This window comes from Papio anubis, chromosome 1 (assembly GCF_008728515.1).
Source record: "Papio anubis isolate 15944 chromosome 1, Panubis1.0, whole genome shotgun sequence".
NCBI classification, from domain to species: Eukaryota; Metazoa; Chordata; class Mammalia; order Primates; family Cercopithecidae; genus Papio; species Papio anubis.
This window is the reverse complement of record NC_044976.1, coordinates 199,444,458-199,718,214: the sequence shown is the minus strand read 5'-3', so window position 1 is coordinate 199,718,214 and position 273,757 is coordinate 199,444,458. Positions and strand designations below refer to the sequence as shown.

The following is a 273,757-nucleotide window of genomic DNA, read 5'->3' as shown; positions in this document are numbered from 1 at the left end:
TTTGCAGACTCTTTAGTAAGCACTAAATTTACCTTTACTTTTGTTGTGTTTATCCCTGATGTAATCATTTATTTTATAAAATCAGTGCCTTCCCTTCTCCGCTATCTTTTATATGTCTGCCCCTCATTTTCTTTTCCACATTGCATGGCCTCTGACTCTGTCCTTTGCAAATAACTATTCTTTCTCTTTCTCCCTCCCTCCTCTTCCTCCCTCTCTTCTTCCCTTCTCCTCTTCCCCTCCCCCACATTCCTTTGCTGAGCACAGGATATTCCATGTCCCCCTCTGGATGCCCGTCCCCCAGCCCATCACCTGGCATACAGGTTCTCGAGCCTCAGGGTTCCCACAGTGCACAGGGACCTTCCCCTCTCAACAGTAGTAGGGTGAGGATGTAACCTTTTGTATCCAAGATATTTTGAGGGTAGAGACATCCAGAATGAGGAAAAACTTCAACAAGGAGGATTCAAAAGCCGATTTATAAATGAATGTGATGATGGGATTTAGTTTACTGATCCCAGGGCCCAGGCTGAATGCTGATCACATCTTCCAGTGGTGCTGGGGTGCAGTAGCTCATGCCTGTAATCTCAGCACTTTGGGAAGCCAAGGAAAGAGGATCACTTGGGGCCAGAAGTTCCAGACCAGCCTGGGAAACATAGTGAGACCCTGTCTCTTAAAAAACGAATAAAAAAATTAGCTGGGCTGGGTGCTGTGGCTCACACCTGTAATCCTAGCACTTTGGGAGTCTGAGGTGGGTGGAACGCTTGAGGTCAGGAGTTCAAGACCAGCCTGGAAAACATGACAAAACCCTGTCTCTACTAAAAATACAAAAATTAGCTGAGCATGGTGGCGCACGCCTGTAATCCCAGTAAGAGGCTGAGGCAGGAGAATCACTTGTACCTGGGAGGCAAAGGTTGCAGTGATCCGAGATGGCACATTGCACTCCAGCCTGGGTGGCAGAGCAAAACTTTGTCTAAAAAAAAAAAAAAAAAAAACCTGGGCATGGTGGCATGCACCTGTGGTCCCAGCTACTTGGGAGGCTGAAGCAGAGGATCGCTCAACCCCAGAAATTCAAGTCTGCAGTGAGCGTTGATTGCACCACTGCACTTCAACTTGGGTGACAGAACAAGACCCTGTTTGTTTAAACATGCACACACACACACAAACAAAAAAACAGAACCATCTCCCAGGGGTGTGGGCCTTTGGGGGCATGCACAGGAATAAACAAACACAAAAAAAACAGCTGTTTTCTAGTTTGAACAGAAGAATAGTACAGGGCAAGTGGACTAAGTCACTCATTTAAGAAACTTTCATTGAGCTCTTCTAAATCAGTAAGCACTGTGCTAAACACCAAGGGGATAAGCAAGGACAGTCTTTGCCATCAAGAGCTGTCAAATAGTGGGAGAGACACAAACACATTATCTCATGTGGCCAGAATAATAATAGTATGTAAAAATTAATCAAGGAATGATGCCCATATTTTCTCAACCACAAATGGGGATACATGAATTGTGTTCTGTCTCTGGGGCAGAATATTTTAAAAGTAATTGTTATGGGAGACTGACCTGGCCAGAGAGAGGTCAGGTGTGGATGTTATTCTACAAAATGAGTAGACTCATTTTTTGGAACAAACTCACGTGTCACTAGCTGATTTAGGGCCAAAAAGCTCAAGGATTTGTCACTGGGAAGATCTTGGGCCAATAGATATGAGCCTGAAAATTCTGCCCTAGTTAAACCAACCTGACAGTACAAGGCAAGAGAATGTGAAGTCTATACACATTAAAAATTTCTGGTTCCAGTTACTGGGGAGGCTGGAACAAGAGGATCACTTTAGCCGAGGTAGTTGAGGCTGCAGTGAGCTATGGTCACGACACTGCAGTCCAGCCTAGATAAGGCACAGTGAAACCCTGCCTCTAAAAACTAAAAATTGAAAAAGAAATCTGCCTAAAGGAACAGTAAACAGTCTGGAGGGAGGAGGCTCTGGATCCTGAGGAAGCCAAAGTTAACTGGACATGGGATTTTTCTGTGCCAAGCATTTCCCAGTTAGGCTGTGGCTGATTCACCTCTCTGTCCCCCTAACACTCTCCCCAGTCCCAGGAACTAGAAAAAGATGGAGAGTTGTCCTTCCCCCAGTTGCCCCAGCCCTTAGCAGCAGTCTGGCCTTATGCGGCCTGAGTGAGGCCCAATGCTGGCAGTGGCTCTGTTCACACTCACCCTCCAGCAAAGCAAAATGTCGAGAGACCAGGAGAGGGGAGTCCAACCCCAAAACGGGGAGCCAGTACCTGCGAGAATAAGTGTATTCATGGAGTTAACAGGATGGAATACTTCAAAATCCATGATGCCCCGAAACTATATGTACATCTATTAGGCATCAATTAAAAATTGTCTTAATGAAAAAAACAAAAATAAAAATCCAGGATTGTTGTCCTGGCATGGATGGAATGAAGAAGGGCCCAGGAGAGTGGGAAGGTGTAGGCAGCTTTGTCTGATTTTAACAGTGTTAAAACAAAAAATATGTAATTAACAACCTACTCTTCAGGCTCCCAAACCAAATTTTCACCCTCCCCCTTTTCAGAGTCTGTCCACCTTCTTGGAGATGAAACCTTTCCCCTGGCTTCCCAGCAGAGAGCAGCAGAGGACACCTTATGAACCTCCATCCCCTGCACACCATAGCGCATTCTTTCAACAAATGCCTTTTGAGTTTGGAGTGGACAGTGTTCCAGGCACTGTGGACACTGCCCTAAATAAGACAGATGAGATCTCTGCTGGTCCAGAGCAAGAGATGGAAACAAAAAGCAAAGTCATCAAGACTATAGAACCTAAAGCAATGGGGACAGGAACAGAAAAGGGGCTTGCTGAAACACATTTCGGCTTCCAGCCAGTGTTTACCAGGACTTGTTAGGGACAGGCACTTCTGGGGACAGTCACCAACACAGAGATCCCTGCCTTCATGGAGCTTATGTTCCAGTGGGAGGAGAGAGCACCATAAACACAAAAAGGGTCACAAAATCTTTTTTTTTTTTTTTTTTTTTTTTTTAGATAGTTTCTCTCTTGTCTCCCAGGGTGGAGTGCAATGGAACGATATTGGCTCACTGCAACCTCTACCTCCCAGGTTCAAGTGATTCTCCTGCCTCAGCCTCCCAAGTAGCTGGGATTACAGGCACGCGCCACCACGCCTGGCTGATTTTTGTATTTTTAGTGGAGATGTGGTTTCACCATGTCTGCCAGGCTGGTCTCGAATTCCTGACCTCAGGTGATCCACCCACCTTGGCCTCCCAAAGTGCTAGGATTACAGGTGTGAGCCACCACGCCTGGCCTCAACAGAACCTTTTGAAGGACATCGAGTGTTACGGAAAAGGAAAACACAGAGCAGGATCTGGGGAGTGCCAGGGAGTGGGGACAGCAGGCTGGTGTAGCCAGGCTCCCTGAGAGGCCAGATTGGAGCAAGGTCTAACAAGAGGGACTGCCAAGTGACTCCGAGGACCCACCCCAGTCTAGTCCTTAGCCGTTCTGCGTTGGAATCACTGCAGGTGCCTGGGTTCCCCTGAGGCCTAGGTTGAGGACTGCTGGTCTAGAGCAAGGCTCCTGGACAGCCCTGTCTCTCGTCCCTCATGACTTCCTCTCCATTTTACAAATGAGAATAGCGATGCTCAAACACGCTCTCACCTCCCTAAGTAAAGGATGGTCAGGATTTGAACCCAGAACGATTTGAACCCAAAGCTCCCGCATTTCCTCAACATCACACCCTCTCCCAGACCATGTGACTCATCTCTCTTTTGGAAATTATCTAGGAGCAAGCAGCTCTTCCTGCCACTACTCCCAACAAACATCTGGATTGTTCTGTGTCATTGGTTAACTTGCAGGGACACAGTCAAGGTGGTAAAGAGGTCATGCCTCCTGACCTGGGACAGCTCAGCCTCCCCCTGACCCCGTATGACACTGTGGGCCACCAACAGGCAGCGGGGACACAGTGGGGCCACCCAAGCTTCTGAGGTTTTCCCTTCCTTGGACCTTTATTGCCTTCAATGCACAAGACACCAGGGAGTTAAGGTTGCGCTCTCAGAAGGAGGCATGAGCTCCAAGACAGGACATCCAAGCCCACCTCCAGCCCAGCTGATGTTGGCAAAAAGACTTTAATTAATTTCTTTATTTGGGGGCACCGTTCCAGCAAGCTTAATTGGGGAATTCATGTCTCATTTGCAAGCCTTTCCTTAGCCAATGTGGTGGCATGTGCGGGAGACAGACTGGCAGCACCCACAAACTGCTGCGAGATGGTGAGAAGCGAAGCTGGGCTGGGGGCTGCAGGGCTCTCCCAGGACCCGCACCGCCTCTGGTGACTCTGGCCATGCACAAGAAACTGTGGGGCACAGAGAGCAGGTGGCCTGGGGCCTTGTCAAGCCACAGTGCTTACTCCCAGTGTGCACTGGGATTCTCACTCGGCTGGCTGAGCCCTGAGGTGGCTTCAGTGAGGACTCTAGTACCTGGGAGCTCCAGTTCCTGATGTCTCACAAGGACCCTGGGAAGAAAGCTGGGCAGGTATTCTTATGCCCACTGTGTAGCGGGGAAATGAGGCCCAGAAAGGCTGTTGACTCCTTTAGGGTTCACAGCATGTGCAGTGAGTCTGAACCTGAACTCAGGGCTACAGATGCAGTCTTAAGCACTGCCACCTGCATGCCCAGGTTATCCAGGTATCACAAGTCACATGCAAAACCCTCAGGACACCATGAAACCCAGGAGAGGAAGGGTTCCATTGGCCGAATGGTCTCGCTCCCTCCTGTGTTGAACACACTGTTAGGTGGCACAGCCCCAGGGCTCTCAGAGGCCACAGTGATGTTGGTTCAGACTCAGCTGCAACCACAGTGGGCAGTGCTCAGCCCAGGGGACCCATCCCACTTGAGACCCTTATCCAGGCCCGCAGCCCATGGGGCCAGGTGTGATCTGTCTGGCTGCTGCTCTGGGCCCCGTGCTCTGGCCTCTGCATCTGAAAGGCAGCACCAGAAAGGGCATGGAGGGGAGTGAGGGGCCTGGAGGGGCGTGGAGTGGTATGGAGGGGTGTAAGGGATGTGGAGAGGAATGGAGGGGCATGGAGAGGCGTGGAGGGATATGGAGGGATGTGGAGGGGTGTGGAGGGATGTGGAGGGATGTGGAGGGGCGTGGAGGGGCGTGGAGGGATGTGGAGGGGCGTGGAGGGGCATGGAGGGGCGTGGAGGGGCGTGGAGGGGCGTGGAGGGGTGTGGAGGGGTATGGAGGGGTGTGGAGGGATGTGGAGGGATGTGGAGGGATGTGGAGGGGTGTGGAGGGGCGTGGAGGGATGTGGAGGGGTGTGGAGGGGTGTGGGCCACTTAGGTTAGCTCCAGACAGTCCTGTACTGCCTCCATCCCCAACCGGCCTCCAAGGCGCTGGGAGGCTGGCTTTCCTGGGCTCTGGGCAGGGTTGTCTGCCCTTGCCTGGGGCCAAGTCCCGCCAGGAAGGATCTTCCTAAGATGCCCCAGGATACCTGATGGCTCTTCCTGTGGCCCAACTGCAAGAGAGCCCTGGGTAGCTCTGGAACCCACCCCCTCACCCACTCAGTGGGAGGAGGCCCCCCCCAACCAGTGTCAAGGGGGCAGGAAGCCCACAGCACCCTGACAGCTGGCACAAAGAGGTCGCCTATCCCCCAACTCTATCCCCAGTGTTCCAAGGGGGTGCTGAGCCCTGTGCTGGGGCTGGGACCGACCTACTTTGCAGGGTTGGGGGCTCAGCTTGTTCTGCTTGGTCTTTAGAGACACAACTGAAATGGAAGCAGAGCCCATTTTCACATGGTGCCGGTGCCGTTGGCCTCCAAAGTCCAGTGGAAGTCAAGGACTGACTGGTGTGGTGGCTCACACCTGTAATCCCAGCGCTTTGGGAGACTGAGGTGGGAGGATCACCTGAGACCAGGAGTTCGAGACTGCAGTGAGCTATGATGGCGCCACGGCACTCCAGCCTGGACAACAATGCCAGACTCTGTCTCTTAAAAACAGAAAGAAAAAAAAATTCAAGGCCTGCTGGAGCCAGGCAGCACTGGGGAGGGCTCGGGACAGGAGGGCACGGTTCTGGAAGCTTAGCACCTCCAGAGCCTGGCCGGGCAAGACCATGGAGGCTGTCTGGAGTGGCCCCACACTCCTGCCTCCCTTTCCCTCTTTCTTCCACCTTCCTTGTACCTATCTGAAGAGTCGTTGGTGTGGGAAGACAAGCCCTGCACCGTGTCCCCTTTCCCAGGGCCCGATAATGCAAGGTAAAGTAGAAGAAACATACCTTTAGCCTAACATGGATCATACAGGACATATTCTAGGACTTTCTAAAAGATTCAACTCCAAGGAGGCTGTCTTCCGTGGTCTCTTTTTCTTCCAAGCCACCCTCCCCAGCCACAAGCAGCAGCAGAACCCAGTGGAGCTGAATGACAGGCGGTCCAGCCCAAAGTGCAGTGGGGACGGGGACAGCAAAGGTCTAAGGGATGTGGGGAGGGGACATGAGAGCCATATCTAGGGCCTGGGAGAGCTGAGAGGTGCAGAATAGATTTTGGGAGCCAGTCCTGGATCCCTCCTTCCTCCCGCCTCCCCACCCCTAGCCCTGCAGGGTTCAAGATCACTTGAACCCTAGGAAATCCCTCTGCTCTGAAATCTGTGTGTGCCACCAGCTGCCCCTCTTTGTGGAGGGTCCATCCTTCCTTTTGGTAATAAGGGACACTTGCTACTTAATGATTGACTAATGCCTGCAAATCTCCTGGTTCAAGAGTAGGGGCTGAGAACTCGGTGGATATTCCAGAGAGGGATATAGCACACCCGGTGGGCCCAAAGCTGACTGTCCACATCCAAGTGATTATCCAGGAGGCACTGCCTCCAAGTCAGACCAGAAGGCTTTGACTAGGTGTGATGACTAAGACTGTACCACAATAGGGGAGTGGACATCAGGAAACAGGACCTGGCCGCCAGCCACCTGGCAGCCGGACACTAAGCAGGATATTAGACTCCTGCTTGGCTCTCACAACTAAATCACAAGGTGCTTCCGCCTTTGCACAGGTCTAAGTGCCAGGGAGACAGAGCCAGCAACAGGCACAAGCGTGGTTAGCCCAATAGGACTTTGCAGGGAGGATGATGCATCTTTCTTTCCGAATGTCTTCTTGGTACAAGGATAAACAGCATTCTTTCCAGAATGGTCCAGGTTAATCTTGCCGAGAAATAGCAGCCCAGATAGAGGGACCTCCTCAGGGATTCTCCATTATCTGAGGATTGGCTCCCACAGGAGGAGTGAGTTACAAATAACAGATTCTTCCTTTGCTCCTGCAGATAGTAGACTTGATTGACATCGTGAGCTGCGTGCTGGAAGGAACCCCAGGCAGCAGGCACTGCTTCCCCTGATGGGATCTGAAGGACCCTGAGCATCCTCTCTACTGAAAAGAAACACCACCACTGCTCCCACCTTAGATCCTCTCTGCTTTCACTCTCTAAGTGTCTCTTATTTAAAACTATCCCCAAAGGTAACATAGAAGAACTTTCTTCCATTAACTATTTAATGATAATTAGTTGCTTGCTGTCATTCATTTTCATTCACCTGGTTAGTTATTCAAGGAAGAAGCAGCTTTAACGATTTCCTGAATGCCCAGCATGCCGTGACCAGTAAGACCCAGGCAGAGGCAGAATTGATTGGCTACAGTGTATTGCGGTGAGTTCCAGGGGAGTGACCAGGAGAAAACTAGGATCTGAGGGAAGCTGAGCCAGCCAGGAAAGTGGAGGGAGGGAAGGCCTTGGACATAGACAGGGAGTGAGCGAAGGTGTCGGGTAGGGAGCCAATGAGTGAATGGGGTTGGGTGGGAGAGGGAGTAGTTGGGAGTCAAAAAAGTGGATTAAGCCCCAGTGCTGAAGGGCCTCACGGGCAGGAAAATCATTATTTCTTCTGTAGGGCAGGAATTCAGGGCTCCAACTGCAAGGAAAATATTGTTTTATGTATGTATATGTGACCTTCTTTTTCTTTCTGGGAAGAAGTCCATAGATTTCATCAGATTTACAAAGGTTCCATCAACCTGCAACTGTTTAAGCTTAAGTGCCCTTGCCTCAGACTTTGATTTTTTTTTTCTCAGTAAACTAAAAGCATTGACTTGTTTGTGACGCTTGCTGTTGGGCTCCAGGTGAGGTTCGGGGATACACTCTTGGAAGGCTACATCAACTCTACTTAGAGATGCTTTTAATGTCTCCATGAGACCAATGAGTTAAACTCCTGTCATTGTAGATGACTGTCAATAAACATCCTTCCTTCCCCGTTTTGCTGTTGGCACAACCTTTTTTTTTTTAAATTACCAAAAGATAATTGGACATGTCATCATAAGAAATTCTCATTAGTATTCATGCATTTCATAAAATGATGAAATTGACCTTCACACATCTTCCTTCCTTCCTCCACTCCCACCATGACAGGGCATTGACTGCTGCCCTCTGAGTCTGGGAGAGGTGACCACTGTGCACCAATTGAGTTTTACTTTCAGAGCTTGATATAGTTTGGATATTTGTCACCTCCAAATCTCATGTTGAAATGTGATCCCCCTTGTTGGAGGTGGGGTCTAATGAGAGGTGCTTGGATCATGGGGTGGATCCCTTAGGAATGGCTTGGTGCCATCCCCATGGCAATAAATGAACTCTTGTTCTATTACTTACCTTGAGATTTGGTTGTTTAAAAAGAGCCTGGGGCCAGGTGCGGTGGCTCACGCCTATAATCCCAGCACTTTGGGAGACCGAGGCAGGCAGATCACTTGAGGTCAGGAGTTCAAGACCAGCCTGGCCAACATGGTGACACCCCATCTCAACTAAAAATAGAAAAATTAGCTGGGCATGGTGGCAGGTGCCCATGATCCCAACTACTCAAGAGGCTGAGGCACAAGAATCACTTGAACCCAGGAGGCAGAGGTTGCAGTGAGCCAAGATTGCACTACTGCACTCCAGCCTGGGTGATTGAATGAGACTCAGTCTCAAAAAAAAAAAAAAAAAAAAAAGCCTGGGACCAGAATTGGTGGCTCATGCCTGTAATCTCAGCACTTTGGGAGACCTAGCTGGATGGATCACTTGAGGTCAGGAGTTCACGACCAGCCTGGCCAACATTGGTGAAACCCCATCTCTACTAAAAATACAAAAATTAGCTGGACTTGGTGGCGGGCGCCTGTGATCCCAGCTACTCAGGAGGCCAAGGCCTGAGAATCTCTTGAACCTGGGAGGCAGAGGTCGCCCTGAGCCGAGATCACACCACTGCACCCCAACCTGGGTGACAGAGTGAGACTCCACCTCAAAAAAATAAGTAAATAAAATAAAGAGAGCCTGGCATGTCCTCCCCTCTCTCTCTCGCTCCCTTTCTCTTGCCATGTGACATGACAGCTTCCCTTCCCCTCCCACAAAGATTGGAAGCTCCCTGAGGCCCTCAGCAGAAGCAGATGCTGGTGCCATGCTTCTCTGCAGCCTGCAGAACTGTGAGCCAAATAAACCTCTTTTATTGATAAATTACCCAGTGTCTGATATTCCTTTATAGCAGTGCAAAATAGATTTATACAGAGCTCTTTCTAGGCCTTTCTACATACACGCAGCCTTCTTTTTCTTTTTTTAAAACACTAATTTGATCAGATTATACATATTTGTCACTTTTTGTGTTATCATTGATCTTTCTTTATTTGTATGTGTCTACACTATTTTTAAATGATGTAATACATGCCACAGTATATATGTACAAAGATATCAAAATGATTCCCCCATTGATAAGCTTTTAGGATACCTGGCTTTTACAAAACTTGCTGCGTGATCCCTGGCCGTATGTATTTTTGTATCCATTTTTTAGTATTTTTGTATGATAGAGTCCTCAGGGTGCAACTGGGTCTTGAATTTTCTTGTATTCTTCCGTGTTTTTTCTAAAGGCTATGCCAGTCTATAGTTATATTTTCACCGATGAGAGTACCCATTTCCACTTAGCCAAAGCAACACTGAATACCATCAGTCTTTTTAGGTTGTGCCAAGATAAAGGATGTCAAGTTTAGCCCAGAGTGGTGGTGCGCACCTGTGGTCCCAGCTACTTGGGATGCTGAGGCAGGAGGATTGCTCGAGCCCAGGAGTTCAAGGCTGCAGTGAGTTATGACTGCACCACTGCACCTGCACTCCAGCCTGGGTGACAGAGCGAGACCCCTTTATAAAAAAAAAGAGGATAAAGGGTGTCGAGTGTACTCTCATTCTTATGATGAATGTATTGCTGCCTCCTTGTAAGTCACGCATCTTTTTCTATGTCCATTGGTCAGTTTTATTAGTGGGAGATCAGATGTTCGGCATAGATATTTCCTTTCAGTATGGAGTGCAGACCCTGTCTGTGGATGTCAGCTGGTTCAAGTGACCACAGGGAGTGTGGCACGGGGCAGGCTGGTGTAGCAACTCCCACCCCAGGAGGACCCTGGGCGGGAGGCAGAGTCACACACTAACTGCGCTGCAAAGCCACTTGAGTTTTTAAGTGTGGAAGCAGCCTCTTGTTTTTTTAAATATGGAAGCAAGCTCATCTCTTTTCTTTTCTTTTTTTTCCTTTTTTTTTTTTTTTTTTCTTTTTTTTTTTTTTTTCACTCTGTCTCCAGGCTGGAGTGCAGTGGCACGATCTCAGCTCACTGCAACTTCTACCTCTCAGGTTCAAGGGATTCTCCTGCCTTGGCCTCCCAAGTAGCTGGGACTACAGGTGTGCACCAGCTAATTTTTGTATTTTTCGTGGAGACAGGGTTTCATCGTGTTGGCCAGGACGGTCTCGATCTCTCAACCTTATGATTCCCCCGCCTCAGCCTCCCACAGTGCTGGGATTACAGGCATGAGCCACTGCACCTGGCCCTCTTGTCTTTTTTAAAATAATTTTTTATTTTGAAATAGTTCAAGACTCACAAAAAAATGTAAAAATAGTACAGAGAGTTCCCTTGTACCTTCATCCAGTGTCCCCCGACGATGATATCCTACACAACCATAGCACATTTTCTAAACCAGGAAACTTGTTCATATACTCTGTATCATTAACTCAGGCACACGCCATCTTAGGGTTTCACTCCTTTTTTTTTTTTTTTTTTTTTGAGACAGAGTCTCACTCTGTTGCCCAGGCTGGAGTGCAATGGCACGATCTTGGCTCACTGAAACCTCTGCCTCCCGGATTCAAGCGATTTTCCTGCCCCAGCCTCCTAAGAAGCTGGGATTACAGGTGCCCGCCACCACTCTCGGCTAATTTTTGTATTTTTAGTAAAGATGGGGTTTCACCATGTTGGCCAGGCTGGTCTTGAACTCCTGACCTCAAGTAATCCAAACACCTAGGCCTCCCAAAGTGCTGGGATTACAGGTGTGAGCCACTGCACCCGGCCCCACCCATTTTTAAACTTTCTCTCTCTTCCCTCCGTCCCTTCCTCTTGGTGTACAGATCTATGACATTTAATCACACATGTTGACTCCAGTAATCACCACCTCAGTCAGGACGCGAAACTGTCCTATCTCCCCAAAGAAACTCCCTATGCTACTCTTTAATAGCCTGGACCGATATGTTCTTCTTTCTTCTTTTTATTAAGATGTAAACATGTATGATAAATTGTGCAAATTGTACTATCAAACATATAAACTGTAAAATAAAAAATAGTTTAAAAATTCACTTTTACATAATGGTTTTATTGAGCTATGATTTAGAAGCCAAAAAGCCTACCCATTTGAAGTGTAAGGTTCAGTGGTTTTTTGTATATTTACGAGGTTGTGCAATCATCACCATAATCTAATCTTAGAACATACTTTTTTATTCCCCAAATAATCCCCGTCAGCAGCCACTCCTCACCCCTCATTCCCTCACCCTCTAACCCTCGGGAACCGCTCGTCCACTTTCTGCCCCTGCAGATTTGCTTATCCTGGACATTTCATGTACGTGATATCGTATAACGTGTGGCCTTTCGTGGCTGGCTACTTTCGCTTAGATTCTTCCACGCTGTGGCGTGCATCAGTACTTCAATCTTGTGGCTGAATAATATTCCCATGTAGGCCTACACCACATTTTATTTATCCACCCATCATCAGTTGATAAACATTTGGTTGATTTTCACTTTTTGGCTATCATGAATAGTGCTGCTATGGGATTTGTGTACAAGTTTTTGTGTGGATTTAATATATTTTCATTTCTTTTGGTAGACGGCCAGGAGTGGAATCTCTGGGTCATATGGTGACTCCACAGCTAATCTTTTGAGGAACTGCCAGACTGTTTTCCAAAGTGGCTGCAACGTTTCACGATCTCACCAGCAATGAATGAGAGTTCCCATTGCTCCTCATCTTCCCCAACCATTGTTATTGTCCCTTGGATTCTGAGTGAGTATGAAGTGGTGTCTCACTGTGGTTTCAATTTGTGCTTCTCTGATGACTAATGATGTCGAGCATCTTTTCATATGAGATCTCTTTTTAGAAATTCACTTTAAGCCGGGTGCAGGATGCATCCCTGTAGTCTGAGCTACTCGGGAAGACCACTTGAGCCCAGGAGTTCAAGGCCAGCCTGGGCTTCATAGCGAGACCCCACCTGAAACAAACAAACCTTACTTTAACTCTTAGGTGGAGAAAGTATGGAACAGAGGCAAGTGTGGCTGCAGAAAAGCCAACCTGCTTCCACCAGGCATGAGAATGCCAGTGCTGGGCCTGGACTCACTGAGGAAGAGAGAGGGAAACTCATAAACTAGGATCTATTTTGGAGGAAAGAGTAAGAAAGGGCGATTCCCAGGCCTTGGGGAGTCTGTGCAGACTGGAATCAGAAGCTGAGTCCCTCACTTCCAGAGTAGCACAATGTCCTTTACTCTTATTTAAGTCACTTAATCTTGCCTTGTCACTTAGAGCATCACCGAGAGCTTTTGGAAGAGTTCCTCAGTGTCAAAGATTTGAACCTGCCGTGAGGAGAGGACTTGGAGTAATTCAATGTACAGTTTACAATGGTCAGAATTAGAGGCAGATTTGGGCTCCATACAAGAAAATTTTGTCTAATGGTCTGAACAATCTGCAATGAGTTTTACCACTCCAGCTGCTGTGAATCTGTTCGCCAGATGGTGAGCTGTCAGTGTGTTTTAGAGGGGCTGCCCTCAAAGGAAGTGATGGCCAACTTGGTGGATGGTGAGGTCTGCTATGACCCCAGACTCACCATCCTTAGGATGAAAGTTGAGACTACATACTGTATTAAGACAACCGGGTGCTTTCACATGGTGCTATGGTATCTGGACCCGTAAATGATTACTGACTGGGAGACAGTGGGTCCTCAGCACAGTTCTGGGGACTCTGGGGTTGCAGAGAAGCTTAAAGATAAAAACAGCTAACACCGTTTTAATGCCACTTATTAAGAACCACACATTCTACTAAAGGCTTTAACACACATTAGCTCTTTTTAATCCTAACAACAACACTTTGAGGTAGGCACTCTTATGATCGCTAATCGGCAGATGGACAACTGAAGCACAGAGAGGTTAAGCAACTTGCTCGAAACCACACAGCTCGTAAGTGATCAAGCCAGGATGTGAATTCAAGCAGCCTGATTCCATGGCCCATACTTTTAATTATTACACCACATGGCTAAGATGTGGTTGCAGGTAGATTTCAGCCAGCCTGTAAAAACCTGCTTTCAGTCTGTGGAACCACTTAGAAAATACACAAGGCAACATGAAATTCAGAGGTCGTTATTGTGGCTTCTTAAAAGTGCAATTTGAATGGAGAGAGCGCAGAGCTCAAAGTATGGCCCCCCGAGTTGATCTGCAGGAGGAGTGAGTAAAGAGGCCGGATCTAGAGGAGGGGCTGTCTCGGGTGCATCCCATCTGGGAGGAAGCTTCCGTAAAGAAGTGGGAACACTGGAAGGGCCTTGCTGAGGCTTCCAATCAGCTTTAAAGATGTGAACCTGCCATGAGAAGAAGACTGGACTAATTCAATATAGTTCAGGGGTCAGAATTAGAGGCAAATTTGGGCTCCATACAAGAGAATTTTGTCTAATAGTCTGAACAATCTGCAACAGGTTTTACCACTCTAGCAGCTGTGAATCCATTCTGTGAATAGCAGAGCTCTAGAGAAGGTTCTAGAAGGAAACCCAAGAGACGGCCAGCAATTCCAGCATGCTGCGGTGCTGGAGGTGGACACCCCAGGCACTCTTTACCCAGAGATCTTGTGGAGAGAGAGGGCTCTGTGACCTTCCCGCCACTCTACTGCACAGAGACCCTGTCCAACAAGGAGCCAGAGATCCACGTGCCGACATCGTGGACAGGCTGCCCTGACCATTGGAGCCCAGCTCTCAGTGCCCTCAAAAACACGGGACACTTAGCTCATTTAGAGGCTTTGAGCCTGGGTGTGGTGACTCACACCTGTAATCCCAGCACTTTGGGAGGCTGAGGCAGGCGGATCACTTGAGGTTAGGAGTTCAAGACCAACCTGGCCACCATGACGAAACCGCGCCTCTACCAAAAATACAAAAGGATGTGGTGGTGGGTGCCTGTAATCTCAGCTACTCAGGAGACAGAGGCAGGAAAATCGCTTGAACCCAGGAGGCAGAGGTTGCATTCAGCAGAGATCGCACCATTGTACTCCAGCCTAGGTGACAGAGCGAAACTCTATCTCAAAAAAGAAAAAAGAAAAAAGAGAAAGAAAAAGAAAAAAAAAATGCTTTGAGTTAGATTCCAGAGGTAAAGCAGCCCCAAAGCCCACAGGGTGGCCTGCCTGACTGGGGACCAACCAACCTGTGGAGACGCCAAGGTCAGCCTTGCCAACCCTGTCTCACCTTGCTTGAACTGTGGCTCTCAGGCCCTGTAGGTGGTCAGGCCCTTGGAGGCCACAGCACTTGTTAGAGAACACCAGGCACTGTTGACAGGCCACTGGAAATACCATAAATGTCTATGCACCGCAGACACAGAGCCACACCGACTCTGGCATGGCCAGGTGGCTGCCGATGCTGAACACAGGACACGCTCGTGGGAGCGGAAACTCCATGCAGAGGAAGGCCCAGTTGGTCTTTCTCCTTTATTATTTTTTCAGACTGGGAAAATAAAGCCATTATTCTGTCACCCCCGTGGAAGTTCAGAGTTCAAGGGAGGGGACTGGAGAGCAAAGGCCTCCAGAGAGCAGGTGAGGGGCTGCCAGAGCCACTGAGCCTCAGCAGGGTGCTCGGCCACCATGTCTGGTCTGGACAGAGCTTGGCCCCCCTCCTCGGGCTTCCTGGGTGTGCCTCCTTGATTCCTCCCTGCCCTGTCCCACTCGCTCCTGTCAGCGGCCTGGTGGTGAAGGGGAAGCTCTCTCTGCTCAGCGGGCCGGGCTGTCTTTATGCCCAGCCGGGTGCATCGTTGCTAGGCACTGAGTTGACAGTGTGACCACCCCGGCAAAGCTAGCGTCTCACGTACTGCAGAACAAGCATCTTCCAGCAAGAAGAGTAAGGAGGTCCCCAGGGTCTTTCCAGCACCCCTGGGAGAGGCGGGAGTCTATGAATAAAGCCTTGGGCACAGCTGGGACAAAAAAACTTTTTCTTTCAGCACAACTAATGTGAGAACACCATCACCTGCTTCCATCTCTGGGGAATGCATTTTCTGAACTGGTGCTGGCCCCGGCCCTCCCCTTGCACACCACCTCTGCTTCAAATGGGAAATCCAAACCTCTCAAGGCCCAGAGGCTGTTTGTTTCTCTTTTATTTCTAAGGCATCCACCCAGGAGCGCTAGAGAAACCTACCTTTCCTGCTGTTGGAGTCTTCTAGGACCTCCCTCTCTCAGCAAACTATGACCAGCACTGTGCTCGTGGTCAGCGGGCTGGTGCGCAGCGGTGGGGATGGCATCAAACCCCCACGGCCCAGGTAACACCCTCATTTCAGTAATGGCCCATCATGATGGCAGGCCTTAATGGGAGGTGTGGTGGGCAGAACGAGGAGCCCCCCACCCCCAAAGAGGCCCACCTCCTAGTCCCCGGGACCTAAGCCTATGTTACTTTTCACAGCAAACAGGAATTCAGATAGCAGAGGAGTTCAGGTAGCAATCAGCTACCCTGAAATATCCTGTGGGTGCAATGTCATCACTAGGGTCCTTGTGAGTAAGAACCCTTCCCAGCCATGTTCACAGGGGAGACGCAGCTGTGAAGAAGGCAGGAGGTGCAACGTCGCTGGCTTTGATGATGCACGGAGGATGTAAGCCAAGGGGCATGGACAGTCTCCAAAGGTTGGGAACGGTGTGAAGTGGAATCCTCCCTCAGAGCCTCCAGAAAGGACTGCAGCCCTACAGATGCCTTTACTTTTGCCCAGGCAGGCTATGTCAGACGTCTGACCTCCAGAACTATAAGGTACTACATTTGTGTTGTTGAAGCCACCAAGTTTGAGGTCATTTGTTACAGCAGCAACAAGTAATCAATATGGAGGTGATTTCAGGCCCTGGAGGGATTCTGAGGGCAGTGGTCACATTCAGGAGTTTCGAGTCAGCACAGTGGTGACAGGCGCCCAGCACCTTACTCCCTCGGGTGAATTTGCAGAACAGCGGAGAAAGCAGGTTTCCATGCAAAGAGGAAGAACCAGGGAACAGTCACATCAGAGCATCTGCTTTTGTCCTTTCCGAATGCACAGGCACAGATCAGCTTGGAGAACTCGCTTTTGTGTTTCTGGTTCAAGGAACGAAGCCCTCATTTCTCCCTGTGCTCGTGAGGAACAGGAGTCAAATGAAAGTTTAAGAAGATGATGCGGCTAGAAAAATCTTTGTAATCATGAGTACGGTCTCAGGGGCAGACTTTAGACTTTGCCCAGTTTATCTGTCATCAAACAAAGGATCATAACAGGGACAGGTCCACTGTGATCTGTCTGCTGGGAAGAGCCTCACAACCAGTGTGGAGACACAGGAAGGACAGTTGGGAAGCACGTGGTTCACCTCCCTCCAGGTGAACCGCTTGGCACGGGGCCACTGTAGGAAGATCTGGCACCCCCGGGCCCTTTTTCTGCCTCTTCCCTCCCTCAGGCTGACCCTGCATTTAAAGCAGTGGAGGCAGGGCCTGGTTGTCAAAGTGACAGCACACATACCCAGAGACAGGAAATCGCTCTCCAATGGAGAGAGGATCTCTGGCCGTGGAGTCAGTACTTGGGAATTTCCACCAAGCTCTGTTATTGATGATGATCTCATGCAATCATGGGTTCCCCTTAAGCCCCGGGTTCTTTATCTTTTATGGAAAGAAATGACTGACTGCCAGGAGTGGCTGGAAGGGCCTGGGTGATTGCTGGGTGCCCAGCATCGCATTATCAAATGAGATAAAAGTGTGTGCAAATGCTTTGTGTAAAGTACAGTCTTCATTTCCTAGGGCTGCTGTTAGAAATGACCAAAACCTTGATAACTTAGAACAACACAGAAATGTTCACAATTTTGGAGGCCAGGCTTCTGAGGCTGCACTCCCTACAGAGGCTCAGGGAGAATCTGTTCTTCACATTTTCTCACTCCCCGGGGCCGCCGGCGTAGCCCGGTGTTCCTTAGCTTGTGGATGCATCTCTCCAATCTGTGCCGCCATCTTTACATTCCCTTCTCTGTGTGTGAAATCTCCCTCTGTCTTTCTTTTTGAGGCAGGATCTTGCTCTGTCACCCAGGCTGGAGGGCAATTGTTCAAACAGGGCTCACTGCAGCCTCAACCTCCTGATCTCAAGTGATCCTCCTGCCTCAGCCTCCTGAGTAGTAGGTACTACAGGAATATGCCACCATACCTGGCTAATTTTTTAATTTTTAATTTTTTTGTAGAGAAGGGATCTCACTGTGTTGGATAAGCTGGTCTTGAACTCCTGGGCTCAAGTAATCTTCCTCCCTCAGCCTTCCAGAGTGCTGGAAGTGACAGATGTAAGCCACAGTGCCCAGCCTGTCTCTCTTTTATAAGGAAACTTATGGTTGGTTTGAAAGCCCATTTGAATAATCCAGGATCATTTCTCCATGTCAAGATACTTAATCATAATTGCAAAGAATCTTTTTCCTTATAAGATAACATTTAAGGCTCTAAAAATTAGGACCTGTGATCTGAGAAACCAAAATAGACACCCCTTTATCAACTAAGACAGACCCTAATGTTAAAGAAACAAAAGGTACCTAGGAGTCGAGGATTCGGGGCCCAAGTGGCATGGCAAATTTCTAAATTCTTACAGCCGTAAGGAAAACCACTGTCTTGCAAAACTCCCTAACAGTAAGAGCTATCAAGCAAATAATCAGATCCTGCCTAACTCGGCTTTACACCCCAGACCACTACAACTCTGTTGGACAGAGGACCAGCCTTACAAATGTCCTTTTCTGATAAACACCTGCGGACTTGAAGCCAGTTTCAGCAGCTTATAGAGGCTGCACACAAACTTTGTGTCCTATAGTTCACCTTCTGACTTGAGCCAAATGCCACCTCATTTTAATGCTAAAACCTTGCCCCAAAAAGAACATGGGATGTATGTTATATACATGGTTACCCATTGCACATGTGCTCAACTCCCCTCATAAACATGCATAGCTTTTCCCTCAAACCTGCTGAATATGTATAATTTTTTGGTGTCATGCGGACCTTGTTAGGCATAAAACCCAGCCTTTCCCTTCCCCTCTGAAGAGAGCACCTTCAATCCACACTGGAGATGATCTCTTCCCGGTTTGCAAGCTGATGCTAGCAGTACAGCTCTCCTTCCTACTAGTTAGCCATTCCGATGGTCTTTTGGATAACAGACCTAATATCTTTGGGCAGGCCATTATTCAGCCTACCAGAGTCCTCCCTTGGGTCTCCAAAGATTTATGTCTGTTCCACATGCAAAATATATTTACCCCATTTCAACGTTCCCAAAAGTCTCAATCCACTACAATCCACTCACGTCCAAAATCTCATCTAAATCTCATTAACTCAGAAATTCCAAATCACAGCCTCTAATTAAGATATGGGTTAGACTCTAGATCTGATTCATCCTGGAAAAAAATTCCTTTCTATCTCTGGACCTGTGAAACTAGAAAATTACTTATTTATTCCAAAAGCAATGTTGGGACAGGTGTGGTGTAACAGTAAAACAATGATAGACATTCCCATTCCAAAAGGGAAGAGTGAAAGGAAGAAAGGAGTCACGAGTTTCACGCAATGAGGGACTCCAGCAGGCGTTCCAGCAGGTTCCATTAGGGCTCCGGGCTGGCGATAACCCTCTGTGGCTTGGGCCTGCACCCTATGGGCTCATGGCTCCTATATGAGATCTAATATCTTTGTGTGGCAATTATTCAGTCTACTATAAATATAGGTTGGTGCAAAAGTTACTAAACGTAATGGCAAAAACCCCAATAACTTTTGCACCAACCTAATACTATCCAAGTGTTAGCTGATATGATTGCATCAACTGTATCAAAGTGTATCTATTTATTTGTTTATTCTTGTAGAGACGAGGTCTTGCTGTGTTGCCCAAGCTGGTCTTGAACTCCTGGCCTCAAGGGATCCTCTTGCCTCAGCCTCCCAAGTCTCTGGGACGACAGGCATGAGCCACCCTGCCCAGCCTCAGAGTATTTTTTTTACTAACAGTAAAACACTTTCAGCACAGTTGTATCTTAGTGATCACCAAGACAAGTCTGACTGAAGGGCATTGCTCAGGCCATCTGGCCCTCATGGAACTAAACTTTCTGGCCCCTTCTTTCTTTCTGGCCTGCAGGTCAGCTCTGGCTGATGCCTGATGTGGGTGGGATTATGAACAGAGGCAAAGCTGACTTGAACTGGACACACCATCTCTGCACAGCCCTCCACAAGCCGTTTCATTCCTTGAGCATGTTGTACCATTCCAGTCTCTCTCCAGGCCCCTCTCCCCGAATGCTTGGGAGCAGGATAAGGGATTGAAGGCTGCTGTCCTGAAGCTGTTTACCTATTTGCTCACAGCACCTGCCGGGTCACCGAGTCTAAGCAATTCTATGGTCATTCTGCCCTCTCCACAGAGCAGGCTTTCCCATGGGGAGACACTACAGATTCTCTCATGAATGACATCCCAGTCTGCTGCCTCTTGCAAGGTCCTTGCCAGAAAGTCTTTCCACAAACGATGGTTGGAAAGACCCAGACTTTGAAGAGGCCAGCATAGTCCCTGCAGAAGGAGGACAGAGGCAGGTTGACACGGGCCTCCTGGTGTGAAAGTTCCTGGGATCTGTCTCCCTCCACAATGACAGCACCACAGCAAATCCAGCATCCTCAGGCCGAGAGGGTGACGGGGCTGGCGTCCATTCTCAGGCTTAGCTTCTCGTTTCTCTCCAACTGCATTCAGCTGCTTACTGACGCCCGCCTGCTCATTCCCCCTGTTCACTGACTTCTCTGCCTCAAATCCCACCTGTCCTGGGTCCTCAGAGCCTCCCAGCCTGGATGCCAGCGTGTCCCAGCCTGGATGCCAGCATGCACGTGGTTTAATCCTGAAGACAGTGAATATCTGTGTGTTTTCCTAACAGAAAGATGCCTTCATACAAGGTTCTCAGGGAAAAGCATTGACAAGCTTATTGGAGGGGGCTCTTCATCTCCAGGATGGCAGCACCAACCGCCTGAAAAGTCCGGCCAGGCATCGGGAGCACAGGTGCCTTCCACTAGAGCATGCTGCCTGGTCCACACATGGACACGGGTGCATCTGGCTCTCTGGGTCTCTGCCTTCTCTTGCTGCCTGTGAGGCCATCTTCTGATTCTCGGGGCAGTGCAGGGTTAGTTAGTAGCGGATGAGTCAAGTTAATGAAGCTTAATAATCAGGTTAATGAACTGTGGCTCTCCCCTCTGGGAGACACATTTTAGCAGGAGCCACCACAGGACAAGCAATTTTAATAACATCACAGGTGTCGTGCCAGCAGGACAGGTGTAGACACGCTGAGAGGGGCTTTTTAAAATCTCTCCATTTCATTGCCCAGGCAACGGCTCTTAGAAAGACCTGGCTTTGGACCCAGGCCACTTACATGCAGGCTGTGTCCGTGAGATTTCCCATCTGCTCCTGGCTCTGAGAGTCTCCCCCACGGACACCTCAGAGAGGCCCTCCCTGGAATAATGCACCCCTGAGGTGGCCTCACGATTTGGATTTGCTGCCTCTGGAGTTAACTTGGCTAAAATTAAAACAAAAACAAAAACAAACAAAAAAACATGTTTGGGGAGAAAACATCTGAGTTTTTAGAGCAAGAGAAGGAGAGAGAGGAAGGGAGGGAGAGAGGCAGGTTGAGAGACAGAGGGAGACAGAGAGAAAAAGAGAGAGAGGGAGAAGGAAAGAGAGAGGGAGTGGGAAAGAGAGGTCAGGAGAGAGACAGGTAGAGAGAGAGAGAAAGAGAGAGAGACAGAGACAGAGGAGGGAAAGAGAGAGGCAGGTTGAGAGAGAGGGAGGGAGAGGGAAAGAGAGAGAGGTGGAGAGGGCAAGAGCCCGTGAGAGGCAATTAATGACAGTCAGGTATATGAGACCCAAGCTGCCAGCCTGAGCTTCTCTTCTCCCAAAATGGCCATTATGAAAAGGGACTTTTGACAGCATCACTCTGGCAGTTGTGCCCCGGCCCCTCTCCGACCTTGCCTCGCTGGGATGCGGCGTCCGTCTCAGGAGCCCTGCTGTCCCTGGCAGCAGGACGAGGACGTGGTGGACATTTCCTGATTCTACTCACCCGACGTGGCTAGAGTCCCAGGAACCTGTTTCCTCCCCTTCCTCGCCTGCTCGGAGTGTCCAAGGGCACAGGAATAGAGGACCTGAGGTCATGCTGCCATTCGAATCCAAGGGAGAGTGTGAGAAACTGGGCGGCAGAGCAGCCCCCCAGGATGAGGGGCACAGAACAGCCATCCTAGAAGAGGATCTGCCCCTCCCCACCTCACCGCTACCTCCCTCACCGCTTCCCCCTTCACCACTCCCCGCTTTGCCTCTCCCCCCCAACCCTTCCCTCCCTCACGGCTCCTTCCCTTACTGCTCCCACCTGTCACCACTTCCCCCCTTCACCGCTCCCCCCTACCCCTCCCTCTCTCACGGCTTTCCCACCTCACCGCTCCCTCCCTCACCGCTTCTCCCCCACCACTTCCCTCCCTCGCCACTTCCCCCGCTCAGCTCACCGCTCCCCGCCTCACTGCTCCCCAGGCTCCCCACTTCACCGCTCTCCCCAGGGAGCTGGCCCTGTACCCAGCCGCTTCCTTAAAGAGTGAACACAAACAAAGTCATTAAGCGTTTGAAATTTTTCTAAAGGAAGAAGTTGTACTAAGATGATTTCTTCCTTGTTTTACACACAGGGTCCCGCTCTTTCCCATAGGCTGGAGGGCCGTGGCACAGTCACAGCTCACTGCAGCCTCCAACTCCTAGGTTCAAGCGATCCTCCCACCTCAGACACCCAAGTAGCTGGGACCACAGGCACACAACACCACACCCGGCTAATTTTGTTATGTATTAGGATCTCACTATGTTGCCAAGGCTGGTCTCGAACTCCTGGGCTCAAGTGATCTTCCTGCCTCAGCCTCCCAAAGTGCTGGGGTTATAGACGTGAGCTCCTGCCCCAGGCCTAAAATGATTCCTTAAACACACTTCTTAGTTCTATTTCCTGGCCCTTCGGTGAGGTGGAAAAGGGTGGCCCAGCTTATCATTTTATTCATCACCCAAATCTTTCATCCAGGAGAAGAAGAACAGAGAGGTTAGAGGGCTGTGTTTAGGTGGGTTACATGCAGCCCTTTTTCTAAAGTGCAGAGAGGGAGCCAGCGGCCTCAGCCCCAGCTCGGTGTCCCTGAGGGATTCTACTTTCTGGGGAACTGCGCAGATCAAGGCCTGATTCTTCACCTCCATGAGCTCTCACTGTCCGCATTTGAATACTCTCTGCAACCCTTATTCATTTTGTTACCTACTTTGATTTTTAAAATGTCTGTCACTCAAAGTCCTCTGAACTAAAAAATTCCAAATTGAAACTACGAGGTGCAGATCCATGATATTAAAGCCCTTCAAGCAGCAGAAGGGGGAATGGTTTTCTGAGGAAGCAGGTCATGGTAGAGGGGGAGTGAGAGAATCTCACCACCCCACCGCTCTAACTTTGTGAATTTCCTTTTTTTCTTTCTTTCTTTTTCTTTTTTTTTTTTTTGAGACGGAGTCTCACTCTGTTGCCCAGGCTGGAGTGCAGTGGTGCGGTCTTGGCTCACTGCAAGCTCCGCCTCCCGGGTTCACGCCATTCCCCTGCCTCAGCCTCTCAAGTAGCTGGGACAACAGGTGTGTGCTACCACGTCCGGCTAATTTTTGTATTTTTAGTAGAGACGGGGTTTCACCATGTTAGCCGGGATGGTCTCCATTTCCTGACCTCATGATCCACCTGCCTTGGCCTCCCAAAGTGCTGGGATGAGAGACATGAGCCACTGCGCCCGGCCAACTTTGTGAATTTCGTTTCCCTATTTAACTGAGGAAGAAACTTGAACACAGAGAGCAGAGATGGCAAGACTGAGGTCATGTAACAGGGTCCACATCAGAGCCATGAAGTATCCAAGGGCGCAGGAATAGAGGACCCGAGACCATGAACCAAGCAGTCTGGCCCCAGAACCACAACCTGAGCCCTACCCACTACCGCTTCTCCCGGCCGCCATGCGACTCAGTAATAACCCTTTAGTGTGAAGTGTGGGCAATCCCTATTGTCTAACGGGGGCTGTCAAACTAGCCACGGCCTGAACTAAGTGCCCTGTGCCTCCTCAAAGTGTGATTCCCAGGCCAGCAGCATCAGCATCACCTGGGAGTCATTAGAACTGTAAATTTCCACCAGGCAGTGTGACTCATGCCTGTGATCCCAACACTTTGGGAGGCCCAAGTGGGTGATTGCTTGAGGCTAGGAGTTTGAGACCACCCTGGGTAACATAGTGAAACCCAGTGTCTCCAAGAAATACAAAATTTAGCCAGGCATGGTGTTGTGCACCTGTAGTCCCAAGCTACCCAGGAGGCTGAGGTGGGTAGATTGCTTAAGCCTGGGAGTTCAAGGCTGGAGTGAACTATGATCGACACCACTGCACTCCAGTGTGGGTGACTCTGTCTCTAAAAAAATGAAGACGAGGATGGGCATGGTGGCTTATGCCTGTAATCCCAGCCCTTTGGGAGGCTGAGGCGGACTGATCACCTTACGTCAGGAGTTCGAGACCAGCGTGGCTAAAACATGGTGAAACCCCATCTCTACTAAACTACAAAAATTAGCCGGGCGTGGTGGCAGGTGCCTGTAATCTGCTCAGGAGGCTGAGGCAGGAGAATCACTTGAACCCAGGAGGCAGAGGTTGCAGTGAGCTGAGATTGTACCACTGCACTGCACTCCAGCCTGGACAACAAGAGGGAAACTCCATCTTAAAAAAAAGAAGAGGAAGAGGAAGAGGAAGAGGAAGGAGAAGGAGAAGGAGAAGGAGGAGGAGGAGGAGAAGAAGAAGAAGGAGAAGAAGAAGAAGAAGAAGGAGGAGGAGGAGGAGGAGAAGGAGGAGGAGGAGGCAGCGGAGGAGGCAGGAGAAGAAGAATAAGAAAGAAGAAAGAAGGAAAAAAAGAAAAGAAAAGAAACATGAATTCTCAAATCCCACCCCAGTCCTGCCGAATCAGAAACTTGGGGACTGGGCCCTTGGATTCTGTTTTAACAAGCCCTCCTGGAGACTCTTCTGTGCACTGAGGTTGGGGAAGCACTGGTTTGGTTTCCAACCTAGCTGTACTTTCTGAGCCTCTGGGGAGCTTTGCAAACATAGCAGGGCTTAGCTCCAGGGATTGCAGGTGGGCATCTGTTGTTATTGTTGTTAACTCCCAAGGTAATTGGAATATGCAGCAAGGTTTGAGAAGCACAAGTGTCATACAAAGAACAGGGCTTTGAAGTTCGAGAGCTGGGTTCAAATTCCTGTTTGGATGTGACTCACATATGCCTTAAGCTTTCTAAGTCCTACTTGGTCCATCTGCTGAAAGCTGGAAGTGAGCCCTGAATGAGAAGCTGGCATCGTTTCTGGAGCATGGCAGGTGCCCAGTGAACATTCTCTCTCATCTTCTAAGCTCCCAGCACAAGCACGGCCCCCAGCTGATGCCGGAATGCACGCTGGGAGTGTCGGAAGGAGGACTTAGATGCTGGGGAGCGTGTCTTCGGATGGGACCTTAGAAGTCCTGTCCGGTGCTGAAAGCTGACCATACGGACATACAAGTGTGCACCCTGTGCCATGGGGTTTGGAGCTGGCAGGAGGTGCAGCTGAGCCGTACATGTGGCATGTGGGAATTACGAGGGCTCTGGCCTTGTGTGTGTCAGCTTGGGGCTGCCAGAACAAAACAGTGCAGGCTGGGGGGCTTGCACAACGCACAGCCCCAGATGCCAGAAGTCCCGGATCAAGGTGTCTGCAGGGTTGGTTGCTCCTGAAGCCTCTCCATGGTGTGGGATGGCTGTCTTCTCCCTGTGTCTGCACGTGGTCGCCCCTTTGTGTGTCTGTGTCTGCATCATCTCTTAGAAGCATAGGAGTCAGACTGGATCAGGGCCATCCTCATGACCTGCCTACCTCCCTAAGACCCCACCTCCTAATACCATCGCGCTGGGGGTTAGGATTGCAACCTGTGAATTTTGGGGTGGAGGCACACAGACATTGACTCTACTGAATTGGCCTCTGGTTGGCCCCTTGTGTGACGAAATGAGTGCTGCAGTGAAGCTCATGAGCAGGGTGGTCCTGGTAGGTGTGCAGTTAGCTGCGGGCCAAATTCCACATCTTCAGCTCTACAATCGTGGGTTTCTCTCAAACACGTGAAGTACAGACAGCCTCAAAATCCCCGGTGCAGAGGGCTGCGAGAGTGGGAGGGAAACTGGCTACCCACGCCGCCCCTCAGCTCGGCTCTCTGCCCCAGAGCCAGAAGCTTCCGGAGAGTTCTCTGGCCCCTCGCTGTCCCATCAGCCCCAGCTTCTCAGGTCCTTCCCAGACGTCCCCACCTGAACCAGCGGCCACATCCTCGTCCTCCCCTCCTCCAGCCCCGTGTTCCTCACGTGAGGAGGGTGTTCCTCACCTGCCAGCATCAGACCAACTTCCCTGTTGCCAAAAATCCAGGTACCTCTTCCCAGAGCTCACCACGCTCTGGCTTGGGCCACGGGGCAGCCTCATTTGTCCCGCACCTTCCTTCCCTTCCTTCCAGCTGCCTCTTCCCAGCCAGCAGCATCTTGCTGGTTCTTTCCAGCCTGTGTGTGGATCTGTATTTCCAGGCCCCCGTCCTCCCTCTCTCTGCCGTCCCCCTCTCTGGTGGTCTCTGACATCACTTCTAGGCTGTAAAAATGTAGGACTAACACCTCCACCCTTATTTCCCGGGTCCCCGCACCATCCCGCATTCCCTGAAGACTTGGCAGATGTGGAAATCCCATTGGCTCCCCTGCTCCAGTCCTTTTCCTTCTGGACGGCCCCACAGACCTGCAGGGAAAGCTGGGGAGGTTCATGGGAGCCGGGCTGCGGCTCTGCTGGCCTGGATCAGGAGGCGAATCAAAAAAAAATTTTTTTGAGACAGGGTCTTGCTCCAGGCTGCAGTGCAGTGGTGCAATTACGGCTCACTGGAGCCTCAAACTCCTGGGCTCAGGCAGTCCCGAGTAGCCCAACCACAGGGGTGCACCACCATGCCCAGCTTATTATTATTATTATTTTTGTAGAGATGGGGGTCTCACGATGTTGCCCAGGCTGGTCTCAGACTCCTGGACTCAAGCAATCCTCCTGCCTTGGCCTTCTCAAGTACTGGGATTGCAGGCAGAGCCACTGCGTGGCCAGGAGGCACTTTTCATGCTTCCCCTCTGATCCTGACAATGATCTTCCAGGGTGAACAGAAGGATCCCCATTTCACAGAGCAGGCTCAGTGACATCTCATGGTGACACAGGTGGTGGGTAGCAGGATGCAGCGGTGGAGCCCATCTCTCCCACCCCGAGCCTCCTGACTCCTCCCCTCCAGCCCTCAGGAGCCGGCGGCGGTGACTCCAGCTTTCCCTGTTAGCAACAAGAGTCACTGCCCCTCCCCTGGCCACGACTAAAGGCCCATTTCACTTCCCATCACCTCCTGTCCCCGTGTCCCCACTGGACCAGGAAGAGGACAGTCACAGCTGGGTGCTTAACTTGGCACTGTGTGGGTAAATTAGGCAAATGACTTAGCTGATCAGAGCCTCAGTTTCCCCAGGGGTAAAATAGGGGTAACAACGTCTTTGTGTAGAGATGAGAGGTTATCTGGATTGTGGGACACCCATTCCAGGGCCTGAGAGGTCACATCCAGTGTCACCTCTTCTGTTTGCCCCTTTTCCTTTCCCTCAAGCCTTTCTTTTCACTCCTGGACTTCACTCCTGTGTGGCACTCGACAGTGGTAGCCACGCATTTATGTGCTCTGTCCCAAGACGGGCTCCTTCCCATCCTGCCCGCCCTCCTGCTGCAGACCTGGCAGGCCCAGATGAGGAGCTCAGAGGGGTATCAGGCAGCACCCGCCCTGCACGTCCTGAGCTGGAGCCCAGGCCAAGCAGTCTCCGAGTGACAGTTTCACGGTCGAGGCCACGCCCGCAGCAGCGCAGAAACGCCTCCGTCTCTCCACCTCAAGTGGGACTTTGTGGAGGTCCTCTCGCTCTGTCTTCCGGCTCCTTGCTTGCCAAGCAGTCTTCTGCCCACTTCCTTCCCACATGGCTTCAATAGGGAGAGAAGCTGACCAGCAAAATCCCACTCCCCTTGGCCCACGTGTCACAATGGGTGGGCGTTGTGAGGATGGCGTGGCTTCCGTACAGCCTCTGAGTGGCTCAGCCTCACCCATCTGCTAGGGCACCCGCCAGCTGTGATTTCTCAATATAAATGCAAATCAGGTGACCGACTGTGAGTCTCATGGCTCAAGCAGCGCCTGTTCCCATTTTTGCTCTCAGAATCAGGATCAGAGCTCTGGACAGCTGCCTGGGTCCTGGAGAACACCCCTTTGACCCTGCAGCAGGGAGATGACAAAGTCACGGAGGCTCCAGGACAGTGGGGACCACACATCTCACTGACATGGAGATGCTCAGAATTTAGGGGCTCCAGCAACTTAGATGGGAAAAATGACGTTATTTTCACAGCCTCCAACTGAAATGGAATATTTCCTTCTACTACGAATGCCGACAACAAAATAGGAACTTTGTCACTAATTAAAAAATCACAGATATTTTCATCACATTAATTATTGCAGCTTTTCGAAAACATTGTTTATGCTCATCACTACTTTAAATTATGGCAGCAATTAGACAGGAAGACTTGTTATTTAATGCATTAAGAAGCACATATTAGGAAAATATTTTGATAACTGTGTCTCGGTATAATTAGTCTTCTTTGTAATCCCATATAATCAATGTGTTTTATTCATTTGAATAAATTGAGAGGAGGCCCTGAGTTGATGGCTCACGCCGAAGGAGTCCGTGGCATCAACAGGGTGAAGGGGCTCAGCAGGGTCTGCGACTGCCTCTCTTAGGACGAAGGAATCCTGAGACCACGCTGCCACCCCTCCATCTGCTGCTGCCAGAATTCTTCCAGTGATGGCGAGTGCAGTGGGCACGAGGCTGTTCAATGAGTAGCCATCCTTTCCCTGTCCTCCTTGCCAGCAGAACCCACTTCCATGACATGGGAGGAGGCGGGAGGTGGCTGCTTCCTGGCTTCCCGAGGACCTGGGTCTCGGCAGTGGAACCTGGGAAGACTAAAGGGCGGGGAGCCTAAGGGGCGGGGAGTCTAAGGGGCGGGGAGTCAAAGGGGCAGGGAGTCTAAGGGGTGGGATGGTCATTGGCAAAGGTGCATCTTCCCTAAGTCAAAAAGCAAAGATGCACAGGAGGAAGCATGCTCCAGGTCTGTTGAGTGATAAATGTTGGACGTTTGTCCACTCCAAGTCTCATGTTGAACTTTGACCCTCAATGTTGGAGGTGAGGCGTGGCGGAAGTGTTTGGATTTTCGGGGTGGGTCCCTCCTGAACGGCTTGGTGCCATTATCACAGGAGTGAGTGAGAACTGATTGTTGAAAAGAGCCTGGCTCCTCCTGCCCCTCTCGCCATGTGATGCCTGCTCCCCTCTGCCTTCCACCACCAGTGGAAGCTTACTGAGGCCTCCCGAGAAGCAGAAGCTGGAGTCATGCTCCTTGTACAATCTGCAGAACCATGAGCCAAATAACCTACCGTTTCCAGTATCCTTTACAGCAACGTGAACAGACTGAGTCCTGAGTATCCACTGTACTGAAATGAACCAGTGGGAGGGGATCGAGGGGAGGGGCGGTCGGACAGGGAGCAGTTTGTCCACAGCAATGTCAAGCCCCAGGATCAACGTGGAATTCCATTACCTTTGGGTTTACTGTTATACAAGACAACATCTCTTTTAATTTAACCTCCATTTAGGTGGGCTTTTTATGAAAGCTCTCCAATTGAGAATTCTCCCAACTTGAGAGCAGAGGACAGTCTCGGGGAAACTCCGCAGTGGCTTAGGTGCCCCCCAAGGATTCTTTCCACGCCCTTCAGGAGGCTGGCGCCTTGTTGAGACTGGGTCTTTATTCCTGAAGAGGAAATCATGGCTACTGCTCTATGATGCTCCTTATAACTGCATCCAGAGTCTGGTTCAAATCTGACTCACCCGTGGGTGTCACCTGGGCTGTGGCCCCTGCCCAGACCACTCCAGCCTGGGGCCCCAGGAGCTCAGGCAGAAACTGCTGAGCGAACACTCCTATTTACCTCCTTGGAACCCTAGGGGAGACGGTAGCTTTTGGAAACAGGATGTATGTTACTTGCAGGCACACACAATGCATAAAATCAAATACATATACATTGTATTAGGAGATTGCTGAGAAATAGGCAAGAACTGCTGAGAAGAGAGTTTTCTCGTCCTTCTGTAGGTTAAGTCCACGAACAGAAGAGTGTGTCAGAGGCGTTTTATTTTTCTGGCTGAACATTCTTGACAATGTGAAGTTATACTGCAGAATCCAATCGCTGAGTTGGGTTGGGTATTTCATCCTGAAAAGCGTTGCAAGCCTGACCCTTTCTGCTCCAGTCAGGATCTCCTGTCATTTCCCGCCCCCAGAGCCTTCCCCAGCATTCACAATGCTCACGCACGGGCCTGCCTGCCAGTCTGTCTTCTTCCTCCTGTGCTGTGCCCATCAGGGGGTCTTGCTGCTGTGTCCCGGGGCTGGGACCTCTCAGACGCTGCGCCCCTGCCGGCAACGCTCTCCCTCGCCAAGTCCCAATTCCACAGAACCTTCGAGACATGGCTCCAACAAGGGTGGACCACCCCCCACCTTCACCGCCCCGAGAGCCTGCATTTGGCATGTCCTATTTGTCAACATTTAACATGTTTCCTCCTCACCCTAGGTCTTCTTTGGGACTAACAGCACAACAGTTTTTCAACAAATAGTTACCGAATAAATAAACCTCTCCCTGTTATCAGAGCAGGAACCACGCACGGGATCCCTAGGGGGGCTCCAGTGGGTGCTACAAAACGATGCTGAGAGTTCCTTTAGTTTTCTCAAATGGCAGCAAATTTTTAGTGTCCCAAATAATAGGGAAAGAAAATGGATTACATGTGGTCTCTAGAAGGTTTCAGACATTCATTTGGGCCAGTCCTGCCAGTGGCCAACCTCCTACCTCACCCCAATCTCAATCAAAATTGCTAAATAATTGGGCCGGGCACAGTGGCTCATGCCTGTAATCCCAGTACTTTAGGAGGCCGAGGTGGGCGGATCACTTCAGGTCAGGAGTTTGAGTCCAGCCTGGGCAACATGGTGAAACCCCGTCTCTACTAAAAACACAAAAAAGTTGCCAGGTGTGGTGGTGGGGGCCTGTAATCCCAGCTACTCAGGAGGCTGAGGTAGGAGAATCACTTGAACCCGGGAGGCAGAGGTTGCAGTGAGCCAAGATCGCACCACTGCACTCCAGCCTGGGTGACAAAGTGAGACTCTGTCGTGAAAAAAAAAAAAATTGCTAAATAATTGGTCAAGGTTATGCTTCCTTGAACCCTTGTGGGGCTGTTCAAATGTAGGTATTTTTGTTTCTATTGTTGAGATGGGAATCTTGCTTCGTTGCCCAGGCTGGTCTTGAACTCCTGGGCTCAAATGATCCTCCTGCCTCAGCCTCCTGAATAGCTGGGATTACAGGCACACACTACTGTGGCCTGGCTCAGATGTAGGAATTTAAAAGATAACAAAAGGCTGGGTGCAGTGGCTCACGCCTGTAATCCCAGCATTTTGGGAGGCTGAAGCTGGCAGATCACTTGAGGTCAGGAGTTCAGGACCAGCCTGGCCAACATGGTGAAACCTCATCTCTACTAAAACTTCAAAACATTAGCCAGGCATGGTGGTGAGTGCCTGTAATTCCAGCTACTTGGGAGGCTGAGGCAGGAGAATCACTGGAGTCACTGAGGTGGAGGTTGCAGTGAGCCGAGATTGCAACACCACACTCCAGCCTAGGCGACAGAGCAAGACTCCATCTCAAAAAAATAAATAAAATAAAAATAAATAAATAAATAGTATCTGAAGAACCTCAGAGAGGCTTGGATGGAACTGGTGAGCCCCAGGTAACGGGTAAACAAGTCTATAAATCTTAACTACTTGAAAAACTGTAAAAATATTTGCCTCCCTGGTATGAAGCACAGGGTCTGGGTTCGAGTGCTAAGGGGCAGGTTCCAGGCAGGTACACAGGAAGGACCTGACCTTGAGCAGGCTAGCAACTTCCGTCACCAGCTTCCCCTGTGGCTGTAAAATGCAAATGTATTTAAGGGCTTGGCTGGGTGCCTGGCACATCATAAACACTCCACAAATGATAATGATTACTATTACAAATAAGAATAACCAACCAAAGGGCACAGCAATTAAAGCACATCTGCAAAGGGTGATAAGAAACGGCCACTGAGCAGGAGCTGCAGAAGGCTGACCCCAATCCCAGTCCCCACACCCACCCCACCCAGCCCTCACACACTAGGACAGACTCCGGCCAGCAAAGCGCAGTATCTAGAAAGTATCTTCTCTTTATTTAAGTTAAACAATTTTCAAGGATGGTTTCCATCTATAAAATGGACAAAGTACAAGCTCTGTACAGCAGTTCTTTTTAAAAATCAACTGGAAAAAAAATTACCAAACTATATTTTGAATTTGCAAAACATACTCACAGATACCATCATCTGAGCTTTTATGAAGACATAAGAAAGGACCACCACAGAGAAGACAACTAACTTCGGCACGCTTTGCTCGAAGGGCCCTTAGGAAAGAATTCTGAGTTTTAAAAACAGGAGTGGGAGGGTGGGATAGTCCCGATGACTAAAAAATAACGCAACCACAGTAAGTCACTTTGGCACACTGTGTCATGTAAACATAGCTCACCGCAAAGGACCCCTCCCCAGCCCACCTCTGCTCTTGACACCCGGACCATCCAAAGCCGCCCCCCAGCTCAGGGACAGGACGCTGCCCCCAGGGCATGGCCGCACAAGGGCCTGGGTAGACAAATCCGATGACACGAAGGCTGAAAGGACCTGGGGGTGCGGGCAGGGTGAAGGTGTGGGGGCAAAACTTGATTTTAAAACGAGCCAGATTCATCCATTCTTTTTCCCTCCTAACAGCAGTAGCAGCTCGCAGGTGACAGGGTGTGACAAAAGCGCCTGGGTGCTGGGGGCTAAGCATGCCCTGCTCTGGCCTGCATTCCACAGCCTCGCACAGGTACCTAAGGGGGTTTTCCTCAGGCTCCCCAAAGAGCCCACTGTGAAAGACAGAAGCGTGTGGAGTTACTCCGGTGTCGGGCCACACTGCCCACTCAGGACACATCTGCTTGCATGGCAGGGGAGGTGGGAAGAGAAGACCTATAGGGCAGCCCTCCAGCCAGGCTTCCACCTTGGGGCCGCTGTCCTACAGTGCACACCCATGGGGCTCCTGTCGGGGAGGAAGACACACAGTGGCCTCTTTCATACAAGACACAGGGAGGAGCACGGCACCGGCACAACCTCCCAGGGCGGCTTCTAACTCCAAGGCCGCCGCTGTCCCTCCGAGGGGCCTGCAGGTGTGACTATCGGATGCTTTTCTCAGACTGCCAGGCCGTGCCAGCCTCTCTGAGACTGAGCATCTGTGTGTGCGGTGCTGGAGAAGGTGGCCGGGAGTGGAGGAGGAAGCAGGGCACCAACCACAGAGTGGCGGGGTGACGACGAACATTCCTGAGCACCCAGGCAGACTCCAGGCACCTCTCCCTGTTACGACTTTTGGTTCATAACTGTCTGTGGTTTAACAGGACCCCAAGGCTCTTGTCTCCTGCCCTGAATCCTCAGTGTAAATGAGCAGGTATTGTTTGGTTCTGACCCTTCCTAATTCTTTCCCCAAAGCCCCCTGAAGCAGTCACGTGGGCCAGGTGGGGTGTGGGAGGGGGCTGCGGGCGGGGCAGGACTCGCTGCCTGGCTGGAGCTCCCCAGGCCCGCAGGTGTGCAGGACTGTGAGCCAGGCCTGTGCCCAGGCTGAGAGGCTCATCCCTGACACTGCTGGCCATTAATTCTGAAGGCCCAGCATGCAGGGCTGAGATCACAATGAGGCCAATGCTAGCGTGTGACAGCTGCCTGGCATCATTGGTCTGCCCTGTCGCCAGGGGGCAGCGGTATCACTGGCTCACATTGGGAGCTATGGGGTGTTGTTTATATTCCTTAGAGAAAAGAAATTTAATGTAAAAAGACCCAAAGTGATATCTGTCAAAATAAGTAACCCCTCCAGGTTCACAGATACACACAGCACACAAAGTGGATTCTGACGCACAGTAGTGACTCTCAGGCTGACTGACGCCCAACAGGGATGCCGGGGCCGAGGCCGGTGGTCTGGAGGAAGCCCCGCCAGCTGGCCACAGCAGTAGCACCAACTGGCTGATCGGGCTCCAGGGGACAAAGGCCACTTCCTCCCTCCGTGAGAACCTGGCCCCACCGGGCTCTGGCCCCTTCTCCCGGAAGCTGCGAACGGCTTTGTGGGGAATTTACAAGATGATGATGACCTACAGAAACCATAGGGAACTGACCGTACATTCTTTCTCTATATAGCTTTATATTTAGCGTCCCACCTTAGAAAACTTCATCCTCAGAGATAGCAAGTACATCAGGTGGAGGGGAGTCTGGACCAGGAAGACACTCGGGAACGGAGGAGCAGAGAGAGGGGCTATCGACGTAAACCCGCCACGTGACACGACTCGGCTTTGTGGAAACCATACGTGATTTCGATGGGATCGAAAATGGAGATTTCAAGAGTTCTCCTCGCTCCCCTGGGCGTGTGTGCCCCCTCCTCCCGCCCTGCCCTCAGCTCGCATGCGTCTGTTCAGTTGCTGCTTCTACCACTCCCTGGTCGGCTGTTGCTGGATGTCACTCAGTTGCGGAGCCGGTGGAAGTGAAAGCTGGAAGGAAGAGGGGCTCTCCGGCCTGGGGAAGGGGGCCCAGCTGGGCTGCACCGAGAGGAGGGGGAGGGCAGTTCTCGCTTCTTGCCGCTGTTGTGTCTGCACAGTCGTCCGTGCCTTGCCGAAGTTCGACTTTCAGACCATGATGGAATACTGAGGTATATTAGTTTCGCGGAAAGTTTAAGAAACATAATCAATAATGTGATCACCAGACTCCACCCGATGGTGCAGGAGACAGGACGGCAGGGCCTCCCGGGCCCTCCTACTGCTGCAGGTTGAGCGAGAACTTCCACTGCTGTGAGAGGGCTGGGCCGCACACCTCCACGCTCAGGCCCCCGCTCTTGGCCGTGCGACTGTCCAGGCACAGGTTGCTGCCCACGTGCCTCAGCTTGGAGTTGCCCTCGATCTGTTCCCATTTCTGCAAGACACAGGAGAATGCCTTAGAGTGTGGCCCCAAGCAAAGGAGTACAAACAGATCCGTGTGAATTCAGGGCCTTGTGCTGCTGCTGGGGGCCCAGGAAGGAAACGTATTCTCTGCCTTGGATCAAAACTCAGAACTTCTCTTGCCCCAACCTTTCTGTGGGTGTCCCCTCCTCTGAGCCCCAGCACTCTGGGCACCCACCCCTTCGTCATTAACACAAGGATTTGATGTAGGGGAATTTGCATGCCTTCATAAGAAAGCTTGATCCAGTGATGGTTCACCCCAAGAAGAGATCCACACAAAGCAGAGCCGGCTCCTCCCCTGGCTGCTGGGAAGTAGCCCTACCTGGAGGCCTTAGTCTGGGCACCTCCATGCTCCCACTTAGGGCTTTCTGCTCGGGGCAGCCAGAGGAACCATGTCAGGCCAAATGTCAGGAAGAGAGATGCTTGTGTGAACACATAGGGTTGAGAAGCCTATTTCTATGCGGTCTGTTCTCTACTGGTTTGTATATGTGGTGTGCAAGCTCCTTGGTGGATATGAGAAACTTGTCTCTGCTACCCTTGAGGCCCCTGGTGCTCTGTATGGCGGGGACCAGTGTTTGCTGAGTTCTGAACATGCCGCTTGTAAAGTATAGGGTACGACGCCTCTTTACTAACACTCAAATCAAGCAAACAACCAAACTCAACCCACGCACCCGTTACCCACCAACCAAGCCAGAAATCAAAGCACACAACCCAGCCTGAAGGAAATCTGAGGAGCCCTGTTTATAGCAAGTAACATATATACCCCTTTCAGCCTGAGTGCGGGCAGCTCACACCAGTAATCCCAGCACTTTGGGAGGGAGGCTGAGGCAGGAAGATAGCATGAGGTCAGGAGTTCAAGACCAGCCCGGGCAACATAGCAAGAATTCATCTTTACAAACATTTTTTAAAAAAATTAGCAGGGCATGGTGGTGCCTGCCTGTTGTCCTAGCTCCTTGCAGGCTGAGGTGGGAGGATCACTTGAGCACAGAAGTTTGAGGCTGCAGTGAGCTACGGTCATACCCACCCCTGCACTCCAGTCTCAAGCAACAGAGCGAGATCCTGTCTCTTAAAAAAGAAAAGAAAGCAAAAATCCATCCCCATTTAAAAATCTCTAATGTTTGTTCTTAAAAAACAAAAAGTAACCATTTTTTTCCTCCTCAAAGCTCTTGTTTCAAATAATGAAGTCTGTGGTTCTAATTAATTTTTTATACTGTGTGCACTAAAGCTCCTTCACCTAAGTATTTTTTGCAAATCCTTTTGACATTGCAGAATTAAATTTTCTCACTCTTGCCACCCTTTCCTCTTTGACTCTGCAAATATGCATATAATACGAAAACATGGACGTGCCTGGAAACCAAATATTCCAACTGCAAAGCCAGTTCAGCTCCAAGATAAAATTTGTAAGGAGCTTCCTCTCGAGGGGCCAGTGAGTGAGGCAGGGAAGAGCCGGTGCAAGCAGAGGAGCCCAGTGCTGGGGACCCGACCTGCGTGAAACACCACAAGGATGTTGTCACCTGGACCCTGCCTTCCTTATTTCCATCCACCTGCTCACCTGGAGTTCTTGCCAACAGGGAAAGACAGTGCAATCAGAGGAGCCAGGGGAGGCTTTTGCTAAGTGCCCATCATTTCCTCTTTCATTTCCCGCTCCCTCGTTTCTGTCAATCACCCCTCATGCTGTTTCTCTCCATTATCATGTAAAGTGTGTATTGAGGCTGCCCTGTCACTCTGAGTGGCCAGGAATCTCCTCAACAAAGAATTGGGAATGAACGGAATCTGATTCTGGCCACTGGAGGGACTGCCTGTCATGTGTCAAAGCATCAGCTAAATGAAGAACCGTAGAAAAACAATAACCGAACCCCAGCTCCGTCTCGCACAGGTGGCCTTGTCGGCTCTGATGTCTGTCTGATGGGACTGTGGTGGCGGGGGTGCAGCACAGATTTTCAAGGCAGCCAGACCCTACTGAAATGGCCCCCACATCCTCTATAATAGCCTGAGTCTTGGGGTTGAAAACCTAACAGATCCCCATTTAGACACGCCATACATCCAGAAAAACTTCTTATTGATAGGTCTTCTCATGCTTCACGAAGGTCCTAAGGCATGTCAGTTATGGTTCCCCAAAACTGGGACTGAAGCAGAAACACCTGTCAGTTCTTGAAATTAAGCAATATTGAAGTAACCATTTGTTTTTTAAAAAGGTGTCATAAAGTCATCACTTTATCAATCTGTTACATCCAGACAGCTCTGCTCCGTTACATCCCAGGGGAATGTGTTTGAGACTCACCCAGTACTTGGCTCAGCAGATGCCAGCCTTGCCCTCGAGGAGCTTCCTCTTGAGGGGCCAGTGAGGGAGGCAGTTTCTAGGTGGTTTGGGTCCAAGCAATGGTAGCCTTCTCTTGTTTAACAGGCACTCCCTTACACATTTTGGTATCAAGTCATCAATACAGATGGACATTTAGAGATATGGATTATGACCAGAACCCTACAGAGGGGCTCCCGCTGCCAAGAATCTGGGACTCCACAGAGCAGGGAAGGAGGAGCACCCAGAGCTGGCGCAGGGGTTTGGAGACAGACAGGTGAAAGAGGGCCCTCTGCAAGCATCTCCCTGACAACTGGGGTCTGAACAGGGGACTCGGTCCTGGCCTGGTCTTCCCAGATGACTCTAGGTTGGAGGCAATGACTTTCTGAGCCTCAGCTTTCTGTGCTGTGAAATTAGGGTTGGACTAGGGTTAGCCTGAGTCTTGGGGTTGAAATATATACGTGTATATATACACGTATATATATACACACTTGGCTCCAGTAGGCTCCGAGCCTCAGTTTCCCTACATCCCATCTATCTCTAAGGACCAACTGTAAGAACAGGGGCAGGCATTCCAAGTATGGGCATGCTAGGACGACCTTTTGTGCTTGCATTCCTATTCTTAACACTGTTACCCCATGCCTTGAGAAAGCATGTGCCCACAAGCTGCCACAAGGGAATATGTCAGAGAAAACCAGCTTAGAAGGCAGGTAGAAAGTCTATTCTGAAATGTTTAAAGAAACTGTGTTTATATGTGTGTGTGTATGTGTATATATGTGTATACATGTGGTGTGTATATATGTATATGTGACGTGTATATATACATATATATCGGTGGTGCTATGTATATGTATATATGTGGTATGTATATATGTAAATCTGTGGTGTTATGTACATACATGTGGCATGTATATATGTGGCATGTATGTATATATGGCGTGTATATGTGTATATGTGGTGTGTGTATATATGTATACAGCATGTATGTATATATATGTGGCGTGTATATATGTGGTGTGTGTATATATGTATATGTGGTGTTTGTATATGTATATATATGTGGCATATATATGTATATATGTGGCATGTATATATGCGTAGTTTATATGTGTATGCATGTGGCATGTATATATGTCTATATGTGGCATATATATGTATATATGTGGCATGTATATATGTATATATGCATACATATGTGGCATGTATATGTGGTTTGTACATATGTATATATATGTGGCGTGTATATATATGTGGTGTGTGTATATATGTGTATGTGGTGTTTGTATATATGTATATATGTGGCATGTATATGTATATATGTGGCGTGTATATATGTATACGTGGCATGTATATATGTGTGTGTTTATATGTATATATATGGCATGTATATATGTATGTGGCGTATATATGTATATATGTGGTGTGTATGTGTATATATGTATATATGGTGTGTATATATGCATATATATGTGGCGTGTATATATGTGGTGTGTATATATGTGGTGTGTATATATGTATGTATGTGTATATATGTATATATATGTGGTCTGCATGTATGTGTATATGTGGTATCTATATATGTATATATGTGGCGTGTATATGTGTATCTATATGTGGTATGTGTATATATGTGTGTATATATATGCACACACATATACAGACACACACACACTTGCATTATGTATCAAGTACCATCCATTTGAACATTAATCATTTAGAATTTCTGTAAATTTAAATAGAAAAAAGTATTTGATGATTAAACAAAAATAGACAATTTCTCTTTAAGATTTTCAGTGGCATAGGGAAGAGAATGAGAATATAATCAGAAATAAGCAACAGTAGGCTTGTGGCTTAAGTCCAATAGGGTGGCTAGACATTATTTATAGTGATGCAAAAGAACACCTAAATACACGCAGAGATGGATGCTTCGTGAGGCTGCGCAGAGCAAGAGGGCGCAGGCCGTGGCTGCCCTGGTCTGGGTTAATCATGGGCACCCACGGGTGCCTGCAAGCCGTACCTGTCTGCTGTCATTTTCTCGGCAGCCCTGCAGCTTTATAAGAGAGCCTGGTGCCCGGTCCACCACAGTAAGGCACAAATCCATGTGCTTCACCGACTTCTCCTTCGTCAAGGCCCATTCCTGGAACACAAAACCAGAAGTCAGAGGCGTGCTATGCACAGGGCTGTGAAAGGAAAGAAGGGGCACCAATGAGGGCTCCAAAAGGAAAGGGGTCAGGGTGCGGAGCTTAGATTCAGAACCCCTGAGCCACCTGAGAACGAAAGAATTACTTTTTGCTAACGGCAAATTTATAACACCAGAGGTGTGGGAGAACCTCACAATTGAGCAGTCAGATGGCTAAGTGATGTGCAGAACTGCTTTGAGGATCTCAGTAACTAAAATAAAACTATTAACTATTTTAGCCCCAAATACAAGTTAGACTGCCTTGTTCATTTTTCTATAATTCAGTGCGAATTGTAAAAACTGTGGCACAAGCTTGGTTATACACCAGGTAGACACTCGGCAACTGGTCCACCCATGCTGTTTTGGGATGACTGCCCTCATGCAGGTATGGCCTGCAAACAGCATTGATGAATGTGGACTCTAGTAAATAACACGTTGCATACCGAAGCAAAATATATCATGTATAGCCTCCTAAGTGAATGCTAATTGATCTATGGATACTCATGAAGCCCTCTGAAAACGGGAGGAATAGATCTATGCATTTCTCCGCACACATTACAGCTAAATTTAATCAGGTGCTATGTGCCAGGCATTATTTTAAGCCCTTTATACAACAGCTCCATGAGGGCTACTATTATTCTCATTTTATAGATGAGAAAACTGAGCTAGAGAGTGTTTAAATCACAAGCCCGTGATGTTAACAAACAGAAACACATATATACGTATAAACACACACAAGTTATAGGCTGCGACAGGGTGAGAGGACAACCATTTTGGATACTAAACAAGACATGGTCCCAGGCGGCAGAGGAGGCCAGAACCTGTTCCGGGCAGGGCCACAGCAGGGACTGGGCTTCTGACCATCACTCTCCACTTGTCCCACTCAAAGGGATGAACACCCCTTAATATCCAGAGGCAGCAAGGCCTTTTCCAGCTTAAAACCCCACAGGGACTCACTATCCGCTTCCATCCCCTTCCACTCTAAGCCCTGGCACGCTGCGGTGGCCCTCCCCTCCCTCCGTCTGCCTGTCTTTCCGTCGGTCTGTCCCATGACCACCTGCTGCACACCTGCATGACACAGGTGCTGTCACACAGCCAGGCTCACTTTCTAGTGGGGAAAATGAAAGACACACAAATAAATGTATTCTGTAACTACAGGCTATTATGTGTATTCTGAAAATGAAAGACACACAAATAAATGTATTCTGTAACTATTATGTGCTATGAAGACACTGTTTTTCTTTTTTCTTGGTTCTTGGAAACAGAGTAAGGAAAGGAACAAATAGTGTTTAAAGAAGCCTCACTGCCTAGTACCTACATCATGTTGGAACCAATAGTCCATCATTAGAAAAACATCAAAAGCTGACGATTCAGCCGGGTGTGGTGACTCAGGCCTATAATCCCAGCACTTTGGGAGCCAAGGCGGGAGAACTGCTTGAGGCCAGGAGTTCGAGAGCCTAGGCAACATGGCGAGACCTTGTTTGTACTAAAAATAAAAAATAAGTTGACCGGGTGTGGTAGTGTACATCTGTGGTCCCAGCTACTTGGGAGGCTGAGGTGGAAGGATCGCTTGAACCTGGGAGGCTGAGGCTGCAGTGAACCGTGATTGTGCCACTGCATTCTAGCCTGGATGACAGACCGAGACCCTGTCACAAAACCAAACCAAACCAAACCAAACCAAACCAAACCAAACCAAACCCTAAAGAGTCCAGCATTCAGACCTTACGTAACCAGTGGCGGGGTGCGCCATCTCCAGCCCTCAGCATCAGCAGAGGGGATGCAGAGGCATGGATGCTCATCTAGGAAGCAGTGAAGAGACCTTCACCTGTCTGAAGACTTCCTTCTCCCCTAACAGGGAGGGAGGCTTGGGCAAGCCTGCTCACTTCCCAGGTCTTCCATTTTCTCACCTCTTAATTTTGTTCCTCACATTCTACTCCATGAGGAATTCTAGGAAAAACGGATTCTAGGTCAAATAAATTTGGGAAACAGATGTTGTGCTGCGTTTATCCCTTGGAAATTCAGTCTATTAAAGGCTCTGAAGAGTCCTAGAGTAGAAGCACCTGCTTGGCCTGTGCATTGTGGCATCCCAAACACGGTGTGGAGGGAGCCCTGACCCACCCACTCCTGCCGGCCACATTCTTTGGGGAAGGCCACCCGACTTTGAGTCGAATCCCAACATTCTATGATGTTGTCATTCAACATGGGTGAGTTCCAGCCAGCTCTTCTAAGCACCCACAGGCACTCCACATCACCCATACTCTAGGACAGTATGACATCATAAACATAATTATTTGGTCTCTGCCCCTGGTTTCTGGCACAACCACAAGGTTCCTAAAACGCTTGCCATTTCCTGAGCCACAGGGGTTTTAAGACCGTCTTTCATTCTAGTGTTTGGTCTTTGACTCCGGTTCCTGACAGACAGCTCCTAATCCCTTGGAATTTCTTGGGTGATGGGAGTGTCTTTTGTTCTAATGAAGCAAATGGGCTCCTGGATGGGGCTGGTCACCAGAAAGACCAGGTTATGCTGAGAAGCTTGAAACTGTCAGTCCCCCACCACCCCATCCTCTGGGAAGGGGAGAGGAGCTGGAGATCATGCCCATGTGATGAGGCCTCCATCAAAGTCCCTGCACTCCGGGATGTGGCTGCCGGACACACGGAGGCGCTGGGAGAGCGGCACACCTGGAGAGGGCACACCTGGAGAGGGCACACCTGGAGAGGGCACACCTGGAGAGGGCACACCTGGAGAGGGCACACCTGGAGAGGGCACACCTGGAGAGGGCACACCTGGAGAGGGCATGGAAGCTCCGACACCCCAGCTCCACACCGTGCGTTAAGCATCTCTCCCATCCAGCTGCTCCTGGGTTTCAGTCTTTCCTAATAAACAGGTAAACCAGGAAGTAAACCATTTCCCTGAGTTCTATGAACTGTTCTTGCAAATGAATGAATTCAAGGTGAGGTTGTGGGAGCCCTTGAGTTAGAGTCAGACAGCAGGTGACAACTTGGACTTGTGACTGGCATCTGAAGTAGGAGCATCTTGTGGGAGGAAGCCTTTAACCCATGGGGTCTGTGCTAACTCTGGGTAGGCAGTGTCAGAACTGAATTGACAGGTAGGACACTCAGTGTCTGAAGAGAATTGGAGAATTGCTTGGTGTGGGGGGAAAAGCCCATATGGCTGGTGTCAGAGGTGAGAAGTTTGGTGAGAGTATAAAGGAGGAAAAGCAGCTTGTTTTTTTCCTATTCACTGGGTCACAGAGTATGGAAGGCGTGGAGTGTAGAGAGGAAGCCGTGGGTATTTCTCGTATGCAGATGGCGTTCAGGATGGAGAGGGCCAGAAAGAAGCACATTGTTCTGTCCCTGCACTCACAAGTACCAGGGACACCACCAGGACATGTGAAACTGTGGCACATAGAGACGCCCACTCACGATGAAGAGGAGAGTCCTGAGTAAGGGGGACAACGCTGGTATGGAGAAGGGTTCCAGACTGTCCTTGGCAGCAGGTGTTGGCAGATGCTGGATGGTCTGCTGACACTCAGTTAAAGATCATGTCTGAATGTTTCTCTAACCTCCTTGCTATTGTGTGCTTAATTACTGTAAAGCAGACTTTACATAGGATTCCAGAAAAACTAATTCAGCTGGGCAAACAACAGAGCTAGTTGCCGTTTTGTTCTTCTGTTGCATTTCAATTATCTGAATTTGTAAAATAAAGTTCATAAATATTTAAGAAATGCTTTTTTGAGCTGCCACTCTTAAAAGGCATGGCCATTCATTTTCTCATTTCCTGTGTGTCTGCCAAGGTTCAGCAGGAAACCAGATAACAAACCTCACTCTTCCAAAGCACCAGGCCCTATTTTCAGTTGGGAAATATTACTTACCCTCTCGTTTCTCATCCGTGTCACATGCTATGCAAAAAAGCATCACTTTCTGTCAGTTCAGAGAGGACTCACGCATAGTGGGTTTGTGAGCTGGAACATCTGAGCCACACTGTCTAATGTGCTAGCTACAGGGCACACGGGGCCATTTACATTTAAATTCACCAGAATGAAATGAAATTAAACTTGTAATTCACACTAGTCATATTTCAAGTGCCCAGTTGCCACAATGTGGCTGATATACTGAATGGCAGATCTGGAGCATCCCCCTCATAGCACATGGTTCTATTGGAAAGCACTGATTAGACAGTAGCCCACGGAGTAAGGTGCTCCCAAGCTGAGGCTATAACATGCATCAACATGCATCATGTCATCCTGCTGTCTCACGTCACATTGTACCTGCTGATGTGTTCATCTTTCCACTAGAAAACCCCTGCTCCTCAACTCCCATTTTTAAAAATTTTTATTTATTTATGTTTTTGAGACAGAATCTCACACCGTCACCCAGGCTGGAGTGTAGTGGTGCGATCTCGGCTCACTGCAACCTCCACCTCCCTGGTTCAAGCGATTCTCCTGCCTCAGCTTCCCAAGTAGCTGGGATTACAGGTGCCCACCACCACGCCCAGCCAATCTTTTGTATTTTTAGTACAGAGTTTCACCATGTTGACCAGGCTGGTCTCGAACTCCAGACCTCATGATTTGCCCATCTCGGCCTCCCAAAGTGCTGGGATTACAGGCATGAGCCACTGTGCCTGGCCCTAATTTATATTATTTTAGAAACACGGTCTCACTCTGCCGTTCAGGCTGGAGTGCAGTAGTGCAATCACAGCTCACTACAGCCTCGACCTCCAGGGCTTTAGCAATCCTCCTGTCTCAGCATCCTGAGTAGCTTGGACTACAGGTACAGGCCATCACATCCGGCTAATTTTTTTTTTGGTAAAGACGGAGCTTCCCTATGTTGTCCAGCCTGGTCTTGAACTCCTGGCCTCAAGCAATCCTCCTGCCTTGGCCTCTTAAAGTGCTGAAATTACAGGTGTGTGCCACTGCACCAGGCCAAATCCTCATTTAGAATCACTTGGAAGCTCTTAAAGATCTGGTGGTGCCCTCTGACCCTAGACAAATTAGATCAGGCTCTCTGGGCACAGCAACCAGCATCAGCATTTAGTAAAAGTTCTCTGGGCAGGCTGGGTGTGGTGGCTCATGCCTGTAACCCCAGCACTCTGGGAGGTCGAGGCATGTGGATCACTTGAGGTCAAGAGTTCGAGACCAGCCTGGCCAACATAGTGGAATCCTGTCTCTACTAAACATACAAAAATTAGCCAGGTGCGGTGGCACGTGCCTGTAATCCCCGCTAATTGAGAGGCTGAGGCAGGAGAATGGCTTGAACCTGGGAGGCGGAGGTGGCAGTGAGCTGAGATTGCGCCACTGCACTCCAGCCTGGGCAACACAGCCAAACTCCCCCTCAAAAAAAAAAAAAAAAGTTATCTGAGCAATTCCAGGATGTGGCCATTGGAGGGGGACTGAGAGCGGGCAGGGAGTCACCACTTACTGCTGGAAACGAAGGGAAAGCCCGCGTGTGAGAACAGTAATGGCTGCACCGTTAGCAAAAAGGAAAAGCAAAAGCAGAGCGGGAGAAGCGCCCTGCAGATCCAATCTTGTTGATTCCTTGGCACAGCCGTTCGCTGACCCCTGAAGTTCGTGCAGAGGCGATGAACGGGTGCCCTGTGTCAAAGGTCTGTGCTGTGGCTGCCCTCAGCACTGTGCCCTCTGCTCAGTGCCCCCACCGTGCAGCGAGGAATCCTGGAGACCCTCTACTGGGCAGGACGAGGGGGCGGGGGCGAGGGCCACAGCCCTGAAGGCGGGACACAGGCTGTCCTCCTGAGGGCAGGTGAGGAGGGTCACAGGCAGCAGCTGCACAAGTCTTTGGTTCCCGTAGACCTGCTGCCTCCACAGGGCCCGGACTCTGTCTCGTGTTACCAGCTGTGCAGTAATTAAGGAGCAATGCTGGCGGTGGGGCGAGCCAGTCACAGAGCCTGACCCACAGGGGATGAAGCTGGGGCCAGAGACTCTGATGACCAACTCTCTCGGCTGGGGCCTGGACACACGCTTCTGTTTAATGTGCTGTAGCATAAGGTGTGTCGCTTTCCAGCAGAGGCGCCGACTCAGAGAGGAGTGACCTCTCCAACCTTCCGTGAATCATTAGAACATTGCAGAGTGACAGCGGGAACTCCAGGGATTAAACACGGAAGTGAGTCTGGCTAGAGATCACAAGAGGCCCAACACCCAGACAGTACGGAACCTGGGTGGGCACGTCGTCCGTTTTGTCATCCACAGACCACAGGTAAGCTTCACCCAGCCCCACACGAATTATCCACGTCTGTGTTTGGTGAAACCCGCATTAATGCTGTGTGACCGGCCAAGCCCTGCAGCACCGTCTGTCCGGTTTAGACGAAACCCAGCTTGCTGAGAATGAGAACCAGCACCTCCCCCTTCCTCACGGAGCTCCGCTTTTCTGAGGGCATTTTGGTGGATTTTCACTAAGTTCTAGATGGAAACACACAAAATATCTCTTCCCAAGCTCACTGCTTTCCAGATCTCAAGAATGAAGCCCAAACCGTGGAAAGAAACATGCTGTCATCAGTGTAGAAGGAACACAGCCTGCGAGACGCCTCCTCCAATCACACCTGGACCACAACAGGAGCCACAACAGCACCGCACAGGGCCCTCCATCACCTCTGAGTGAGTCCCTTGGGCCCCCACTTCCCAGCAGTGACTGAGAACACAGTTAACGGCAGGGTCTTGGAAGGAGGGGCTACAAAGACACAGAAGCACGCTCACAGTGGGGACAGCACCTTCCCCTCCGCCTCTGCCCACCCCCCCAATACCAGCTGGCTCCTCCTCCTTTTACCTGCTTCGTCTTCCACTCTCTTTGTCCTTCCCTCCCTCTGTATGGGTTCCTCCCTCCAGGTGACTCCTGACATTGGTGGGGCCTGTGATGAGTACCCAGGAGGGCTCAGCTGCTGCAGTGTGAAATACCTAAAACTGGTCCATCAGGCTACAGCCAAAGGCTGGCTTGTATGTGCACCCACACCTGAAGCCTGCTCCCCCCGGAGTGTCCTCACAGCCCAGAGGCTACACACAGACGCCAGGGCCTGGGAGCCTGGGAATGGCATGCAGTCCTGCCACGCGGCAGAGGGAAACCCATGATTAAACATGGAGGTGAGGGCAACAGGAATAACAGGAGGTGCAGCCACCCGGACAGCACAGAGGTGAGCAGGTGCCTCCTCTGTTTCATAACCCACAGTGGCTCCTCCACTTCAAGAACTCCACTGTGAGGAGGCGAGGGATTGCTTTGTTTACCTCCTAATCCCTTTCTCTAACAAAATAGTACCGCCAAGTAGAAAACCCTCCAACAGTATTTCTCAAAAGGACAGAGATCAATGATATGAAGTCATGTACAGGAAACAGACAGCAAAACAAGCTCTGCATTTGAGTAACAGAGCAAAAGAAGAAAGAAGCAGCACATGAGTCTAGGTGCATGTGCATAAGGAAGAGAGGGGGACTGAGCCCAGGAATCATGAGGAGAGAGCTGTTGTGTGAGAACGTGATAAGCGTATGTGCTATTGTGTGTGTGTGTGTCACACACGTGCACAGGCACTGGAAGCACACTCATACCTGTCAGCAAACCTGACCCACTGGCTCTTTCCCAAACACAGCATCACATTTAGCTATTCCAAACCATCGAGACTGCTGACGCTGATACGGAGAATCCAGGATCAACTCTACCAAACCACACGAGAAAATGAGGCTGTCTCTTATTTTCTGACTCATCAAAGCGAAATATCTTCTATTTAAGGGCTGAGGATTTAGGGAAACATGGGCCAGGCCCTGGCTACCTGCCCCATGCCCATGCTGGATGGGCACTGGCCCAGTCAAGCCCCAGGCAGGCAGGTTCCTCTCTCTCTTCTAATTTAGGATGTCCAGGCCATTGCAAGTAACTGCTAAAACTACATCACCAAGTGAAGAAAGGAGTCAAGGTATTTGTGGATTGTGGTCTGCCTGGACACTCACTTGGGAGGCACACCCAGCTTTACACAAAAGCACATGCCTCCTTTCAAAAATACTTCCAGTTAAAGAGAGTTAAGAAATCAATACATTCAGGATACATACACGGAGTTAACCTGCCTTTTTAAAAACTGCAGGCTCTCCCAGCGCCAGGCAAGTTTTCAGGAAGGTGGTAAGAGGACACAGGATTTTCACCCAATCCCTATTATTATCTCATGGGAAAACTGTTTTTAGAATCCAAAGTCTCAGCTGGACCCATCAAGCCTTCATTTTGCCTCTCCTTTGCGATGACAGGAGAAGAGAAGGTAGTGTTTTTTTTTTTTTTTTTTTTGGAGACAGTTTTGTGTTCTTGTAGCCCAGGCTGGAATGCAATGGTGCGATCTCGGCTCATAGCAACCTCCGCCTCCCGGGTTCAAGCAATTCTCCTGCCTCAGCTTCGCGAGTCGCTGGGATTACAGATGCCCACCACCACGCTTGGCTAATTTTTTGTATTTTTAGTAGAGATGAGTTTCACCATGTTGGCCAGGCTGGTCTTGAACTCCTGACCTCAGGTGATCCAACCACCTCAGCCTCCCAAAGTGTTGGGATTACAGGTGTGAGCCACCGCGCCTGGCAGTTGTGAGATTTTATGCCTCTAGGAAAAGGTGTGTATGTGTGTAACTGAAGCAATTAATACTGAATATCTTCTATCTTAAGCTATTATTATCTAACAGGCAGGGGCTGTAACTAGCAGCTGCCTTAGTGCCCACAGTTAAGAATCTGTTATATAGGGGTACCAGGCAGGTGTAGACATCATATTCTGGGGCCAGACGCAGAGGCAGAATGGGTGCTTTGGGGTTGAGTGCACGTGGCCGAGAGGACAGAGCTGGCGGGAAGAAGACCAAGGCCCTGCAACCAGCAACTGTGACCAGTGCACCCTTGCCACTGCAGCAGAGCCTGGTCTGAAGCTGATGACAGAGCTGATGCACCAAAGTGTATGACATCCTATCTGGCCCTGGGGCTGGCTGCCAAAGAGGCTGTGGCCAGCAGGAGCCAGGCGCTTCCTCAAAGACATCACTCATCCCAGGAGAAAGGTGGTAGCTAGGACTTCTAACCTCAGGACCCCCGACTCTGCTCTCTTTGGGCCTGCAGGTGACCTGGCTTCCCCATGCACATACCTGGTTTCCCCCAGCATTGTGACATTCATAAACTCCAACCACACCATCAGCAAAGTGTCCCAAAGTGTCGAGGCAGTTAGTTCCCTGCTGCAAGGCCCCAAAAGCTATATCCTGATGGTCTGGAACCCTGAAAAACAAGGTGAGAATCACCTGCTTAATTGCACATAACCACCAGCTCCCGTCCACCAGTCCCTTTCTTCGCGGTTTCATGACAGGTAATAGAACGAGAGAAAGACCCAGTGACCAGGCATCGTGCCCCTTCCTACCACAGGTAGTGTGTGTCAGAGACACGGCATTTCTCCCCGGCTCTGGACTTCCAACACTTTAAGACTGTATGTTGGAGAAGTATTCTTTATATTCTATATCAGGTCTTTTTTTTTTTTTTTTTGGAAAGGAAGGAAAAGCTCCTGATACTCTTCAATGTTAGTCTTATTGGAGGTCATTTAGAAAATCAATGTGGCCGGATCCTGTTGCCTTGAACTTTCCAATACACTTAGGATCTGACCTTTATTCAGTCAAGACGGGAAAGGTGAGTAGACTTGTCAGGTGGCCTGATGCGAACAAAGCCACAGCCACGAGGAAGAACAACATGCTTCAGAACCAGATCCGAACCTCAGCCCACCTCTGCCAGGTGCTGGCTTTCAGGCAAGACTCCCTTCCTCTGAAGCTCAATTTGCCCTTTCGTAGGCTACGGGCTGCCCAGATCTGCTGCAAGCGTTACATAAAACATTTTGTGTAAAGCACGTGGCCCGGTGCCTGGCTCGTAGGAAGTACTCAGTAAATGGCAGTGATATTACAGACACAAAACATGAGGCTGGTGTCTCCCTCACCCCCCACAGGTAGGGGAAGCAGATTTGCCAGCTGGGATGGTGCTCAGGTGTGGTCTTCAGTGGGTGCAGGGCCCAGTGTCACTACAAACCATGAGTGACCTCTGTGAGAAACTGCAGTCCACTGTGACTGAAAAAGCAAAGTGAGTAGCATGGTTGGGTTAAAATCCACTGAAGTGAAGCCCCGCTTCGGCTGACGGAGAGTTGATGATCAGCGGTTTCCCACTGGTGACCACTGCTGCTCTTAATCCCCAGCAAAAACTGTCCTGCGCGGCAGGGATCCGAGGGAGAAGGACGCTGTGTTCTCTCCTGTTCTCCTCCTAGGGGGGATGGGCCACCTGGCGCCTGACATGTTACTTGAAAAGCAGAGGAAATGGTTCCAAAGAGCCAAGTGAACCAACAGGAGCAACACAGAGACGCCGCATTACCTAACTGTCCAACAAATCTCCATGACAAGGGCTCTGAAGGAGCCGTTAGCAGAAAGATAATGGTGGCAAGTCTTGCGTTCAGGCACTGTGCTGGAGATATGTGAGCCGCTGTAAAATGCTCTGGGAATATTTAGAATAAGGAATGTGCCGCATTAAGGCACGATCTGCCTGACAGTCCTTTAAGAAGACGAAGTGCAGGTGGCTCCTCCACCCCAGCCGATCCACAGGTCTTCTCACGAGGTTATCAGCGGGTCCCTCCGGATGGGAGCTCGTATTCGCTTAAAACAAGAGGCCGGGTGTGGAAATAATGCTCGGAAAGGTGTTTCTGCCATGAATCCTCCGGAGGGACGCAGGGCAGCGGCATTATTACTCCTGTCTCACACGTGATTAAGCCAGCTCGGAGGAGGGAGGCACGTGGTCAGGTCCCCATGCTCGGAGCCTTGTTGGGGCCATTACCTGCTGGCCCACAGGAGCAGCAAGGGTGAGCGCAGCAGATCAGAGGTGGGCAAAGGCGCCCGGCGGGGGGGACTGAGGGCTGGCCGCAGACAGCGCACACTTGCGGAGCCTGGAGACTGCTCCCAGACACTCAAAAAGCCTGTCAGACACCAGTCCTCCCGGTCACCCAGCCCATCACCTTGCCAATGGAGAACAAGCCAAAACCAAGGGACTGCCTCTGGGACTCTGAAGCATGGGAGGGCAGCTCTGCAGGATGGAGAGCAGCAGGCCAACTTGGGAACAGATTCTCAGGTCCACGCCACGGGGTGAGACCACAGACTCTCACTGGGGCCCAGGTGCCCAGTCTCATGCCTGCAGCAGCACCTCCATTTCCCCTCTGCTGCTTCTCTGGCCTTACTGGCTTCTAAGCCCTTACAAAGTGAAACCCCAGATCCCTGGGGACTTACCTTAACTCTGGATAGACATTTTCAAGGTACCATTTGAAAGGCTTGCAGCTAAGTTTCTTCCTAAGCTCCAATCTGCTCTGAATACTGGAGAAGAAGGAAATAAGATTCCTTTATAAATTTTAAGAATAGATGGGCTTTCTACATCAAACTTGAAAATCTGCTGAGATCGGGGTTGGGGCAGGTGGTGTGGTGTGGATTGCCCACGCTCCTGTGCCCACAACCCCTTCCCGCCTTGGCACCTGGGTAGCTGTCCTCAACCCTGATGGTAGTCCCTTACCTCCCACCCCCGCACCCCAAGAATCCCCAGTAATTGTGAGAACGCAGAACTGCCACTTACTTTCCATAAGGAACGTTCCTAGCGGAAGGCACTGCTGCATAATAGAAATTTTTGTATTCATCCATCCAGACCTCTGCTGCCCGGCGGGTGTTTCTAGAGAGAAAATAAATCTTGAGGTGTGATTTGCTTTCTTTCTGTCTGCATCACTCCATTTGCACCTGTCTGCTGGAGTGTGACTGAGGCGGCTCCCTCTGGATGTGCAGCAGCTCCAGCTGGGATCACGGCACACAGCAGAGGGCGGGCTGTCCCCACCAGCACCTCGAGCTGGATCTGTGGGGAGCCAGCCTCAGCGGGTGCTTACTGAACCATTAGAATGGCTTTCTTGTCACACAGATGGTCAAAGGGCAAAAGGCAGAGTTGAAATTACAGCACAACCTGGTATTTTAAAGGAGGGACTGGGGGCTGTATCATGAAGGACAAAAGAAAGTCACTCTTTAAAAACTCTCGCATCACGTGTCCGCAGAGGACTGGGGCCGCAGAGCACAGCAAGGAGATTCCAGGCCCCACGGCCTTCTCCATCATGGCTACGACACTACCAGACAGCTCTGTGGAAAAGTTCAGACTACATAAGATAAGAGTTCCTGGGAAAATCACTTTCTTTTCTGCAGGGCTGAGCGGCAAGACTGCCATGTTTGCACTAGAAACAGTGATAGGAAGTGGCGGGAGTTCCACGCCCCATGTCTGTGTGCAGTGGGCTTTTTTTTTTTTGAGACGGAGTCTTGCTCTTGCTGCCAGGCTGAAGTGCAATGGCATGATCTCGGCTCACTGAAACCTCTGCCTCCCGGGTTCAAGCGATTCTCCTGCCTCAGCTTCCTGAGTAGCTGCGACTACAGGCATGTGCCATCACACCCAGCTAAATTTTGTATTTTTAGAAGAGACTGGGTTTCACCATGTTGGCCCGGATGGTCTCGATATATTGACCTCGTGATCCACCTGCCTCAGCTTCCCAAAGTCCTGGGATTACAGGTGTGAGCCACCACGCCCAGCCGGCTTTTCTAGAAGGGAAGAAAACCATGTACTTAAATCTCATGGAGAGAACCGTGATTTGCCATAAATAAAGCCCCTGGGACAAGCTACTCTTGAGTGTCTGACAGGCATTAAAGGCTATCATCTGCATAGGTATCAGCAGCGCATCCTGCCAAGAATTGTCTTAAAGCTTCCATGAAGTAGCAAGCACACAGCAAACCTCTTTGCTTCCATATTCTGGTCTCAGCTACAAGGTAGGCTCCCACTTCAGGCTACAGCCAGCCCTCCTTAAGAATCCCATAGAGAAGGCACCGTGTTCTTCCAAAATAAATACAGTAAGGAGGCAATGCTCGCCTTTTAAAATAATTCCTTAAAATGGCAAACCTTTCAACTGATCTGAGATACCATTATTAAAATAATTTCTGTACGGGGCCTATATCTAAGGTGATATATATACTTTCTCATTTTAGGAAGTGGAATATGGACTATTATCTACAATGCCTTTCAACACAGATAAGAAAATATGAATGCACCTATTCTCTGACCCAGCAGCTCTACTTCTAGAAATTTCTCTTAAGGAAACAATCAATTAGGAATGAAATATACATGTGAAAATATGCTCACTTCCGCTTTGTTTATAATAGCAAAAAAAAAAAAAAAAAAGAGAAACTGTATGACTAAATATGAGGAAGGAATCAAATGAAATATTCTGTGACCACTAAAACACAAGTGTGCATCTTACATGTTGACATAAATGATGTCGTGGATTTGTGGGAAAATAAAATAGTTTGCAGAATTGCACATAGTGGATGTGTGTGTAGAGGCAGGAGAGCCAGTGCGCAAACAAGAAAAATAGATACTGACAGACGAATTCATCAAATTATGAGAGCGTTATGGCACAACTGGTTTGGCGATGAGACTGATGAATTTTTACTTTCTCTCTGTTAAAAAATATACAGATACAGCAATGAGCACTTAAAGTGCTGGGGGATGCTGGATCATATATATCATTTCTCAGAAGAGACACTAAATATTGTTAGTGAGGTTTTGGGGTCTTGCTAAGTGACCTCAGCCTTAACCTATGCCTAGTCAGTTTGTAACCAGTTATTAACTTAAATACTTGTAACATCTGGCACCTGGATTTCCCCAACAGGGAAATGAAAGGATTGGATTCCAGAATGTCCTAGGTTCCTTTCAGCCTTAATGGTTTAAAGGTTTTATGAACTCTAGTCACACTGTTTTCAAATCACTCAAATTCTGAAGTGATTAAGTCACTTAAGAATTCCTAAACGCAATTCTTTCCTATCTTCATAACAGAAAAGGATAACCAGGCAGCCTCAAAGAATGACCTCCATGTGCTACTCAGTGCTAGCTCCTTTTATTCATGTATTTATTGGTTCACTCAGGTATTTATTTGGTATCTACACCAAACAGTCTCAGTGCTGCAGATACAGGGACACCTAGGGAGACTCACTTTTATCTAGGCCCTCCTTGTTATTGCAGGTATTTGCAAGTATTTAGGTAGCGAAATATTATACATTAAATGTCATATATTACAAGTTGGGCATCTCTAATCCAAAATGCCCTAACATCCAAAACTTTTTGAGCACCAACATGAGATAGTGATGAAACTGCCTTTGCAAAAAATGTAACAATGACAAAATTGACAGTTTAAGGGATCTGACCTGACTGACTCCATCTAACTTCTAACGTCTAAACTTCCCTTGTTCATTCCTGGACACAGGCAGAACTAACTTTGGGAGAAACTTAGTTTATAGTTTAACTTTAAAACAAAGATGATAACAGTTCTTTCCCCAAACAAACCCTCTTTTTGTCTGGGTACCAGACTGCCTCTGTTGGACTAACGAATCAGCCACAGATTTGCAACTTCTCCAATTACTCCTGCAGATAACATCACCATTGCAGAATCTAAGATTGGCCTTTTGTGATGTCTTTTCAGGCTTCTGCACTTCTGATGACTCCATCCAGATCTCCAGCTGGTCCTGCGGACCCATCCATCCAGAAGCAGACTCCATGAGCACAACGACCATTTTCCACACCCCTATGATTGCACCCCATCCAATCAGCAGCACCCACTCCCTAGTCCCCACCTCCCTCCAGATTATCCTTGAAAAACCCTAGCCTCTGAATTTTGGGGGAGATTGACTTAAGTAATAAAACTCCAGTCTCCCACTTAGCCAGCTCTGTGTGAATTAAACTCTTTCTCTATTGCAATTCCCATCTTGGTAAGTCAGCTCCACCTGGGCAGCGGGCAAGATGAACCCAGGGGGCGGTCACAGTGACACCTTTGCTTTCTGATGGTTTAATGTACACAAGCTTTGTTTCATGCACAACATTACGAAAAGTATTGTATTAAATTAACTTCAGGCTATGTGTATAAGGTCTATATAAAACAAACAAATTTTGTATTTTGACTTAGGTCTCACCCCCAAGATATCTCATTAGGTAGTACATATATATATTCCATATTCTGAAAAAATCGAAAATCCAAAATATTTCTGGTCTCAAGCATTTTGGATAAAAGATACTCAACCTGTATAGGAGATTAAGAGAACCTGCAGCTGGAAAGAGACCTCAGAAATACAGTCATATAATTCCAAGTCTTTATTTTTCAGATGAGTCGACTGAGGTAAAGGGCAGCCTGGCTGAAGGTCAACAGCAGGGCTTTTTAATCAGATCCATGCTGCCCCAAAATAACCAAACCCTGGGTCAGCTTCTTTTCCAAATCTTGAGAATACAGGCTCCTGAGCCGCGAAATACAATTGAAAAAGTTTCTCTTCTAACAAAGAGTGCAATGTCTTGAGTACTTTAACGTACTGTTTTCTGAAATCCCACTGTTTGCTGGGAGGCTTTGGTGTGGGGTGTCTAATATGTTATATAAAGAATCTCATGCTGCCCCAGGAAAAAGCACATATATCCACGTTTTTGTTCGATTTTGTAAAGCTTATTGTGTAAGATCATATTTTTGTTTTTAATAAAGAACAAAAATGAAGCTTCAACATTTGTGAAGAAACACACTTTTTGAGAGAAGATAATTTGGTCAGAAGCATTATTTGTTATTTTGGCTTCTATTAGTTTTCTCAGAAATCAGATTCCCTGTCCTAAAAATCTGACTTCTGTATAATAGGTATATTGTATAATCTGTACTTTTAAGAAGTTTAAAGATGGCCAGGCACGTTGGCTTATGCCTGTAATCCCAGCAATTACAGGCGTGTGGCCGAGATGGGCGGATCACCTGAGGTCAGGAGTTCAAGACCAGTTTGGCCAACATGGAGAAACCTTGTCTCTACTAAAAATACAAAATTTGCTGGGCGTGGTGGCACATGCCTGTAATCCCTGCTACGCAGGAGGCTGAGGCAGAAGAATCACTTGAATCCAGGAGGTGGAGGTTGCAGTGAGCTGAGATCGCACCACTGTACTCCAGTGTGGGCAATGAGATTGAAACTCTGTCTCAAAAAAAAAAAAAAAGTTTAAAAATGGCTGGGCATGGTGGCTCATGTCTCTAATCCCAGCACTTTGGGAGGCCAAGGTGGGCAGAGCACCTGAGGTCAGGAGTCTGAGACCAGCCTGGCCAACATGGTAAAATCCTGTCTCTGTTAAAAATACAAAAATTAGCCGGGCATGGTGGCACATGCCTGTAATCCCAGTTACTTGGGAGGCTGAGACAGGAGAATCTCTTGAACCTGGGAAGTGGAGATTGCAGTGAGTTGAGATCGCACCATTGCACTCCAGCCTGGGCAACAGAGCAAGACTGTCTCAAGAAAAAAACTAGACAAAAGATAAGCTAGCAATTCCCACACCCACACCCACCCCAAGGCTTTCCCTATTTCAGTAGGGGCAGCACGCCAGCACAGTGTGTAACAAAGCTCCTGGGCATCACCCTAAATTAATTCCCTGCTCTACGTCCCTTCTCTCTGCCACCCTATTAGCAAACAACTGCCTGCCTCACCATGGAGCTGGATCTGACCCCATCTCCACTGCTACACACCCGCTCCAGGTACAGCCAGGTGCTGCTTAATGACAGGGACACAATCTGAAAAATGCATTCTTAGGCGATTTCGTCATTGCGCGAACATCATAGAGTGTATTTACACAAACCTAGATGGTGTATTCTTAATGTACACCTAGGCTACATGGTACAGCCTATTGCTTCCAGGCTACAAACGTGTAGAGCAGGTGACTGTCCTGAACACTGGAGGAAACTGTAACACAATGGTAAGTATTTGTGTATCTAAACATAGAAAAGGTAAACACACGGTACTATAATCTTAAGGGGCTGCTGCCACTGACCGAAACGCTGTTACAGGTGCATGACTGCATCACATCTCTGGCCTGGGCTACTCCAACAGTGCTCACAGGACCCTTGCTTCTGGCTCCAAAAGTGGAGGGGACACTCGTACCATAGTTTCACCATAGTGTCACCTCCTGGCCACTCTCTGCCCAGCAACCACACGGACCTTTCCAAAGCATAAAACAGACATCGGGCACTGCTGAAAAGCCCCAATGGTTTCCTCCAGAATCAAGTAACATCCAACGTTTCCCATGACCTGCAAAGGTGCACGGCCTGGGCCCGTCTAGCTCTTCTGCCCCTGTGCACTGTCCCCTCACTCTCTAGGTTCCAGCCACCCTTGGCTTCCATTCTGCCGATATGCCAAATGCACTCTTACCTCAGCAGCCCGGATCTGCTCCTCCTACAGGGAGTCCGATTCCTCGCGGTCCCAGAGTGACCTCCTCCCACCTTTCAAGTCTGAACTCCCATAACACCTCCTCAAGGGTTCTCCTAACCTGAAAACCTCTCCTTCTGCTTGTCCTAATCATGCCTGACCACATGACTGCATTTTATCTTCTTCACAGCATTGATTACTGTTTGAAATTACCTTATTTAGCTGTGTGTTTTACTGTTTACACTCAAGAGAAGGCAAGCTCCCTGAGGTCTGGCTTGTACAATGTTCTATCTTTAGCACGTAAGAGAATTCCCTAGGAGAATACTTGGCTTGACAGAATGGCTACCTGCTATTTTACTTTCAGAAAGCCCTTCTGTTGGCATCTTCATGTTTACTAAACTATATCTACTGGCCATCAAGAATCGTGACTCTGTATCATGATGTCTTGTGGTATACACATTTAGTACAGCTTGACTTTTAATATTTGCTATGGTTTGAATGTCTGTCCCCTCCAAAACTCATGTTAAACTTTAATTGCCATTGTAACAGTATTAAGAGGTGAGGCTGTTCTTTTTTTTTTTTTTTTTTGAGACAGAGTCTTGCTCTGTTGCCCAGGTTGGAGTGCAGTGGCGTGATCTTGGCCCACTGCAAACTCCGCCTCCTGGGTTCAAGCAATTTTCCTGCCTCAGCCTCCCAAGTAGCTGTGATTACAGGCGCCCACCACTACGCCTGGTTAGTTTTTGTATTTTTAGTAGAGATGGGGTTTCCATGTTGGCCAAGGTGGTCTCAAACTCCTGACCGCAGGTGATCTGCCCATCTCGGCCTCCCACAATGCTGGGATTACAGACACGAGCCACCACGCTCAGCCAAGGTGAGGCCTTTAAGAGGTGACCTTTTAGAGGTGACTATGCTATGAGGGCTCCACCCTCATGGGTGGGATTGATGTTATTACAAAAGGGAGAATTTGGCCCCCTCTTGCTCTTTCCTCTCCTGCCATGTGATTACACATTAAGAAGACCCTCGCCAGACACCAGCACCTTGATTTTGGACTTCTCAGCCTCCAGAACTACGAGTCGATAAATTTCTGTTCACTTAAAATTACCCAGTCTGTGGTATTTGGTTAGAGAAGCGTAAAATGGACTAAGACAATGTTGCTTTTAATTGTACCTTGAATGGTTTTATATATATATATATATATATATATTTAAAAAATGAGCTTTCTTCTTTAAAAAATTTCCCCATAACATTTTTGGGGGTGGTGTACAGTTCCAAGAGCCTTCACGCCCATGAAGATTTGTCCAACTACCACCACAACCAGGAGATAGAACAGCTCTGTCTCTCCCCCAAACATCCCTGGTGCTGCCCCTCTGCAGTCACACTCCCTGCTTCCCTGCCATCCCAGCTCCTGGCCACCACTGGTCTGGCCCCCATCACTAGAGCTGCGCTTTTTATGAGGCTATGACATGAGTGGAATCATGCATGTAACTGCTTCTCCTGGAAAGGTGCCCAGGTTGTATCCTGCATCCGTGGACTGTGCCTTTCAGGCGCCCAGGCTGTATCCTGCATCCGTGGACTGCGCCTTTTAATTGCTAAGTGGTATTCCATTGCATAAATGCACCACACCCACCGAAGGACATCTGCCCTCAAACAGCCCAAGGTCAAGTCCTGCCTTCAGGGTGGTCAGCAATGTTTTGGACCCCGCTCAGCCTTTCACTACTTACCGGGCAAAGACAGTGCCGCTGCCACCCGGGAACGTGTAGGGGTGCTGCTTCCGGAACACATGTCCCACACGGCTGCACGGGATGATCTCCAGGCTGCCACCACACTGCCACACGCGGAACGAGATCTCTGAGATGATGAATAAGACATGGGTGACTGGCAGAGCCTGGGACGCTGCTCTGCAACAGCAGACATGCCAGGCAGGTACACGGGTGCCCCCACCATCCCATCATGGGGCTCCCCTGCCCTCCGCTGCTGAAGAAGACCTGATAAGGACCTCCCTCTTTCCAGAACCTGATCCAGAACTCTACAGGAGAGACATCTGACACACTTGGATCTCTGGACCACAACACAATCAAGAAAGAATGTTCACGGGGAAGTATTTTTCAGATGTGGAGTAGAAACCTCGAGACAAGATTGCTTCTTGGCCTATTGTAAATATCAAGGCCTCCTGGCATAAGATCATGTATACCCAGGAGCATCACAACTACTGAGCGATGAAACACTTGTGCTGAATTCCTCACTAGCTGGCTCACGATCATTTGCACTTGCTTAGTATCAACACTGTGGGAAAAGGCAACACTGAAGGTATATAAATATGTACAATTAAGCTTTATTGTTACATATTCTAGACAACCATATATGTCATCTTTCTCTAAAACTTATTTTTAACAGACTGAACCCCAGGATGCATCTTGGCTTTTCCCATCCAGGGAAAAATAATCCCTTCCCTCAAATGGCAAAGCTTATTAAATACAAGTCCCTGTGCATTAGCAGGCTCAAGCCTCCTGGCAGAGTTTGGACTTATGGACCATGGACTTAGGGACTGCCTGAAGGACTATGGTAGTGATCAAAGACAGTCAAGTAACTGACTGATATCTCCACACTGCTCACAGGCTTGGACCCGTCAGTAACCAACTGGCCTAGGTGGAATGCTCCTTGGGGAAGGCTGCTGTTCACCTGCTTCAACACAGAACTGATCTGCAGGAGGAATGAGACGTGCAGGGCTAGGCACTACCCATACCTACTTAAACACACAGACTGCCCTGGCCACTGGAACTTAGTAGAAGCCTAGACTGACTGGTGCTTCTTTCGTGACACACAGGTACCTTCCAACCAGGTACCTGCCCGTATCACCACTGACTAGGTGAGTGACTGGAGTCTGAGTCAGGGGTCTGACTGAATGCAAGAAACAGATTCGACAGAAAAACTAAGATAGGATTTTCTGAAAGGCAAAAACCAGTTTTTCTTCACAAGGTTTGTATAATACAAAAGGGAATTTTCCTCTGTATCATCTAAGACCCCTAAGAACATGTTAGGGAGGCAAGACAAAAATCAACAGTTACTGCGAATGACAGGACTTCATTCTTTTTCTGGCTGGACAGTATTCCCAGGAAATTAAGTGAAATAAGAACAGAAAGTTGAACACCACATTTTCACCCATACGTGGAAGCTAAAAAACATTGATCTCATAGAAGTAAAAAGTATAATGGAGGACAGTAAAGGCTGGGAAGGAAGGAGTAGGGATTTGTTTAAGGATACAAAATTATAGCTAGAGAAGAGGGATCCTGCTTGTGTTCTACAGCCCTGTAGGTTGACTCTAGGGACTGATAATATATTACATAGTTTCAAATAACCAGAAAGAGGATACTGAATGTTCTCAACACAAAGACATGATACATGTTTGAGATGACAGATATGCTAATTTCCTTGATCTGATCACCATACATTATATGTATTAAAATATCACTATGTACCCCATGAATATGCACAATTATTATCTTCAATTAACAAATTAAAAGAAGTACAAATATTCACATATAAAATCTACAGTGTGTGCAGCCACTGTCACCAAATGCAGACAGATCAGAAAAAGGGTGGGTCCATCACAGACCATACAGTGGATTGATGGCAAATCCTGCAGTCAGCCTAGTTACGGCAACAGGTGCCCAGACTGCCAGGAACACGGCAGGAAATACAACACAGGGGTCAGAACACCATGAGTTTCTACTTGGGTCCAGCAAACTAATGCCTCACTCACTAGGAATGGGTGATCCATGCAGCTGTTACGGGGCTTTAATAAGCAGCTCTCTTGTAGTAATAGAAAACGTATGGTTACAATCACACAAGCATAAGCAAAGTTTCTGACTTTACTTTTTACAGTTCCCACACAACCTAAGAAGTTGTCGGCCAGCACGGTGGCTCATGCCTGTAATCCCAGCACTTTGGGAGGCCGAGGCAGGCAGATCACCAGAGGTCAAGAGTTCGAGATCAGCCTGACCAACATGGAGAAACCCTGTCTCTACTAAAAATACAAAAAATTAGCCAGGCGTGGTGGCACACGCCTGCAATCCCAGCTACCTGGGAGGCTGAGGCAGGAGAATCAGTTGAACCCGGGAGGCAAACATTGCGGTGAGCCAAGAATGTGCCACTGTACTCCAGTCTGGCAACAGAGTGAGACTCCACCTCAAAAAAAAAAAAAAAAGTTGTCTCTATTTCAGAAAATAAAATTTAAATATCCATTTGCCTCACCAGAAGATTTAGAATCCGGGACTAGGAAATCCCCTTGGCTTCTCTATGGTGAGTCCGTTAAGCCAACGAGGGATCCTTCCAGGGCTTTTCTGGGATATTTTCAAGGCTAAGTACAACTACAGTTATCTTCTGCGCTGATTTCATTTGAACCCTATAACTTTGAGGATAATTAGTAAAACTCAATGGCTTTTTAATTAGGCAGTTAGTGTTTACATCTTGGCTCTGAGACCCTGGGCAAGGTGCAAGCCCTCTGCAGACCACACTCTGTTAAGAAAGCACAGACAGATGATTCCCTGGAAGTACTTAGCACCATCCTTGCACCGCAGGGATGTAGAGAAGCACAGATGATGCCCCCAAGGAGCCTTACCCCCTGTCATTAGAGCTAAGGGTTAAGTTCTTAGTCCTCCGTTTTAGTTGCTTAAGTGACATAAGGACTTACAGGATTAGGAAAATGGGAAGCTCTGGTCATTCCAGTGGGGCACACATTGAGGGGGTAGTTTTGGATCTTACTTGGGCCTCTCTGAACCACACACCTCTCCCAATGCACACCCACAAAGGCCCCTCAGGCCGGCAATGGCTAGCAGTGTGCACGGCCCCCAGAAGCAGAAGCCAGAGCAGTGCTAAGGAGAAAGGCTCATGGCATGGCCTTCTCATGTGGAAGCCTTTGAGCCCACTGAACCTCACGGGGAGTCCAAGTCCTTGGCATAACCCAGGAGAGCCCGTCACGGAGGGAAAGACAGCCCAGCCTTCCTGGGCAGAGATGTGCTCCTGCTTGCAGAGTTCATCTTCACCCCAACCTGAACCGCTCAGGCCCTAGAACCTCCTAGGCACAGCTACATAATAAATACAAACACCAAACCACAATAAAGCAGCTCCTTACAACAAATCTTCCCCCCAGTCTCTGGGTGAATGCCTCCTTAGATATTTAAATCAACACTCTTCCTACACGATGACACAAAATGCTGGCTGATGTCTCATTTCAGCTAATGGTATGCACACTTCTGAAAACCACACTGCTTTTGAAAAATGGCCACCTACATGACACGCTGCCCTACTGGGTGACCCTGGCCTGCTGGATTTCCACTAAACCAGTAGGAGATACCCATGGAATAGGGTGACAGAACTCTCTTTAGAGGGTTAACAATTCTGAAGCCTTCTGTACTCAAATGACTTCAATTCAAGCTTTCCCTAGAGGTTGACGTATCATTTTAAAACAAAAACCCAAAAGGAATTTGACTCACGGTCCCTCCACCTGCGCAGTAGAGTAATTGAGCCTAAAGAAGCTTTCAACATCAAACCAAGGCAGAGAAATCCTCAAAGATGAGATGGTATCACTGACTTCAACATCATAAAACAATGGAAAAATAATAGGCTAGGCTAGTTTTGTCTTTTAAAGTAACAAAAATTTTCAAAATCTTAAACTATGAAAAATGAGTGGCCTCATTTTTTCCTCTTTCCTTCTCCCTGTCCTCCAGGGTACACTCACCCAAGGACGAATGTAAGTTAACAACACGCAGCAGCCCAGGAGAATTTGCTCAGAAAGCCAAGCATTTGAAACAAAAGGCTTTAACTGAAACAAGCAAAAAACAAGAACTCCCCCACCCCAAACCCTAAACAAACAAAACAAATCTTCTTATCTTTTATGCAGTAAATATAAGGCTACCAATGTAGACCACAATGTATAAAATTTCACTGTGCCTAAACCGGGGTAAAAATGATTTGCACGGGGTATTTAAAAGCAAACAAACAAAAAAACAAATGAGAACCATTCACAAAGGTAGTCGAGAAGGGATTAAGTGCCAAGGCCTCCCTGCCCCATGGGATTTTCATGATTTCAATTCAACCCCACCAGCCTTGCCAGGGTTCATTTTCCACTCTCCACCACTCAGCATGAATCCAAGCTCCTGGACTGTTTCCCTCTGTTTCTGCAAGCCTGCATTACAAACACTTGGGTTCAGATGACTTGAAAGAGTTTGCATTCCCTTCAAAGACTTTATCTGTATTCTGGCATCCTCCACTCTAACTTAGGGAGGCACATTTTAATGCCCAACCCATTAGACTTTCAAGAGCAAAAGGGGTGTTACGTATGTGTTTGCAAGGATCGATTAAGCCCAGTGAATGGTCACTCTGAAGCCTTTTAAATTTTTTTTCCAATTGGCACCCTGCCTTTTGCAGAGCTGAGGCACTTCTCTGTCCTGAGATTCGAGGCTTGTACATACCTAGGTTCTCTCCTCCCCACACATCCATCATCATGTCGTACTTCCCCAATTCTTCAAAATAGAACTTATCCATCACAAACAGCCCACCAGCAATCATGGGGGTTCTAAAGAGGCAGAAAGAAGAGGGGGGAGGGAGGAGAGGGCAAAGTCAAGGTTAGATTGCCAGCACCCTTGCGCCAAGGCCAAGCCTTGATTCTCTAACAATAAGCTGACCTTCGGAACAGCCACACTGCCACTGTTTTCTGCTCAGTGCCCAGGGTGCCGCTCTCTCTGCTTCACCATCGCTGCCTTCAAATGCCTCCCCTACTGTTCCTGCCTGGATGTTCCCACAGTGCCAGGGGCTGGACTGAGCCTCCCCTATGCGGGAGCGATTGCTGGGGCTGGATCACTCCCTGACACGCTGGCAGAGGCAAAGAACTCGGCCTTTCTGTGTGTCAGTTTCCTTATAGGGTAGCTACGAGAACTGCAAAAAATCATGGGCATAAAGCCCTGAGCACACTTGGGAAATGCTCCAGAGTACAAGCTCTCATTATCACTATCATAGATGAGGCTCCACCTTCTACAAGGGAACCCACCATGCTCCTCACTTCATCACCCCAGGAAGCGGCTGACAACAGATGTACGCTGAGCTCCCTACTTTGTTCCCAGAAGAGACGCTGTGAGAATTCAGTGTAAAGTGCTGGGAAGGTCTATAGCACACTGCAGATGTTGGCTAAATGTCAGCAAATATATTTCAGTGCTAAGTACTCTGTGAAGGCTCTCTCACTTAACCGTGTGCCGACTTGGAACAGGTGGCCCCGTTCTCTCCCCAGCTAGAGAAGGCATCCTGACTCTCAACCAGGAAGCCCACTGCCTGGCCTGGGAATCTTAAAGCATGGGCTTCATGAGCATGGGTTCCCTCCTCTGCAGGAGAGCAAAAGCCTGCTGGGCAGTGGCAGCAGTAAGTCTCCTGGGCCTGGGGTCGGCTTGGAGATCCTGCTCGGCTACAGAAATGCTCTACAGTATCAACACACAGGAATGCACAGACCCAGCAGATACGCCTTAGAAACCTATGTGAGACTTTGACTGTGGAAAAGAAATCTCCAAGGACTTTATTCTATGACCTGGTGGAAGGTGCTCATCTTTGAGCTGAGGGGAAACGGGAGGGCAGAAGGTGAACGGCCCCACTGGGTCTCCAGACGGCACAGGCCCAGCAAAGAAGCCAGAACCTGGGGTCTCATCCGGGAGAGGCACCCTGAAGGATGCTGGCACTTACTTTATAGGGGCGACTGGGTTCCCCTGCCGCGACCTTCTCTGCTCAGGCGTCATGTAATCCCACTTGAACACCAAGTTCCAATCGAAACCTGCCAGCCAGGAAAAGAAACAGGGTGTTGACAAGAGACTGGCCACTTCCTCCCGACACCCCCATTCCTCACAGCTTAAAAATATTCGACGTTTGGACAGAACTCAATGAAAACCACAACAAAGCCAAAAAAGAAGGTGTGGAGGAAAGAGAAGGGGACTGGGGGCGTGGGTGTAACTGGAAGAGAGAGACCGGCAGGGAGGGTGAATGTTGAAATCTCCCTGCCCCTCCCTAAAGAAAATGTGAGTCAGGCTTTTCTAATATTGAAATGCATAAGAACAAATGAAATATGGGGAGAGAACTGGGGTCTGTGTGGTGATCACCAGGGCATGTCCAAGGCCCGTAAGGATGTGAGGACAAAGAGCATCCGCTATGAAAATCAAGCCGTGGCACCTCCAACACTGCCCCAGGCGAAGGGAATGCTGGGGAGGGAACGAGGCTTTGTCAGTCCCCTGGGCCAGCAAACTTCAGACTGTATTTGCAGCAAGAATGGAGTGGGAACACGCTGGGAATATGAAAACTTTAAGGGAAAATGAGCCAGTGGAAGTTGCCAAGCTGGGCAAATAAGCTTCAATTTCAGATATATTTGGCACCTGCTGCATTTCATTTTTGGAATCCAGACACCTGAGGATGGAAGAGCCTGAACCCTGTACCTGGACTTGGTTGTGGGCATCTGCAGGGCCTCAGGTCTTGCTCTCGCTTCCAGGGTCACATGCATAGTGCCTCTTGGAGGCCAGCAGGCCCCACCTGCGGAAGCTGTCCTGGTGCATCAGGAGGCCACTTCTTGCCAAACACATGGCTTATGGTGCTGCATTTCCAATTCCAAGGGTCTGATAGCCAAACCTAATGACTCTAGGGCCACGCATCTTTCAATCCTCTTAAGCTCTCTGCCATCAGGCTTTTTGTCAACAGGGCTTTTGCAATGTTCAAGTTTGGATTTGTCTGCATGCTTTGAATTCATAGTCTGTCCATTCTGACAGCCCCAGTGACTGAAGGCTGGTGGGTGGGTGTTTCTGAGTACCCTGGGCTGGCCAAGAATTTATGGCTCTGGACAAAGAGGTCTCCCAGCCCCCTCACTGCAGGATAGAGTGGCCTCAGGCAAAGAGACAGGGAAATGGACAGGGGCCCCAGCAGTGGGGACAGGAATGCATAGAGAGGAGACCCCCACGGGTCCCTGAGCTGGCTCTTATCACGGTGCCTCAAAGGCCATGAAGGCAAACCAGAGAAACAATGTACTGGCTGTTTCACCAACAGAGAAGGTTAAGGATGAGCCGACATAACCTTTCCTTTATTTTTTGAGGTTTACTATTATCTTATTATTTACTTTATTAATTTGGTCCAAAGAGAGAGGCTATAGCAGATTAAAGATCTGCTAAGAATGGCATCCTTTTTAAAAGGAATTTCATAAAAAGCTCTTTGGGTGAATGTGGTCCCATTCCTCTGACCCAGAAGCCCTGCACCCCACACGGAGCACCTGGCTGTTCTTGCCCCTGCTCTGACATACACAGCTGCTTTGGGAGAAATAGAGCCCGGTAGATCTCAGATCTTCCAATACCTGGGGAAATAAAACATTCTGAAAGCCAGGCTTTCTAGCTATCTAAGGATGCCTCCTCTTTAATGTCCCCAAACATTTTACTTCTTACCATTCGCTGGGAATCTTTCCCGAATGCTATGTTTCCCATCATAGGTACAGTCCTCCAAGCATGCCCGCCCTCCCGCTGATGTCTAATTCTATTACGCCCTGTGTGGCCAGCACAATTATCATCCCATTTCCCAGATGGGGAAGCTGAGGAGCAGAGGCAAAACGGCCTGCCCATGATGACGGGGCCTGCAAGAGGCAGGTGGGACCGAGGGAGGTAGCTGGGGAGGGAGTGAGGCTTTGTCAGTGTACAAATAAACAGGGTCTCACTCTGTCTCCCAGGCTTGATCATGGCTCACTGAAGCCTTGACCTCCCAGGCTCAAGTGATCCTCCCACCTTAGCCTCCTGAGTAGCTGGCATGCCATCACACGCAGCTAATTTTTTTTTTTTTTTTTTTTTTAATAGAGACAAGAGTCTTGTTATGTTGCCTAGGCTGGTCTTGAACTCCTAGGCTCAAGCAATCCTCCCACCTTAGCCTCCCCAAAGTGCTGGGATTATAGGCGTGAGCCACTGCACCTGGCCAAGGCCCTATTTTATAGTTTTACTGTCTTCTTTTTTGATGTTAGACCATCAGTTGACCCTCTGCTCAGTGTCTATCTAGAATAGTCCATCTTCACACAGATGAAAGCTCTTTGAGGTCTTTGATAATTTTTAAGAGGGTGAAGAGACAAAGTGCTCTTGGGGCTCCAGGGCAGGTGCCGTGAGGACATACAGGAAACTGGTGTGGTCATTCCAACGAAAGGGGACCGGGGTGAAGCAGGCACAGGTGTTGGGCTGGGAAAGAGGGGTAAAATAAACCATGATATATGCAAGGGGCTGTATCAGCAGAACAGGGTCACACGTGGGCCTGGTGAGGGAGAGGGGACTGAGGATGCCACAGGTGTCCATCTGAGCAACCAGCAAGAGACCAGCCTGTCAGAGAAATAGCCAGGGTGAGCAGAGAAAGCAAAGACAGGCTCCAGCCCCTTGCACCCCACAAAGCCTCAGCTCCGTGAAGTTTCTCACTCCAGACTCCTGCAAGGAGGGCTTCATCATCTCTGATCAAAAAGGATGCCATATCTGTTCATGGAACCACATGGCTCGCAAAAGCGACAGAAGGTCAAGGAAGAGGCGAAAGGGAAACCCAGGAAGCTCTTTAAGGGAGCAAGCCTATTTTTTTCTCTTTATGAAGTCCTACTTGTTAAGCACACAGGGGTTTTTTACTCAGAACACACACTACGGCGTGAACACTGTTGTCACTGTCACTCCTGACAATGAGAGGGAGTGGTGATCAGATGCTGGTGTAGATGGGACGAGCTAGGAGGGGCACCATGACAGACACCTACCGCCCTTCAAGTCAGCAGATGCCCCCACATACTGAAAGTTGTCCATATTAATGACATCGATGATGGGTGACACAACCCGAGTCCTGTCCTAAAATACAAACAAAGAGAGGAGTAGTTATCAAAATCCAGCGAAACAAAAAACCCGCCCAGCCATAGAAGGCATTAGTGTTAGGCAGGCACAGGGCAAACCCGACTGGCCCTTACTACCTATTACCCTAGGCCCGCAAGAACCCAGCCTCCCCACCCAGACCCAGAAGGTCTTGCTCTTGGCCATCCGCAGATGTGCTGTGGCCCGCTGGGAGGCAGGGAGGGAGGTCAGGAGTGGGTGTGTAGCAGGAGTCACTTGAGGAGTGGAGACACCCATGGTTATGGGACAGGTAGCCATCAGTTCACCCAGCTAAAGGTGAAAACGGTGTTGCTGTGTCCCAAGGGTCATTTTCTGTTTGCCCAAATACCATTAGTGATTTGTGAGCTGCAGTAAACCTGAGGAATGGAATCACTGCTAAAATGCTCATACATCAAAATTAGGAATATATTTCTATGTGGGAGTGTGTGTGCGAGAGGTGGTAAGTACCGATATTATCACAGCAGAAAGTTAACCAAATCAACTAGAGATTTCCAGATTCTAAGTTTGCCTTATCTGTAATTCTATCTTTTTTTTTTTTGAGACAGAGTTTCACTCTTGTTGCCCAGGCTGGAGTGCAATGGCGTGATCTTGACTCACTGCAACCTCCACCTCCCGGGTTCAAGTGATTCTCCTGCCTCAGCTTCCCGAGTAGCTGGGATTACAGATATGTGCCACCATGTTCGGTTGATTTTTGTATTTTTAGTAGAGACGGGGTTTCTCCATGTTGGTCAGGCTCTTCTTGAACTCCTGACCTCAGGTGATCCACCCGCCTTGGCCTCCCAAAGTGCTGGGATTACAGGTGTGAGCCACCGCACCCAGCCCCTGTGATTCTATATTAAAAAAAAAAAAAAAATTCCCCTAGACTGAGCCATTTCTTTATGCCACATTGTCATCATTCTGGTAAGAGTTTGTGAACATAAGGCCTTTTAACGTCTCTAATTTCTTTAAGTTCAAATGACAGATGGTGGTGACAGACCCTGGACTGTGCCCCATGCTGACAGTTAACCAAAGAGCAAGTGCTTTCCTTGAGCCACTTAGAGAACCCTTATTGGCCAGAAGAAAGATTTAGAAATACAACTTAGTAACATAACCAGCAGAGCTAAAAACATACATCAGAGGAACAGGTGAAGGATCATGCTAATTAGGAACATGCGAACACTGCAAAGCTCCGTAATGCCCAGGTGCAAATTTACAGGGAAAAGTAACCTGTGTGGTGCATTGAGGGCAGAGAAGAACACAACTTTCCTTGCCCGACTCAGTCTGGTTCTAGGTGTAGGAGTTAAAGAATATAATCTACCTTACATTTTGTTTCATCAGGCTAGATTTAGTGAAAGTTAATAGGTTTGGCACTTTCTCTCCTTCATTTAGGAGCGGGTGTTCAAAGCAGTTCTGACAATCTGACCACAGAGCTGAGTGGCCTTCACAAACCCAAACACTGCCATGGCAGTTTTGGAGTTTTGGTTTTGACTGTGCTTCCCTGAGAGATAGCCTGGCGGAGCATAGCTAGAGAGAGCAAGAAGTTGTGGGGTTGGGGTGGGTGGGGATCTCAGGGCGGGATCTTGTTGGATATAGCTGTGTGCATATGTATTAAGAGAGGGGCGCAGATAGGGATTTAATGGAACTGGCTTTGCAATCCTGGCTCTATCACCTGTATGATCTTGCATATGTTATTAAAGTTCCCCGAACCCCAGCCTGTTTACCTGTCAAATGGAGATAACAAGTGCATCAAAGGTAACATATAAAAAAGGTCCATCATGTAGCCCCAACTTGATAAAGGGTAGTGAATACGATTTTCATAATTCCTAGTAGCTTGTGGTTACTTAGTATTCCATGACTCAAAGCCCATCAGCTACCCTTGCTATGCTTAGGCAGAACTACTTGTTCATTTTCTATTTCCTTTCATTAAGTTTGCTTTATCGCCCCCAAGGAAGTGCTTTCTTGGTAGGAAGGAAAGAAAAGTCAATAAGACAAGCAGAAGACAAGAGAAATGACAAAAGGCCAAATGTAATATTAGCAGTGATGTTTCTAGAAAGCAGAAGGTGCAGAGTAGCCGCGGATCACCCTCTGACAACCCCACTGGTCCCTGTATGCTTCCTAGCCGCCCCACTCTCTCACAGGAGCCTGGAAGCCTGCTGGGCTAATCTGTCCTACTCACTAAGAGCAGAGAGGTGGCCCCAGGAACAGCTTCCCCAGCACCCCCCGCTCTTCGAGCTGCAAGAGACGGCACCTACTAGATGCCGGGCAATGTTCTAAGCACTCTGCGAAGCTGTAGGCGGGGAAGGAAACTGCTCCCGTGAAAAGGGCTGCCTTCAACTAATCAGGCTCTCACCAGCCTCTGCTGATCCTCACCTCCTACCTGTCAACGGATGGTTCCTCCTACTGATGGATTCCTATAGCCAGTAAAACAGTCTTTCTACAATGCCCCAAAGGCATTTTCTTTCTGTCAAGGAAAACTGCAGATGGCGAGCTCAGCCCCTGCCAGCCCTGACGCCCCACTCCCCGCGTTACACCTCCTGTGGGCCATGCTCTCCTCTGTCCCCTCTACCAACCACCCACCACCTGAACCTCCTCCCCGCCCCTGTCATCTCACCTCGGCCACCCTCTCCAGGAGGGGCTCCAGCCAGTGTTCATTACACTCGCAGTGACTGTCTAAGAAGGTCAGGACCTTGGCTTGGGCAGCATCGGCCCCCCGAACCCGTGAGCGCATCAGGCCTGTGGAGGCGAGGTGGAAAGCACGTCAGGAGAGAGAAGCCACGGGGCCAGCACGCTCCCACGCCGACCGGCGACGCCTCCCTGCCCGCAGCTCTGCAGCCTGCTTTCTGGGCACGGAGGTTACTGTAAACTTGCTGGATGAGATCAAAACTGCCCCCTGGTCACCAAGACAGATGACTGTCAGAACTTTTAATTTCAATAGTTATATTGGATGACTGGGAGGACAACGTTCCTAGAATTACTGTCTTCTGAGAAAGGCCTTTACATTACTGAAGTCTCCTTTATCAAGTAACCGAAACGTGGAACTTTTAAAACTACATTCCTCTGACACAGCAACAGTTCTCTAACTAACCAGGCTAAGGAAGGTGTCACCCAGAGACTTCCAGTGCTAATGGTGGTGATTTTAGTGGTGATAATATTTGTAACAGTGTTGTGACTATCTCTGTCTTCTAAGACTTATCAGGAGCCAAATAATGTAAGTTGCAAAGTCCTGCTGTCTGCCTTTTACACAAAATTAGTTATACTATTGGAAAATCTCTAATTTATATACTTGTGATCTGTTAATAATGTGCATGTTCATTATGACACAAAATATAAACAGTGTATTTCAAAAATTAGCTGTGGGTGCTGGCCTGTGCCTGTGGTTCTAGCTACTTGGGAGGCGAGGTGGGAGGATCACTGGAGCCTGGGAAGTGAGCCATGACTGGGCCACCGCACTCCAGCCTGGGTGACAGAGTGAGTCCCTGTCTCAAAATAAATTAAAAAATGCAATTAAATAATAGTTTATTTATCCCTGGATGTTGTGGTCATAAATGACTTTTGCTATATATGCTGGGCTTTCTATGTGAAGATGATGCAACTATTCATAATCTGTGAGGACAAGGCTGCTAAGTACTTTTTTCCACAGTCAAAATGGGTTTTCAGTGATTCCTATGTGGCTGCATGCTAGAATAGGGAAAAACACCAAAGATTTCAAGTTGTGATCATTGCAAAACAACTTCTACTGGGCAAACCTTTGCTCTGAAAACAATTATAAATTCTGAGCAAAATGTAAAAAGCAGCAATTTGAAGGCCAGAAGCAGACAAACTAGACAGGATCCAACCCCTTAAAAAAAGAAAATCACACTGAGCGAGCTCCATGTTTACACGGTGTTTTCCGCGAGGATGCTCTCCAATCCACTGCAATGCAGCCTTTATTGGCTTGAGTTGTCAGAGGATAGAGAGTTCAGAGCTTCTGGTATCTGGAAACTGAAGGAGGAGATCCTGGAAAGGAGGTAGGCCCCAAATCTGGCAATAACCTGTTAAATCTTTGGCTGACTCCTGAACCACGCAGGAACAAGTCAACATGAAAAGCAACAGTTAGAAGGCAGAAAAAACTAAGTTTCAGTTGCTATCCACTGCAGAGAAAACGAAGTTTGGAATTTGAGTCCTGCCAAGTATGACATGCTTGGTAAGGACCTCAGTTCTTCTACAGGAACTTCAGAAAGACCACACATAGAAATATAAACTATGTATCATGAATAAGGGACTCATAAAAACAGACTCATGATTTCACTCCAGGCGGGGCACGGTGGCTCACGTCTGTAATCCCAGCACTTTGAGAGGCTGAGGCGGGTGGATCACCTGAGGTCAGGAGTTCAAGACCGGCCTAGCTAACATGGTGAAACCTGTTTCTATTAAAAATACAAAAAATCAGCCAGGTGTGGTAGTGCACGCCTATAATCCCAGCTACTCGGGAGGCTGAGGCAGGAGAATTGCTTGAACCCAGGAGGCAGACGTTGCAGTGAGCCGAGATCGTGCCACTGCACTCTAGCCTGAGCAACAAGAGAGAAACGTTGTCTCAAACAAACAACAACAACAACAAAAACAAGAAAAAAAAACCATACTCATCCTAGCAAAGTTCGCAAAGTACAAAAAAAGCCTACAGAAGTTCAGCATCATCATCTGGTAATTTAACTGCCCAGTATAACAAAGATGAATACTCTTTAGAGAAAGATAACATAATCCAGTGTGTCTACAACATATCATCCACAACGTCCATTATAAAATTAAAAAATCACTACACATGAGAAGAAATAGGAAAATGGGGACGACACCAAAGAGAAAAAAAGCCATCAGAAGTTCACCCTGAGATGACCCAGGTGTTGGAATTAGCAGGGGAGAATTTAAAAGCAGCTATTATAAATATGTTTAATAACTCAAAGGCAACAATTGTAATGAGTGAATGGGTGGGGAATCTGAGCAAAGAAATAAAAACTATAAAAAAGAACCAAATAGGTATTCCAGAACTTAAAAATGAAATTATCTGAAATGAAAAATCCACTGACTGGTCTTAACATCAAATTGGAGATGGCAGAATGACAAGTGGACTTGAAGATGGAACAACAGAAATAGATCCATCTGGTGGACAGAGAAAAAAATTAAGGGGGAAAAAGTCTAGTGTCCTATGGGACAATTATCAAGTGGTATAACATATGTGCAACTGAAGTTCAAGAATGAGTCAGAAAAAAATACATGAAGAAATAAAACGCCAGCCATTTCCCAAACTTGGTGGAAAACATCACCTTACATATTCAATTTACATCAGCAAACTTGAAGCAGGATAAATATAAAGAAAACTAAATCTAGGCACATCATAATCAAATTGCTTTAAAAAAAACTATAGATATAGAGACAACCCGAAAAGCAGCCAGAGGAAATGACCCACAACATACAAGGGAACAACAGTATGAATTTTTTGAGACGGAGTCTCACCCTGTCACTCAAGCTGGAGTGCAGTGGCACGATCTTGGCTCACTGTAACCTCCACCTCCCAGGTTCAAGCAATTCTTCTGCCTCAGTCTCCCGAGTAGCTGGGACTACAGGCACATGCCACCATGCCTGGCTAATTTTTGTATTTTTAGTAAAGACAGGTTTCACCATGTTGGCCAGGATGGTCTCAAACTCCTGACCTCGTGATCCGCCCGCCTCGGCCTCCCAAAGTGCTGGGATTACAGGCGTGAGCCACCGTGCCCCGCCTGGAGTGAAATCTTTAAAGGGCTGAAAGAAAAATTGTCAACTCAGATTCTACTCTGAGAAAATAGCCTCCAATAACAAAGGAGAAAAGAATTCTTCAGATAAAACCTGAGATTGTGTTGCCTATGAGAAAAAATTCTAAAGAAAATTATTTGGGCTACATAAAAACTCCAATCTATGGAAAGAAACAGATACTACAAATGGAAAATATGAGGATAAGCTTAACATATCCACATATTCTTCTCCTTATTTAATAGATACTGACTATTTGAAGTAAAAATGTAACACTGTATTGTGGGGTTTAAGACCAATGTAGAAGTAAAACGTGATAATGATAGTACATAGTACATAGGAAAGGAAATGGAAATAGTCAAAATGGATATTGACTCTTAAGCAGATTGTCGTAAGTTAAAACTGTATGTTGTAATTCTCAGAGCAACCATGCATACATGAAAAGTATTGCTGAAAAGCTATAAGAATAATTCAAATGGAATACCAAAAAAATCAGTGAATCCAAAAGAAGGCAAGAAAGTAGGAACACAGTTACAAAAAGCAAAATGCACATGATACAAATAGAGAACAAACAGCCAAAGAGCAGACCCAAACCCAATCATAGCAATGATTACACCACATGTAAATGAACTACCCTTAATCTGGGTGGGCGCAATCTAATCAGCGCCAGCACAGCCAGAATGAAAGCAGACAGAGGAACTCAGACAGAGACTGGACTGGCTTGGTCTCCCGGCCCACATCTTTCTTCCATGCTGGATGCTTCCTGCCCTTGAACATTGGACTCCAAGTTCTTTAGCTTTGGGACTACTGGACATTTGACCACAGACTGAAGGCTGCACTGTCAGTTTCCCCACTTTTGAGGTTTCGGACTCGCACTGGCTTCCTTGCTCCTCAGCTGCAGATGGCCTATTGTGGGACTTCACCTCATGACTGTGTCAGTTAATATTCCTAAATAAACTCTCATTTATATATACATCTATCCTATTAGTTCTGTCCTTTTGGGGAATCCTGACTAATACAAAAGCCAAACATTGGTTCTTTTAAAAGATAAACAGTCGATGAACAGCAGACAGATGAAAAAAATAAGAAGATATAAATTGCCAAAATCAATAAAATAGTAATACTACTCCGACAAACAGTAAAAAAAGAGACAATATCATAAGCAACTTTGTGTCAATAAATATAAAAACGCTGGTGAAATACAAAATTTCTTGAAGGACAATCACCAAAACAGACACAAAAAGAAACAGCAGATCTGAATAGGTCTATATCCATTAAAAAGACTGAATTAGTTACTGAAAATCTTTCCATAAAGAAAAGTCCTGGTCCAGATTGGTTAATTTTATTAAACATTTAAAAAAGAAATAATTAAAATATTACACAAACTCTTTTCAAAAATAAAATAGAAGGGCACACTTTCCATCTTGTTTTATAAGGCTAGTAAACTGTAATGCCAAAACTGGAAAAATACATTTTAAGAAAATTACAGACCAATGTTTCCCATGAACACAGGTATAAAAATCCGTAACAAAAATACATTAAAAGGATACTGTATCATGACCAACTGTGGCTTATATTAGGAATGCAAAGCTGGTTTAACATCTGAAAATCAACCAATGTATTTCACCATATTAACAGATTAAAAAAGAAATACCACTTGATTATCTCCACAAATGCAGAGAAAAAGGTTTAACTCATTATTAACATGGTTTTTGTCCTACTATTGTCATTAAATAGCTGCAGGACCTTGAGGAAGCCACCTAACCTCTTTAGGCTTTAGTACTCCCATCTGTAAAATGAAAGTACTAGGCTCTCAACTTCCACTGTACATCGGCATCATTTTAGCAGCTTTTAAAAATGCAGCTGCCCACGTCCCACCCACAGAAATCCAGAAATTTCTATTTAATTGTGAATGAGGGCAAGATACGGTCCTAAATTCCCTAGGTGCTTCTAATAAATTGCTAGGTTAAGAATCAATGCACAATAAAATCCACAGAATATTGATCCGAAGACTGCTCTTTCACTACCGTAATATTTTAGGCAATTAATTTACTTTGTCATCTAGCAGCATCACTACAAGCACTTTGTGTGTATGCTTAAATAGATGGGCTCTTATATACACACACAGGTACATATATACATGAGTGTGTGTGCAAGTGTGCACATATTTTCTCATTCAATTGTTACAGACTTCAGCTGTTTCATATAGGCTTCCCATAATCTGGCTTCTCGCAACCCACCTTTCTCATGCCTTCTCCAACATATCAATATGGGTTCAACCCAAATGAACATTCTAGTGGAAAGTTAATACTGAGAAGCATTGTTCTGATTTCTCAGCAGTTTAAAGACAAAGACACTATTAGACAAGGCTAGTAAGTGATTTACAGTGCCAACATTATCTCTCTTTCCTCCTTCCCCACTTCTCCTCCTCTTTTTTTTTTTTTTTTTTTTTTAAAGCCTGTGCCAGGTGATGGGGTGGGATGGCAGATACTTTGGGTTTAAATTCATAAAGTTATTTTGAAGGTTGTTTAGGGGGCAGTAAATTGTCCCCTTTTTGGTTTATTCCAGGCTTGGTGGACTGATGTGAGTCTGGCAAACAGAGCTTGTTTAGAAGGCAAGGCTGATCCCACTGTTTATGTATCCTGAATGTCTAGGTTGATAACGCTAGTTGGTTAAAATATGATGCTGTTCTAACAGGCTTAATCACCGTGTTGGCCAGTAAGATTCTTGGTAAGAAAAACTTCACTCCTTGACTCCAGCTGGAGTGTATATATAACGAGAAGAAAGAGTTTTGCACTGATCAAGGAATACAATCACCACTCCTGGATCAACAGTCAGACTTAAATAGCAAATGTGGCACGGGCTCCAAAGCTCTGAGATTTTCCTATTCTGAAAGATTTCTCCCGACCATAGAGGAGCCTAACAATTCAGTCATCAGGGTATCTAACAGTACTGACACACTGGAAGTTAATTACATTGTGACTGGAGCTTCCTTTCCAGACACTCCAAAGTACTACTTTCCTCCTTTACAGCCTCTCTTCTAACTGCCAATAAAATAGTCTTCATGAGCTCAGCTCCAGCACAGATAAGACTGACAGAAGGTTTCAAGGCTGGCATTTGCAAAATCGCATAAGCATATAATTGCAGTACTCTCTCCCCATTTTGGATAGTTCACCTTCAGCAGGCTGTCAAACTTGAATCCCGGTTATTTTATCAGATGCCTGGAGCATGGAGTCACTCAACTTCTTATTGCTAAATCTTTGTTTTTCTTCTAAACTTTTGTACTCAAGGGACTGATAAAACCTCCTAGGTTGTGAAAGAAAGAAGCCAATTTTCTGAATACATAAATAAAAATGTAATTTGATCTTACTCTAATATACAAATAATTTCAATTAGTCAAGCTTTTAATGTCCTTCCTGTGTTTGGTGGGAGAAGTCTCCCAAGTGGCTCTGGTAGAGGGAGACAGAAAAAAAAGCTAGACAATTAATTGCTCTTTGAGCTAAAGCACTTCTTTATGTTATTACTGGGCTCAGGAAAAGTCAGAATTCAACTGTCTTGGTACTCAATTAAGAAGAATCTTACCTTCTCGTCGATCATTTCTAAGAACTCGCACTTTCTCAATTTTCCCCAAGAGAGCCCCGTCCTCAGCTAGGAAAAGAAAAGAAGCACAGCATTCTGAATCTGGAGTTCATAAAGGGCTTTGCATTCAACCACAGCATTCTCAATCATCTGAGGGCCGATTATCTCCTTGGGCATCACAGAGGCACCTCTTCTTTCTGTGGATCTGATTTCTGGCTTGTTCACACTTCATCAGCACCCCCGCTACACTACAGGAAGACTGGTGCCCAGAGAAGAGCCAGACACAGGGATGAAATCAGTGTCAGTACTCACGATCATTGCTGTAGTCATCCACCAAGATGATTTCTTTTATGAGATGGGGTGGGCTTTTCTTAAGCACACTAAGAAAAGACAAGAAGATAAAGTTTATAAGGTCTTTTACGGGTATAAACTTTTAGCCTGGGGTAGGAAATTCTCATATCTTGGTCCTAACCCTTGGTTGGAGGAGCTACCCATCGCACCCTATGCGGAGTAGTCAGGAGACCCTGTCTGCAGCCCCCACTGACAGCCCTGGCCTGACTGTGCCTGGGACACAGCTAATGTCTTAACACCCCTGACAGGTGCATCTCCTGGCCTCACCTGACCACAGTTCTCAGCAGGGCCGACCTGGCTTCATTGTGAAACGTGATCACCACGCTGGTGGCCGGCAGATCTACCCGCCACTGCTTCCGCTGACACCTGTAGGAAGAGAAAGATGGCCCCCTGAACTACAACCCCCAGAGCAGCCACAGCTTGTTTAGCCCTTGAGAGAACAAGCAGACCGATCAACTGGGATGGACACGCTATGATTAACTTGTTATCTGCAGAAGTTCCTGGCCTGTTCTGAGATGAACTGCCAATGGGACATAAGGAAACAGAAAAACACAACCGGAGTTACGTTCTGAGAGATGAACGATTCCGGCAAAAAGTAACATATTGAGAACATCTTTCTAACACGTTAAAAAAAAGTGTTTTAAAACAGTGAAATCCCATTTCTACTCTCAAGCAGATACACCTCTAGAGATGCGCTTTTCACAAATTGCAGTCGTAATTTCTGAGGGGCAGAACCAACTGTGTGCCACTGCTCTTTTCTTGTTTTCTATATTGCCTACAACAAGCATGTGGTACTCCGGTGATATGTGGAACTTGACTCTCACCATGAACAGCGGACCCACTGGAGGTTTTCCCTGCCCGGGACAGCAGGGATGCATGTCCCTTGTCCTGGAAGGCCATCCCCAAATACCCCAGAGGGCAGTGGTGAAGTGAAGATGGGGAGATGGAGTGAGGGTACAGTCAGTGGGACCCTGAGCCTGCCTGAGCTCTCCTTTTCCTGTAAATGGTAGGGAGGAACCCTGGGATCACTTCTGCACAGAAGCTGATTCGGAGGCCAGATCTACAAAGCAGGGGCAGATTTCAACATGGCACCTCTCAAATTTGAGCTCTACAGACAGACACAAGACTAGAAGAACAGTAAGTAGCTTTTTTTTTTTTTTGAGGCAGGGTCCAACTCTGTCACCCATCCTAGAGTGCAGTGGCATGTTCATAGCTCCCTGTAGCCTTGAACTCCTGGACTCAAGTGATGCTCCTATGTCAGCCTCCCAAGTAGCTGGGATTACAGGTGTGCCATCACATTCAGCTATTTTTTTGATTTTTTGTAGAGCTGGAGGTCTCACTCTGTTGCCCAGGCTGGTCTCGAACTCCTTGCTTCAAGCAATCCTCCCATCTCAGCTTTCTAAAGTGCTAGGATTACCGGCATGAGCCACGGTGCTCAGCCAGAATAGCTATTTTAAAAAATAGCTGATAGGTGTAGGTGGAAGATGCTAAAGTATCATACACTAGAAATAAGCAGTTGAGGTCTACCAGGCTCAGCAGAACCCATCAGGAGGAACCCTTCAAGGCAGGGTCTACAGACTTGAAGAGCAACCTAGTACAGAGCAATGTTCCCAGAGAATCTTGAGAGAAAAACACACCTGGGCAGGACTGACAGCCCGCGAGGACTTCTGGAAACACTTAATTTCTGGTTTGACTGTATTCAGAGTTACTAAATTGTAATATTACTGATACCAGCTTGGAAAAGAGGCTTTGGCTTCAGAAAACCAGTTCTTAAATGGTGATGTTGATGCCCTGTGGTCATGAGGATGAACAGTCTTGCCTGTGAGGTGGCAAGAGGGGCCTGTTCGTCTGTCCCATGCTGAGGTTCCCTCCCTGCTGGCATTTATTATTTGCACAATGTTCCTGCAACTCTAGCAGTTAAACACACTGCCAATGGAATTGAGGAAGCACAAAATCTTTGTTGAGGCTCAGAAAATGATACCCCAAATTACATTGCTTTGGCATGCTGAGTGCTTTGAATCAAGCAGATTCAGAGACCTCAGAAATGAGCCTCAGAACCAAAGTCTCTCTCTCATCTTCTCCTCCCCACCCCCTCCAACTTCCCTTGTCTCAAGTTCTCTTATCTGCCTGAGGGAAGTTCATCCAGAAGACTTGCATTTGTCTTGGACCCCTCTCTGGAATCTACATTAACCAGAGATTAACTCATATAGCAGAAGAAACTAAAAGCCCACACCAAGATCCCACTCCTGGAGACACTTTTCACTTATTCTTTCAATTATTCTTCTAAAGGCTGTCACCTGATTTACCTGCATGATAAAATAACCTCTGTTCTCAGTGGAGTTCTGCCCCTCACCTTCCCATAACTTGTCGCCACCTCCCCGACACCCTGGAGGAAATTTGTTCCAGGCTATTGTCTGCATTTCCATACTAATCATCTCCCCTAAACATCATTTACTCTTCTAAAATTGCCTACATCCCTCACTTGCCTCTCCCCTATGAAGAGAGTATTTAAGCTTCAACCATCTGGCCCTTCTTTTGGAGTCTCATATTTTGTGTGGCTCCTGTGCACATTTGCACATTAATAACAAATTTATTAATCTATTGTCAGTTTATTTCAGCTGACATAAAGATTCAAACCTTCACAGGGGGAGGGACACAATCCCTTCACTCTTATGCCTTCCATGGGACCAAGACATTTTTTAAAAATTATGTAGGGTTTTTTTTTTTTTTGAAATGGAGTCTTGCTCCTGTCATCCAGGCTGGAATGCAGTGGCATGATCTCGGCTCACTGCAACCTCCACCTACTGGGTTCAACCAATTCTCCTGCCTCAGCCTCCCGAGTAGCTGGGACTATAGGCGCCTGCTACCATGTCTCGCTAATTTTTGTATTTTTAGTAGAGACGGGGTTTCTCCATGTTGATCAGGCTGGTCTTGAACTCCTGACCTCATGATCTGCCCGCCTCGGCTTCCCAAAGGGTTGAGATTACAGGCATGAGCCACCACGCCTGGCCCTAATATAATCCCACTGTAGCTCTTAATATTGTTTACCACAACCATGAATTATCTGCTCCCAAAATTAGAGATAATATGTATCTAAGATGGGAAATCAGTGGACAAAGGAGATAGATTAAAAATATATACATATTTGGAACTCAGCCATCGCTAAAAACATTTAAGGAGTTAAGAACTGAAGTGGATGGTCTAGCAGCTGCCAAACATTGACCAGCAATTCCACAGGAATGGCCGCAGCTTCAGAGAAAGTGTTCAACAGACACTCATTTTCCCTCGTGACTACTTCAGAAAAGCGAATTTTGAAAAGAAACATGAAAAGCAGTGCAATTAAAAAGCAATTAGGTCCGAATCACAAAATGAGCTTCTTTTGTTTATTATAGTTACTATTTTAATTAACCATGAGGAATTGCACAATATACTAGTTGTTTGGGGGGAAACTCTTCACTGTTGTTTGGGGGAAAAATACAGTCAGGAATTAATATCGAACCTCATTAGAGCTCCTGACAGCTAAGTCTTTCCTGACAAGTAGACTGATAGGCTGGTTTTTCTTTTTTCCAATTTTAAGAATTAGCAGATTGTTAGATTAAGGAAGTGACAATCTGCAAGACTTAAACTGTAAACAAATTAAACCAAAGAATGTCATTCCCAAGAACCCAATCTGTAATGCTAATGAAATAAGGACTCCGTGCCGCGCTAGGAGGCAGCTATCCTCTGCAATTAGGTCCCACTTAACACAGCGGGAACTGCTGAGCCGAGCAGACCTAGGTTGAATGACTTACTCAACATGGGCTTATGCAGCCATAGGAGAATTTAAAAAGAGACATAAGGCAGCATTTTTTCATGCTAAATCGTAGTAAACGGAACCGATCCAATCACGTCCTATTCTCTCATTTTCCTTTTCTCTGCAGGAAGCCTCATCTTCCAGGAGGGTTTGGAAGTCTCACGGGGCTCTGGAAACGTTTTTTAGAACACGCATAGCTGCTGCCTTCATATCATTTTATTAAAATTCATCTACATATTCATAAGGCATCCATTTTTGCTAGGAACTGGCATTTGGGAAACTTAAGAGGGATCCGATTTTTAAGGCAAAGAGAGATAAAAAGTAAAAACTAAGAAATATTTTACATCCCAGAGTTAGAGCGAGTGTGTGTATGTATATGAATTTAGATAATAAATCCTCACATTGAGCCAAGAAGGTGGGGTCGGCTTGAAGAATGTCTTTAAAAAGAAAGAGAATAAATTTTGTATTTAAAGAGCCATATCCCTGCCAACCAGTCTTCACTACTCCAGAGCCAGTGAAAGAACACCCAATATAGTAACTCAACAGGGGAGCCGGCTGCCAGGGGCACGTTCATACTTGAGCTTTCTCTGGGAATTGAGTAGAAACGGTAGTTTATTTGAAGTCAGAGGCAGGAAGAGTGTGCAGTAAGGTTTGTTCTACCAGACAACACAGGCTAGAAGCAGTGACTCTGAGAAGAGTGGGCGGGGTTTCAGGCTGACTTTGTGGGCTCAAGTTCACTTGAGTGTCCAAGGCTCTGGTGCTAATGTGATCATTCTGCAAACTTCCTGCTCAGTAAAATGGAGGCTTTAAAAACTGGACATATAGAGATTTAAGAATCCTTTATTTAGCTTTAAATTTCTCTGACATCAGATGGCTTTCAGTACCTGAACTCTTGGTTAGCTGGAAATGGAAAAAACTGGTGAATCTAAACAACCACATTGTTTAGCGAGTCTCTCAGGGTGGAAGAATGAATCTGTCTTTGCGGTAGATGTTATAGCTGGGCTTGATCAAGATATCGATGAAATAACCAAATGCAAGCTCTTTGGACTGGGAAGCTCCAGCTTCTGTCCAGTATCACAGAAGGCTGTTTCACAGTGTGGGGAGGAATAAAGAAACAGGTTTCCTACTCTACCCGGGGAAGGCCATGCCCCACCCTCACCCCAGGTGACCTCGTGTTTTTGCAAAGGACCCTTGGTAACCTTGGTTACTGTGTGATGTGTGACAACTAACATCACTCCTCATCTGTGAAAATGGCCCTTACAATCTTGCCTGATTATTGGGAACACCAAATAAAAACGTGTGAAAAAGGACTCTGAAAACTGTCAAGGTCACTTTAATGAATGGAGGGTTATAATTCACATTTGGCAGCTGTGTGTCAATGGTGACTGGGAGGTCAGAGTGGAGCTTTCTCTAGTAACTTGGAGAGGCAGCCGACGAGACAGGCTCTGAGACACCTTTCAAGTCCACAGGCAGCAGCGGCTCTGAGTAGAGAATACACTGTCAGTTAAAGGGTGAAGGGTTCCTAGGCCTGCAAGAAGGGCTCAGTAGATGGAAAGGTGGGAGAAGATGGAGAAACATATTTAAATAAACTCTCTTTAAGAAAGAGTTCAAGAACCTCTACAAGGTCCAGAGAGGGGATGTGGCCAACAGTAAGACCACACTTCTTATGAGATAGCCACGAAGACCAAACAGAGGGTCACGGGAAAGAAAAATTCCTAGATGAATAGGCACCATCTCCCTGAATTGCCCTTGTAATTCAGATTTTGTAAGGAAAATACTACACAACTTAACTGATTATTAAGTAAGCATTAGTTTATGCCTATACAAAGACAGGATTCTGTCATGGAAGAGATAGGGAATAGATACTTTCAAAAATAAAAAAGGAAAGTTGTAAACAATGCCAAGCCTCCGCAGGCACTTTCTGGGTATCCCGTGCTAAGGGGTGTGCTCAGTCCCTCTCTGAAGCCGGTAGGCACTTCCAGTGAAGTCCCTCTAAGGGAGTTGTGTGTTCTGATTGGGACTGGAGTCCCATGTAGGAGCAAATCTGCTGGCAATGGGACTGTGAAATGCTGGTCTCCACAGCAGCTACATCTAACTGCATGTCTTTGAGCAAGTATTTGTGCTGTGGCTCAGGTTCCTGTGGAGAAACTCCAGGGCAAACAACGCGAGGATCATGCAAGGTCACGGTATTTCCAAGGTCCTGATTGCTGTGATATGTATTTACAAATTATCATATTGGCATTCTAGATACATTCAATTTGTAAACTGAGTTTGAATCTGCCCCTGAGAGACAAATCTAGTTTTGATTTGCTGGCAAAAAACTAAGAAAAAAAAAAGTTTCTGGGTTTGCAAAGCTGAGGGGCAAGTCTTAGACTGCAACAAATTCACCAAGGCAATAAGCCTCTGGTGGCCTCTTGGCAGTAACAGACATCACTGTGTGTTTATGTGTGTAAAATATTTCATGCATGAAATTCAGAGATATTATAGAAGCATCCATGTACCACTCTGCTTGCCAAGTCTTAATATCTTGCAATACTGGCCTTTGATTTTAAAAATTTTAAATAAAATGACACATGACAGGATGACAGGTAATAATTACAGCCCTTACCTCAATCCTCATCTTCCCCAGGGGCAATCACTATCTTGAATTTGGTGCTTCATTGTTACTACGTGTATTTTAAATAAACTACCCATGTACATATTCATAAATTATATCGAGCATTTTTCTGCATCTATTCGAAGTTTGCAGAGATGGCACTGTGCTGTGACTTGCTGTTTTCACCTTTTGGGAGGTGCATTTGTTCTGACATAAACAACTCTACTTCATTCACCCCCACTGCTGTACTGCTTTCCACAGGAGGAAGGAACACACCACACATCATCCCTTTTCTGCTGATTATCTATTCTATCCGTTAGAAACAGCACTGCAGTGGACACCGTCTTTTTAGATAGCAGAGAAACTTTCTCTGCATTATTTACCCACAAGTAGGACTACTTGTCACACATTATGAACCTCTTCAACTTTACTTGACATAGCCAACTTAATCTCAAGGGGCTGGACCTAGTGTCACTCCTGCCCAGACCCGCATGAGATCATACTGCTCTGTATTCTCACCATCCCTAGGTATCACCATGTTTTAAAATTTCGCCAACCAGATTGGTATGAAGTAGGCATCATTCTAACTTTCATGTACTTGATTACTAGAGAGGCCACATATCATCTTATATGCCTAGGAAGCTGACTAGATTGTTTCTGCTGTTAATTGTCTACTCACGTTCTCTGTCCACTTTTTGATTAGGTTTTACCTACTATTTGGCTGTAGGAATTTATGCGCTCTGGACATTATCCTTTGTCAGCCAGATGCATTGCAAAAATCTCTGTGGCAGATGCTTTAATTTTGTTTATAATGCTTTTTGTCAAAATACTTTTTAAGAGTTTTCAAACTGTTGATACTGGGGTAACAATGTTCAGGAAAAGCTTTCTTAACCAAAGGTCATTAATATATTGTAAATTTTCTTTCAAATGTTTAAACTTCTACAAATGCTTTTAACAGTTATAACAGGTTATATATCCTTCATAAACATTGAAGGATTATGTATATCCATGTATATCGTGGAGAAAATTACAAAACATAACTGGAGGACATTTAAAAGTGCCCAGTATTACAGAAATATTAGTTTTCTTCAAATTAATCCATAAATTCAGTGAAGCATCATGCAGGGTTTTTTCATGGAGCTTGAAGAGCTTATTCTTAAATTCATCAGGAAAAGCAAATGGTCACAACTATCCACTGGAGTCTTGAAGAACGACACATAGCAGGGCAACATGCCCGAGGAGCTGTGAAGCATTACTGCAGAGCCACGGTGATTAAGGCAGCGTGGTACAGGTGCAGGGTTACACACACAGATGACCAGAACAGAAACGGATGTAGACAGGTTCTATGCTATCCTTCATATATAGAGGAAGGAGATCTATAATCTCCTTTTTTTTCTGTGTAGATAATCCATTGCCCCAGCGTGATTTACTAGTTCATTATTTCATCACTGATTAGTAATGCCACTGCTGTCACGCCAAATATTTATGTCTACATCCGTTTCTGTTCGGGTCATCTATGTGTGTAACCCTGTACCCGTACCACGCTGCCTTAATGATGTGGCTCAGCAGTAACTCTTCATGGCCCCTACTAGGCAACGTTCTTCAAGACGCCAGTGGATATTTGTGACCATGTGCTTTTCCTGATGAATTTAAGAATCAGCTCTTCAAGTTCCATGAAAAAACCCTGCATGACATTGCACTGAATTTACGGATTAATTTGAATAAATTAGTATTTCTATAATACTGGACATTTTAAAATACCCTTCAGTTATGTTTTATAATTTTCTCCATGAAAGTCTTGCACATCTTTGGTTGCATTTATTCCTCCGTATCTAACAGTTCTGCTTGCTACAGTGAAAGGAGTCTCTTTTCCTATTACATTTTTGAATTGGCCATTACTGATACCTGTTTTTGTATGTGGACTCTGTATTCAACACCTCACTGTGCTCTATTTGTTCTGATAGTCAGTTTGCAGGTTCTCTTAGATTTTCCACAAATCAATACATCTACATTTTGTCCCCGTCTTTCCATTACTCACACATCTTGTGATTCTTAAGATGACAGTGATTATGGCCTGCAACACAATATACAATTTTTAAAAGTGGTAAAAAACAACCTTGCCTTGATCCTATCTTTAAATTGAACACAAGTAGATTTTTATCATTCAGCTTTGTGTCTGCCACAGATGTTTTACAGATGCCTTTCATCAGGTGAAGGAAACTCCCTCACGAGTGCTGAATCTCACTGTTTTCCCTCCCACATCCATTAATGTGACCTACAGCTATTCTCCTTCAATTTACTGAGAAGATAGATTACATTATTTTCTGATATTCAAACATTTTTACATTCCTAAAATAAACTCTTCTTGGATATGGATATATATGTGTGTGTGTGTGTGTATATAAAGCTGTATCAGATTTGCTAGTATTTGGTTTAGGATTTTCTGAGTCTATAACCATAAATTGAACAATTTGCTGTTCTTATACTTTCTCTGTCTGGTTTCATAGCTAGGTACTACTGAAGGAAATAGGGTAGCTTTCCTCCTTTTCTATTCTCTAAAACAGTCTGGGTTTTATGCAAACCCATTTGAGTTGTGAATTTTTGAGAAAGCAAATATTTTTATTGCTGAAAATTTCTTTTGATGGTATGGTTTGCACTTATTCTTATTTTTTATTAAGAGATTTTGGTAACTTAAATTTCCCTAGAAAATTATCAATTTCATGTAAGTTTCCAATTTATTTGCATAAAAGTATACTTCTAATTTTCTTATGATCTTAGTTATATCTGCTTTTTTACACCTAATATTAATGTTTCTTCTCTATTTTTGTTAATCAGCATTTTTAGAGATTTATATTTTTTAAAGATGAAGCTTTATATAGTACTCTCCAATGGATTTTTTAGTTCATTAATTTTTTCTTTTACCTTCCTTATTTCCTTCCTTCTGCTTTCTTTAGGTTTACACCCTGCAGTTTTTCCCACCTTCTTCAGTCACAGAGTGGATCTGAGCTACTCTACATAAGGAAAAATGGTTAAAAATCCAAGCAAATTCTACAGCTGAATAAACACAGGTAGTTTTCTCAACCATTAGATGGGTGAGTGAAATGGGGAGGGGGAGAAATGTCCACGGGTGTGATGACTGGCTCTCCTAACTTACTTTGGGAGGAGAGTGGCGAGGCCCCTGCCTTTGAGCCAGGCCAAGGCACCTGCCTCCACATGTGTTCGGAAAGATGGAGCAGCCCAGGGAGTCCTGCAGCCACTTGGAGCTTTATTTCTCCAGCCAACATAGCACCTGAAAGTCTGAGAGTCTCCATGTGCACCCATCAGCCAGGCGAGATGAGCCAAGAGAGCCTGTGGGGGCATTAAATTAGCCAGCGGGGCCAGAAGTTTTAAAAATCAAAGGAACATATTAAAATAGATTCTGTTGCTTGTCAGCCCATCTCCCCATTCATATACAGATACTCGGTGGGAAGGGGAAGGTGTTAGCACCTCAGGATGCTGGGATGAAGGCTCTGGACACAGCTGGTGATGCAATGGAGGCGGTGAATGCCTTCTGTTTCCTTGCCCTTGTCCATAGAAAATGCTTACGTGATTCCCATGTCAAGGGAAAGAAAAGGGCAGGCAGGTCTGTTGTTTCGGTGACTGTCCTGGCAGCCTGATGCAGCTGCCCATGGACACAGAATGTCCATATATGCCTCTGCTGTGAAGCTGGGGCTCCAGCCAGGCCGGAGGCAACTGCAGGCTGGGCACGTGCTCCTCATTCAAGACGTGATTTGCTTCTGCGGTAAGGGCAGCTGCTTTAAGACCACAGATTTCTGATTATCACAAAGCTCTGACGGTTTAGTGAGCATAACACTCATTCACGGAGATTATGACAACAAACACGCCTAGGCTCTGCCTGCCTCTCCCAGCCCATTCTGAGTAAGTAGGTCTAGGTGAAACCTAGGAATCTGAATTTGAAAAGGCCCCTGAAGACAAGGCTTATACAGGTTGCTCTTAGAACTCATTTTAAGAAACACACGGAAGAGTGAGAGGTATTATTAGTGCAACAGTTCTCTAATATGGAGCCATAATTAGACTCATCTGGAGAGCTTTGGAATTGGACCTGGAACTCTGGTATTTGACCATATAGAACAGAAAAACTCTGCCTCCTCCAGATTTTGGTTTCCCATTCCCCCTCCCTACCACAATCTGACCCCCAGTGGTCATCATGCATGACGTGGCGCAGCCCACGCTGTGTTCCTCAAAGTCTACCAAGACTATGAAGCCTGACACAGACAGAGTCAAGACTAAGCCACTGGGAATAAGGCCTCAACATGACTAGGATGAAAATAAGATCTAGCCCAAGCCAGAGTCTGGATCCATCACAAGGCAGAAGAGGCACTGGAAACAGGCCCTCCTCTGCCCAGCCCCAAACTGGGCTGGGGATGAATCTCTCAACCTCAGGGCACTTCCACTAGGGCCCATCCCAAACAAGATGCTCAGCTTCACACTTTCAAGATGTGTTGCTATGGAGTCTATAGAAAATCTAGGCAGGCTACTGGATAGAATGTAAACTAGAAATGGAAGCCAAAAAAAGGAAAATGGAAAAAAGTTCACTAGCTGTTGTATAATGTTCATTTAATTAAAACATACTCTTAATAATCCTCCGAACAGTGATAATGGCATAATATTCCACCAAATCCACTAATTTCTGATTAGTTCTAATAGCTACTGAGTTTATTCTATACAGATCTTTCAAAACTAAACAGAACCAAATCCTAACACATTTAAAAACCTCTGCAGGACCCCTGTGAAATCAAGCTTCTTAAAAATCTGGTAGGCAGGAGATTTGAATAAGCTCCATTAATCACCTTAGGTTTGTCTCACTTTGAAATTATTAGTCTAAAATAGCTTTCTTGCATACTGCAGGCTATTGCATTCTGCAACACATAGGAGTCGGAAGCATATTCTAAAAGAAAATGTTTATCCTCCCCGTGACACAGGAAACTCAAGCCTATCACATTTACTGTATTCCCTTTGAAGTCCTCTAATCCCATTGAAAAGCCAAGGGGTTCCAGAGGCAAAAAACGTGCACACACACTCGGGCCAAGCGGAGAATCCAAACACACACTTTTCGCTCACCAAACACTCCACGCTTCGGCACCGACCGCAGAAAATGCTGCCCAGAATAGGTGAGTATTCTCCACCAGAAGAGGAAAAACATTAGGTTTCCCCTTGAAGCTTTCAGCAAGCCATCGTTTGATGGAATAAAAATGTTTTTCTTCATTCAAAGAGCACCATTTGTCCTTTATTACCTCCAGTTTTACCGACACGAAATTTTAGCTGAAAACTTTTCAAGAGTCAAGAGCTATTGAAAGATGAGAAAATAACAGCCCTGGATGAAGCCATATGAGCTCTCCCATCACGCCCTCCGATGGCTGCACTTCAGCTGCTCGGTCCCACTCACGATTTAAGGCTGGAGTCATTTCAGAGAGACCAAATTATTATTGTCCTTTAAACTTTCATTCCTCCTGATGCCAGGGGACAAGCTGCCTTCTCTGGATGGAGGCTCATGCCGCTCATCAGACAATGTAAGCACTGTACATTCCATTTCTTCCCTCTTGCTAGTCCCCTGGGACAAGTGGCACCCCCTACTCCTGCTAGAGTAACTGCAGTAACTCCCTCTGCCTCCTGGTGCCCACCATCGTCCTCTTGGATATGTGAGCTCCGATTCCAAGCTGTCTGAGGGTTTAGTTTTTACTTCCATTGCTCCATGAAGAGATGTGCTTTTACTTTTATCTGCTCCTGCCTGTCTCAATGTGGTGAATCCTTTAGAGCACTTTTCTTAGGGGTTATTCAGGCAGTTGCTTTTCTTTACTACCCTACTCTTGCAGTTCTCCCCCACAAAACCTGGGCCAAATAATGGAGTCTGTGTGACCACTGAGCAATTCCGATTGTCCCAAGTGGACAGGAGAAAAGCTTAAGTTCCGTGGAGGGTGATGTTTTAGGGCACCACTCTTTTTCAGATACACTGAATTGCTCTGTTTTGGTCTGTGGTTAAAAAGACCAACTTTTCAGCTGGGCGCGGTGGCTCACGCCTGTAATCCCAGCACTTTGGGAGGCCGAGGCGGATAACCTGAGGTCAGGAGTTCGAGACCAGCCTGACCAACATGGAGAAACCCCGTCTCTACTAAAAACACAAAAAATTGGCCAGGTGTGGTGGTGCATGCCTGTAATCTCAGCTACTCAGGAGGCTGAGGCAGGAGAATTGCTTGAACCAGAGAGGTGGAGGTTGTGGTGAGCCGAGATCGTGCCATTGCACTCCAGCCTGGGCCACAAGAGCGAAACTCCGTCTCAAAAAACCAACTTTTCACTTAACTCTACCATTACCAGTAATCAAAGGCTGCATCGGATTCTATTCTTTCCAAAGATGAAAGGCAAACAGGTCATCTAGTCATGGATAAGAGTAAGCATGTCAGTTTGAAGTAAAAGAGTCACTATTTTAACCCTCCCTTGGCCCTGGCCTATTGGGGGTTCATGTAAAAAACAGGGACACCCAACTTTGTCTTGGCATGACTTGTTCACACCCTCTCCAGGCGAATCCAGCATCTAGTTCTCCTAAACTTTGTTCATGTCAAATACAACAGCATTCTTTTGGAATCTTGGAGGAAAAAAATCAACTTCCCGTTGATGACAGAACGGAATGTTATGGTAAAGAACGAGAAGGTATTTGGTATATGGCTCCTAACACAACAGTTACTGTATTTATGTTTGGTCCTTGTAACTCTATTATAACGTATGCCTGAAGGCGCACGCGCCCTTCTAGGTAATACGAAACAAATACAAGTCTCCCTCTTGCTCCTATCTTAGAGATTTTGTTCTGGGAGAACTGTGAAGCCCCAGGGGCGAGTCTCAATTGGCTTAAGACAAACTCATGTCACCAACCTCTTTCACAGTCACAAATAGCCATGACGTAGTTCTGGCCCCTGAATTATAACAGAAAGTGCTAGAAGGGATTTCTGGGAGACATTTAGGTTGCTGTTAAGAGCAGAGAGACACTCAAGAAAAGCCCATTTCTGGCCCCCGGCTTCCCGCCTTGAAAGCGATCACGTGCATGGAGCTATGGCGGCCTTCCTGCAACCACGTAAGGCAAAAAGGATGCAGCTGAAAAACCCAAATGCTGAAGATGGTGCTGAGGAAGGTCAGAAAGAGCTCCCAGGCAAGGGGAAGCTGACTTAGATGGTCTCTCCAGGCATTTTGTTAAATAATTTAACGTCTGTTTTGCTACAGTATCCTAATTGATACAACATAATAAATGAAAAAAAAATCAGAATGGCTTCCTGCTTCCTGGCAATACTAAACCAGTCACAATGAAACAACACATACAGAGTTTTAAAGAAAAAAAAAAAGACACAACAAGAATTCTATGCATCATGAACTTATGGTTCTTATGAAGGGAATGGGAAGCAATTCTCAGTTAAGCAAAAAAAAAAAGGCTCAAGCAAACAACAGAATACAAGAACGAAGTGAAACAAAATATGTTGTCTGTACAAGAAACATGATGGAAAAAGCAAGAGAAAAATGAAATGACATTAACAATTAGACGACAGACCAAAGATAAAAATGGCTACGAGGCCAGGAGTGGTGGCTCATGCCTGTAATCCCAGCACTGTGGGAAGCCAAGGCAGGTGGATCACCTGAGGTCAGAAGTTCAAGACCAGCCTGGCCAATATGGTGAAACCCTGGTTCTACTAAAAATACAAAAATTTGCCGGGTGTGATGGCATGTGCCTGTAGTCCCAGCTACTCAGGAGGCTGAGGCAGGAGAATCGCTTAAACCTGGGAGGCGGAGGCTGCAGTGAGCCAAGATCACACTACTGTACTCCAGCCTGGGTGACAGAGTAAGGCTCCGTCTCCAAAAAAGTAAATGAATAAAATTTAAAAAAAAAAAAAAAAGGTTAAGAGTCTATTAAACTTTAGACCATCAGGTTGGCTTAAAAATCAAAATATATGCTGCTACAAAAGATAAACGATAAACCTAAGACAAAATGGCATCCAAAAAAGAAAGAAAGAAAGAAAATCAATAAAATACAACAATATATCAAGAATAAATGAAATAAAGTAGGAGATTAACATTTATGCAAAGCAAAATGTATGGCAAAAAAAGACAACTTGTTCAAGGACAGCCTGGGCAACACAGAGAGAGCCCATCTCTATTAAAAAAATAAAAAATAAAAAAAAATAAAATGGGGTAACTTTATGTCAATAAGGGTATAATCCATGAATATACACCTTCTAAGCCCCTCATGCTTAGAAATAAGCAGAAACTCCTAGCACTGTAATGTGAGTTTCAAACGCTTTTGTCAATAATAAAGGTTTTGAATGTAATCAATCAGGTTGGTTGAACATGTACATTTGAACTTTGAAACGAGTATAGATGTTACTAGCCTTTAAAAAAATACCCATCAAATATTGACAGAAATGAGAAGTAAAGATTGTAGCCTCTAGGGGCAGGCTGTTGTTTAGACCTTACCACTGCCTGCTTAATGGGGCAAGTTCTGTTTCTCTAACTATCAAATCTTAGTAACAATAACAACAGTACCTACACCTCATAGGGTTGTTGTGAGAATTAAATGAGTAACGCATGGAAATTGCTTAGTATAGCACCTGGAACAAAAATCTCAATTAAAGGTAGCTACATCTCATGCCCAAAGTAAAACCCTCCATACATGCAAAATAATAACATTACAAAGTTGTAATGTCTGACTCCACAGCAATAAAGTGAGGGGAAAAAAATCCCCAATGACCTAAGTTTAAAAAGATAAAAAGAAAAAAAAAAAAAATCAGTTTCTTACCATTTTGAAACTCTTTCCTAAATAAGTAATGTACCCAAAAAGAAACCAAAAATAGAATTCCAGAGTGGTGAGAAATAGTAATAGTGGTCATTTACAAGTAGGTTTAAAAATAACCAAAATTATCACACTATATTTCGTATGATGTGAGACTCAGCCAAAGAAACCACTCAGAAACCAATTAAGTAGACATAAAGCAAACATTCAACATTCAATTCTCATGTGGCAAGGGGAGTGCAGAGGAAAGCAGAGGGAACAGGCACACATGAATGCATTACAGAGAAAAGCAGTGGAATGTATATAAAGTCCCAGCACTCGGATGTCAAGGATGAAAAGGAGAAAGAAGTAAGGAGGAGAAACCAGAGACACAGACACATCACTGGCATTTTTAAAGAAGAAAAAAGGGAAAAGTTTATAATTAATAAAGATTTAAGTGCACATACATATAACACTATGCCAATAAATCTGAAAATCCAAGGGAAATTTATTCTTTTGGGAAGATATAAATCAAATTAATTCGAGTAAAACATAGAAAAACTTAACGTATGTCAATATTTATGGAAGAATTTTAAAAGGTTATTAAAGGATTACTGTAATTAAAATAAAAATAGCTCTAAGTTTAGATGACACTGAAAGGTGAGCTCCAAGAAACAAATAACTCCTTTGCAAATCAGTTTTTCTGAAGCATCTGAAGAAATTTAGGAATTTGTTCTAAATTCATTTTACAAAGTTAACATAATCTTGAAGCCAAAGCTAGATGAAGGAAGGAAGATGGGAGGGAAGGAGGAAAAGAAGGCAGGCAAGCTGGCCGGCCACAGATACTTTCAGCTATGAACCTTCATTCAAAACCTAAAATAAAGCAGTCGCCAAACTCAGCAATAAATTGAGTAAATCCTGGTACATTTTCAGAACCAAATAACACATTGTCATCTCAAATAGCATTTCCTTTTAAATGAGAGAGCGAAGAGGTTATTCAAAAATATTCATCCCAACACTATTAGCATTAACAAGGAAAAGAATCTAGCAGTCCATTAACAGAGAGCTAGCTAAATAAACATAAAATGGGATATATGGTTTTTTAAAAGGGAAGTTATATATTTAACAGTCCTAGAAAATATTTCCAATGTATTACTGAATGAAAAAAAGCAGGCAGGTAAACAGCAAATACAGTGTCATTTTATTGTCATTGTATTTACATAAAATGACATACATCGAACATCAGAGGGTATGACGCAAATTAGGAAGGACATTCACAAGGGAGGAGACGATGTGACGCTTTCAGATTTTTTTTTCTGTGTGCAACAAACACGTATCTACTTTTAAAAAGATTTTTCTTTAAAGAAAAAACCGGTTTTGAGTAATTCAGTGTATTTAAAGAAAGAAGAACTTGGGGAGTTCGTGATACAAGGTTGCTAACAGCCCACTGCGTAGACCATTGGTATCTAGGTGAAACAGAGACCAATTCAGAGATTTTAGCTAATATTTGGCCAAGATAAGGTTTGCCAACAATAGAAGGCAGATCATTACCATCACCGTCACATCTTACCACTATTTCCTTATGGCGGGTCTGACTAAGCCCAAGAATGGACCAACCCTAACAGAAGTGCCTTCGTTTGATGGCACCACCATGCACTGGCCTCCAGGGGGTGCCTCTTTGCAGATGGGATTCTACAGTCAACTGGGTTAACTGAGTGATTCCATAAAAGCAGCTACCAAGAGAGATCTAGTTCAGCCCAGACAACACGTGGGGACAGTGAGTGAGCGGCAAAGCCTACCAGGAGCTGCGCTGGGTGCTAACCAATCTCAAGGGCAGCCTGTGCACCAGAGGCCCTGCAGGAGATCAAGCTGAAGACCATCCCCGGAGTTTCGACTCCCTTTATGCCTTGTCCCCCTCTCTATAGCATGGGAACCCAAAAGTAGGCTCTGGTCCCTCCAGGACTGGCTGTTTATCATGTGGCAGCAGAATCAATGGTACTCTTCTTTATTTACCTAGTGAGGGTCCATAATTCCTAATCTGTGATTCCAACATTTAAAAAAAAAAAAAAATCCTGGAAAAAAATCTGTATCCTATTTGGTGACAAAGCCTGCCATGATCTGAATTATGTAGCAGTAAAACCTAACCTGGTGTCTGTTCTCCTGATTTATCCCACTTGGTATGCATATTCATGTTTTGCTGCAAAAATATTAGTGTGTTTGTTTACAAGGTACTGTCTGAAGATTTAAAACATTATTTCACAAATTGTGCATATATCATTAATACCCCTCTATATATTTTTTAAAAATCTTAATTCCCTAAGAATTTAAGTGAGGAATTAGAAAACTGTCTAATTACAGATAGTCTCTGTCCCAAAGTAGCTTATGAAATACCTGGAGAAATCATGCACAGCTGTAAAACAAGAAAGCCCAGGCACAGAGACTCTGGTTGGGGGTGGCAAGGTCTCAAGTGAGGGCAGCAATCCCATGGCATGGGGCCAGTCAGAAGCGGTTCTTTGGAAGAATCTAGGTGAATTGTGTTTTAAGGGACACACCCATTTAGAAAAGTTTAGAAGGGCAGTGGAGAATAACACGAACGAACAAATGCTTTGTAAAGAATGCCCCCACATCTGGAATGCATCCACATAAGAAGTCTCAAGAAAGGTAAGTGGGTGGGGAAGGCAGGACTGGCTACTGCAGGCCATCTATGCAGGGCCCAGGAGAGGGATCCAGGTGCCCTCACCATAGCTTAGTTCTTGTGTGGGAGGGGCATACAGAATACAGGCCTGGGGGAGGTAGTGAGAGATCTGAGGTAGTGAGTGACTCAGAAGGGAGGACAAGGGACTGGACCAAGAGTGGCAATGAGAGGAAAGGGTTAATTTGAGAGGGATGCCAGAACAGAAAGCCACCAAGGCCACTTGGGCAGCTCATGGTCCCACGCACCAGTACATGTTGGCCAAGCAGCATTAGGCAACCAGGGCATTGCTTTATTCTAGCCTACAGCAACATACAGGGAATTTTCCAACTTCAACAGGATGCACTTACATGTGAATATCAAGAACAAGTGCCTTGGCCTTTGCACTTAAAGAATTACCAAGAATAAAAAAGACTTGGTTTAAAGGGACACAGCAAAGATGCCAGAGGAAATTCAATCATCATCATAAAGAAGAGGCAACAGATAACGAACTCAGTGTCCCTTAAGCCATCGGTCCCCAACTTTTTTGGCACCAAGGAACAGTTTCATGGAAGATAATTTTTTCTACAGATGGTGGAGGGAGGAGATGGTTTGGGATAAAACTGTTCCGTCTCAGATCATCAGGCATTAGATTCTCATAAGGAGCCCACAACCTAGATCCCTTGCATGTACAGTTCACAATAGGGTTCGTGCTCCTATAAGAATCTAATGCCCATGCTGATCTGACAGGAGGTGGAGCTCAGGCAGTAATGCTCGCTCATCCTCTGCTCACCTCCTGCCGTGTGGCCCAGTTCCTAACAGGCCATGTGTTGCTATTGGTCCACGGCTTAGGGGTTGGGGACCCTTGCTTTAAGCCTATTTTGGTAACCAGAAATACCTCCACATTTAAAAATACACATTCAGGGATAGATAACAAAATGATTTTAAAACCATCCATAAACGTTGACAATCTCAACTGTGTAACTTCTACCCAGGCCTGTCCCCTGAATTCCGGATTTTTGTGTATCTTCATCCACCTACTTGACAGTTCCACTTAGATGAAAACTTCTCTCCTAATCTTTCCAGCAATGCTTCCTGAATAGCAGCTATTCATTTAGTACTGATTATGTGCCAGCCACTGTGCTAAGTCACTTACAGGTGTTAACCCACTTAGTCCTCACAGCAGCCCATGAGATGAGTTTATCATCACCTTAACTTATATCTGAGGAAACTAGGGCACGAAGGAGCTAAGTGACATGCCAAGATCGTGCAGCTGCTGAAGGGATAACTGGGATTCCAACATGGCAGACCTGGTGCCAGCATCCACACCTTAACCAGGAGGTTGTACTGCTCCCTGCTCAGCAAAGGACAAGTCCATTCTTCAAGTTATTTGGTCAAGAAACTCAGAGGCATCCTTCACCCCTCTCTTCTTCACACTCCACATCCGATTTAGCATATCTTGTCATCTCTACCTTCCAAAGGCATCCAGAATCCAACCACCTCTCACCACCTCCATTGCTAGTCCCCTGTTCTTAGCCACTGTCATCTTGGCTGGATGATGGCAATAGGTTTCTCTGCTTCCGGCCTTGTATTTCCCACCCCACCCCCAATAAACCTGGTCTTATCACAGCAACCTTTTAAAAGACTGACCCTTTAGAGGCCTAATTCAGGTCATGCTGTTCCTCTGCTCCCAAACCTACAATGGCTTCCATCTCACTCAATGGCTGCTATGATTTGAATGAGTCTCTTCCAAAATGCAGGTGTTGCAACTTAACAGCCAATGTAGTGGTGATAGAACCTTTAAGAGGTGATTAGATAATGAAGGCTTCTCCCTTTGCGAAAGGAACGAAGGCCCTTTAAAAGGGCTTAATGAAGGGAGTTTGTCCCTTTTTTGCCTTTCTGCCTTCTGCCATGTGAGGACACAGCCTTTGTCCCCTCTGGAAGATCCACTGTTCTTGGTGCCATCTTGAAAGCACAAACCAGATTCTCACCAGACAATGTGAGCCTGCTGGCTTAAAGATCTTGGACTTCCTAGCCTCCACACTGTAATAAGTAAACTTCCGTTCTTTGTCAGTTACCCAGTCTCAGGTATTTTGTTATAGCAGCACAAAACGGACTATGACAAAGACAAAGCCAGTGCCCTTACCATGCGCCTCCAGGCTCCTAGGGCTTGGTGCCTTGACTCCTCTCAGACCTCACCTCCTTCTACTCTTCCTCATAGCCTCCTGCCTAGCGACTCTGGCTTCCTGCTGTCCTTTGGAATAGGCCTGGCACACTACCTCTTTGGGGACTTCGCCCTTGCCACCTCCTCTGATGAGAACTCTCTTCCCAGTTATTCAAATGGACAATCCCTCGTCCCTTCCCTCAGGTCTTTGCCTAAACACCTTTCAGTCAAGGAGACCTTCCCTGATCACCTGCTTAGTACTAAAACCCTTGACTCTTCCACACTCCTAACCTCCACTGCTTATTTTTTTTTCTCTTCTGTATTTAACATGCTTTTTAAAAACCATATAATTAATGATTTATTATATTGTTTTCTCCCCCATCCTCTTAATGTGAGCTCTATGATGGCAGAGTTGTTGGTTTTTTAATGTTTCGTTCACAGCTGTTTGCCCAGTGACCAGAAAAACACCTGTCATGCAGTTAGCACTCAAATCTTTGCTAAATAAATGCACAAATCCAAGAATAAAAGGAAATTTTCAGTGAACATAAAACTTTAAATCCAAGTACAATATTCCTATTGGGATATTTCCTTTTTTAAATAACGTGAATTTCCAAAGAGGTGTGGATTTTCTCACATTATTGTCAGATGAAGAAAATCAAGACTCATTCAATACAGTTAAGACAGTCGTTACTATAAAAGTCTGAACTTTAAATTTTACAGATGGCAGCGGGGATTATGGGCCTCATGGGTTCCACCATTAACATTTAACAACTCCAGAGTGCAGGCCGGGCATGGTGGCTCACGCTTGTAATCCCACCACTTTGGGAGGTAAAGGCAAGAGGATCGCTTGAGGTCAGGGGTTTGAGGCCAGGGCTGGCAACGCAGCAACACCCCGTCTCTACTAAACAATTTTTTAAATTAGCTAGGTACAGTGGCGCATACCTGTAGTCTTAGCTACTCAGGGGGATGGCGTGAGCCCAGGAGTTTGTTACAGTGAGCTATGATCACACCTCTGTACTCCAGCTTGTGCAATGGGGTGAGACCCCATCTACATAAATAAACAACTCCAAAGTATACGTGAATTGTTACACCAGTGAACAGAGAGGTGTTTTGGCTTACTAATGAATGTACCATAAACTGACAATGCTGCTTCTTTTAAGTTCATTAGAAACGTCACAGGTAATCTCTGAAACCATATTCAAGTGAAATATATAGCCTAAATGACAAAAAAAAAGTTAAAATAAATTTTATAGTATTTTGACTGTTTCCCAAAATATACAAAACCCTTCCATTGAAAAAGAAAGTTGTTCTTGCAGTTTCGTGGTTCCACGACGGGGCGCAAAGTGATGAGTTTTAAATGGATAGTTGAAGTAGGACAGTTTGTTAGGACCCAAAGATTGATCTCGTTTATCAAGCAAAACTCTGTTGACTCCATTTTTCCTGGTCTAATTTCTTTCTGAAATAGGCAGGATCACTGCTTCACAGCTATTTCCACAACTGTTTTTGGTTCTATGATAAAACAATACAATACCATCTCAATGTGACAGAGGCATTCATATACTGGAAGGCGAGAGTCTGCCAGGCATGTCACACATTTTGAGAGCAAAGCGTAACAAAGTAACAGTTCATTCTTTACTCAAAGCTGATATATATACAAGCCACTAGTCACTATCCTAATGTCCTGTATTTGTGTGATGTATGTAGTTTATGTGTACATCTGAGTCTAATAAAAGTGCTGTAAGACAGGCCGGGCAGGCATGATCGTTGTTTTACAGATAAGAAACCCAGGGTTTACAGAGAGATTATTTTAACTTCAGTCTGGGAGCTAATAGCTGGTTGAGCTATTACTAAAAGCGACACATCCCAACTTCCAGCCTATATTTCTATTTACTCTCCTTCGAGATAGACATTACTGCTCAGGGCAAAATTTATAAACTGCCAAATTCGGAGTGGATTTGAATTCCAAATACAACACCCAGGTGTTTTTCCTGCTTTTAGTGACAGTAAAGTTCCTTGCTGTAGACCAACCTACTCACTAAAAGCAACCAGAAATTGTGGATGAAATACACTGAAGAATCTATTTGAAGGCACTGGAGAGCTAGCAAAGCAGCCACGTGTTGTGAGGTCAGGTTTCCAGAAAGGAGAAGCACCTAGAGAGGAAGGCCAACATTCTCTGATCCTCTTCCCCTCAAACAGCATGGAGCCAAACGGCCGACAGAGCCTGGCCAAGCACAAGCAATGGTCTTGTAGGTGCAGAGTCAAGTGAAAGCCTCTGGAGGTGCCATGGGGCTGTGGAGGCCAGAAATGGACTTCAGGGCTTGTTGAGGAAACTGGGCTCTGATAAATATCCCAGACTTCCAGGTCGAATCACGTAGGGCTACTTCCTAGTGGCAAAAGAGAACTGGAAACTCACCAGCTCTCTCATAAAAGACCAAAACCCAGCTTTATACCAGCTCAATTCCAGACTTGATTAAGGTGACCTGCCCTATTTTAACTGCTTGCCAGAGAACAAAACTAAATCCTCTTTGGAGGAAAAAGTCAGTGAGAGCCCTGAAATATCTCTGTATTTATTCATATACAACAAAACACAATCACTGAAATGAAGAATTCAGCAGTGGATTTAAAAGCAGACTAGACAGAGCAGAGGAAAGGATCAATGAACAGGAAGCAGGCCAAAAGAAATATATCCAGACTGAGACACAGGGAATCAAAAAGAATAAAAAGTACAGAAAAGAGCTTATGAGGGACAGAAGAAATGTAGAAATATCTAACAAAGATGAAATGAGGGTCTCAGAGGAAGAGGAGACAGAACTGCAACATGGCAAAACTGACAAGGCACGAAGCTCAAGAGTCAGGCAATTCCACGAATCCCAAACAGGTTCAGCACAAGGAAAACAACTTCTAGGCATATTACGGCAAAATTGCTGAAAAAAAGAAATATCTGAAAATGCAGCTGGAAGGAAAAGTCAAAATGTCTTCAAAGAGAACAAGAAGACTAAAAGTACATTTCACCAGAAACAACAAAAAACAGAAGACAACTGAAAGACAACGTAAAGGTGCTGACAGTCACTGTCAACCCAGAATTCTGCAGTCAGTGAAAAGACTTCAAAAACAAAAGTAAGCCGGGGGTGGTGGCTCACGCCTGTAATCCCAGCACTTTGGGAGGCTGGGGCGGGCAGATGGCTTAAGGTCAGGAGTTCAAGACCATCCTGGCCAACATGGTGAAGCCTATCCCTACTAAAAATACAAAATTAGCCAGGCATGGTGGTGGGTGCCTGTAATCCCAGCTACTTGGGAGGCTGAGGCAGGAGAATCACTTGAACTGGGGAGGTGGAGGTTGCAGTGAGTTTAGATTGCACCAATGCACTCCAGCCTGGGTAACATGAATGAGACTCCGTCTCAAAAAAAAAAAAAAAAAAAGTAAAGTGAAGATGTTTTCAGATCAACAAAAGGATAGAATTCATTGCCAGCAAACTGGTACTAAGAGAAATGCTAATGAAATACAGAAGGAAAATGGTCTTAGGTAGAAAAATAGAAATATAAGAAATGAGGAGCAATGGGAATATAAATACGTGAATAAATCAAAAGGATATTTACTGCATAAAACAATAGAAGATATCCTGTAGAGTTTATAAAGAGAGAATTAAGCTGAATGAGATAAGGAGCACAAAGGGCTGAAGGTTAAGTGGGAGGTAAATTATTATAAGGTCTGTGCATTGTCTAAGAAGTAATAAAATTATTCATTTACATTAGGTTCTACATGTGGACTTGCTAGTCAAGAATTTAGCAAACCAATAGAGAAGAAAATACTTAATGTAGAAGGAAGATGAAAGGGAAAAAGAAACACAAAACAGGTGGAACTAATAGAACACAACCAGTGAGATGTTGGTGTTAAACCCCAATAAACTAGTATTTAACATTAAATGTAAAAGAACTAAATACACCAAATAAAAGACAAAGATTGTTAGAGCAGATGAAAGTCCAAAATCCAACTATAGGCTACTTACAGAAGATGCACTTTAAATATAAGGACATAAAAAGTTTGAAAGTGAAAGCATGGGAAAATATATACCATGCAAAACCATGAAACCAAACAAAGACGCAGCTATACTGATATTGTAAGACAAGCAGCATTACCACTGATAAGAAGTGCATTTCATAATGATAAAAGGGCCAGTCTACTAAGAAAATAACAGAAACTCACCAACAGGTCTAAAATAGAAAGAACAGAGCCCTATTGTAAATGGTCTAGAGGTGGTTAGGTTATCTTTACTAGGCTACATAATTGTCTGTTTCCTTGTCTGCCTCTCCTGCTAGACTACAGTTTCTTGACAACAAAAATGATCCTCATGGTCATCACTGCATTCCCAGGATGGTGGCAGAAAGAAAGGACTAAAGAATAAAGAAAGCAAATTACACAACTCATTTAGCATCATTGTGCTTTTGCCCAAACCATAACCCAGAGTTACAGATGGGGAAACTGAGCCACACATGTGAGCAGGCACTCAGGTGTTAAGCTTTGAGAATACATTTGCTAATGATCTTTGAAAAGGAGACTTGAAATGGGCCCTTCAGAGATGCCAACATTGACACAAATGAAATCTCTACAGTCAAATCAATAGTCTACTTATACCAGTCTCAATGCATTCTTTAATTCAGATGGAGATAAGGCCTGAAATAGTCAAAAAAAAAAAAAAAAAAAGGAGGAAACATATAAAGGGAAGAAAAAGAATGATCTGTGGTTGAACCCAGAAGTTGGTTTTATAAAGACACAGAAAATAAAAACAAAACATAAACGAGCCCGCTGATGAATAATGGCATAGCTTTGGTGTGAACTGTGCATATCAGATGCAAGTTAGAACCTGGAATGAGTTGGTGGGGGACCTATTAAGCAAGGAGCCATTATTGCTGGCCACTTTCCACTCCCCACATCTCATATTTCTCGCTGAGCCTGCCAGCACCCTTCCAACAGCAGGCAGAGATGTCACACTGACAGGCAGAGATGTCACACTGACTGAACACACAAGTAGAAGTCTCACTTCCTGAACAGCATCAGCAATGTTCCAAGGGAACAGAAACAGAATGCACTCTTGCAGTACATTTTCTTTGAGAATCTGAAACTGGAAAAGGAAAAACAACCCCGTTTCTTCTTCACTTCTCAGGATCCCATCAACGTGTGGCCAGCTTCCCTTGGGAGGTTGTTTGGCTGCAAGTTACCAACAACCATCTCTTCCTTTTTTTTTTTTTTTTGAGACGGAGTCTCGCTCTGTTGCACAGGCTGGAGTGCAGTGGCGTGATCTCGGCTCACTGCAAGCTCTGCCTCCCGGGTTCGCACCATTCTCCTGCCTCAGCCTCCCGAGTAGCTGGGACTACAGGCGCCCGCCACCACCCCTGGCTAATTTTTTGTATTTTTAGTAGACACGAGGTTTCACCATGTTAGCCAGGATGGTCTCGACCTCCTGATCTCATGATCCACCCGCCTCGGCCTCCCAAAGTGATCGCTTCCATTTTTTAGGTGCATTCAGGCCTCATGCCAAGACTCATGCCTAAAAGCCAGGAGTATAAAAGACCCTGGGAAGAGCCGACAGTAAGGGAGCCACAACTATTAGACAGAACCCTGAGCCAGGGATATAGAGCACTCCAATTCCTCCACCAGGGAGGCCTGTTAGAGCTCAGCCAAGTGGCTCACCTCTCTCATCCGCCTCACAGAGAAGTGAGAAAACTTCATGGCTAAATAACTGTAACATCCCCAGGGGCTAAGGCTCTCTAGATACAAGGTGGTGCCTTATGAGGCCCTGGGATATCCCAGCTGCCTGCCTCTACCTAAATATGTTCCTACTGACAATGTGAAAAACGGGAAAGGTGACCTCTGCTCTGCAAACTGGGCTTACATCCCGCTGAACCTGACTCCTGCGTGCGACTCTTCTACTTTCTGGAAGTGGGGTCTGAGTTCCGAGCCTTCTGGGAATTGGTATATGACATCATCAGAAGCACAGCATCCTTACCCACTTTACAGGAGTGTGATACAGAATAAATAAAAATTTTAAATTTTTATTTTTAGAAATAAGAGTCTCACTCTGTTGCCCAGGCTGGAGTGCAATAACATGATCATAGCTCACTGTAACCACAAACTTCTGGGCTCCAGTGACCCTCCCATCTCAGCCTCCCAAGCAGCTGGGAGTACAGGTGCACACCATCACACTAGAGTAATTTTTTTTTTTTTTAAGATGGGGTCTCACTATATTGCCCAGGTTGGTCTCAAGCTATCCTCCTGCTTCAGCCTCTCAAACACCTGAAATGACAGGTGTGAGCCACTGTGCCCAGTCTTAAATAAAATTAATGCACACAAAAGGCTGAGCACAGGCCTTGATACCAAAAAATGCTCATGAACTGTTTTGTTATTGTGATTATTGAACAGACTTTTAAAGATTCGCTGTTACACCACACCCAAACTCCACCGGCCCCACAGCCACAAATGCCAACAAACCCAGAACAGCTAAGCCTAGAGAAGCGCCTGTCCCCACATGTGACACCCCGCGTGGCCTCCTATCTCCTCCACCAGGACTCTGTGGTGCAGCATACAGAGTTGGAGTTGGGCTGCAAATCGGTGTGGGAGGAGTGGGTGCTCGGGCCAGCTCACCATAGAGCAGTGGCTCCGTCACGAGAATCTCAGGAGGCCAGCGGCGCATGTGTAGGAGACACCGCAAGCTGCCGAGAAGTACAACAAAAGGACAAGGCTCCAGCCCTGCCTGGATCTCCAATGGGGAGCTGTGTGGATTTCCCTAGATCTTCTGCCGCCCCTAAAAAGAAAACTCCGAGTCCCCTAATAGTTGCCTTAGCCAAAGCTTCCCTCCAAGCTGGCTGACTTAATGCCGAAAACCTTTTTCTTGGCTTCAGCAATGTTTGTTCTTCCAGAGTAAGAATGGGAAGTTTGGACTTTATCTTTCCCCACAATCCTTAATCCTGATTAACCACTCTTAAAACAATTGACATCAACGCTGACATTCTAGTGAGAGTAAACAGCACAACCCAGGCCTTCAATGTCTGCCCTCTTAAAATGCCCCTAAAAAACAAATAAAAGAACACACCCTTAAGAGCTCTGACCTATGTTTTGGCTGCGTTAAAGGCAGACATTTCAAAAGTGGTCAAAATACAGTTCTTTAGTGATTCTTCTAAACAAAGGCTGAGACACTATCATCTGTAACTGGAGTAAAAACAACATATTCTTGGCTTAAAGATAAACCGATTAGATACACAACTTGGACATACTTGTCTCAAAGAAGGTTCCTTTGTGGGGATATGGTACGGGCGGTGGTATTTCAGCTTGAGACACAAAAATGTTTCAAAACCCCACGTGTGAAATGTAGTGGGGGCCAGGCAGAGAAAAGCTTTCTAGTAACTAAACGTTTGAAGCCCGGAGGAAACCTGTTTCTTTACCAGGCAGGTCTCATTTTTAAAGAATTTAATGAAATAAGTGAAAAGGAATGGTGTCTAGTAGACAGAGGAAAGAAGAAAACAAAGAAAATGGGTTTCCCCCCTAAAGATTTATTTCATTTTACATATGTAAACAATTTCAAAGTAAACTGTCCCGAGTTTTCCCTAGTAGAGAGAAAGAGATTTCATAAACTTCCTGGGTTCCTCTACTTTATTTTCTTATCAGATGCATTTCCAGGCAAAAAAATCAAAACCCTCCTGGAAAGGAGTTTGGATCCCAGAAACACTCCAGCCTGAGGCCACTCACTTCCTAAGCACAGCATACTCTAAAGAAGGCATCAAGGGTATGTTACCCCAGGAACCTCCAAACCAGATAACACTGGGCGGGGGGTGGGGGGGGGGCGGGCTTCAGAAGAACTTAAGAGAAAATGGAAGCACGTGTTACCCAAGTCATTTCAGGATCTGGCTGGCCGGCCCTCCCACTGGCCTGCTGGTCAAGATGTATCATTTCCACTCTGTATTAGTCAGCTTGGCCTGACAATACCACAGACGGGACCTTAAACAATAGACTTGTTTTCTTTTTTGGAGACAAGGTCTTGCTCTGCCACCCAGGCTGTAGTGCAGTGCAGGCTCAACTTCCTGGGCTCAAGCCATCCCCCCGCTTCAGCATCCCTAGTAGCTGGGAATACAAGCGTCAGCCACTATGCCCAGCTGACTTTCGTATTTTTTTGTAGAGAGGGGTTTCGCCGTGTTGCCCAGGCTGATCTCAAACCCCTGGACTCAAGCAATTCACTGGCCTTGGCCTCCCAAAGTGCTGGGATTATAGGTGTGAGCCTTCTCCAGGCTGGAAGCTCAGATCAAAGTACCGGCAGATCTGGCTCCTGGTGAGGCTTCTTCCTGGCTTGCAGGTGGCCCCGTTCTGCTGTGTGCTCACATGGTAGGGAAAAAGATCGCTCTGCATCTTCCTCTTCCTATAAGGAAACCTGCCCTGTAGCACACGTGGATCAGGATGGGGTGGATAAGGGCGCCACCCTTTAGGACCTCCTGTAACCTTAATCACCTCCACAAAGGACCTGTCTCCAAATACAGTCACTCTGGGGTTTGGGACTTCAACATATGAAACTTGAGGGGGCACAATTCAGTCCACAACTTCTTGCTTGGAAATTTCAAATAAATTATCAAGACTTAAAAGCATGGGGCTGCCAGTCAGAGGGACAGAGACTTCCGACGGGGCCTGTATGGGCTACAAAGCTCAGGAGGTGATGGCTTTCAACTCTGCCTTTGAGGGCTGGCTGATGCAGAAGGCAGGTACGACTCAGAGCAATAACAGAAAAAAACAAAACAAAAAAAACTTCCAACATGCATTTTTTTTTTTTTTTTAACTAATGGGGGGAAATAAGTAAATGAGGGCTTGACAGGAAGCCCTGTGGCCCTTTGGGCAGGACAGTTTCTTCAATGTGCCAGACCAACCTAGGCTATACGAAACATGTGGCTTCACTGGGCCCTGGTGGTAAATGCCAGGAGCACCCCACGGGTATTCTAACAACCCCCGATCCTCCACCCCCACATTTCCATCTTCGCTCTGGGTGGGTGGCACAGCTCGAGGCTGAGAACCACTAAATTAGACACTCCCCTGAGGCTCCTTTTAGCTTCACAGTTGCATCGTTTCATGAAATTATATCTCCTGATCACGGGAACACAGCCTAAAATAGTACGCAATCTACAGTGTTAGACTGTCCTCAAGTGTCAGCCGTTGGCTCCAGATTCACAGCTAAAGATCTCAATGTTGGAATCGTCCAGGGCTCAGGCCTTGGGCCCCTTCTGTCTGCATCCATTCCCTTGGGCTGAACACCCAGCCTCATGGTTTTAAATACCATCCATACGCTGAACATTTCCAAATTTACATTCCCGCGAAGACCTTCCTCCTGAACACCAGACACATATCCCACCACCTACAAAACAGGTCCACCTACACTGAGCAGCATTAACATGTCCAAATTTCCCCACACCTGCTCCACTCACAGCCTCCCCATATCTCAGCTGAGGAGACTGCAAGTCTCCCCTTGTGCCAGCCACAATCCTTGGCACCGTCTTCCAAGCCGTATCCCCGTCCAGTCCATTAGCACATCCTGTTGCCCCACCTTCAGAATACAGCCCACCTGACCACTTCTCACCCCTACCAATGCTACTTTCCATTACCTTCTGCCTGGACAGTAAGAACAGCTTCCCAATGCAGAGAGAGAGAGAAAAAACAAACACTTACTACAAAAAAGAAACTTCAGAATTCCCACTGGGTTAATTTGCTTTTCAGTCTTGATAATTTATTTGAAATTTCCAAGCAAGAAGATTATTTTTTTTAAATTGAGAAACCATGCAGAGATCACCGTTAGACGTGAGGGATATCCCAAATACCCTGGCTGGATCATTACACATCGTAGATAGGTATCAATATCTCACATGTACCCCCAAGATAGATAGTAACTATATCAATTTAAAAATACAAAAAAATAAAAATAAAAGAGATCGTGCTTTCAAAACTAGGATGGGGCTGAATGTGGTGGCTCACACTTACTATCTCAGCACTTCGGGAGGTCAAGGTGGGAGAACTGCTTGAGACCAGGAGTTTGAGACCAGCCTGGGCAACACAGTAAGAGACCCCATCTCTACAAAAACTTAGCCTAGCGTCGTGATGTGCACCCATGGTCCCAGCTACTTGCGGCAGGGGCAGGGGCAGGGGCAGGGGCAGGAGAATCGCTTGAGCCCAAGAGTGAAAGGCTACAGTGAGCCGAAATTGTGCCACTGCAGCCTGCGTTGACAGAAAGAGGCCCTGAAGAAAGAAAAGAAAAAAAAAATAAGATGGGCTATCATCTTTCTAATATCTAAGAGAGCCTAATATATCCTATACATAGTATTTAGTATTTCACTCATAGCTGGCTTTTGTAAGCTTTCTGATTCCATGTAAATATTTCTTCTTGGTACAATATATTTTATACATCTAGAAAGGTAAATAAAGCACAGCCCGGAATTTTTTGTTTGTCTGTCTGGGAGGCTCTGAAGCCTTGATTCCTTGTATCTATTCTTGAGGGTAATAAGGGACAGATTATAATGGCACAAACACAATAAGAACACAAACACAATAAGGTTATTTGTGGCCCATCTTGAGTTCACATGACCTTTATACTTAAATATTCCCCTTTCCTTCTCCTGTATTCTTTTATTATTCTTCATATCTTGCACAATTTATTGGGCACTCAGTATATGCCAAGCACTCTGCTAAACAATTCACTCACTCAGCAAATACTTATTGAATTTACTGAGTGCCTGGAGGTGTCTGAATAACAACCCTGGATATAATAACTCACTATTTGGAGTAAAGACGAATGAAGAAAAAAATAAGTAAAATACACAGTGTGTAGGTGGTGAGAGGAACTGTGGAGAAAAATCAAGCAGGAAAGGGGGATGGGACGTTTTGGAGTGGCAGTCAGGGAGCTGAACTCCTAGGAAAGATGGTCAAGGGATACCTCACTGAGGTGGCTCAGGGGAGGAGCAACCAGCCCATGTAAACGTGTTGCTTAATCTTCATAGGTTACAGACGGAGTAATGTTATGTCATCTTATAGATGATAAAGGTCACAGAATTAAGAACTGGAGGGTCTGAGACTTTCAACCCAGGTCTGTAGGACTCCAAACACCTCATTCTTAATTACCCTCCACCTGTACTGCTTTCAGATTTATCACAACTAAAGACCGAATTCTACTATGCAAGCATTTCTATAGATCAACATGAAGGGAGATACTGCAGAGACAAAAAACATTTTATATAGAAAGGTCAAATTCTGTAACAGCTCTCCATTAGATATATTGGGAGAGAAATTCAAAGAGGTAACCCAATCTTCTTAACCTGACATTCAGCAAGAATGGTAATTCTAGAGCTTACACTTTGAGACACTAAATCGGCTCAGCTCTAGGCATCCAATTGACTATGGATAGACTTTAATTTAGCCCAAATCCAACAAATGTGGAAGGCATCCCAGCTGCCCCTTTAACACATGCAAATGAACATGACACACTGGCTGGAACTAAAATTAAACCCACCTAAAATGTATCCCACACTGTGGGATGAATATTCAAACATCTGTTTGGACAAACTCATATTTCAAAAACTTTGAAAAAAAATATGTACATATAGTTTTGGGGACTCTGTAGGGACTTGCAAGGGAGGTAGATGAGAAAACCAGCCCACAGGCTGATGAGCCAGGAGAAAGAACACCATTCTTCTCTCAGCTCAGGATACGTATGTAAAGATAAAATCTCAGTGGGAAACTAGCTCTTAAACCACATGGTGAAAAGAAATTCAGACCGTCTCATGGAGATGTCATGCCAAGCAGTCGACTGAAGTCATCAGGGAAGATTTTTGCACTAGATTCTGCTAGACTTTATTCCTCTGAGTTTAGGCCAAGCCCTTCTTAAAAGCTATATGGACCCTTTCTGGTCTTAAGTCAGTAGCTCTTAATCACTGGGCAAGTTATTAACATTCTGGGCGCTCTGTTTCCTCTCTGTGTATGAAGATAAGCTTCAAGCCTACCTTTAAGGGTGGTGCGGATCGTGTGGGTGGGGTCTGGAGAAGCACCTGGCACGGGCTGCTTGTCCTGGTTAGCCTGGGGATGGGCTGGCCGTGGAGAAGTACACACCTGGGACCCTCTGAAAAAAGTGAAGGACCCTGTCCCCAGAAATGCACCTACATATGCACCTGCGATCTTGCACACAGCTTCGGCCTCAATGCTTTCACAACATCTCAAAGTCCACGCATGGCTCCCTGGAGGTCCTTGGACCCCAGCTTGTCACCCCTTATTTTACATACAGTATTTAACAGTTAGTCAAGCTGACTTTAACCAGGACAGCATAAGGACTGAGTAGAGCTGGCTTTAGAAAAGAAATTAATGGATGACAGGAAACATTAATCAAAGACAATCTTTTGGAGTAGAGTTAGGAAAATGATGAGATTCTTAACATTATATAAGATATGTATGTTTACATATACTCATATGTATCAGATATTAACAAACACACACACCCACTTTTCCCTGGCCCTAAAAAAACTGTAAAGCTACATATTCTTAAATATGAGCCGGAATAGGTGAACACAGCTGACTAGAACCCAAAGAAAACTGTTAAGAAAGGAAGCTCCGGGAAGTTAACTGGCACCTACACTGTCCATAAAGTTCCTTGAGAGTAGAAGAGAAAAACCCTGTTTCACTGTATGCAGTGTGTGTGAACATAGCTTCACTGGCCGTTTGTCTCTCTCCACCCCTGCCTCCTCATCAGTCTCTGAAACTCCTGCCCATGAAATTAGACCCTTGCTGGCTCTCTGGAAGCCCCATGCTATCCTGGCAGGGCTTCTGCACTTCCTTCTTCCTGGGTGTCACCACCCAATTCACCCCTCCTGGGACCTGTCCTGACCCTCCCACACTCCTGAGTGCCTCAAAAGCATTCATGCAAAGTAGACTGTCCAACCCCCGGAGCTACACGACCTCACTTTCTGGTGCACCTGCCATCCCTAGCAGCTGGAATGGGGCCAGATTTTTCTGGCTGAAATTCTAGGATCCGAGCACAGAGCCTGACATATGGTAGATGTGTAATCCATATTCCATTCGCTGATGAATGAATGACTCTAAAAGTAACTTAGCAGGAAGATATACCAAGCACCCAGGAAAACAGCTGCCTTCAAAATGCAGCTCCTTATTTTTTAATAATCTGAAACAAGACAAATTCACTAAGAATTCCAATGTGAATGGCCTCCCAATCAAGGTTCTTAACAGCAAACCTTACAGGTATGGGATGACAAGGAGGATTACGAATATCACTTTCCTGATAAGTGGTGACAAACACTGTTTTTAAAATGCCTAGCAACCTCCTGAGCCGAGCTTCATAGACCACGAAGTACCCTCCACCCTCAAGATCTCTAAAGAATAAAAAAGGGTGGGAGTGGTGGCTCACGCCTGTAATCCCAGCACTTTGGGAGGCTGCTAGCACTTTGGGAGGCTGAGGTGGGTGGACCACTTGAGGTCAGGAGTTTGAGACCAGCCTGACCAACATGGTGAAACCCCGTCTTTGCTAAAAATACAAAAATTAGCCAGGTGTGGTGGCAGATGCCTGTAATTCCAGATACTTGGGAGGCTGAGCCACAAGAATTGCTTGAACCCGGGAGGCAGAGGCTGCAGTGAGCCAAGATTACACCACTGTATTCCAGCCTAGGCAAAAGAGAAAGACTCTGTCTCAAAAAAAAGTAAGGAAGAGAAGAGAAGAGAAGAGAAGAGAAGAGAAGAGAAGAGAAGAGAAGAGAAGAGAAGAGAAGAGAAGAGAAGAGGAGGAGGAGGTCAGGAGATCAGTGGCTCATGCTTACAATTCCAGCACTTTCAGAGGCTAAGGTGGGAGGATCACTTAACGCTAGGAGTTCAAGACCAGCCTGAGCAACATGGCAAGACCTCACCTCTACCAGAAAATAAAAATAAAAATTTTTAAATAAATAAATATTATCAGGGTGTGGTGGTGAATGCCCATAGTCCTAGCTACCTAGGAGGCTGAGATGGGAGGACTGCTTGAGCCAAGAGTTTGAGGTTACAGTGAGCTATGATTGTGCCATTGCATTCCAGCCTGGGTGACACAGTGAGATCCTATCTCTAAAAATACAAAGAAAGATGTGGACAAGAGCCTTTCCTTCAGTATAGGATGTGGAGAGGTGGCATCTGTCCCTCCTGTGTTTCTGCTCAATTTAACATCTACTGTGCTGGGTAGTTCATTTCTCCTTTCTAATCTCTAGAGCATTTCCCAATAAGCAGGAATTTAAATTTTCTTCCTCCAAGGTTGGGAACAATGACAAATTTTGCATTTTTGTGAATGGATCATAAAAATAACAAGTGATCAGTAAATATAAATAAAGCCAAGTCACGCAACTCTCTTTCTGACTTCCATGCTCTGGCCAGAAACCCACGGCCTCTGCACATTGCCACAGGGCACCTAAAACTAGAACTGAATCTAGAACATCCTTCCACTAACTGGGGGTGACGTTCCATTGCCATATACCTCAGGATTTTTCCTAGTTTTACAACACACATTCAATTTCCCAGAGTAATGGGGAAGTTCTGGCGTCACAGGTGAAAGCGACGTACCGGTTTCTGTGAAAGCAAATGAAGCTGCAGCGGGTGCCTGGTGGGGTACTTACTGGTCATGCCGGGTGTCAGGGATGGCTCTGTCCATTCGCAGTTTATCACTCTCCACTTGGTTGAACTTGTTGCGGGCGTAAGGGTCCTGCCCGGAGCGGACCATTGTCCCTCCAACATAACCTTCCTGGTTAAAGTCTGGCCACCGTACTTTCCCTAAAAAGAGCAGAGCAGAGGGTAGGGATGAGGGAAAATGTGATCAAGTGTTCATCACAGAGACTGCAGTAAGTGTTAAGAAATCACATCTGTGACTTCTTCACATAGTGGCCATTTAAAAAAAACTAGCTGAAAACAGCACAAGCAAGCATCATCCTGTCTACAAGCCAGAGAACAGGAAATTGCAGGTTTGCCGTTTACAGCGTGAAAGTTAAAGGCTTGGCGTACAGGCATCTGTCCAGTGAACAAAGTAAAATCAAAGTACCCATAACTGCGGCATTATTCGTGTTCTCTATAAAAGGAGAGACTCTCAGCTTGTCCCACCTTTCCAGGGATTATAATGTTGACATTATCTCAGGTGGGGTGAAGAAGATCGTGTATAAACTACACATAAGGTATTCCATCATGTAACATCAGGTAACACAAAAATAAATGTTTATACAAAGAATAACCCCTAAGAACAGGATATCAAAACACCCTCTGGTGAGACCTTGTCAAGGAGTCCTTTTTGCAGCTGTTGGTATGCCTGACCCCACGGGAAGAAAGTGAAGGATGTGGCTCCCAGAGGTGTCCCCACATGCACAGCAGGGGCCTGGCCATTCCTAACAGCCACATCATACTTGTTCTCTTCCTGGAAGGAAGGACGCGAAGGCAGCCTGCCTGTCCCCTCGCACTGGCCTGAACCCTGAGGCCCAAGGTTCTCCAAGAACACACCACTGCACTGAGGAGCCCCAGCCTAGGGTAGAGGCAGTGGTGGTGACCAAGGAGTGCTGAGGGGAGAGCACTGCGGGCGAGTGAAGTCGGGATGAACCCAGGTGTAATAAAGGCAGAGCCAGAGAACTGCACGAAGGCAGGACGCTCAAACAGCAGAAGAAACGTGGAAGGAGAGGCAGACTTGAGGCAAGGAGAACATATATGATTCTGGTCAACCTGGGTTTCCATCAAACACCATTCACTTTGCTACCAATATGATCTTGGATATGTTATTCATTGTTTGAAATGAAGTTTCCTACAAAATAAGTAAACAGAATAACAAAAGGATCTTCATGAGGACTTAATGGCCTATGATGTTCCATTTCATAGACACGACAAACTAAAAAATCATAATAAACACCACCAACAACCCTGTTCACATGAAACTCATACATTTTCCAGTGGCTGGAACTGCCATGAAGAAACATAAGGCTGTTATGGGGGCCGGGAGCACAGGGTTCCTGTTCTTTATGGGGTGGTCTGGTAAGGCCTAACAGGATGATTTTGAGCAGATAACTGAACAAAGGCAGGGTGTGGGCATGCAGCTCTCCGGGAGAATAGGGCACTGCAGTGCAAAGGTCCTAGTGTGGGCATGAGCATGCCCATTCAGGAACCAGCCAGGAGGCCAGTGTGACTAAGGAGCATGCAAGAGCCTGGCCGTCAGAGCCAACATTGGAGAGGGGAAGGCAGGGCTGCTGGCAGCTACACAGAACAGGGAAGCAAGGGGGAGACAGCTCTTCTGCAGCATGTCAACCCTTGGGTCGTGCAGTTGACCCTGAAAACACGGTATGATAATAGCATGTGTACCTCCGTATCTACTTTCCCAACAGAAATCCCTCATTACACAATTGAAGGACCACTGTGTTCCTTTCTCTATTTCAGAGATGAGGAAACTGAGAATCAGTTACGTGTAATTTGTTCAAGACAGAAGAGTAAATTTTCTATCTAAAAGCTCATCTGCTTCTTGTTGCAACTGTCCTGCGAGGTCAGAACCCCCATCTCATCACAGCTGGTTGCCGTGGAAATGATGCTCAGGGGGGTCACATAAGCCTGGCCTCTCAAACAGAAAATCAGTTCCAAAACCCACGAGCCTGGCTACAGCAATGATACCATGGCCCCAATAAACAGCTGCCTGTGGAGCCGGCCAAGGTGTCAGCATTTTCTTATGCCTCAAATAAAGTGTTTCCAAAACGTTTTACTGGAAACATGTGTTCCGTGCAAAGCCCATCCTAAAAATACTGCCTTCACCCTCATGTATTTTCAAGGATGAGAAGAAAAATAACACCCACCTGTGCTCAAGAACGAGCAGCCTCGACTCCTCGCCAGTGAGTTTATCCTTTCACGGACTAATACAAAAGACGCTTTGAAGCCTTTGTTAAAATCGAAACCAGCAGCACCTACAGCAGAATTCCAATGAGCTGGTTCTAACAAACGTGTTTAATGTCCTGAATACCCTGCACCACGGAACTTTGAACTATGGAATAAAGAACCATGACGGAGTCCCATGCACAGCCAGAGAAGAGACCGCCACCTGAGAGAGGTTTCAACCTACCATGTAACTCTTACAGCCTACTTGCTTCTCACCGGCGTGCTGGGGACAGCAAGGTCTGAGGACTCTGGTTGGTGTGGACCTGTGTGCAAGGAGAGCAGTGGCCATGGGACAAGGCCTCTGCAGAGCTCCTGAAGCTTCCATCCCATTTCCACCCAAACATCTTTTTGTGCTCTCACATCCCCACCGCCCTTCTGGAATTAGACCATCACAGCAGAGAGTTTGCAAGACATCTAATGCCAATCAGTCACAGCGTGGCTCAGATCCTGGCCTGCGGTGCATGCCAGGTGACTCCACGTGAGGTGTCATGCTAGATCCTGCAGGGAGAATCAGCACACACAGGCCCACGACCCATGCTGTGGACTTCATGTTCTAGGAGATGGAAGGAGACAGACAAGAATCAAATGACTGCACTAGGCTGGGTGTCGTGGCTCATGCCTGTAATCTCAGCACTTTAGGAGGCCAAGGCGGGTAGATCACGAGGTCAGGCATTCGAGACCAGCCTGGCCAACGTGGTGAAACCCTGTCTCTACTAAAAATACAAAAAATTAGCCGGACACAGTGGCGGGCACCTGTAATCCCAGCTACTTGGGAGGCTGAGGCAGGAGAATCGCTTGAATCTGAGAGGCGGAGGTTGCAGTGAGCCCAGATCGTGCCACTGCACTCCAGCCCGGGCAACAGTGCAAGACTCCATTCTCAAAAAAAAAGAATCAAACGACCGTACTAATAAATGTATCAATAAAAACTGAGCTAAGTGCTCTGAGGGTGAGAAATGAAGCATCTAACGGAGGGATCTTATCTAGACTGGGAAACCAGGGATGGTTTCCCTGCAGAAGGAATATTTGTGCTGAGATAGGAATCATGAGTAAAAATGAACTAGGAGAAGCCCTTAAAACCTCAGAAAAATAGTATCTTTCTTCAGTACCCAAAGACTACATGAGCCTACTTAGTGGTACCCTGCCACACCCCCTTCCTTTGACACATGAGCATCTTCAACAAGACCCTGGTGTGGGCCCTGCCTTGCCTTGTGGCAAACTCCCCGAGACACACCGCCGTTTTACTAGAGACAGACTACCAAGAGTATTTCTTTCATAAAAGCTTAGCAGTACTGGAATACTACAGGGGCTTTCAAGTTTGCTTGACAATGACATACATTTAACACTGTGACCCAGGTGTCACAATGCAAACATACACACCCAACTGATACAAAAGTCTCACAATGCCAAACTCGCCCTCACCATATGTGATGAACAGATTTATTTTTGCTTTAGGAATCTCACGAAACTGGCTTCACCACCTAATAATGGGTCACAACCCATAATCTGAAAAACGTTAAGCTAAAGAACCATTACGAAAATTGGTTATTTCTGTACTATATAGAATTGCTAGGTTGAAGCCACCCCTGGAGGCAAAGGCAGGAAAATCCATGGAGAACAAGATTTGCAGAGGGCACATGCGCCCCAGCCCAACCCCAAGCAGACAGGGACATGGCGAGAGGTAGAGAATGGGGTATGAGTCAGAGGTTAGAGAGAAACAGCCACAAAACCACCAACAAAACGTCTGAATATATTGCCTTCCTAAAAATATGACATGACATCCATACATCATCTTGTGCTTTTATCACCTCTTTAAAAATCTTTAAAAATAGTTCTGGAAATTAAAGAGCTTTAGAAAATAAAAATATGTGAGAATCTCGGGAAAATGGACTTGGCTAAGCAGAAGCAGCGGATGGAAAATACTTCAAAGATATAACATTTTACACGAGGAGGCAGAAACTAGCTTCATCACCAAAGATGACAGGAAAATAAAACATACATTTAAATAACATGAGAAAGGTATTTAAATAACATGAGAAAAGAAAGACAGCATTACCCTAAGAAGGGCTGTGAAAACAGTTTGCTTATTAAATAAGGTTCTGAAAATATTTTTGATGAAATTTCTTTCCAGAAGATAGACTTCTCTTAGATACGATCTTTGAAACCAAAGAAGGAATTGTTTGACCTCATCAGCCTTGAAACCCCTGATTTGGTGAAAATGAGAAGCTCACGGCTTATTATTCTGCAGACACAACAAGTCACCTGTCTGCAACCCCACGCCGACCTACCTGGGCTGGAATGAGGACTGTACTAGTCCCAGCCAAACCCTCAGGCGGTCCCACAGACTGCCCCGCTCCCCACATGCATGGCCATGTCCTCTGAGAAGCACTCGGCCCACAAGGGTCTCGCTGTCCTGGGCTGCTGTCCTGCACACACTACTCGTATTCTCCTGGGCTGCTGGTCCTGCCCGCGCCACTCCTCATATTCTCCTGGGCTGCTGGTCCTGCACACACCACTCCATGTATTCTCCTGGGCTGCTGTCCTGCCCGTGCCACTCCTTGTATTCTCCTGGGCTGTTGTCCTGCCCCTGCCACTCCTTGTATTCTCCTGGGCTGCTGTCCTGCACACACCACTCCTCGTATTCTCCTGGGCTGCTATCCTGCCCGCACCACTCTTCGTATTCTCCTGGGCTGCTGGTCCTGCCCCTGCCACTCCTGGTATTCTCCTGGGCTGCTATCCTGCCCGCACCACTCCTCATATTGCTCCAGGCTCCCCTTCCCACCCAGGTGAAGACAGAGCTCCTCACCTCACAGACTCAGCCTCGCCCGCAGTACCCCAGCATTCCGCATGCACAGTCCGCAAGCACCTGTCAACGGCTTTACTACTGAGGGTCGCGTCCTGGGTCGAAGGTACCAGAGGCTGACCGTGAAAAGGAATCCAATCCTGCGTGTGACTGGGAGGAACGCAGCTTCGTGTTAGTTCTTACACATCTCGTAGCTGCGCGCCGATCCAGCCGCATCTGAGACATGCTGTGGTCGTGCGCCGGACGCTTACTCCTACGCCTCTTTTGCTCATTTGCAGGCATTTTTTAAATGTGTTCCACTGCAAAGCCTGTCAGCCCTTCCGAGTCTGCCTACCCTATCAGTCAGATCCCTGGCTGGAGCACGGGGGAACAGCGGGTGCGGAGCTGGCCAACGGGGGTCCAGGCCAATGCTGTGTCACCGATTAGGATTCAAGGACTCGAGCAGAGGAGGAGCCAAACACATGCACACGCGCAAACACACAGCACAAAATCCAAGCATGAGGGAGAGCCTGGCTCACTGACTCCCTCTGACACTCTGGTCTGTATAAAATGGAAATAATATTCCACTTCTGGGGTTGTTATAACAACTAAATGAGATGACCACAGCAAAAGTCCTATACTACTAACTCTGATATAAATTCACTGATATTTACAGGCAGAAAGGACGACAGAATGCCCCGGCCGCTCTGATGTAACCCCCTATGCCCTCACCCAGAAAGCACTGCTGGGAACCACCCAGCCACCAGGCGCTCTGTGACACCCATGAGGGGTGTCCCACTCTGCAACTGACCCCGGGAGGTGAGCAGGAAGCATAGTGGGAATCTCTGCCTTCTTCTTGGGGTTCCTGTGGGCTCTGCCTAGGTGAGCAGGGGTGCGGACCTGCGGATGCACTGAATTCCTGCCCTGCCGTCACCCACGAGTACCTCCCGCCCTCCCCACAGTGCTGTGAGAAGACAGAAGATGGGGCCAGTGGATGATTTCACCTACGTTTACACTTGTATCCTTCCATTTCCATCTGCTGCTCCCAAGAAACACCTGGAAATAATAACTCAATGTCACTCTCTGCTTGTTTCAGGCATGGGGAGATGTGAGACAGGTCCCACGTCAGGTGGAGTGGGGAGGAAGAGAGGCTTGCTCTGAAGCCAGGGGTGTTAGCACTCGAAAGAGGAATAGTCTGGACACAGCCCACTTTACAAAATGGAAATGTCAGGGGCCTACTCTAAGAGAAAATTAGTTTTACTATCAGTCATATCATGATCAGTTAGGTCCTTACGTTTTCCACTTAAGCTGTTTCTAACATTCCTTGGCGGTACTGGGTCTGAGAAACCCCAGGACTGTGCAGAGATGGGAGGCACCAGCCCTCTGCCCCTCACCTGTGCATGTCATGGGCACCTTCTTTTGCCATTTTCTCCTGCTCCCTGCATCACCCAGAGGGCTACTGAGGGCCACAAAGCCTCTGGAGGATCCCACACAGATGCTGAACTTCTGCTCAGCGGGGATGGTGTGAAGAGAAGCGGGACCTGCCTGCTGATGGCAGCTTGTGTGCTGGACGGGGCGAGAACGCAGGAGCCTGTGTACCCGGGTGGAGCTGTATCTTCCCATCTCCTGGCGAGACCCAGACCCACCCTCTCTCAATCCTAGGGTTGGAAGAATACTAAAGGGACGTCTCGCACTTGCTGTCCTGAGGAATGTATGGGTGACCTCATAAGACAGACGTTTTATTTTGGGTCTTAATTTTGGAGAAAAACAATCCACCACCCTCTATTTCCCCAAGTTGAACAGAAGAGCCCAGTATAGTGAAAATGTCAAGCCCGAGTAAATGCACAGAAATTAACAAACGCCTCACTGGAAAGACCCACCATCCAATAGTGCGGAGGAGATGGGATAGCTCCATAACCAAAGTCAAGGTTCCAAGAAAGCCCCGGAGAAGGGGCACTGGGCCTGGGTCTCGAAGCGTGAGCAGGAGCCTGCCAGATGCAGGCGGGATGTAACGGAAGGCACCTGGAGACAGGGAGACCCAGTAGGGAGGGACGGCAGGCGGGAGGTGAGGGGGCCCTGTGCCCAGTGGCTGCAAATCCTCTAGCCCAGGCTGAAGTATTCAAACCTTACTCTTCACATTCTAGAACGCACAGGATATTTGGAGCAAATGAGTGCTGATCCACTTTACACTCTAGGAATGTGCCTCTGGCTATGGAACAAAGGATGCCCAGACGGGAGATGAAAGCGAGGAGGCTGAGTACCCCAGTGCAAGCGTGTACAGCCCAGTGCACATCTGCCCCTGCTCATGAAGGCCCTGCCCCTATCTGAGGATGTGTCCCCAGCCAAATGGCATGTCACCTCCAAGCCAGCCCAGCCCCTGCAAGCCCCAAACCCACGTCCAGGTCTCTGCTCACCTCCGGCCTGCGTGGCCAGCAGTGCCTCCCCAGCATTTCCTCCTTCTCCAGGAGGAGCCACCGTGGAATCTGTGGCGGGGCAGGCACAGCACCTCTCAGGAAGGCTGTCCTGCTTCCACTAACCTGGCTAACACTGCATTACAGTTTTGTCAGTCCCGTCTGCAACCCCAGAAGGTTTACCTGGGAACCCTTATTAAACCTGGTCTTCCCAGCCACGCCCACACCACCAACGATGTGCATACTTACAGAAAAGGTGGGGCCACTGCGATGCTGTGTCTACCCCTCCTGCCGGCTGAGCTGCCTCTCAATGTGGCTACCTCCTCCAGGAGCCCTCCCTGGGGTCCCCAGCTGCTGCCTCTCTGCACCCTCTCTCCTTTCTTTCTCCTCTCTCTGCTAGCCTCTTCCTGCCCCCTCACACAGAGCTCCATCCCAACCACAGCTTTTCTAAAACCCTCTTGCCGGGGGGCCTTGTAAGTGCTTCCACTCTTCTGTCTAGTAACTCAAAATTCCACTGAGGCTAGAGCTCAAGTTTAACCACATCTAATTGCCGCTGAACACAGGAACAAACACAGAGACAATGGTGTTTGTTCCTGCTCTGCCGGCACCTCAATGACTCCCAAGTCACTCCCCAGAAATTTGAGCCACCTCTCGGGTTCTGGCTGTGCCCTCCCTGTCTTGACCTTGGTCTGGACTTGGAGACACATTCACTGAAAGCCATTTAAAATGAGTCCTGTCACTCTCCACCTGACTCAGCTTCAATATCCTTCTAACCTTGTTTGCTGTACCCTTTTCAGTTTGGAGATCAAGTCTGGACAGAGAAGATGGAGGCCCAATGGGAACAGGCAGGCTCCGCTTCCTCTCACTGCATAGCTGGGATGTTCTTCTAGCTCTCTCTCCTCCCCTTGTGTCCACAGGCCTATGCTTGTCATCTCCAACACTGACCCCTCCACATGCACTGGAATCGGCTGCCACAGCTCTCTCTGCTCCCCACGGTGGATGGGGGCCCAGCCCGGAAGCTACTAGACAGTGCATTTCAGTAATAAATGAACATCCTGCTAAGCCCTATAGGTGTTCCTGCAACTTGTTCTGACACTGTTCCCAGAGGCCTGTGGCACTGTGGGGAGAGTGTCCCTCCCCACCTGGCCACCTTGCAGCTGCATCTGATGTCTGATAGCAAATGGAGGCCAGTCCATTTGAAGGGCTGGGCTAACAGCAAGAGGAAGCGAGATTCCTTGCCCACTACCTTTGGAACGACGGCCCTAAGGCCTTCCTTTCTTATCCCCGTAGCCATGAAAAACAATGTACACAATCAGAGAGGGGATGGGCCCAGGTTAATTCTTCTGCCTCTGAGAGAGAAAGGCCAGGACCCGGAGAGACAGAGCAGACCTACGGTGGCCTGACAAGTCCTGGCTCTGGACTCATGCAGGAGAAGGGGGTCCTAAGGCTGGTGTTGGAGGAGCACTTCCTGCCACTTCTGTCTGCCGGTCCATTCTGTAGGACACATCCCTGCCCACTGTCCTGACTCAGCCACTACCTGGCCACTGCTCCCTCGGTTACACAGACTTCAGGCCCAGCAATTTTTTCTTTTTTTCTTCCCCATCTTTGACTTAGTTGACATGCCTCCCCACTGATACTCTTCATCACACCTGCTATCGTTCACGGCACAAGGTTTTGTGCTTTGGTACTTCCTTAGGTACAGAGTTTCTTCTACTTCCCGTAACCCATCCACCAGGCTCTGAGTTACAGCTGCCTTTTCAGAATCTGTTTTTTCCTGGTTTCGTTTTGGGAACTTTTCTCCCTATCTTATCGAGGCTGGAGAGCAGCACGGCATGCCTCGAGCAGAGAGTGGCTGGCGACTATAACTACACGGTCCATGGTGCCTGGGAGTGGAGGCCGACCGAGCACAGGCACTGAGGCCCTGGGAAGGGTGCTCGGGGCCCCGCCAGCATCAGCTCTGTGGCTGACACTCTAGGACCTGGTTGTGGCCAGAGACACACCAGACAGGGGTCCTAAGTGTCACTCAGGACACCATTTCCATGCGACAGTTCATTCTGGGATCCTAATAACCAATCCTCAAGTGAACTTTTTGAAAAAGACACTTTTATCATCAGGGGACTACTTGCATTTGGATGACTTATTCAAATAAACGTTGGTTTAAAACAATGCTGCCATTCCAAACAATGCCACTTCTTTCTTAATATTTTTATTTTTACTAAACCTCATATTTGGAAAAAAAAAAAAAAGAAACCTATTAAACTGACCCTTCAAAGAATTAACATCACAAAGCACATGAAGACCCAAGCACACAGAGGCGCATGCAAACCCCAGCACAGACAGCCATGCGCATACCCCAGCACACAGAGGCTCACGCACAGGCACATGCACAAATGCGTTCTTTAGAGGACTCTCAGTTGCGACTGTCCTTCAGCAGCAGATCGTGACGTTCTGACATATGTTCCTGGGCAAAGAGCTGTCATCTACCACCCGCAGGTGTACAAGAGGAGGGGAGGTATCTTCCTGGGTGCAGGTCCCATTGTGCAGGAAACTGAGAGTCTCAGTGGATTCAGGCTGCAGGAGGCTTCAGGATTCTGTACAGGTATTCAGTGCTGTACTGCAACTCCTCATTCAAATCCTCCCCAGGAAAGACAGCTTAAACAAATGTAAAGCTACCCTACGTAGAACAGAGCAACCGCTGGGAAAGCAGCCAAGGAAGGAAAACAGAATGTATTTAATATCAAAGGACAAGGCTCTCAGATTTATTTTAACCTCTTGGTTGATCTCAAATTGAATGTAATTTTACTGTGCTTAAAAGGAAAAAAAAAATACTAATATTCTTCCTCCAGAAGGTCATAATGCTACACCATCAAAGAAAAGACGAGGGCTACGCTAGGATTACAAACAAATAGATCCATTTCAATTACAAAGGCCCATAAATTATGCTTTAGTATTTGTCACTGGATATCTGGTATCACAGGAAATTTTCTTCACCTGTGAGAAACCATCTCTTGAAATAAGGAATCCCACAGATCCATGATTAAAGATAAAAAACCAGGAAATCCAAAGAAGTGATAAAAAGCTATTTAAAAGAAAACCTAAGAAAATATCAGATGTTATAGAGGAAACAGTTTTCATTTGTTTAAAATTATCTGTGCTATCAAAACAACTAAAACTATACCACAAAACAGTATCAAATTGATGAAGTGCAGTAAATCTTCATGTACGAACCATCATATATCTCTTCTCCAAACCTGAAATGAAAATTCTTCATTTTCCCTTATATGTTGTAGTACCTAACCATAATAAATTTAGCCTATTGTACATCTTCTTCTTTTTTATTTTGAGACGGAGTCTCGCTCGGTCACCCAGGCTGGAGTGCAGTGGCCGGATCTCAGCTCACTGCAAGCTCCGCCTCCTGGGTTTACACCATTCTCCTGCCTCAGCCTCCCGAGTAGCTGGGACTACAGGTGCCCGCCACCTCGCCCGGCTAGTTTTTTTTTTTTGTTTTTTGTTTTTTTTGTATTTTTTAGTAGAGATGGGGTTTCACCATGTTAGCCAGGATGGTCTCGATCTCCTGACCTCGTGATCCGCCCGTCTTGGCCTCCCAAAGGGCTGGGATTACAGGCTTGAGCCACCGCGCCCGGTCCAAACTTCTTTTTCATCTTAAATATCAGAAATAATATCAAAGTGAATCTATTGCCCAGCATCCCAGCCAACAGATGAAAAAGACAGAAGGAGAGAAAGAGAGCATCTGTTAACCAGTGACTACTTGGTCTGCTACTTCATACAGGACCTTGTCCACGCCATACCATAACCATGTCAAATATGATGGCTTCCGCTTTACAAGTTAGGAAACTAAGGCACAGAAGTTAAACTTATCCAACATATCACAGCTGTAAGATGATGGAACCACAACTCAAACTCCTAATTATGCCCAATCTGTGTTCCCTCCACTGCACCCGACAACTCACTTTTAAGTGGGGGAAACTGAAGTGAAACACCAAAAAGCAACCCCGCATGCCTGTGCAGTTCCCAGCTGCCCAACCCCCTTTCAGGTGGCAGTGCCAGTCCTGTCTCCACCCTGGAGCGACTGAGTCTCTGACTTTGAGAGCACGTGTTCCTGTCTCTGAAACCCTGGCACCACCTGTTGTTGGATTCAGAAGGAACTGTGAACATCGTCTCTCCAGGTGTGAAAATTTCTCCATTACAGTCCCCAGTGTCCAGCCACAGCTTAAGAGGTGCTGAGCACGGGGAGCCCCCCGTTTCAAAAGGCAGCTGTTTCACTGCACAGTGAGAACTGTTGGTGGGGGCTTCCTCAGATGAAAACAAACACTGCTTCCTGGACAGGCACAGTGGCTCATGCCTATGACCTCAGCACTCTGGGAGGCTGAGGACGGGGGATCACTTGGGCTCAGCAGTTCGAGATCAGCCTGGAGAACACAGCGAGATGCTGTCTCTGCAGAAAAATTTAAAAATTTGTCTGGCATGGTGGACTACTACCTGTACTCCTAGCTATGTGGGAGGCTGAAGCAGGAGGGCTGCTTAAGCCCAGGAGTTCGAGGCTGCAGTGAGCTATGATTGCAGCACTGCACTCCAGCCTGGGTTGGTGAGACCCTGTCTCAAAACAACAGAAACAAAAAAAAGCTTCCCTCTAACTTCTGCTCAAATACAAAAAACAGAAGTCTCAAATAAAAAGAGAAAAAAAGTCATCGACCTCTTTTATATGGTAGCCTTTCAAATATTCGGGCATCACGCTCCCACTTCCCCTTGGAAGCCCTTCTGGAAAAACATCCACAGTTATTGCACGTGTTCCTCATCGGACACTGCTTCCGCTTCCTCAAAATCAAAGTCACTGCTAGCCGGACTAACCAGTTTATCATCTTCCCTGAACACTCTGTGCTCTGAAGAGAACAAAACACTCCGGCTATGGTGTGGCAGCCCGGAGAACACTGGATGTCATGTGACTGCTTCTGGACATTGTATTTCGACTAATAAAGCTTAAGATAACTATTTTTAAACAGCTCCATTACATTTCTGGTTACTGATCTCAGCCCTTGGTCTCCACTTTCTTGCTTGTTGGAATGGGAGAAAGACAATGGAAGACTTCTTCTTCAATGCTGGCTAGAGTAAGAAAATAGGCCCCCCACGGAAGACAAAATGGCAACCAATATTAAAAAATGCATGCACTGCCATTGACCCTGCAATTTCACTTTTAGGAATTCATTTCAAGAAAATAATCATGGACATACAAAGATTTACCTCTCAGGATACTGGCTGGAACCCCTCCTTATGTCCCACAACAAAAAATAAGTTCAATGAGCCGACGGCCGTGGAGATGTTGCCGCCATTAAAATGCTACAGGAGATGTTTATGGACATGAAAAGGAGTTCCCGATATATAGCCCAAGCGGAGATGGCACACCACGGTGCTGTATTTGTAAAAATGTAGCTGAAAGCAGATGGTAGGGGACTGCCCGTAGGAAAAGGCCCCATTTCAGGAGAGAAGAGAGAGGAGGGTGGCCCCCTGATCAGGGAGCCAAAGCCCATGAGGGGCTCTGAAAGAGAGATGGGCATGTGTGGAGAAGCGTCTCAGCAAATCCCCCAAATCTACTGAAATGTTAGTCACCTTGTGGATGACCTGAATTTTCATAGAAATTCATGGAAAGACTGAACTTTGAATGTGGGATAAAACTCAGGACCTGTTGTCAGAGATGCCAAATGCTTCAGGAGCATTTGGTCCCAGGAGCCAACTCTAAGAAATTGCGTGCAGGGCCTGAGGCTTCAAGTGCCTGGGTCTCGGCACGTCCCATGCAGAGGAGACCCCTTCGTCTCAGCGATGGGGGCAGCACAAGACCTGGGTATGCGTCCAGGGCAAGTATGGAGGCACATGTGGTGGGAGAGGAATGGTGGTTATTTCTGGCTGGTAGAATTATGAATATAATTTTCTTATTTTGGCTTATTTGAATTTCTAAAACCTACAATACACATATTGCTTGCTTTTTAAAAGATGCTTCCCTGAAGACACTGACAGCCACATATTTTCCTTATGACAACACTGTGTAGATCACTGGCCTCAGGCCTGGCTCATGGAGACCTATGTAGATTTCGCTCCCTACAAGTGTCACACGGTTCCACCCCAGACAACATGTATCACAGGGCACATGGTTCACAGAGACTAGGAAGGGAATTCTGACCTACAACATGGGTGCACCTGGAGGAATTACGCTAAGTGAACAAGCCAGAGATAAAGGACAAGTACTGTAAGGCTGCGCTCATATGAGGGACCCAGAGGAACCAAATTCATAGAAACAGGAATACCAGGGCCTGCGGGAGGCAGGAGTGGGACATTGGTATTGCACAGGTACAGTTTCCATTTTGCAAGATGAAGACAGCTCTAAAGATGGATGGTGGTGATGACTGCACAACACTGTGAATGCGCTTAAAGAAAACGGACCTGTATGCTTAAAAACGCTTAAACTGGCAACTTTAGCGTTATGCATCTTTTTACAATTAAAAAAGATAAATGCACAATGCCAGAACCCATTAAGTCACCTAGAAAAACAAAGGGTCGGGGAACATTTCTCTCTGATGCTGCAGCAGTGCTGAACAAATAACACAAGTGGTTCATCTCATCTTTCTTCCGGCAGGTGGGAAGTAGAAAAGCTAAAACATCTCTGTTAGGATCAGTGGCAATTCATACCCTGGATTTAAGTTCTCTTAACACATTTCATCATTCCCGTTTCATTCATCTTTACATGAACATCAGCAATTTCTGTTCTGAGAAATCTACTGTCTGGGATAACTGAACCAGCAACACATCCGGGAGGGGTGGCTGGGATGAAGACACAGCCCAGGACCGGGATGGGGAGGGGCCTCAAGGAGAATCCCGATGGCCTCAGGACTCTCCTTTCTGAACTCTCTCCCTACCCATGTCTCTCCTAAGCCTCAGGCCCTTACACAAGGTTACTAAGGAATACAAGAATGACACTAAGGTCTCATAAAGGCATAGAGAAAATCTGCTCCAAAAGGCCACGTTGACCAGAGGGTGAGAGATGTCCAACAAGAACCTCATCAACAGCAGTCCTCAGAGGCAGACCTTGGCCTTCCAGCCCCTACAGCTGCCCCTGTTCCTTCTAATGGCCCCGCTCCTCTACTGGCCCCTGCTCCTCTACCGGACCCCCTTCGGCCAGCTGGCTGGCTGGTCAGATTCATGGACAATTACAGGGAGAAACTTATTTTTCAATCCAGAGGTTTTTCCACACCAAGGGGAAAAAATGAGATTCTTCTCTATCAGATAGATTTCCAAAATACAAAATATTGACTAATATACATACTCTATTTGACGACAATATTTTAAAAACCAACACTAAAAAAAAAGTTCAGTGGTTCCAAGTAGAAAGCATGACGCTGAAATAGAAGCAACGGTCACAAGAGTTTATGGGCAAAAACTCATCCACAGTAGACCTGAAATGTGGTATGAGGCCGTGGGGGAACTATAGAGATATATTTTTACAGCATCTAAAAGAAAATAAAGTTGTTGATTCTAATCTGAGAATAGAGATGAAAGGGAAATAGGAAGACAGAGTTAACAAAATTGAAGAGTTTTACAGCAAGAACGTATCTAAATTTTACAGATGAGGAAAATAAAACCCAAATACTCCCTAAATATTCTAAGGCCACAGGACTGGTGGCACAGCTGAGCCTAGAGCTCCCGGTCATTATCCTTGTTCTGAACCCTGATCCTGTGCTCCCAGGTTATTGTTCTTGTCCCCATTCCATGACTTCCAGCTGGGACTGCCACTTGGGTGGTATACTTTATCCAAATTCCAGATTCTTCCCCAAAGTATGATGAATGAGACAAGAAATAGAGTGAAAACAATAATCTTGGTTTTTGTGACCATGGCAGCCCCAAGAGTGGTAGTATCCAAAGTGGGGCCACACAAGACAATCTTCTGAGGCAAAGAAAGAAAATGACAGACATTGTCAAGTATTTTCCTCATCCTTTATAATAGCTTATTTTAAATACACTTTATGATACAAACAGGAGGCCGGGAAATACTGGGTAGGAGAGGGCGGTCCCTGGCGAGGGCCACACCCTCAAGCCTGGAATCAGGGGGCCCAAAGTGAGAACATGCATTTCTGTTTTCCTGCCTGAATATTGCCTTTTCCAAAACCACCCTGGCCCGCCCCATCCCCTATCCTGTACCCATAAAAACCCCAGGCCCTACCCGCAGAGCAACAGAGAAGGAGAGAAGAAACAGCCAGATGTTGGAGACAATCAGCTTGATTTCTGACAGACAGCTTGACAGCGGGACTTTGGAGAAGAATTCCCTTTCTAGCTTCCCATCCCACTGAGAGCCACTTCCAGCACTCAATAAAGTCCTCCACATTCACCATCCTTCAATTTGTTTGCACAACCTGATTCTTCCCGGACACCGGGACAAGAATTCGGGTACCAAGAGGGTGGATGCAAAAGGCTGTCACCCTGACCCTGCACTGATCTAACAGTTAAGTCATCTGTGGACAGCAAATCAAAGAGCACACTGTATCATATGTCCTATGGGGCGCCAGGGGTCACAGGCACCCCACCCAGATGCTGCTGGGGGGCTGCACAGGGTTCTACTTCTGCCAATGCCCAAAAGCACTCATCTCAGCCCCTGCACCCACTCACCTGTGTGCTACCCCTCCCATGAGGGGCTGAGGGCTGTGGGCTGAGTCCTGTGAAGGTGTCAAGGGAACCATCCCATTTCATTTAGAATGTATCAATAGATCCGTATGTCAATATGCATGTAATTCCTAAGTGAGCATTTCAATACATATATGTGTCGGGGGTGGTCTAAATATATGTTTGCTCATAGAGCGTGTGGTCAGAAAACTGGAGGCTGTTGGCCTGGAACATCACTGCTCTGCCCTATTAGATCTGGCTCCTTCATCCGTCAGTGGATTCTGTGGCCATAAAAGCGTTCAGCTTGGTGTCATGTCTTCCCGCCCATCTGTCTACAACTGCTACATGCCCAACACACAGAACACAGGAAGCCACTGAGCTTCCTGAACAACCCACTGACACACTGGAAAGTGCCATGGCCAGTGGATTCTTGCAAACCATAAAACTTTAGCTGTGTTCCTCATGCTTAGGGAAAATTATTTTTCCATCACAAAAAAATTTCTAACAAAACAAAATTACGTGCATGCTGGTTTAGTAAGAAAAATGGTTTCAACATAAAAAGGAAAGAAAGCCCTTCGGCAAAATAAAAAGACATTGTGCATTTATCAAAAATTACTACTAATAACTCAAAAGACAGGCAAATCAGTACATTCCGATCTCTTTGAAGATAAGAAAACCAACTGTTTGCAACAGTTAAGGATATGAAAGGCAGAGTCAATGTGAGCACTCAAATGATTTTGAATAAGATGTGACTCTTAATGGTCAAATCCAGCCTATGACCTGAAGATGGCTTTTCCCTCCCTCTCTCTATTTGCCTGAAAACCATCAGAACACCTGTATGTTTTTAATAGAAGATAATTCATGGGAAGTCTCTCATTAATCCACACAACAGATGTGTATATCCTGGCTTCCTATTATTATAATAAAGGAATATTAGTTAACCATTCTATTCAGATACTCCCCATTGTGTGGGCAATGTTTACTTTACATATGAAAGAACTATGGCTCAGGGCTTCATGACTCATCCAGGAGCTGGAAAGATGACAGGGAGGCAGACCGAACACACAAACTGACTGCATGCATGCGCCGAGTCAGAGTTCTTGAAGGAGACACTGACATACCTGCATCTGGTGTAGCTGGGACAATGCAGGGGAGGGCACAGACGAAGGAGGGGCTTGGACTCCCTGGGGTGAGGCTTGTCCCACCACAGTCAAGAACGTGCAATCACTCTCACCACCACTCTCACCACCAAAGCAAACACTTCATAAACGGACCTCCAGTTCCCGATAGGCATGTAAGGAGCTTGAAAGTCGTTACTCTGTCCTAACAGTAAAAAGCTGAATAAAATGAAAAATCAGCACTTCTTAGAGATCTGTCTTGGATCTGTTGCAGAAATGTCACAAGCCACAGCCCCGCAAAATGGGACAGGTGAATACAGGGAATCACAACTCACTGGAGCGGAAGCCTGTACGTAGAAACCCCTGAAGATCCACTACGGGGGTAGGACAACCTAAACTGGAGCGGAAAATTCCTGGAGGCTCACTGTGGACAAGCCTAAGAGACTAAAAACTCCAGGGGGACCCAGTCATGGGGGTGGAGGAGGGGTGGGCGGCTATATTTGTGTGAGTTTTACCTCCTGGAGCTCTACCAGATCCTCACAGTGAACACTGGAGAAATATCCCCTCACGCTTACAACAGGGAGAGGGGAAAATAACCATTTTGAAACGCCAGGGCGCTGTGTTCTTATTAATAAGGCCTGCCCTCGGGAGAAACTATCTACACAGGGACTAAACTGCTGGCATTTATCAGCGCCTGTCCAATCTGAGGGACAGGAAATAATCAGCCCTGCTAGACCTTAGTATCACCTAAGGATGTGGAAGGGGAAGCTGAAAAGCAAATGTGAGGTTCACAGCCCAGGCACAAAGGCTCCCGAAAAGAATGAGACCAAATCATAGGACTATAGTAAGCTTCCCCTCCCACTACAGCTTAACACGGCACAACTAAAGGCCTATTTACCAGGGTTCCGTGCACCCAGTCCATCACATCCAGTTTTCAACATAAAATTACAAGGCACACTAAACACACACACACACACACACACACACACACACAGTTTAAAGAGACAGAGCAAGTATCAGAACCAGACTCAGATACAGAACAATGTTGGAATGATCAGATCAGGAATTTAAAACAACTATGATTAATATGCTAGGGACTCTAATGGAAAAAGGAGATAACACATAAGAACAGACAGATAAGGTAAGCAGAGAAATGGAAATTATGAGAAAGAATCAAAAGGAAATGCTAGAGATAAAAAACAATGTAGAGAAAGGAATGTCTTTAATGGGCTCATTAGCAGATAGGACATGCTGATGAAAAAAATCTCTCAACTTGAAGATATGACATTAGAAACTTCTAAAACTCAAATGCAAAGACAAAAAAGATGAAAAAAAATTGAAATAATATCCAAGAACTGTGGAGCAATTACAGTGGTGTAAAGATGTGTGATGGGAATACCAGAAGGAGAAGACAGACAGAAAGGAATAGGAGAAATACTGGAAGCAATAATGACTGAAAATTTCCCCAGATTAATGTTGAACACCAAAACGCAAATTAAGGAAACTTAGAGAACACAAAGAATGTATAAAGGCTCCAAAAACTACACTGAGGCATATCATACTCAAACTGCAGAAAATCAAAAATAAAGAAAAAAATATTGAAAGAAACACCTTACCTATCAATAGAGGAGCAAAGAGAAGGATTACAGCTAATGTCTTCTCAGAAACCATGCAGGAAAGAAGAGAGGAGAGGGAAATATTTAAAGGGCTCAGAGAAAAAAAAAAAATCACCACCTAGAATTCTGTACCATTTAAGATTGATCTTCAACAATGAAGGCGGGATCGAAACTTCCTCAAACACAAGTTGAGGGAATTTGTTGTCAGTAGACCTGCCTTGCAAAAAATGTTAAAAGCAGCTCTTTAAACATAGGAAAATAACATAGATCAGAAACCTGGATCTACACGAAGAAAGGATGCATCAAAGAAGGAATAAGTGAAGGTAAAATAAAAACTTTTCCTTTTTTTTTTTTTTTTTTTTTGATTTGGAGTCTTGCTCTGTCACCCAGGCTGCAAAGCAGTGGTACAATCTCGGCTCACTGCAGCCTCGGCCTCCCAGGTTCCAGCGATTCTCTTGCCTCAGCCTCCCAGGTAGCTGGAATTACAGGCATGCACCACCACGCTTGGCTAATTTTTGTATTTTTTGTAGAGACAGGGTTTCACCATGTTGGCCAGGCTGGTCTTGAACTCCTGACCTCAGGTGATCCGCCTGCCTCGGCCTCCCAAAGTGCTGGGGTTACAGGCATGAGCCACTGCTCGTCGCCTATTTTTCTTATTCTTAATTGAACATATAATGGGTTGTTTGAGATAATAATAGCAACAATATATTCTATCATGTATTCTTTTATATATTATATACCTAGGCTTATGTGTAAGTAAAATGAATTACAGCAATGATATAAGGGATGGGAGGGAAGAATCAAGAATACTTTGCTATTATAAGATACTTGCACTACCTGTGAAACAGTATAGTGTTATCTGAAAGAAGACAAACTAATTTTTTTTTTAAGACATATAATAGATACGCTGAGAAGGGAGAGAAAATGGGATTATACAGAAAGCTTAATTAAAATGACAAAAGGCAGAAAAAGTGTGAAAGGCAAAAGTACAAACATAGAATAAGGGCAACAAATAAAAAACAATAACAAATATAGTAGATATGAATTTAAATACATCAACAATCACTTTATACATCAATGGTCTAAATACACCAAAGAAAATACCAAGATTGTCAGTGAGAAACAAAAAATAAGTCCCAATTATATGTTGTCTACAACAAATCCACTGCAAATAAAATAATACACATAGATCAAAAGTAAAATGTTAAAGAATGGCCTTTACCAAGAAAGGTTAGATCTATCATGCTAACACTAATCAAAAGAAAGTAAGAATAGCTATATTAATTTCTGACAACGTACACTTTAGATCACGGGCATTTTTAAGGGATCAAGAGAGCATTACACAATTATTTTTTTAAAGTTTATTTTCCAAAAAGATACAACAATCCTTAATGTGTATGTGCCTAAAAAGAGCATAAAAATACATGAGGCAAAAACTGATAGAACTGCAAGGAGAAATAAATGAACTCACTGTTATAGTTTGAGCCCTCAATAGTCCTCTGTCAAAAATGGGCAGATCCTGCAAGAGGAAGCTCAGTAAGGACAGAGTTGAACTCAACAACACCATCAATCAACTAGATATAATTGACATCTATAGACTAATTCAGTCAAAAATAGCAGAACACACATTCTTCTCAAACTCATGTGGAACATTCACCAAAAGAGACCACATTCTGGGCCATAAAGCATACCTTAACAAATTGAAAAGAACAGAAATCAGACTGTGTGCTCTCAGAACACAATACAATTAAACTAGATTCAATAACAGAAAGACAGCTAGCTGGGAAATCCCAGAGTATGTGGAGACTAAACAACGCCCTTCTAAATGACACAGGGGTCAAAGAAGAAATCGCAAGAAATTTTTTTTTTTAATTTCCAAGCTAAAAATGAAAATAGAACTTACCAAAATTTGTGAGATAACAGCAAAAGCAGTGCTTGCAAGGATATTGATAGTATTGAATGCATATATTAGAAAATAAGATCTAAAAGCAATCATCTAAGATTCTACTTTTAAAAACTAGAAAAAGGAGAAAGTTAAATCCAAAGTTAAGTAGAAGACATAATAAAAAAATTATTACAGACACCAATACAATTGAAAACAGAAAATCAATAGGAAAAAAAAAGCAATAAAACCAAAAGCTGGTTCTCTCAAAATATCAATAAAATCAATGAACTTTTAAGCAGGCTAAGTGAAAAAGAAAAAAGGCACGCTTTACCAATATCAGAAGTGAAGGTGGGGATATCACTATAGAACCCATGGATACGAAAAGGACAATAAGGAATAGTATGAACAACTCTATGCCCATAAATTCAATAAGCTGGATGAACTGGACCATTTCCCTCCAAAGACACACTCTGCCAAAATTCACATGAGAATACACAATTTGAATAGGTCATATCTATTAAAGAAATTGAATCAATAATTAATAACCTTCCCAAAGAGAAAGCACCAGGCTCAGGTGTGTTCACTGATGAATTCTGACCAACATTTAAAGAAAGAAATTATACCAATTCTCTACAATCTCTTCTAGAAGAGAGAAGCAGAAGAAATACTTCCTAACTCATTCTATGAGGCCAGCATTACGCTAATACCAAAAACCAGACAAAGACATTTAAGAAAAGAAAGGTATGGCTGGGTGTGGCGGCTCACGCCTGTAATCCCAGCACTTTGGGAGGACCTGAGGCAGGCAGATCACCTGGGGTCAGGAGTTCAAGACCAGCCTGGCCAACATGGTGAAACCCTGTCTCTTAAAAAAAAAAAAAAAAAAAAGAAGAAGAAAGAAATGAAGGGTACTGATTAGTAGCTCTCATACAATCATATGCAGGAATGCTCAACAAAATAAAGCAAATCAAATTCAGCAATGTATAAAAAGAATTACACACCATGATCAAGTAGGATTTATGCCAGTTATGCAAGACTGGCTCAACAAATGAAAACCCATTAACGTAATCCATCATATCCACTGGCTAAGGAAGAAAAGTCACATGATCATATCAATAGATGCAAAAAAAAGCACTTGAAAAAATCCAACACCCATTCATGTTACAAATTCTCAAACTAGGAATATATGAGAACTTCCTCAACTTGATAAAGAATATCTACAAAAATCCTGCAGCGAACATCATACTTAATGGTGAAAAACTGGAAACTTTCCCATTAAAATCAGGAACAAGGCAAAGATGACTCCTCATCACTCTTCTTCAACATTGTACTGGAAGTCCTAGCTAATGAAATAAGACCAAAAAAAAAAAAGTATAAAGATTGGAAGAAAATAAATAAAACTCTCTTTGTTCATAGATCACATGATTGTCTATGCAGAAAACCTGAAACAATGAACAAAATTTTCCTGGGACTAATAAACAATTACAGCAAGGTTATAAGATGTGAGGTCAATATACAAAAGTCAACTGCTTTCCTATATACCAGCAACAAACGAGTGGAATGTGAAGTGAAAATCACAAGACCATTTACATTAGAAACTCCCAAAATGAAAAACTTAGGTACAGATCTGACAATATATGTATAAATTCTATATGAGGAAAACTACAAAACTCAGATAAAAGGTATCAGAAGAATTAAATGAAAAAATATTTGACATTCATGGGGAGTAAGACAATATTGTCAAAATGTCAGTTAATCTCAACTTGATCTATAGATTCAATGCAATTTGTGCCAAAATCCCAGCAAGTTGTTTTGTGGATCTTAACAAACTGATTATAAAATTTATAAATTTATATGGAACAGCAAAAGATCTGGAATAGCCAAAACTACCTTGAAAGAAAACAAAGGTGACTAACACTACTCGGCTTCAAGACTTTACATGGAGTCATGGTAATCAAGACAGTGTGGTAGTGGCAAAATAACAGACAAATAGATCAATGGAAGCAAATAAAGAGCCCTAATATAGAACCATATGAATATTGCCCACTAATCTCTGACAAAGGAGCAAAGGCAATAAAGCGGAGAGAAGAGAGTCTCTTCAGCAAATGTTTCTGGAAGACCTGCACATTCACATGCAAAAAAAAAAAAAAAAAAAAAAAAAAAAAAGAACTTAGACACAGCTCTTACACCTTTCACAAAATTAACTCAAAATGAATCACAGACCTAAATGTAAAACACCAAAGTAGGCCAGGCGTGGTGGCTCACGCCTGTAATTCCAGCACTTTGAGAGGCCGAGGCGGGCAGATCACCTGAGGTCAGGAGTTTGAGACTAGCCTGGACAACATGGCAAAATTTCATCTCTACTAAAAACACAAAAATTAGCTGGGCGTGGTGGTGCATGCCTGTAATCCCAGCTACTGGGAGGCTGAAACAGGAGAATCACTTGAACCTGGGAGGCAGAGGTTGCAATGAGCTGAGATTGCACCACTGCACTCCAGCCTGGGCGACAGAGTGAGATAGTGTCTTGAGACTATGAGAAGATAGGCCACAGACTAGGAGAAACATTGACAAAATCCATATCTGATAAAGGACGATTATCCTAAATATATACTTTTAAAACTCAATAATAAGAAAATGAACCACTGGATTAAAAATGTGCAACAGGCCTGAACACCTCAGAAAAGAAAATATACAGATGGTAAATAAGCATATGAAAAGATGCTCAACATCATATGTCATTAGAGAATTGAAAATAAAAACAAAAGTGAAATACTACTCCACACTTATTAGAGTGGCCTAAGTCCAGAATACTGGCACCACCAAATGCTGGTGAGGATGCAGAGCAACAGGAACCCTCACCCACTGTGGTGGGAATGGAAAATGCAACAGCCATTGTGGAAAACAACTCAGCGGTTTCTTACAAAACTCAGCATACTCTTACCATACGATCCAGCAATCGTACCCTTTGGTATTTACCCAAATGAGCTGAAAACTTATGTCTACTTGAAAACGGGTACATAGATACTTATAGTAGCTTTAATCATAATTGCCAAAACCTGGAAGGAACCAAGATGCCCTTCACTAGGTGAATAAACAAACTAACACACCCAGACAATGGAATATTATTAATTCATTAAGACATGAGCTATCCAGCCATGAAAAGACATGGAGGAACCTTAAATGTATATTAAATATTAATATATTATATTAATATATTAAAATAAATATATATTACTTAAATATATATTACTCAGTGAAAGAAGTCAATTTGAAAAGCTGACATACCCTATGATTCCAACTGCATGACATTCTAGAAAAGCAAAACTTCAGAGGCAACAAAAGGATCGCTGGTTGCCAGGGGCTGGGGCGGGAAGGAAAGGATGAACAGGTAGACCATGGAGGACTCTTAAGGCAGTGAAATGACTCTGTATGATACTACAATGGTGGGTAAATGCCACTGTGCATTTGTCCAAACCCACAGAATGTGTAACACCGAGAGTGAACCCTAATGTCAACCACAGACTTTGGGTGATGATAATGTGTCAGTGCAGGTTCATGGATTGTAACAAACGTACCACTCTGTTGGGTGATACTGACAATGGAGGAGGTGGTATGTGTGTTGGGGGTGGGGGTGCAGGAGGTATACAGGAATTCTCTGTACCTTCCCTTCAGTTTTGTTCTGAAGCTAAAACTGCCCTAAAAAATAAAGTCTATTAAAAATATTTCATGAACTAATACATACTAAAATATACTTTCTACTTCATTCTATTTTTATTTTCTCTTTCAACACATTTTGGTCACCTCCCATTAAAGTTTTAACTTGACCACCCACTAATGGGTCCAATGGAAGTCGGCAAAGCAGTGCTCTAGGGTGGTGCCTCCTGCTGACCTATGGAATCCAGCCTCTCCCCACAGACCATCTGCTCCAAGAGCCACGCTCAGTCCACTCCCAACAACGTGCTCAAAGCCAGATGGCTGCCTGGCCCCTGGCAGTACCTGGAGGGAGGGTCTCCATGCTTTGTGCTTTCTCTTCTCCATTGCTGTGATGAAGGTCTTTCTTTTTAATGGGGTCAATTTCATTCCAGTCCTCCTGGGGGAACAAAGACACTGAATGAGTTGCCTGGTTCTTCAAGCACACCTTCATTCATCAGTTCAATACACACCGAGTCTTTGGAGAGTTACACTTGGCCCTGGGGATGCACTGATGAGTAGGACGGAGGGCCCATCTTAAAGACCCCACACCCCAGAAATCGTTAGGGAGTCAAGATGTAAGGGGAGAAAAGTATGGGCACGACCTTTCCCAAGGGTTTGCATTTCTCTCTCCATTTTATATTTGTATTGCATATCTGTGGGAAGGAAATACTCCACAAACTCCCAGGGCTTTGGGGATTTGTGAGGGTGGAGAAGCGAGATAGGGGAAGTGGATTAAATGAAATAATTCTAGAGTGGTTAAATTAAAACCATTAAAATGAAGGTAGCTCTCCAGACATGTTAGGTGGTTTATAGACATCTTAGGACCAGATTCTCCCTAAGGGCTCCTTTGAGCTCTCCTCAGAGTGTGTGAAATGATTTAATTCCATTGACTAACACAAGAGCAGGCAGTAGGGCCACCAAGCTTTTTCTAGGGCTTACTCTAATAGGACTGCCACTGAAACAGAGATACATATTAAGGACTTAATATGAAACCAGAATAAGGTAAAAGCTCTGGCAGAATTTATTCAACTCATCTGGGCAAACAATTTACTCTAATTTATCAACATTAAATCAGACTAAATAACAACTGCACGACCACAGAGCTAAATATATTTTCTCACCACTTGGAATCTGATTTCTGTGACTAAAATAAGAAAGGTTTCTGTATATAACCCAAATCAGAAATAACCCAAGGCTAGTAATTTTCCCACCAGACTCCTGTGAGCCAAGCATTGTCAATTGGCCATTTTCCTGAGCAGATGCGATTAGGCTGAAGCGCAGCAGTAATCCCTCCCTGCGGGGCGGGGACCAGATCTCCAAGGGTTCATTCCACCAGCACTCCTCCAGACCAGTGTGGACTGCATGCTGCACACAAGTTCACCACTGGAGACGTTTCGGTCCTTTACTTAAAATGTAAAGTGAGATCTGCAGAAGGGTAAACCTCAGGGCCTGGGCCAAATGACACATTTTTTCCAAATGCAACTTGCTCTGCCAATAATCTGCAGTTTTACTCAAGAGGTACGCTAATTAGAGAGAAACTGTGCCTAAGCCTCCCCCATCTCTCGGCCAGCTTTTCCTTCCGCTGCTTCTCTAATGAGGCGATACAGCTGGGTTTATCACATCGGGGCTGCCATGGAAATGGCAGAAGAGGAAGAACTGTAGCCTTGGGGGGCTGGTGAGAGAAACCATTCTGCAGCCGGGGGTCTGAGCCCCACCCACCCAGCAGAACCGCCTTCCTGGCCTTTAAGTGCCCCAAGTACTTCTGCAAGTCTTATCCCACGCTGCAACAAATGTATTAAAATGCAGCTGTATCCCAATTTAAAGAATTTTTACTGCAAAGAAGTTTGGAAAAGATGTATTTATGACTTGGCTTTTGAGATTACTTGGCTATAAAGAAATTTTCAATTTACTACTGGCAGTGATTTTGTGGGAACCCTGGCAGATAGGCAACAGCGAGAGAATTTAACCCACCAACTGGCTTTACAAAGTAAGGAGATACGTGTGAATACTAAATCGGCAAAATGAAGTTACTACAGTCACATTGTGCAGACTTTTAATTAAGCATTAGTTTGTATTTTGAGGCTTGATTGTAGCATTGTGGCTGATAATTCCTACCTCTCAAGCCCCCACCCCACAGGCATCTGGCCTCCTACGTACACCAGCTAATGGATCAAACCATTTAAACTTGTAGCTGAATAAAATCAAAAGTGAACATTGCCAGTGGGGCTGGTGACCCTAGCATATTTTCTACACGTAAAAATAAAGTCATTATCTGTAGTCATTGTCGGACATTTGCAGGTCAACCATCAGTGTTTTCCCAGAAAATAAACTTTTTTGTTTATTTGTGCCCACAAATAAGATTGATTTTCCCATAAGTAATGCTCCTCACCCTCCCTTCTTCCTTCCAATCAGTGACGCCTACTATGAAACTAGTGCAGGGTGAGCATTCCTCAATCTCCCTTCTTCCTTCCAGTCAACGACACCTACTATAAAACTAGTGCAGGGTGAGTTCATGCCCATATAATTAGGCCATGACAAGGTAGCAAGCAGATGGAACAAGCCGTGCCATTTACGAAAACCTACTATGCGCCAAGCATTGCGCATAGACCCTCTCTCATTCCTGCATTTTATAATTCCTGTCTTACAATGAGGACACATAAGATAGGCTAAGCAATTCGTCCAGGTTACACAGCTGGTAAAAAGCTAAATCTGGCCCTTTATGTAAGTTAGAGTGGGAATGACAGGCTAGGGCTCAATTTAAACTAAATTATAAGAACTTGATTCTCAAAATGTCATAAAAACTCAAGAATACATTTCTAGGAGGTCACTCACAGAGGACTGTTTTGTTCTGGACTTCCAGGTCAAAAACTGCAGATTATCATCTTAACTACCTGCTCCTAGAGTAAAAGCAGGGAAGGGGAGGAGGAGCCCCCAAGGAGGAGGAGGGGGAGGGGGAGGGGGAGGAGGGGGAGGGGGAGGAGGGGAGAGGGAGGGGGAAGGGGAGAATGAGGCAAAGAAGGAGGGGAAGGAGGGGAGGGGAAGGAGGGGGAGGGGAGGACAATGAAAAGGAGGAACCACCGTGGTGGCTGCTGCCTAACACAGTATTTATGAGGTGCCAAGCCCCACTCTGGACGCTGCACATACGCTCATCTTCCTGCAATGCTATTACTATTCCAATTTTACAGGTGAGGAAGCCAAGGCACTGAAGTTTAGTGTTCATATGAGGCTGGATCCACACCCTGGGGAACTCAGGGCTGGAGTTCATGGTCTCAGTCATTTAGCTGTACTGCCTCCAGATAAGACAGCTTCCTCTCTCCCCTAACTAAACAGCCAAAGTTCAGTTAAGACATTGTACTAACCATTCATCTTAGAATATGTCTGGTCACTAGTAATAAATTCCTGCAAAGATGGCTGACTAGGTTCACTGGCTGACAGAGCACCCAAGCTCAACCCACCACTGGTCTGTAGATGCTTGTCTGCTTGTCTTGTCCCACTCTCTTCTCCCCACCCCTACCGAGGGCCTTGGCCTGGTATTAAGAAAGTCAGTTCCTAGAGACACAGTGGGGACCAGGCATCTTGGCCTGTGTTGTGCAAAGACACCCACAGACAAGCGCGGGCAATGACGGCCCAGAAACACAGGCCTGCGTAGAGCAGGGCCCCCAGGAAGGCTGTGCGCGGAAGCAGTACTTCGGTGGAGACCAAAGGGAGGCAAGAAGGAACAACGGGGACTAGTGGTGGTGGGTGTACCAGACAGATGGAACAAGGGAAAGATCAAAAACAGGAAGGCACGCAAGTGGCAGGATAGTCTGAGACCTGTATTCTAGCAACATCACTGTGGCTACAAAGTGAGGGCAGACTAGAGGACACGAGAGCGCCCAGGAGGCCACTTCAGTAATGCAGCATGGGAAGATGGCATGCTGGACCCAGTCCCGGTCCCAGAGGGACACAGCGGAGACAGGTGCAGCTAGGAGGGGCTGGCAGTGCAGCAGGAGGAGTGCGAGGGGGAAGAAGAATCAAAGATGGCCCCATGTTTCTGACTGCAGCACTTCCTACGCAGGTGTGATGTCCACCGAGAAGAAATACAAGAAAGTTGCCGGGTAGGGTAAGAAGAAATGCTAGGAAATAAAGAGGAGTTTGGTTTGGAAAGGATGAAGGTACAAAGAGATACCAAGAGGAGGCATCTGCAAACAGATGGAGGCACAAATCTGGGGTTGTGAAAAGGCTCAGGGTAATTAAAGCTACTGGTGAGCAGGAGGGAGACCACCCAGGGAGGGTGGGGTGTCAGTGCAGGGGAGAGGAGAGCCCAACGCTGCAGGGACAAGCGGGAAAGGAGGAGACCCCACATGGCACGTGGGGAGCAGCGCTGGCCTCAGAGCCAGAGCCTTGGGTTCCAGCCATGCCTCTGCCAATGGCAGTGGGCGTCGAAGTCTAACTTCTCTAAGATTAGAAGGCTGGGCTCAATGCCTCCTGCCCGGCGGGTCCCTGCCTGCCCAGCGGGTCCCTGCCTGCCCAGCGTTCTTGTGTAGGCGATACATTCAGTTAGCACTTGAGGTTCTTTTACATTTGCTACCTGCTTCGCCCATGTTTGACATTCAAAAAGATTACAGGTTCTTGGAGGGTAGGAAAGCCGTCATATTCCTTCTGTATCCTTATGGTACCAAGTGCGCTGGTGGCCTTATGGTAGTTGCTCAATAATAAATGCAGCTGAAAAAAAACCACCTCGCCCTACTTACTCAGATTGATTGTCCCGGCTTCGCCTACTCTGCAGTGGAAGCTTTTCGTTACAATCCCCCTCCCATACATTTACATACATTATAAGACTGACTTACACTAGTGTCGGCGCTGCTCAAAAATGGAAATGTACTGAATGCAAATGTATGAAGAAGGCTCTTGCGCCCAGTAGCCACTGGTATCCTGGCTATGCTACCAACAGATATGTGTGTTTTCTCCCTTTTAAGGGGAAAATGGTGCCGTGACAGACAGGTCCCCTTTTTAGTGACAAGTATAAACTGCTGAGATTAGAGAAGTAATGATGTGGTTTATGCTGGGTCAAAAGTTACAGAGAATTCAAAGCCTGTGATCTTGTAAGCCCGCTTTGATTTCCCAGGATGCAGACCCATCTCTGCTTCGTTTCCACCACCCTCAAAGGAGGGATGTTGACAGTGAATGCAGAATGATTACCCCACAGACAGATGGTGCTTCGGGAAAGCGTGGACAAGGGAGGGCTCGGCAGCTCTGACCAAATACTGTACTCCATCAGGGAAGTTTAACCGGGGGTCTAGGATGCCCTGCCAACCAAATGAGAAACGCGGGGCAGGAGAACACTGCTGCCCTGCCTGGCATCACCCCTTGGTCCAGAGTGTTGGATGCATCCACATGCAGCCTCTGGAAAGACCTAGATGCCCTAAAGTATGGCGCTGTGGTCTTCTCTCCCTTTGTAAATGGCATCTGGGCCAGTTAATGAGAACTCTCCTACTTACTAACTTACCCCACTGGTAGTGATTATTGTTATCAGACATTTTAATCTGGTTCAAAATTATGTATCCCAAAACTTCAAAATATGTATCTGGCCATGTTGTTCTTACAAATGCACACAACAGAGGCACAAATGGAATTAAACTAGGCCATGGGTGCAATCAGATGGGAATCCACAGCTGAGCGACGTCTACTTACCTGCCATAATCAGAGAGCACAGCAGCTCAAATTCATCCTATTTCTAAGTAGATAAAACAGCAATGACATCTAAATACTATGACAATATTTTCAGGAGTACTAAACCCAATAGGTGAGTTTATTAAATAGTTATGGAAACAATTAAGTGTAAATATAGGTTTAACTGTTAATAGAATATTCCCAGTATAATCTGTCTCTGATCCAAATAAGAAAAAAATAAGAAGTGTTCTTGCCTTGGTTGCCAAAGGCAAGGTGGTCAGGGAAGTGGAGGAGGAAAGGTGCCATAGGGGTGAGGAGGTACAGTGGCTGGAAGAGGAGCAAGCCCTTAGGCACTATTGATCAAATCTGTGTGTGCAGGGCGCTGTGCAGTCCAACCACTGGTTTCCCAGAGGATTGGAAAAAAAGGATCCAGAAGGGCTACATGACTTATCAGCTGCTGCAAAACACATGACCTCAAAACTCAGTAGCTTAAAACAATAAATGTTTATTACCTCACACAGCATCTGAGGGTCAGGAATCCGAATGGTTCTGGCCCACGATTTCCAATGAGGCTGCAAAGATTTCGGCCAGGGCTGCTGTTGTCTGAAGGTTTGCCTAGGGCTAGGGTCTGCTTCCAAGATGGGTAACTCACACGGCTATTGCCAGGAGGCCCCAGTTCCTCACTGGGGTCCATCCAACAGGGCTGCTTAAGAGTCCTCCCAAGAGGTGGCTGGCTTCCCCAACGAATATGAGGAAGAAGGTACATACAAGAGCAAGGGACACTCCCTGATGCCTTTTATGGCCTAGTCTTAGAAATCACTCACTGTCTCACTGTCTCTCTGTCATAGTCTGTTCATTAGAAATAAGTCACCATGTCCAGCTCACGTGACATCGGGTTTGGTGGAGCTGAGACTAGCCTCCAGTTTAGAGAGGAGGATAATAAAAAGTTGGTTAATATTTAGAATATTCTAAAACCACTACATTTATGAATGCCATAAGGCTTGCTAGTGGCAGAGCCTGCTGTACCTAGCCAGTCATTTCTGTGGGGCAGGGGTGAGGGGCAGGGGCTGTGAGGTGATGGAAGCTCAAGAGTTGAGTCACAAAAGCAAGTCTGTGCAGCAAAAGTGTTGCTTCATCTCACGCTGTCGTCTTACCCGTGTCCAATATAAACACAATTACCACCTTTGGTAACATTTCTGAATTATGAAACACCACTAAAATAAACATGCTTACACACATAAAACTAGATAATAACAAAGAATAAATGTTATGTGTATTGCTAAATCATCCAAAGCTGCTTCCATATAATTTAAATGGCGAACATCATATTTGTTAACAGAGATATAAAAATATTACTGTGGGAGAAAACAGAAAATAAATGGGCTGTTTTTAATCTCTGCTTACTGAAATATATGTTGTCACTGTTAAATTATTTCAGCTGACTAGACCATATGGTCAGAGGCAGATTAAATTACCAAAAATACCATCTGAATGACTACTTGATTCCCTTCTCATCAATTGTCTAGTTTTCATTGTTATTTGATGACTTTTCAGTAATTACCCCTACAGCAAATCCATACAGCAACCCTCAAGTTTTGGGGGAAAAAAAAAACAGGTTGCCGGATATTTTTAAATGAGGTAATACTTTATATTTCACAGTCCATTTCTTAAAAGGGAAGAAAAGCTAAGCTGCCAAGCTAAGACATTACGAACTAACTAAAACACTGTTTACTCGAAAGCAAATTTTTAGAGTAGACTTAAGTTTCCTGCTAAAGATCAAGACCTCCCCTAATCAAGCATTTTCCCTATAAAGTGACCCATGGGAGAAGCAGAAAGACTATTTATTATTTCTAATTCTTCAAGGTTGGTGTTCCACCAGGACCGTGTAGAGGAATAATCTTCAGGTCTTCTCACAAGAAGGCAAAAAAACTTTAACTTTCCATATAGGGTGTGTGACCTATTTATAAACTCACAAAATTAATTTTAGCTCACTGGGAAACGGTCCTGAATAAAACCACCAGTGTTAACTAGGTGATTTCATTTGGATATTTGTCTCCTCCAAATCTCATGTTGAAATGTGATCCCCAGTGTTGGAGGTGAGGTCTGGAGGGGGTGTTTGCGTCCCGGGGGGTGGATCCCTCATGCACAGCTTTGTGCTCTCCCCACGGTAAAGGAAATAGTTCACACAGATTTGATCCTTTAAAAGAACCTGGTACCTCCTCCCCTCTCTCTCTTGCTCCCTCGCTTGCCATGTGACACACCTGCTCCTCTTCACCTTCTAACATGATTAAAAGTTTCCTGAAGTCCTCACCAGAAGCAGATTCTGTTGCCATGTTTCTTGTACAGCCTACAGAACCGTGAGCCAAATAAACCTCTTTTCTTTCTAAATTACCCAGTCTCAGGTATTCCTTTAGAGCAATGCAAAACAAACTAATATACTAGGCTAGAAGATCACTCTGAACCATGGCAAAAGTTCTCTTAAAACCAGAAGCCTGTACTGTGTAAAGCACTGGTATCTATGCATGTATAAAATAGATGAGTTTTTGCTTCTTAATAAAAATTCCCATTGAAAGCAACAACCGTTTGGTTTACAAGAAAGAGTGGTATCTTTCCTCCTACTCATCATTAGAATAGAAAGGGAACATAATATACTTTAGAGACCAGAGACAGGCTTCATTCAGTCTCTCAAATATTTTTGAAGCACATTTTGTGCCACATGTAGCAGAAGTGGCCATGGGCCCTCCTAGTTCTATCACCTAGTAAGAACAGGTAAAATACAGGTAGAGGAGTAAGATCAGCCTACTGGAAGCTTTGAAAGCTCCAGCCCAACAGCTCCCAAAACCTTTACTTGGGCAAGAATCAAAAGACATGAAAGGTTTAAGAATGAAGACCTGGGTAGTGTACAGAGTGAGGAACAAGACAGAAAGGCCAAGTTTTGGATTTCCCAAGGCCTGTTCCTGCCCCGACCAATATAATTACAACTTTAGGGAATGGGACCCAGCCTTGGGGGGTTTTCTAGAAACTTTTTCCAGGCAGTTCTCAGTGTTCAGAACCACTGGGTTCATCCATGCATTTCCAGTTTCACTTTCACTACTCCAGTTTGGTTTATGAAACTCAATGTTGCAAAAAGGAGAGGAGGGCAAATTTCTATGTTGGATTCAAAGTCACAAACTGCTTTATACGTATTCCACTTGCTCACAAAGAAAAAATATGTTACGATAAAGGTCACCACTTCACTTATTTTACTGTGGAACCTCAGAGAAAAATAGGCTGGTGGGGAATAACGTGGGGCTGCTCAACATTTGAGAACTGTTAATGACTTGTGCTGAAGTCATGAACTACAATCGCTAATTATTCATCCTCAACCATTTAACTTCTCTAACAGGCAGAAGGCCTGGTGAATCATCCTGCACATTCATTCCATGTACAGTCAGTCAACTGCCTTCATTTAACAAATATCTTCCTATTTAAATCCCTACAGCTACGCACAGATGAAATGGCCATCAGTGACCCAGCCAGTTGAGTCTAGAACCTCTGGGCATAGAAAATGCAACTAGGAATGGTTTGCAAATGCATCGGCACATCCAGTAAATCCTGGTCTATTTCTATGACCTTAGGCAACTCAGGCTGCATCTCTGAGTCTCAGTTTCCCAAGATATAACATGGAAATGTAAGAACAATTCTATCCCATCCCCTTTGAACTATAAGGCATGACACAAGTTAGACATTAAGTCCCATCATTAAGAACATTAAACTTGCCTTCTTCCAATCTGAGGATCCAGCCTTTACTCCTCTTCCAGTTACTATTTAGTGCTACTAAACTTCCTTTCCTCTCCATAATTAACTCATTCACCAACTTGTTTAAGAATTTATGCATATTTTACTTCTGTGGTCTTCCTCTCCCAAACCCATAACCCTCATCTAATCATGAGAAAAAACATCAAACAAACCCCAGACAAGGAATATTCTAAAAAATCCCTGACCAAGTCTCCTCAAAACTGTCAAGGTCATAAAAAAAAGAGCAAAGTCTAAAAAAGTGTCACAGTAAGAAGACATGATCACTAACTGGAATGTGGTATTCTGAATAACATATTAAAACAGAAAAAGAACACTAGGGATGTTGCAAAAAATCTGAATAAAGTGAGAACTTTAGTTAATAAATATTAATACTGGTTCTTTACAATAAATGAATCATACTAATGTAAGATTTTAGTAACAGGGAAACTGGGTATGGGATATATAGGAACTCTCTGCACAATGTTCCCAATGTTTTTGTAAGTCTAAAACTGTTCTAGAAAAAAATAAAATTGTAAAAAATTACAAAAATGTGTCCATAATCCTATTTACCTAAAGGGAAAGCAATTACACTGAAAACTCCTGGACCAACATCTGTCAACCATGTATTTCTAGGGTGCCTGTTCATTTTTAATGGCAATTTGAAGCCCTCTCCCCTCCCTCTTCATTCAAGAAAACTCAGGTGTAAATCTCTTTATAAATGGTCACTCGAAAGCCAATCTCCCAATGAGAATAATCAGCTCAGTTCCGGGGACATGAGGGGCAAGGCCTCAGACGAATCTATTCCACACCACCATCCTCTCTTCAAGAGCTGCCAGACCATCCTAAATGTTTGTGCTCGGCAGAGAGGACCTAAGCAGAAGGTAGCCCAGAGAAAGTGAGCACAAGGGATGCCATTCACTTGCAGCTTTTCCTCATTCCTAGGTCTAAATAAGAGTTTATGAAGCAGGTCAGCTCTTAGCTCCTGGTGATAACTTCCCATTCCTGAAGGCAAGAACAGCAGGTCCTTTAAGAGATGATATATAATTCTAGCCCTAAGTTAGCTGAGCGCCTGACACTTTAAGGAGTCTTTTATGGCTCCATTCTCTAACACTTGCTCTGAGTCCACCGCCTCCCCAGTCAGGGGGTGGCACACAAAGCCCTCTCTCAGCTGCAGCTCACTTCTTGTTCCGGGCTTCTCAACCACAGCTGAAGCAGGTTCTCTTACTTTAGAAAAATGGTGAATTTCTGCAAACTGGACTAGAAAATATCTCTTTATTAAAAAAAGGGTGGTGGGTATTTTAGAAAATTCTTTCTCTCGTGACTTATATAAAAATCAATTGCATTTTAAAAATTTAAAAATAATAATCATTGCCAATAGGTAAGAAAAAAAGGTGGGAGGAGAGAGGTGAAGCCCTCAGGCAGCACTTGGTGATGAGCAGGTCCCAAGGGCAGCAGCAGAGCAGCCTCGGGAGGCCAGCAGGAGGCAGCTTCATCAGCCAACCAGGCTGCAGCCCTGCACATTTCACATCCCTGCTGCTCCACCTCCCCTTCCTCCTATCACCACCACGCTCCTCCACGCTCGGCAGCTCCCTGACCTCCATGTCAATACACCTGCAAAGCTGCTTTCCTCCCCACTTCACCTCAGCCCATGAGCAGGTCTCACAGAACTAAAGTGCAATGCTCCTTGTCACCAGTAGGTGCCGCCATCTCCCATGACCATCTGGTTAAATCCTTCTGGTGAGGGTCTAACTTCCACACAACTGGTTCCTTCCTAGGCCAGCTCTGTAACCACTGAGTCAGAACTGGCTCCGGGCTGGGAGTGGTGGCTCACGACTGTAATCCTAGAACTTTGGGAGGCCAAGGCGGGAGGAGAGCTTGAGCCCAGGAGCTCAAGACCAGCCTGGGTAACACGGTGAGACCCTGCTTCTACAAAAAAAAAGTTAAAAATTAGCCAGGTGTGGTGATGCACAGCTGTAGTCCCGGCTACTTGGGAGGCTGAGGCAGGAGAATCACCTGAGCCCAGGAGTTTGAGGCTGCAGTTAGCCAGGATCACATCATCGCACTCCAGCCTGGGCAACAGAGTAAGAGACCCTCTGTCACCCCCCACCACCAAAAAAATAAAACACTTGACTCTGTTTTGAAGAGCATCTCCAAGAAAAAAAATGAGTCTCAGAATGATATGCAAAGAGCCCCAAGAGAGCTGAGGGTTACAAACGAAATGGAAAATTTGTAATTAAGCTTCTCCCCTGACTTATCTCCTCACAAATCATTACAGAGTTGGAAATTCCGCAGTACAGCCAACCCAAGTGTGAGTGAGAGGGACTAATGCTTATTCAACACCCACCCCAGGACTAGTACTAGTATGTTCTCTTTTACTCCTCACAACTCCCCCACTACAGCAATTCTCCCCCAGCCTGAGGTTCTCTGTACAGCAATTACCCCTTCTCTTCAAAGGGAGAAACCTCACACTTCAGCTGACTTCTCTCTGGGGACCATTAGAATTAGACCTGGATTTTGGGAAAAGGGAAGAAAGCAGGGAAGTCCGGGGAGAGGAGAGGCTTTCCCAAGCTGCCCTGGGAGACAGCGGAGGGCAGAGACCGGCACATCACACCGCTGGTCACAGCAAGCAGGGAGAGAAGACACGTCTGCGTGCTCACTGAATCCCTGGAGTCCACTGTCCTGCCACCGTCTCTCCACGGCAAGGCCGAGGCTGTGCAGCCTGAGGACTGACACAGCAGACGTTTGAAAAAGGCCTGATAAAGTCTTTCAAAGTTAGTGAAAGGATGTGACCCACATGGGATGTTTAGAAAGATGGTGAAAGTAGCTAGAGACGAGAAACACCATGTGAGGGATACCGTGCAAAATGAGTGCTATCTGCACCCAAGAAAAAGAAACTCACGAGTGACGCTGCGGGGAGGAGTATGTGAAAGTTTCTAACAAACGAGCAATATATAGGGACTGTATGTTTCTTTTTATTCATTTAAAATGTACATTTTCTCATTAACATTTTCTTTGCTCAGTGTTCAGCAGCTATTAGCTGTGTGACTATTACCCCAAAACCCTATAAGGACTGTCCCAATTTATTTTTTCAAAAGGTATTTTTTTTTTATTAATTACAAATTCTTCTTTCACAAAGGATTTGTGCAGAGGATACTGTCATGCCTTATTAGCCCACTTTAAAGACATGTAAACACAGGGGTTAAGGTGGCTCATACAGTCCCATTGAAGCCCAGACTCCATGTCAACCTGATCCAAAACAGTGGTTTTCCACAGTTGCAAGCTCTTTTCTTAGAAGGTTATTTCAGTCAGATCACAGTAGCTGAGCGGAGCATGTTCACATCATGCCTAATATGAGTGACCTACAACAGGACTCCATACAGAAACCTCCAGCCCTGTGAGGCATCTACCAGCCCTTTCCAGGGGCTCTGGCCACCCCGAGGGCCTCCCTCCCTCTTGAGTGCTGCCCTGGGACAGGTTGACCAGTGCCACCCAGGGATAAGCTGTGAGATCCCCTACCTCTGGCGCCACTCATTTGTATGTCCATTCTCCGCCTTCAACAGCTGGGACAGTTTCCATACCATCTCAATATTTGGCATCACAACACAGGCTGCAGATATATCACTATCTTATTTTAAAAGCAAAAGGACACAGTGTAAATTAAACCTTATCGGAAAGCAACTTGGCTTGGCACCCAACATCAAGAACTAGAAAGCGACTGAAAATCTTTAAGCCAATAAATCTCACTTCTGTGAATTTATCCCAGTGAACTAACCTAAAATAAGGAATAAATCTTATGCACAAATACTGCAGCATTATTTATAAGAGAAAAAAACAGAAGAAACTTGGAACATTCACCAATACAAGGTTAATTTCTGTTAACAGCCCCTTCAAAGAATATTATGCACCCATTAAAATTGTAAAGATCACAGAGCCACATGCAAAATGCTTATGTTAAATGAAAAAGCAGGAGACAAAATTTTACGTACACAATGAAACAACTATATAAAAATCTGTATCCATATGGATTAGCCTGGAATGAAATGCACAGGAATAAAAATGATTGTGTTAAGAGCGGAGAATGATGAGTGTTGGCTCTCCTTCTCAAACTTTCATGTTTTTAAATTATCTTCATGAATCATTGAATAGTTTTTAAAATTTAGCACAGACATGTTAAAGTTGCAACTTCGACCTTATGCAGTATTTCACATCATTAAGGGATCTTATTTGGCCAGAGGTTCCAAATGCTGCCCAAAGCCACTACAGGAACCTACGGGGCAGGAGACACAAAAGCTGTTTCTAGAAACAGGTGTGAGCTGGCCTCTGCTTTTAGGTTTGGGGTCCAGGCACTACTGGAGAATCTGAGGTGGCCTCCCTTCTCCCTTGGAATTAGAAAAAGGGCCTAGAGGCCGGGCGTGCTGGCTCACGCCTGTAATCCCAGCACTTTGGCAGGCCAAGGCAGGAGGATCACAAGGTCAGGAGATTAAGACCATCCTGGCTAACACGGTGAAACACTGTCTCTACTAAAAATACAAAAAATTAGCCAGGTGTGGTGGTGGGCACCTGTAGTCCCAGCTACTCAGGAGGCTGAGGAAGGAGAATCGCTTGAACCTGGGAGGCAGAAGTTGCAGTGAGCCGAGATCGCACTACTGCACTCCAGCCTGGGGGACAGAGTGACTCCGTCTAAGAAAAAAAGAAAAGAAAAAAAAGGAAAAAGGTCCCAGAGAGCACTGTGCTGTCCTGGGCAGGAAAGAGATCGCATGATCGGATGCAGTCCACCACGCCCACTGAGAGGCTTGTCTCCTATATGTACATCACTTTCCCTACTGAATCTTTGCTTTCTCCAAGACATGGGTCAATCACCAAAGTGATCTTGTGTGCTTATGACCCCTGTTAGCAGTAAATGTGTACAGGGAACCTGGGTTCTGACAGTGCATTTATGGGCAATCACACACACAAGGAGAAAAAGCAAAGCACCAGCCTCTACTGGGTAATTCCCCACGGGCCCCACAGCCCTTCTGCCCCCAACCCAGAAAATAGGAGTAACAGTGACAGTGATGCCACCTTCACAGAACTGGCATTTACCAGGGATTTTCCACGTGCCAGGCATTGTAGAGTAGCTACACGTGTGCAACTGCAGTTACGTATGTGTTCTTCACAATATCTTTAAGGTACGGTATTAATACCCCTTTTATTAAAAAAAGATGACAAAACTGAGACACCCCCCAAGAAAAAACAGAAAAAACAAAAAACAAGGTCAAGGGCACACAGCTAATCGGCAGTGTATCCAGTGTCACATCAGGGTGTGACTGGTCCAGAGTCCAGGCTCCATCCACCACCCCCGGGCAGTTTTGGGACAGACAGACCCTGTGTCCACATGGTTGGGAAGGCTAAATCCAATAAGCTCATTGACACCAAGTGACTGCACGGGCCTGGCCCGCAGAGGCCCAGTCAGTGGGGAATGTCCCTCTTTCCTCTTAGCTTCCCTGGTCCAACTTTGGAAAACAATAATTTTTTTTTTTTTTTTTTTTTTTTTGAGACGGAGTCTCACTGTGTCTCCCAGGCTGGAGTGCAGTGGCGCGATCTCGGCTCACTGCAAGCTCCGCCCCCCGGGTTCACGCCATTCTCCCGCCTCAGCCTCCCAAGTAGCTGGGACTACAGGCGCCCGCTACCGCGCCCGCCTAGTTTTTTGTATTTTTAGTAGAGACGGGGTTTCACCATGTTAGCCAGGATAGTCTCGATCTCCTGACCTTGTGATCCACCCGCCTCGGCCTCCCAAAGTGCTGGGATTACAGGCTTGAGCCACCGCGCCCGGCCAGAAAACAATAATTTTACCAAGATCTCCTTTTAAAAGTTGCTTCTCCTCTCCACACACTTCATCTCATTTGATCCTGATGGGAATGCTGAAAAGAGAGTGAGCTGCTGTGAGCAGCTCAGGCTTCGAAGGCAAATTCAAATTCCTGCTCTGGAGCTCGTAGCAATAGGAACCATGTTTTCTGTCCAGTCATGTGGAGGAATTAAATAAAAGAACATGTATGATGATGCCAGCAGTGTCTGACACACAGAAGGCTCTCAACAAAAACTGAGCCCAGAGCCACACGACTGCCTGAGAAGTTACACTGCACTCCCTCGTACAGCTGGGAACGCTAAAGCATGAGAGATCGCTGGAGTGACCTCATCCCACGCTCTCTGATGAGCAACAGTGCTGCGAACACTGACGGCTCATCTTTCCACTGCACCTCAGCCCCAGGGAGTCCATGGAATTCAGGAGTGGCCAGTGGCCCATCAGATGTGCCTGCTCCATGGAACTTGTTCCAAGTGGGGCCTGGATCTCACCTCACTGCACATTAAGGTTGGAGAATTTAACAATTCCTTTTCACAAAAGTTTGTTGTTGTTGTTTTAATGCGGAGTTTCAAAGAACACATTTACCTATTCTTATCTTTCTGTAAGCCAAAGATTCACGTGTCCACTGACTTAGAAATGCAGGGGTCAAGGAGAACTTTCCCCATCACCCTCTGAAGGTTCACTGAAAACTCAACTTGAAAAAGTCAGATTAATTAGAGAAAAGGCATATACACTGATTTAATGTGTATACACAGGAGCCATCAGAATGAAGACCCAAAGATACAGGGGAAATTGTCCATTTTTACGCTTAAGTTCAACACAGCATGGATAGCCTTGTGGAAATATGACTGGACAAAAAGGGTAGGTTCCAATGGTAACAGACTGAGTGGGGAAGCCCAGCAAGGCCTGTCCATCTAGATTTTTCTCAGTCTCTCTGAGCAGCATTCCTTCATTCTGGGTGGGGGCGAGACCCTCTCTGGAATGGGGGTCTTATGACCTACAGTCAAACAGGTAAGTCACACACTGTTTTTATAAACAGTATTTATGTAGCAAGGCAGAGGGAAAGTTACCGTCACATTTTCAGGGTTGATGGCTGGCTTTGGGGAAAGTTTTGGGCTGGCAAGTTCTGGTTCCTAGGACCTGTTTTAGGGAAGAGGGGTTCTAGCTTCTATGGGCAGCCTCGGGGAGAAGGAGACTGGCAGCTAGAGGGCAGGAGAAAATGAAACACTTTTGCTTCTGAGGACTTCATTTTGGGATATTGTTTACTGAGCCCCAAGAGAAACTAGAAAGAACTAGATTTAGAATTCTAAAACTTTACAAATTATTCACCCATCTCAGTAGCATCACTCAGAATGCTAAATTCTCAGAGGATGAGAGTGTATGGAAAATGTGTGGAATGTGGTAGGTGATCAGATACAGGAGCTTCACTGTAACACCCTGAAGAACCCGGGATGTGTTGGGCCAGATGAATTAAGTGCTGGGAGACTCACAGGAAGGCTGGTTAGTCTTCAGTGCTTGTGCAAATCTGCAAAGATCACCTGAGTGAAATCTATAGGAATGTGGAAACTCATTCATGTCTACACAAGCTTGTTCAACAGCACTATAATCCTAAATCTCACCAGCAAAACCAATGCACTGGGAGTGCCAAGATTTTTTTTTTTTAATTTTTACAGAATTTTGCTAGTCAGTCTTACTTTAATGATACCCCATATTCTTCCAAAACAACTGGGTGGCTTAAAACAAAAGATGTAAATAGAAATACAAAAGAAATGGAACATGGTGATTGCGGAAATGACCAAGTAAAGATGCTGTGGTCAAGCTGAATTTTTAAACTCTGAACTTCCCAGAGACAGAAGTAAAATAAGTAACAGAAACAAGAATTAAGGTGTAATGAGATCAGTCATAGCCCAGAGACTTCATGTATGGTCTCAATTTAACTTCACAACAATCTCAGGAAGGCAATTATCATCGTATCCATTTCACAGATGAAGAAATGGATGTGAGTCACCCGCCAAAGGCACCATGGTCAGAGAGTAAGTCAGAATCTCAATTCAGGCTGGACTTTGAAGCCTGTGCTCCGACTAAGCATATGCTCACCATCCAAATGAAGTCATGAGTATCTTAAGAGAGACTGAAATTCCGCTGCTAGATTCCAAAATGTGCCATGAAAAGAATGGATTCTGGGCACTGGACTGCAGTGGACTGGAAGTGGCCATATTTCTTTGCTACCCTTGAACAGCCAGCTGGAGTCAGACTCTGGACTAGGCCGTGTGATTTGCTTTGGCCAATTGGATGCCAGCAAACACGAGGCAAGGAGGGGCTTAATATGCACCTTCACATTGGATGTGCCCTCTTAGAATGCTGCCCTGAGACCACTGTGGTGTAAAGAAGCTGGTCTATGCTACTGGGGCATGTGGAGAGTTGAGGAGCCCCAGACAACAGCTAGTAAATACTATATAGGACATGTGAGGCCACCTTGGACCAGCCAGCCAACCCTGCTATCACTTGACCACAGGGCACACGTGAGCCCTGGGGAAGTCAGCAAAAGGACTGCCCAGACAGTCACAGGATTGTAAGAAGTAATAAATCATTCCTGGGTTAGGCCATTCCATTTGGGACACTTTGCTAAGGATCAAAGATAAGCGAGACATGAATGCAGAGTGAAATAATACAGGAAATCCTCAACAACAACTTTACAATAGATAGGAAGTAGACTGTATACGGCTGTTGCCCATAAAAACACTGGAGACACAACATGAAAGGGCAGTTCAGTCAAAAGGACTCTGTATGGAGCAAAATCTAGTGCTATCCACAGTTTGTGCCAAAAAAACTCTATTTGGGGTATTACATCCCCTTCCATAACACAGAAAAAGAGTCTGACAGAGCCTGTGCATCCACAGGGCTAAAACAGTTTTTGAGCTTTAGGAGCCATCTCTGATAGTCCCAATGTATTAATCTGAAAATTCTTTTGAGTCTTTTGCTAGGAAGAAGAGATGCAGAGATCATGGTATACAGGGAGGCCCTGGCCTTCAGAGATCAGAGGTGAGTGCAAGGCATGGTGTGTGATCCTGGCCACGTCCAGCGCCCTTCCTAAGGCTCACTCTCGCCTACAGAATGGGGATAGTGGTCAACAGTCACCGCAAAGGATTTCTGTAGACACCTGGTACAGTGTCTGGCCCATCCTACATGTTTGATAACATCAGGGATTGTTATTGGCACTGATGGAAAATCTCGATACTAACAGTAGAATCATTTCACTATGACAGAGACAATGAGTTGGAGAAGCACTTCGTGGAAGGGAGCGAGGAAGGACTATGAGCAGATGATGGTGGTCATCCTGGAGAAGGGATAATGGTCTGATCAGTGAGCAGAAACTAAGGACACTGGCCTAGGAGCTGGGGAGGAAGGAAGCACCTGGGTGGTGTGGCTGCTGGATTCAGAAGACACCCCACAGAGAGAACTCCCCACTCCCTTCAGCAACTCTCGGCAGTCCCAGAAGGCACAGCAGTTGACTCCTCCAGAGCAGGGAGCAAAGCTCTAGTAAACAGGGATCCAGCCAAAGGCCAGCCAAGCTGGCACTTCCAACAGGTCCACAATGAAACAGCGATTCAAAGAAGAGGAGGGTCACTGCACCCAGAGCCAGTCAGCCTGCAGGTGGGGGGAGGTAGACTCGGTATCTTCTTCCTCAAGCTGACCGACAGGCACTTGGCCTCACATCACATGAGACATGCAGTCCATCACCTTCACCATGTACAGCCTGCCCAGTGGGAACCACAATGGCTCGGGGTGATCTGGCACCCTGAGGTCACTGCACACTTCATGGTTTCTCCCCACCCTATGTAGGCTTGGTGTGGACCTCATGGCCCAAGCTTAGAGCAAAGTGACTGTGCCCTACCCTCTGAGAAAAGTCTGACGCATCTGATCCTCAACTAACCAGACTTTAGTTTTAAGTGTCTCTTTCAGAATAGGTAGAAATGAAAAGCAGGGATCCAGACAAAGAAACAAAATAATTGGGTGAATTTCTCCGGTTGACCTAGCCTCACACTCAGGGTCTCTTTCTTCTGATCCTTCTAATAAACTCAGGGGAGTACTAAACACTTTAAGAGAAAAAGCAGTAGAAGGTTTTGCCTTCATGTGCAAAGATGAGATGTGATGGGGCATTAAATGTGATTGTAGAGAAAGGAGCAACCATTGACCAAAACCCTATCAATTCCCAGGTAAATAAAGCCTCACATCAACAGCAAAGGGCTGCAGCCAATAGGGCAGGGGTAGAGCGTCCTTTCCCAGGGCTGGGTTAAACTCAAAGGAATGTTTGTGGATTACAGGTTAAAGTGTACACTTTTTTGAATACTCTGTTTCAACCACTACTCTCTCATCCAAAAGCAGTGTCAGCAACCTCACCAGACACATGCCACCTGCCCCTTCACCTACTTCAAACATCTGATGTAAGAATAATAAATTGCTGTAGAGGCCATTGAAATCCAAAGCGGCATGGGGGCTGGGGCACTGCTCAGACACACTAGGTCCAAGGCTCAATCCTCTTTGTTGCCAGCTATTCACGAATTCGTGTGCAAATGAACAAAGCCTTTCAGATGGCATTCATCCAACTCACTTGTAGGCTGAGGGCATGAAATCTTTATCTGTGATGGGAGGTGGCAGAGTGGGTAGGGGTTGCAACATATAAGAGCTCCAGAAGGAGAGAAAGGACCTGAAAGGCTCCTGATTTGCAAGCCTGACTTGGTTTACGTGGAGGGAAATGACAGGAACACTTACAGGACACTTTGCTAGAGCCCCAGGCCTTCTGTCCCATGGGGCATCTCCAGCTCCATGGCCCTGACCAGCTGCTTCTACTCCTGTGGATACCCGGTTCCCTGGAAGAGTCTCAGGTCAAGAGAGGGAGCCCAGGCTAAAAAGATTGTGCAGATCACAGTTGCTGTGCATAAAGTTCAGCAAAGTGCCTCAGGAGGCCTAGCTCTTACATCTATGTTTAGCATTTTTCCAAAATAAAACTTAAGCATTTTCATGCCTTAGTTTCCCCATCTCTGAGAAAAGACAGCGCATATATATAATATAATCAGGTCTAAGCTCCAGTCTCTCTGGCATCCTACAACCAACTACTGTGTTCAGGCCTTATCTACAGACTAGAGAACTGCACTAGTTCCTGGCTGGAACCTTTGGCCTCTTATCTCCCCACGCTACCCATCCCTCACACAACACGAAATGCCCCCTTCATCCTGCCCCCTGCGGCCCGGGCCTCCCGAGGGCTCTCTGTGTTCCACCACGCCCCGTGCAAACACTTCCCTTTCAATGCCTCTGGAGTCACAGTTCATCCTACCCATTCAGCCTGATCTGTGCTCAGTTCTGGCCTCTTCCATGATGGTTCTCCACATATAACAAGATCCTTCTCACTTCCCTGACTTGGCTCATGATTTTTTTTCTCTGCTTTTAAATTAAAAGTATAATTTACATACAGTAAAATTCACTCTTCTTAGTATCCAGATCTGGGAGTTCTGACATCTGCATATAGTCATGCAACCACCACCAGAATCGAGATACAGAACAGTGCCACCACCCTCCAGAACTCCCCTGAGTACCTTTGTAGTTAACTCCCTCCTCCAGCCCCTGACAATCCTTGATCTGCTTTTTCTGTAGTTGTGCCTTTTCCAGAATGTCATAAGAATAGAAGTATACAGTATGTGGCCTTTGGACCTGGCTTCTTAAATAAAGCACATGATGTATAGAGATCCATCCACATTGTGTGCACCGTGCTTGTCTCCTTTCCACTGCAGGGGGGTATCCTGCTGCATGCTGCGTTCCCCCGTGTAAGCAAACCACAGCTTGTTTATCCATTCCCCAGTCTTGGGACAGTTACACAGTTTCCAGTTTTCGCAAATATGAATAATGCCATGATGAATCCCATGAGCACATAAATTTCCATTTCCCTTGAATAATATCTAGGGGTGGGATTACTGGGTTGTATGAGAACATGTGTTTAGCTTTATAAGGAACTGCCAAACTATTTTCCAAAGTGGTTATACCATTTTGCATTCTCACCAGCAAGGGATGACAGTTCCAGTTGTTCTATGTCCTTGCCAGTACTTGGTGGTGTTTTTGCTTTTTTTTTTTTTTTCCCCAAAGCCATTCCCTAGGTGTACGGTGACATGATGCAGCTTTCTGTAAGTCTGCTTTAATGGTGCTTACAACACACCAGGTATCATGCTCAATGGTTCACACATATCTCAATTAATGCTCACTCAACACTACACAGTAAGTTCCAATGTTTTCTCTCCTTTTAAATGCATCTAAACTGAAGTGGCATCTGAACCAAGGTCAAATGACCACAATACACATGGCCTTAAATGACAGCCTTCCTGGGATGGTCTTACCGACTCCTGCGGGGATTCTCCACAATTCTCTCAGGCTCTGACTCAATGTTACCTCTTTTGTGACAGTTTCTCCAAATCAAAACATAATACAGCCCAGTCTGACCTTGCGTCTTAATGCACCTGATCAGCTCTCCAATGACAGAACCAAAGTATTTTCAAAATAGCTGATTTTTCTTATCTCCCAAACAAGACGGCTAGCTTCCTGAGGCCAGAGGGTCTGTCTCCCCAACATTTCATCTTCACATTTTAGGGACTGACCGAAATGAATCAATGTGTAGACAGTGTCCTGACATCAAAGGAGAAGGTGTGCTATTAAAAAAACCACCACCAACTTGCTTGCCATGGCCCGAGTTCCACATTGCTTTCTAAAGCCACAACCTGCAGGTTACATTCCGCCCCTGCATTAGAAAGTAAAGCCAATTTAGCTGCAGAAAATGTGATAGGTTAAGGGCCAAAAAAATAAACTGATCCATGACAAACGATAATAAAATATCCAGCATCTAGGAAGCATGTTGAAAATGCTGGCAACTTTATGAAGGAAGAATCAATTTTAGGAAATGAATGTTGAAGGCAAAGAAACACAAAAAGGAGTCTCTTTTGTTAACTCACCAACGAATATATCCTACCAAGGACAAGCTGACTTCCCTAGGATGACACTGCAAACCACTGTGGAAGCCAAAAACAGGCCTAAAATGACACAGTGGACTTTAGCCATGTAACCAGCCCAATCTATACGATGCAAGGACAGTTTTCTCCCCAAGATTCAGGATCCAGGTCTTTGCCATAAAACACACACACACACACACACACACACACACACACACACGCTCTCGCTCGCGCGCGCCCTCTCTCTCTCTCCCCTCCTCCCTCCCTCCTCTGCTCCCCTATCCCAAAACCACACTCTCTCCAGACACCAACCCCAGAAGGTCATCACCACCCAGAGGCCAGGTCTACATGGTGTTCCAGTTGCATCTCAAATCAATGACTCTCTCTTCCCCGCCCTAAAAACACAAAAGCTTTACTCTTCTATCACCCACCTACTGACTGAGTCCCATGACGAGGCCACAGTCTCTCCCACTCAGACAGAGCCCATCACACAGGCCCTTAGCACTGATCCCATGGTTTTTCTGATCTGACACAATAGTTCCCTCCCCTCTCCATGTGGCAAAATCACTACAGAATTAGTCCTTTCAAAGCAAGACTTTTTTCCTCTGCTCAGAACTCCTGGGTGAACTGTCTGGAGGTTGACGCCGAATTTCTCTGTGACCCTCAGAGTGCCCTCACGACCTGGCCCTCAATCTCATCTCTCTCTTCCAGTCAGGATGGGCCATTTGTGATCTTCTGTGGGGTCCTTTGTGCTATGCACTTGGGAGCCCAGTTTTGGGTTTATAAATCACTCTTTCTCTTAGAAATGGTCTTCAAATGACAAAAGCTCCAGTCCTCACAAAACCTAGCTCTGCCCATGGGACTGTTCTGGGACAGTCCTGCCCTGTCCCTCCCAGCCCCAAAGGAGGAGACCCTGTCCTGACTGAATCATTCTTGATCTGTTTTGGAAGATCTTGAAAGAAGCTAAAATTTCGTTATCTTGATGCTTTCTGAATAAGGCAGTTTTAAACAGCTACAGGTTGAATTGTATTCCAATTTTCAGTTCAAGGACAGCCAGCTGAAATGATGACCGGGATTAAGAGATGAGCTATAATTAGGGAGAGGCCATCTCTCCGGGAGGTCAGCGGCAGCAGGCAGGGCCCCACCCCCAAGCGAAAACCTGCACGGAGCCTCAGGCAGCCAGCAAAGAAGAAGGCGGGCAGCAGCCAGCACAAGGGGCTCTCACAACCCCAGGCAGGACCCAGACGGTGACTGCCTTAGGACTTCCGCTCCACAGATGTGAGAGAAAGTGATGCTTTTACACAGAAGGGATCCCGAGGACCTGGGAAATACTTCCGAAGAAAACTGCACGCGGAAACGGGGTGGGGGGTGCACGGGGCGCAGGGCAGCCTCACCTGGGAGGACCCTGATGTTTGGAAACCAAAGCCCCAGACCAAGACCCCATCCAGCAAAGGCCCTGTCATCACAGAAAGTCTTTTTAAGTGCTAGTACATAAATATTAGAACTGCAAGGGACCTTGGACAGTCATGCCAAATGATAAAACCACGTTACCAATGTGATAAGGTTGAGTTATAAATAACCTCGCGGAGACTACCTGAGTAAGTATGCCAGGGCTGCCATAATAAAGTACTACAAACTGGGAGGCTTCAATAACAGAAACTCACTGTCTCACAGTCCCGGAAGTCTGAGCTCAAGGGGCGGCAGAGTTTGTTCCTTCCGAGGGCTGTACGGGGAGGAGCTGTTCCAGGCCTCTCTCCTTGGCTTAGAGATGGTGCCTGCTCTCTATTCTCTTGTCACTGTCTTCCCTCCACATGTGTCCGGCTCTGTCTGAATCCCCCATTTCATAAGGACACCAGTCATACTAGAGCCCATGCTGACGACCACATTTTAATTTGATTATATATGTAAAGATCTTATATCCAAATAAGGTGACATTCTGAGGTCCTGGGGGTTAGAGCCTCATTGTCCCCTTTTATTGGAAGGATACCCATAATAATACCTCCTCTCCCAGAAATGTCTCAGAAGGGGCAGAATAGGCAAATATAAGGGGGGCCAGAGATCTCTCACCTGTGGCAGTTTGGTCACATTCCTTCTGACTCAAGATTATTTCTTAAAAACACTAATGGTGTCGGCTCTGCACCAACTCTGGGAAAGCTGGAGCAGAGGTTGACAAGCTAAAGGGCCCGGGTTTCTTTTCTAGTAAGAACATGGTCCACGTGGAGAAAAACTTATCCACTGTGGATGAAGAGCCTATGTCTCAACTGCAAGCGCAGGGTGGACGACAGCTTGACTTCTGACAAGACTGAACGCGGAAATACTGAAAACGTACAAAATCCACATCCCCATTGCACAATGGGAATATGCTCTTGGCCTCACAGCTCACCAGACACTGATTATGCAAGCTCTTTTCAAAAAGCACTGAGGCCCCAAGAAGCTAATCTGACAGAGACTTATTATTCTCCAAACAATGGGTGAAAAGAGAAACCAATTGTGAGTCTTTATAAGGTAGACACCCACGCAGACAGACCCACACGATAAATCTGCATGAGAGTTCGTAAGAGGCACTGGGCACCAGTAGCTTTTTTGTTGTTGTTTTGTTTTTACCAGTAGCTTTTATGAACGTATCAGTTCCACCAAACCCCTCCACAGAGTGAATGGTGAGCACCACCAACCAGGGGCCCCTGACACCATGCCAGGAGGACGGGGACCAGGAACAAAGGCTGTAATCCATCTCCAAGAGCGAAGTGGCCTGGGCCAGACAGACTGAGCTCACTGTGTCTGACAAAAGAAACTTTTCACAACCGAGACCTCTGGGTTGGAATTGTGAAAAGAACTCAGAGGGCGTGGGGATGGGAGGGTACTTAGGGGCCTGATGATTGGTGAATCTGGAAGGCGTCCTCAGATGTTCTCGATGAATTAATTCCCCAATCCTTTCAAAAACCACCACCAAGGTCACCGTAATGCTCGTTTCTACACAGAAAGCATTATGGGTGTTTTTTCTCTTTTTCTCTAATACATGAAAATGTGCTTGCTGTGATTAAAAATGAAACTAAAAACGCAAAGAGACCCTTTAAATGTTGAAGGCTGATCCCCCCATCAATGGCTGTTGGAGTGTGTAGGTGTCCAGTCTGACCACAGGAACACTCCTGCATGTAAGGAGAAGACAACCGATCATTAGCAGACATGTGAGTTTGTCTCAGGCACGGCAATGGGCCTATTCATGTTCATTCTCTCATTTAATTTCATCTCATTTAAACGTATTCAGGCCAGGAGCAGTGGCTCAGGCCTACAGTCCCAGCTACTCCGCAGACTGAGATGAGAAGATTGCTTGAGCACAAGAGCTCGAGATTACAGTGAGGCATGATCACGCCACTGCACTCCAGCCTGGGCAACACTGTAAGACCTCATCTCTAAAAATAAAAATAATAAATAAGATGTAGATAAGTATTCAGAAGGACTGAACACAGTTTAGCCCAAGTCACCAAGTATTGATTATGCCTCACTCACAGTGGACAAACACACTGAAGGTACAGAAAGATGGAGTGATTCTTCCCAAACCACGGCCATAGATACAGGCAGGAGGGCAAGAAACTGAAGCACGAGGAGGGAAAGGAAGGTCAAGGAAGGTGAGCAAACGAACCTCACGTTAGAGCTGGGGACAGGGCTGGTGCAGATGGTCCCTGCCCCACAACGGCAAGCGGTTCAAAGAGGAAGCTACCTGAAAGTGGACCCAGGCTGAGGAGTGTCCCACTCACACAAAACACGAGTCTGTGTAGGAGCCGGATTATCTAGTTCTCTGATAGCTTCTTTTTATTTCCCTCCTGGCTATGCACTAAACCTAGCAGCTTTCAAACTTTTTCACCAAAACCCATAGTAACAAATAAATGTGATGTAGACATCTAGCCCCCAATGCATGTATTTAAATATACATGTTATATAAATACACGCAAGCCCATCCATCCACATATGGTGTCATAAAAGACTACCTACTCTTACATGTATGATGTGCTTCAGTATTTTCTATTTAATTATTCATCATGAATATTGACACCATTCTCCTCTATTAGTTTCATGATCTACTGAGTCACAATGTACAATTTGAAAAACCTTGTCCTCATCTTTGAAAGAGTCGGGTTCAAGATTCTAGCCAAGTGTCGGATGCGCTTACAGGCCATGGTTCCAAGCCCGATTCAAAGAATTAAAGGGAGCCCATCAGCCTGAGTGCCTGGAGAGCTTTCCCTTTTGTCAGAGGCATGTGAGCCAGAGCAACTCCATCTTGAATAGGAGCTGGGTAAAATGAGGCTAAAATCTACTGGGCTGCATTCCCAGACAGTTAAGGCATTCTAAGTCACAGGATGAGAGAGGAGGTCGGCACAAAACACAGGTCATAAAGACCTTGCTGATAAAACAGGCTGCAGTAAAGGAGCCGGCCCAAACCCACCAAAACCAAGATGGTCACAAGAGTGACCTCTGGTCGTCCTCACTGCTACACTCCCAACAGCACCATGATAATTTACAAATGCCGTGACAACGTCAGGAAGTTACCCTATATGGTCTAAAAAGGAGAGGCATGAATAATCCACCCCTTGTTTAGCATATCATCAAGAAATAGCCATAGAAATGGGCAACCAGCAGCTCTCGAGGGTGCTCTGTCTATGGAACAGCCGTTCTTCTCTACTTTTGTAATAAACTTCTTTTCACTTTGCACTGCGGACTTGCCCTGAATTCTTTCTTGAGCGAGATCCAAGAACCCTCTCTTGAGGTCTGGACTGGGACCCCTTTCCTGTAACATTGGTTCATCTGTAGCTGAAGCCATCAACGAACTGAGGAGCTCTGCTTTCCTTCCTTAGCTTACGTGGTGGGCACAGGGACATGTGGGGGAGATCCTCCAGAAGGCAGCACTGCTTTAGTGAGAATCAGAAATTCTCCTCCCAGGGCTATCTTGGGGAGGCTGGGTAGTCAGAAAATCATTGCTTCTTGAGGAAACAGCATTGTTTACAAAACAACTAGACCATGCATTACCCTGAGGGCATGATCCTGTGCTCCACAGCCACCTTACATTTCTGGCTTGGCCATCATCCTGAGCTTCCTGGAGGCACTACATGGACAATGGGACCCTCATCTTCTACCATCACCCTGTCATGGATGTGCTGCGATGGCAATGGCGGTCAGAGCAAGTGACACAACAGCGGGTTCTACTGGGACACTTCTCCAGGGGACTTTCCTCCAGGAAGACATCCCGGAGGTCCAGAAAGTTGTAGGGGAATGGTGGCCATGGTGATCATCAACTGTAATCATTATGTTGGCAAAGCTATAAAATCCAACCCAGGACACCATACAAGATCCTGAACATATTTCCGCAAGAGGAAGAATATTATCTCCAGAAAGCAACCCAGGTAGTGCACCTTCAATAGAAAAGAGTTCGACAAATCACACAAAGGTACAGACACCTGCATGCGGGGCGCACCAGCCTCATCCTGAAGAGTTGTGAATGGTGGCCCTGGCTGGGAATTCTCTAAGTTGCTCTGGGACTATGAAAATAGATTCCTCAGGGAAGCAAAGAAAAAGATGGATTCCTTTGTGCTCAGAAGACGGCAGGCTTTCATCCAGAAAACTGCACAGTCAGAGCCAAGCAGTCAAAGCCCCCATTCTGAGCGCCAAATCCCTGGGTAGGAAAAGGAGTGCGTGTCTGTGCCTCCCGCCATCCTAGAAGGCCAAAGAGAGGCTGAATGTTGTAGCGCATTCTCCCACGAGGAGCCAGGCGCTCCAACTGCTCCACAAAGGTGTCTCCAACAGAGTTATGAGTAGAGCTTCAGGTCTAAAAACAAACAAACAAAACAAGAACGCTCTACCGAAGAGATGAGACTTTCCTTTCAGAATCAAGTCACACATCCCTCCCCAATTCCCAACTCCAACTCTAACAGAGACATTCACTTCTCTGCAAAGGTTGTGGACGAAAACAAAGCGGGCAGAAAGAGGAAGTGGAAGGAGTTGTGTGTCTTTTTAAAGCAGCTGTTGGAAACCGTTTCAAAGGTTAAAAAAGGATTTTTGTTTTATCCAAATATAAGTTTCTGGGAGGAAATATGACACCTTGGGCAATGTATGAAGTCATGCCTTTGATTCCAAGCCTGTCAAGCCTCTTCTAGGTGTTACATCTCAGGCTTCCTATGGCGAGGGAAAGAGGGAAGCTTCAGTACAGAGAAACGGCAGCACACGGAGGTGGGCAGCTCTGCAGTCACCAAACAGGCGATGGCTCTCCAGGCCCCAGAGTGGGGCCAGTCTTTTAAGCCACTCACGGGCTCCACGTCCAGGAATGGAGAGCACCCTCCTGGGTCTCTGCCTCAGTAGCCCCACAAGCCCATCCAGCCATCCTCACCCTGGGGTCCGTCACACCGTGTGGCTGTCAACCTCTATTACGGTATAATTAAGTAAGACATCAACCGTGTTGAGAAGCGTTTCTGAGAATTAAATCAAGAGTGAGAAGCCCTCAGAGGCACCCCTATGCATCAAGATCAGTTGATCTAATGGCCACCAGAGAAGCCCTGCTGAAACAATTCAGTGAGTCTGCCCAGGGACAGCTCTGCCAGTCACTGGAGACAGAACTCTTACATGGCAGGAAAGACCAGAGGGAGGTTTCACTGTTCTTCACGCCACGCTGTTCCAAAAGTGAAGAGGGCTTGGCGGCAAGTTCCCACTCTGGACATTGAATGATTCAATGTATCTGTCTATATTTACATGGTTGAGGCATAAAACAACAAAACAAAAAGCCCACTCCCACCTCATTAAGCCCATCTAGGCAACACTGTGGCAGGACACACACAAACCAATAAGGCAGTTTTTAAAAACCCTCAAAATCCAAGGTCCCTCAACCGCTTGTTGTAGTCAATACATGCCCCCGTCTATAGTGACTCATCCTAGATTCACTGCTATGGAGAAGGAACATGTTTAGGCAGAAATCTTGCTGCCCTCAACACCAGACCTAAGAATCACTGTAATAATATGATGCTCAAACCACCAAGCTATTGGCAGCCTGTAATAGAAACACCCTACAAAACAGTAAGCAGGCAGCAACCATCATCAACCCTCCAGGGATGCTCCTGAACCCAGTGCTCAACCACACAAGTCCAATCTAGATGGCCTTGCAATGTTCTCCCCGCCCGCTCCAGGAGAGACAAGGTCAAGACCACAAAATGACTTCAGGAGCCATAAAACCAGAAGCAGCACATTCTGAAATCAGGCAATCAAGAATTAGACAAGCAGTGGCTCACGCCTGTAATCTCAGGACTTTGGGAGGCTGAGGCAGGTGGACTGCCTGAGCCCAGGAGTTCGAGACCAGCCTGGGCAACATGGAGAAATCCCATCTCTACAAAAAATGCAACAATTAGCCAGACGTGGTGGCACATGCCTATGGTCCCAGCTACTGAGGTGGCTGAGGCAGGAGAATCACTTGAGCCCAGGAGGTCAAGGCTGCAGTGAGCCATGATCACTCCAGTCTGAGTGACAGAGCGAGGCCCTGTTTAAAAAAAAGGTGGGGAGGAGAAGGGCTGGGTATGGTGGCTCATACCTGTAATTCCAACACTTTGGGAGGCTGAGGTGGGTGGATCTCTTGGGCCCAGGAGTTTGAGACCAGCCTGGGCAATGGGGTGAAACCTTGTCTCTACTAAAAATACAAAAATTAGCTGGGCGTGGTGGCGCACACCTGTAGTCCCAGCTACTCGGAAGGCTGAGGTGGGAGGATCACCTAAGCCCAGGGAGGTCAAGGCTGCAGTGAACTGTGATCACACCACTGCACTCCAGCCTGGGCGACAAACCTTGTCTCAAAAACAAAAAGAAAGAAAGAAATAGAAAACAAACCCCTTGAAAAGGCTGACCCACATCCTGAAGTTAGCTTGGGGAAGGTGAGTGAGGGACCTCTAGAAGCAAGGCGTGGAGCCACCTCTGCAGCAAGGAGAGACAGCACCTGTGTTAAACAAGGGCTTTCCAGGGCTGTGGGACCTGTGGGACCTGTGGGACGCATCCAGGTTACTCATGACTTGCAGATTTAGAAAAGGAGTCCACAGTGAGGAAGGGACTGTGCAGAACTATTCCAGCCCTGAAAATGCTCCCTTTCCCTATGAGGTTTCTGGCTTCAGCTCTGGGAGGAAAATAACGCAGTGCCACAGGGCTCTCCCTCTGAGTGCATTGTGCACACCCCGAGCTAGCTACTGATCTGGTTGTCCTGGTGGGCAGCCTTTCACCCAAAGTCCACCTCGCAGCTCTCAGCTATGCAGTACCACTGTCTTTTCAGATTTGAAGCTAAATTTAAAGGGGGATGGAGAAGAGTGTGGGCAAGTGGGAGGCAGGTGTCCAGTGGCGTTGGACATACTCACACAGGTAAGTAAGAGGGCTGCCCCTGTATGTACTATTAACAGTGACTATCCTAGAGGTTGCTGAGTGATAACAATTTAGGAAACTAAACAGGGACAAAGTCTGGGGACAGAGCATTTGCTCTGAAGGTGTGGACGTGTGCTAGGAGCACCTCCCACTGCCAACCTTCAACAAGCAATCACACATAGAAACAGCAGCTAAAGATGAGCTCTCTTCACCAAGCCTGCAATGCCTTCCAGGCTGGGAGCCAGCGCTGACCCACCGGCAGAGCTGAGGCCCTCACTCAGGAGACGGAAGCTCTCCTTCAACGGGAGGAGGGCAGCAGGGCAGGAAGGAGGGCTTCTTGGAGGAGGAAGGCAGCTTCTCTCCACAGTGACCCTTTAGCCTCAACCACTGCCGGGGAATATGGCCATAAAACTAGCCAGACACTGTTAGCAGAATCGAAGATTAGGCCACGAGTGGCCCTGGCCTGAGACTATTTTAAAACAGAGAAGAAAAGAAAAGCCCCTGCAGGACCAGAAAAGGAGAACCAGTGGCCAAGCCAGGCACATGGCAGAGCAGGCCATGCTCTCAAGGGAGAGGCGACACCAGTCTCAGCCCACAGCAGTGCCGTGGCAGGGGCTCTAGGAATGCCTGCCAAGAGTCAAGGACAGCAAAGTGAATACAGGCAAAGCCACACCTTAACCCCTAAGTAGGCGGCTTTCAGCTAGAAGGTTCGAACACAATGAATGTTGAATAAAATGAAGTCCTTATAATTCACGGTCGATCTTGGAAACTAGAAAATGCCAGAGGAAAGGGTTTCAGTTTCTCAGGCCAGTGACAACATCTTGGAAGGAACACAAAGGTAATTCCTCCAAATTGAGAAGGCTGTCAAATCAGAGAGCATCATTTTGAGAATCGTCATCTGAAATCTCCCCCAGCTTGGCACTGCCCACCCCTCATCCCCAATATCTCACCAGCTGGCCAGATCTGCAGACACTGCCTCCTGTTTCTCTAACTCTGGACCCTCCCTCCCAATTCACCCTGCCACAGCTGAAGGCCCACTTCCCCTCTCACCTGGGCTCTAGCGGCCCACCTGCCTCCTGTCTGTCCCCTTCTCCTCCCCCCGCCAGGACTCCTCCTGCGCAGTGCAGCCAGCGGGACAGACACTGAGATCGGACAGTGCAGAAGGCAGCCAGCTCTGGACTGCAGCATACAGGACCCTGCGTGGCTCTTACCTAACCTCCTCACCGGTCACATTTCCAGCATAAAGCATCCCTGCCAACATGTGGGGCCACTCTGAGCTACGTGCAGCTCCTGGCATGCCATTTCACTTACACGCACAACCCCCACCCCATGCCCTCTCTCCTTCCCACCCCTCCCCCTGCAGCCTGGGCCATCCCTCCAGGTTAGTCCCAATGCCGTTTTATTTTGCACCTTACTGCACTAATTTGTTTCCTTTTCCTAAATGCCTCAGCTCCCTGAGAGCCGAGTTTGCAGTGTGCGGTCGGCAGAAGGTGGCTGAGTTGTAAATGAACACAGGAGTGCTTCCCACGCAGGCTTTTCCGAGCCCATACCTGCTTCACTCCAACCGGGTCAGGAAAGGAGGCAGACAGTGGCCTCCGACCAACACCTCCAGAGAAAATGAAAATACTGTCCATATTAAGGAAATAGCCAGAAATATGATTTAGCTATTAACAACAACAAAAAAAACTGAAAGAGGAAGAGGGGTGACCAGGCACACACAAGACAGGAACAGCCGCGCACAAGTTCTCAGACCTGGAGCGGGAGAGAAGGGTCGGGACTCCTCCCAAAGCTTCCTCCTCCAGGGCTCCCTAACGAGATACATGAAAAGGGAGGGGAAAAATAACTACAGTCTTTTAGCTTATCAATTTCTCACATCCAACTCCAAACAGCAGATAGTACAAAGACTGTCTTTTTCATTCCTAGCCCAAGAGGAAGAAGGAAAAGTGCTTATTTTTAGCCAAGCCAAAAAACATAAGCAGCTACAGATCAATAAGGAGCAGAGGAGAGAAAAAAGAGCCCTCACAAGAAAGTAGAACCTCAAGGAACACCAGAAGCGGGTCCACTAAAGCCTAAAGCAGCCTGGACGAGGAGTGGACCGACGTCCCCTCTCTTAATCACAGGACAATAAAAATGCAAGCGAGGAGCGTCTTTAAAAGGCACACTTCCCAGAGGGGCTGGGCAGGTAGGCAAGAAAGCCGGAAGTGCTCTCATTTCTTCATAATTAAGTAATTACAGGGACCTTGTTTCAAACATGGTATTTCCAAATCCAGATGGAACCACTGCCACCAAGAAGACAGCTGACGTTCTGGGCCTGCCTGACATCTGGGCTTGCCTGACATCCTGCTCTGCTGCATCAAACACCACATGGGGCAGGGCCCCCACAGGTGCTATGCCAAGGTGGGTGGCTTTCAATCAACAACCTAGCTGTGGACAAGAATCTCAAAAGGCAAAAGAAGACCGTATAAACGTCTAAGCCCTGACCTCAGCAGAGGAATCCCTAGAGAACCACTGAGTTCGCTGCATTCTCTAAAAGTCTATGTATTTACTACAACCATCCCTACAGTGTGATAACAAAAACAGAGGGAAATGGGGGACTGGCTTCAAATACCAGATAGATACCTAGGGAACCAAAGGATGTGGAGGAAGACAGGATTTCCAGGACAAACCCCCCCGCCGGAAGGCCCAGGCCTGAATGCCAGGAGCATGAGGCCTGGCCCGGAGACCCCACAAACTTAGAGGTTGGGGGAGCTGACAGTGCACATTTCTGAGACGCTCCCTGAGAAATTCAAATTCGGCCAGTTTGCACTGGAACCTGCCTGCTAACAAGTAACACGGGGCGATTTGGGAATGGGGTTGGGGAGGGGGTGCCAAGGACAATCTTGGTACTGAGGCAGGAGGGGCCCACAGGCACATGGGGCGCTCTAAGTGTAACAGGATGAGTGAGAGCCTGCAGATGCTGCAGCAGAAAACAGAGGACGCAGCTCTGGAGGGGCCGTCGGGAGACCCCTGGGAGGCTCCGCCGGGCCTCTCACCTTGGTTTGTAGGTTACCAAGCAAAAGAGGAGCCTGATGTCACTACACATCTCACCTCAAGGCCTGCGGGGAGATCACTGAAGGCTGCCAAAGATAAGCTCATCCTTCCCACAGAAGCTTAGAAGCCACTGTATCAGCAACACCATAACCTGTGCCCCAAATCAACCACCTACTCCCAGGCTTTTTAATACTTTATAGTTGCTCTTCAAATCCCTTAGTCTCTAATTAATCCTGCCCCACATGAGAACGCTGGCACAAGATTAGTGGTACTTACTTTAAAGCAAGCATCACAAGATGCTTAACAAGAAATAACATCTGAGATTTGCTTTAAAACACACCACTACCACCCCTAACTCCCCATCACACACACACAAGCACATACAGGAAAAGACAAAACAAGCATGGCGAAATCCTGGTGGGTGCTTGGTACCTAAGAGTCCACATCACCTATTTTTGCAGATGTTGGCACAATAAAACTTTCTTAAAGAAAAAAATACTCAAGTCGGCATAATTATTACAACCATAATCCTACTTCCAGTGGCAAGGAACACAAATCGCCCTTCACGTGCTGGCACCTGCTACTCTGAGCTTTTATCATTTGGTACTTTGGGTGACGCTGGCTCTGTGATACTCTGGTTATAGAGAAGCTGAGTGCAGTAGTTCTTGGTTTCAGGCACAAAACAGGACAAATGTTCTGGATATTAACTACTCTCTCCACGTAAGTATTAACATTTCCCCTTTCACTCTCAAACACACTCAGGTCTGGACACTAAAGAGCATGGTCCCTCTAGATATAGGGAGAGGGTTGTGAAATAACAGAGTCAACTCTCTGACACGTGGCCCAGAAGGCAGCACCAAAACATCTCCTACCCCAACCTGCTCTGCCTCCCGATGCAGGTGTGGCCAGGAGGATCTGCATCAAGCCACGTCCTCGAGACACAGCTATCAAGCACCCGCAGGTGCTGCTTTTGTAAGCAGAATATGTTCTGGCAAATATAGGAGGCATCATTCTGAACGTCCTAAGATGTGTCACCTCCATTTAAAATAGCGCTATTTTGAAAGTGATTAGAATTTAAAAGTTAGCAATTAAAGCCATTACAAAGAGAACTCTTGATATCTGACAAACAGCCAAATAACAGGAGGGACCATCATCAGGAAAAGCAAGATGAGCTGTTGACCGCTGAACAGGGCGACAGTTAAATTCTGCCTGTCACAGCTGGGGGTGTCTGGTTGGCTCATCAATGCCACCCACGTGTGTGTGGCAGATAAAGACAAGCACAATACCCTTTCGGTTATCAGAGCAGCAACAGAGGCCTGGGAGAACTCAATGCTTTAATAAGAGTGTGGGGCTGACACTCCCCCATGTGAAAAAGCAATATGCTGCATAAAGCCAAGAAAAAACCCAGGTAGTGTTCAAGCCGACGGATGACCTCTTTCTCCTTGGCCTCTACTGAACCTGCCATGCCTCTTTACAGGGCAAGGGCGGCATCCACAAGAACTTCAGCAGGGCCGCCCTGCAGTTCTGCATGGGACTTCAGGACTCCCCGAAGGATGGGCAGCGGTGCTGCGTGACAGTGTGGAACCTGCACACACTGCGCCCAGTTGCTGCTTCTGCTCTCGAATGGCACCAGTTTTGCATTTCATTCCTAGCAGCTGCTGCAAACAACTCGACGTCTCTTACCAAAAAATAACTATACCTTCCAGAGAAGCTCTCAGGCTATGGATTCCCCTGATTTTTCACACGCAGAAACTGAAAGCCAGAGAGTGAGGACCCTGCCCAAAGCCCAGATGCTCACCAGGGGTGGGGCAGACAGTGCCCAGGACCCCAATTCCGAAGATCCACTGCAAGGGAAGGGCTAGAAGGTTCAGTCTCTGGACTCAGGCTCCAGAAGCCTAGACCAGCCAGCACCATTCTCTCGACCAGCTGCTAAGACACGGATGTGGGCAGCTCTCCAGCCCACTCCCCTAAAAACAGTTTGAACCAGGGGTGGGCCCAGCCTGCAGGCTGCTGCTCTGAAGAGCAGCCACAGGAAGGAAATGGCTCTCCTGGAACTGCTGGCCCCCAGGACCCAGGGGAGCTCAGGGCCCTTCTCCCAGAGTATGGGCCAATTCCCACATAGAGAGCATCTGGCTTTAAATGAACAGAAGGAGGATAATTTATAACCCAGTGTTCAGAAAAACCCAGCCTTCCCCACAGTAAGACAAGAAGTAGCTGACCAGCAAGTACCCAGAGAGCGTTCAGCAAATGAGCACGCGAACTTAGGGAAGTGAACAGAGCAGGCAACCACCTGCTTAGGAAAGCTACACTTTAGACTTCCAGACTCAAGGGCAGGCTATCTTCACCCAGGATGTTCTAGACACTTAAATGGTGCTTACTCTGCACATACTATGTACACCTAATTATATTAACCCAGGTCCCCTCAGAACGGCCCTAGGAGGTAGGTACTACTTTCTTCCCCATTTTACAAAGGACAAAACAGAGGCACAAAGAGGTTGTTACTTGCCCCAGATCAAGAGTGATCAACTGGCAGGGCTGGATATAAGTCTGGGCCCTTAATGATTTCATCACACAGCCTCTGTGCATGGGGGGCACAGCGAGTCCCCCTACACAGACTACTTGGTCACTGCCACTCTAAGACCCAACTGGAGTTCTCGCAGACCCTGTGTGGCCCAAGTGCGGAAGAACGCTGATATGGAAGTAAGTGTCCTGGTGGACGAAGGCCATCCATCAAGCTTCCTGGCTGGGATGCCACCGTTCTCCTTCCCTACCCTCCCCCCACCCACAGGAAGTCCTAATCCCAAAATGCAGCCCAGCTTTTTATTAAGCAGCGTGGTGGCAAGGTCTCGGCCAGAGGTGGTAACAAACCTGTAATCCCAGCACTTTGGGAGGCCAAGGCAGGACGATCACTTGAGGCCAGAAGTTCAAGACCAGCCTGGGCAACACGGTGAGACTCTCACCTCTAACAAAAAAACAAACAAAAAATTTGCCTGGCATGGTGGTGAGCACCTGTCCGTTCTAGCCACGTGGGAGGCAGAAGCGGGAAAATAAGCCCAGGAGTTTGATGCTGCATGAAATAGGATTGTGGCACTGCACTGCAGCCTGGACAATAGAGCGAGACCCTTTCTTAAAAAAACAGAAAAAAAAAAAAAGGAAAAGAAAACAAAAGAAAGTGGGGTCTTGAAGAGATATATGTACACCCATATTTCATAGCAGCACTATTCACAATAGCCGTAAGGACCCACGTGTCCATCAACGGGTGACTAGATCAACAAAATGTGGTCCAACCATAAAACGGAATGTTCAGCCTGAAATAGGGAGACAATTCTGACGCGAATACTGACGCATGCCACAACATGGACGAACCCTGAGGGCATTATGCTAAGTGAAATAAGCCAGTCACAAAAGGATAAATACTGGATGATTCCACTAACATGAGGGACCTAGAGGGGTCAAATTCATGGAGACAGAAAGTAGAAGGATGGTTGCCAGGGGGAGGGGAGGTCAGAAGGGAGTTAGTGTTGAATGAGACAGAGTTTCAGTTTTGCAAGATGAAAGAGTTCTGTGAATGGGTGAGGATACTGAGCTGTAAATTTAAGGATGGTTAAGACAGTAAATTTTAATGGCGTATGTATTTTACCAACTTTTAAAGATTAAAAACAAAGCAAGGAACCCAGCCCGGGTCTGGAGCCAGAGCCTGAACGACTCCGTTCTGCGTAGTGTTAAGATGGACAAGCTCTCTCCTCCCAGCTGTAATATGAAGACTCCGGGACACACTGTCAGCAAATGTTGCCAACAGAATACATCAGTTCCTACCATTCTCCTGTAGGCTGATCTAATTCACGTTCACTCACACCCTCCTTGAAGAAAGAGAATGTCTTTAAGCATGGTTATCTGCAGATCTATGCATTCTTGTTTTGTCTGTGGTTTGTTTCAAAATAGACACACATTTGCAAGGAATGCTGGAATTTTTCAATGATGACACAAAAGCAGAGAAAATAAGAATATAGCTATTTCAGAACTCAAAAGGATACATATCTTCCCTTCCACACTATCACTCGGTAATGGAAAAGAGGTCCTCTGAATACACTGAAATACTGTACAGCTGGGTTGTGTAATGGCATACACTACTGGGAGTCACATTATTTTGTGTTATGCTAAATGATTTAGACAATTCATTTACTACTGAGTCATACACAAGCTTTTCCCTGAGGAAAAGGGGAAGGGAGGGGTGAGAAGAAAGGTTCGAATGATCTTTAAACACTTGACACAGACAGAACTCATTGTGGGAGGGGAGAAGATAAAACCATAATACACGTTTGCAGAGAAGCCTCCAGCTGTGGCAGCGCGTCACTCCAGCAAGTACAGGCTGGAGGAAGGGCGAAGTTTCCCGAGCTCCACCACCAGTACTCCTGCTTCTGAGACTGGATTTCTATAGCAACGGGCAGCAGCTTCGCGGGAAGTCAAGTGCCACTGTGCTCCCATCCCCTCAGCAGGACGGAGACCACTCTCCGTCACCTGGGCACTGCTGTCCAGGGGCTGGGGCACTGGGAAGGGCAGGGAATTGGCCCAGGGCGGTGGAGCCAGGCAGTGGCAGAGGTAGGAATCCAACTCCAGGCCTTGGCCAAACCTACCAGCCACACTACTGTCTGTGTACACACTACCTGGCAGGGACTGTTGTCTGGTTAACCATCACCTGTCTCCAAGCATGAAGCACAGGCTGGCAGAGGTGAGCCATCCCCTAAACCCAAGCCCGGCCCCCTTCACCCTGCCTGCCCTGCCTTGGGATTCATTCCTCCTCTCAGGCAGAGGTGAGCTGGCCATTAAAAAGCTGACCCCCAAGGGGAAGAAAGCGGTGTCCAAGAAGCAGACAGAAGCCCCGTGGGGCAGGGCGCACTCAGCAAACAGTTCCAGTCCAGCTGCTGCAGGGACTCGGCAGCCTGAACCAGGGACAGTCTCTCTGGGCCTGGGGTGGTCGCAGGATGTCTGAGGAAGGCTGGGCTGATTCATCTTTATGGTCCCTTCCTTCCAGGGCTACTCAATTCTGTGAGTCTGTGAATGTACAACCTGAATGACCAGCCCACAGGACAATGAAAGGTTCCCAGGAACTGAAAGAACTTCATTCCAAGTAGATTCTTTCCATAACGGCCCAAAGCAAAAGGACTCTCCATAAACCTGAGTAATCTTCATAGCTGGGAACAAAACTGGACTTCCTTTAATACACCAGTTAATCCTACCTTACCCCTTAGTCCAGCAACAGCAAATTACTAGGCTCGCAGTGCTTTGCTTGTATCTTCCTTGGAAGTTTACCAAAAAACAAAAAATCCCTTACTATTCTACTGCTCTCATTGGTGGCCATTTTCTCACAATTCTAGCTGTTGTCAGTGGAACAGGTGCTGGGTCTGGACTGCGTGATAGGCTTAGAGTTTCCCCCAGCACAAATACGAACAGAAGGCGTTCGACCAGACTCAGCAACTCCCTCCGCTGGCAGACACCTCTACCCCGTCAGGTGCTCTGTACACTCAGGCTGGCAGACACCTCTACCCCGTCAGGTGCTCTGCATACTCAGGCTGGCAGACACCTCTACCCCGTCAGGTGCTCTGCACACTCAGGCTGGCAGACACCTCTACCGCGTCAGGTGCTCTGCACACTCTGGCCAAAGCACCAACAATGACTGGATTCTAAGCAAAGCTGGAAAACAGCCTCACCTCGGCAGATGCACCCAAGAACCAAGGCTTTCACTCTGTTTTTCCTTTAGAGGCTGAAGAGGGTGGGGTAAAAACCACACGATGTTCTCCAATACTGCGACTATTTGCAATTCAGAACTATCAGCAATCAATCACCCATTCTAAACACTCCACGCGAAGTGCCCATAGCCCTTGAAAAGCACACAGCCTTGCAAATCCACTCACTCAGGCCACTAGACCCAATCCACTAGTCCAAATCCACTGAACTCAAAGGGAACCTCAGCATGCACGTGGTTTTTCTGGCTCTGTTTTAATTTCAAGATGTTTGTCCCAGTTTACCTATGTAACAAACTTTCACACGGATCCCCAAACCTAAAAGTAAAGTTGAAAATAAAGGCTGGGCGTGGTGGCTCACACCTGTAATCCCACCACTTTGGGAGGCCAAGGCAGGCAGATCATGAGGTCAGGAGTTCGAGACCAGCCTGACCAACATGGTGAAACCCTCGTCTCTACTAAAAATACAAACATAAGCTGGGCGTGGTGGCGCACTACTCAGGAGGCTGAGGCAGGAGAATCACTTGAACCCAGGAGGCGGAGGCTGCAGTGAGCGGAGATCGCACCACTGCACTCCAGCTTGGGCGACAGAGGGGCACTGTGTCTCAAAAAAAAAAAAAAAAAAAGAATAAAATTAAAAATTAAAAAATAAAACGAACAACAACAAACAAACAAAGATGTGTATGTCCCAGTTTTCCTTGATTCAGATGGCTCTTTCTCACACCTGCTTCCACGCTTCCCATGTGTGGGGTATGAGCGGCTCTCCTCCAGGCCCGGCGCCAGCAGCCTTGCTGCAGAATACCCATCCTCTCCTTCCTGGGGCGGAAGGAGCGAGGCATTGCTGAAGGCAGCGGCTGAGACCCTGAACTCCAGACTGCACTGTGCTGTCTTAGCCTAGAAGAGGGGTCTTGGTGTGTCCCATGCAGCCTGGAAGTTGTGGCAGGGAATGGAGAGGGATCGACTTCTCATCAGAAGGGACACATGTGGCCAGGAAGGAGCACTTGGCTTCAACGATAACATCGGGATTCTTCAGATTTTGCAAGAGGACCCTGATGTTCTCATCTACATGTCTTCATTCAAATGTAAGTCTCTGAAATGGGATTAGATACCGTTCGAACAGTGAGGTGAGGGGACCTTAGCCAGGTGAAGTGACTGTCAATGGTCAACCGGAAGTAGCAGCTAGAGAAAGCCAGAAGCTCTTGTCGGTTTCCTCATACCATAACCTCCGTGAGGGTCGACACTGAGTGCTCTTGTCAGAGGTGTTCCAACCAGAGCGACTCCATCTTGAAAAGGGTAAAATGAGGCTGAGACCTACTGGCTGCATTCCTAGGAGGTTAGGCATTCAGGAGGTCAGCAAGACACACAGGTCACAAAGAACCCGCTGATAAATAAAACACGATGCAGTAAAGAAGCTGCCAAAACCCACCAAAACCAAGATGGCAACGAAAGCCACTTCTGGTCATCCTCACTGCTCATTATATGCTAATGATAACACAATAGCTAAGACACTCCCACCGGTGCCATGGCAGTTTACAAATGCCACGGCAATATCAGGAAGTTTCCCAAGAAGGTCTAAAAGAGGGAGGAACCTTCAGTTCCAGGAAAATCTCTGCCCCTTTCTCAGGGAACTCATAAATTGCCTACCTTTTATTTAGCATATGATCAAGAAATAACCATAAGTATACTCAGTCAAGCTGCCCATGCCACTGCTCTGCCCACGGAGTGGCCATTCTTTTGTGTTTTGTTTTGTTTTGTTTTTTGTGTCTCTGAGACAGAGTCTTGCTGTGTCGCCCAGGCTGGAGTGCAATGGCATGATCTCGGCTCACTGCAACCTCTGCCTCCTGGGTTCAAGCGATTCTCCTGCCTTAGCCTCCCAAGTAGCTGGGATTACAGGCGCACACCACACCACCATGCCCGGCTAATTTTTGTATTTTCAGTAGAGACAGGGTTTCACCATGTTGACCAGGCTGGTCTCGAACTCCTCACCTCAGGTGATCCATCCGCCTTGGCCTCCCAAGGTGCTGGGAATACAGGCGCTCTGAGCCACCGTGCTTGGCCCTGTTTATTTTCTTAATAAACTCGCTTTCACTTTACTCCATGGACTCATCCTGAATTCTTTCTTGCGCAAGATCCAAGAACCCTCCTTTGGGGTCTGGATCAGGACCCCTTTCCAGTAACACTTGGGCAATGGCAGATGAAAGAAGAAGAGGCTACATACAGAGGTCTGGAAAAGACGTACGCAACGACATGCAAGGTGTTTTTTCTATTAAGTCATCACTGAACAAAATCCAAGGAGAAAAAGGTAAAATGGGTGCAGGAGAATTAGAATGAAGCATAACTGCTTGTAAAACAAATCAAAACTAAGAACCTAGGAAACTATAATAATGCTGTTTAAAGACTTGAAGGAAATCTCTATTTCCAATAACGTCAACAGAAATCAAAGGAGAATATGTTTCAATTTTCATGAGTGAAAGATAATAAAAGTCAAACCCTATATAACATCAATCCTGAGCCAAATCCTAGCTTATCTGTACTTTTTTCTTCTCCTTTTCAATGTGTGTAGCTAAACCGGGTTGCAATCTAGAGCTGAACTCATCCAGAAAGCATGGCAAACATCCACAGCTGTGACAAGACGCTGATGAGCCTGTCACAGTGGGGTCTTGCTGTTCCCACTGGGGAGAAACCAGGAGAATGTAAGTAAAAAGCAACGACCCTTCTGCAAATAATTAAGTAATTCACATCCACCCCTTGAAGAGAAAATAATTCCTCCCTTGTCGCTGTGACAGCCTCGGCTGGCTGCCCAGCTGAGAACACCCAGCAAGCACCCACTCAGCAATGCCAGGTGAGGAGGAGAGAGGTCAGCCACTGCAGCCTGCAGGCTCTCTGACCATGGGTACCTCCATGCCAGACCCTCCCAACCACCCAGGACATCTGGCCCAAACACAGCATGAATTAGAAGTGGCTTCGGCCACGTGTGCCACCTCTGTGCAGGCTGCCACACAGAACCAACCCCACCCCAGCCTACATGAAGCTCCACGCTCGAGCTCCAGAGTAGCAGGACATGTCACTGATTCCTCTCCACAAAGCATGTGTGCCTCCTTGCATCCACTCAGGCTCCAATGAGAAGCACTATTTGCCTCCCCCAAAGCTTACTGGGGGGAGGTGGGGGTGGGAACAGTCCACACGCCTGAGCTCCACTCCCCAAGGCAATGACTGTGAAAACAGGAGCTCCAGCAGGAAAGAATCAGACTTTTGGTTCAAGGAAATGGTCTCTTAGCTTCGGAACAGCCCACCGACTACGGAAAAATGCTCTTGCCCCCAACCAGGCAGGGCCTACGTGTCTGGCTTCACTGCGCGTGTGGTGAAAGCATCCGTGAAGCAGAGTCCCGGCTGAACTGTGGGAAAAGCGAAATGCACAGACAGCTGGCTCTTCGGTCTGAGGGTTATTTCAACCTGTTCTTGTTGAATGACCTTGGACCAGATAAATGCCATTGAGCTTTCCGTACAATGGCACTAGCAGCAACCTCTTCCCACTCGCCTCTCTCCAAGTCCCTGTGAAGTTACAAACATGCGGTGTTTGGAAAATTCTAATAATAGCATCAAAGCGGAACACTGCCCCTGTTATTTCTGAAGTCCTCTCTCACACCCAGCGCTTCAGAAGGGGCAGAGCAGAGCCGCCGCGGCGTGGAGTGTGTGATCTGAAGACAACGCCTCCCTCATTAGGGCTGGACGTATTCCGACAGGGCAGTCTGTGGCTCTGGATGGGGGGCAGTGAGGGGGTGCATGCATGTGCTGGAACTCACATCCGGGAGAGAAATCGGGGCAGACAGGCCTCATGGACAAATGTGTGCTTTGAAACACTAGGTTCGATGTCTAAAGAGTACAATTCAACAACTCAGGCAACCAGGCACAGGCCCCACTCTCTACTGGAGATCTATGGCAGGGTTACCGGAGCACAGCTGGTGCCAGACATGTGCTGACAGTGATCTGGGACAGTCAGACCAGAAGCAAATGATCAGGCACGTCCCAATCAATGTGGCACTAAAACGACGTGTGCAGCTTCGATCGTAGTTACCTGACCAACCCCCAGAAGAGTGAAAACCTAAATTTCCTCTGCTGCGCCACCCTCCAGCTCCTGAGAGGGACGGGAAGGAGGTGATGTTGACGGAATGCCTCCTGTAAACCCAGGAAACTCTGCTAGGGCTTCACACATGCAGCTCATTCAATTCTTCTGACAACGCTCCAGAATATATCCTTTTATCCTCACTTTACAGAAGAGAAAACTAAGGCTCAGAAAGAGAGCACTTGGCCAGGTACAGCAGTTCATGCCTGTAATCCTAACACTTTGGGAGGCGGAGGTGGGGGGCTCGCTTGAGACCAGGAGTTCAAGACCAGCCTGGGCAACAGAGTGAGATCCCCATCTATAAAAAAAATGAAAAAATCAGCCAGGCATGGTGGTGCACACCTGTAGTCCCAGCTACTTAGGAGGCTGAGGCAAGAGGACTGCTTGAACCCAGGAGGTCGAGGCTGCCACACCACTGCACTCCAGCCTGGGTGACACAGGGAGACTATGTCTGAAGGAAAGGGAAAGGGGAAGGGGAAGGGGAGAAAGCATTCATCTGAGATCCCCCAAGTGGTAAATGGCAGAGACTGAATTCAAATCCAGAGCCAAGCCTGCCAGACTGCAAAGGGCCCCCACTCTCAGCTCCACAAGGGAGCAGGAAGATGTGTACATCATTAAGATCATTTTGTGCCTCCAACTCCCCGCCGTGTGATTTCCACACAGAAACCTGATTCTGACGGCTTCCGTAGCTCATGCCTGACAATCCACTGAAAGAAAAGTAAAAAGCACCTCAACTGAATGCAGAGTTTCTCTGTTAGCACAATGGAAATGAGATGAAGAAATGGTTTCTCTTCTAAAACCTGCATCACAAAGTGGAATTACAAAGAGAAAATAGAGCAGTAGGAATCAGTCCCAAATGAAGATTCTGTATCATCAGAGAATAAAATATGGGCATCCATGACTATCTTCCTCTACACCCCTTGCAACCCCACCCCTGAGTCTAGGACACTGTCTCTACCATTTCTCACCCCCCATGAGAGTCAGGACCAAACACCAATTCCAGGATGCATGGCCTTTCCTGTTCCGGCATCTCTGAAATGGGGAATGCATCTTAAAATTGATAAAATGATGGTGCATCTTACAATCCTTAGCACCTAAAGGCTCAAATTAATACATTAATATTGCCTTGAAATTATATGAGCGCAATGCTTTAGATGATTTGAGACACTCTCAGATACTTTGTCTCATTTAAGCTTCACAACAGGCAGGCCAAACAGGTTTTTAGTTCACACTGATCATACTCAAATACAGCGGTGAAACTGGCTGACACAGATGACTCAGTGATTTGTCTAAGCAAGTGGTAGCACCAAGACCGGCCTTGGATTTTCTGAGCACCAGGTCCACGGGGAGGAATCCAATACTGAAGTGCAGACGACACGGGAGCGATGCTGGTGGGCTTGCCCTGACACCTCGCCTGCTCACTGCTGTCCCACCCCACGCCCAGCTCCTCTCAGTCACACAGCCAGGCAGGCGAAGAGTACAACTGTGAGATGTCTCGTGAGCTGATACAGAAGGAGTTTATAAATACCGAGCACTACTGGCCTTAAACAAAGCTGCTCCTCTCCACCAGGTCTGGGTTGGATGCCCTCTTCCTGGGCCCAGCCCAGAATGAAGGGAGGATTGAGAGGGACAGACAACAGGTAGATAGATACAGCTTCTCTGAAAACAAAGAAATAACAAATGGCTGTCTCACCTGAACAACTGGTTAGAAACCGGGAGAAGGGGATAAAACCAACTTAGAGCTGCACTTCTCAAAAATACCAAATAGGCCGGGCACACTGGCTCATGCGTGTAATCCCAGCACTTTGGGAGGCCGAGGTGGGTGGATCATGAGGTCAAGAGATTGAGACCATCCTGGCTAACACGGTGAAACCCTGTCTCTACTAAAAATACAAAAATTAGCTGGGCATGGTGGCAGGCACTTGTAATCCCAGCTATTCGGGAGGCTGAGGCAGGAGAACGGAGTGAACTCAGGAGGCGGAGCTTGCAGTGAGCCGAGATGGCACCACTGCATTCCAGCCTGGCAACAGAGCGAGACTCCACCAAAAAAACACAAAACAAACAAACAAAAAAAACAGATTCAGGTAGACAAAGAGTTAAATATCAAATCAAGCAAAACAACCAAGTATCAGAGTAATATGTAATTAAGTATTACTTACCTGATTTCTGGATGAGACAAGCATTTCTAAGCTTAAAAGAAATGGAGGAAACCAGAAAGCAAAAGAATGAGAATTTAACTACATAAAGTTAAGTCTCCTCTCTATTTTAAAAACAAAAGGAAAAGTGTGGGGAAAATATCACCTAAAATTAAAGAAAGGGTTGCAATTTGTAATACTTATTAAATAGTTAATACAAAGTATGCGAAAAGCAGGCTATGGGATCAGATAACATACATGAGACACTTTTCAATTCAGGAGAACTAAAGAAACCAAAATTGAGGCTGGGCATGGTGGCTCATGCCTATAATCCCAGCACTTTGGGAGGCCAAGGCAGGTGGATCACCTGAGGTCAGAAGTTCGAGACCAGCCTGACCAACATGGAGAAACCCTGCCTCTACCAAAAACACAAAAAAATTAGCCGGTCGTAGTGGTGCATGCCTATAATCGCAGCTAATAGGGAGGCTGAGGCAGGAGAATCGCTTGAACCAGGGAGGTGGAGGTTGCAGTGAGCTGAGATCGTGCCACTGCACTCCAGCCTCCAGCCTGGGCGACAGAGTGAGACACTGTCTCAAAAAAAAAAGAAGAAATCAAAATAGAAATGTCAACTACCACCTAGGCAATAAACAAAGATTTTATCTGCAAATGTTAACAATGTGGCAAAGGTACAAAAGAGTCTTCTGGTCTGAGTGTAAACTGGTACAACCTTTCTGGAAAGGAGTTGAGAATGTCTATCAAAAGCCTTAAAAGTGTTCAAACTCTCTGACCCTGTAATTCCGCTTTTAGAAATCTATTCTAAGGAAATAGTGAAGAACGTATTGCAAAGGTTTACACAAAAAGGTTCATCATAAGTTAAAAGACCAAATTAGCTAGGTAGATTGGACATACCCATACAATGTTAATAGAAGATTTTTAGATCATGTAAAAATACAATATAGTGTTAAAATTTTCAAGGCAGAGAAAAAAACCAAACTGCAACATATTGTTACCATGAGTATATTAAACAACCAAACAGAATAAAGCTTAGAAGGCACTGTGGTGGGGATGCTTACGCGGCATGAATTATGTGTTCCTTCTTCCTGCTTCCTTATGTTCGGCTGTATTTTTATAATTAATATGCATCAGTTCTATAACAGGGTAGAGGATGACAGAGGAAGAATCTTACCCTCTCATCCCACGCTCAAGAAACACAATTCCAGGGCAAAAGAAAGACAGCACAATAGACACTTGGATATTCTTAGAGGAATTTAGAAAGAAGAGAAACAACCAATATAGCAGTCCTTTATTTTGCAACAAAATGGTCACATTTTTTTAAATGGCTGGTTTAATTCTTTCAACCACTGGTTTGTACCTGCTTCAAGAAATGCATAGATCGCCTTTTCCGTTTATGTACCACTATCTTCCACTTCCTTCCAAGCAAGCTCCAAGGCAGTCTGCATGTCACCGCTCTAGTACAGTCCCTTCCTCATGGCTCCCAATCTCACACTCTCAGCAAGGCCCAGCCCTGCAGGAAAACCAGAGGAAGAGGCAGAGCCAACTGGAGGGGGTGCAGGACTCAGCCTCTGTGGGCTTTCCCAGGGTTTAAGGAGCTATGATGGAAGGCAGCCTCATCCCACCGTGAGGCTCCCAGTATCAGCTGGAGAGATGGCCACCAAGCCCCTGGACAGGAAACGAGTCTGGTGTGTTCTTCCCCTAAGAAATCCGGGTGATTTAACAGTTCTCAGGCTGCATGTTTTGGTCTCCCCTACCCCTGTCTATTTTGGGGCAGTGAAAACTAGAAGAGAGTTACCCCCCAGGACCCTCTTGCTGACTGCCACAGTTACTACTTAAGACCGTCATTACAGCAGTTACTACTGTTACTGCTACTTGAGACCGTCATTACGAGACTGAATGAAGGGACGAATGCAGAAATAACAAAAAACAAAAGTAACTATTTTAAGGAAAGGCTAGCATGGGGAAGAAGAGAGAAGAAGAGAGGAAAAAGGCTCCCTGCTTCTAGTGAGCAAAGGCAGCCCCCTAAGCTTCTACAGCACTTTGTATTTATTGGGTAACAAGAGCAGGAAGGAGGTAACCATTGGTCAGCTGCTTAATTGACCACAGGTTCATTTTGTTACTAGCAGGCTTCAATTATGCCTAATTATAAGAAACACTTGCGCCTAGGTTGTAACTGCCCTCAGCATCCCTTCTGCGTGGCAGACGCAGTTTGTCAGTTTGCCTACATTCTGCATTTACGAGAAACAGTTTGTTGCTTACTTATATAGCCTCCAGTGGTATACTGAGTTGATCACCACCCTCACTCTTGCGGCCTCCAACAGGACCCCACACCTGGACCAGCCAAGCCCCTGCCTTATCTCTCCAGGGCTTGTTACCAAACCAAACTTCGGTCTACTTGCCTGGTGCAGTGGAGCGAAACGCTGACATCAGGATAGCAGCGAGACAGTGTGAAGTCTTTTTGGGGGTTGTTTTTTGTTTGTTTGTTTGTTTTTTTGTTTTGACGGAGTCTCACTCTGTGGCCCAGGTGAGGTTTTAATTGCAGGGTGCCAAGAAAGGAGAACTGGGTGACTAGTGCTTAAGACCTAACTCCCAGATGGCTTACAGGTAAGGGTTTTTAAAGGCAGAGAGGCAGAGGCTACAGACAAAGTCATAAGTCAATACATGAAAGCTCTGCGTGGGACTGACCTAGAAAGGTGGGATGTCTCAAAGCAGGGCCCACGGGTCAAAGGTGGATTCAAAGGTTTTTTGATTTGGTATTGGTTAAGGAGGCAAAGCTTTGTCTAGAAATTTGGGATCAGCAGAAATGAATGTTAGCATCTGGCCTGTGGAAGTGTCTTCCTCCAGGCTTCTCAAAGAAATTTTAAAAAAAACAAAAACTGGCGGTCAAAGTTTTGTCCTCAGTTTTACGTTACCTGAGGTCTATGTGCCACAGACAGCATTTATTATTTGGTGGGAGTCCAGGTTTCTAAAAAACGACTCAGGGACATATGTTAAGGTATTTAATTTTTATAAAAAACAAAACATTCTGTGACTAGCTTTTTAGATACCATTTTAAACTATCTTGTTTATTAGGTTGTTGATTTCTTTTTCAAGCCTAGCTAAATGCCTAGAATTTTTTTAATACCTAAAATTTTTAAATTTTTATATTGGAGGGTGCCTGGCAGGCTCCTAAGAAGGGTTCCTACCCCGTCTCAGGCTCAGCCTCCACCTTTCTGCTCCCATGAGACGCAGGGCAGTCGCGGGTGTGGGCCAGCCCTCCCACTGCTTTCCCATTTGAGACCCTGCCTACCCCACTCAGCTTCCATCCTGACCCAGTTTGCAGCTTCGCTGGTGTCCCACAAACTCATTAAAGTGGTTTAACCACGGTCAGCCAAGCTTGACTGAACACACAGGAGCTGTCGCTGAGACTTCCAAACCTGCTGGAGTGTAAATTCCAGACTCTTGATCGGCAGAAATCCTACTGCGGGCACAGCCAGGCAGCAGCTCCGGGCTGCTTGTCCTTCTGCTCCTGCATGGGAGCGTCCTACTCAGGCGAGACACAGGGGTCAGCCCCCGACCCCTGGTGTTCCCGATACCATGTGACTCACACTGGCTGACTCCCTAGTAAACCCCAAACTACCTCTGTGTCAAACTGGTGTTCCCTGAAGCACCTCACCCAACAGTGGGGGTAAACACCAGGCTCCCAAACCCTTCACAACCTGCCGAGCACAGGGAGTCCTTAACATCTGCCAGTACCCAGCAGCGTCCAGAAACAAGCATCTAATGAGTGGTTTCTAAGTGCCAGACCCCATGCTAAGTGCTTCTCCTAAGCCACTGGGTGGCTATTATGAGCCAGGCTATGATGGCTGGGGCAGTGGAGTAGGGTAGGTGAAGAAATCCCTCAAAACCTTATCATGTGAAGCAATCAGAGAGGTTTAGCCTACAGAAGAAAGATAGGGATGGTAGTAGAAGGCAGCATGAGAAAGGTCTTCAAATAGCAGAGAGATTTTCATGTGCAAGAGGTATCAGGACTAGAAAGTTCCACAGTGATGGGCATCGGCTCACTCAAAGCTTCAGAGACAAGAGAGGACTGCAGGGATGGTTGATTTGGACTCCACGTTCGACAAGTAAGAACATGGAGGTCATGCAGATCTCAAGGCAGTAATTCTGCCATTGTGCCCATTCAGTGTACTTCAGCAGATGGGTGAAGCCTGTCCACAGGAAGCTGCAGAAGCAATGCCTGCTCTGTGGAGCCGGAAGCTTGGCTTGGGGACAACCTGTGGTCCTTTCAGATCCAGTGCACTGATGCTAAGTGACTAACAGAACTCAGCAGCCTCTTCAGTGTCAGGGCAACCAGTCACAGCAGAAGGACACTCGGCCAACCCCCAGCAGCATGCAAAATACGCATGAACAAACCTGCACATGCACCCTGAGTCTAAAACGAATGCTGAACTTATTTTTTTTAATGACAGAATTCTGGGGGAAAAAAAAAAGTAAGGACCCTTAGGTGTACTGTTTCCTCTTGAAAGACTTAAATTTGCGGGCCAGGTGCAGTGGCTCACTTCTATAATTCCAGGACTTTGGTAGGCCGAGGGGGGAAGATCACTTGAGGTCAGAAGCTCGAGACCAGCCTGGCTAATACAGCAAGACCCCATCTCTACAAAACATTAAAAAGTTAGCCAGGCATGGTGGCACACACCTATAGTTCCAGCTGTGTGGGAGACTGAGGAAGGAGGATCACTTGAGCCCAGGAGTTTGAAGCCTCAGGGAGCCACGATCACGCCTCTACACTCTAGCCTGGGTGACAGAGCAAGATCTCATCTCTAAAAAATAAAATAATAAAGAGTTAAATGTGTGCATTTTCTACACCAGTAACTAACAGGTTATGGGACAAGAAAGAAAAAAGTCTTAAGAAACAGAAAAATTCACAGCATATCTGCAGTCAGAATTTGGCTTTGAATCCTGGCAACACGATCTATTTTGAGCAAGAGACAAGTTTTGCTAATTCCTAATGAGCCAGATTAGAAACAGACTACAAACGAACAGCAAACTCATCATAAAATTATGAGAGAGCCCAAAATACACCGAATGACTGATGCATCGCTAGCAGCAGCATTTGGCCACTGAGTAAAAGCAGGGTGTGTGCTTCACAAGTGTCGCGGGGGCTTCAGGAAGAAGGAGCTGGCGGAAGTATTGCTGATAATCCAGAAAACCCTCTCCACTGACTCAAACATCCAGAAAGTGCCAGGCTGAACTGCTCTCAGCAGTGCTGAGGCAAGAGACAGTCCTGAACCAGAAAGTGCAGGTGCCCTGGATGGGGCTCGGGGTACCTCACACGTAGGAAGATGGGGGCTCAGGAAGCCTGTCCTGAGCTGACGCTCTGGCAGAAAAAGGAACTTCCAAGAGGAGAGGAGACTGGAGCAAGGAAGGACCTGAAGACAGATACCTCCCAGCCAACACTCAGGCCCCTGTGACACTCAGGAGAGACCAGCTTGGGGGAAAAAAGGAAAGCTCACCTCCCCCCAACCCCACCACCCACACACACCCTTATGAAAGTCCCTTCTCTAAGATCATTCCTGCTTCACCTTCTCCCTTACCTCCCTATCCAAAACCCAGCAACTCCAGAGGCAACCCAGAAGCCAGTGGCTCCATTCCTGGTGCACAAGACCCAAGAGGCCCACTGTATTTAATAAGCAGCCATGCAGACGCTGGGCTCTGTGGCATCCACAGAACACAGCTTCAGAGGCAGAGCCCCCCCCCAAAAAACTCCAAGTGGCTGATGGCTTCAGGGCCACAAAATCCATATAACATTAGAGAACACAAACCTACCCTTGTAAACACCATGACAAGCGAAGGTCCTGTTTTCCTCCATAACCCCACGCACATTCTCCAGCGCACTTGCCTTTAGAAGTACCTGCACATGGTGAGTGGGGTGTGACAGGGAGGCTATGCTACAGGGAAGATGGCCCCAGATGGCCAGAAGGGTCCTAAGAGGACTTCCGGGACCTGATCATCCCTCATGGGCATTGTCAAGTTTTCCGACACCCTTCCTACAGTCACCCAGCTGGTGATGAGAAACTCTAGAGAAGGAAAGCAAAGCTGCATCTGGGACGAATCGTCCCTGTCAGTCTGTGCCTGCATCCCCCGCACAGCCCGGGGCCGCTGGGATAGATGGCTCCTCAGAGGGCGCCAAGGGCCATGGCGGCTGGCTTCACAGCAAGGACTGAGGGGAGGCTCTGTCTTGGCCTGTAAGACATCCCATCTTACATGCCACGTCAGCAATACCGTGGTGATGAGGAATGAGTTACAGCGCAACAATTCACACCTCAAAAGAGTTCACACACCCAGAAGTGTCTGATGAACTGACCATGGGAGCGGATCACTGAGGAGAATTACAGCAAGCACCACTGCAAGGGGCTCACATAGACCCAGTTCTTTAAAATTAAATACAAAACCCTCGGCCGGGCACAGTGGCTCACGCCTGTAATCCCAGCACTTTGGGAGGCCGAGGCAGGTGGATCATGAGGTCAAGAGATCGAAACCATCCTGGCTAACATGCTGAAACCTCGTCTCTACTAAAAATACAAAAATTAGCTGGGCATGGTGCCACATGCCTGTAATCCCAGCTGCTCAGGAGACTGAGGCAGAAGAATCACTTGAACTCGGTTGGCGGAGGTTGCAGTGAGGCAAGATTGCACCACTGCACTCCTGCCTGGCGAGAGTGTGAGACTCCACCTCAAAAAAAAAAAAAAAATCTTCAAAATGAATTTTAAATCGAACTATACTATTAAGAGAGTCTTCCGCAGAGATGAAGGGGGAGGTATCAGTTTATCACGTAGCACCAGCTCAGGCAGGGCTCACAGATTTAGGGTCGCTACAAAGTCCCTGTTTCTGAAAAAAGTAGGGGTGTGTTGGTCACACACCCCTGCCTCAGGCAGCAACAGGAGGCAGGACATTTGTTTAATGGGTTTTTCCCAGGCGCTAAAAGCAGTGCAAAATATTAACATCTATCTAAAAAAAGTGGGGGCGCTCCCCCCACCTCCATTCACCCTCTACTGGGAAGAGGAAACCGCCAGACTGAGCAATTAGGTTGCAATTTTACAGGAATGGTTTAGGTCTGAAAAGAAGTGTCAGTCCCACAAATCCTTTTCTCCTCACCCCAAATCCTGAAGGGGATGATCGTCCGGGCCACTGCTGAACCTGCACTGGGTGCAGTCACTCCTTGACGTGCCTCAGTCTCTCCTCAGGAAAGTGTGCACGTCGGGTTATACGGGCTGGAACACTCTTACCCACCAAAATCTACGACCTCTGATGAGAAACTCCCACTATCCCTTTGTACAACTTTAGACTTTTGTCAACATTGACATTTCCCATAGATGTGATATTACAATCCCATGCACACACTTTCCCAAGGAGAGACTGAGGCACGTGAGTGAGGCTGCCTGCGGGAGGATGGCCTTCTGAACCACTCTCATTCCCGCTCATGTTTCTCCCTGCAAGGTAGGATGGAGGCGGGGGCCTCTCTTCCCACACCCCAAGCCCTCTTGAGGCATCAGCATCCATTAGTCCTCAACTGCAACCCCCTTATAAAACAAAGGTCACTCTGTTCCCTGGTCTCCAGGTCTCAAGAATCCAGGCTTGCAACCTTACATCCCTCCCTCTCGGAGCACCCCAGCAGGCCCCAAAAAGTGCATGGCTGCCCTCTCTCCTCAACTATACTCATCACCAGGCCCTTTCCACATTCTGCAGAGGGGTGCCTGCCCCCCATGATCTGGCCCTGCCTGTCTCTCTCCTCCGGGTGTTCCTACAGCCCTCTCCTAGCACAGCACCCCCACATCCCTGCTCTGAGAAGTTCCCATTGCCATCTCCGCAGCTCTGCTGGGGCTGCCCCCATACACTCATCTAGGGAACCTCATCATTCTTTAAGTGTGGCTCAGGATCTCTGTACCGAAAGGCCTCCCTGCTCCTCGCTCCTCTTTGGCTGTAGCCCCTACACCCGTCCTCTGCACAGCACCTCTCCATGCTTGAAGGGTCACTACCTGTCTGTGTGCTGCCTCCACCCAACCTCTGAGCACTGGGCGGGGAGCCACCTTCCTTCGTATATTCACATGGAATGAAGAGAGGAAAAGAAAGACAGGAGAGAGACATTAAAACTCTGCCAATAATCCTTTCTAGCAGTGGCACACGTTCCAATCCTGAAGAAACGATGACACGAGGCATGGCAAGAGAGTTTTAAAAGAGTTCAGCTTTTCACTTAAACAGAATACTGGATGTCACTATTGGAAAGTGCTCACAATTTTTCATCTAAGCTGAAGTTGCCTGTTCTCCTTCCTACCTTAACGCAGTTTCTCGCTGCCTGAAGGCAGCTCCTAAAACCCCTGTAAGCAAGCAGCACCCTTACCCATCAAAATCTACGAACTCTGATGAGAAACTCTCACTATCCCTTTGTACAACTTCAGATTTTGTCAGCATTATTGACGAAATCCCATAGATGCGATATTACAAGATACAAAATTTAAGACACGATCTTGGCTGAAAGACTCACGATCCAAACGCAGTAAACCTTTCAACTCTCCTTATTCACTCTGCCTTTAATTTAAAATATGTGACTCTGTCAAACACCAGCCAGGCCTTGCTACACTCCTTAGGGAGGGGTCGCTAGGAAACTGCAGAACTTGAGAAACACAGGGACATTCTAACCAGCTATTCCTTCTTTCTCCCCACAGCCCCCTCCCTTCTCTGGCCTGTACAACTTCCTTAGTCCCATCTCCATTACTTTGATTTTGGGAAAGGGATCCTGCACTCTAACTGTGTGATGGGTTATTGCATCTTCATTTATGAATTCTCCAATCTGGTATTCACTTTCAAACACTTGGCCCTCTTTGGCAGCCAACAATGCATAACCAGGCTTGGGAAGCCTTCACGTTTGACAAGAATAGAGAACAACCGCTTAGCGGAGACCAGGTTACAGGTCACATGGAGTCTTTCCAACTTCATCAACAAATAAAGCAAAATCTGAGTGCAGGGCTGTGGTCTGTTTGGTGGACGAGAACAACACTCTTGAAAACAGCCAGTGGTACAGACACCACGGTGTGCTCTTCCAGTGTTCAGAGGGCTGATTAGTGCACAGTAACCACAGGGCCACAATCCTGAGTTACTAACCACACCGCTGGGTTCTCAGAGAGAAAGACCACATTCCCAGACAGACTGGACCCTAGTCTGCCATGGGGGTAATGCAGGTGGGACCTTCATGGCAGGTCCCACCCGTCCCTGTGACTCCATTTTGGTTGCTGAATTCATAAGAAGGACTCAGGCCAAAACAAAGTGGGAGGTTCCAAGACTGTGGCTTTTATTCCTCCAAGGATCTGCAAAACTTCAGAATGTTCAGGAACAGCAGGAAAATGTGCTGCCTTGGTTCCAAACCACTCTAATGAGAAGTGCTGCCCACCTCCTCCAAATACCTGGGGTCAGGGAATTACTCCCATTAGGCCCCACCGTAGTTCTTTCTGGACATGATGCAACCTGAGAGATTTTTCATGCCACAGGTAGATTTAGGGAGAACTCAATTATATTTTCCTTGCTTTAAGTAACATTAACATGCCACTGGTGACAAGTGGACATGCCAGTTTGTCACAAGTCCACTACAACCGCAGATCAGGTCAGAAGGGCTCTTGCAGGTGATAGACAGCTCTTGCAGCAATGTTTTGCAACACACCAGCACACAACATGCTTAAGAATTGGTGTCTCTCCCTCTGCTGTCTCCATGTCTCCATCAAAATTAAAGAGAAGAAAATAATAAAATTAACCCCCAGAAAGTACCTATCAGTACTTGCACTTAATTCATTTCCATCTAAATCCAGGCCAGGTAATATTCTTGACATTGTATAGACCTGATGACAATGTCTTTACTTCTTTTTAAAGTTGAGCCAGGCATGTGACTGGTTTAAGGGCCACGTAGTCCAAAGGACAGGGAGTCATATCTTCAGGTCATCCTCACGTCACTATCCACATGCTTTCATTAAGTGGTCAAAGCCGTACGTTTGGAGTTACAGAGTTCACCAGATAAACAGAATGACTAAGAAACCAAAACCAGGTGTTTTCACATTTTTAGAGTCCCCTGACAGTGTGGTTTGGGGGTTTGGTTTCTGTATCACATCTGCTGTGTGTGCAGGTCATATTCAAAACCACGCATGCTGAGAGACTAGCAAAAAAATGCAACGATCATGAGGTTAAAGTAGACAAAAGAAGGCAATTAAAACACTTCCACTACCCACTATAAACAAGAAGAACATAAGTACACCTGTTGCCTTCTAAATAAAATATATATTTTTCCTTTCCATAACAGTAGAAAGTAAAAAAGACTTAAGAAATGAAGTCAAGGTCTATTTCCACAAGGACTCAAGCAAGGCAATACCAAACGGGTACAAAATGAAAGACAACTGAAAAGCAAAAGTAGGCTCTCAGAGGTCTGCAAAGCTCGGTGTCTAAACTTAGCTGTGCGGGCAACACACACACAACCGGTATACGTCAGTTATTTTCGAACCCCAGAACTCACACAAAGACATGACCAACCTGCACGTGCCCCTCTTCAAAGCAGTCCCCTGGGGAGACCCTTGGTATTCCCATGATGCTGTCATTCAAAATATTTCTGGAACTCCCCTAATGGGTTAGCCCCCAGAGCCAACAGCATAATGTTCATCCTCTAAAGCACATTTGCTTTTTGGAAACAGCTAACAACCACTTGGAGCCAAGAGTCACGAATAAGGCAGGTGATTGAGCTTGGAAATTTTGTTCTTGGTTAGAAACTCACAGTGGGCACCAAATGGCAAGCATAATTTTCTCATAAGGCTCATGGACTAGCTGTGACCACAATGCCAAAAGCAGAGGTTCAACAATGTTCTGAACACTGAAAATAAGTGTGAAGCCTCCTAAACAGCATGTTTGAAACTCGCCACTTTGAATACACTTGTTCTGATTAGCCTATTACAACCAGCCCTGTGTCTTTATAACGATATCTAGATAAATCACTACTGCATATCCCCAATTCAATGTAGCCCCAAATAAGTTATTATTAACAAGGGAACAAGGGACACTTCAATTGCCAATTAAGAGGCGATAGGCCACAACCCTGCACAGAGATGTCTGCATTCCACAGGCAGATGTCAACGCCCAGGAGTATGTGCAGACATAAATATGCACTATACGCGTGTGCAGCTATCTATATATACACCACAGATTCACAGCTCATCCCAAATCATCCTTAGTGAGCTTATCCTAAATATAGATAATCAATTCAATGTTAATAATAGCTGAGGCCTTTAAAATGCTCTGGAGGAAAACACACACACGGATGCAGACACACACATGCGCGCACACACACACGCACAAGCACACACACACGGATGCAGGCGCACACACGCACACGGGCACACACACACAGATGCAGACACACGGACATGCGTGCGCACACACGGATGCAGACACACACGCACACACACACGGATGCAGACACGCACATATGCACACACACGCACATGGATGCAGACACGCACATGTGCACACATGCACATGCACACACACGGATGCAGACACACGCACATGCGCACACACACGATGCAAACACACATCCACACACACACGGATGCAGACACATACATGCACACACATGCGCACACACACGGATGCAGACACGCACATGCGCACACACGCATGGATGCAGACACACACATGCACACACACACGGATACAGACACGCACATGCGCACACACATGGATGCAGACACACACACGCACACACACACGGATGCAGACATGCACATATGCACACAGGCACATGCGCACACACATATGGATGCAGACACACGCACATGTGCACACATGCACATGCGCACACACACGGATGCAGACACGCACATGCGCACACACACGGATGCAGACACGCACATGCACGCACACGCACGGATGCAGACACATGCACATGCGCACACACACACATGCACACACAGATTCAGACACATGCACATGCGCACACACGGATGCAGACACGCACATTCACACACACATGCACATGTGCACACACACATGGATGCAGACACACATGCACATACGCACACACACACATGCACACACACGGATGCAAACACATGCACATGCGCACACACACACATGCACACACACGGATGCAGACACACGCGGATGCAGACACACGCACATGCGCACACACGGATGCAGACACGTACATTCATACACACATGCACATGCGCACACACACACGGATGCAGACACATGCACATGCGCGCACACACACGGATGCAGACACGCACATGTGCACACACACACGCACGCACACACAGAGCCACCTTTACACATTCCTGCACGCTGATCCACTATGGTTTTCTGGTTGCCTTATCCCTGGGGGGAAAATTGTATCAAAAAGTTACACCCAAGAAATGTAAGCTAAACACTGACAGAGGCCTTCCCTGGGACACTTGTCCCAAAATGCTATGATTTGAAAAGATGGTGGGGGTCACTGAAAGACCAGGTCAGGGGAGAGAGAGGAGCAGCGGAGCCGCCACTGATTTGGAGGCCTCAGGGCTTGGGATTTATGTAATACATTTTCTGAACCTCAATCTCATGGAGAATGAATTCTTCTGAGGGAAAGCTATATCTTTTCTTTTGTAACCAACTACAAAAGAATTGGTCCACTAGCCCCTATAGTTTGCCAAATACACCCAAGGAAAGCACCCAGCTGGCTGTCCACCCATGCTTGTGGGGCAAAGGTTTATGAGGAAAATGGCATTCTCTCAATTCCCGGCAAACAGCCTGTCCATAAGGTACAGCACCGCTCAGGAGGAAGGGTGAACACTGGATTCAAATCCTAAACCCACAGTCCCAGCTACTCAGGAGGCTAAGGCTTGAACAGTTGAGCCCAAGAGTTCAAGGCCAACCTGGGCAACATAGTAAGACCCTGTCTCTTTAAAAAAAAAAAAAAAAAAAAAAGGCATAATAGCATTTAAATAAAACTACAAAGGGAAATATAAATTTATATATCAAAAAATAAATGTTATAAGATAAATAAATTCTAAATTCCTCCTCCCCTCTTCTAGCTGTGTGACCTCAAGCAAGTTACTGATGCTTCCAATGTCCCAATGTCCCCTTTTTGGGATCTCTGCAAAGTGGGGTTTGCAATAGCACTCACCCTCCCAGGGGCTGCTGAAGGGACTAACTCTGTGGGCATGGAAAGTTCCCAGCACAGTGCCTGAGTTACAGTCAGCGATCATTGCTTCTGATGATGGCAACCTATCTCCCTGATGCGGTGAAGGGAGGGACAGGCACACACCAGTGACAGCTACCCATCCTCGGGTGCCTGGAGTAGAACAGCTGCTCGGAACTAAAGGCAGACACTGATGTTCTCCCCGACAAAAACAAAGCCTTGTGAAATGCACACCTGCCTAATCCTCTCCTCAAACCTTGTTTTGAGTATTCTGGAACGGTGGTAGGGTTCTCTTCCTCAAAGAGGTAACCCATCAGAAACCTGGCAGGCAAAAAAAAGAGGGCAGTGAGGGAATGCAACCAGGATGGAGACAGAAAAAAAAGAGAAGGGAAAAATCAAGAAGGCAAACAGGGGAGGGCAGGAAAGCAGACAGAGTTGTCTGTTCATGCACAAAAGCCTGCTGGTGCTTCCTCCAGTGCAGGGAGCCTGCCCCACCACCCGCCACAGTGCTAAGACAGCGCCTCCTTAGGTGTGGTCCAGGGACCCATGCAAAGCCTTCACATCCCCACAGGCATGTGCAGCACCATGGCTCTTGCAGAAAAGAGGAAAGAGCTGGAAGTGGACCTCCAGATCCCAGGGAGTGCCAGAGAAGTGGTTCCATGCCATTTGGACGCTGGCTGGAGCTCATTGCTTTAAACATCCTCCCTTCAGAGGAGCATCAGGAAAGGGTACGTGGCCAGCAGGATGCAGTGCCAGGGAGAACCGCTTGGTGCATACCATTCTAAGACATATTTTCATAAATCCGGAGGAAGATTAGGAGTCCTAAACCACAGTTAACCAATTTCTGGCCTAGTGTTTACATCAAAGTTTGCTTATAAGCCACTCAGTCTATCAAAATATTAAGGAAGTCACTGGGAATTTTATTTTATCCAAGGGGTGGAAGCAGTGCCAACACGATCTAGCCTGAGATTCAGCTGTATCTGGCCATGTGCGACGACCTGGGGCCACAGTCACTGGAAACAAGATGCCTGCAGCGCATTTAGTGTGTGCGCAGGAGGATGAGGGAAGTTTTCTCTCTCGAGCAGCCTGGGGAGAGACTGAGGAGAAAGGAATGCTGCTGCTTGGGTGACCAGCCCTGGGTAGCTGTGCGTCCCTGAGTCCTGCAGAGGGAAGCGCAGATCAGAGCTGAGCAGCCGTTTTCATGATTGATCTGCTGCTTGGTGTCCAGCTGGCATGGGCGACACTGGAGGGGAGAGGCACATGACTCCACTTAGACATGGAACACAGTGTTCCCCGAAGCCGACTCGGGGGATGCGTGGACAGGGCCGAGGTACCAGGAGGGTGTGTAATTTGGCAGGTTTGGGAGGTAACACCCTTGGCGGGGACTGCCCTCTTCTCGGGAAGAGCCCTGGAGGTGGCTGACATGGGAGCAGATGACATCCATGAGGCAGGCCAGGACCCAAGGACATCCAAGGGCTGTTCCTGATGGGCACCTCCTGGACCCCTGGAACTGAATGGGTGGAACTTTGAGGAGAGACAGGGCAAGCTGGTTAACACTGTTACTATGTAACCTTACCACACCAGCTGCTGAGGCCTGGAGAAACCCAGGTGTAGCCTTTAACAGTGCCCCACCCTGCCCCGCCCCACCTCCCCATCCCCCACATGCAAGAGGCTAGTGAGGACTGCAGCGTATGGTGGCAGACACTCAGAGATGCTCCGGCCAGGTGCCGAGGGCACAGGGGAGCAACAGGAAAGCAGGCTTCCGGGAGCCCAACAGCGAACTGCAAACACTTCCCAGCACAGAAAACCAGGGCTCTCTGGGAAAGGCTGACTCCAGGTCTGGGGCAGGAACAGACAATGTGACCCCGGGAATCTTATCACACCATACAGTAACACAGTCCTCAAAGGCCATGACAATCATGCCAACGGGATGTACGGCCCACCTCAAGCAGCTTTCACTGACCAAAGCTGGGAAAATGTAAACCCTAATAATAATAACTGGAATAAGCTGAAATGCAAATGTGTAAGTCCACATAATGCCACAAAAACAAATAAGCAGAAAGCCCTATCTGGTTACCACTAACTGGAAACTGATAAATAAAAGGAAGAAACTGACATGGGTGTTATCTTCCCCCATGGACAGTACCACTAGGTAAACAAATAATGGACAGGGAGGAGTTCTCATTATACAAACAGTCTAGCAGAGAAATTACAAACACAGATAGAATTAAAATATTACAAGGTTGAAAGCCTAAAGAACTGGGAGATACAGACACTGAGTATCAATGGTTGCCTCCACCACAGAAACCCAGTGCTGTGTGCCTCCAGGTCAAAGAGTGTAGCACAGACCCCACGTGCAAGCAGCCTCGCCCATCCCTCAAAAAGGAAGAAACAAATCAAATCGGAATCTCACCAAGGCTCTACACCCGACTTCCCACCCGCAGGAAACACAGAGCACAGAGGAACATGGAAAACCCCCCCACGGAGAGGCAAGCCACAAAATCCAGGCTGGAAAACAGTAAGGCAACTCCCAGCTCCCTTCACAAAAACCTGCACGCACAAGCCAACAAAATGACCAAAAGCAGAGGGAAAAAAGAAAACTCTGATTTTCAAGATTCAGTGGTTGTACGAATCAACCACAGTGGGTAACTTAATATATAAATCCTGAATTAAGAAAAACTATAAATACAGGTATAACATCTATGAACCAAATGGAGATTTGAGTGCTAATTAAATATGGATGCTCTTAAGGAACTTGTTAATTGTTTTTAAGTAAGACTTATGGTACTGTGAGTTCAAACTATCTTTTAGAGAGACATACTAAAATATTTACAGGTAAAATAAGATGATTTCTGGGGCCCATTTCGGGGGTGGTCATGGACAGGACAGGGCTGACCACAGGCTGATCGGATAAAGGCAGGGTGAGGGGCAGGCAGAGTTCATTATACTATGGAGTCTATTTACATATATTTGAACTTTACTGTAGTAATCTTTTTTAATTGGGCTAGGGTGAGAGGAAGCGTGTCGCAGAGGAGGTGCCATCTGAACTGCATCTTACAGGGTATGAAGGCCGGATGGTGCTCCCACCGAGACAGTGCGGCAAGGAGCCATGTGGGGAGTGAACCGCCAGCCAGTCTCTGTAGGACAAAGGCAAAAAACCGTTGAGGGTGGAGAGAGGTGGGAAGAAGCCAGGGCTCCAGGGAGATAAGGAGCCCAGCCATACTTGTGCTTCTGGCCCTACAGGGACTCTGGTGACCCTGCAGATGGTGGCACTGATGGGACCATAACAGAGAGGGGCCTCCCAGGAAGGCACCACAACAGATGTGGCTGCTATGTGTGACTAACCACCCTGGTCAAAAAACAGGCTTGCACACTTTGGAAGACAGTTTGGCAGGATCTTACAAAACTAAACATACACTTTCTATACAGTCCAGCAAATGCACTCCTTGGAATTTATCCAAAGGAGTTGAAAACTTATGTCCACACAAAAACCTGCACACAAATGTTCATAACAGCTTTATTCATAAGTGCTACAATGTGAAACAACCAAGATGTTCTTTGTCATGATGGACACATCTAAGGCAAATGGATTCACTGTGGTATAGCCTGACAATGGAATAGTATTCAATGCTAAAAAGAAATGAGCTATCAAGTCATGAAAAGACATGGAACAACCTTAAACACATATGACTAAGTGAAAGAAGCCAATTTGAAAAGGCCACACACTGAATGACTCCAACATTCTGGGAGAGGCAAAGTGATGGAGACAGTAAGATCAGTGGTTATCAGGGGCTGGGAGGGAATGGTGAACAGGGAGTGCACAGACAATTCCAAGGGCAGCGAAGCTATTCCATACAACACTGCCCAGAACAGAGTGAGGCGAATGCTTTCATCAGACACGTATATCTTGCTTTACTGCACTTCACACTGACATGCTTCACAGATACCGTGTTTTTTACAAACTGAAGGTCTGTGGCAACCCTACATCGAGCAAGTCTATCACTGCCATTTTTTCTAACAGCGCATGCTCACTTCATGTCTATATGTCACATTTTGGCCATTCTCACAATATTTCAAACTCTGTCACTATTATATCTTATGGTGATACTAGTATCATCAAAGATGATACTAATCATTTTGGAGCACCATGAACCATAAAAAATGGCAAACTTAATGGATAAACATTGCGTGTGTTCTGACTCCCCCATCTCCCTCCCTCTCCTCAAGCCTCCCTATTCCCTGCGATACCACAATACTGAAATTAGGCCAATTAGTAACCCTACAATGGCCTCTCAGTGTTCAAGTGAAAGGAGGAGCGGCTCATCTCTCACCTTAAATCAAAAGCTGGAAATGATTAAGTTTAGTGAGGAAGGTCAGTTAGCTAAGTGCGAATGCAAAGGAAAAGTTCTTGAAGGAAATTGAAAGTGCTACTCCAGAGAACACGTGAACGATAAGAAAGCCAAACAGGCTTATTGCTGATACAGAGAAAGTGTGAGCAGCCTGGATAGAAGATCAAACCAGCTGCATCATTCCCTTAAGCTGAAGCCTAATCCAGAGCAAAACCCTCACTCTCCTCAATTCTATGAAAGCTAAGTGGGTGTGAGGAAGCCGCAGAAGAGGGGCTGAAAGCCAGGAGAGGTTGGTTCATGAGGTTTAAGGGGAGAAGCCACCTCCACATCACAAACGTGCAAGGTGAAGCAGCAAGTGCTGATGGAGAAGCTGCAGCGAGTTACCCAGAAGATCTAACTAAGATCCCTGATGAAGGGGGCTGCCCTACAGCAGCCTTCTATTGGAAGAAGATGCCACCTAGGACCATCATTGCTAGGGAGGATATGCCAATGCTTGGCTTCAAAGCCTCAAAGGACAGTCGGATTCTCCTGCCAGAGGCTAATACAGCTGGTGACTTTAAGTTGATGCCAATGCTCATTTACCATTCCGAAAATCCTAGCACCCTTAAGAATGACGTGAAATCTACTCTGCCTGTGCTCTACAAATGGAACAACAGAACATGGATGACAGCACATCTGTTTACAGCACGGTTTACTGAAGATTTTAAGTCCGTGTTGAGACTGCTCAGAAAAAAACAGATATTCCTGTCAAAAGACTACTGATCACTGACAACACACCTGGTCACCCAAGAGCTCTGATGTAGATGCACAAGGAGGTGAATACTGTTTCCATGCCTGGTAACACAACAGCCATTCTGCAGCCCATGGATCAAGCAGTAATTTCAACCTTTAAGTATTATTTAAAAAATACATTTTGTGGCCGGGCGCAGTGGCTCACGCCTGAAATCCCAGCACTTTGGGAGGCCGAGGCGGGTGGATCACGAGGTCAGGAGATCGAGACCATCCTGCCCAATATGGTGAAACCCCACCTCTACTAAAAATACAAAAATTAGCTGGGCATGGTGGTGTGTGCCTGTAATCCCAGCTACTCGGGAGGCTGAGGCGGCAGAATTGCTTGAACCCGGGAGGCGGAGGCTGCAGTGAGCCGAGATCGCGCCACTGCACTCCAGCCTGGTGACATAGCAAAACTCTGTCTCAAAAAAGAAAAGAAAAAGAAAAAAAGAAAAAGAAATATGTTTTATAAAACTATAGCTGCCACAGATAATGACTCCTTTTACAGATCTGGGCCAAGTCAAGTGAAATCCTTTTGGAAAGAATTCACCCTTCCAGTTGCCATTAAGAACATTCCTGATTCACAGAAAAGATCAAAATATCAACACTAACCAGAGTGTGGAAGAAGTTGATTCCAACCTTCATGGATGACTTTAAGGGGCTCAAGACTAGAGTGGAGGAAAGAACTGCAGATGTGGTGGAAACAACAAGAGAACTAGAAGTGGAGATGACAGATGTGACTGAATTGCTGCAAACTCATGATAGAACCTGGATAAATACATGGAAGAGCCAAGAAAGTGGTTTCCTGAGATGGAATCTATTTCTAAGGAAGATGCTGTGAGCATGTCAAAATTACAATAAAGGATTTAGAATAAACTTAGTTGACAAAGACGTGGCAGGGTTTGAGGGAACTGACTCCTATTCTGAAAGAAGTTCTACTGTGGGCAAAAATGCTAAACAGCATCGCATGCTACAGAGAAATATTTTGCGAAAGGAAGAGTCCATCAATGTGGCAAATTTCATTGTTGTCTTATTTTAAGAAACTGTCATAGCCACCACCTCAACCTTCAACCACCACCACCCTGATCAGTCAGCAGCCATCAACATCCGGGCAAAAAGACTATGACTCGACTTGCTAAAAACTCAGATGATCCTTAGCATTTTTCAGTAATAAAATATTTTTAAATTAAGATCCATACATTGTTTAGGCATAAGGCTATTGCCCTATTCACAGACGGCAATGCAGTGTAAACATAACTTTGTATGCACTAGGAAACCAAAACTGTGTGTGACTTGCTTTACTGCTGTATTTGCTTTAATGAGATGGCCTGAAATCAAACCCACAAGTATCTGAGGTGTGTCTGTACATTTGTCCAAACCCATAGAATGTACAAAAGCAAGAGTGAACCCTCCTGTAATCACAGCACTTTGGGAGGCTGAGGCAGGTGGATCACAAGGTCAAGAGTTCAAGATCAGCATGGCCAAGATGGTGAAACCCCATCTCTACTAAAAATACAAAAATTAGCTGGGTGCAGTGGCATGCGCCTGTAATCCCAGCTACTCAGGAGGCTGAGGCAGGAGAATCGCTTGAACCCGGGCAGCAGAGGTTGCAGTGAGCCAAGATCGTGCCACTGCACTCCAGCTGGGTGACAGAGTGAGACTCCATCTTTAAAAAAAAAAATAGTGAACCCCAATGTAAGCTGTGGACTTGGGAGACTTAAGGATGTGTCCAGTGTAGGTTTGTGGACTGTAACTCTGGTGGAGGGAAACTAATAGGGGAAGCTAGATGTTAGGGTAGGGGGTATACAGGCACCCTCTGTACCTTCTGCTCAATTTTGCTCTGAACCCAAAACTGCTCTAAAAAATAAAGCCTATTGAAAACAGATTTGCACGTTCTGCATGGTACATAACCATCCATCTTTACTGCCATTAATGCCACAGCACGTATTTAGTACCAAGATCCAAGAGCTCGATTCAGCATTCTGGACCAGACTGAAAGGTGAGCTGAGTGCACTTCCTGGGTCAGCTGCATCATTTCCAGCCCACAGGCCAGTTCTCCGGGTGGCATCCAGGACTTACGAGATCAAGGGAACATCTACCTGCTCCACCACCAACGCTGTTTCCCCTGTTCATGTCACGGCAGCGCCAGGTTCAGCCCAAGCCCCTCCTCTTGCTGAGAATCCCTCCTACCTCACTACAACTTAGAAATATCTTTCCAACATATAGACGTAATCGTGTGGAAAACATGTGTCCATTTACGAACCTCAAATGCCTCACTGAATTCCGCCAGTGAAATTCCCAGATAACAAAGGGTGAGATTTGTTCTCTTCTTCCAGGGCTCAGTCTTCACCAGGTAAGATTCACCTGGGAAGATTCCTTCACAAGGAATGGCCGGAAGCCACCGGGTGACGGCAGAGAAAGGAACGACCAAACCTCCCACTAGAATGAGGCGTGGAAACACCAGGAAGCTGAACTGAAAACCCAACCCTGAGTGTGGCCAGAGGAATCACCGTGGCCCATTTCCAAGAATCTCAGATTACCAGAGACACAGCCAAGTGGGTAGAAACCCCCTGTCCTAACTGAAGCCAGCTCCGAACTGAAAGGAAACACACGTCAAAATCGGCTTTCCTTCAAATGAGAATCTGACAGCCAAGGCTGGGAACGCAAGGGTTTTCATTCCATGACGTCAAGCACTGCACGGAGATGAAAGTCCTTCATTCACTGCCTCACCCTGTGAGTCAGATGCTCAGCACATGCTGACGTTATTCTGGGGGGGCAGGGGGGGGAGAAACAAACAAATCCAATGACTTGCCCTGAGCCACAGCCACCGAGTCACAGGCAGAACTGGGAAGAGGCCTCGCTTCCCACATGTGGCAAGGCCAGTGACCCCTTCCCCGAAAAGCACCTTCACAGAGATTATGACCTCTTTTATCTAATCAGGTGCACATTAGCTGCCAACACTCCCTGGGCTTCTGAAGGCCAGGAGAAGAGCATCTGAAATCTGTATGCTGTCTGTGCTGGGGGAAGTCCCAACAGGCAACATCGGCCCCAAGATACATTTAGCTCCTCAAGAGCCACTCAGCAGCGATCCATCCGTCCACTTCTTGAGCACTTTGCACGGGACACTGGGCTGCACTGTCATTGCTCAGCCGTTGTCCCACACGGCTCTCTAGCTGTGCTATGCAGGCTTCTTGCCCCTGCAGGTGGGGTCAGGTCTTCTTATCCACCCCCTCCACAGCGGGTTCTCAAAAACAGCTCCCAGCTGACAGCAGCTCTGCCCTGTGGCTCCAGGTATAAACTAGAGTTTGCCTACCACATAAGTGCTGCGCAAACTGGATTCCCGAGTCAAGGAGAGAACAGAGAAAGAAACTGGTACAAGGAAGACTGAGCCCTGGAAGAAGAGAAGAAAACCACCCTTTTTCAGCAGCTCCTCCCTCTCCAAGCCTGACCTTCACAGCACCACACAGAGCAAGTCAGGCAGTTCTGGCACCAACAGAGCTGTTCAGAGCACAGAGCCAATGGGCCCAGCGCTGGGGCTCTACCTCTCCCTCCAGATGCTGTGCAGCCACACAAATAACATGGGCGTAAGACACTTCCTCAGGCCAGAAACACCTGAAGAAAGCCCCAGGCAAACACACATGCAAGAGGGCACACAGAATGTGCTGAGACCTTCACCTCTGCCACAGTTATGAGGTCACTGGTCCACGCTAAACAGGCAGCAGAGCCCAGAACAAAATCCAGGCCAGAATGAGGCTGTCCCAGACAGTTCCTGAGGGCATGGAGACACTCTCTTTTACTGGAAAAGATGCTTGCTTGGTATAAGATTTTGTCCTGGCTCACAGCCCAACAGTGGACCAGAGGAGCCAGGCCTGGTCCCTCCCACCCCTCCACCACACACACCGTGTCACCTACCCCCTGGGCCAGTCCACAGCAGACAAGCTGCAGAGCAGGAATCTCCGCAGCACAACTATGCTTCCTCCACTCAGCCACCCTCTCCCTCCTCCTCCCTTCACCATCCTCACCCCCACAAACAAGAGAAAAGGTCTCTGTTTAAGTCACTTGGAAAAGAACGAATCACAGCCCAGCAAGGGAAGAGTGGCTTGAAGTGGCTCTCACAGCACACTGCCTGTGCGGCCAGATCCCTCTTCCACCGCCCTCACCCCAATCCTGCCCATTCAGACCAGGTGTGAGCATCTCTGTCAGAAACAGGCAGAAACGCTTTCTGATCTCTGGGACTCCAGGAAAACAGGAACAAGCTACATGCTCCACACACACACTCTAAATGCAGGCCCCCCAGCACCTCCAGGTGCAGGCTCCCTTTAAGATCTACCCACCCCATGTGCAGGCTGCTCTCCCTTTCAGGGTGTGCCTGGAGTGAACACTCAAACTAAGCTAAGCTAATCGGTTTTCTCAAGAAGGTGCAGGCTCAGCCTATGCTAGGAGATTAGACCCACAAGTAGACACAGGAGTCCTGGCAGAGAAAACCGCACCTCAGAGAGAGGAGAAAGCAGCCACCAGGCCTAGAGGAGCAGAGCTGAGATCCAGCTGTGGCCACCGTGGACTGCGCTGAACCAGGTCCCAGTTCTCATGCCTTCTGAGGCCAGTCAGCCTTCTTCCTCTCAGTAACATGAGACACGCCCCCCCACGCCCCCACAATAAATTTCCTTTTCTGCTTACGCCCGCCTGCACAGTAGGCTGCTTTTGTTTGCAATCAAGAGGATCTTTAATAAGGAGATATGTTTTTTTAAAAAATAATTAAATAACAAAAAGAGGCTACTGGTATGTGAATCCTGGGGGCCACTTCTTAGCTAAGACAGGAAAAAACCATCTTGCAACCAGATATCAGGTCCAAAGCTCTAGATTTTGTATTCTGGTTATCTCTCCCTTTCGTCAGTGACACAATCTTCCATTTTTGATCTTGCACAAATTTCCCGAGTGAACCAGTGTTCATTTTAAGAAGCTTTGGTTTCAGGCAATCTGACAATTAATTTAATGCAACAAGCTAATCAAAGTGAGAGGTGTAACAGCAAACTTACTTCTGTTCAAGTACTGGCTCTGGGATTTAAAAGAGTGGAAGTCAGAAGTTAAAACTTTGAAACAATCCCTGATGATTTCAGCCAGCAAGAGAAAGACTACTTGGGTACATGCCCTGAAGGAGGGATGCTTTCTCAGACCATGCTTTTGAACACTTTCAGAGTTTCATTGAGCAGAGCTTTCTGAGGAGGGTTCACATTGAAATTTAAGTATATGCACATGTACGTTTGTACATGTATGCAAACACACGTGTACACAAATGCAAACACACTTATGTTGTACTGCATAGGTGCATGCAAACATATGTGCCATGCACACGTGTGTATGCAAACGTGCATGGGCAGTATGTGAACATGTATGTGCCTACAAACACATACTGATGTACTTGCACGTAAGTGCACACTGCAGTGTACATGCATGTACATGCAGGCATGGTCTGCACATGTACATACACGCATACTATGCACTGCACATACGTACATGTGTGCTATGTACATGTATGCATGCACAGATATACATGTGCCATATGCCCATGCCACATGCCCATATGTACATAAATGCAAAGATACATGCAGTGTGTACATATGTATGTACACGCACACAAATATGCACGCACTATATATACATATATATGTACACACACATGCACGCACACACACACACCTTCCTGCAAGTCAGGTATGAACAACAATTCTAATTCCTTTATCAGCTTCTGCCTGGTAATGATGTCTTGTACTTAAAGAGCATAAATTTTCCCCCAAAGGTCCCATGGTCTGTCAGTAGCCTACCCAGAGGAAACTATATACTGCAAGCCTCCCCAGTTTTCCAAAGTCAGTCTGATGTCCAAACTCCTCTCAACGCAAGCTCAATATATTTGCATTCCCAGTCTCTTCTTACCAGAAAAGACCCTAGAAAAATCTATTGAAGACCAAAAAAAAAAAAAACAAAAACCACAGAAAAGCACAGCTGAGAGAGACCCTCAAGGCTTAGGCATAGAAAAAGTCTGTGGACCAAATAAATAATATAACAGCGTACTCCAGCAGCAGTGAGCAGTTCTGCATTATCACTGCGTGTAACACACCATTCTAAGTGTTCTGGTTACAATAACTCACTTAATCCCCACACAAGGCTTTGGTTATCCCCATTTAGTGTAAGTGGGGAAACATAGTGCAAAGGTCAAGCACCTCCAACATGAGAGCACTGGGATCCAACCCCAAGGGGCCATGCTTGAGCCACCCCACGCCCTGTCCTCATGTGACAGTAGTGGGGCTCCCAGGCCATCAGAGCTCACGACAGCTCTAGTGACTCAAATGAGAATGGCCCTGAACATTCTCTATTCATCCTCAGAGCAAGCACAGAGCAGAGACAGAGATCCTTTTGGTCCCCCTAAAACGTCCCTGACACGGCCGGGCGCGGTGGCTCATGCCTGTAATCCCAGCACTTTGGGAGGCTGAGGCGCGCGGATCACGAGGTCAGGAGATCGAGACCATCCTGGCTAACAAGGTGAAACCCTGTCTCTACTAAAAATACAAAAAATTAGCCAGGCGTGGTGGCGGGCACCTGTAGTCCCAGCTACTCAGGATGCTGAGGCAGGAGAATGGTGTGAACCCAGGAGGTGGAGCTTGCAGCGAACCGAGATCACGCCACTGCACTCCAGCCTGGGTGACGAGCGAGACTCTGTCTCAAAAAAAAAAAAAAAAAAAGTTCCTGACACAAAGGAAAAACACAGGTGAGGAGGGGAGGGAATGAGTCACAAAAATTAAAAACCACCATGGTATATTTAAATGAGCTATTAGCCATACTGAGAGAATGAGCAGGAGCACTGAGTTTAAGAGTCCCTCAGGAAGGACACTTTCACCCCACAGCTGCTCCTGGGACAGCTCAGCCTCTTCAGAGAGAATGGCTGCATCAGCCTGTGGGAGGCACGCCCAGCTCTGCCAGGATGCCGTGGCTCCCAGTGCTACCCCAGAAGGGTGTACACCAGGTCTGTTTCACATCTCTGATCTTCATAACAAGAAACAGAAACAGAACTTGAGAGACCCACACATCCCAGAAGAGGTCAAATGTCAGCAAATGCATGAAATGAGCTTGTTCAGCTTTCTGACTTGAGGCTCACTGACTGCCTCCCTGACAGTGTTCCTTCTTTTTTTTTTTTTTTTGGAGACGAAGTTTTGCTCTTGTTGCCCAGGCTGGAGCGCAATGGCATGATCTCTCAACTCACTGCAACCTCCACCTCTCAGGTTCAAGTTACTCTCCTGCCTCAGCCTCCAGAGTAGCTGGGATTACAGACACCCACCACCACGCCCAGCTAATTTTTGTATATTTAGTAGAGACGGGGCTTCACCATGTTGACCAGGCTGTTCGTGAACTTCTGACCTCAGGTGATCCACCTGCCTCAGTCTCCCAAAGTGCTGGGATTACAGGCATGAGCCACCACGCCCGGCCAACAGTGTTCCTTCTTAAGTCTACTCCTACCCTGCAGCCATACATCTGGTGGTGGACAATGGTCCCTCTCCAGTCTTTCCAGGTCATTAGCTGGTCCCAGACAGACCTCTGTCCCCTAAGAACCTGTTCGTGTGACGGGGCTGCCTTTGTGGCACTAGTCCTGACGTCCCACGTGAGTGGCCTACTCCTGTTAGCCACCACACCATGTCCCTGCTACACCCCCAAGAGAGCCTGCAGGGCCCCCAAACACCGCTGCTGCAGCTGCCACCCCACCCCACGCCTCCCTGCACCCGCTCACCTGCAAAGGCAGGGAGCACACTGGGCAGCTGCATCCCACCTACGGGGCTCTGCAGCCATGGCTCCCAGGGAGACTCCCATCACAGGGCAGAGCCTTCCAAGGCCCAGGGGAGGCTACTGGTGGAGTGGGAATTCAACTCACTGGGTTGCTGCCAGCTAAGTGTTTCATGGGATTGAGAAGAGTAAAATAGTCCATCTAGAAAACGTTCATACTGTTTGTGAAACTTTGTTTCTAACATATATATCCTGCTCTATGTCTCACCCTGTTATTCAGATGGTCTCCAACTTACCATGACTCAACTTACAATTCTGACTTCACGATGGTGCGAAAGCAATATGCCTTCAGTAGAAACTGTACTTCAAATCTGGAATTCTGCTCTTATCCTGGGCTAGCGATATGTAGTCAGATACTCTCTCACGATGTCAGGCAATGTCAGTGATTCACAGCTCTCAGTCCACCACACTGTCACAAGGGTAAACAATTCATACCCTACAGTGTGTGGTGCTGTCAGCATTGTTTGGATATGATTTGCCCAACTGTAGGCTAACGTTTAAGTGTTCTGAGCACACTGAAGGCAGGCGAGGCTAAGATCTGATGCTTGATAGCTGAGGTATATCAAACGCATTTTCGACTTCAAATGTTTCCAACTTACAGTATGTTTACTGGGACATGATCCCATTGTAAGCTGAGGAATATCTGTGCATATATCTCATCCTGTATATATCTCATCACGGATGTATGCTCCTTGACTTACAATGGGGCCACATCTTGGTAAAGCCATTATAAGTTGAAAATATCATTATATCAGAAGTACATTACGGACTTATGATATTTTCAACTTATGATGGCTTTATCAGGACATAGCTTCATTGTTAATTGAGGAACGTACTGAATGTGTATCACTTTCACACCACTGTAAAGTTGAAAAAGTGTAAGCCAAACCATCCCCAGTCAGGGACTAAGTGCATCGTCTTCAAAACATGAGGAAAACTTCCTAGGAGATCTTCATTTTGAGCTTACTTGTATGTCCAATTAGAACTGCTCTTTCAGGACCGTGCCTGTTGCTTCACAGGCAAACCAGTTCCACGTGACTCAGGGTGCAAGCTCCTGGCAGCAGAGCCTGCCTTCCATTTCTGTGTTTATCATGCCCAGCATCCCATCCTCATGCAAGCCAGTGAGCCCTATGAATGAGTCTGCCAAGCCTGGGCAACACCTGTGACCCTGTCACGGCATTTTATGATGCATGCAGGTAACATTCACCTGTCTGCACCCACACAGAAATGGGGATCCAGAAGTGCCCACAGCTGCAAAGCTGGCAGGGCAGACAAGGTGACCCAGGATTCTCAACTCACAGCGTGACCTCCCTGAAAGGCAGCCTCACCCACCAGCACCCCAAGTCTTAGCAGACCCTTGATTCTAATTTTTAATGTCTCGAGTGTAATAAACATCTTCTAGGAAGATTTCTAACTATTCACTTAAGCGACCCTCCAAAATTCCTGCTAAAGCACCAATATTTAAACCACTTTTAATCACAGGAAATAGTTCTCCTTTCTTTAATCAACGGCTTAAACCAACCAACCAACCCACCCCCCCACCCCCATCCCCCCCCACACACACACAGACACACAAAATCCACAAGAAGAAATGAGAATTTTTTTTTTCTTAACATTCTTGCTCTGTCACCCAGGTTGGAGTACAGTGGCACAATCACAGCTCACTGCAGCCTCAAACTCCTAGGCTTAAGCAATGCTCCTGCCTCAGCCTCCCACATAGGTGGGACTACAGGTGTGTGCCACCACACCTGGCTGTTGGTTTGTTTTGTTTTTGTAGAGACAGGACCTTGCTCTGTTGCCAAGGCTGGTCTCAAACTCCTGGGCTCAAGTGATCCTCCTGCCTCCTCAGCCTCCCAAAGTGCTGGAATTACAGGTGTGAGCCACTGTCCCTGGCCTAGAATTCATTTTTTCCCTCAGTAGAGTCCCTCCCAATCTGTGTAAGTGGCTGATTCTCCTGCAAGGAAGAAGTCACCATCTGAATTCACCAGTCAGTGCCTGAGGCTGGCGTCCTTCCTTACCTGTGTAAGTCACCTCACTATGACATTTAAGATTGTCTATTCCAAAAGCACTCATCCTGCTGACAAGATACACCTTCTGAAGACAGCACCTACAGAGCCTGGGATTCCACCGCACTGCAGCTCGGAGCCAGCTTCCTTTTGTCCAGTCCCTGGGTTTGGGAGTCAGATTGCCTGGATCCTCAAGGAACGCCCCCATTGCTACAAGGAGCCCATGGGCCTCTGCCTTATCACTGAAAATACAGGGAAAATAATAGTGCCCTGTTCACAGCATTGTTTAATGATACGGTGCATATGAATAGAATGAACTTAAACGTTATCATCCAGGCTAAGGCACCTGTGAGCATGAAAGGGTGCATGTTCATCCCCATACTGGACAACAGACACACTTCGGCACTGCCCAAGCTCACCAGCACGCACTGCCTGCCTGCTTACTGCAGCCTTAGCACAGAGCTTAGCAGCTGTAGCTGCTTAGGGCTAATGACAGGAGAGGCCAAACAACAAGAATATCAACAAATGCACTCTTACGAATGCCTGCCATACAGCAAATGCTCCATAATTATGCATTACTGTTCTATCATCCTGTTCCCAACTCAACCTCCAAAAGCCTTTGATGTAAAGTAAAATGAACAGTCTCCACTGCCTCACAGAGGCAATTAAAGCTAAATACAAAACTAGAAGCCCTAAAGTCACAACCCCAGGTGGCTGGGTTTCCGGGGCAGTGGGCCAGACCAACAGCAGTTTCAGCACACTGCCGGAACTCAGAGCCTCAGGGGTACAGGTATTCATCCCAGGCCAGGAGGAGGCATGGCTCCTGGAAGCAGGAACTTAGCCTGTTATCTCCATTCAGTATCGTTTCTCGGACTGAAATCTTTAGGCAATTGCACGCCATCCTCCATGGGCACAGTCACCCTTATACACAGAAATCAACTTGCTGCTCAGAGATACGCAGCCGATCCATGCATGCAGGGAATACAAACTCTGCTATCACTCCAAAGTCCAGGAAACAGAGCAGACAATGCCTGGAAATTCTGCACTGCACGGCCATGAGCAAAAAGAGTTGGCATGCCCTCATGCACTGTGTCACCAAGTGGTTAATATGCAACTATTGCACAAGACCTGCTTCTAAGAAGTCAGGTCCGAAGACCGGACTAAAGAAATGAATCATCTTTCCTGAATTACTACGAACACTATGGGGGCCCAGAAATGTTGAGAATAAAGGTGAGTGGGAAGAGGGTGGAAAGATGAAAGTGTGCATGCTGACTGGCAGATATAATACTGGATCTGGCATCAGACAGGACTGGTCTGTCCCCACCACTTCCTAGTTGTCCATCTTGAACAAGTCTTTTGACTTCTCTCTGGGTGCCAGTGTCCCAGTTTGTATAATGGATATAATCATGCTTATGAGCCGACAGGACATGAACCTTGATGGAGAATGCAAACACAGGTGCTCAGGTTCTCTGAAGCCCCACAGTGAGACAGCACCGATAGAAGCCCTCACTTTCGAATGCTGACATTTATACAACTCCCACCTCATCCGTGCTGACCACTGCGAGAAAGAAGGTGGGACAGAGAGACTATATGTTCCCACAGGAGCTTACGCAAGAGCAACACGGTTCACTGAACCGCAGGAACCATCAACTCTAGGGAGCACCATTAATTTTATGTGCCACTCAGGAAGAGAAACATGATCAACAAAACCCTGAAACACCATCCATGGAACACGCATCCTGATTTCAGACATGTTAAAACAGAGGGCGAAAATGTGCATTGTAGAATCAATGAGATGGTGCGACAAGAGCCCCCAGTGGGCCCCAAAGCTCAGGCGCTGGTCCTGACCAGACAATGTCCAAGACCAGCTTGAGCCCACAGAGCAGTGGGTGTTTGGCTGCTCTTCAATAACCTCGGGAACCTGTTTGCATTTCAGAATCCCTGTCCCTCCTGGAGAACGATTCAGTTGCTCTGAAAGGAGGTCTGAGCACCTCTCTAACACCCTGTCTGTGCCAGCTGGGAAAAGAAAGGCTAGCTAAATAGCAGAATGGATCTAACAGCACAGCAGCTTCCCTTCCACACCCCCAGCCTCTGGCATCAGGATGCACCTTACGGGAAGAGCCGCCGAGCAGAGCCGAAGGTGTGGTCTGAATCCACAGTGCCACTGTGGCCCTCCTGCCTACACTTCCATTTCTGCTGTTTCTCTCACACTTTCCCCCACTCTGATTCATTTTCCGAGTATGCAGTTGCAAAACCTACGCTTAGAATGGGGGGACTGCAAGCGTCCTGTGTAGCATTTCCCTAAGTCAGCTGTGACTCAGCCTGGCAAGGGCCCAAGTGCCTTCAGAGCAGCTTCCTGCAAAGACCAGTAATGACGGGCCAGCCGCTGCACACAGACACAACCCAGCACCTCCACGACTGAGATCCAGGGAAGGAACGGGATCGGCCTCCTTCCTCCCAGCACTGCAAATGTCATTTACGTTTTGAAGCCACTGGGGACATGGGTGGAACTCCGTGAGCTGGTGAATTCTGCATTCCAGGATTTCTGAAGCCTATTAAGAAAGGAGAGCCGGGGTGGGCGGCCATCTCGAAGCAGCTCCAACCACCTGTTTCCCTCCTCCCGCATTTCCCCGACCCAGCACATCACATTTATTTTATGACTCGATACATCCAACAAGGCACGGCTTTTAAAGCTTCCCATTTCTGATGCTACAGAGCCAGGAAACCGGGAATCAAGATCATCAGGCTAAAATGACAGCCGCCTACCTCTGAGGTCCACCAGCTGGTTCTGAGCACCTACTGCACCACCATGGAAAAGGGATTCTCTAGCCTTCTCTACCCAAATACCCCAGAAGAGAAGACTTCAGCTTTTAAAGATAGTGGTTCCATTAACCTTTGCAGAAAGGAGGAGAGACCCCGTTTGGGGGAGCTATGCCAAATAAAGACAGAGCCAACCTCCCTGCCTCCCTCGGCCCCCCACCACCCCAGAGCCTACTGACCCTTGCAGAGCCAGCAGGCTGACTCCTTTGGAGAGCACCATAAGAGAAGCTTCAGGATGCTCAGGAGTTAGAGGGAAAATGCAGCCATTTACCGAACAGAAGCACACGACTGTCTCGTACTCAGTAAGCTCAAGCTGAATCAATTAGTTAATGAAACCTGATACAGGGCTCTGTGGGGTTAAGATCTTACACCCTGTGTAAAGAACACTGCTGAAGAAGGAAACAGTCACTCTGGGAGATGCTGCTGCCAAAATCAGTGGAAGGTCAGGTAGGAGCAGCTCTCACAGAGTAAATGACTAGAAGAAGGGAAGGAATGAATAACAATCCATTACCTAATAAGGGGTTTGTCTAAACCAGCTAACTTGTTCCAGAATTGAGGCCAAAATCAGGGTAAGCTGCAACAGTGCCTACATGATAATTATGTGCTTTTTTTTTTCCTTTTGGTTTTGTGTGTGTGGTTTCGGAGGGACAGGTTCTTTCATTTTCTGTTTTTGTGTGCCACCTACTTGTCTCCTTAGAACCACACACAAAATCCCGCAAGAATCTCTTTCCTGGGAGCAGAACTCATGCTCTGGCGAGCCCCACAGACAGAGACAGCCTCTGCAGACTGGTGGCATCTGCCCCAGAACCAACCAGGAAAAAAGGTGACTTGCATTTCTTCCCAACCACCGAGGCTGAAGATGGAAACCTGTTCACAGTTGCAGATGTTGGCTGGGGAGAAAAGGTGGCTGCTGCAGGAAAGCATCTCAGTGCTCAACCCTGTGGCTAATTATTGCTGAATGAAAAATAATCATCTTTGCACAACTGCAGCAAGGTTGCTCATGGATACAAAGTATATCAAGGTGAAGAGCGTAAACACCACCCTAAAGGAGTCATGATGTACAAACTGAGATTCCATGAACGTTACTAACACCTATTATGGGGATTTTGGCTTCCTTGAAATCCAGGGAACAATTATTAAAACATGAAAGGACCACAACTGTCTATTTCTGCAAATAGCTCCTAGCAACTGTTTTCCTGGACTGCCTCACCTAGGAGGTAGTAGAGGCTCTTTACAATTCCTCCAAATCCAAATTTGATAGAGTTATAAGAGTCTCTTACTGCGCAGTGCTGTGTTCTAAACACGATCTCAGGAAGGCCAACAGACCTCAGGCTTAACCTCAATATGAGCCACAGTGAGTAAAATGTCACTACTGGTCACATGCAGAGTCATCAGACAACACTCTTGTCCACGCTACCTTCTAAGTATTCTCTAGTCTTCTCCCATGGCCCAGCCTCTCCACTGCCCCTGCAAAGAGAAAGTCCTCCACCCCTGCCCTGCCACGACTACTGGATGTCTTCAACCTTTCCACCACCCAAGATTCTGTTATTTACCCCACAGAATCTGTTTCCATCAATGGCTATGAAAAAACTGAGTGATTTAATCTGTTCACTTTTTTTTTTTTTTAAGGCTATCAACCATCCTGAGTTATCACACTAAGTGTCTGTCATTCTAATTGGATGCAGAGGTGTTTTTACAATAAGCCTGGGTAGCTTTATGTCAAATCAATGAACAATTTCCAACCACCATTTGTAAACAATAATAAATCAAGGACTCCTGAAATGGAACCCCCAAGGTATAAACATTCCCCTACAGAAGCCCATCTGCTGCAAGTTCTTCCAGAAAATAAACCTGGAATTCTAAAACCTAAAAGAGGAAACGATCCATTTGGGCTTATAATTTCAGAGACACAACTTCACTCTTAAGACCAGAATTGCCACGTTTATTTTGATGCTGCAATTGCTGTCTCAAGCAGAAACTCCCCTTATGTTGCTCTATTCCCGATTCACAGCATGAAAAACTCTACGTTAGGCCAAGGGTTACTGAGCGCTCAGTGTGCCAGGCCCTGGCAAGGCACTGGAGACTGCAGTGAACAAGACATACCTGCCCTCCTGGGGCTTCGTCTAAGCTCCCCTTTTCTGACTTTGAAAGGAAGCTTGTTTTTCAGGAGGGAAAAAGCTTCTTCCAAGGGAACAGGCAAAGTTTTGAGCTTTGCACGCCCTTAAAACTTACTAGCACCTAAAATTAGCTTCTCTGATAGAAGATCTCTCTTTGCACTTTACACAATGCAGAAGGCTCACCAAGAAGGGCAAATTGTGCCCGCATCCACCAGTAAAAGCATTCGGAAAACAAAGAGGAGAGCTAATTTTAGGAGGCAGCATTTTCACTCAAACTACTTTTTGTGCTTCTGTCTGGCAAAGGGACAGAACAGAAGATAAGGAAACTGCCCCCACTAAACCTCTCCTACGGACTGTCCTTACTACATACACATCAATCCTCTCCCAGGCCAACTGCTCCAAGTTACCAGAGGAGGAGGCCATCTTCTATGTTTCATGATGAAAGAGAGGGCAATTCTCAGGAGGAACAAGAATAATTATACACAACAAAAGCAGGAACAGTAATCTGTCAGAGACTTACAGAACACACAGTTCCACTTAAGACACATTTTTCCTCCATGATTCTTATGCTGTTTATTAAACATTTACTTTTGGCCCAGAGTTTGGCTGATCAGGACCTGAAAAGTTGTTAAAACACCATTGGGATTGTGTCAAGAATCTTTTAAATCTTAAAAAGGTATTTGTTTATCTATCTGACAAACTGAGAATATACTCAGCAGGCTTAAGAATTTCAGTTCAACAAACACACCTTGGCACCTGAGGCACTCAGGGGTGGGAAAACTGAGTGTGAAAAGACGGGCACACAAGTGACCAGAACACAGGGGCATCCAACAGGAGCTGGGCGCAAGCTCGAGGCCCTGACCCCTCAAAGGAAGAAAAGGACTGGCGGTGGGAGAAAATGCTTGTTTAACATTTATGGCAAAAGCCAGAATTACAATGAGGCACCCTTGCCATATGACACACTTAGGAGTATGTAGAATACACACACCAATATAGGCACACATGTATGTGCATATGTATATCCAGTCATGTGCCACTTAACAATGGAAATCTGTTCTAAGAAATGCATTATTATGCGATTTCTTGCTCGTGTGATCAGGGTGTACTTACACAAACCTAAATGGTACAGCCTTCCCCACACCTAGGCTAGATGGTACAGCCTTTGCTCCTATGCTACAAACCTGTACAGCATGTGACTGTCCTGAATACTGTAGGAAACACAATGGTATTTGTTATCTAAATATAGAAAAGATACAGTAAAAATACAAGATTATAATCTTACGGGACCACTGTCACATATGCAGTCTACTGTTAACCGAAACGTCCTTATGTAGTACATGGCCGTATATGCATGTGTACATGTATGTTTCCCATATACTTCCTAAATGTGTACTTTTGTTTATATGTACATGTACACACGCATATATACTTATACGTACATATACACACATCGATTTTGGAGTGAGGCAGCCCTGCATTTTCACTGCACTTCTCAAACTAAAAGCCTGTGTGATTTTGAGCAAGTTATTCAGTTCCCTGTGCCTACACATTTGCAGAATCAGGTGAACACTACGTACACCGCACAGGATTATTTTAAGAATAAAAAGATACCCTGGGCATCCCCCATCCTGCACAGTACCAGGCACAGAGCTGGTGCAGAACTGAGTTTCGCCAATGTTCTACGGAGCCATCGGAGAAATATTAGCTCTATTTTAAAATTTATAAAACACAGAGAGTTTAAGCAAGCTACCTGGAGTCACAGCAAATTAAAACCACTTCCAGGACTTGATCCCTTCATTTTTTAAACCATTCATTCAATGATCTGTGGAACTCCTAGTCTGCACCACAGACTGTATGAGGAGCTGGGAACATATCCTCAGATCCACACTGGCCCTCACCCTAAGGGAGCCTAGGTCTTGGTTAGGAATAAAACATGTCATTAACTATTCACAGGTGTTGTGCCTGCAACACCAAGCCCCAGATAAAATAGTTCCTTAGAATCAGGAGGTCTCATAACTCTATAATGGAAAGAAATTGGAAAGGAGCCTGTGGCACACTGCAGACATGGGGACAAGACTGGCCCTTCCTACAGGCATCAAGCCCACAGGAAGGACTGAGTCCCCCTGGGTTCAGCCAAGCTATCTTCAGAGTCAGACGAGCCACTGGGCATGCCTGGTGGGCAGCACACACTAGGAAGAAGGCAGACATCTCCCTTCCAGGAACCAAAGCCAAAATATGGCTAAATGGGCACAACAAACCTTCTGAGGGAACGCACCCTTGCTAAAAGGCTTGTACTGACTTGGCCATGGCAATGGAGCATACGCTACCCCCAAACCAGGCTTCCCAGCTGGCATTTCTTGGGAATCACAGCTTGGGATGGGTGGAGAGCTTTGCTGAGGAGAGAAAAATCTCCAAGCAAAGCTGTAGCGCTGTATGGTCTTGCTGGATTCATGAAACACCGTTGGTGTATTCACATTTTTGAGAAACTTGCAGCAGAGAGTGTATTCAACTATGCTTTCCCCAAGACATCTGACCATGGCATGGTCTACTAACATCAGACACCCCCATCCCGGGACTCGGAAACCCTGGAATTGCAATCATGAAAATAGTGTAGCAGCCTGTGTAAGCAAATGGGTTTGACAAAATGGACCAAATGTTGCCCTTAAGGAAAGCAAACCCGGGGCAGGGCCAAGACAATGCTTCAGGCCAACAGCAGGCACAGAGCACATGCAGCACGATACGCACTTTGTAGAGCTGCTAACGCAGCGATGACTGGTGTAACAGAGGAGACTAGGGAGGGCCAACTCCTTGAGAAAGAACTTGAAAGTCCTTGGCTACGTGAAGCTGACAGAGCTCTGATCTCATCTCATCCTCTCATGTCGTGATTCCGTGTGATCGGGAACATCTAAAGGGGGGCACGTGACCAGCCCGCTCAATGCACAGCTCAACCTATACGCCACTTCCGCTAAAATTTCTTGCCAATCACCCAGATTCATACAAAAGTGAATTCCCCAGTGCCTCATACCACATCTTGGTCAACTCCTGGCATACAGTCAGTGCTTGTGGAGGCTAAAGCAACTCCATCTTGGATGCTAATCTTCCACGTTGGCTTCTGATTAACCCCTGGTCCAAGAAGACCTCTAAGACTCCCCATTTATCTATTATTCCTGTGTAAGAGCGGGTACTTAGAGTAAATCCTGCCCTCAGATCAAACAACCTTGATGTTATCTTACTTCAACTGTCCTACATACCCCTTTGGAACCACCCCTCCCTCCCCTATGGCATAGAAGCTCTGGGTCTGGGAGGTAATGGCGTGGGGCTCCACAATCTTGTCTTACCACTGCCCTAGACACAGACACGGCTTCTGTCTGTAGGTCCTATTAAATGTTGCTTTCTAAGAAACAGGATTTGTCAGGCTCTTCCTTCAGCCTCTCAGCTTCCTCGGACTTTGGGGTAGTTTGCACAGACCTGCCTTTCACAAAACGGTGTTCAATATGTACGTTCCGGAAATGGATACAGCAAATCTCCGCACTACACAATCTGCATGCATGCATTCTAAAAAGAACACGATCCCACAGTATAGACCTCATACTACATACAAACAGAGTTGACCAAAAGGAGAAAAGAGAGAGAAAAGAGAAAGCCACTCCTGTTAGGGTGCCGGCATTCCACAGGAGTACGACGTTTCCTTCCACATTCATTCTAGAGAACCCACGTGTTAAATTTAAGTATGTCTTCAAACCTGATAAACCCCATGAATGACCCCACATAATTCACACCTGGGCTAAAAAGTGTGAGTGTAAAGTGTTTGAAGTTTCTGGAAGAACTAAGTTACGCGAAATCTCTACTGTAAATGTCTACCAACCCAGAATACAAACAAGAGAGTTCAGAACGTATTCTGGTTGTATCGACAAACGTTTACATTCTCTCTTTACAAAGCACATTCATACGTATTAACTCATTTTGATCCCTGAAACTAAAGCAGAATTAGCAGCATTATCTGTTGTATAGCGACCAAACCTAAAGACTCAGAATTTATAAGTTGTCCTAAATTGCCAAGCAATTAAAAATATAATGTATATTTGGTGCATGTTACTGTAATTCTCCACTATTGAAAGGTATTTAAAATTTTCCTGAGATATCAAGAATAAATGAAATTATGATGTGTCATTTGAATGTTAAAACGTAAGGAACAGCATTACTAGTCACCATATCCAGAAAGAGGAAACAACCCAAAAGTCAGCTGACAGATAAATGGATACACAAAATGTGCACATGCACATATTACTCAGTCTTCAAAAGGGAACATTACTCGGCCTTCAAAAGGAAATTCTGACACACGCTCTAACAAGGATGGATCTTGAGGACACTATGTTAAGTGAAATGAGCCAGTCACAACAGGACAAATACTGTATGATTCCACTAACAGAAGTATCTAGAGTAGTCAGATTGAAAGACAGGAAGTAGAACGGTGGTGGCCAGGAGCTGGGAGAGTAGGGATTGGGAGTTTTGTTTAATGGGCACAGAGTTTCAGCTCTGCAAGATGAAAGAGCTCTGTGGATGGACAGTGGACATGGCTACACAATAATGTGAGTGTACTTAATACCACTTAACTGTACACTTAAAAATGGTTGAGATGATAAATTATAAATTAAAGATAATAAAAAAATAAGGAAATATATTTGGCTCATTAAAAATTGGGAACCTCAGTATGATAAATATTCTATCTCCTGAGCAAACTGCCCAGTGTTTTCACAATCTGGATTGACAGTTTTATTAAAGGGTTTGGCGTGTAATGTTATGAGGGCACCGATGATCCTGGGCCTGAATTCAGAAGTGTCAAGTGAGTCCTTTCTCTTTTTGTCATTGTGTACCCCCTCTTCACAGTTGTAGCTTTGGACAGTAACTTAGTATGATCCTGATGTTCTCCCGACAAATTTAATAAGAGGAGGGAATCATTTTGTTTGCTTCTAAACAAACCATTCAGACAGAAATGAAGGAATTACTCATTCTGCAGAATCTATTTACCATCTGTTGCTGAAGGAAGTCTTTACTGAATGAGAGGCTGGGCTGGGGGACCTCTGAGTGAATTAAACCCTAAAAGAAACACGCCATCTAGGTTTCAAGTCACTTCGATCCTATGATTGTATGTATAATTCGGACCAAACTAATTCTATCTTTGAGAAGAGATACATAAAAGAATATTAAGAGGATGCAACATTGGGGGTAGTTCCCAACCTGGTGCCCCCAGGCTGCCAAGGATGGGAGCAGGGAGGGAGGTTGGAAGAAATTAATTATGAATTGAGAAAGACTGACGGATTAACAAAAAAAAAAAAAACTTTCAAACAGGATGATGGTGATGAAATGCAAACCTTAAAGAGAGCCTGGTGGGACGGAAAGAAGGGAGGGAGGGGAAAGGGGAAGGAAGGCAGGAGGGGAGAACAAGACGGATGAGGGAGCCGCAGATACCTCCAGCCTCCTGCCCTCAGTCAGCATGGTCTAACCACACCGCCCCCATGACTCCCTTTGATGAGATATGCATATTAACAAATATCACATTTAAATCACTTAAGCAAATGACTAAGCTGCAGTGATAAAGAATGCTTTAGTTGTAATTACCACAGATAAGCACATACTTAATATCTTTGGTTCAGTAACTAGAATCTTCTTAAAAGGAAAAATTTTCCACCATGGCTCAACCTCGGCTGACAGGTGCTAGCGAGAAGACAAAAATGCAGGCTGAGGTATGGGTCCTCTCCAAATCAAAAGGGCCCCCAGGCAAGCCCCCCAGCCCAGCAAATGGTTCACTCCCAGCAGCCCTGGGCTCACGGGAAACAGGAGTTCCAGGTGCCATTCCTGCACAAAAGCCCTCCCAAAACGTCATGGCTTAAACAAGTTCTTACGTCCCACGGTGAGACCACAGGTGCCTGGTGGCTGGGGCTCTCTCACCTGTCTAAGGCCTCGGCCTCTCCCTCCCTCCCCTCCAACGTGTCTTACCCTCCAGGAGACCCCACACGGTTTCTTTCTCCAGCAGAGCAGCCTGGATGTCTTCTAGCATGGCAGCTGGGCCCCAGGGGACCCAGGTGGGGCTACCAGGCCCCTGAAGGACAGGGCCTGCACCACGCCCAGTGTCACATCCACAGCAGTCTACTGGTTCAAGTTTGACACCAGACTGACCAGATTCACAAGGCAAGGAGGTGAGAAGTACATGCCCGTGGCTGGAGACCATCTGCCACCACAGGACACTGGAGTCACCAACCCCTCTGCAGCCAGCCAACCCAGAAAGACGTTCCACTTCAGAACTTCTCAAACCTCATCTGGGGAGTGGACTCCAACACTGGGGCTCGTCACAGAGCAGCACACTGGGATACTAAGAGTGGGCCCGGCCGAGGAGTCCGCAGGGGTGGGTCTCAATTCCACCACTCCACCACTCCTACACGTGAGACTGCAGGCAACTCAACCTCTCTCCCTGACAGCTTCATCTGTAAAATGGGGATAATAAAAATGCCTCATGGAGTTTCTGTAAGGATTAGGTGAATTCACCCATAAAAGTGCGTGAAAGCGGGTGGCACACGGTCAGCACTTGGGGTTACTATTTTTACTCTCTGCTAGATGGGTCACCCTGAAGTCCACCCAAGCCACAGAAAGGACAGCGTCACAGCCCCGTGGGTCTGCTGCCACCGCCCACATTCTGCACGAGCTCTCTCTGCTCGTGGGGCTCAGGGTCGACACTCCCTGATTGCAGCTACTCTGTCTTAACCAACACAACCAGAGACAGAAAGGAACCATCTGAGGACCAGCAGGCTCTGAGCAGAAGGGCCAGTTTGTAACAGCAGTGACACTCCTGTGACCGTAAACTATGGATATCATCACAGCCCGTGCTTAGCGCTCTACCTGCATCATCTCCAATTAATCCTCACCCTCATTAGGAGCTATGGGCACATCTAACACAGGTAAGGCGAGGAATCGGAATCTGCTTCCTGTCTCTAGGTGGGGAGATCATCCTCTTTGCAGACGTGTCGGGAGGATTAGGCAAAATAACACAGCGGACCTAAGAAGATTCAATGTAAGTGCCTCACATCCTATCTGCTTTCTCCCTTTCCCAAACTGTCTGGCTCTGTTTCTCTTGTAATAGTTTTAATTCTACTACATATACCCTTTTCTAAAGCTGGCTGTCCAGATGTGTTGGGAAAGCATATGGTGTTTTTGTTTTTGTTTGACACGAAGTTTCCTTCTTGTTGCCCGGGCTGGAGTGCAGTGACGCAGTCTCGGCTCACTGCAACCTCCGCCTCCTGGGTTCAAGTGATTCTCCTGCCTCAGCCTCCCAAGGAGCTGGGATTACAGGTGCCCGCCACCACGGCTGGCTAATTTTTTGGTATTTTTAGTAGAGAAGGGATTTCACCATGTTGGTCAGGCTGGTCTCAAGCTCCTGACCTCAGGTAATCCACCCGCTTCGACCTCCCAAAGTGCTGGGATTACAGGCATGAGCCACCGCACCTGGCCAAAAGCATATGTTTTTCAATAAATAAAAATAAGGCCAGGCGTGGTGGCTCATGCCTGTAATCCCAGCATTTTAAGAGGCCAAGGTGGGAGGATCACTTGAAGCCCTGAGCTTGACACCACCCTGAGCAACATAGCAAGATCCAATCTCTATCAAAAAAAAAAAAAAAAAAAAAATTGCCAGCATGGTAGCACACACCTGTATTCTTAGCTACTCAAGATGCTGAGGCAGGAGGATTGCTTGAGCCCAGGAGATCGAGGTTGCAGTGACGTTTGTGCCACTGCATTCCAGCCTGGGCGACAGAGCAAGACCCTATCTCAAACATACACACACACGGACGAAACAGTATTATTACCTTCATTTAATAACGGATAAAGCTAAGGCTTAGAGAGATTAAGTACTGTCATGTGTTGCTTAATGACAGGGATACCTTCTGAGAAATGTGCCCTCAGGTGATTTCATTATTGTAGAAACATCATAGCATGGACTTACACAAAACTAGGTGGCATAGCCTACTACACACCTAGGCTGCAAACCGGTACTGCTTGTTACTGTAGTGAATACCGTATGCAACTATAACATAATAGTATTTGTGTATCTAAACACAGAGGTACAGTAAAAATACAGTATATAATCCTATGAGACCACCATTGTGTATGCGATCTGTCACTGACTAAAATGTCGTCGTGCTGAGCTTGACCGTACCTTGCCCACATTTGCAAGGCTAGTAAATGGCCCAGCGTGGATTCACAGCACTTATGCAAGTCTGCCCCTTAGCAACCACTCTGTGCTGCCTCCCAGGAGTGAAGTAGCAGGGAGCACAGGGAGCACAGGGAGCACAGCCCGCAGCTGATCTAGTTTTACCCTTGGCCAGGTCAGGGCTGCAGAAAGCTAGCTACAGTCAATCCTTTTCTCCTAGAATTGCCTTTACACAACTGTGGTTTAATGTTTCTGCTTCTGCTTCAGGTATTGATTTAAATAAATGGCCAGGTGTGCATCTCTGCATTTGGTTTCTGTTATTTCTCCCCCCGACAGACACTATTATCATGTTCAATGACCTTTAAGTTAATATCCACTAGATTCTTATCAAGCTTGAAGGCTAAGAAAATGTTTCTCTCTCTCAAGAAAATGTTTCACTGTATTATCAAATGAGAACTATGCAACCCAACTTGCTTCCTTCCTTGCTTTGGCTACCAAGATACAACTGCACGTTCAACTGAAGGAGCTCCCCTCGGCTTAGTGTCAGTAGACATACGCTGAAAAGTATAGGGGGACTGGAGCACCATCGGCCAGCTCTTTGGGTTTCAGCTTCCTGACCTATAAATGGGGGTAACATACCTACCATGCAGGATTATGCTGAGCATTAAACTAAACACAGATGGCAAACTCCTAGCCAGGATCCGGCTCCAGAGGGGTGCCCAGTGTTAATTCTCCTTCATTCTTTAATTCTCCACCCACTTCTTTTTTCCTTCACCTTTTTATCTCTTATCCCCTCTACCCCTAAATTTTACCCTAGATTTGTAAACTCTTATTTTAATGAATCTGTGTTTACATATAATATACTTTTTCTTATAAGCTGCCTCGAATCTTCTTAGAGATATATGTTGCTTAAACATGTAATAGCCATGATCTACAAGTTGAAGGAATACTGAATAATGGACACACAATTTAGAGATAAAGTTTAGAAATGTCACCCTTGGTTGGGAGCAGTGGCTGACATCTGTAATCCCAGCACTGTGGGAGACTGAGGCAGGCGGATCACCTGAGGCCAGGAGTTTGAGACCAGCCTGGCCAACATGGTGAAACCCCATCTCTACTAAATATACAAACATTAGCCAGGCGTGGTGGCACATGCCTATAATCCCAGCTACTTGGGAGGCAGAAGAATCATTTGAACCCGGGAGGCAGAGGTTGCAGTGAGGTCATGCAAGACTCCAGCTCAAAAAAAAAAAAAAAAAAAAAAACCCCAAAAACAAAAGAAATGTCACCCTCTAAAAATAACGCTGAAAGAGCCAACAAAATTAATGACATTAGCCATCTGTGGTGATCTTTCCAGGAAAGAACTCAGTCTGATGATTTAGAAAGTAACTAATCAGAGGAGTTATGTCTGGAATCACATAGAAGAGCCTAACTAAAATCAGAAAGATCAGTGCAAAAAAAAAAAAAAAAATCTAAAGGAATATAAGGTGAACTGTAATCCAATTAAATATAATATGTCTATCTCATGAAATCATTTTGCTGACTGATAACTAAAGAATGTTGAAAGTCAGATGTATTAGGATTCAATTAGAACGCAGAAACCACGTAAGCTTTTTGAACAGAAGGGCTTTAACATAAATTGTTACCTGGGTAGAAAGTCAGTAACCAGGTAACTGGGTGAGAAAAAGGAAAATTCTAGGTCTCAGGGAAGTAGCAAGGACAGGAAGCAGCCACCACCCCTACCACTGAGGGAACAAAGGGAACGGGTTAGACTTAACCTTAGAAGCGTAGCCAAAGAGCCCTGAGGTACAGACTTCCTTGGGGGAGTGGTGGGATCTGCAGGGAGTGTGGACAATGAGGCTGGCTGGCCAGTGCTGGGATAACCGAAGACTGAATTCAACGGCTACAGCTGGGGCAACAGAAAGGACCAAAGCCCCATCTTACTGGTGCTTCTACTGCTCCCTCCTGATGGAGGCGGCCCGGAGGCCACTGGCAACGCAGCTGGGATGTACGGTCCCAGCTCCAACACTGCAGAACAGAGCATGGAGTCTGGAGCTGAAACAATAATTTCATAAATTGTACGTTGGGATTTTTGAAAAATGAATCTCCATCACTACCCTTAGGAGAGGGTATTGATTCTATACACAGAAAGATCCCCAGAACAAGGAAGGCCGATGCATCAAGATGCCTCAGACGGATAGAAATAGACCGACAGAAAAGGTGGCTGATAGAAAATAGATAGAAACAGGCCAATAGAAAAGGTTTGCCGAGGATCGGGCGCGATGGCTCACGCCTGTAATCTCAGCACTTTGGGAGGCCAAGGTGGCCGGATCACGAGGTCAGGAGATCAAGACCATCCTGACCAACATGGTGAAACCCCATCTCTACCAAAAAAAAAAAAAAAATACAAAAAAATTAGCCAGGTGTGGTGGCACACCCCTGTAGCCCCAACTACTTGGGAGGCTGAGGCAAGAGAATTGCTTGAACCCGGGAGGCAGAGGCTGCAGTGAGCTGAGATAGTGCCACTGTACTCCAGCCTGGGCAACAGAGCGAGATTCCATCTCAAAAAAAAAAGAAAAGAAAAGAAAAGGTTTGCAGAGTAAACATACCCCAGGAGCGAGGGCTTTCTCAGAGAGGCACAGTTCTCATCAATTAATGAACTGTCATTCTTAGTTAGTGGTATCTTACAATTCTGATACATGTAAACCCCAATCCCCCATTGATAATTCCTAGAAGGAACTAAAAACATTGTTTCCAAACCTATAAAACCAAGAGTGATGCCTTAGACCCACAATCATTCTCTATCTCAAAGCTCAATCTGAAATAGCCCAAAGGTCTCTCTCTTACTTTAACTCATATTTGATTACCTGTGATTTACACACTGGAAAATAAGATACTTTGAAGAAAATAATCAATAAGCGTCAACAAGCGTCAACAATTTCTGCCAACGTGTTACACATACACAACTGCACAGAAAAGCACAGACAGAAACCTTCAACTTCTTCCTGGATCAACTTACCACATTCCTAAGTTCTGACCAGCTTATTTGCCAACAGAAAATTTGAGTCCAGGAACTTGGGGAACCTCAGAAGCACCAGCCCTCCCCACCCCTCCTTCCCTTTCCATTCTTCACCTCTGCACACACAACCATTATTTCTCCTAAGAGTTAACTACAGAGACAGCAGGATACCCACTCTGCTAGCAGGCCCACCACCTTCACCCGGCACATGCAGAGGCTGTGGAGGAGCAGCAGGCTCTGCTGTGTGCGATGCTTCGTATCACCCACCCACCCCAGTTTAGACTGGAACACACGGTTATGTTTATTTCCCACCAGAAGATAAGTGACTCACTCACAGGCAGTTTGACAACAAATGTCAGGGTCCTTCAATCATAGAAAGTTCTCAGCACTTCCTATCAGTTGGGACATGATCCAGAAGAGGTTGCCTGGGATGATTTTTCCTTGGAAATTACATTAATTCTATCTTGGTGACAGACACCCACATATGGGGTCAAACCTTCCCTCATCCAAAAAAAAGATGATAATCAAAATCACAAGATACCACTTGGTATCAGTTAGGATGGCTACTATCAAACAACAGAAAATAACAAGTATTGGTGAGGATGTGGAGAAACTGGAGCCCTTGTGTACAGTTGGTGGGAATGTAAAATTGGTGTAGTCACTGTGGAAAACAGTTTGAAAGTTCATCAGTATATTAAAAAACAGAACTCCCATATGATCCAGCAGTTCCACCGGGTATACTCCCAAAAGAATGAAAAGCAGGGTCTCGAAGGGCAATGCGCACACTTGTGTTCACAGTAGCATGAATAGCAAATGTGTTGGCAGGTGTTAGCAGCGTAATGCATATACACAATGTTGTATGTCCATAGAATGAACTATTACTCAGCTTTAAAAAGAAAGGAGATCCTATCACATGCTACGTGGATAAACCTTGTGGATATTATGCTAAGTGAAATAAGCCAATTCAAAAGGATAAATACTGAATGACTCCACTTACATGAGCTACCTAGAATAGTCAAATTCACAGAGGCAGAAGGCAGAACCATGGCTGCCAGTGGCTGCAGGGAGGGAGAATGGAGAGTTACTGTTTTTTTGGGTACAGAGTATCAGTTCTGCTAGATGAAAAGAGTTCTGAAGATGGATGGTGGTAACAATGTGAACACAAAGTCACTGGACTGTTCTTAGAAATGTCTACGGGTGCTGTAGCTCACACCTGTAATCCCAGCACTTTGGGAGGCCGAGGTGGGCGGATCACTTGAGGTCAGGAGCTCGAGACCAGCCCGGCCAACATGGCAAAACCCCATCTCCACTAAAAATACAAAACAAACAAACAAACAAAACAACTGGGCATGGTGGCGTGCACCTGTAGTCCCAGCTACTCAGGAGGCTGATGCAGGAGAACCCAAGAGGTGGAGGTTGCAGTGAGCCGAGACTGCACCACTGCACTCCAGCCTAGGTCAGAGAGCAAGATTCCATCTCAAAAAGAAAAAAAAAATTGTTAAAATGGTAAATTTTGTTATATGTATTTTACAATAAAAAAAATGTTGGGGGGGGGAAGAGTTGACACATGCTACTACCTGAATCAACCTCAAAAACTATGGCAATTAGAAGAAGTCAAACACTAAAGGACACACATTGCTTGAGTCAATTTATACGAAGTATCTAGAATAGATAAATCCATAGAGACAAAAAGTACACTGGTGGTTGCCAGCAACTGGGGAGATGAGGAAATGGGGAACAACTGCTTAATGGGCATAGGGTTTCTATTTGGATGAAAATGTTTTAAAACTACACAGAAGTGACTGGGCGCAGTGGCTCACGCCTGTAATCCCAGCACTTTGGGAGGCCGAGGCGGGTGTATCACGGGGTCAGGAGATCAAGACCATCCTGGCTAACACGGTGAAACCCCGTCTCTACTAAACAAACAAAAAATTAGTCGGACATGGTGGTGGGCACCTGTAGTCCCAGTTACATGGGAGGCTGAGGCAGGAGAATGGCGTGAACCCGGGAGGCGGAACTTGCAGTGAGCTGAGATCGTGCCACTGCACTCCAGCCTGGGCGAGAGCGAGATTCTGTCTCAAAGACCAAAAAAAAAAAAAAAACTAGACAGAAGTGGTAGCTGCACAACTGTACTAAATGCCACTGAACTGTACTCTTTAAAATGGCTAATTTTATGTTACATGAATTTCACCTCAATAAAAATGAATTAAAAAAAAAAAAAAAGAAAACCCTGTCACACATAACAACAGAGATGAATCTTGAAGACATCATGCTCGTGAAAACAATCCAATCAGAAAAGGACAAACATTACAAGATTCCACTTACATGAAGTACCTAGAGGTGTCAAGTGCATAGAGGCAGAAAGCAGAATGGTGGGTGCCAGGGGCTGGGGAGAACGGGAGTTACTGTTTAATGGATACACAGTTCCAGATCCGCAAGATGAAAAACTTTCACAACAGGACTACACTTAACACTACAAAACTGTACACTTACAAATGGTTAAGACAGTAAACTTTATGTTACACGTTTTTTACCCGAAAAATTGTTAAATAAAGCAGAAACATTGGGGGGGGGATACAAATATGTTACAATAGAAGCCAGGATTGCTCAACTGCTGAATACCCCAGTCCACCCCCATATTCATTTAGCCCAGAGCCTGTAAGAAAACTTGTATTTTTCTTCCATTCTAAACTGTCACTTAATATCTGCTGTTCATTGTTTTTAGTATTCTCAGAGTTTCCAGAATACGTACTCCTAGCTAAAAGTATCATCCAGTAATCCAGTAGGCATTTCATTATATGCCCATCAATATTTAACTCTGAATATTAAAGCAAACACCCAAATATTCCAAAAGAGAAGACCAAGCTCAAGCTCAAAGCCCCCAAAAAGTCCAAACGGATATTCAAGGGCTCCGTGACCATCAGCAGTTACTCCCAAAAGATAGAGACTCTCAGCGATGCCTTTCTAACCAACTGTCCCCAGACCTGACTGAGAGTCATTCACACATGGGGAGCTTTTTTTAAAACACACTTGGGCCCCACAGCTAGATGTTCTGACTGAATCAGTCTGGGGTGGGTAACAGGCATCTATAGCCCAAAGTTTTCCCCAGGTGTTCCTCACACACAGCCAGATTGAGAATCGCTGGATAACAGTGCGGGCTGGCAGTTATGGGGGAGTAAAGGGAAGAAAGACAGGTGGCAAGGAAAACCAATTAAGGTAGGGGGAGGCGAAGAGAGCAGAAGGATGTTAGGCTCCTACAGTCCTTGAAATTTAATTTTAATGCAGTAATTCGAGTGCAATCAACAGGCACATTCCTTCACCCTGCACATATTTCATTTGTGAAATTCAGTAATTAGTATTGGTCATCAGATGAGGGAGCTCTTAAAATTCAGAAACTAAGCATGCCCCAGCAGGCCAGGCCCCTTCCCTATGGGGAGAGTGTGCACTGGTTTGGAAGGGGCAGTGCCAGACGCTGGCTTGGAGCCTGCTGCATGAAGAAGGGGTAGAAGTCAGCTCCCAGCCAGGACTTTCCCAGGTGAAATACCTCCCTCCCTGGGATGGGCAAAGACCCCTCCCTCACACACTCTACTGAGCTCTTTCTCCCTACGTGCCTGGGTGTCAGGTAAGTGCTCACCAGGCAACATCTCATTGAACCCTTGTGACAGCTTCATGCAGTAAACCCTGTGATAAATTCCATCTCGTAGAGGAGTAACAGAGACACAGAAAGGTACTTGTCTAAGGGCACACAGGTAAGTGGCAGGGCTGACACCTGAGCCACTCAGTGACTCCAAACCTCAGCAGTGCCCATATCAACTTTCTAGAGCACTCTCAGTGGTCCCCAATAGCACAAACAGCATGGCCGACGCACCACTGAGTACAAAGGGCTACGCCCCGAACATGTGAATTAACAAGTTATTAATTGCACCAAGAGATCCAACCCAGGAGATTCAGGCTGCAGCAAAATCCTCATTTCTGCAAAAGTTATGTCCTGAGCAGGGGTGAGCCAAGGAGGCACAAAAAAAGAATGAAAAGGAAAATAAACTCCCTTAACACATAGGGGGAAAAACAACTGCTCATTTTACAGCCATTTTCCTCCTTTGCCACTAAGAACATCCCCCTAAAAACTGTAAAATGGAGAAAGCATCAATCTCCAAAGAGTGAGCAATGCAGACAGTTCTCACACAAGGGCCATCTCTTATCTTGCCCTCCCTCTACTCCCTTGACTTAGGTATTTTTCCTCACTCCAACTCCCTCCTTGCCCTACCTCACCAGATAAAGGGCTGGCAGAATGACCAGAAGGTGCTCTGCTGGGTTGTCAGGCTGAACTAACTACCTTTCAGCCCAGAGCTGAGCAACGTGCTGTATTCCTAGTCACCATCACTCACCCTTTCTAAACCCTTGTTGAAATGCCTCCAGATTCCAGCCCTCCAGTAGCTCGTATTATTCTCTACCTACAAACTTGCCAAATAATTGAGAGCAATATTTTCTCAGTTTCACCCCTGGCACCCTAGGAATCCCAAGCCCTGGATTAAAACCTTGTCATTTGCTCTGTGAATTCCATGAAGGTGGATGGAAATCTCTCAGCACATTTCTGGTGGAACCCGAGTTCCTTCCTTAACCAGGCAGGTCAGCAAGCAGTTTCCAATCACCTTAGGGGCACTGACGGAGCTGTGAACACATGGTGAGTCCACACTTTTGGGCTCCAGGTATTGCCTCGGGTTTCCCCAACATTTCACAAACATAAATCCATCTAAATCCCATCTGTCAAACATCCTTCACTCCCAACGTCTACACCAGAAGTCAGTGGCGTATCAAAACAGTTTTGTAAGTGGTTGGCTAAAGTATAGAGCATTAAAGTAACCAGCCAGAAGGAGCTCCAGAAGATCCAAAATGCAATGAATAAGAGAACCCCCCTTCCCTAAACAGTAGACTGCCCTAGACCTCAACCTAGACAATCGTAAACATTACCACCTACATTCAGAACCATTTTCCAGTGATGAATTGGATCATGCCAGACCCCTAATGAACTTCTATGGGGATGGCACCAGGTCCAAGAAGCTGAAGGAGACCTAGAGCCAGCACATCAGACACAGGGGCTTATGAGTGGGAAACCTGCACACAAGGATGGCCCAGTGGCAGCGGACTGGGCAGGAAAACTGCAACCGCTTGAGGCCTGTGGTTTATAAACAGCATTTCCACCTAGCATCCTTTAACAGCCTCCACAGGGAAACCTTCATTTAACCCAAAACAAAGGGCCTCACTCATCCGTATGACCCGTGTTCCACGGGACAGGATGGGAGCTCAGACGTTCCTCATAAACAAGGAATGAATCTCCAGGTTGGCCACTCCCGGATTCCTTACCTCAAAACTCCAAACACACATTCAGGTACGTCTGCCCCACAGGGTCACTGTCAGTGTATGCTTCAGTTATTGCCATCAGGTACGTCTGCCATCCACAGTGGTGAAAGGAGGGTTAATAATAAAAACCTTTGCTAAAGACAGCCAGAAGAGATGAGACTGCTTACAAACAACTGATGATTCTATTCCTCATCAGCTCTCTCCTATACCTCAGCATCCCTGCACAATCTTTCTCCACTCCTCGGAGACGAAACGGCACCTCCACCTTTAGTGCACAAGGATTTAAGGGCTTAACTTACAAATACAGCTAGGGTCTGTTAAGCTGCGAGAGCAATGCAGCATGTCTGGACGGAAAAGCAGACATTCTTGTCTCCCCTAATCCCATGTTCACCCTGCACCAGGGAGAAAAAGCCAGACTTGCACCCAGAAATGATGTCGACTACCAAGCATGCTACCAAACCACAGCATGTTACCAGTCAGAGACTCAGCATGCAGATCCCAGCAGAAAAGGGCAAAATGACTTGGTAGCTCATAGCTGAGTCACCCAGCAGGCGAACAGCTGAAGGAGAGTAGGAGGGGGCCAGGGGCCAGGGATGCCTTGAACCTGTGCGGCATGGTCCCCTCCGTGGTAGACCCTCCACAACCCTGGCTCTCAGCCATTCTCCCCTGAGCCCACCAGTCTCAGCCTCATCTGCCTCGTCTAGCAAGGTCTTGGTGCTGAGCCAGACACAGGAAGTGCCAAGGCAGACAAAATAAGATCCTAAATGCTCACCATCCCCCAGCTGCCTTGCTGACCTCACGTCTCATTCACCAGCCTGTCCTCCTCGGGTTGCCCAGATATGCCAAGTTCATTCTGGTGCCAGGATCTCTGCACAGGATCTTCTCCAAGACCAGACAGCCTTCTGCCACACTGGATCACTCTGGTCACCAGGCCTCACCCATAGGTCCCCTCCTCAGCCCTTCCTGATGAGGACTCACCCCTCATGGAGCCCCGCTTCACACTGTCTGATACTGGCATGACCGTCCCCCACCCTGCCCTCCTTCCAGAATGTACTTCCCTGGGCCCATGTTAGCCTGGCTCCCCACTGCCTCCCTGCTGTGGGAGGGGCCAAGCCTGTGCTGGCCTCAAGACACTCACAGTCTAGTGGGACGCAGGGGATCAAATTAAAAATTACACAGAGGCTCCAGGTAGATCAGGGAAATCTCAGGTGTCCAAAGTGACACGCAAAGGGGGAGGGCTCCTGGAAGTGCAGACCCCCACCTTCACAGGCATGTACACCAACATCGGGGTGCTGGTGGAGATGAGCTCAGGCCCATCCATGTCTCTAGCTCTTCCACATGCAGCAGGCACCACTTCCTTCAGCTTGCACTCAGGTCAGAGGACAGACAGTGGGCCCCCTCCAGCCCCCTCCCAGGGGAAGGGCTAACAGAGGCCCACCAGGATTTCTAATCCTTCTTACAGAGTTTTAGTTGGTCCTGAACAATCCAGATACTCCCAGTAAAAACAGAGTAACCCCCTACTGTCATCCTCTGAAGAAACTAAATGCTCAGAGCTGACCATCTCCTTACTCTCTGGGCACCATTTAACAGCAAGGATGGCTTTCTGAAGGAAAGATCAATGCCTTAAAATGAGGATTCTAAATCTTCAAATATTTTAACATACTGCAAGCATCAGGGGGCCGCATGTGACCTTTCAAAGTTGTTTCTCAGATCATCTCCTCTTTTCTATCAGCCTGGCTTCTTATTTCATCATTGGGCCCCCTGCTCCACCATCCCAGTCCCCGCTCCATCATCCCAACTGCCTGCTCCAACATCCCGGCTCCCCTGTTCCATCACCTTGGCTCCCTGCTCCATCATCCCACTCCCTGCTCCATCATCCCAGCTGCCTGCTCCATCATCCCAGCTCCCTACTCCATCATCCTTGCTCCCCACTCCATCATCCCAGCTGCCTGCTCCATCATCTGGGCTCCCCACTCCATCATCCCAGCTCCCCACTCCATCATCCTCGCTCCCTGCTCCATCATCCCAGCTGCCTGCTCCATCATCCTGGCTCCCTGCTCCATGATCCCGCTCCCCACTCCATCATCACGGCTGCCAGCTCCGTCATCTGGGCTCCCTGCTCCATCATCCCGTCTCCCTGCTCCATCATCCTGGCTTCCCTGCTCTATCATCCCGGCTTCCCTGCTCCATCATCCCGGCTCCCTGCTCCATCATCTCAGCTTCCCTCCTCTATCATCCCAACAGCCATGCTCCATCATTCCAGCTCCCTACTCTTTCATCTCAGCTGCCCTGCTCCATCATCCCAGCTGCTCTGCTCCATCATCCTAGCTCCCTGCTCCATCATCCAAGCTCCCTGCTCCATCATCCCAGTTCATCAACCCGACTCCCTGTCCATCATCCTGGCTCCCTGCTCCATTATTCAGCTGCCCTGCTCCATCCACAGCTGTCCTGGTCCTGCTCTATCATCCTGGATCCCCTATTCTCTCTGCAAGCTCCCCTGATGTATCAGCCTGGATCCCCTGCTCTATCATCCCAGCTGCCTAACTAGCACTCCAGTGTGTACGTTCCATGTGTATGACTTCCTCTGAGCAGGGGCAATGGCTAGGTTTCTACGCTTTGTCCACGATTTATATGTGTGCCTCCCTCTCCTGACAACCACTACACTCCCTTCCTGGAATAAATAAATAATAGAGAAATGATAAAAGGTACTCTCCTCTGACTCAGCACTAAGAAAGTAGGGACAAGGAGAGCCCGCTGCAGGAGGAATGCCGCACTGGAGATCTCTCTTAACGTGGGCTGGCTCCAGAGGCCCTAGGAAGACATGAGCAGCCTGAATGGCTGTGGAACTGAAAAGGTAAGGCAGGGCTTAAAGCCGGACACCCACGAAATCACCAACCCATCAGTTCACTCAATCACATCCATTAATCCATTAGGCCTGCTTTGTTCTATGGTGCCCCTGGGAACTTACACAGCACTTTGACCAATTAGAGAACCTTAAAAATGTAACCCAAATGTGACACCGGCTTCATTTAGCACCACAGCTTCACCTTACACAAAGAAACAGAGACCTTCCCAGACAGAAGGCAATTCCACATGGCCCAAAGGAGAGACACGGACCAGAGAAAAAGGAAGGAAAAGCCTGCCTCACCACGGGCCTCTGCACCCGACTGACACTCCTAGTCCAAAAATTCACACCTGATGTCACCAATGACCTACAGGTCTGCTCCAAGAAAGACCCCTCCTGGGTCAGAGAAGCTGAGCCAGACCGGCCCCAGAAGTACCTGCGGGAAGCGGGAGCAAGCACAAATAAACGCCCTTACTAAGCTCGTCAGCATCATCTTCACCAGCTCACTAACTCCCTTTTCCAGATGAGGAAAGGCAAGCCAGTGTCCCATAGCTACTCCATAGTAACAGCAGGATGTGAACCTGGTCTAACGTGACAGGCCAGGCTCCCAAGCACTGTGCCATCCTTCCTCGTCATGGTTATCACGACCAAACATCCGGGTTTTTACACAGGTTATTCCTCCTTAAAATCTTCACAGAGTGTATCTATTGATCTGCAATCCAGTTGTGAGTTGTCTTAATTAGAGCCATCAGCAAAGCCACAGGAACACTTTGCTAACTGACAGAACTAGTCCTCAGCCCTCACAGGGGGGCTTTGTTGCATTGCCACAATTATTAATTTGTCTTCCACTTGTCACTCACCTACAGTTTCAAAAGCAAGCCAGAAACTGAACTAATGAAAGAACATTTACTAATTAAAACCTTGCAGAAAAGTTTTCAAATAACACGCTATATTCAGATAGTTAACAGCTCAAGATGTTGAAAAATTCAGTTGCCAATAAGAGTATTAAAAAATTAAACAGCACGCACTTAAAAACCATATCCCCGTATAATTTTTCAAAGACGAGCTGAAAAAGATTAAGGGTGGAACTGGGAAATAATCTGCCGGCCACCGAACACTGGATGGGGAAAGGGCTCTGCCCCAGAGCTACCTGCAGACCGCCAGGGGCCACTCGGTCCTCACACCAGCTGGCTGGGGGACCCTGCCCAGCTTCCTCATGCTGTCTGGGGCTCAGATTCCCCACCTGAGGAAGAAGCAAAGGGCTGCAGGAGCCCCTTCATCCTCACACTCCTTCCAAGACAACCCACCTACCTAGGAACGCCTGTTTCAGGCATGGTCTGCGGAGGCTGGAGGCGCTTTCGAGGAAAGTAGGTTGGTTCGCTTTAAACCTGGCAGAGGAGGCTGGCTCTGGCGGGGGAACAGGAGCCTCTGGGCTCGTGAATGCCTGCGACGTGTCACATGTGGTGTGAGAGCACACTGGTGCAGCTTCCCCCAAGAACCCGTGTCAACACCTCCCCGCCTTTAAAGTGACAGTTAACATTCAACAGCAGTTAACACTTTTAAGCACTTACTATGTATGTACCAGGCACCATTCTGAGCATTTTACATAAACTAATTTGTTCATCACTGAACAACCTGATGATAGGTGAATGGGGAAACTGAGGCAATGAAGGGTTAAGTGACTTGCCTGAGGCCACAGAGTTAACTGGATAAGCCAGAATGCACACTCAGAGTCTGCTCTGGAGCCCAGGCCAGTGGCCCATGTGCTATGCATCCTCTCTGCCATGTCACAGCAGCCCCAGAAAGACACTCAGATCTAGCTGTCCACCAAGAGCTCCCATGCACAAGCCTCCTGGGTGTCTGCGTCAAAAAAGGCTACGGACAGAAACAGGCAAAACTGCTTCCAAAGCCCCCACTATGGATTTACAGAGTCACCCTGGCAACCTGCTGATGCTAGACCTTCCCTCTGGCACCAAGATCTAAAGGGCAAGTGGTCAGAGCAACCACTGCTTGGGACATCACACTGCTTCATGCACCGGGCCTGATGTCAAGGCCTGCTCCCTAGGTCAACAGGACTTGAATCTCTGCAGAAAGCTCCGACTCTGAACACACATCAGTCCTCCACCAAGGCGTCCCCTTCTCCACAGTAACCTAAAATAAAAACTCATACGGCGGATAAGAGCTTTGCTTCCAAACAACTACGGCACATTTGATAATGATGTCGGCACTTTGCAACACTGGAAAAAAAAATTAGATCCTTATTAGATCATCAAAAATACCCTTCCGGGGCCAGCACAAGGAAAATGACTCCACACACTCTCCACTGCCAGATGAGGAGAAAAATACTCTAAAATAAAACGTATGTCTTAGATACAAATACTACAGCAATTATGACATATGCCAAGTCACACTGATTACCAGGAAGAGGGGAAACTTTACCTCTATTCCTTTTCTTTCTAAAACAAAGGACAACCAACTCACATCTTCCTAGGCAAATGCTTAGTGACCCAGATTACTTCTTGATCCATAAGAACGTGTGAGCTTCTAAGTTAATGAAGCGCACACAGAGGCCGAGCCTCAGCAGCCCTTGGCATAGGGACATTCCTCATGAGCCCCTGTCTGCCTCTATGAGCCCAATTATGAGGCCTGGACAGCCACAGTTACGTTCCTTTCATGACAGCCAGCCTCAGGCCTGGAGCTTAGACCACCCAAGAACCCAGACTTGAATTACATTCTCCTCCCAGCTCTCTGCTTCTCGGTCATCCACATCAGCAGTTTCAATAAAGGTTTAGTAGATGATCACCAGCCCCAGTAATCAGCACCTTCCAAGCCTGAAGCTGCAGTTCTGCATCAGCAAAAGGGAAACCTGCTATTTGTAACTTGATGTTTCACAAACCATAGCTCTAAGACCAGGACAGCCAGGGCTGACTTTCTCCAGAGCCATATTTTAGGCAGGTGAAGGCACATTGAAATTCTAGTCCCAACTTTGCTACTGCATGACCCGTGGGGCAGGCTAATAACCTTCGGGTCCATCAGAAACTGTGTGTGAATGTGGGAAGAAAAGCTGTTCTTTTCTCCCCAGCTGTTCATTCTCCCAGGCATGCTGAAAAGCAAGATAAATGAGCAATGGCTCTAAAGCGTTCCAGACATCTCAGAGACAAAGCTGATATAAATTTGAAGTACTAGGAATTACACCTTACAGAAGACACACAGTATCATAATTTGCTGAAATCTCTCATTTACAAATACCACATAAAATAGCCTTTAGCATTAATATCTTGTTGGGAGAACAAAAAGGACTAACACATATTTATTAATGGTCTCCCACTCAGCTTCCTAAGTCATCCACAGCTCCTGAAGGACAGCTTATAACCGCAAGCAAAGCTGCCTAGCATGAGTGAAAAATCTGGCAGAAAGACTGAACATAAAGAGGTGCCTGGCAAATGAGAATGGTGTAGTCAAGACAATAAAACATCTGGCTGGGCGCAGTGGCTCACGCCTGTTGTTCCAGCTACTTGGGAGGCTGAAGTGGAGAATCGCTTGAGTCCAGGAATTTGAGGCTGCAGCGAGCTATGATCATGATCATGCCACTATACTCCAGCCTGGGTGACCGGGTAAGACCCTAACTCTAAAATAAATAAATAAAATGAAATAAAACATCTACAGTGAACTCGGGTGGGTAACAGGGTCTTTGGTCCACAGGGCAGTCTGCTTCGGCAGAAGTGATCTCACAGACCACCTGAGCTCATTCTCTACCACCAGAGACTGCACCAGGATTAGCAATTTCCAAAGAATGTAGATACTCCTCACAGAAGAAACAGCAACCAATGTTGCTTCCCTGGTGATATAGGTACTAAGCCAGGATCTAACGTGACCTCTGAAGCTCCCTACGAAAATATCTGTGGAATATCCCAAACTACAGAAGAGGTGTGAGGCCGAAGCACCTCTGGACTAATGCGATCACAAACCCTTACAGTTGCTTTTTACAAAAATACTAGTTTTCAGCTACTTCTTTAATTTATGCTGCATACATCAGGAAATCTCTTTTTAAATTTTTTAAATGAACTTTTCAAAAGTACACAAAAATAAAACAGTAGAACGAACTCCATGAATCCACTGGTCAACTTCAACAGCGCATCTGGCTTCCTCCATGATTCTCCCCCAAATATGACACATTGTATCCACAGTTTGTATTGTTCTTTAAAAAATAAGGATTTTTGGGCCGGGCGCGGTGGCTCAAGCCTGTAATCCCAGCACTTTGGGAGGCCGAGACGGGCGGATCACGAGGTCAGGAGATCGAGACCATCCTGGCTAACACGGTGAAACCCCGTCTCTACTAAAAATACAAGAAAATTAGCCGGGCGAGGTGGTGGGCGCCTGTAGTCCCAGCTACTTGGGAGGCTGAGGCAGGAGAATGGCGGGAACCCGGGGGGGCGGAGCTTGCAGTGAGCCGAGATCGCGCCACTGCACTCCAGCCTGGGGCACAGAGCAAGACTCCGTCTCAAAAAAAAAAAAAAAAAAAAAAAAATAAGGATTTTTGAATAATATAACCACTAATAAAGTAGGAACTGCCTTAATTTCATCTACTTATTCAGTCCTTGTTCAACTTACCCTTAATTTTAAATCAAAGTCTCCCTCTCAAAATATGTTGGTTTGTTCAGTGATTGTAAGCGTTCCCCTGCAGATGCCAGCATTCAACTTGGTAACCTGTGTACAGAAAATGCTCAAGGCCGGGCGCAGTGGCTCACACCTATAATCCCAACACTTTGGGAGGCTGAGGCAGGAAGACTGTTTGAGCCCAGGAGTTCAAGACCAGTCTGGGCAACATAGTGAGACATCATCTCTACCAAAAAAAAAAAAAAAAAAATCAAAAAAGTTAGCTGGGTGTGGTGGCGTACACCTGTGCTACCAGCTATTCGGCAGGCTGAGGTGGGAGCATAGATTGAACCCAGGAAGTCAAGACTGCAGTGAGCCATGATCACAACACTGCACTCCAGCCTGGGTGACAGAGCCAAACCCTACCACAAAAAAAAAAAAAAAAAAAAGCTCAAAAATGTTTCTGAATGGGTTCATAGTCATCAGCTCATCAGCTGCTCTGTCAAAAATAAAAACCAGAAGAACAACTTCGGTTGATGTGGATTCTGGGACTCAGGAGTAAACAGGTGAAAACATACACATTAAAAGGAGGATTCCCAGTCTTCTTTACCAGTGACAGAAGGCTTGAAGCCGAGTTCTTATAAAGGTGAGCAAGTACAGTCATCCATCAGTATCCTCAACATTGGTTCCAGGAACCCCACTCCCCCGACCAAGGATAGCAAAATTCACAGATGCTCAAGTCCCTTATATAAGATGGTGTAATGTTTGCATATAACCTAACACACACCCTCCCTTACACTTTAAATCATCTCTATATTACTTATAATACCTAATGCAGCGCAAATGCTAGGTAAATGGTTGTTATACTGTATTGGTTTTTAAATCTGTTATTTTTATTCTAGTAGTGTTACTTTTTATTTTTTTCCCCAAATATTTTCAACCCAAAGTTGGTTGAATCTGCAGATGTGCAACCTGCAGATATGAAGGCCCAACTGCAGTGTGACACATGAGAAAAGGAAAGGCTGTAATTGGTCAATTCTGAGATGCCCTTTTTTCAGCCACCCCCAATTGGAATGCGGCTCACGATCAATGATGTCGTCAATGCTATGGGCTGGACGAGGCCCATGATGCATTATTACCAGCCCATGCTCAATCATCCAAATCTGCAGGACATACACATCAATGACTTAGAAGAAAATCCCAGAAACAACAATGAAGCAAGCACTCTTAATCCCTAAAAAACAAATCATGGTGGGATAGGAATGGATGGTAAATTGAGGAGTTAGGCAAAATTCCCAGAAGAGTCAAAAGCTGGCTACCTCGACTTAATTGCCACGCTGTCTTCACAGTCCAGAACCAATGGCTCTCAGTGTTTTTATGGATTATTTTCCTCAGGAAATGCTACATCACCAGCGCTCTTGGTGGCACAGTGGATGACTCTGAAGAAAATAGGCACTAACATCTGAGTCAAAAAAGTGACTCAGAGTGCTTGGACTCTGAAAAAGTTTTAGAACACTTTGCTCAATGTATTTCACTTATATTTTCCTTTGTATCTATCTATGCCCGAGAGTGATATATGGAAAAATCGATGTCTCAGTCTGAAAGAGCTCTTTCAATAAGTAGAAAATAAGAACGCCAACTGATAAGAGCCCATTGTGTCACAGTTCAATGGACAGTGTTTTTTCTTTCCTAGTGGTCCACAAAATAATGGCATGTTTGACAAATAATGGCCTCTCAGAATTGATGAAAAAGGTGTATTCCAGACACAGGGGAAATTAGTGATGATCTAAAGTGAGACAAGAAGACAACTAAGTGAGCTCTCTGGCACAGGGGATGGGGCAGGACAAGGGCGGGAGGGGAAGGACAGTGCGGCAGAGCAGGCCTTTCAAAGGTCACAGATCAAAAGCTCAACATCTAGGTCAAGGGGAAAGCCCTAGAGGCAGGAAGGAGTAAGACAATGAGACTGGGAGGCATCCCAGGCTAGGCCAACCCTCTCATCATCCAGGACAGCCATACAAATCCCCCCACCCAACAGTCATCTACACTTACCCAAATCCTGATAACAGAGTACTTAATTTATGGGCATCTCCAAAACACAGGCCTTTAATTTGCACTGGCTCCTCAAGCTCTCACAGGGCAATTTAGCTAAGAAAGACCCTTCATTTGAAGTGCGTCATTTTTCTAGGACAGCACCCTGTCAGGAAGAAAAGAGTTCACTCCCTGGGCCAGTCTCTGACGCAGAGAGGAAGAAACCTCAATGGCCACTCTTGAATGCGAAGGCCTCTCAAATCACCTGTTCTTTTTGCCACCATGTAAATGCTCCACTTGTTTTATCCAGAAGTACACTGGACGCTGGGTGCCTAACCATCTCAATGGTTTTATGGGATTGGTAACTACCAATCCCATAAAATATCTAATGACCCCTCATAAATGAGAATGGCCTCTATGAAAAGCACCTGCATGCCCTCACCTTGAGAACCAGGACCAGCTACAACTTCCCACAGTTCCAACTCCCTAAGTGGCTATGGGTGATGAAGTCACATCTCCACTTTATTGTTCCCAAGTACAATACTATCAATCACAGAAGCTCAGTGTTACCCACATTGCCAAGAATAACCCCCATCTCCAAAGCCCGGGTACCAGGCAGGCATCTGATCTCTGGTTTCCTGCAAACATGAATCAACAACCCCCACTCCCACCTCCCAGCAACTCCCAAAAATCACATCACAGTGGAAATCCTGTCCTGGAAAAAGCCCACAGGGACCTAGGGGGATTCCTCGTTAAACAGCAATATGTGCAGAAAGCACTTTAAGAATGTGCAGTGTTCTTCCACAGTGCACCTAACAATGAATGACTGACCCAATCCAACTTGGCGCTTCACAGAAGTCGGCTCAGGAATCAAGAAATGAGATTGTTCCACAAGCATATTCTACAAAGCTGATCAGCAAATTAAACTGCTCGGGCAGATGCAGGTCCGTAGTAAGGGAAGCGATTATGACAGTACACACAACCTTTTAACCAGGATGCGTTCGTGCCTCATCGAGGAGACGAGAACGAGAACAGGTGACCAAGATGTCCACAGCATGGAGGGAAACTCCACCACTAGCCAACCAAAGGCAACGTCCTTCGGGAAAGAAAACTGGCTCGTTTGTTTAGCAAAAGAAACCAAGGAGTAGAGAGATCACCGAAAAAGAGGCTGGACAAAGCTGACACCAGGGGCTGCCAATGAAGCCGAGGGAACCACAATGGCTCCCTCTTAGTCTCAGCTCCAATCCTGCCTTCCCCATGAGCCTATGTCATCACCACTTTAATACTGCAACTACCCTTCCGCCCTGATTCCTAATCCCCACACACTGCTCTGTTTTTTCCACAGCATATAGCACCTTTCTGCACGCTACGTAACTGACATTGTATCTACTGTCTGGCTCCCCACAGCTCCCCACTAGAATGAAAGCTCCAAGACCACAAGGATTTCATGTCTGTTACAACCACTGGTGCACTCCCAAACACTCAAGCAGTGCTTGGCACATAGGAGGGTCTCAAGAGATACTCATTCAAAGAATCAGTGAAAAGAACCAGAGCCAGTTTTAATCTCTGCTCCTTCCGAAGAGGCAGCTGAGGACTGCTGCCTTCAGGAGAGGCAGAGGCCTGGAAGGTAAGAACACAAATTCCATGGAGCAAAAGGTAAAAATGAAGAAAAGAGCGGCCGGCCGTGGTGGCTCACGCCTGTAATACCAGCACTTTGGGAGGCCGAGGTGGGTGGATCACCTGAGGTCAGGAATTTGAGACCAACCTGGCCAACGTGGTGAAACCCTGTCTCTATTAAAAATACAAAAATTAGCCAGGGGTGGTGGTAGGCGCCTGTAATCATAGCTACTCAGGAGGCTAGGGCACAAGAATCGCCTGAACCCAGGAGGTGGAGGTTGCAGTGAGCCGAGATCATGCCACAGCACTCCAGCCTGGATGACAAGAGTGAGACTTTGTCTCAAAAATAAAAAATAAAAAATAAAAGCAAAACAGACCAGCACTACTATCAAAGCATTACCGAATGCGCATCTGCTCCAAGATGCCTTCCAGGAACGTTCCAAACGAGGCCGTAGTACGAGGGCACTGCCGAGGCAAGGAAGGGACATGGGAGGCCCAGGGAGCAGGAGTAAGCCAGGTTCACTGATGGCTGCCAGAAACCCTCGGCCAGGAGTTGCAGAAAAACCCCACTGCCTCCAGAGGCCCTGACGAGATCGCTTCCACCAGACAACCCTGGGTCTGCCACCTGTGAGGTCTGTGACCTTGGAAAAGTCACTTAACTTAAAAAGCCTGGAAAAGCTTTTGAAATGTAAGCCTATGAGTGAGATTCTAGGTGACAGTTTTTGTTTTTCTCCAAATCCGGCCCTGATGAATCACTGTCATCTACATTTCAGCATGCTAAGAAACCTAATCCACAGAAAACACCCCATGCTTCTGGGGCCCGTACTAGTAGACATGACTAAGTGCAAAAATGCCAGTGTTTCACCCTGTGCTGCAGGAGGCAAGAGCCAGGCAGGAGCACAGTGCCACCTGCTTAGAGCAGGGAACCCTAGAAAGGTGGGCGCCCATCAGGGAAGACAGGTTAGTGCCTTGAGTTCCCGTTTATTTCCATGGTTTACAATAGAAAAAGGTGGGAGAGGCTTTCTGGACTAGGCAGGTAATCTGAAGACAGCTTTCCTGCCAACTCCACACTGGGTTCATCATGAAGATCAAGCACAGGCCCAAGGTGAGGGAATCTTCACACTGTTAAGAGAACAAGGTCAAGTTTCATTCTAAGGACAGGAGTGATCACTGGTGAGCACACACCAATGAATTCAATGTAATTCTCCAGAGAGGAGAGTTCCCCGCCAGGCCCAGTCTACCCGAGACCCGTTCAGGAGGGTTTGCATATGGAAGTACCAAGACATCGCTTCTCCTTAAAAACACCTCACCCATAAGGCAGTCTAGAGGCAAGGCCACAAGATTACAATGGTGGAACCAGGACTCTCAACAGTAACACCAAATCGAAGACTTACTCAAGGGGAAAAGGGATTGTTCCCATCACGGAAGTGGGGCTAGGCCTCCTTCTATCCAAGTGGCACATTTTCAGGGGTGACAATCAGCACATTCACTATGGCACAGGCACAGAAGTGGGTCCAAGAGGCCCCTCAAGTGGCAGGATTCAACCTTTTTACTGCTGAACATGGGAAAGAGATCCCAAGGAAAGATCAGAGCAGCTAGGAACTGGAGGGCACTCGGGGGACCTCAAGACAAGGCATACGTGCCAACCAGCATGGAAGTGCCTCACTGTTACATGTGTGTGGCATGGCTATGCCACTGTGTTTCCATCTGCATATCCACTGACTTGCACGGCTCAGCATCACCCACACAGAGCTTCCAGAAGAGGCTTCGCAAGGACAAAAGCACAAAAATGAACAGGGAGCGCAAACTTGGCCAGGTTTGGGTGTTTTCTCATCACGTGAATTCGGCTGGGCGCTCCAGGAGACTTCACAGGCTTTTCCCAGGAATACCTAGCTTCCCTTCCTGGGATCGCAGCCAGAGCCTCACAGTCAACTCCTGCGTACACCTGTCTCTCTGTCCCAGGCAGCCTCACTCCCCGCCCCACCACACCTCCTCTCACTAAGCCCCACTGCCTCTGGACTTGCTAGAGGTTAGGCAGAACAGTGGCCTTGCCTGCTCTGACACTAAAATCAGTATCTTCCCAAACTGACTTCCCTCTCCCCAAAGCCCTGAGAAACATGGGCAGTAGCAAGAAGAAACTACGTCTTCCCTGACCCTATCTCCCCCACCCCTCTCCCATCGTTTTTCTGACCACCTCTCCCTCTGTTCCAAATGGGAAACCAACGACTCATCCATCACTCATCCAAACAGGAGCTAGGGTGGAGAAGCTGACAGTGGGCCTGAGGACTCAGAAAACCTTCTCCAGCCTCCCAGGTGTCCCCCACCCCAAGGTCCGCAGAGCCTGGGCAAGCTGAGCCCACTCCGTGCTGGGTGTAGCAGCAGCTTTTCCATTTTGCTCAAGGGTCTAGGGAAGAGCTCGTTACTTTTGCACTGTTTAGCAGTCACACAATCTGTTTCCATTATGTTTGCTGACCCGGAGGCAGCCACAACTTCAGTCCAGAATAGGGAAACTTTATTTTCTTTAAAGAGAGAAATTTATGTTCCAGTGACATTGTCAGATGATCTGGCTACACAGTGGTTTTCCCTGCTACTGTCCTCCCTATGTCAACTTCAAACTCTCACTTCAAGTGGACTTTCTTTAAACGCCAAACTGATGATAGGTGGCAAGGAGTGGTATTGGTGTGCCCCTCCGCATCCACCCAGACACGCTCACAGATTTTTGATACCCATTAAACCACATGAGGGTCCCAGGCTCGACCTCAAGTCACGCATGCTTCCAGTGATCACAGCGACCTGCCCTTCTAACAAAAGGGGCAAGGATACAGAGGGAGAGTGGTGGAGCTCAGAACCTGGGATCCCACTACCGGAACCCCTTACTCAGACACGTCCACCCACTGGTGGACACTGCAAATGCCTAACCACCAAGGCAAGCTGCACCCTCCACCCACATTCCTGATGGCTGCCCACTACTGAGATCCCCATTCTGACACCACAACTGGGTACGAGAGAGCTGGCATGGTGTCTGGACAACTTCCCAAAAAGTCCGTCTCTAACAGCATTTAAGATTCAGAGCCCAAACCCCAAACAAACCAGTCAGATCAATCTCAGAGGTGGGGATGAGGGATTAAAAAAAAGAAAGACAACCATTTTCCAGAAAGCAAGAAGTATATCAGGAATATCGTGAACTTAAGATTCCCGGTTCACTATACTTTCAAGGGGATATTCAGGCTTTTACTTTTTCATTTTCCTCTTTTAGAGATAGCAGTTATTCAGTACCCATGAACAGTATTTAATTCTCCAAACAAGGCCGTGAGGTAAGAATGATTATTCCCACAGCAAAGATGAGGAAACTGAGGGTCAGAGAGGTTCAATGCATCCATGAAGGTCACTAAGCACAAAGAGGTAAACAGCTAGGTCTCACTCAACGCCAATAAGTGGATTTGTGCCATTTCCCTTTATTTGAATGTCTACTACTAGCTCAGAAACATTACTGGTTCCCAAATTAAGAACCAACAAGTTAGCTTGGCATTTGAAGCCTGTTACAATTTAGTTCTGAATTTCTCCAACTTTACACCCTAACGTTCCCTTCCATGTGTACCATGGTCTAGCCCGGCAAGGTCCTTCACTGTTCCAAGAAATAACCTGCCCGCCTCCCCCCATGATTCCTAGAAGATCCCACCTAAAGTCCCCCACACTTGGACTCTCGGGCAAGGGCTACAGGACTTGTGCCAGCTCAGGGAATAAGGGTGATGCTACTGTGCAAAGTGGACAGGCTCCCAGGGCTCTGGATCATGTCCCTCAACTAACACTGTCCCTTACCTCTCAGCATGCGGGCGCACAGGCAAGGGGTCTCGGGCTCCACACACACACACAGCAGAGAGAAAACCCTTCCCTTTCCACCCTAAACAGCCACACTCCACCCACAGGCAGCTTCATTTCCAGAGAAATCCCTTCCACTCTTCTGCGGCTCCATCCACTGCCAGCATACCAAAGCCCAGGGGAGACTTAACATGCTTAAAATTTTAAAGCATTTAAGAAGCTCAAAGGATAGGAACCCTTGAAGTGCAAATCATTAATTTAGGGGGAAAGAGTAAAATATGGGGGGAAAGGGTATGGACACAAATGTAAATGAAATGTAATTTTAAACAATATTTTGCATAAACTGCTTTAACAGACATGTCCTCAACCTGGGTGTTGAGTCCTGAGTTGTGCGGCAGTGCCTGAGATTGGTTTTCAGCGCTCCCTCCTGCTTAGTTTATTAAACCTGCAATCTGAGGTGAGCTGGCTCTCTGGGTTTTGCCAAGTGGAGAATAACAGTTCTGTGATGAGTTACTTAACAGGCAGGGCACACAATGACAAGCCTGGGCTGGGCTGCTGAAGCAGCAGAAATCCTAGTTGGACTCCCCTCAAACGATCCCCAAAGCCCCATACTGCAGCCTTGTACCCTATGAAAAACGTTAGAATGTGCAGAAATTGGCTAAATATGGAATGAGAGCCCTGACTTGAACAGTATGAGGCAAGAGAAAAAATATAGGTCCACTTATCTCTAAAACACTATAGCAAGCTTTTAAATTCTGCCTTTCTGTGCATGGCCCGCTATCTTTTTTTATGTCCATGCTTTACAAGCCAAACAAACCACGTGCTTTTTTTTTTTTTTTTTTTTTTGGTATGAGAATGAACTAAATTTAGAGACACTTCTAGTGTCTAAATCCATGGAAACAATTGGGGAGGAAAGAGGACTAAACGATTTTCCTATAGATCAGGCATTTTCCTATAGATCACGATTTCCTATAGGATCAGGCATTCCTATATGTCAGCCCTATAGATCAGGGCTCTATTTACCCCCTTCAGAAACCATCTTCCCAGGGTCCACCACACAAAGTTAATGAGTCCTCCACTGCAATTTCAAAAGCTATTGCATTTACACACCTCTTCCTCAACTGACAAATCACTAAAGTATTCTAAGGACTAGGATTAAATTTTATGGTTCGTTGACAGAAAGAATAGAATCCCAAATCACCAATCTATGTGTAATTGTTCATTTCCCCCACTTTTTCTACCTGGTCTCCGTACCTTTCCATATGGCCACCAGGAATTCTTTAAAAAAATAAAAAATAAAGAAAAACTAAGAATCACACACTTCAGGAGTGTCTGAAGCCTTCTGCATGGAAGACCCCTCACACCATCCAGCAACTGAAGCCCACCAGAGTGAGGAATCAGCCTCCGGGAGGCGAACAAGTACGTTTGCTGTTTCTAATCACGTGTACTAATGAAAGTGGCAGACTAAGGAAAGAGAAACGCCAAGGGTGGCTTAATGTGTTTGGTTTTCTTTGCATGAAAGGCAGAAAGCTTTGCCAGGTCTCACCAGCACACCAGGCTATGCAGAGTGGCCAAGGCACAGTTTACTGGGAAACAAAGTTTTAAAAAATCATTCCAGTTTGACACGATTATATCTCTGAATGGACTGCATGACTTTTGATGGCTGCATGTTCTTTGCTGTTCAAGAATAAACCAAGTCTTCGCATACATATACTACCTATACCATTTTTTTACAAAAACAGCGCTAACAGTACAGTGTCAGCTCAGAAGCTAGGCCGATTCAGCACGTGGAAAGACGGCTTTATTTCACAAATCCATGTAATTTACCAGAAACCAAATAAGGCACTCATTCCACCTAACATCTTCGGCTATGAATGAATGAATGAAGCAAAGAAAAAAGCTCTGAAGCAGCCAAACCCCAGCGTGGACATTTAGGGGTCTGACTTCAGAAGTGAAGTCTGTTCATCTAGTTAGTTCCCTCTGGCTTGTTTCAGCATACCACTCTCTTGTTCCAACCCAATCACCCGTTGTCCATCTCCATTAACTCAGAATTTCCTGGGTTTGCGGTGACACTAAATGTCACGGTAACGAGGGTTACAGGAATTAGGAAAAGAGAACGCTGCTTTCAAAGCCAAGGAGCCAGTAAAACACTACAAACGTCCCCAGCCGGCATGCTCCAGCCCACAGCCCGACGCCCTGCTCTCCCGGCCGGCCGCAGGACCGCGCCGTCCCGGCTCCAATCAGCGCTCAGCATCCTCCCGAATGCCCAGGGCCCGACCAGCCGGAGCGGCGGGACGAGGGCGCGGAACCGCAGAGCGGCTCACACGGTCCCCATAGCCGGATCACTCGGCCCCCGGAGCAGCTTAGAAACACATCCATAGAAGAAGGATTCTCCCTGAAGCGGGGAGTGGGGATGGAAAATGCAAGCGCAGGAGGCCACGTCCGGCTCCTCGCGCGGGAGGGCCGGGGGCCCGGTTGGGCAGAGGGTAACACTGGGACCGCAAGGGGACGGCCGGGACTGGCCTCGCTCGGGGCGCAGGGGCGCACTAGCCCCCGGCTCGCACGGGCCCTGGGGCTTTAGTTGGCACGGGAGTGGCCGCCCCTGCCCCTCAAAAGGCAAAGGGCAAAGAAGGTGGCAGAAACAGGGAACCCACGCCCCGCGGAGTGACAGGGGGAAAGGGACGAGGATTTTCAGCCGCTGGTATCAAAGGGCTGAAAAGAAACTTGGACTCCTCTCTCCCGCTGTACATGACGCGTTGGAAAGGCGGTCGCCTCTCTCTCCTCTCCTCCCCACCCCCTTTGTGTTTCCCAACACCCCCATCCCTAAACTTCCAATGGCAGGGGATGGGGCTCCCGGCAGCCGGACAAGACTCGAATTACGACGAGCAAAGAGAGGGGTGACGTCCACGAGAGGGGGCGGAGGGGTGAGAAAGGCTGCGGGGGCCGCCCTCTCCGAGCCCGGCGTGCGCAGAGGGGCCGGGTGCACCCCTGCCCTGGGCACTTGGCGCGGAGGCCCGGGACGGGGGTGGGCGGCTCGAGCGGAGGTCCGGGCGGAGGAGCGTAGGGGCGGCGCGGAGCCGGCAGGGGACAGGGGCGCAGGGTGGGGGTGGGCGCAGGGGCCCGGCCGCGGCAGGGCGCTCCACTCACCTTCCTACCGGCGCCGCCGCCCGCTCCCCCGGCCAGCGCGGAGCCGCCCCCCGAGTACATGTAGTAGGCGATGCCCAGCACCCACAGGAAGGCGAAGCAGAGCAGCATCCGCGAGCGCCGCCGCATTCTCCTAACTCGGCCGCCGGCGGGCCGCCGCTGCTCGCGAGTGCTGCCTGGGCCGGCCGCGGGCGCGGTGGGGGCCGGGGGAGGAGCGGAGGAAGGGGAAGGGCGCGGCGGCGGCTCCTCCTCCCGCGCGGGGCTACTGCTTGGCGGCGGCGCGCACTCGGCGCCCGAGCTCCGCCCCGGGCCGGCGGCGCCGCGCGGCGCCCGAGCAGGAAGCGGCGGCCTCGGAGGCGGTGAGGGGGTCAGGGAGCAAAGGGCGACCAATCGGCTGCGGCTGCGGGGGCCGGGGCGCGGGGCGCGGGAGGGGACTGCCGCGTCTCCATGGCTGCAGCACGCCGGGCTCAGTCGGGAGGGCCTGGGCGCCGCCCCGCCCCCGGCCGCCCGCCAGCCCGCCCGCCCGCCTCCTCAGCGTGCTCCCCCCGCCGGCCGCCCCCTCCCCCGTGAGTGACAGGTGGCTGCCCCGGGACCCGTCTGGAGCGCGCGCACATGTGGGCACAGAGCCTTGCTCACGCACACGGGGCCTCTCGGTTACGGGGGCGGTAGTGGCCCCGGCGCTTCCTCCCCAGACTGTCACCTCTTCAGCCTTGGTCTTTGGGGCCACCTCAGACCCTTAACGGGCTTGCTCTTATTGGTCAACTGACCTGAGTTTTTGGTGCAAACCGCCCGCCTGAACCCGACTTTGCTGCTGCTTGCTGCAGTTTTCTCACTAATCTTGCAGCAAAACATTCCTGACCCGCTGGTATCGGTTTTATTTATCTATTTAGGCAGATGTGGAGGTTTTGAGGTAGGAACTGAGAAGGTAATTTTCAAAAGAACATTTTTCTGTGGGTGACAGAGCTATCAATGGTAGAGTTGTTCTTTTCAATAAACGCGAAATGAAGAAGAAAGAAAGCAATAAGATATTGTTTAAAATCTTTTCATTCTTATTCATTGCTTTCTTTAAAAAGCACACCAAGCATCTTTAATGATACAAGAAAACGATCTGTCTTGTAACAGAATCTGTTAACCTTGGTGATGCCCTTGTAACACGTAGTTTCCAGTGTTTCCTAAGGAAGAGAGAAATTTTACTTAGAACTTGATATGTTAAATGTTGCAGGAGCTTCTCAGAGGATAATGGCAGCTGCCTGAATATATCCCTACCCATATCCTCAACGAAACAAAAACAAACAAGCCTTCAGCATTACTTAGAGAGAATACCATGAACTGAACATTAAATTACTTAAGTAGAAGAAAGAGAAGACATCAAATTCCAACTGAGCTCCCTCCACTATTACCAATGACTTAAGTGAAGTACAGGGTTGTCATCTCTTTATAAATAGAAAGTCCAACACCAAGAACTAAAAACTGAACAGAGGTCAGGTGCCTTGTTGATCAAGGGAAGAGATTTGAAAGAAAATGGGACAAGAGGTGGGAGCCTTGAAGGAGCCTTGCTTCTGGGAAAAAGTCAGATAAATACAAAAAAGATAATGTCCTTCAGAGGCCTGGCAATGAAGGGAAAGAAGGAAGTCAGAAGGGAAAATTACAAATCCTGCAGAAATAAAAAAAAACACCAGTCCCCTCCCCAAACACCAACATTATCTATTAAAAACTGCATTTCAGTACACAGATAAAAGAGAACACTCTTGAACTGGGAACCCTGCCTCAAAATGACTAGTAACAGAAAAACATCAAATCAACTGCATATAAAGATTCTGCAAAAAGAAAACAGAAGAATAATCACATTTCTGATGATAAAAAAATAAATCATAACATTTTCGCTGATGAAAACCCCCACAATAAAAACCATGAAGCATAAGAAAATTGTAATACCACATATCGAACTGAACAAAGTGTCATGTATTTGTATACACATACACACACACACACACACACACAGCTAGAATAAGAAATTTCAAAAACTAAAGACATAACGACAAAAATTAGGAAGAAATGCAACAAGGGTTGAGCAAATTCAAGAAGGAAATTGAAAATAATGACAAAAACTATCCCAGAAACAAAGAATAATTATAAGATGTCCAAGGGAGAATATATTCAAATGAAAATATGTAAAAGGACACCGAAGAATGGCAAGAAAACAATCAAGAAATTGAAAATAATATAAACATAGAAGTAAAAAGGTTCAGAGAGAAGAGGTTAAAATAAAAGCCAGGAAAGAAAGACCGAAACACACGTTACTGGAGTCCCTAAAGTACAAACATTAAACAATAAAACCTAATTAATATTAAAACTATAACCCCAGAAAATAATCCAGGAATAAGGGAAAATTTAAATGTACATGTCAAAAGTGACTTCCATGTACCTTGGGAAATGATCTGGAATTATCAACTCCAAAATATATTTTAGTAAAATGATTAGATTTTAAAGGCAAAAAAGATCAAATTGCTTATAGAGATAAAAATTTATGCTGGCATCAGACTTCTGAACAGCAACACGCAAAGCCAGGCAACTGTGGCGCAGCATTAACAAGGAACAAAAATACCAGGCAGGGCAGGCATGGTGGATCACGCCTGTAATCCCATCACTTTGGGAGGTCAAGGTGGGTGGATCACCTGAGGTCAGACCAGCCTGGCCAACATGGTGAAACCCCATCGCTAAAAAAACATGAAAATTAACCGGGTGTGATGGCAGGTGACTGTAATCCCAGCTACTTGAGAGGCTGAGGTGGAAGAATCGTTTGAACCCAGGAGGCAGAGGTTGCAGTGAGCTGAGATCACGCCATTGCACTCCAGCCTGGGTGGCAGAGCAAGACTCCATCACAAAAAAAAAAAAAGTACCAGGCAGTGATTTTTATACCCCAGCTCTCAAGGGTCAAGGTTATAGGCAAAGAGATGTGACCCGAATGCAAAAATTCAGAGAACATCACACACATGGGCCCTTCATGAGTACTCTTAGAGAATGAGCTTCCTCCAACCAAGAGACAGCTGAGGAAGCCAGCAGAGTGACTAGTGGAGAACATTTTGTATATTCAGTAGGTGAAAGAATAGTGTATACACATTATACTTTCTGATAAACTTAGAACAGGTGCAACTAATGACAACTGGAGGAGAAGGGGAAGAGCGAAGGGAAAATAGAATAATATCATTGTCTGCAATATCAGTAGCAGGTAGGAGTGAAAGGATACCATATAAAACTGACAGACCAGATGTTAAAAGGTTAGAAACAAAAAATAGGAATTAAGGGTAATATATTAAAAATATAAGTAAAAATCACTAAAAATATACATATTCCCAAATATTGGAAACCCTATTCTAAAACCCCAAAAGTTCTAAAAATAGCAAAGAATACATACCAAATAATGAAAGAAACACAGTAAGTGTAGCACAGTGATGCAGTAGTTATAATAGGAAACAATATGATAGAGCTGAGACCAACCCACATCAGTCATACCAATTTACAAGTGGGCTCAGTTCACCCTTTAAAAGAAAAGATTTTCAAATGTAGGCATAAAGGAAACCCCAACTCTAAAAAAGCAGGTGCTGTAATTCTGATATCCAACAAAGTAGAGTAGGCCAAAAAGCATTACATGAGATGAAGAGGAACAATTTATAGCCCAAAACCTCACTTCCTAAACACTTATCAATTATATATCATTAGGATTTGATCTGCAAAGTAAAATCATTATTAGTTTGATGAAATAAAGGATCTATGATAGAGATTGAACTTTAGACAATGTTAGAGGTAGAAGAAAACAGGTTATGGAAGCCTTTCCATTGTACATGGGGCACGTCTGAAGTCACTGTAGTTTGTAGACCTGGGAATCAGAAGAATAGCTAGATGTGACATGGCGCACTTCAAAGGCAAAGTTGAAACTACAAAGACAAAATGTATCTCATGAGAACAACTAGAATTCATGAGGACAAACTGTAATGTACCTCCAGTGTTGATTATGGAAAAAAAAAAAACATAACAAAAACCCACAGTGAGATACCACTTCATATCCATTAGGATAGCTATTATATAAAACTTTTTTTTTTTTTTTGAAATGGAGTCTTGCTCTATCACCGAGGCTAAAGTGCAGTGACACAATCTCGACTCACTGCAACCTCCACCTCCTGGGGTCAAGCCATTCTCCTGCCTCAGCCTCCTGAGCAGCTGGGCCTACAGGCATGTGACACCATGCCCAGCTAATTTTTGTATTTTTAGTAGAGACAGGGTTTCACCATATTGGCCAGGCTGGGCTTGAACTCCTAACCTCCTGATCCACCTGCCTCAGCCTCCTAAAGTGCTGGGATTACAGGCATGAGCCATTGCGCCCAACCTATAAACCATTTTATAAATAAATAAATAAATAAATAAATAAATAAATAACAAGTGTTGGTGATGATGTAGAGAAACTGGAACCCTTGTGCACTGCTGTCGAAAATGGTGTAGTGCTTCCTCAAAAAATTAAATGTAGAATTACTATGTGATCCAGCAATTCCATTTCTGATTGTATACATAAAGGAATTGAAAGCAGGGATTCAAACGGATGTTTGTACATCCACATTCATAGCAGTGTTATTTACAGTGGCCACAGGGTGGCACAACACATATGTCCATCAACAGATAAATGGATAAATGGACAAACTGTGGTATATCCGTACAGTGGAATATTATTCAGCCCTAAAAAAGAAGAAAATTCTAACACATACCAGAACATGGATGAAACTTGAGGACGATATGCTAGATGAAATGAGTGAGACACAAAAAGACAAATACCAAATGATTTCACTTACATGAGTTTCCTACAGTAACCAAAATTGTAGAGGCAAAAAGTAAAATGGCAGTCACCAGGGGCTTGAGGAAGAGGGGAATGGGGAGTTCTCATTATTGTTTATGAGTTCGGAGTTTCAGTTGGGGATGATAACATTCTGGAGATGGATGGTAAATGTACTTAACGGCACAGAATTATACACTTAAAATGGTTACAATAGTAAATTTTATGTTACGTGTATTTTGTCACAATTTGAAAAAACCACAAATGACAAGTTGGGAGAAGTTATTTCCACAACATTATGGATAAAAGGGTAATATCTCTGACATACAAAGTACTTAAACATTAAGGAAAAACCCCAAATCTCCTATAAAAAATGAGGAAAAGCATAAACAGACAATTCATAGTAAAGATCTACAAAGAGTCCATAAACATATGAAAAGACATTAAACTTTTCCCGTAATAGAGTTGTAAATTAAAACTACAAAACATACTATTTATCCTCTCATCAAACAGGTAAAAAAATCAAAAGCTTGACAAAACATTCTGTTGGCAAGACTACAAATAAAATAAAATAAAATAAGGACGACATCTGTGAACAGATATAGGGTAATATCCAGGATATTTTGTTAAATGAAAAAAGGAAGTTGCAGTAGGGTGTATATCATCTGCTACATTTTCTGTGACAAAGAAGGGACTAGAAAACATACATGTAAGTGTTATAGCTCTTTTAGAACTTGTCTAGGTTTGCTGGTTTTCACTGGAAAACACTCCATGCAGAAAAGAAAAGATACATGTATCTGAGTATTTTGGCAAAACACACATACACACTCACGTACACAATAGTGGTAAACCAGAAAGCAATTGAATTGGTTACCTAGAAGGGGTGGGAGGGAAAAGTAGAAGGGATAGGAGAATTGATGCTTCTTTGAGTATACTGTTTTTCCAGGCTTAAATTTTGGAAACATGATAGTGTTCTCTATATTAAAAAAAAACAAAATAAAATCAAGAAAGCTGAGGGGAGAGGAATAAAAACTGAATTCAAACAGAAATATCTGAATTCCATTACATTATAAATGAATAATATAAAGGTTAAAAAAATCAATATTCATAACTTTAAACAAAGTATGCCAGCTATGTGCTCAGACTAGAACTGGAATTTTAAAACCCTTTATTTTTTTCATAGTGTTATGGGTATAGCAATTAAATTATTTTATGCATAGCATGCAATTGAGAAAATCAGAAAATACATTGTTTTGGGGAGCCAGGATTTTCACTATGGAAGAAGGGAGATATAGTATGGATGGAAGCATGCAAGAAAGATTCCTGTGGAGTAGATTTGGAATTAGAGATAGCAGTATGAACTCATTATTTCATATACACACACATATCTATGCTCATATGTATGCATATTTAAATAAATATGCATATATATTTCCTAGATCTGTCCACTTAAAGGGCACTAATTAATAATATCCCAGTAGCAATGAGCACCCCTTGCACCCAGATCTTGGTTTCTAAATACCATTCTCCACTGTAAGATTTCACTGGAGAAATTATTGATTCCAGGACTGGAGTCTAGAGGGTATTAAATGAGCCTGGAACATCTTGTTGTACTAAAAAGTAAGGAAGGGCAGAAAGAGTGAGAGAGAGAGAAAGAGAGAAGCAGAGAGAGAGAGAGAGCACAATGTTAAAAGGACGTAGGAGCCAGCTTGAAGGGGCCCCACTGGCTAAATGTAAGACAATATATGCATCAAAATAAACACTGAATAAAGTAGAAATCTAGGTATACACAGTGATAATAAATAAATGGAAAAAAGGGAGAACTCTTTGAGTAGAATGCCAACTGAGAGACATTCACGGAAGGGTGGATCGCCATCTCACAACCATCGCAGTAAAGGTTTGTTTGGAGAAGACACTTCAATGGATGCTCAAGTGGTTAGGTGAGGAGTGTAATGAAAAGGAGGAGATTTATAAGGTCTTCAAATGTCTTTCAACAGACATTTGTTAGTTGCATAATAGACATATTATTCATTGCTGGGTGTGGGTGGTGGTGGTGAGGGGGATGGGGGAATTAGTAGCTGGTGGAGAAACAGGCAGCACCTTGGCCAGTTGACCAAAACTAGCATCACTCGTGAGGGTCAGATGGATATCCTGAGTCTGCAGAGAGACTCTGAGAAGGTGACAGCATCATGGTTTTTGTATTCTGGACAAGGATGTATAACCTGATTTGTGAATAAATATCAAGAAAAACAATTGGGGAATATTCTGTAAAATAAGTGGTTTGTATTTTTCAGAAATGTCACTTTGTCTATTGTGAAAGACAAAGAAAGAGTAAGGAAATGTCCCAGATTAATGAATCCAAAGAGACGTGATAACTAAATGCAATAAAGCCCCTGGAGTGGAGAGTAAAAATACTGTGGAGAACATGAGTAGGACAATGAACAAAACAGGACTATGGACTATAGAGTGGGTAATATCTTAGTCTGATATACCATGGTACAGTATGGTAAATAGCATAACGTTAAAGTTTCTGATTTTGCTAACTGTGCTATAGTTGCATAGAAGAATGTTAGGAAAGATGATATTTATTAGGAAATATAAACTAAAGTGTCAAAGGTTAAGGGGCATGACACACACAAGCTGCTTTCAAAAGATTCAAGAAAAATATAGACAGAGGATGATTAAAAAAAAAGTGGCAAAATAGTCTGGATAAAGGACATAGGTGAATTCTCTGCACTATTTTTGCAACTTTTTTTGTACGTTCGAAATCGTTTTCTTTAAAAGTGGTTTTACTTGCAATGTGGTGACCCTGAAGTTTCATTCTGCTGATTAGGAAAAAGGCAGAAACCTGAAAACATTCCACTGCAACAACCACACAGCCCAAGCCTCCAAATGATACTACAACTTGCTTCCCTAGGCAGCTGGCATATATCCTTGTCTTTCTTCTACCTTCGTTTACTTTCCTAACACACCTCCACAGACACTTTCAACCACTTGTGCATGATTTCTAGTGTTTACAGGTAAGTAGGAAACTCTGTACACATTGACTTGCCCTTTTGTCAGACCCTAGTACTGTTCAGCACCATGGCTGTCATTTATCAATGTAATATTTTCATGCCAGAAGCCATTAGGGCTTTTTCCTGACTGTATAGTACAGTAAGAACACTACATATTTGTAGCAGCACATAAATATAGCTTCAACATTTCTGCTGCCAATTCGCTGTACCAGTTACTATTATCAGAGATGTCGGGAGCCCTGTACAATTTAATGATACATTGTAATTTTGCACAATAGAACCTTTCTTATAATCTGATTGTCCAATTTCCCTTTTTCTAAAATACTTTAAAGGAGGACAATACCCAATCAGGAGAAAAGGAGAAACAAAATTATGACTGCTTAAAAGAAACAAAATATAAACACTGAAATTGGATAATTGGAAATCATTTGCACACCCCTCCTACCAAACTGAAAGCACTTTTCTATGGAGGTTATTATAAAAAGAAGATGTTAAAGAGCTTGCCCAGGCCCTATCATACTCCCAGGACCCACAATGGGCTGTCTTTAATGAGAGGGAACACTTCGAAGTACTACAGTTCTATCCTCAGTGAGCAGCTCTTAGTGACACTAAGCTCGAAATCCCCGCACCCAGCGGACAGTGTTAACCACCTGCTGCTGTCTTCCCAGAAATTGCTTGACTTGAATTGTGGCTGAGAAATAGTTTATCAATGTGATTTAGGTGAAAGGAATCGATTGCCCTGAACATATAAACATTAATGGTGTGCTTACCATATGCCAGGCACTGTTTGTGTATTATTTTATTAAATCTTCACAACAGTCCTATCAAGTAACTGCTCTCACTATTTCAGTTTTATAGCAGGGTGCTGTTAAGTGCCTTGCCCAAGGCAGCTCAGTGAGTAGCAGAGTCAGGGAGAGTGAGTCACTAGGAGGCACTTGGCCACATGCCGGGTGGCTGGGCGGGGGGCGGGGGTGGTGCGCGGGGGGAAAGAATCTTCCCCATTAGGGAAGACAGCAGTTACCTGGATGGGGTGGGGCAGGAACGCAACCAAACACAGCATCATGGGGGCTTAGGGGATCCTGGGGACATTCTGCTGAGAGGCAGTCTTCTTGTCCCCATCTTCCCCACTGTGTACCCTCTCATCTCAGGCTCCCAGGGAATATGTCACAGTGCCGCCAGCCAGCACTCATAGCACTGTGGCCTCTGCTGATGCCCCACCAGCCCAGGCTGCCCCTGAGTGAGCCTGAGAGTTGGGCCTAGGAAGGAGGAGGCCAGTGTCAGGAGTGCTAGGAAAGGAGACTCATGGTTAAAGACGTCCCCATAGCCCCAGACTTAAGGGCATGGGTGGACTTTAGTGAGTTATATTTATTCCTTCAGCCATAGGGGCTATGAGCACCTTGCCCTGTCCACATTCCACATAGATGATCTCCAGCCAGTGCTTTTCGTTCGTGTACACTCTTGTATCAGAGCCCTTTCCTCCCTATGTCCTGGGGAAAGGAGCCAGCGGAACCCTCTTGGCCCCAGATGATACTTCCCTAACCCCAACAATGCCCCTTCCCGTTTCCTACCCGTCCTGCCTGTGGTTGCTACCTTTAGGGTAAGCTTCTTCCCAAGAGGCCCCACAGCTCCTCTAGTAGCCAGTTCCTGGTGTGCCTGCCCCTGCCCCCAGGTAGATACGACTCTTGGGTGAACTTATCTCTGGCTCAGCTTAGACCCCTGCAGGTAGTTTACAAAGCACTTTCACATGCATGACCTCAAGGTCTCATGAGGTGTATATTACTCTGCTCATCTTAGAGGATGACAAACTGAGACTCAGAAAACTCAGGCAACTTGTCCAAAACCATCCATGTAATTAGCCAATGGCAGCACCAAACACAGACCCAGTCGGTCATCTCCCTCAAAGTTCACAGCCTCTCTCCACCGTCCCCCACCTTCAGCTGCAGAGTTCCCAAGACTGGTGCCACTGCACATAGATGTTCTGAGAAAGTCTCTCGTTTATTTATAGTTTATACTCCACTCACTTCCAAAGATAATTGGAGACATTTTACAGAAACCCACAAACACATATACATAAGATGTGCAGAGCTGTGTAGGCAGACCACGTAACTCATGAGGGATTTTCCATTTCCCCCTCCCCCTGCCAGATTGCAGATCTTGGAGAGCTTTTTAAAAATAAAATTTCTCGAGATTCCCATCCCAGACCTACTGAATCAGAATTGCCAAGAGTGGAACTGACTAGTGTATAGTGTTTCCATTTGCCAATGCAAGTAGACAAAGGAGAGTAGAAACAGGGATTTTAGAAAGAAACAGAGCAAGCATACACTGTGGAGCTGTGGGGTTAGAAACTCTAACAGCTATGTGGGGGCTCATGGCAACCCTCAGAGTCCCAAAGCAACATCTCCCTGGTCCTGCTTGATGATGGACCTGGTCTACCCTAGAAACAGCCCATTCTGGGGGCCTGAACATCCCTTTGTCATCCCGGAACCAGAGAATGCAACTCTTATGTGAACTGTACATCTTGACTATACCTATAAATCCTAATGGATCGGTGGGGAACTAGGACTAGAATTCCACTTTGGAAAGCAAAGTCATTGTCTGATCAAAAGGCAAGCTTTTCCAATTTGAGAATAAATGAAGGGATATTAGATTATATTTTGGAGTTATTATTAATTTTTTAAGCTATGATATTGCTATTGTGGTTACTTAGAAAAATGTCCTCATTCTTAGGAGCTGTGTGCTGGAGTATTTATGGGTAAAGTTCTTGATGTCTGCAACTTACTTTCAAATGACCCAGCAACGAAAGTATTTATATTGTAGAGAGTTATAAAAATATAGGCATAGGCCGGGCTCGGTGGCTCAAGCCTGTAATCCCAGCACTTTGGGAGGCCGAGACGGGCAGATCATGAGGTCAGGAGATCGAGACCATCCTGGCTAACATGGTGAAACACCATCTCTACTAAACATACAAAAAAACTAGCCAGGCGAGGTGGCGGGCGCCTGTAGTCCCAGAAGCACGTGGGAGGCTGAGGCAGGAGAATGGCGTGAACCTGGGAGGCGGAGCTTGCAGTGAGCTGGAGATCTCGGCCACTGCACTCTAGCTCTGGTGATGGAAGCTGAGATCTCCATCTCAAAAAAAAAAAAAAAAAAAATATATATATATATATATAGGCATAGATATAGCAAGAGATAAAAACAAATGTGGGGAAGCACTCATTGTTGGATCCAGGTAGAGAGCATAATGGGGTTATTATTCTGTTTTTTTTTCAACTTTTATCTATCACTTCAACTTTTCAAAATGAAAAAGCTGGGAGAAAAGGAAAAAGAAAGAGCACATGAGGAAAATCTGGTGAATAATTGCAGTGCAAATCATAACAACTTTTATTGAAGAAAAGAAAAACCCAGACATTGTAGCCAGACAGAAACATCCGGCATGCTCAGCAGGCTGTCAATCAATCAGTTATTCAACAGGTGTTTATTACAGGTCTGTGCTGGGCCGAGGACTTCTACAAACAGTGAGGAAAAAAATAAAACCAAAAATGTACCCTATGGGTTCCTGTCCTTGAGCTGCTAATGATTAAATTCAGCTCCATGAAGGTTTTTTGTCCTGTATAGAATTCCTTGGGAGGTTTTTTAAAAGCACCCAAATTATAGCTCTGTTAGCAAGCAGGTTTCTTCACCAGGCAGATTATCTTTGTTAGAAACTTCTGAACCAGGAAGATAAATGATATAGGATTCTCCAGGATGTCAGAAAAGAGAGATTTTACTGAGAAAAGTCCTTAAATCAGATCCCAAATAGAGGCAACATAAAATGGTGCATTTGGAAGTCCTAGGGAGGGGAAGGGAGGGCAGAATTAGGTCATTGTTAAGGGTGAATGCTTGACTTTTGCAGAGGTAAGTGATAGAGGAGAGCCCTGGAGAGAAGGGGGCTCAAAAGAGGGGCTGGATGAGTCTGTAGACATGATGAGGATGGGCCATGAGAAAGGGATCCCATCACAGCTTGTCCTCTTCAAGAACCAGGCAGTGAGCTGGAAAGACAATGGGAAAGTCTCCATGAATCACCTCCTCCAGAAGGAGGCCAGGCCAGCTACCGGTCAGATTGACCAGCCTAATTATAACCTCAGGGGCATTTTTGCTTAAGAAGGTATGGGGAGGGAGAACATTTCTGCCATGTAGGAGATTGACAAGTCTTCAACCATTTATGAAACAACTGGAGATAAAAGGTTGAAAGTATAAACACCCATTGAGATAACAATCACCGATTCCACAAATATTTATTGAGTATTTACCTTGTGCCAAGCTCTATTCTAGATTACTGGAGTGCACGGATGAAGAAGGCGAAGAACATCTCTGCCTTCAGAAAAATCTCCTACCTTCTAAGAGTGAGTGTAGTGCACACAGTGCGGAGGGAGTCAGTTTCAATGCATCCATGATGAAAAAGAGCAGTCTCTCAGGTCCAGCCACTCTGCAGAAGGTTGGGGAAGTGCGGAGGTGGAGATGTGCGCCTTTCGGGGGCCTGACAATGGTGCTGCTGAAGCTTAAGTTGGAAATGAGGAGGCTCTTCATGCCAAGAGCAAACTTCCCAGACTGCAGATTCTCCCCAAGATGGGTCTTGTTGACTTCAGAATCGGTAGAGACAAACAGAAACTGTGCATTGAAATATTTCTGACATGCAGCTGCAAGCTGGCAGCTCTGCTTAGAACGATTTATGAAGACGTTTTGTTTTTATTTTTGAGCATAGTCGATTTTGAATAAATGAGCCTTGTTCCTGAGGAATTTCTAATCAGCGTATCACTGTATAAACCAGCTTTTACCCTCAAGGAACTTATTTCCTTGTTTGACAAACAGAGCATGCATATGTGAAGTAGATAGTAAGGCAATAAATAAAGTGGCAAATGCTGGATATGGACACTTAAGAGGTTAACAGAAAATTTAAAATGTAATATATATGACGGACAGCAAGCCAGGTTGCTATCAAAATCTCTTGGGGATTCCCAAATGATGAAAGGTTTATTGTCCTTAATCTCCTGCTGCATTGATCCCACTTTTAAATCAGGAGCTGCCCTCAATTGTTGTTGGGAGAAGTCAGAGAACGGACCCATCGGTGTGGGCTGGAGTTCCAAGGAAGGGTCGAGGGGAGGGTTTGAGTTGGGCTTTGGAGGATGGGTACGGTTCAGACATGAGGGTGAGCGTTCTGGGAGGTATTCTCAACCACAGACAGCTGTGGTGGAGGAGGACAGGCCCTGGATCCCGGGCCGATGCAAATGGAGCTTGGCTCTCAGGCTGCTATACCTGAACTTGATCCAACAGCTAAGAGAGGGGTGGTGGGTTTTTTTAGAGCAATGGAGTGGTAGGATAAAAGCAACATTTTACAAGATTAATAGGTGATTTCAGGACCTGTTGGGGTAAGGGGATGAGTCGGTGCTCTGCAGCTGGATGGGGGTGGGGCGGATTTGAGCTCCAGTCAGGTCTCCGAGGGAGCAGGGAGGAGTCAAACAAGAGCTGGCTGGGAAGCAGCAGCAGCTGGACTTGAGTGGGAAGGTTTAGGCAGGAAAGGAGACTCGTGGTTAAAGACGCCCCCATAGCCCCAGACTTAAGGAAATGGGTGGACTTTAGTGAGAAGTTCTATTTATTCCGTCAGCCATTCTCTATTAGGCGCTTGCTTTGTGCCAGGCACTGTTCTAGAAACTTGGGTTACATCAGGGAACAGAACAGACTTAAAGCTGGGCGTGGTGGCTCGCCTGTAATCCCAACACTTTGGGAGGCCAAGGTGGGTGGATCACCTGAGGTCAGGAGTTCAAGACCAGCCTGGCCAACATAGTGAAACCCCATCTCTACTAAATTAGCCGGGTATGGTGGTGCACCCCTGTAATCCCAGCTACTCGGTAGGCTGAGGCATAAGAATCACTTGAACCTGGGAGGCGGAGGTTGCAGTGAGCCGACATCATGCCATTGCACTCTAGCCTGGGCAACAAGAGCAAAACTCTATCTCCAAAAACAAAACAAAATGAAGCAAACAAACAAACAAAAACAGACTTAGGTCCCTGCCCTCCTGGGGTTCCTATTGTAGCACAGTGGTGGATGGGGAAGGGAGGGACTGGCAGTAAGCATTCAACACAATGAGTAGGTAGAGTAAATACAAATCAGCCCTTGAACCACTTGAAGTCTACTCATATGTGGATCTTCTGCCACCTCTGCCACCATTGAGACAGCAAGAAGAACTTCTCTTTTCCTCCTTTACTTCAGCCTACTTAACATGAAGACCATAAGGATGAAGAGCTTTATGACAATCCATTTCCAATTAATGAATAGGAAATGTATTTTCTCTTCCTTATGATTTTCTTAATATTTTCTTTTCTCTGGCTTACTTTATTGTATGGACACAGTATATAAGACATATACACAATACGTGGTCATTGGTTGCATATGTTATCAGTAAATCTTCTGGTCAACAGTAGGCTATTAGTAGGTAAGTCTTGGGGGAGACAAAGGTTATATGTGGATTTTTGACTGCGAAGTGGGTCAGTGCCCTAGCCCCCATGTTGTTCAAGGGTCCCCTGTCGTGTGTTAGAAGGTCACATGTACACTGCACACAAGGACAGGTGGAGCAGAGAAGGGGAGAGTGACAGTGAGTGTGGACTCAGTGGCCACCCCGGATATGGTGAGGAGGGAATATCTGAGCCCAAACTAGAGGGAGGTGAGAGAATTAGCCAAGCAGGCACCTGGGAGAAGGGTCTTCCATGCAGGAGCTAGAGCAGCCAGGTGAAGTCTCCTAGGCAAAGCTTGTCCAGCCTGCATGGTGAATTGAGAATAAGAAGGAAGTGGTCAGAGCTCGGTCAGAAGGTCACAGCAAGTTGGAGAATGTAGGATCCTGCAGGCTGCTCTCAGGATTGGCTTCTACTCTGAGTGGAGGCTTTTGAGCAGAAGAGCAAACATATCTGATGCTGGCTGCTATGTTGAGTTTGATTATAGAAGGCAGTGGCAGAAGCAGTCTTTTGGACCTTTCGGGAAACTCTCCAGCCAGCTGGTACTGAGATCAGTGTGGGAGCAAGCAGAAGAGAAGAGCCAGCAGTGAGGGTGGAACCAGCAGGGTTTCCTGATGGGTGGGAGGCAGGGTTTGGGAGAAAGAAAGAGGTAAGGTTGGTTCCAAGATTTTTCCCCTGAGCAATGAAAATTGGTGGCTGGCTGCCCTCAGCTCTATTACTTGTTCACAATTCTGGAGACTGGAAGTTCAAGATTGAGGTGTCAGCAGGGTTTGGTTTCTCCTGAGGTCTCTCTCCTTGGCTTGCAGATGGCCCCCTGCATCCACACATGATCCTCCCTTGGACATCTTGGTCCTCCCTTGGAGTGCATCTCTGTCTTAGGCTTCTCTTCTTGTAAGGACAGCATTCATATGGCAGTAGGGTCTGCCCTAATGACCTCTTGTTTATCTCTTTAAAGGGCACGTCTTCAAATACAGTTGTATTCTGAGGTCCTGGAGGTTAGGACTTCAACATGTGAACTTTTGGGGGGAAACAGTTTAGCCCATAATATAGAGAGATGAGATTATATCAGATTTCCTCCTGACATGGTAAAGCTAGAGGCAGAATAAAGCTGCAGTGAATGTGGGGCGGGTGCTGTTAGCTAGAACTTCCCAGCAAATTACAGGTGAGGTCAGAAGCAGCCATGGTTAGGAGTACAATAAACAGAATCCCCCTCCCCGCCACTTAAGCAAAACAGGGCAAGGACAGGAAAAGTCGTCAAGTTCCAAAGGGCTGGTTCCCAGAACTGGGATCTCCACAAGAACCAGGTTCCCATGTGGCCTCTCAGAGCCTCCCGATCTCTTTTGCTTGGCTTCATGACCATCTAAAACATCTGGTTTTCTCCACTACAGCTTTTGACCTTGCACTGACAAGGTCAACCTTGGCCCTCCCAGGCCTGGTCTCAGGTGGCTTCTCACTCTCACCACCTAAAAGATTTTACGGACGATCCCCGAGGCTCAACTCCAGAATCCTAGGAATTGAAAATCTGCTTGGTGGAATCAAGGAAAATGCCTACCTCCGCTTCAAACAGTGAAGGCTTGGGGAGGTCCGTGGGGGACTGGATGGGAGAGCCGTGGAATGCAAATAGGGCAGAAGGGCCCATTTTAGATGCACTGCTGGAAGGTGAGGGCTGGGGCGAGGAGAAGAGAGCAGAGCTGGGACCTTGAAGAGAGAGCCAGAGATCTCCCGGCACACACAGAGAGCCAGTCCTCTCCCCTCCACGGAGAGCCAGCCCTCTCCCCTCCACGGAGAGCCAGTCCTCTCCCCTCCACGGAGAGCCAGTCCTCTCCCCTCCACGGAGAGTCAGTCCCTGTGGACATAAGCCGAGGGCTCAGGAGAGATGAAAGGAAGCAAAGCCGGGGTCTGAATGGCTATAGGAGTGAGAAGCAGAGGCACACAAAAGAGAAAGTGAAAGTTCTATTGACAAGACAATTTAGACCAGGTAATGTTTTATCCACTGCAATTACACAGAATGAGGCAGAACAATAGAGAAATGAGTGAGGTCTCAGACACTTTCAAGTGGCTGATGGAAATCATTTATTCTGGAATCGTTTCTTTCATGTTCTTAGAATATATTGGGCACTTCAGGCAACTTACTATAGAGTATAAAATATATTATATATATATAACAGCGGAGTATGTGTCTATCAAGTGGTTCAGCCCAAATGCAGAAACCAATTTGCTATAGAATGAAATGGATCTGCTCAAAATTGGGGAACATTTAGAAATATTTTTAAAATATATAAAAGTCGATATTTTACAAATATTTAAAATATTTAAAAGTTGATATCAAAGTTGATGTTTTAAAAGTATCAACTTTGGTTTGCTGTTGTTGTTGTAATTTTTTTTTTTTTTTTTTTTTTTGAGACAGAGTCTGGCTCTATTACCCGGGTTGGAGTACAGTAGCATAATCAGGGCTCACTGCAGCTTCAACCTCCCAGGCTCAAGCCATCCTCTCATGTCAGCCTCCTAAGTAACTGGGACCACAGACACACACCACTACACCTGGCTAATTTTTTTTTTTTTTTTTTTGTAGAGATAAGGGTCTCACCATGTTGTCCAGTCTGGTCTGGAACTCCTGGGCTCAAGCAATCCTCCCACCTTGGCTTCCCAAAATGCTGGGATTATGGGTGTGAGTGACAGTGCCTGACCTCAACTTTGGTTTTGATGAATGACATTTAACAGATGAGACTAGTCTTGACACCTTCTTTGCCTCTCTCACCCATCAAAGGCAAAGAGCTACCTGTGACAAACGGTATCACAGCAGGCGTGTTGTACTCTCTTGGGATCTGAGCTTACTTTACTCTAACATGGACATCACAACACCTATCCTGCCTGTCTTTCCAGGCAACATAGGAGGGGCTCACCTGAGACACAGTTTATGCAAGGACTTTTCAAAGAGCAGAGTGAATGTGTCCCCTAGGGTATGTGTGACATTCTCCTGTAGTTTGTTCTACAACCATGGCAGGCAACCGTGGTGGTGGTGGACAGGGGTGGGTGGTCCTCTTTTATAGGCTAAGCCGCAAATACAGGTTTTGCATTAGGTGTCACTGCAGTGGAGGCAGGCTGGCTGCCAGCCCAGACCTGTTGGGGACGTGTCATGTCACATGTGATTCAACAGCAACTGCAAGTGAGGTTGACAGAGCTGTTCCAGATGCTGAATGCTGTAGGGCAGACAGTTTGATAAACGACTCGTGAAACATCATCTTCTATGCCTCTCACTCATTACTTCATTCAGATATGTATTCAGGGACTTCTAGGCTTATTACTTTGTCGTTTGCACTTTGGTGCCATAGTTGCAAGAAGTTCATCAAGGGTTAAAAAATTAAATTCATTCTTTAATTTAATAAATAGTGGATTTTATTGCCCCCCTTTCTATTTGCTTATTTTTCACATCTTTGTCCCTGGCACCACAAGGTGAAATATGGTAAATCTGCAATCCTATGAGAAAAGCCCTAGACATCAGACCTCATCCTCTTGTGAATAACCCCAGGGTACTCGCTCTCAGTTTAGCACAGTGGCTCTCAAATAGAAGCTGCTGAAAGCCTCTGTATCAAGGAGGGAGCTCTGGTTGCAAGTCCAATTACAAGTGCCTTATCTTGCTTATGGACCTGGAAAGTCTGGGTATGATGCTTTATTGTATTAAATACATTTGTCATTCTTGACTGCTCAAAATTGCTTAAACATCCTCTCCACATTTCTGGTCATTCCCCACATTGTAAATCCCACCTTTCCAATGAAGAGACCCATTCCCTCTTGCTGCTAGGGAAACAGATTCTATCACTCAGTTGCACTCTCCTGTAACTTCTATTGGGAAGTAGGGTGACCAACCATTCTGGTTTGCCTGGCACTGAGGGAGCCTTGAATGTGAGACTTTCTGTGCAAAAATTGGCAAAGTCCTGGGTAACCTGAGCTGAGCTGGTCATTCTATTTGAAGCCAGCTATAGAAGACAAGGGCCGAGGGCATCCATTGTGCTGGCCCAAGCAGAGGCAGCTCAGGTCGATGGCAGTAACAGTTTCCATTTCACATCAGTTCTGCAAAGGAGAGCTGGAAGCTGTCCCTGTAAATGCAACCCCGAGACTACTTCCCACCATTCTCTGAGCCTCTGAATAGTCTTTATTATATTACTGCCTTTAAACCATCTGAAGGGAGCTCTGTTGACTGACAAGACAGGCAGACTTCGGGTGTAGTTAGTCAGTGGCTTGGAGGTTCAGTGATGTCTTCGAAGACTGTGTCCACCTCTCCAATCTTCTGTCCAGCTCAGGTGGCTCCTCTTGTGATTTCTGGATGGCTGCCACATGCAACAAGGGCCATAATCTTTCCTCACTGATATCCATTGGAAAAGAGAGAGTGCTTCTGGGCCATAATTCCAAGCAGACCCCAGAAATTTACCCTGATTGCATGGACTTAAGTCATACTTGCTTTAAAGTATAGGCTTTATTATTATTCAGGTATGATGAGGCCAACGGGTCATGAAATGGCCACCACTGAAAAGACAGTTTGTTACTCACAGTTCCTAAGATGAAGCAATCCCTGCCGGTGCAGGAGGAAACATCAAGGTGGATCTCAGGGCAGAGGGAGAGAGGGAAAAGCATGACCAGGAGCCTTTTCTGTGGTTTCCATAGGAAAGGCTAGGCAAGGCACAGTAAGCAGGGTTAGGCCTGGCTAGTTTGAATAATTTCAATGAGCTTTGGAGTGTAGGGGCTGGCCCAAGTTGGCTGTACCAGGCCCTGGGATGATTTAAGTCACGGGAATATTGCTTCCTGGAGTGCCAGAGCCAGATAGGAGAGGTGGCTCAGAGTATGAGCTCTGGATTTGTTAGTTTGCCTATGAAAGACCTGGGTGGACCTTTTGCTACTCTATCTCTGAGCCCTAGAAGAGGCAGTCTCTCTCCAGTCAGTGAGGGCCCAGATGTTAGAGCATCAAGAATACAGAAAATAAGAAAATATATCCTGAAGAGTGTTTTCTAACTTGGTTCCATTTTCCCCCTCACTTTTTCCATTTTAGTCAGATGTAGATTTGGTCTTTCACATAATCCCATGCGCTGGCGAGGCTTTGTTTTATAACTTCCTCTTTTTCTTTGGGCTTTATCTTCTGGCTTATTCATTCATTTTGATCCTCAATGCTGATGCTCTTTCGCCAGTTGATCAAATTGGGTTGCTGGAAGCTTGTGCATCATGTATTTCTCATGTCATGGTTTTATCTCTGTCAGTTTGTTTATGGCCTTCCTGCATTGATTATTCTAGTTATCCATTCATGCATTCTTTTTCAAGATTTTTGGTTTCTTTTTGCACTGGGTATGTAATTCCTCCTGTAGCTCTGAGAGTTTGATGGACTGAAGCCTTCTTCTCTCAACTTTCGTCAAGTCATTCTCCATCCAAGCTTTGATCCATTGCTGGTGGTGACTCGTTCCTCAGTTGAAAATGGCCCAAAATCTCTTGAAGCTGATAAGCAACTTCAGCAAAGTCTCAGGATACAAAATTAATGTGCAAAATCACAAGCATTCTTATACACCAGTAACAGACAAACAGAGAGGCCCAAATCATGGAATAAGACTTCCATTCTAGTGCTTCAAAGAGAATAAATACCTAGAATCCAACTTACAGGGATGTAGGACCTCTTCAAGGAGAACTACAAACCACTGCTCAGTGAAATAAAGGGACATAAACAAATGGAAAAGAACATACCATGCTCATGGATAGAAAGAATCAATATGGTGAAAGTAGTACATACTGCCCAAGGTGAATTTATAGGTCAATGCCATCCCCATCAAGCTACCAATGGTTTCTTCACAGAATTGGAAAAAACTGCTTTAGGTTTCATATGGAACCAAAAAGACCCGCATTGCCAAGACAATCCTAAGTCAAAAGAACAAAGCTAGAGAACATCATGCTACCTGACTTTTAGCTATACTACAAGGCTACAGTAACCAAAACAACTGTAATTGCTGGTACCAAAACAGACATAGACCAATGGAACCAGAACAAGGTCCTCAAATGACCACCACACACATCTACAGCCATCTGATCTTTGACAAACCTGAAGAAGCAAGAAATGGAAAAGATTCCTATTTAATTAATGGTGCTGGGAAAATTGGCTAGCCATAAGTAGAAAGGTAAAACAGGATCCTTTCCTTACTCCTTATATGAGAAAATTAATTCAAGATGGATTAGAGACAAATGTTAGACCCTAATACCATAAAACCACAGAAAACCTGGGCCATACCATTCAGGACATAGGCATGGGCAAGCACTTCATGTCTAAAACGCCCATGTGGCAACAAAAGCCAAAATTGACAAATGGGATCTAATTAAGCTAAAGAGCTTCTGCACAGCAAAAGAAACTACCATCAGAGTGAACAGGCAACCTACAGAATGGGAAAAATTTTGCAATCTACTCATCTGACAAAGGAACAATATCCAAGAACCTACGAGAACTCAAAACAAATTTACAAGAAAAAAACAAACAACCCCATCAAAAAAGTGGGCAAGGGATATGAACAGACATTTCTCAAAGACATTCATACAGCCAACAGACACAGAAAAATGCTCCATGTCACTTTGGCCATCAGAGAAATGCAAATCAAAACCACAATGAGATACCATCTCACCCAGTTAGAATGGCAATCATTAAAAAGTCAGAAACAACAGGTGCTGGAGAGGATGTGACGGAGACACTTTTACACTGTTGGTGGGATTGGAAACTAGTTCAACCATTATGGAGAAACAGTATGTACGTTATAAGGATCTAGAACTAGATGTACCATATGACCCAGCCATCCCATTACTGGAGTATATACCCAAGGACCTCAAAATCCGCCACTGCTATAAAGACACGTACTGCGATATGTTCATTTGCAGCAATACAATAGCAAAACTTGAATTCAACCCAAATGTCCATCAGTGACAGACTGGATTAAGAAAATGCTTTTATATACCATGGAACCACATGCAGCCATAAAAGGACGGTTGTGTGTCGCTTTGTAAAGGGACATGGATGCGGCTGGGAAATACATCATTCTCCTTGAACTTCTCATAGAACAGAAAATAGGCTTACCGCATGTTCTCACTCATAGGTGGGGCAGGTGCCTAATGAGATCACTTGGACTCGGGGAAGGGAACATCACACACCGGGGCCTATTACGGGAAGTGGGGAGCGGGGAGGGATTGCATTGGGAGTTATACCTGATGTAAATGACGAGTTGATGGGTGCTGACGAGTTGATGGGTGCAGCACACCAACATGGCACAACTATACCTATGTAACAAACCTGCATGTTATGCACATGTACCCTAGAACTTAAAGTATAATAATAAAAAAAAATTTTTTTTAAAAAAGAAAATATAGTTAATACAATACTCTCACCAAAATAATGAGATGGCCAGAGGAATGGACAGTGCTGACTGGCTTAAGGTCAGTCAAGCATTTCCCAAAGCGCTTAGCCTGTGTTGGCAAGAGGTAGATGCCGGAATTAAAATTGGTTTTCTGTTAGGCAGTGGAGAGGTGGGAGGAAACAGACACTGGTGAGATCACAGTGAATGTCATGACATACGGCTCTTGCTTTTGCTACCTGTAAAACCTTAAGGTTTCACTCAAAGGTGACCACTAGCATAAAGCCTTCTGCAGACCCAGCCCACAGAAACTCTCTCCACTAAGTGTTGCTCTACTATTGCGTACACCATGCACACATAGATCCCATATCTTATTACATGGTAATGGCTCTTGTACCCATCCATCTCTCCTACTATCCTGTAAGGTCATGAAGGGTTAAAGCCCTGCCTCATACATCTCACTGTTGTTCTCCAGCAAACCATGGTTGCATGCAACCTCGTACCCAGCAGTATGGGCATTGCAGACAGTGCTACTGAATGACCAGTCCCTGATTTCAGGGTGTTTAAAGCCTGGCCTAACCAGGAACTCTGTTCTGTGAGAACTTGGACTACAAAAATACAAACATCTCTGTCTTTTTTTGTTTTCTTCTTCATCTTCCTCTTTCTTCTTCACCCCCTCCTTCTTTGTCAGTTGCACAGTGCAGAGGACTCAGGTCTCCAGCTTTCTCCAAGTAGTCTTCACCTTATCGTTATATGTCTGTCCCTCAAACCTCCTGTTGAAATTTTATCTCCGTGTTGGAGGTGGAGCCCAGTGGGAGGTGTTTGGGTCACAGGGGCGGATCCCTCATGAATGTCTTTTGGTGCCATCCCCAAGGTAATGAGTAAGTCCTTGCTGTATGAGTTCCCACAAAGCTCGTTGTTAAAAAGAGCCTGGCATCTCCCCCCGTACCTCTTGCTTTCTCTCTTGCCTTATGATCTCTGCACAGGCTGGCTACCCCTCAGCTTCCATCATGAGTGGAAGCAGCCAGACGCTTTCACCACATGTGTAATCTTCCAGCCGGCAGAATCATGAGCCAATTGAACCTATTTTCTTTATAAATTACCCAGCCGCAGGTATGCCTTGATAGTAACACAAATGGTCTAAAATATCAACACGTCTGCCTACCCTTCTGTCCTTAGAACCCAGTCATCACGGAGCATCTTCCTCCCCGGAAGCAGATGCCCTTACCTGCTTATTAAAGACTGAGCGAGATTGGGTAGGGGGGTGGCCAAGACCGGCGTCTGATGTGGAAAGAGGTTCTCCACTTGGATCAACACAGCAAGCAGTTGGAAGTAGAAGTCATGGCTCATTATTCAAAGGCTTCTTCCCATCATGTTCTTTCACGTAGGGATGAGAATTGAGAAGATAACTTTTCTTTTTTAATCAAAGAGAGCTCACAGTTAAAGTACTGAAAGAGAAAACTTGTCATTTTGAAATGAGCAGGCCAGTCGTCTCAAAGGAAATTATTAGCATATTTCAGGAACAGCATTGTTAAAGCAGACTCGAGAGCTCAAAAGCACGAAAATCAAACGCTGCAAGTTAAACAGAGGAGATCAATCAGATCCTAGTGCAGAGGGCTTGGAACTCACAGACATCCGCAGCAGGCGTTTTCCTTGATTGTTTTTCAGCTTCCTTTGCAGCTGACATGATTGCAGAGGGGCCCAGATAGCAACTCCTCACCTGAGGAATGCAAGTGGATGCCCAGGAGGGAGGAGCTCCCGCAGTCCTCCCAATAATCTGAGAAAGCAGCACGGCACCGGGAAACACGGGAGAGAAAGATCCACACCCCAACTTTTCCCAAGAGTAGTCTATGGAGCACCTGGATCATGAGATGCTCTGTAATCAAACATGTTTGGAAAACGTTACGTACTCTAAATCTTCTTACAGGTACATTACACATTTTGGCGTTGTCAAAAGCCCTGAGAAGTCCTGCAATAGAAGAACCTGTTTAACTGCTGCTAAGCCTGGGATTCTCAAACATATTCGGCCAGACAATTTTTTTTTTACTCCAGAAAACATCTGGTGAACTAGCATTTCCTAGCATAATTTAAAAAATATTGCCCTGCCTCATTTTCAGGCTTCACCACCATTTTCAGACTCTTCTTCTCTGAAGATTTTTTTTTTTTTTTTTGAGATGGAATCTCACTCTGTTGCCCAGGCTGGAGTGCAGTGGCACAATCTCAGCTCACTGCAACCTCCGCCTCCGGGTTCAAGCAATTCTCCTGCCTCAACCTCCTGAGTAGCTGGGACTACAGGCGCTTGCCACCACGCCCAGCTAATTTCTGTATTTTTAGTAGAGTTGAGGTTTCACCGTGTTAGCCAGGATGGTCTCAATCTCCTGACCTCGTGATCCGCCTGCCTCAGCCTCTCAAAGTGCTGGGATTGCAGGCGTGAGCCACCGTGCCCGGCCTCCTCCCAAGACTTTCTAAGAGAACCACTGTAAAGTTTGAAAAGACCCTGCAAGTCAGGCCTGGCATGAAGGGAAAAGTCCAGCACTGTCTAGACGAGGGGTCAGAA

General features: G+C 46.4%; 1 protein-coding gene, 1 long non-coding RNA gene and 1 other non-coding gene across 5 annotated transcripts; 2 read left to right on the top strand and 1 right to left on the bottom strand.

Annotated features, from left to right (window-relative positions):
* Window positions 1-31,869: 31,869 nt before the first annotated feature.
* On the bottom strand, window positions 31,870-249,724 carry GALNT2 (polypeptide N-acetylgalactosaminyltransferase 2). 3 transcript variants are annotated; one of them, XM_003893785.4, is made up of 16 exons: window positions 249,516-249,724; window positions 136,425-136,518; window positions 111,684-111,837; window positions 77,266-77,364; window positions 76,960-77,027; window positions 76,651-76,716; window positions 69,920-70,041; window positions 67,203-67,290; window positions 64,151-64,238; window positions 62,896-62,999; window positions 58,147-58,273; window positions 50,775-50,867; window positions 50,438-50,521; window positions 48,281-48,407; window positions 39,028-39,147; window positions 31,870-34,688 (listed from the first exon to the last, which is right to left on the bottom strand). In XM_003893785.4, exons 1-16 carry the CDS (start codon window positions 249,639-249,641, stop codon window positions 34,533-34,535), a joined length of 1,716 nt encoding a protein of 571 aa, XP_003893834.2. In that variant the 5' UTR covers window positions 249,642-249,724; the 3' UTR covers window positions 31,870-34,532. The 3 variants fall into 3 exon arrangements, with proteins under 3 accessions (XP_003893834.2, XP_021786969.1, XP_021786962.1); XM_021931277.2 differs by lacking the exon at window positions 249,516-249,724 and adding an exon at window positions 190,326-192,113; XM_021931270.2 differs by lacking the exon at window positions 249,516-249,724 and adding an exon at window positions 142,286-142,312.
* On the top strand, window positions 41,914-53,937 carry LOC116271623. The gene is made up of 2 exons (XR_004180226.1): window positions 41,914-42,074; window positions 53,701-53,937. It is a non-coding gene; the product is annotated as an uncharacterized LOC116271623 (long non-coding RNA).
* Window positions 249,725-255,045: 5,321 nt separating the features above from the next.
* LOC116272116 lies at window positions 255,046-255,104 on the top strand. Its single transcript, XR_004180829.1, has one exon. It is a non-coding gene; the product is annotated as a U7 small nuclear RNA (small nuclear RNA).
* The last annotated feature ends 18,653 nt before the right edge of the window (window positions 255,105-273,757 follow it).

What these genes read in the sequence shown, in the direction of transcription:
- GALNT2 (XM_003893785.4), bottom strand. Translation starts at nt 249,641, where the DNA reads ATGCGGCGGCGCTCGCGGATGCTGCTCTGCTTCGCCTTCCTGTGGGTG. An exon ending in CTGCTGAGAACTGTGGTCAG is followed by an intron (nt 77,028 to 77,265) that starts GTGAGGCCAGGA and finishes GTCTTTTCTTAG; the next exon opens with TGTGCTTAAGAAAAGCCCAC. An exon ending in AACCCAGTCGCCCCTATAAA is followed by an intron (nt 63,000 to 64,150) that starts GTAAGTGCCAGC and finishes CTGCCTCTTTAG; the next exon opens with AACCCCCATGATTGCTGGTG.